Genomic DNA, 283,149 nt, shown 5'->3' on the forward strand with positions numbered 1-283,149 from the left:
AACAAGTTCAAGAATTTCATTTCCTGAATGATGGAAATAAAAGAAAATTCTCTGCACACCACTACAAGAAAAAACTCACCAATGGGGAAGAAATGCATCAACATTGGATTCAATATTCAGTGTCTAAAGACTCAGTGTTTTGTTTCTGTTGCAAGCTGTTTAGCAGTCATGCAATTGGTATTTCACTTAATGAAAACAGTTCAAATGATTGGAAAAACATGTCTTTAATTCTGTCCTCTCATGAAAAAAGTCCGGAATGACTGGAAAATTTACAAAATTGGAAAGCACTTGAACTAAGATTGAAAAAAACAAAAAGCTATTGATGAACTATTGATGACAAAAATTACATATATTTGCTAATAGTAGCAAGATGTTAAAAATATGGAAGATGGTGCTATTTGTTTTGGTACAAAGGAGATGTATGGCTGGTGATTGTCCTGAAAGTGGGTAGCACTTCCGCCTAAATGGGGTCACTGTCCTCCTAAGTGGTTTTGTGTGCATACCTTATCAGTCTCCCTCGTTGGATTTTCTATATTGAGGGAGAGTATTTAATTTTGTGTGGTTTTCATAGATGAGAAATCTAGAGATGGAGGCTCATTAATGTCTGTGTTAGGTTTGGGAAGAAGGTTCCGAGTAGTTCTGAGGTGTTTTTTAATATCTGCAGCCACTTGAAGAATATTTTCTGTTCAGTTCTAGCAGGGTGAGTATAGATGAACATCTGTTGATCATGGATACAAGAAAGCAACCAATGCAACAAGTGCTGTTTCTCAATCACTTCTTGGTGTTCTTTATTGTGCAATAGGATGCTAGAAGTGGCTATTGAAGTGTATAGGGTTTGTCCATATATACACTATTAAATTAATTTTTATGCATTGCAGTTGTAACCTGTGGAATATTTCTTCAAGTGTAGATGTTAGTTTTGTCAAAACCTCTGTATATGGGGAATTAGTAGCTATACCAACCCAGACCAAGTCTGAGAGTCATTCTTCCCTACCAGCTTTTAGGGTGGGGAACTAAGTAAGCATATTGATTTAATTAGATCAGCAACAATTACCACACTGAACAAACCAGCTCATTTGCACTTCCAATGCATTGTGGGTGCAAAGTCGCATTTCCTACTGCTTCTTTCATCCCCACTCATCTGCTCCAGTGTAGACCTATATTGCCCATACTGCAGTGGAAAGACAAATAATAAGTACTCAAATTAAGAAGAAAAGAGAACGAAAAGTTTGGTTTTGTTTGAGTACATTAGACCAAGAAATAAAGTGAGGCAATATATTTTAGGAGATCAAATGTTGTTAGAGACAAGCTTTCAGGTTTATCTTGAGTTGAAGAAAAGCTTTATATAGTCTTGAAGACTTGTCTCTCTCTAGCAGAATTTGTCCCAAAAGATATTACCTTGTGTACTTTGTTCCTTTATATCCTGGGACCAACAGGTACAACAAGTCTGCATATATTAGATCTCTCTGCCAAGAATTTTATCTCCTTCTGCTATCTTTATCTCAAAGCTAACAAAGTAAAACACATTCAAGGGCTACTTATTTATTTTTTCTGTTTGAATTATTTCCCCTGTGCATGTGTAAAGGAAAAATATATTTTGTCTACATCATAGCTATTGTAACTGGAGTGGCTTAATTGTGGTATATCAAACAAAGTAGCTCATTAAAAAGTTGCCAATACTTCTGACATGTTTAATTTTTTTCCCACTTGTTCTTGTGTTCACTGTAAATCCCTGAGTCCAAAAAGCACTTCTGCTATTTGGTAAAATACATAAACCCATACTTGTGTTCAGTCCATTCTTAGTTAATGAAAGAGAGGCTCAAAAGCTCTGCTGAATTGGGGAACTTATGGAAGATATTTACTTTGTTCCTTCTTTAGCTTAATTGTTTTCATTGGCCTTCAGTGCCAGTGTTATATCTGCTATTCTTCTGGCTGAAGAAGACAAGAAAGGATATCCTTTGGAGTCTGAATGGCTGCTTTTCAGTGACATGACACACCTTCCACACTCTCCCAGGGAATGATAGTATTGCTTCTGAAGTGGCCTATTTCCCTGAGGCCTGAGGAAGGAAAAGAGAAATTGAGACAGGCAATTGAACTTTGTTTTTGGACATGAGGCTGTGGAGCATTTCCATTAAGATGCTAGACTGGTACTGCATACATTCTCATCTGTACTTTAAGTCTTGGTGCAGTGTTGTCTCACAACCTCACCTGTTGTTGCTTATGATGTGAAATTTTCCACACTTCATCTGAAGGCTAAATTCTATACAAATTGTTAGCAAAAATAAGTTCAGCTATTTGCACAGAAGGGACATTATTATTAATATTCGAACTGTGTCCTAATGGCAAGGGTTGAGAATACTCCATGATTGGGTGCAGCAATTGACCAGAAAAATCTTTCCATTTTTTTAATTGGTTTTCTTCCTTTCACATTCATTGCTTTATTGTTTAAGGAACCTCAAAATCATTACCTGTGTCTTAGAGATAAATTTGTCAATATATATTTTTAAAATTACCAGTCAGCTAAATGAAAATTTCTTTCAAATAAATTGGTGTAAATCAGAAAAAAAAATTACACAAAGTTATATGTGTACTAGAGTTATAGAATTACAATTATTGTTTAAGGAATAGTTAATATATATGTAATTATGACTGGAAAACTGTTATATCAGTTGTGCACATATTTCTTTTATACGATTTTAAGTTGGATTACAAAGTAATAGAGAATTTTCAAAAGAAAGAAAGTAAACCATCTGCTCCATAGTATAATAATTTATACTAAGCAAAAATATATAATTACTAGCACATTTTCCTGGCATTTCTCAGGTCCTTCATTCAGTTATTTTTTTAAAATAAAATGAAAATATACAAGCTTTATTTAAATGATTGTATTTTTCAATACATTGTTATTTTGATTGAGTTAATTTTTATGATGGATTTCTTTAAAAAAGGATTGTTAAAATTTTTCAATTTAATTACTTTTTAGTAAATTTTTAAATGGGAAACCATCAAGTTAATTTTTTTTCTTCATCCCTGTAAACTCTTATCATTTGCTATGTTTTAACAAAAAGGGCCAATGGTTAATGTTGTTTGCCACAACAGTTTTTTCTAGTTTTCAAACTTTAAGCATTGATTTAGTTGTGCCAAAACAGAGCAGAACTCCAAATATCTCCATTGTATCTCTTTTCTGTAAGGTTCATTGAGTAGCAATCCTATGACAGGTTCAAACTCTTTTCTGACTCATCTTGGTTCACTCTGGGATGAAAGTAACTTACATTTCTTACAGGTCCTGTCATATCACAACCCTTTGGTGGAAGCCCCAGGAATGGAAGTTGGGGAGGATTGTGATAACAACAGTAACTCTATGGGATGGTGTGTGAGGGGGCTTAAGGCAGGGGATTAGGGATGTCGAGGTGTGGGATGCTCATTGCAGGACTGGGAATGTGGGAGGTGCAGGAGTTACAGGAGGGGCTTAGGGATGTGGGGGGCTCAGGGAAGGGGGCTGGAGGAGTGTGGGGTGCAAAAATCAGAGTTGGAGAATGAGAAAGAACTCAGGGCAGAAAGTGTGGGATGTGCAAGAGACAGGATTGAGGGATGAGGAGAGGCTCAGGGCAGGGTCCTGTGAATGTGGATGTGCAGAAGTCAGGTTTGGTGTGTGAGGAGGGGCTGGGGCCAAAGGTGTGTGTGTGTCTGTATAGGAAGGTATGTGTGTGCACAGGGGGGAGGAGGAGAGGAGGGAGCAAACCTCCCCTCCCCCAAATTCATACCAGGCTTGTTTGCTCTTCCTCTTCCTTTCTCTGCCTGGTAGAAAGAGAGTGTGTGACTCCCCAGCCCCATGCATTCCCTCAGCCAGAGTGAAGAATGCAGAAAACTGTGCACTCCCTGACAGTGACAATTGTTCCCATATGAATCTGGGGACGGGGATGAACTCCTCCTCATCCTTTCTAAAGGGGAGCTGAAGACTGAGAGACTCAGGGCTGAGGCAGTCCCTGATGGGAGGCAGGTCGGGAGGAGGGGGACATGGAGGGAGGGGGGGGAACATGTGCCCAGCCAGTCCCTTTCACTTGCCTGGTTATTCTCTTTTCTGCATGGTTTTATGAGAAGCAGTCCCATTCCAGGCACATCACATTTCTTGGTACAACCAAACACTTATGCTGCCTTAAGCTATGATAAGAGGAAGCTGTATTCTGAATTTGATGGTCCTGGTTCTTCCTGTTTAGGAGGAGTTCTTGAACAGACAGACAGACAAACTCTAAAATATAATCCATTAATCATATACTATAGTTTTGTAGTCCTGGATTAATGTTATTGCTAAAAGTACATATTTTCTCCCTGTACTATCTATAAGGAGGCGTTAAGGCTGATTGGATGCTCTACGTTTCCATTGTTTTATTATCTTTTGGATTTCTTTAAAATGTAACATTAATTATAATTTTTGGAGTTGTTAATATCTATGGACTTTTTGGAGGGCGCAAAGAAGGAGGGAATTACAACTTTTTTTTATTTTAAATGTTCTATTACTGATCTATTCTCTCACCTTAAATAGTGGTAGTATGTGGGAATTTCCTTTTTAACTATTTAAATCTCATACATAAGCATTAATTAAGAAACCCAGGATGAATGTTGACGTGTTATTTCTAATTAGTTACATAATTTTTAACATCCATCTTAAAAAATATGGACAAATTCACCAGCTGAAACAGGGCAAAGAAGGCAGTGCATATGGGCCAGTATCCAGGCTCCTGTTCATATTTTCATGAATACACATTCACCAGCGTCTCCCTCATTGCTGTTTCTCATTCCCCAACAACCATTGCCCACTGCAACGTTTAACCTGATAGATGATACCAGCATTCTCTTGCAAGACTCCCTGTGTTTTCCCTTTCTAGATTTCCCTCTCATTCCCTTGCAAGCACACACTGATCAATTCGTTCTTCACTCCTGAGCACAATCTCCCCTGCTTGACACCTCCAAATATCTCCCCCCCCTTTTTCCTCTTCACTGAGTAGACCCAGCACAATAGGTAGAATTGAGAAACCTCACCATGAATAGTAATTTGGGGTATTCCAAGAAGGATTGCCCCCTCTCAGAATGTCTTATACTTCCTGTTCTCAAGAAGAGTCAGGCTGTTAGCCACATGTCTTTCAAACTGTCCACTACCTTCCATTGTTTCCAATGGACATGAAATCAAACTGCTAAGACACCTGGTTCCGTTGAGAGGGTGGCAGAGTGGTCACTGAAAAAAGAGTAGCTTTAGCTACAATCCCAATAAGAACAATGGCAGATGGCAGGTATTTTGAAACACCTATATGGAGTTCTTCATAAACATTGTTTATCAGTCCCTTTATGTTATGAAGAATAATGGCAATTATTTGAAATGTTGCCTATGCACAAGATTTCAGTGAATTTTAACTATATGCAAAGGTTGAAGGGCTTGTCTTCCGTTAATATCATTTGGGATATAATAATATCTGACACGGATACTAACTTTATATAACCTGTTTTTAAATTAATTTAATATCAAAATACTTAGAGGAAGCATTATTTGTTCAGAGTAAATGACTTCATTTTGGGGAGGATACAGTGTGTGCTTCACATGTAACTATTTAAATTCCTGCTAAAAAAAATGCTCCAACCAAATTTACCTTAAGTATAAAATCACAAACGGGATTTCCATTAATATGAAAAGGAAATTGTCCAATATCTGTTGACAAAACAACAGTTCATATTCAAGGCCAAGTTATTATTAGCCTTGGCATGCCCGTTTAATTAAGAAGCTCCAGTGTAGTAGCACCCACAGATCCCTTACCTAAAGCTAATCGTGTCCACGGCTTTATTGAGAGCAGTAAAGTAGGCGAGTACTGTACTAATATAAAGTGTTTATATAAAAAGTAAAGAAAATAAAGGGCTATTATGATTTTTGGGTAGATTGTTTTCCTTGAGACAACTTCTGTTTATGAAATATTAATAATCCAAGAGCATAGCAGCTCAGCATGCTAGGAGCTAATTTAACTGATGACGGCAGCTCAATTCCTAACATGCTGGTTTGCAGAGTTGGAGAGCTCTGATTTTCTAGGTGATGATGTACATGGAATGAAGCAGGGGAGTTTTTTCCTACAGGATCTAGAAGAATGAATGACAACTATTCATTGATCATGTTACACAAAGCCCTTACACACCTTGGCATATCATCTCATGAGAATGTAATCATAAGGCATCACAGCATAACAGCAGCAGCAGCCATTAGGAATGCAGATAAAAAAATAGAAATACTATTAACAATATTATTGTGCTTGGGACTTTTGTTTCAGAACTGTAAATTGCACAAAGTGTGGAGAAAAAATATTTAACCTGAAATTGAGGACTTGCATGGATATAAAATCAACTGATAGTGCTGCCAGATAAACATGCAGAGTGCTGAGAGAGAGAGATGATAAACAGGTGAAGGACTAAAAGTTGTTACTGTGAGTTGTAAACACACTGTCAGTCCTCTATCCTGCATCATTGTACAGTAGTGTAAATCCATTGACTTCTGTGGGTCTGAAATAAGAAATTCTGACGCTTTCAAATATAGTTTTGTCCCAATTAGGAACAAAAACATATTTTTGAAATTTTATTTTGAAACAAACTCTGAAAAGAATTCATCTTGGAAATTTTTGAATTTATTTGGAATGTTTAAAAAACAGAGTTTTTTTAAAACTTTTACATTTATGACTTGTCTGGTAGAACATAATTGTATGCTGTTTCACAGATGGATAAGTTACAATATCAGAAAGGATCTTTGTAATAATCACAGGCCAGAAAAAAACCTCTGTATAAATTCCTGGTTGAACTAGTGCTTTTTTTTTTTCCAGAGGAGATGACACATTAGATTTTAATTTAAAAATGAGCAAGGGTGGAGAATCCAGCAAACCTTTGGTAAGTTGTCAAATGTACAATTACCTGCGCTGTTAAAATTTGCACCCTATTTTTAATCTGAATTTGCCATGCTTCAGCTTCCAATAATTGAAACTCTTTATACTTTTTGTCTGCTAGACTTAAGAGCCTGTTATCAAAGTTTTGCTTCCCGGGTAGACAGTTACATGCTATCATTGAGTCGCCCCTTCTTTTCTTTGTTAAAAGAAGCAGATTAAGCTCTTTCTATCATAATTGCAATGTGTTTTCCAAACCATTAATTATTTACATGACTTTTCTTTGAACCTTCTCCAATTTATGAACATCATTCTTTGTTTCAGGGGATAGCCAAGTTAGACTTTACAGGATAAACTTAAAAAACAACAAATAGTCTGGTAGCACTTTAAAGACTAACAAAACATGCAGATGGTATCATGAGCTTTTTACATTCAAGCTTGGCTTTCCCCTTGATATTTGTATACCCATTGCCTCTTCTTGTTTCCCCTCCTCCCATTTTTTTCCTTCCCTTCCTCTCCCTTCTCCCCTATTTATTTTAGTCCTGGACATCCAACACTCTGGTCATCTGAAGAAGTGGGCTGTGCCCACGAAAGCTCATGATACCATTTACATGTTTTGTTAGTCTTTAAAGTGCTACCAGACTATTTGTTGTTTTTTAAGTTTATCATTCTTTGTGAACACCAGAACGGGACACGGTATTCCAGTAGTGGTCACCTAAGTGCTAAATACAAATAACCTCTCTACTTCTATTCAATATTTCAGTTTACACATCCAAGGATCACATAAACCGTTCTGGCTGTGATGTGACACTGAGAGCTGGTGCTCAGTCCATGAAGACTCTCATCTTTTTCAAAGTAACTGCTTCACAGAAGATAATCACCTAACCTGTAAGTATGACGTATATTTACTTCCTAGATATTTCATTTTCTATTTGTCCATAATGAAATGTATATTATTAGCTTGCACCCCAATTACTAATAGACCTGGACAATGCTAGATCAGTGGTGTGTCCCTTTCATTATTTACCACTTCTCCAGTCTTTATATACATATTTTTTGTGATTTTGGTTTTTTCCAGGTCACCGATAAGTGCTAAATATCATAGGGCCAAAACCAAATCCTTGTGGGAGCCAACTAAAAGTACACTTGCTCTTTTTACCAATTTATAGTTTTGTACTAGTCAGTTTTAGACCAGTTAGCCCGTTTTTAAGCTACATAATGTATAACATATTACTTTTGAATTGTTCTAGGGTATTCATCAAAGTGCTGTATGGTATGGAATTAAATACCTTCTTGAAAACCATGTATAGTATATCAACAGTAGCTTTTGTCAAACAAAGTAGTGATTTCATTAAATTATTAGTTTTCAGGCATATTATAGCTTTTAAATTCTTTATTAATTGAATGCTTATTAGAAATTCAGTTATTTACCTTGGAATTGGCATCAGTCTGACAGGTCTAGAATTATTGAAGGCACTCTTTTTATTCTTTTTACATACTGATTCAATGCAAGTTTTCTTCCAGTCCTTTGGAACTCCCAATATTTCTAGACATTGAAAATAAACAATAACAGTCTAGTGAATTTATCAGTCAGCCACACGTTGAACCTTTCTAGTCCAGCACTCTCTGCTCTGGCAACAGTGGTCCTGAATTATTTTACATAGCCAGTCAACTTACCATGGGTGTAAGGACGTTTTCCATGTCCCCATTAAATTGGTTTACAGCCTCCAGTCCTGACTGTCATGTTCTTGCTGTTATTTAGATCTAATTTACCCCTATTTTTTTTCTAAGAGCACAGTAAACAGTGGAAATGTTAGTAATGCTGCTACACAATATTGACCTCTCATGGTCCAACAAATTCTCTGGAACTAGTGTTTCCCACAGGGGTCCTTATTGGGACTAATCCTATTCAATATATCCATAAATGATCTGGAGAAAGGGGTAAATAGTGGAGTAGAAAAATTTGAAAATGGTACAAAACTGTTCAAGATAGTTAAGTCCAAAACAGGCTATGAGAAGCTTCTAAAAGGATCTCATGAAACTTAGTGATTGGGCAGTACAATCACACATGAATTGTAAAGTTGATAATTGCAAAATACTGCATATTTGAAAATACAATTCCAACTTTTCACAGCCTGTTTTGGCCATATATACATAAAATGATGGGGACTAAATTAGCTGGAAGTAGTCAACAAAGAGATCTTGGAGTCACTGTGGATAATTCTCTGAAAACTTCCACTTAGTGTGCAGCAACAATCAAACAAGCGAACAGAATGTTAGGAATAGTTAAGAAAGGGATAGAAAATAAGACAGAGAATATCTTATTGCCTCAAATATAAATCCATGGTGTGCCAACACCTCGACTACTATATACAGATGTGGTCACCTCATCTAAAAAAAAAAAAGATTTTGGCATTGAAAAAAGTTCAAAAAAGAGCAACATAAATGACTCGGAGTATGAAATGGCTGCCATATGAGTATAGATTAATATTACGGACGTTTCAGCTTGGGAAAGAGAAGACTAAAGAGGAATATGATCTCTATATGGAACCATGAGTAGTGTGGAGAAAGTAAATAAGGAAAAGTTATTTACTTGTTCCCATAATACAAGAACTAGAGGTCACCAAATGAAATTAATATGTATCAGGTTTAAAAAAAACAAAAGGAAGTACTTATTCATGCAATCAGCCTGTGAAACTCCTTCTCAGAGTATGTGGTGAAGGCCAGGACTTTAAGCCCTGGTTTACACTAGGGAGTTTTTTTTTTAAATAACACCCCTTATTTTGAAATAACAAGTGGAGTGTCCACACTACCAAGCACATTATTTCTAAATAACAGGCTTGTTATTTCAAAATAATAAGGTCCTGCTTTCCACGAGGAATAACACTTATTTTGAAATAGTTATTTTGAAATAGTCATAAGGTAGATCCTCCACTGCTGCTATTTTGAAATAACTACTTCCCAGAGTCATTCAAATTAATCACTCTTCAGTGCTTCTTGGGGCTCTAAATCGAGGTTGCACAACCATATTAAGGGAGCCTGCTTGGACTAATTTTGAGTCTTCTCTGTAGCGTGGACACCCTATTTCAAAATAGATATTTTGGGATTTATTATTTCAAAATAAGTTATTTTAAAATAATTTCCTACTGTGGATGTGCCCTAACAGAGTTCTAAAAAGAGATAGATAAGTTAATGGAGGATAGGTCCTCCAATGGCTATCAACCAGGATAGGTTGGAATGGTGTCCTTGTCAGAAGCTGGAAATGCATGACAGGGCACAGATCACTTAACGATTACCTATTCTGTTCATTACTTCTGGAGCATCGGACATTGGAGACAAAATACTGGGCTGGATGGACCTTTGGTCTAACCCAATATGGCCATTCTTTTGTTCTTATATTTTATCTGATACTCTTGTGTGTTAGCTAAATGTTGGTGAGAGAGAACCACAAACAAAAGAGAATGTCATTTACCCTTTCTCCATGTGCTGTCTTCCCCAGGATCCATGCTATAGGGTTTGAGAAGTAGTAACTGTAGTATTCCTCCGGACAGCAGACAGAACTCCCTGATGGTTAGCGTCGTATGCAATTTGGATGGTATACATTTTTTTTAAAAGGCTCAATTTTAGCATATAACAGGTTCTCTCTTTTTTACAAAGTTAAAGTTGGAAAGAAATGAAAGTAACTGTACTTTACAACCTTTCCTCACTGTGTCCTATTTTTACTTACATATTATCTGCAGTGTTTAAACTTTCACACAAGTTTCTGCATTAAGCAATAATAAAATATAAATCACTTTTCTACTTTACTGATTTTTAAGATAGCAGTTCCTAAAGTGCACAGCTGTTAAGCTGTTCACTTTTTAATTACAATCCATGTTGTCATTCTTGATGGAAAAAATGGCCTTCCAAATGCAACTAAATACTATGTTTTCTTTGTGATTCTACAAAAACTGACAAGAAGTTCTGAGAGAAGCGCACTGATTTTCTATATTTTCATTATTTAATGAAACACTATGGAATAGCTATAGATTAAAGATATTTTTCATCAGTCTGAAAAGTACTCATTATAACTAAATCTATGAGAAAGAAGATGTTGTATTGTCCCTCTTGCTGAATATAAACTGCATCCTTTTACCCAGTTGTCAGACAATACTAATGGTTTCTTTCATGAGAGAAGTCCATACAATGGATTGTCAAAACTTAGGCTTTGTTTTAGGGCATTAATGTGCACTGGTATGGTATCTAGTGATTATCAGTTCCCCTGCATGCTCTCAGGTAAAGTTTTGAACGTCTTTATTTCTCCCTAATAAAGACTTCTACCAAATACAGAGTAGGTAGGATTGGTTGTTTCACGCACTTGAATATTCTGAAGAAATTTAGGTTGGTGGATATAGTTAAGTGTACATTAACAGATTTCAAATTGATTTGATGATTTCTTTCTTTTCTGTCCCTCCTCATAACAGCCTCTGACTAAAAACTGTCAGTTCCTTAATCATCTGCTTTATTTTGTGTTTGACCAAAATAGTGAAATCATTATCCCATGCAGTCAAAGGTTTTATGGATTGTTGACAGACACAAAGCAGCTATTGCCCTATGATATGAGATTGAATCCTTATTTATCGGTATTTGCGTTATAAAATTTAACTTAAAAAAACAATTTTAATCCCTTAGTTATTTTTATCAGCTGCTTCACTCAGTGGTCTATTTACCACCCACTGACAAAGGACATACTGTGTAGCAGCTGGAAATCTAATTACCCAAATTTTCTTTTCAGACATATACAGATTTAGTATGTCCCACTTTAACTTCAGAAGATGCAATCATCATGGTTCTATTCTCTGTCTTGCCTTCTTTTTACTGGGTAGCAAACTCTAAGTTGTCTTATATCTTTGGTGCAAACTAAAACAAATTCTCCAGACACCCTTTGTCTGTCCATGTGAATGCACATTAACATAAAACACTTTTTAAAAACTCAAAATGGCAGATAATTTTAATAAAATAACCACTTTAGTGCTATCAATATGCCTAAGACCTGGATTTCAATCTCCCTTTATATGAAGCAAAAATATTTTGTTGACTTTAACTTAACTTTAAATGCAAATTCCACCAGCATTATCTCTATTACATACAACATGCTAAGGATCTCAATGTGAAGGAGGCTTGGAATTAGTTCCTGTACCTTTGATTTAAAGTATCTGAAGCCTGCATCCCAAGCAAGGGAGAAAAATCATAGGGAAACATTGCAGACCAAGCTGGATGAGCAAGGATCTTAAATCAATTGGATCTGTAAGGAAAGCTACTTTTTGGCAGTCAGAGAGTGTAGGGATAAAGTGAGAACTGCCAAAATGCCAAGAGGAGGCAGATCTTGCAAAATAAATTGTCATATGACAATTGTCTATTGTCATATGAAGAAACAGAAAAGAAGTAGGAGTACTGAGAAATGAGCGTGGAGGGAGAATTAAAGCTATGGTAGGCATCAACACCTAAACAAATACTTAGCCTCAGTTTTTAATACGGCTAATGAAGAGCTAAGGGGTAGTGGCAGGATACTAATGAAAATAAGCAAATGGGAATAGAAATTACATTTTGTGAGGTGAGCTCAAACAAATTAATGGGACAAAATTGTGAGGCTCATGTAATTTCCATCAATGAATATTAAAGGAACAAGCAAATGAATTTCAAGTCCGATATCAAGGATTTTTTAAATGAATCTGTAAACTTGGGAGTTGTACCCTCTGACTGCAAAATTGCTAATATAGTATCTATTTTCAAGACAAGGGGAGGGGGAATGTGACCTGGGAAACTACCGACCTGTTAATTTGACCTCAATTGTACTATTGGAATAAATTTTAAAGGTGGAAATAGTTAAGGATGTAAAGATAAATGGTGATTGGGATAAAATACAATATGACTTATAAAAAGGTAGATTATACCAGAGCAACCTGATCTTTTTCTTTGAAAACATCACTGATTTTTTTAGACAAAGGAAATGCAGTAGAGCTAATCTACCTGGATTTCAGTAGGACATTAGATATAGTTCCACAAAGGAAATTTAGTAAAATTGGAAAAGATGGGTATTAATATGAGAAGTGAAAGGTGGAAAAGGAACTGGTTAAGGAGAGACTGAAAGGTGAACTGTCAGGCTGGAGGTAGGTTGGTGTGGAGTTCCTCAGGAATCATTGTTGGCATGAATGTTATTTAACATTTTTTTTAATGATCCTAACACAAAAAATCAGTGTGTGCTATAAAATTTGAGATTGGCACAAAGTTGGATTAGGTATTGCCAATATGGGAGAAGACCAGAATATCATACAGGAAGGTCTAGATAACCTTAAAAACAGAAATAATAGAAATGGGATGAAATTTAATAGTGCAAAGTGCAAGGTCATATATTTAGAGATTAACTAGTCTTTTTGCTATCTGCTGGAGTCTTATCAGTTGAAAGAGGCAGAAGGAGAAAGACCTGAGTTTATTGGCTGATCACAGGATGACTGAGACACGAATGTGATGCAGCCTTGAAAAGGGCTAAAACAGTCCTACTACACATCAGGTGATGTATTTCCAGCAGAGACAGGGAAATGTTATTGTTATTATATAATATACATTGGTGAGACCTCAAGTGGAATATTGTCTTCAGTTCTAGTCTCCCATGTTTAAGAAGGATGAATTCAAATTGGAACAGGTGCACAGAAGGGATAGTAGTTAATGAATTAGGAGTACCACAGTAAATTCTCTTATTAATTAACTCTTCTTTGTCACCGGCTTCCCCACTCCTGCAAATGAGTAATGCACTCATGGCTATTGCTAATGGGCCTACTTTATAAATACAACACCCACCTCCTTAATAGGTGACTCACCTCCCTGCTTCTGCTGCCCTTACTTAAGTAAAGCCATTGAAAACATTGCCAGGTATCCACAGGAGGGCAGAAACTACAACCTAATTGCAACTGTGAAAAATAAAAGGTGGTTGTTGATGGCCTTGGAATCTGAGATGTGACTTGAAGGAGCCTCTAATTCCAAGGTTAACAGAAGAGTAAACATGGGAATGATCACAGAATGAACTGCTATTAAGCATGAGGAAGCGCATTAGAATCTGACCCTACATGATTACTATTCGATAGCAGGCTGCAATGTGAACACTGTATTCTAATTCCAATGTCTGGCACTTAACACTCTTCTTTGATTTTCATCACCCGTAACAATTTAGAGTAGCACAGGGAGCCTGTTTCCTCACTTAAAAATGTTTTTTGTTTGTCTGCAGAAAATATTCACCAAATCTGTTCTCACACACATACTAAAATCGGGACAGCAGAAGGGGGAATCTGCAGTATCACTAATTACAATGCCACTACTCATTAGCATCTTGCCACTTTTGATTGCTGTGGTATGCTTTGCTGGTGTGCTGACTGGCTTGTGACTACACAGTACCTTCTCAAGTTTGCACATTAGTCTTACTGAGATTATATTTCTTGTTATCAATGGTTTTAAACAACAGTAGCACAATTTGGATAGAGTGGTACTGTATTAAATGTTCAGAGTCCGATTCTCTAGACCATTTATCAGCTTTCCTCCTTAGATTTTGACATGAAAATATTTTCCCCTTTTACTTTATATTATTTTGCTACAGTAGGGAAATCACAGGCACTGAACCTACCAAGCTGCAAGCTGTCACTGAGGAAGAGAAGCAGTGTCAAATGAGACATATTGGAAGAGCTCCCTGTGCCTGACTGCAACTTGCAAAGAACCCTTGTGACATGTTGGTGAACCCTGTATGTTATGCATGTGACTAATCTCTGCATTTCTTTATTTAATCAGGAGAGAGTTCCAGACAAAAGATACAAAATTTTGATTTTAAAAGTTGTGTGTGTGTGTAGGGGGGAGAATGACAGAGGAGAATGAAAATGTAAATTGACAAAGCCAGTAGGAATGGCAAATTATAGAATCTTCTGTCTGAGTGGTTTTGCAGTTCATTTGATTACTCCTACATACTACTTGATAGTGATATGTGACTTATGAAAACAGCTGTATGATTTCCTCAGTTCTCGACCCCTAGCACACTTACTCATACTACATTGATGACATCTTCATCATATGAACACAAGGGAAGGAGACGCTTGAAGAATTCCACAGGGATTTCAACAACTTACACCCCATCCTCAACCTTAGCCTGGACAATCCACATGAAATCCACTTCCTTGACACTACAGTACAATTAAACAAAGGCCACAATTACACCACTTTATTACCGGAAACCTACTGACCATTACACTTACCTACATGCCTCTAGCTTCTATTCAAGACACATTTCTCAGTCAAAATAATTCTGCTTTCATGATGGGATTGGTATTTGGGATGAAATTTAAATACTGGTTCAGAAGGAAGGTTGTGATTTATCAGACTTTATAGTTCCTTCACTCAATCAAATAAAGCAAGACTATATTTCAGCATGCAATCAATTAGAAATTTGCTTTCTCATTCTCTAGCAAAATGGAGAAAATGTGTCTGATAACATCTACTTTTCAGTATTAAGGATTATATTTGAATGAAATTCCTGTCTAAAAATGTAGCTTTAGTTTTGCTCGCTGTATATTAAACCACAAAAATCTACATTCAGATAATACCAAGGGGCTGATGAAAGCAAGGACATTCACAATAAAATGTGAATGAATGTGAAATGTGACACTTGGAATTAATTTATGACATCATAAAAGAAAAAACAAATAAACCATCCTCTCAAAATAAAAACCAAACCCAGGGACAATGACATCAGTTCCAGGATAACAGGTCAACCTGGATATTCTACTTTTAATCCGATTCTCTGACCATAGTTTTACCCTGACAGCTTTGTAAAAACTACTGTAGATATTCTTTCAACCAAGAAAGGCTCTTGAGACCTTACATCATGTCATTTTAACAAAAATTTGAACATTCTTAAAATATATTTCATAGATCCACTCCTCATCGACACTCTTCAATGTTATACCGTCCTTTATTAGAGGGTATAACAAATTACTTTTAAAGTGTCAATGACAGGGCAAGAATTTGCATTTTGTGCAATATTTTTAATACTTTGCAATGTACATTGCATAGGAACATCAGATACTTTGCTAATCAAAAGATAGTTATTGAGAAGGCCTCATGAAGCACTTAAAGAGAAAGGTGGTGCCCATAAAAATGATGGTGTACAGGGCAGTCAAAGAGCATCATGCATGAAAAACTCCAAAAGCATTTTTTGACTGGATCAAGCACTTTTAATTCATGCTGCTGAGTCTCTTATATTCTTTTTATAAAGCCATGTTCAGCATTGAATTTAAGAATGTCAGGAATAGGCTGACAAAATTCTGCTTGGGGAATGCAGTAAAATGTTTGACTACACAATTCTTTTTGAGGGACATGGTGTTCTCAAAATCTTCTCTAAATGCTCATTCGTGGGGAAAAGACTTTAAAATCATGCAGTAATGTTTAATTTGATAGACACTATGTTTTTACATTTTAAAGTGCATGAGTTATTTTTATAGATCTCTGTGATTTATTATCTTACTCCTCCATATCTCACTGTGACAATTTTGTAATTTTTATGGAGAAAACATAGTACTGATTATAGTGTTTTAGACTGTTGTCTATATAATAGAGGCACAGGCTCAATGTTCCCTCTAATCTTTATATCATCTACTGATTTTTTCATCTCTATGCAGAATAATTGTTGAATGTACGCTGAGGCACGTACAAATGTGCACCACCAGGAGAAACAAAAACACCTAGCTGCGGGTGCTTTGCTAATCTGTTGAACGGCATTTGAATCTCTTCTGAATGGCAGTGCGAATACATAGCTTACAGGAAACACTGAATAGGCTCTCTAGGACTTTAGGGAGGGAAGACAATTGTCATCACACGCATAGCTTCTGCTTTATTATTCCAGGACCAATCTCCCAAGCAGAGATGAGAACTGGGCAGAGCTATGCCTCTAATTGAATCAGAACATCTGTGGTATCCATTTCATTAGTTTAAAAGAGCTGTATTCCTCCAAGATAAAGGGTCCTATGACTGATACCTTTGAAGAGGAGCTGTCTCAGATAAGATCTGTGGATATAAATCAGACTTACTTTGTACCAGCACAACTGGGAGAATACAACTGTGATTGGAAACACTATGGAACCCCAAATGGAAAATGTATCTTTCTCTTACATATCAGAATGACCTGACTGTGTTTCACAGTGTCTCTGTTGGCCTTCAGCAGAAGTAAAGTGATCCAAAGCCCGGGAAAGTCAATGAGAGTCTTTCCACTGTGATGGTTTGGAATAGCCACTGCAGATTTAAACAATCCACTGGATTTGAGTAGCTAATTCTTCATAGACAAAGGAACATATAGTAAGGAATAGCTGCTTTAGGGGAGAAAAGTTTTCAGTTCATGTTCATTTTGACATTTTCTAAATACTTTTATTTCCCTAGATGCATCAATAAGATCTGTCAACTTCTGTACACTGAACAGGAGGATTCAGCTACAAACTCCTATTACACACTGAATTTGACTGAAATCAGTTGTCTTATTGTGGATGACTAGTGCAGCTATCTCCAACTGTGGGGTTGGGACCCCAAAAAGAGTCACTATGTCATTTTAATAAGGTTTCCAGGGCCAGCGTTAGACTTTTTGGGTCTCACCCAGGGCAGCAAGGTTCAGTCTCCAGTCCTCCTGGGATCATATAGTAACTTTGTGAGAATGGAATCATAGTGCAATGAAGTTAGGCTATCCCTGAGCTAGAGGATATTCATAGTGTCTGTAATGTTTCTCTTTATAAACTGCTGGATAGCTACTGAAAATAATTTGTTTTTACTTTTCTTTAGATGATTTTTCCTATAATCATGTATTTGATTTGGAAATGTAAAGACGGTTATTTAAAATAACAAACAGTAGTCCGTTTATAGACTAGAGGACGGAAATTTCTGAAAGTGAGAGAGGTAAGAACCATGGTACGCAGCTTATTAAAGTGTAAAGATTTTGGAGTCCTGAACAAAATACATTTAAAAGACGAGTGTTTCGAAATAAAGAAATGTAAATAGTAAGTATGCAGATAATTGTTATGGGGTGACTGCTCCACAGAGGTAGGAGAAAGGTAAGAGAAGCTGTGCAGAACTCTATCCAAATAGGAAAGGGCTTATTGGGGGAGCCAGTCAAGGGAAGGCTGCTCCAAGAAGCCCATATATAAAGGGCTGCTCAGCAAAGCAGCAGCCACTCTCTCTGAAGTACTGGCTTCCAAGGAGCGCTTCAGATACAGCAATGCTGGGCAGGTTAGGAGAGCAATAGGGGGGCCCTTGGCTGATTCTGGCCAGACTGAGGTCTTGAGGCAGGGGCAGTGGAAGAAATGACTCCGGAAAAATAAGCAGCAGGAATAGCAGGAGGAGCAGTAAGTGATTGTCAGCTACAGAGCTCCTAGACCCAGATCCAGAGTAGCAGGAGTGGGCTTGGGTCCCTCTCAACCCAACTTCCCAAGGAGGAAAACCAGACTCTATCTTGAGAGGCTGCCGGGCGCCAGGGTGCGTGGCCGTTCGCCTGCCGGGCGCCTGAGGGTGGGGACACATGCATGCCCGGGGGCGGGCGCCCCCCCATAGCCGCGTGCTCGGGGGCGGGGCCCCCCATAGCCGCGTGCTCGGGGCCAGGCCCACCCCTGCAAGCGCTGCGCGCCAGGGGCCGGTGCCCCCTCCAAATGCTGCGCGCCCGGGGCCAGCGCCCCCTCCTCCCCCAAAGCGCCATGCACCCGGGCCGGTGCTCCTCCTAAGCACCCGGGGCTGGCACCTCCCACCCTCCAAGTGCCGTGCGCCTGGGGCATGAGCGGCCAATTTGCGGCGCTCCCGGGGCCGGCGCTTACCATGCACCCGGGCAGACTCCAGCACGATGCATGCACCATGTGCCCGGGGCTAGGCCAGCACCGAGCACTTGGCGGGTGCACACAAATGTCCCTGCGGGTGCCATGGCGCCCACGGGGACCGTGTTGGGGACCACTGGACTAAGATTACAGTTGACTGTTCAGGCAAGTCATGGGACTAAGAACCACTTGTTTCTTGGAAGGGGGGAGACAGCCAGAGAGACATGCCTCAAAGAGAACATGGTGGGCCTGGAGTAATGCACCATCATTGGTTCCCAATCCCTTGGCACACATGTCTGTGCTCCCAAGCTACTATGTTGAGTCACCTTGAGGCAATTGAATCAAACAATTGTACTCCATTTTGTTGTACTATGAAAGTGTATGGAGTATGGTCTTTTATGAAAGACTGTTATACACTAGTGGATTTTGTCCTTATAAAATGCATGTAATAACATAGTATGAGGCATTATGGATAGTCACTGAGTTCATATTTTAAAATCAGTGACCAAATAAAAGGAATAAAAGAAACAAGAAAGAAGCTAGCTGTCTGTCGCCAATGTAAATTAAACATTATGGAATTTTTTTAAGAAAAGGAAGCCTCATCTACATATCAATCAGCAGTGGGGTGGGAAGTCAATAGGAAGGGAAGAACAGTAGTGGTCATTATGACTCAGGAAACTAATCAATGGGTTTGATTAGTGGTGAGCAGAAGCAAAAAGACATTTTGGCATCTAACACTTTGCAGACAGAGGGAATTGCACTCTGTAAGCTTGTGAAAGCAGCAGCTCCTAGTCTGACAGGCTAGAGATGCTTGTAGCTTAATGAAAATCAGAAATGTGCTTGGGCAAAGATTGTAGCTCACTATGAATAAGATGTGATCACAGAAAAGTTTGTTTTCATTTTGTTTAGAATGGAAATTTACCTGTCTCTCTCTTTCTCTCAGTTGGAATCACATCTCTGGTTTTTGAGGACTACAGGATCTGTCAAAAAGGGTTTATTTTTGACAGATCCACGTCTAGACTGCCACTTTTTGTCGACAAAGCTCCCTGTCAAAAAAAAGTGGTGGCCATGTTTATGCTAATGAAGTGCGGGATATTTAAATCCTTGCTTCATTAGCAATTTTGATGTGCTTGATTTGCATCCCTCTGTCAGCAGAGGGATGCAATCTAGATGTACCCTGGGTGATTTGAGTATCACCAAAACAGGCCAAAAGTCATTTTCTTGCAGTAAATACTACTCAGAAACAATCTAAATCAAAGTAGGCTTATTAAAAACATAATTCATCAAAGGCAGAGAGGGAATCATAGTGAAAGGTCTAAAATACATGCTTTGGTCTAAAATTCTTCAAGAGTTTTGAGTCAGTTTAATCTCTACTGAAGTTATAGAACTGATCTCAGAAATGGTAATGCTTGTATGACTAGAGAATGTGCTCCCTCTCCATATTTATTTCACTCATTAAATGACCTTTACCAGACAATTTCAGAGATCCTCCTGTCATGAATCTTGCTCTCCCTGAAGTCAAGTGCCTTTATAGTTTGTGACCGTTTGATGCTCAAGTTGTGCCATTATTAATGATCTTGCCCTCCCTGACATTTTGCATTAGCCACAATGATGCTTGCACGGGTGTCCTGACTGGACACATTTATTTTCTGCCCCATTCTAATACAATTTTCCGTTGCATATTTTCAATTATATTCACTATCTTGGTAGTCATGCCATTCCATCAGCTGCTGGGAATGAGCCACATCCACGCTGACTTGAGTGGCATCATTAACACTGGACCTACATTTGATCGGCAGCTTCCTTCTTTTCTTATACTCGTACTTATAACTATACCCCCTGCCTCTGTAACTTCCGCTCCAGTTCATCTGATGAAGTGGGTTTTACCCACTGAAGTTTGTGCCCTAATAAATCTGTTAAGGTGTGTCTAGACTACACATAGTTACCTTTTTTCGAAAAAACTTCACCTGCGTGTAGACTGCTGCTGTGTTCTTTCGAAATTAAGTGGAAAGAATTCAGCAGTTTTTTCGATCACGGAAAACCTCATTTTATGAGGAATAATGCCTTTTTTCAAAAGTGCTCTTTTGAAAAAAGGTGTTATTGAACTCAAACAGTGCTTTCTTGAAAGAGAGCATCCAGACTGGCCTGGATGCTTTCTGTCAAAAAACAAGCTCTCTTTTTTGAAAATACTGGTTGCTGTCTAGACGATCTCTGTTGAAAGAAGCTTTTTTGAAAGATTCTTTTGAAAAAGCCTCTTTCTAAAGAGGCTTGTTGTCTAGATGTAGCCTTAGTCTCTATGGTGCAACTGGACTCCTCATTAATTATTATGTTGAAACTGAATTACTTATATGTGATAAATCTCCTGTCTCATTTACAGTATTATTATTGGTGTCTAGGAAGCTTCATGATGTCTGCAGAAATTATGACTCTTTTCATCACTATGCCTTGTGAACTGATATTTTTAGGTATTTATTAAATTCCCAAGGTGTAAGCTACAGCAATTTTTCCTCTCAGTGTTTGTTCTAGATTTAAAGACATGTTGCCCATATTCCAATGTTTGCTCTATATTGAAGAGGTGTTACTTACAGATCAAGATTATGTTACATTCTCCCTGTCTGGTCCTCTTCACTTTTTGAATTATGGTGGGTAGTTTTGTTGTTGTAACAAATACCCTCTTAAGTCTATCTGGGAAGAATGTCTACCATGAAGGGCATGCAATCTGGAGAACTGCAGAATATCTTTTTTTTTTTTTTTTGCCTTTTTTTTGTTTATAAAGAATGAATATCCATGATTGAAAGGATATTTTTACTGTAAAAATAGGCAGAGGAGTATTTTTATAAAAATTTTACTGGAATAGGCTTTCAAGAAACAGAGGTTTGACCAACAATTAAATTTCAGGGAGGAGCAGCAATGGTGTTTGGAGAGTCAAACACAGTACATATACATCATCTGTGGTTGCCAAGGCAACACAGCCTTGCATCCTGTTGATAGAATACCCTCCCAATAACCATGGGAGACACCACAGGTGTCAGACAGTTAAACCACCTAGCATGTAGAGATCCGTTTTTTCCACTGCTGTTCTCAGAGGTAGTCAACATATTAGTTTTCAAAGAGAAACAGAGTACCATCAGAAAATCATCAGTTCTGCTTTATAGCTCAGATTCCATCTGTCCTGTGTGCAATTAACAACACCTAAATTCTCATCATCGCAGCAGCTGACAACCAGATAAATTATCCTGACTGCAAAGCATTCAGTTATGTGCATATGTAGGTTGTGCAGATTACCAAGTAAAATGTCACGGATATGGCCTCTAGCTGCACAGGTCACTGGCTGTCTTCCAGATTTGCATTTCCCAAATAACCCCTCTTAGGGCTATCTTAGAAGTTCTCATTATTTAATATTCATTACATTTAGTGTATAAAAGATTTTTTTTTTTGCTCTTGGCTACACTTGGATTGAGGTTAGCTATGTTTGTTTTGTCTTTGCCTATCCATCCACAACTATCCAGCAACCCAACAGTTCACTGATATCCATCGTTTGTTACCCACTATCTTGCTTTGCCTCTATCATGGATCCATTTCACTAACCTGCTCATCATCATGCATTGTTCTTGGCTATCCCAGCTTTCCTGGCCATTCTCTTTCCATTTTGTCCTCCCATAAACTCTTCTGCCTCAAAACCCCTTCACACTTTTCTTATCTTTTATTTTCTTTTTATACCCGCATTTAATGTAGAGGTGGGTAAAATGTTCTGGTGAATAGTAATTTTGTCAAAAATAGGATTTTTGGAACATCAAAAGTACAAGCAAATGTAGGTCTATTTATTATTTCATCCAAAAAAAAAGATTTTTTAGGAAATGCTGAAGTGTGGTTTACATGTTTCAAAATGAACACGACACAGTTTTGAAATGACATTTTAACTTACATATTTTTAAATTAACATTTCAGAATTTTTAAAACTTTCATCCATCCCAAGCAATTTTTTCCATTGTTGTAGGAAGATAAACTTTTGGAAATTCATTGTTATTTCAAACTTACCATATTTTGGTTTTAGATTTTTTTGGTGATGCCGCTGAAAAAAATCACTCAGCTGTAATCTGATTTGGACTGGGGGTAAAGTTGGAGAGGTAAAGATATGAAAAAGAAAAAAAAGGAAAACAGCCTATGACTTGCAAGAAGTATTACTGACTTAGCCAATATAATCCACAGGGCCTTTTGTCGCATCTGCCTATGTCCACCCACCTTTTTTTTTCTGTATAGTGATCATGGAGCTGAACTTCTGCTACATTGAACTGATACTTGACTCAGTTAAAGAGGTAGGAAATGAATGCTACAAGTTACCATTCTGCTTCTCCATTCTTGAATAGGCCTAGAGTCAAAACAGTCTAACTTGTGTCATCCGAAGCTTCTCTAAGTGACACAGGCTCAGTCTCAGTGCTTCATGCAAAATGTAATCCAACAAAGGTACCCTGCTTACAGGAGAAAACAGGAGTATAAAATACAATGCAAACTGGTCAGAAAGCTGCCCTAAGAAGAATCCAGCAATTCCTCTGGAATATGAGGATCCTCTACTCCTGCTTGCAGTGTCTGAGGGAGACTATATGCTGTAGAACTGGATATCTTGGCTTTACATTTCCTGTGGAATCCTCATGTTCCTGAGAAATTCCTGGATTCCTCTTAGGGCAGTTTTCTGACCAGTTTCCATTGTCTGTGAATATGGCTAATGCAGATATAAACTATCTGATGCAGAAGAAATCATATTTTACTGTTTACAGGGTAAGATATAATCTGATCCATGTACAATGGCAGAGTAAGCCCCATCACGAATTGAACCTGATACTTAAGCAGTGTGATTCCTCCCCCTTGCCTCAAACCATGAGTAGTACATCATACTTGGATGTGAAATGCAAGCTACAGTGTTAGATAGATCTTTTTATGCTTACTTGTGCTAAAACAATAAACCATGAAAGGTATGTTTATCTATTAAAATAACCTACACAACAGAAGCCTTCTATTTATACATACTGCTGGTCTACAGCTAGAAGCTTAAAGTACCTGCATATCTTCATAATTGCTAGAGCTGGTCAGGAATTTTTTGTTAATTTTTTGATGGCAAATGCAACTCCTCCAACCTGGGAAGGGATCATTCTACATCAGTTCAACATTTAACTGCAGTTTCTTATAGATCTATTTTGTCTCATGACAGTTACAGTTTTGTCCTGATTCTTCCATATGGACTCAGTCTCTGTCGCTAAGCTATATTGTCTAGGATACTTTTGAAAAAGCCTTTTTCGAAAAAGAGCATCTAGATTGCACTAAGCGGATTGAAAAAGTGACCTGCTTTTTTAAAAAGAGCATCCAGACTGCCTGGATGCTCTGTTGAAAAAAGGGCACCTGGAAGCACTTCTGCCAGGGTATGGGGGCAGCCTTTACTTCCAGGTCCTGCAGCATACTCTTTGCAGAGATGCGTGCTTAAAGGGACCCCCCTGAACAGCCATTCCTCTGCTTCTGCAGCTGGCTTTCCTATCTCCTAGAGGGATGGCAAAGCTTCTGCAGTGCTTGCTTTGAGTGCCCTGCTTTCTGCATTTTTTTTCCTGGTTGTTTTTTGTGCTTTGAATTGTTTTTTTGCCATGGAGCCGTAGCTGCCCCTGGGCAGGCAATGGCCCCACTCTGTAGTGCTTCAAGTTCTGCTGCAACTCCATGAGACCTTCATGATGTTTGTGGCAGATCTGGATTCAGACCCTAGCTTTGAGCCCCTCACTTGAGCTGCAGCCCCACTGCCCTTGCCACCTAACTTACTCCTGGAGAGGCAATTTTGTAGGCTGGACACCAGTTCAGACTGGTGGGACTATCTTGTTATAGAGCAGTGGGATGAAGAGGCTTGGCTCTGAAACTTCCATATGCGGAAGTCCACATTCCAGGAGCTGTGTGCCTGGCTTGACCCTGCCCTAGAATGCCAGGACACCCACTGGCAGCCCAGCACCCCCCTGGAGAAATGAGTTGCTATTGCCCTGTGGAAGCTGGCCACCCCTGACAGTTATTGCTCAGTGGGACACCAGTTTTGCATGGGGAGGTCTACTGTTGGGGCTGTCTTGATGAAGGTAAGTCATTCTCTGGGGACAATCCACTGGGGGGGTGGACAAGGGGGATAGTCAGGATCAGGCAGTGGGAATAGGGGATGGGGTGGGAGTGGTGTGGTGCGGGGGGGGGAGGAGATTCCTGAGAGCGGGCTCTTGGGGTCTGGGAGGGGCAGGGTGGGGGAGCACCTCTCATCAGCTCAGGCAACTCCTCTAATTTCCTGTTATGTGTGTTTCTATTTGTCCCTTTCTGCAGGTGAGAAAACAGGAGTATGGCCATGACTTCAGAGCTGCTTCACAGGACTGTCCGCCTCGGAGACCTGGATACCATCGTTGCCGGATTTGCGGGGCTAGAATTTCCAAACTGCTGTAGAGCACTTGATGGAACTCACATCCCGACGGTGCAACACCCCATCAAGCTGCCAAGTACATTAACAGAAAGGGCTACTTTTCTATTGTGCTGCAGGCCCTGGTCAACTACCGGTGACAATTCACAGACATTTGTGTCAGGTGGTCAGGCCGGGCACACATTGCCCGGATCTTCCGGATGTTACCCGGAGAGCTGAGGTAAACAATTGCTGTGCTGTGTGCTATGCAATTTAATTAAAGCCTAAGGTGCCCTCTCCCAGAAGCCAGATTCGGCCTGGTATCCTGTATCTAATCACCAGGGAAACAACTTAGAAATCACCAATCAATAAGAATTTAGGGCCAAACCATGTATTTTAAAAGGTAAAGATCAAACATCAGCAACCAACATACAACTTAGCAACAGTCCCACCCTAACCCTAGAAAAGAAGAAGATACAAGAGCCCCACACACATAAGGTTATACATTACATTCAAAGAGGCGATTGAGACTAGATGTCCGTGACCTACAACCTTGCGGCTAATGTGAAGCCTTAAGGGAGGACAAAGGGAGCAATCCCTCGATGGATTTTTCTCGCCTCCTACGAGCTGACGCTTGGTGGATCACCGGATCCTGTCCGAGTATCCCGTAAGCGAGACAGTGTTCTAAGTCCCAAAGTCTTAGTGGGAACGGAAAAGGCTTCCCTTATTCCCAATAGAATCACTAGCAATGGGGAGTCTTATCAGACTGCAGGCTGGAATCTTGGCCTCCTCGGGGTAGACAACAACGCAGGGGGATGATGATGAATCACAGACGCATGCACAGGACATGAAGGGAGCCAAAGAACACGAGTGCTCCTTGACAAGGGTTTATAACCTTTCAAGGCGGGAAAAACCCTGAAGGGAGAGGGGTGCAGAGAACTAGAGCCGGATGCATAAGAAATTGAGTGCCATGTGCAAAGGATGGATGCGCACACAGGCAAATGGGGCGCTGTGCACAGCTTTTGGTGCTGAGTGCACAGATTTGGTGCTGAGTGCACAATTTTCTTCCACCTGGTTTGGCGGGAAAGTTGCTCTGAGGGAAAGAGAACCCCTCAGACTCCATTTTGTATTATGCCCAGGCAACATTCCCCAGAGCGGGAGCTGAGCTCACAAGCCCTAACATACTCCTGCCGCAGCTCCTTGACCTTTGCTCTGACTTGGTCTAATGTATGGGAGTGGTAGCCTTTCTTTGAAAGGCCATCAGCCATTCAGGCATAAATATCTGCATTTCTCCTCCTGGACTGCAGGGCCTGCAGAGACTCCTCCTTGGACCAGAGCTCCCAGAGGGCTTTGATCTCAGGCCCAGACCATGAAGGTGCCCGGCGTTTGGTGCCCCAGGCTTGATCTGGGGATGAGTCCTTGGAAGGGGTAGAAAGGTCTTGGGGAGTCTTGTGCCTGGGACATAGCTCTGAGTGGCCTTCCAGCAAGAGCCAAGCAGTCAGGGTCCTGCTTGGAGCTGGTTTGCTGCCACAATGCCACTCCTGGATCCCTGTGTCTTTAAAAGATGGCTATAGGCAGGAACAATAGAGGTGAAAGGTCTGGCAAGGAGTGTCCACCAGGACATCTTTCTGAAGGCCTTTATTTAAAAAAAAAATCCTTTCCTGTGTCCACACATACCTTTTTTCAACAGATTTTTGTCGAAAATAGCATTATTCCTTGTAAAACTAGGTTTACCGCCATCATCAAAACCGCCGCGTTCTTTCGATTTACTATCAACAGAAAGTGGCAGCAGTCTAGACACAGATAAAGATTTTTTGAAAAAAGGCCACTTTTTTCGAAAAATCCCTGTAGTATAGACACACCCTGGCTATGACTATATTAGCAATAGTTTGCGCAAAATCTTGCTGCCTGTCTACACCGGCCACGAGTATTTGCTCAAGAACACTGACGTTCTACTGTATGAAATCAGTGCTTCTTGCGCAAATACTCTGACGCTCCCGCTCAGGGATAAATCCTCTTGTGCAAGTGTTCTTGCGCAAGAGGCCAGTGTAGACAGGTAACATCAATTTCTTGCACAAGAAAGCCCAATGGCTAAAATAGCCATCGGCGCTTTCTTGCACAAGAAAGTGTCTACACTGGCCTGGATGCTTTTGCGCAAAAGCAAATCTTTTGCTCAAAGGCACATGCCAGAATAGACGCTCTCTTGCGCAAATACTTTAACGCAAAAAGACGCTCTCTTGCATTAAAAGTATTTGCGCAAAATCATGCCTGATTTATTGATCTTCTCCCTTATCCACAAGACTCGTTATCCTATCAAAGAAAGCTAGCAGATTGGTTTGACATGATAGGCCCTGTCACCCTATTCTCATCCAAGTGTTTGCCAATGAATTCCTTAATTACTTCCTCTATTATCTTTCCTGGCACAGAAGTTAAACAGACTGGTCTGTAGTTTCCTGGGTTGTTCTTATTTCCCTTTTTATAGATGGGCACTATATTTATAGATGGGTACTTTTCCGGTCTTCCATCTTCTATGATTTTTCAATGTTGATAGCTAAAGGATCAGATACCTCCTCTATCAGCTCCTTGATCATTCTCGGATGTGTTTCATGAAGCCCCGGTGACTTGCAGACATCTAACTTTTCAAAGTGATTTTTAACTTATTTTTTTATTTTATCTTCTAAACCTACACATTTGCACTAGTATTCACTATGTTAGGCATTCTTTCATCATAAGACTTATTGGTGAAGACCAAAACAAAGGAGTCATTAAGCACCTCTGCCGTTTCCAAGTTTCCTGTTACTGTTTCTCCCTCCTCACTGACCAGTGGACCTACACTTTCTTTGGTCTTCCTCTTGCTTCTAATATATTTGTAGAAATTCTTCTTGTTACCCTTTTTATCTGTGGCTAGTTTGAGCTCACTTTGTTGCCTTTACCTTTCTCATCTGGCCCCTGCATATCAGTATTGTTTGCTTTTGTAATTTGTCCTAGTTTCCATTTTTTATAGGACTCCTTTTTGATTTTTAGATCATGCAAAATCTGGTTAAGCCAAGGAAGTCTTTTGCCATACTTTATGCAGTGGAATGATTTAGTTAAGGTTGGTCATGTTTTCTGCAGGGGGAGTTGAACTAAATGACCTCCTGAGGGCTCTTCCAATCCTAATTTTCTATGTTTCTATGAACAAACAAAACATGGCAATTGCTGGATAATTCATCCTTTGTCTTCCAATCTCTGTTTTGGCAAACGGAGGTTTAAGGTCACCCAGAGCTGGGTTTGCATCCTTGCCTATCTTGGCAATTACCTAGCCTCTGTGAAGGTATCTAATTCTTCTTTAAACCCAGTTATACTTTTGCTTTCACAACATATCCTGGCAATGAATTACACAATGATTGTTGTGGAATTAAAAAATGTATATTTCCATATTACTGTAATGAAAATGTGCTTGCACATAAGTTATTATTTTGATAATATAATCATATATAAATATTTCATCTCTCTTTCTGTCTGACACACACACACACCCCTTTCTTTTTATTTTGTATCAGATGTTGTAGACTGAATGAAGAGCTAAGAAAACTTCACATATTAATTACATTGCACATTTTTTATATTTCTACATGATTTTATCAGATAAAATAGTACAAAACAAAAACCCATGCATCAACTCCTTTGCTTTTGTTTCATCATAAGTGAAAGCAGATTTTTGTTTTGTGTTATAATAATTATAGGGAATGAATGCCAATTATTGATGAAAGGCTCATTGGCACTGTATGACTCAGAATTGTATAAGTGGCTTTAAGGCCCTTTTTATAACTGAGTCTGGGTGTGATCCCTTGGCATTGGTTAGAATAGTTGAACTGCCTACTACCTTTTTTGGCTATTTATTCTTGTACTTCAAAGTGCAGGGTGTTGCCACTATGACTTGATCTAAAGTATTTACTGAAGTCAATGTAAATCAGATCCCAAGTGTTTGACTTCAGATGTTTTCAGAAGTCCTTGTATCCTTATACTTCGTGTCACCTACGTTTCTGAGCATTTATTATTTTTAAAACAATTGTCTAAGCTGGAAGTGGAGGGGGAAGAGTGGTCAGGTATTACCAAAGGAGTTGTCTGTCTGTCTGTGGAGTAAACCCAAAGGAATTAGTCTGCTCCAATGGCACATTAGTCAGGCATCTCATCCCTGATCTACACTAGGGAATTATTTTGAAATACCCCCCCTTAGGTTGAATTTATAAGGGGATTGTCCACACTACCAAACCTGTTGTTTGAAAATAACGGGCTGGTTATTTCAAAATCTGTATTCCTTCTTTCCTTAGAAAGTAACACTAATTTGAAATAGTTATCTCAAAATAGCATTCGTGTGGACTCTCCACCACTGCTAATTCAAAATAATTGGCCCCTGAAGGCTTTTCACAGTTGCAGCTCTGACTTCTTTGGTCACACCTGGCATCTCCACTACTCCCCTTCTCCCTGCAGAACTTAAAACTGCAGGCAGCAGAAGAAGGGCTTCTTGCATGTGGCCAGCTTTGCAAGCCCCATGCGAGACTGTAACCAGAGAGAGAGCCATGAGCAACCCCAAAGTTCTCTCAGAGCCTCCCATGGCTGCCAGCACTCCTGTTGCTTGCTTGGGTGTCACTGGCCAGAGATGCAGGAGAGCTCCAGACTGTACTGGTGTGGAGATCCTGGACCTCATCGAGGTCTGGGCAGAGGAGACCAACCTCCAGGACCTCTGCACCAGAAAGAGGAATGTGGAAGTCTATGGCCAGATTACCACCAGCCTGGCCAAAAAAGGTCATACCTGGACACTGGACAAGTGCCAGATGAAAATCAAAGAGCTCCAGCAGACCTACCTCAAGGCCAGGGAGCAGAGAGGACTTTGACTTCTCCCCACCATGATCATGGAGTCTGTCCAAGACATGCCTGGCATCAGCTTCTAGGAGGGAGGGGTGATGTAGGAGAAGGAGGATAAGGAGGCCAGCCAGGTGACCACGCTCGCCAGCCAGACCCTGCTTTCCATCCTGGAGCCAGTCCCCCCTTCCCAGGATCTTTCCCGGATGTGGATGAACTCAGGGAGGACACATTAGGTGAGTTCTATAACTTTTCCTATCTACACGTGGGGGCAGGTGGCACGCTACGAGGGGACACACGTTCCTCTCTTGGCCTAATCGGCCTGGGAAGCTGCAAAACATCCTGTGCATTTGGGTGCACATGGAGTGCCAGTCCGGAGCACTCAGCTCCATGATGCACCCACACAGGAACCCCATCATCCTTCTCACAAGGTTCCTGAAGATTCCTGCCTTTCTCTGGCCTCCATGGTGGGACACTTTTCCATAACAAGCCACCACTAAAGAGAAGGGGATCAAGAAACCAGACAGCAGTGCCGCACACAGCGCAGGCTCAAGCGTGTTCTCAGGCAGCATCCACTCCCAGTCAAGCACAGCAATGCGGAGGAGACTGATCTCATGCTTGAGAACCTGCTGGGGGAGGAAGAAGAGGGGAATCAATTATCACTCTTTCTGAGAAGTGGTATCTTGCTGCTCACACACCTTCTCAAACCCTCTACCCCCATCCTCCAGCAGGCAGGGATAGAAGTTCTCTCTCTGTGGGATGCCACCATTGCCAGAGCAGGTGTGTGCAGGACACAGAAGGAAGCTGAACTGCCCTGTTCCCCCCCTCCCCTGCTTCTGCCCACAGGCTCCTGACCTGGCTGGTACCTTCCCAAACTCGCTTGGCCCCAGGCCATGCTTCCTGGAGTATCTGTGCCCTTTCTGGAAAGTGCCCAGCATCTAGGCAACATATGGCCTTGTTTGAAACACATTGCCATTGTCTGAACTGAGACCTTCAGTGTTGGCTCAGAAATTAGGGCTAGGCTGCATACACAGTGTCTCCTGAGATGACTGCTCTTGTAACTTTTCTTCACAGCAGGGCAAGCTGCAAGCTAGGTATGTTCCCACCTCCCACTCCATCTACTCAACTTATGCAGATCCTTAGGCAGAAAAGAACCCTCAATGACCTCATGCTGGAACAGATGTCCTGCCTGCAAGAGAGCCAGGAGTTGGCTGCCATTGGGAGGAGCATCAGGCAGACTGGGAGGAACACTGGGATGACCAGGAACAAAGGAAAGCCACCTGGGACCAGCTGGTGAGTAAGCATGATGCCCTGTGCTGCTCCCTCATCTAGCTGATGGAGTGCATAGCATTGTGTTAAATCGGGAGTTATATCAATTTTTGTTATTTCGAAATAATTTCCTAGTGTAGATTTGCCGACATTTAACACCAGCTCTTACTGGTTTGTTCAACTCTTAAATCTCACTCTCAATCCTCCTCACTTTTTCTCTTCCTTCTCTGATTTTCTTTTCTGCTCAGACTCTAAGTATTTCCACTTGCCCTCTTATTTCTTTAACTGTTCAAATCTTTTTCTTCCTTTCTGTTTCCGCAAAAACACCAAGATAAGACTGAAAGTGTGAGTGTGAGATAGAAGTAGAGATATCTATGATAGCTACTACAGAATACATCACCAACAACACAAATTGTTTCAGGCCACTGAAACAACGTTGACACTTAGCCTGCTATGTGTAATATCATCAGAGAAACTGTCTTGGCCATTTAAAAGTCTCAGAGGGATTCAGTCCATTTTGCTGCACTCATCTGAAGAAGTGGGTCGTGCCCACAAAAATGTATGAGAGAGTGAGAGAGAGTTAATATCTAAGGGTATGTTTACACTGCACAGCTATTTCAGGATACTGGAGGTATCTCAAAATAACTACCCTGCATTTACAATATTTTTCAAAATAACAGGCACACTATTTCACCATCCCGGAAAACCTCGTTGCACGAGGGTCGAGGGATGTCTTGAAATAGCGTGTTACTTTGAAATTTAGTGCTGAGTAGATGAGCCAAATTTCAATATAAGCTATTTCTAAATAGATTTGAAATAAGATACGCAATTTGCACAGTGCAAATTGTGTATCTTATTTCGATTTTAGGGTGCTGCTTAGGCGCACCCTAAAGTATTACACAACCACTCGTTTTGCCCATGTGCACTTAATCTCCAGCAAAACATGCAACATAAGACATGTAGTACATTTTGTGGTTACTGAAGAGGGGAAGAAGAGAAGGCAGGTAACTGAACTGTCATTCAAAAGGAGGTAGCCAAGATCTGTCTTTTATTCCTTTTGTTGCTCCAATTTTTGGTGCTCACTGAAGGATGAGGGAACTTAAAAGTACAATAGAAATCTGGACTTCAACTTAACAATAGCATATTTATGTAGCTGTTTGTGATTGTTATCTATTTCTTTCTGCTATTTTATTCCATGCAAACTTTTCCCCAACAAAAATCACAAGTTTTAGAGTAAGCACTGAGAGAGTTTATTATTTCTCTGCTTTTGAAAACAATGGTTGTAGCTTGGGGCTAAGTAATTTTATCATGTTCTGCAGAAAATGTTTAATTAACATGAATAAAAAATAAACAGGGAAGAAAGCATATGATGTTTTATCTCCTAAGATGTTGCATGTGCATGTGCTGTAATGTTTTCTACTCTGGAGCCAAGTTGGCAGAGAATCCTATTAAAATAAACAAGTAAAGGAAAAAAAAACCTTCAGATATAAAAAAAATTAAGAAACTGTGTGGTGTATAAATGTTTGGCAAAATGTGGGAATGATGACATATTTCTTCTATTTTACAATATGGGAATAATCCAACTGCCATTAAAGTCAAGAGATTTATGCCCATGGGATTAAGCCCTGTATTGTGTGGTTTTTGGATAGTCTTTTACACGAATGAGTTGAATTTTGCCATTTTTAGAAACTTATTTTTTTAAATATCCATTCTTGTATTACAGGCAGTCCCCAGGTTACGTACAAGATAGGGACTATAGGTTTGTTCTTAAGTTGAATTTGTATGTAAATTGGAACTGGCTCCAGATTCAGCCGCTGCTGAAACTGATCAGCGGCTGACTACAGGAAGCCCTAGGCAGAGTTGCTCTGCCCCTGGCTTCCTGGAATCAGCCGCTGATCAGTTTCAACAGCGGCTGAATCTGGACTCCTGGGACAGAACAGCTGGGGCACTGCCGGGTAGGTCCCCTCAGGACCAACCCGGCAGCACCCCAGCTGCTCTACCCCAGGCGTCCCGCAACAAAAGCCTGGTCTGCTGGGGAGGGGGCGCACTAGCTGCGCCCCCTTCCCCCCCAGCAGACCAGGGAGACCTGAGCAAAGCTGCGGAGGCGCAGAGGTCCCGCCGCCTGTGCGGCTTTGCTCGGGTCTCCCTGCTGTGCTGGGGAGTCCCCCCCAGCACACCAGGGAGACCCGGAGTAGCTTTTCTCGCCCCGGAGGACGTGGTGGCGGGACCGCTGCGCTCTGGGCGGTCCCACCGCCCGCGAGCTCCGGGGCGAGAAAAGCCCCGTTCTCAAATGCGGATCCAACGTAAGTCGGATCCTCGTAAGTCAGGGACTGCCTGTATAAAAAAATTGTCATCATAGTTTCTCTTTCTCACGTCCATCATAGAAATCTATTTGCTAAATTAACTGTTTAGATCGATGTGCATTCCTGCTGATAACTATCAGAGAGGTAGCCATGTTATTCTGTTTCCGCAAAAACACCAACGAGTTTTGTGGCACTTTAAAGATTACCAGATTCATTTGGGCATACGTTTTCATATGCAAAAATCCATGTCATCAGATGCTTTGAAAACATATGCTCAAATGAATCTGATAGTCTTTAAAATGCCACAGGACTCCTTGTTATTCCTGCTGATGTTTACTAATGCTGGTCTAGAAAGAAAAATAGGTAAGTAAAATTTATAATATCTGATGCCATATTCCAGGAAGTTCTAAACCTTAATCAGGACACCAGAGTCATGTCCTTACAGTATTTTCATTATAATTCCGTCAGTAATTGAATACATTCTTTGAGGCATTGTCTGTTTCCTATACTCTAAGGGTATGACTACACTCCTCCTGCAATGAGGAGTAACGGTAGTTTGAATTAGGAGCTTTAATTCGAACTACCTAGCCCATGCCGTGTGTAGCTGCAGGCAGGTAGTTCGAACTACCAGGCATTTAAAAATGGCGGCACCCGGGAACATGCAAATGAAGCCTGGGATATTTAAATCCCCGGCTTCATTTGCAAATTCGAATGACTACATTAGCCACCCTAGTTCGAACTACAGTGGCTAGTGTAGACATACCCTAAGGTAGTATCTATAATAGGACATTTTAGAATAGAAGTATCTCATGGAACACCTGTACTAATGGTGGTAGCACTGAAAGCACTAAGATAAACAAAGCTCAGATATTTTATTACTGTGACATCTGATCACTAATGTCACTATGGAGATGTATGATTGGATAAAAAATATATATGTCCAGGCATTGCTTGCATCAGACTTGTATATTTAGAACACTCTTCAGGCTGTTTTTGTTTACCTCAGGGCCTGGAGCAGCATATAGCTACATCCAGGAATGGAGTACTATGGGTGTACCTGATCTTTACACTGCTTTTCTTGTCCAGATGACTTTTCAAGATGCATTCAAAGATATAGCTTAGGCTATACATATTTTTCAGGTGTTTGTCTCAGAACAATGATATGAGGTTTTTGTAAAAATAGTGATACATTCTGGAAGAGTGCTCTTGAAGGCTCTCAGTAGTTCTCTCTCTTTCCTCCCCTTCCCTCCGGTAGATTTCTGCTTCCAAACTGACAGGAAGTGAGGATTATTTTCTTGTGTTTGATGGATCAGTCTCCAGATATTGCTCAACCATCCCTGGAAGACTTGACTCCCTGGGGTTCACAGAAGAACTTCTGTGGAGCATGTTATTTGTAGATGCTTCCTGCTTTAAACAAATTCTTTCATAATGTTTGTTTGAAAGTGCAAGACTATTAATTACAACAATATCACAGTGATGTTAATTGGTTAACATGAGACTTCATCCTAACCCGAGTTTTTATGTGACTACCTCACATACCTTTAAACTAAAATCTGGGAGCAAACAAGTTGATAGTAATGTGTTAATAAGTACACAACTTTTCTAGTATGAATATGAATTTATATTTTAGTTTGAGGAAAATTGTTAAGAGTTTTTCAGTATCAAAAAGTCCGATTTCAAGGTATTATGCGGCATCTAATTCTATAAGGAAATAAAAATATTATCCAAAACTGGTGCAATATTAGGGAGCAGAAAACTAGTGCAGATAAAATAAAAGCCTCACCAAATCATTAAACAAAAACCATTTTTCTGAGATTTAAACAAATGTAATGAATTATGGTTTGTAGTAATGTGAGTAAAAATTTAAAATTATGGTTTTGAGGAACACATGTGAAAATGCCATGATACTGTGTCTGGAGAGAAGCTGTTTTTGCAGTGTTTTTGGCCTTGTAGAATCTTATGCTGTACTTCAGGGGTTCCCAAACTTTTTGACACGGGGACCAGTAAATCCATTCACGAACTTTTGGAGAACCGGTAATGTTCATTTGCATATTTGCGTATTCATTAATCAAATGATAAATATTCAAATAAGTTGTTTTTGGTCCTCCCAAAACCCCCAGTGCCAGCTTTAGCAAAGCTTTTGATATGGTCACCCACAATATTCCTGCCAGCAAGTTAAGGAATATGGATTGGATAAATGGACTGTAAGTCAGACAGAAAGCTGGTTAGACCAGGGTTTCCCACACTTTTTACTTTAGTTGGAACCCTTTTTTTTCAATACTGCTTTTTGCAGCTCAAAAATATAAACACATAAAAAACAAACTGAGAAAATACCAGACATATAACATGTCTGGTATTTTCTCATTAGGGCTGTGTCTAGACTGCAAGGCTCCATCAATGGAGCCATGTAGATGAGGGTTGTAGGCAAAGGGAAATGAAGCTGCGATTAAAATAATCGCGGTTTCATTTAAATTTACATGGCTGCCGCGCTGAGCCGACAAACAGCTGATCAGCTGTTTGTCCGCTCAGCGCGCTAGTCTGGACACTCCCCTGCTGACATCAAAGCCCTTTGTCGGCAGCCCCGTTATTCCTCGTGGGATTAGGTTTACCGGGGCTGCTGACAAAGGGCTTTGATGTCGGCAGGGGAGCGTCCAGACTAGCGCGCTGAGCGGACAAACAGCTGATCAGCTGTTTGTCGGCTCAGCGCGGCAGCCATGTAAATTTAAATGAAGCCGTGATTATTTTAATCGCAGCTTCATTTCCCTTTTTCGAATACACAAATCTGCATGCCTCCGTCGACGGAGGCATGTAATTTAGACGTACCCTAGGTAAGTTGTTTTATTACTAGATGTATCAGTTTGTAGTTTCAAACTGCCTGGCTGGTAAATGTGCTCAGGCTGCATGAGTGTGTCTATCAGCCAGACAGTTTGCAACTACTTGAGGGTGTGTGTGTGGGGGGGGACAATAGAGTCCCCGGGCTGGACTAACTCATGCTTTATGCTTTGCGGGGTGGAGGTGGGAAAAGGGGCAGCGTCCCAAGATCTACATATGGCCGGGTCAGTCCCACTCCCCGCAGGCCGATTCATTCCTCCCCCCTGCTCCCCCCACTGCACCTCTGGCCAGCCCCACTTCCCCCAACCCCCTCTTGGGCAGTCAAGTCCCTCCTGCTTCTCCTCCCAATCTCCCTTGGCCAGCCCCGCTGCCTGCATCCAGCCCTCCTTCCGGCAGCCGCTTCTTCTCCCCCTGCCCGGCCAGCTCCCTGCCCCCAACCTCGCACCCCCTGGAAGCCCTGCTTCCACCGGGCCCTCCAATATCCCCAGACTGCCCCGATTCCCCCGTCCAGTGCTGCTTCCAGTGGCCAGCTCTCCCCTTCTCCTCACCCTAGAATCCCCTGGCACCTGCACCTTCCCTTAGCCCTGCACCCTCTTGGTGCCTCCCCCTTCCCTTACTGCCTCTGCCCCCTTTGCCCTCTCTTTCCCTGATACCCACCCCCTCAGCACTCTCTGCGCCATCCCCTCCTGCCCCTCTGTGCCCTCACACAAGACTTGCTCCATCCCCAACTCTTTCATGCCCACCTCTTCTTTCAAGCCTTCTCCCAGTACCTCCTCCTCCAGCCCCCAATGCCCTTCTCCTCTCTTCTCCTCTCCTCTCCCAGCATCACCCTGTCCCCGCTCCCACTGACACCTCCCCTCCTATCCTTTCCCTCATTGTCTGCACTTGGCCCCCTGGCATTTGTGTCTCTCTCCTATACCCTGTCCCTTGGTGCCCCTCCCAAGCCCCTTCTCCTTCCACTCCTCCCCCTCTGCGCAAGCCTACTGCCGCTGCCGCCTCCTCGCCTCCGCCCAAGCCTGTTCCCTACCTTCTGCCTTCCACATTGTGGGGCCGGAGGCCGCCAGAGCCAGCGTGGCCCTGCCACGTGCCTCTGAAGACTTTTAAGATCCCAGGCCGTGATCTTAAAACACCACACATGGGCGGCAGCAGGTGGTGAGGAGGAGCCGCACACGGCGGGGACGCTCTGGGGGTGGGGTGGGAGGACGTGTGGGGGCCGGCACGGGGGATCTGCTCCCGCACCAGGCAGAACTGGGGGAGAGACCCCACTCCACATATTGGTGGAGCAGGGCCCCCGGCTCTGTAACTCGCCGGCACTTCCGGGTTCAGGGGCGCGGGCCCAAATTGGCCGAAAGCCGGCCCTGCCAGCAGCCACCAGCCATGCTGAGGCCCGGTATTTTTTTCCCGCGGCCCGTAGTTTGGGAAACGCTGCTGTACTGGATATCTCATGAAAACTAAAGGCTGAGTTCCTAGTATTCCTGACACAAATAGAACTAGATAAACTTAATTAGTCATCTCATCATTTGCATTCAAATTAACCTTCCATCTACATAGAGATTCATTCATCAGTAGCACTACAGCTTGAACCTGTCTAGTCCAGCTCTCTCTAGTCTGACAACATCCATGGTTTGGCATGATTTTAGTTAGCTGGATGTCCACTTATTATGGCAGTGAACAAGTTTCTCACAATCCTATAAAGTTTGTTTACAACCACCAGTCCTGGCATTCATTATTGTGTGCTGTTATTTAGCTTTACTTTACCCCTACCTGTCTAAGAATCCAGTAAACAGTGGAAGTGTTGATAATGCTGCTAGACAATATTGACCTCCTGTGGTCTGACAAATTCTCTGGGATGGCATCGGTCAGGCCCCAAGGATGCCAAACTAGAGAGCAAAAGCAGTAAATAGGGGACTTAACTAGCACTAATACTGTAATATTAAAGGGCTCTTTTGGAGTATTGGAAAATTCAGTTTTATTCTCAAAATTAATCAGAGCAGTGATTTTTGGCCTCTTTAAAATCATTATCCAAACAAATTCAGCCATCTCTCTTAGCAAGAAGAATGTCCAATAGCAAAACTTTCTGCAATAAGTTTTTGTTAAAGATAGAAAGGATATATTTTCCTCTTGATGCTTGCATTTACATTTAATGCTATTACCCAAGCTTGCGGTGTTACTGTCATCACTGATTGCTGAAACTCAGTGTTGACCCAAATGCAGCACTGAAGTACACATTTTAACAGTGTGTCCAGAAGTGCATAGCTAAGGCAGTTTCCTACAGTTTGCAATACTTTTAATTTTACATTTACAGGTATAATAGTATATAGATGTGGACCCTTGGGGGGATATCCAGAGTTCTTTCCAGGGATACATCAACAGATCTTGATGTTTGCCCAATTTTCGAACTGGCTGTATAAAAATTAATAGCAAAATCAGTAAACACTAAGGCTGTGTCTAGACTGGCAAGATTTTGCGCAAAAGCAGTTGCTTTTGCGCAAAATGTTGCCGCCTGTCAACACTGGCCGTGAGTATTTGGGCAAGAACACTGACTTTGTACTGTACAAAATCAGTGGTTCTTGTGCAAATACTGTGATGCTCCCGCTCAGGGATAAGCCCTCTTGCACAACTATTTTTGTGCAAGAGGTCCAGTGTAGACAGCAACGTTAATTTCTTGCGCAAGAAAGCCCGATGGCTAAAATGGCCATCGGAGCTTTCTTGCTCAAGAGAGCGTCTACACTGGCACAGATGCTTATGCGCAAAAGCATCCGTGCCAGTGTAGATGCTCTCTTGTGCAAATACTTTTAATCGAAAAACTTTTCCTTTAAAAGTATTTGCGCAAAATCATGCCAGTCTAGACACAGCCTTTAATTTCATATGGACAATTACTTGTTTATATTATTATTATACAGTGTGTACCTCCCTGGTCCAGCACCCTTGAGACCTGGCTGGTCCCAAACCAGAGAATTTGTGGGATCAGAGAAGGTGAAAACAGCTTTCCTCTGGCTACCCAGGGCTCTGCTCTCCCTGCAATGGTGTGAGGTGGGGAGGAGGTGAGGGACTCCCCCCACAGCTTTCCCTGTAGCTTTGCTGCCATACGGAGCTCCACTTTCTCCCCAGTGCCACTTGGGGCTCTATATTTCCACTGGTGGCTGGGGACTCCACTTTTTTCCCAGTGGCCCTTTTGCCTGCTGCTGCCCAAGGCTCTGTGTCTCCCCCTCTCCCCCCCCCCCAGCAACCTCACTGCCACCCTGGGCTCTGTGGTACCCCAGCGCTCCTTCCAGCAGCTGCTGTCTGGAAGCTCTCTGATCTGCCAAGAAGCTTTTCTGCCACTTGGGGGGAATCCATGTTCCTCCCAGTGGCTCTTTGCTCCTCCCCCCCCCCCCCCAGGACTCTGCTTTGATCCAGGGGGTTCTGCACTTGCTCCCAGTGGTCCTGCTGTGGCCCTGCTCCAGAGGCAGCTCTGGACAGGGAGCTCTGCTCCAGAGGCATAGCAAGGGTGTTATGCACCGGGGGCAAAGGAAAAATTTGCACCCCCCTCCCCTGCCATGTGGCACACCCCGAACCTGGTACACAGCTGAGGGGAACTTGTACCGCACCTTCTCCCACCCCTTACAGTTTGGGGCAGGGCTCCCACATGCACTAACCTGCCGGTGGAGATGGAGGAGGGTTGGGCTTGGAGCAGAGAGGCAGGGAGGAGGCCCCAGCTGCCAGTGACAGGCAGGTTAGGAGCATGTGAGCTGACGGATGATGGGGGGAGCATAATGGGATTAAATTGGTGCCTCCCTAGCATTGTGCCTGGGGCAACTGACCCCTCCGTCCCCCTTGCTCTGCCACCGCCCCCCCTCCTGCAGATCTATCATCTTATGCATGTGCAAGATCTGTGAGAGCTGTTCCATGAATCTGCAGTTAGTGTCTGTGGCACCTGCTTCTGGGTGGTGTCTCAATGCTGCCACATTCACCTCCAAACAGGGGGCTTCCCAAAGCAGACCCTTGCTGCTGACCCCCAAGGCATCCACAGGTCCAGTCTCCTTTCAATGGGCCCACTTCCCAGGGCTCATTGATCTTGGATCTGGATTCCATCCCCTCTCCAACCTTTGCAACTGCCCAAAGGTGCTCACCTTCCACCTTGTATATTCCCACCTTATTCACCCCATAGGAACAGTCTCTGCCTCACTTGTCCTAGGGACTATTCTACTAAGACGTAAATCAAAGTTTCCATGTAAAAGGACTCAATACAAAGCAAAAAACTTCAATGAGAGAATGATTAATACAGAGACATGTCTACATCTGCTGCAGGGAGACACCTCTGCCTTCCTCCACTCCTCTCCCCCAGAGTCTACAGCCACATTGCAAAGCGAGGAAGGAAAGAGGCTGAGGCCCATCAACGGGACTGAAGCAGTCATGAGCAAACCATGCCCAGGAGCCATTCTCCTGTCCATTGCTGATGCAGTGTTGTTTCAAGCACACTGAAATGCAGTCACCTCTAGGGTGGGCTGGACAGCTGTTTAACGCCTGCACAAGGTTTCAGGCAGTGGGCAGTGCGGGCTGCCTTCCTGCAGAACCCCCATCAGAACCACTGTGCCCTCCTGGCTTAGGAAAAGAATAAACAGGAGGATTGGAAATTAACCCACCCAGTCTCACATCCCCTAGGCAGGGAATAAGCCATCTACATTAGGCCCCAGCTGGAGTATTGTGTCCAGTTCTGGGCGCCACATTTCAGGAAATGTGGAGAAACTGGAGAAAGTCCAGAGAAGATCAACAGAAATGATGAAAGGTCTCGAAAACATGAGCTATGAGGCAAGGCTGAAGGAATTGATCTTGTTTACCTTGGAAAAGAGAAGACTGAAAAGGGACATGAGAGCAGCTTTCAAGTATCTAAAAGAGTATCATAAGGAGGAGGAAGAAAAATTGTTCTCCTTGGCCTCTGAGATTAGAATGAGAAGCAATGGGTTTATATTGCAGCAAGGAAGGTTTAGGTTGGACATAAGGAAAAACTTCCTGCCTGTCAGGGTGGTTAAACACTGGAATAAATTGCCTATGGAGACTGCGAAATCTCCATCATTGGAGATATTTAAGACCAGGTTAGACAGACACCTGACAGGGATGAGCTAGGGCAATTTAACTGTGGAAGCCCCAGGGGCCACACTGATATTTATAGAACATGCTGAGGGCCTCAACTTAAGTGTGGTTGCTTATGCAAGCAAATATATACAAATAGCTTCTCCCACACTGACAGGCATGAATATAAAGATTAAGGCAAGACTACACAACACACAGGCCCCATTTAAGTCAGTTCTGCTGATATTAATAAAATGCAACATTTACCCGATTTCTACTCATGTGACAGCACTTTTCATGAGCAATGACAGTCCAAGACTTTAACTACTAAAACACATCAACAGAAGATCATTACACTGACTCCTTTTTTGTTTTGGCTCCCACTCGCTGGCCACATGCTGATCCCCACATAAACCCAAACTGCACCGCGGGGTGCAAACAAACTGGCCCTGGGTGCTTGGTCCAGCTGTGAGGACAGAGGACTGGACTTGATGACCTCTTGAGGTCCCTTCCAGCTCTAGTGTTCTGTGATTCTATACTGCCCGTATGGGGTTAGATGGGGGCTGCTGCCCCCTAGAAGGGAATGATCCCCAGAGCCCATCTATCCCTCCTGGGGGTGGGGCTGAGTGGATGGGAGAATCAGGGGCAGGAGGTGGCTTCCAGGTATCTGTCTGCCCTTTGCTGCCATTAGCTGGGCTGCACCGTGGGCTGGCAAGTAGCTCCCAGGATTGTCTCCTTTGAGCAGGGGTGGCTTGATCGCAGCATGAGCTAGACAGGGCATGATTGCTGAAGCCCACATTAATCAGATTGCAGCAAGCCGGGTTATGCTGGTCTGTGCTGCACTCACATCTTTGCTACCTGTGTAGACAGTCCCTGGACCACTGGAAACTGAGCTTTTAGTCTAGCCTGGTATGTGACCTCAGGCATGTCATAGTTCCCACTGTGCCTCAGTTTCCCCAGCTGTAAAATGGGAACAATGTTGGCCTCCTCGTGAAAGCCCTCTGAGTGTTACTAATGGGCAGAGCAAGGGCTGGCGAGGACAAGTCTTGCCTTGGTCACGCGGGCTTGGCACCATTCCAGTGGGCAGATGGCTTGATAGTGCTTTGTGTCTGGATGAAATCAAGTGAGGCAGTCCAGGGTGAGTGGCTGAAAGTCAGTGGGTAGGGAACCGGGTGCCAGGTGGCAGGTCACTGGCAAATTCAGCATATGGGGAAGGGGGCTCCCCACACCTCTACTCCCAGCACTTGTGGGCGGAATTCAAAAATGACAAAGCTCATCTCGCTTCCCCACCAGCCAAGCCATCACTTTACTCTGGGTCTTTAACATGTGCTGTCCCTGGCCTTGGCTGGGCACTGCTCCGGGACGGACCCAGCTTTCCTAGCCCAGAATCACAGAAGTGCCCAAAACATGTGGTTGGGGGGCACAAGCACCCAGACCCATGATCCCCCACTCTGCTGTTCTTGCCCCAAGGCACTCCCCCCCCACACTGTCCCACCCACCCAAAATGCTCCTGAGCTACCTCTTCCTCCCAAGATCCACCCCCCACTTGTACTCTCCTCCTGCCATTGCCTGCCCTTACACACTTCTGGCCCCCCACCCTCTGCTCTGTGCCCCTTGGCCCTGGCCTGTCTGACCAGGGGCTGCTGTTGGAGACTGGCAGGTTTTCTACCAGCTGATGTCAGAGCCAGGCACCCCCAGCACCTCCCACAACCAAAGCCCCCTCCTTCAGAGACAAGCAACACCAGAGCCCTCCACTAAATCTTTCTCCTTCAGTGCTAAGCAACCCAGCACCCCCCTTCCCCCCCCCCCCCCCCCAACCAAATATCCCTCCCACAGAGCCAGAGGAACCGGTCAGGCAAATTAATCTTACTTTCAAAAGATGCTGCTCCTGCACCTGCCTCTGCTTAGTGTGTTCTGGATGGCAGCACATGGCCCAGCTGCCGGCTCAGTGATCTAAGCATCAGGATCCAAGCCCAGTGAATTTTCTCCATGAGTACTCTCAAAAGGTCACCCTGACAATGCCGGATCAGGGGTGTTGCTGGACCAGGGAAGTCTGAATTACAGAATTTCAACTTGTGTGAGCTATATACTGAAATGTAATTTCTATATTCCAATTAATTTATTTTATAATTATATGGTAAAAACAAGAAAGCAAGCAATTTTTTAAGTAATAGTATGCTGTGATATTTTCACGTCTGGCTTTCTAAGCGAGACCTTTACATGACTCCTGAGAGGGTACTATAATTTGGAAATATGGAGAGCCACTGCTTCATAGAATCTACCAAGCTCCATCTCTCTCTATGAACATAAATTTAATCTACCATCAACAATAATTAGAGTATCTGTCATTTATGTAGTCTCAAATGTTATGTTTGCTTAATACAATTGTGGAAATGTGAAATGATACTCATTCTGACAAAGGTTTCCTATCCTGACTAGGGAATTTAATTGCATAACAATTAAATTTCCATTAAACACATGCATACTTACCCAATATCCATACCACTCCAAAACACTACCATACATTTGGTTTGGGGCAGTTGTGATTTTAAGACAACAAGGTCTCTCTGTCTACTCTAATAATAGTGCATATCATCTTGTTGTGGTATTTTGTTAAAAAATGCAATACGTTTCTCAGATGGAAAACATTGTAAATAATGCTTGTGATAAACTGAAATAAGACAATGCAATAATCAAAAGCACAGCATTGAAAGGTATAATAAGCAGATAAATACAAAGTCATTTTTAGTAACTTAATGTCAACAAAATGTTTTATGAGCTTCAGAGGGGTAGACGAGTTAGTCTGTACAGGATAAACTTAAAACAACAAATACTCTGGTAGCACTTTAAAGACTAACAAAACATGCAGATGGTATCATGAGCTTTCATGGGTACAGGCCACTTCTTCAGCCCATGAGAGCTCATGAGACCATCTATAGGTTTTGTTAGTCTTTAAAGTGCTACCAGATTATTTGTTGTTTCTTAAGTTTAAAATATTTTATGTTCCTCAAGAATTAGATGGTTCATTAGATGGGAAATAATATATTGCCAGCAAAATAAAAAATTAGGGGTGGAGAAAAAAAGTGAGCGAGCACATGAACATTCCCTATTAAGAAGCCAATCAGGTTGTTTAAAATGTTCTTTCACTTGTTCGTGCACATACAAGTCTACATAATGCTTGATATTATTCTATAGAACATAGGTCTGTAGTCATTGAAAAAGATGTATGGCTTTGCCGTAAGTGACTTCAATACAACCTATTAAATAGTGACTTCAATGCTACCTATTAAATAACAAACTCATGTGGGCACTGTCTAGGTTAGAAAAAATAGGTGATATTTGTAAGTGTGCTAGCAAGAAGTTGACCACAACCAACTAACTTATTGGCCTGGGAGTAGGATGAGTGTGTGAAGTCTCCTCGAGGGGTACATCTAGACAGAGGGGTAAATCTTTTGACAGAGGGATGTAAATTAGACTCTTCAAAATTGCAAATGAAACTGGGATTTGAATTTCCCATGCTTCATTTGCATAATCACATCATGGCGCTCTTTTGAAAAAGCTCTATTTTGAAAGTGAAACCACAGTCTAGACGCGGTTTACAGGATCAAAATGAGGTTTACAGGATCTTTCAAAAAAGGATTCTATTTTTGAAAGAACCGTGTCTAGACTGTGGTTTCACTTTTGAAATAGCACTTTTTCGAAAGAGCACCATGACGCAATTATGCAAATGAAGCATGGGAAATTCAAATCCCGGCTTCATTTACAATTTCAAAGTGTCTAATTTACATCCCTCTGTTGAAAGAGGGATGTAGTCCAGACAGACCCCTCCCATCCTGAAAGGGCTCGGAACTGGTGCTGCTGCTCAGCTGGTGGGTGACTCTCAGGTTGTGTCTAGATTAAAGGGTTTTGTTGACAAAAGTAGACTTTTGTCAACATAAAATATACCTGCGTCTACACTGCCGCTGAGTTCTGTCGACATAACGTTGACAGAACTCAGCTGTTTTGTCAATGGCTGTAAACCTCATTCTATGAGGAATAACGTCTTTTGTCGACAGAGTTCTGTCGACAGAAGGCGTTATTGTTTCTACACTGTCCTTTGGCTTGCTTTGTTGACAGAACTGGATGTAGTCTAGATGCTCTTTGTCGACAGATGCTTTGTTGACAGTATCTGTTGACAAAAACCTGTAGTCTAGACATACCCTGTGTGCCGTGCTTCCTTGCAGGGTGGGGGCAGACTTAACATGCTCCCCCTGCCTGCAGGCCGTGATTGACCTGGGGGTGGGGAAGGGAATGTTAAAAGTCTCCTTCCATTGCCAGAGGCACAGGCATGTAGAGGGAACTGCCAGCTGTTCAGAACAGCTGGCAGTTCTCTCTGTGCAGGGTCAGGGGCAAAGACTTCACCACTCCCCCACTAACACATCAATCAGGGTCTGTGGGCAGGGTCTGTGGGCAAGGAGAAAGTGTCCTGGCGATACCCTTTCTGCCTGAGGCCCTGCATCTTCTGAAGTCTTCTGAAAATTTCTGACATGGACCCTGGTCAAAAATTATTGCCCACCTCTGCAATACAGTCTTGTCAATGAGTGAAATGTGAGGGGGGAAAGGGATGCTTTCCTAATCCATGGGATATTCCTTGCATGCTCCAAAGGACAACCTCTTGCGGTCACAAAATTTAAATACAGTGACCCCAGGAATGTTTCCAAGGACTCGTTGTGCAGCAATTTCTCATTTAGGTCATGTTTGGTAACCAGTTTCTAGATTGCAGGAAAGCTCATGGATTGGGAATTAAAAGCCTATTAACTGGAATGTCAATTTATATAGCATTGTTTGTATGAGATAGTTTTACCTGGCTAGCGGTGGGAAGGTGGGGAGAGAGAAAGGGAAGTGCTTTTCCACTTTATTTGGGGGGTATAGTGGAAATTCAAATGTCATCTCTCCTCCACTGTGTCTGGAATTAATCTGTCTAGCGCACTGAATAGAATCACTGCAAGAAAGTATACTTGTTACAGTCATGTCTTTTCCTTGGAGCCAATGCCATTCCTTTCACAATCAATGCAGACGTTCATATGGACTTCAGAAGTCATGGGAGCAGGCACTAAGGGCATGAATAAACTCCTGCCAAGATCTGGATTAGAGCCATGCTAGCTATGGAACAGGTGTGGTTGATTGAGGCATTGTCAAAAAGAATATTCTCAAGCTTTCCCTGACAAGTGGGGCAGGGATTTTTCCCTGGACACTGCAACCAAAGCATAGCCAACCAAATCATACCCTGGTGTAAACTGATGTTGTGCTGGTGACACCAGCAGAACTAAGTTGATTTATACCAGCTTAGTATCTGGTCATCTCTATGCTATTTCCCCACCTCTCCAGGACTTCTGCCTCTGGCTAATTAAGGTAATTTTGAACCAAAATATTGGAAGGGACACAGTGGTCCATCCCCATCACTGAAGGTCCCAGCAGCACTGTAAACTTTTGCTGCCCCAGATGCAATCAGAATTCCTGTGTACATCATTCCATATCATCTGTACATGAACATCTTCACTGAAAAACCTGCCAGGCAGGTTTGGAATGTTTGTAAACAGCTGTATGGTTTCGGGGGGAGGACTGTGAAATTTTAATAGAATGAAAAGGGGTCTGTATGCTTGCAAAGATTGCAAACTACTGCCCTACCCCTTCTCTGAGGCCCTGCCTCTGCTTGCTCCACGTCCCCTCTCTCTGTTGCTCATTCTTCCCCTTTGTTGCTCACTTTCACTGTGCTGAGGCAGGTGGTTGGGGTGTTGCAGAGGGTATGGGGTCAAAGTGCGGATATAGGTTTTGGGGTGGAGCCAGGTATGACAAGTCTGGGGTATACCTGGGGCAGGGAAGTGGGATTGAGGTTCATGGAGAGTGGGAGATGGGTAAGGACTCTATCAAGGAGTGTGGGCTCAAGGGTGGGGCCAGGGATGACGGATGTGGGGTGTGGGAGGTAATGCTGGACTGCAGCAGGGGGTTGGGGTGCGGGTTCCAAGTGGCATTTACTAGGGCTCTGAGGAAGTGGCCACCAGTTCCCTGTGGTCTTTAGGCACACAGGTAGCCAAATGGCTCTTCACAGCATGTGCTACCTTTGTACTTGCAGTCACTATTCCCCAGTGGTGGTTTCTAGCCAATGGTGGCTGCAGAGTCAGAACTAAGGGAGAGGGCAGTATGCAGAGCTTTCTCGGCCACTGGTGTGCCTAGGGGCTGCAAGGACTGAGTGGATTCCTCTAGGATCAGTGCAGATCTAAGACAGGCAGGGAGCCGCCTTAGCTTTGTGCTTCTGCTGTGCTGCCAATCAGACTCTTAAAGGCCCAGTCAGTAGCATCTACTATGGCCACCAGAGTCCCTTTTTTTGACCAGGCATTCTTGCCAAAAAACTAGATGCATGGCAACCCTACTTACAACCTAAACAATTGCTATCTAGATAATTTACAGCAAGCCAGCCTGCAGTAAGGTGGAATGAATTGTGTACCTCTGTTTTAGGGAGCAGCTTGCTTTTTTCTGTTTTGGGGTTCTGGTGCATCTTGATAATTCTGAATTATAGGAAGAGTATTTTAAGTCATCTAAAGTCTTTGTTTAGTGGAAAATAAAATGGAAACCAGTAAAAAAATACTTTTTGTTTTACTATGTTGAAATACAGGCAACAAATTGAGAGTTATAAATCTTTCAGCAAAGTGGGGCCACGTTTTGAGAGACTCATAAAGTGTGCCACCAACCAAGACAAAACAGGATGGTATAGGCTTAGTTCAGTTGTACTTTGTTTTGATATCTTTTTTTAACCCAAACACAAGGAAGAAAACAAGTTGGGTTGAAACAGACATGTTTTCCGCTGCTGAAATTTCCAATGCCTGTTTTCCTACTAGATCAGTCAATAATACAGTTGCTACCTATTACACTGCTATTTCCTTTCTGTCAGTGTAGAGCCACACATTTAGAAAAAGCAATATCTTTGGGGCTAGGGGATGATCAGTAATATCATCTGTTTATTCAGTACATTATACACCTTTTCTCTCTCCTTTAGTGCCTGATAGGTCTTCAGCTGTCTCCATACAGGAAATTTTAAAATAGATAATTTGAATCATTTTAACATATTCCAAACTGCACATTCAATTAAAATTAAACTGAAGCAATAAAGTAGCAGCTGCTCAGCTTCCTGAAATAAAACTAGAAAATTACTGAGCTGGAGTTGTTCACATTTAGCACATGCATGTGTAAACAGTGGAAACATCTCTGCTCTTCCTGAATGTTCACGTGTCTTTAGTATTCCCTTTGGCCAGTGGATTGAACAAATCTCTTAACGAATAATAATAATTCACTCATATTGAAAATGTTCTTAATACTCCTGAAAAGTTAAGAATTAAAAAGTATATTTGCTACCATGTATGTCCAATTTCCTGACTTCTGCTAAATGAACACAAGATATATACATTAATCTATTTTTTACAAAAACAAAACTTCAAAAAAATAAAAAACCCCAAACCCTCTAGTGTTGAGATTGGCTTTGGTTTACAGTACTGCAAACAGATTTTTGTTACGGCACCATGACAAAGTTTCAGAAATGGCCAAGCCACCAACTCTTCCCCCCTATCCCCTCCAAAAAAATGACCAGCAGCACAACTATAGTCAACCTGGGCTTGGGCTTATGGGACTATAAACTGGCTGCATCTAGACTGGCATGATTTTGCGGAAATACTTTTAATGGAAAAGTTTTTCCGTTAAAAGTATTTCCGCAAAAAAGCATCTAGATTGGCACAGATGCTTTTGCGCAAAAGCATCTGTGCCCAGTATAAATGTGCTTTTGGGCAAGAAAGCTCCGATGGCCATTTTAGCCATCGGGCTTTCTTGCACAAAAAATTAAGGTGCTTGTCTACACTGGCCCTCTTGTGGAAGTATTCTTGCGCAAGAGGGCTTATACCTGAGTGGGAGCGTCAAAGTATTTGCACAAGAAGCACTGAATTCTTACATTAGAACGTCAGTGCTCTTGTTCTGATTCAAGCGGCCAGTATAGACAGCTGGCAAGTTTTTGCGCAAAAGCGGTGTATCCACTGTGTAGATAGTTGTGTGTGTGCTGGAGCTGGGGCTCTGAGACCTCTGCTGGGGAGGAAAGAGAGTTTCACAGTGCACACTACCTATGACTGGGTGAAGCCCCTTTCTAGCAATTCTGGGGTAGTGCAGTGCCCCCTTCCTTCTTTTCTAGCATTCAACTTCAATTGTGTAGCTGAAGTTGAAATAGCTTAATTCGGCTTTTGGCGCTTTCTATACAGCAGGAAGTCAAAGGAAGAACACTCTTCCTCTGACTTCCCTTACTCCTTGTGTAAAGAGGGTTACAGGAATCAGATTAGGAAATCCTACAGCTTGACATTATTTTGATATAATGGCTTACTGTGTAGATGCACACTATGGTATTTTGAAATAACATCAGTTATTCCGAAATAACGCTGCGCAAGAGGGCCTATGAAAACAGAGGCAATTTTATGGAAATCTTTCTCCTGTCTTTGTTTATCAAACAGATATATCTCGGTGACTTACAAATCCTGAAAAGTTTTTAAAACTGATAAAGTTCAATTGACATAACACTTTTGTAGAAGTTTGGCTTCTGACCTAATGGCTCTAGATATGTAAAAAGCCTGACAAGAAGGACCAGCATATTGCAAAACTTAAATTGGTTTGTAAGCTCGTAAATAGAATAAAACTTTTTATTGATGTTTTAAATACCTCCTTTACTTCTCACTTTTGATTAGCCTTGTTTTTACAGGTTTACAGTGTCACTGATATTATTCACTGGGAATTTTCAAAAATATTCTGTCAATTGTGTTTTTGGGAATCAGTCAGTTTTTCACTTCTAGTTAAATAGATTGAAACACATTAACACCTGCACCTGATGTTTTTAAACACTGCATGGATAAATAACTCAAAGTTAAGGCAGTTCACAGCAGCATTAAAAGATAGGCTTGCCAATTAATTCTGACATCCCTGGGGAATGTTCTAGTGTCTTTCAACATTAGTTATTGTAATAAGGCTTTGTGTCACAGGAATGTTGCAAAAGCCTTCATTCTTTTTTATCTGAGTTTCTGGAGATTAAAGTAATACAAAATAACAAGGTCAGCATCTACTGACTCCAGTTACCACAGGCGCTGGCTTCCTCTGAGTCCCAGGGGTGCTCAAATCCCTGCTTCACCCCACCCCAAACCTACCCATTCACTTCTCTCAAGCCCCCCACCCTGACCTGTCTCTTCCTATTCCTGCTTCACACTGTTCTGTCTTGCCCCTCCTGCCTAGTGGCTCCTCATGCTGTAGAATGGTTGATCCTAGTGGGTGGGCAGGCAGGACTGGGAGGGAGAGGGAGGAGTTGGGCAGCAGGGTCTCTGGTGGAAGGGAGACACTGAAGGGGAATGAGGAGCTGGCTGCCGAAGGATGCCCACTAAATCTTTTTCATGGGTGCACCAGCCCTGGAGCACCCACAGTCAGCACCTATGCCAGTAACTACTGTTATAGCTATGATATTACATTATATTACATTGCATATATTTATTAGTATTAGGTGCTATGGTGATAGTAATTACTTGGAACACCAGCTATAGAGCAGGGGTCCACTCAGGAACATTGTACAAATAGTACAGAAAAGATGGCTCTGGTGTAAAGAGCTGCCTATTCTATATTTTTATAGCATATTACACTGTGCGGTCCTGATCTGGAAGTAGAGATCCTAAGTGTTACAATAATACAAATTATATCCATGAAACACTTGGTTTGAGCATGCATTTATTCTGCATATAATATGTATACTGAAGCCAATAGTAGTTCTGAGTCTGCAAGAAGTGCAGGATCAGCCTTCATAGGTACTTGGGGTTTAGATTAAAGAAATAATGTATGAAGGAGATCTATGTCTAGGGTGTGTCTAGACTACAGGGTTTTGTCGACAAAAGTGGGCTTTTGTCCACAAAACTATACCTGCATCTCCAGAACTCAGCAGTTTTGTCGACGGCTGTAAACCTCATTCTACAAGGAATAATGCTTTTTGTCGACAGAGTTCTGTCGACAGAAGGCTTTATTGCAGCTACATTATCCTTTGCGTCTGCACTGTCATGTCGACAAAGCGGCTTGCTTTGTCGATGGAACTGGATGTAGTCTAGACGCTCTTTGTTGACAAAACTTCTGTTGACAAAAGCCTGTAGTCTAGACATACCCCTAGAGTGTAGTGAAAGGCATGATATAGGATCTTATTTCAAAAGCAAATTTTCTGACTTTCACAAGAAATGTTCTTCTAATTTGTGAGTAAAACTACCATGATTGTGTATGCAAAGAGTCCAATATGAGTGCCTCAATGTGCAAAAAAAGTGTGTACTTTTGAACGAATATGCATGTATAGCTGTCCATTCACAGTTGCAAAAATCTCACTCAATTATTAATTGTAATGTGTGTAATTCAAGAACATTTGTATTATAGTATTGCTTAAAGCCCCAATGATGACTGAGTTCCAATTGTTCTGGAGGATGTACAGAGGAAGAAGGTAATCCCTGCCCTAGAAATCTTACAGTCCAAGTGTTGTGTCTACACAGCAGCTGACGTTATTAACAGTGCGAGTGTCTACACAGCAATTCTGTTATTTCAAAATAAATTCAAAATAACAGACAGCTTATTCCAAGTTATGTAAACCTCATTCCATGAAGAATAACACCTATTCCAAAATAGCTGTTTCGGAATAGTAGTGGTTTGGACGCTCCACTGCTGCTATTTTGAAATAGCTTCTCTCCAGGGTCATTCAAAGTAATTACTCCCCAGTGCCTCCTGGGATTCTAAATTGAGGTAGCACATCTACATTAGGGAAGCCTGCCTCAGACTAATTTTGAGGCTTCCCTGTAGTGTAAATGTGCTATTTCAAAATAAGCTATTTCGGAGTGGGAGTATTTCTTCCTGAATAGCTTTTTTTGAAATAAGCATGCAGTGTAGACGTACCGTAATAGTTCATATTTCTCAATCTTCCTCTGGTTTGAACCATTATTTCCTTTGTATGCTACAGACAACGTTTTATTCTCAAGTACTTCAGAGTAAGCTTCAAAGATATGTGTATTGTATTTGAAAGGTTGCAGTTTTAATAAAATCTAGACACAGGTTTCTAACATGATCTTTGTATTGCTGTAGCATATAAAAGTCTACTGTACCAGTCACTACATAAACTGAGAAAAAAAAAGTTGGTTCCTGCCTCAAGAAGCTTAAAAATGTAGTATATGAAAAGTAACAACAGCGGATATAGAGAGATGGGAGAGTACAAGGAAACAAATGAGACAATACTGATGATAAGCAATGGTCTTGGCACAAGAGTAGCTTAACCATGTTCTTTCACCATCCCTGTAATCCTGATTGTATGAGGAAGAAGGGGTGTGTCGAAAGTGTGTCAAAAGTAGAGGTTTTTCTGAAAAACCTCGTGCAGATTAGTCAAATTTTGGAAAAGTTGCTTTCGAAAGAAAAGTGGAAAAAGATATGCAAATTGCAAACCGATGCAAGAGGAAAGAGGAAAGTAGGGATGAAGAACTCAGCAATCTTTTTTTCATTTTTTTTCCTCCATCTAAATACAAATGATTTTTTTCCCGTAGCTAGGAAAATCGGCATGATTTTTGTGCTTAACATCAGGTTTCACTGTGACATGAGGTATTAAACTCCTATTAAATAGGAAAACTTTCTCCCACCATTTGTGTGTCTTGCCCACTTTGACCATAAGCTCTTACAGGGTCAGGAATTTGCTCCTACAGATTATATGCAGTGTCTGACACTATGGAACATGATTTGGTTGAAGCCCCAAAGTGGTACTGTAAGGCAAATAAAATGATTGTAAGACAAGGTTAATCTTTACTTAGAACTGAAATTTCATTTGTTTTTCAGGAATTGAAACTACTCTAATGTCACACTTGCCATTTTTAAAACATAATCGCACAGGTATCTGTTGAAAAACTGATGTTTACTTTATGTCTGTAAAACTTTCCAATCGTTGTTGATGACTTTAAACTAGTGTTAATGAAGAGAAGTGATCAGTACAGGATCCCTGCTGTTATATTCATCTAATGTATTGCTCATGGCTTTCAGCAGGTGTTCCTGTATGTTAATTTGCTCCATATTTCCTGATTCAGAAACTATAAAGGTATTGGGTGCTTAAGTATTTTGCTTTGAACTATAGTTAAGTGATGAAAGGAGACAAGAGTCAGTACTCTTGTCTTAAATAAAAATATGATTTCAGAAATATCAGCATTCAGAAATAGACACCAAGCCCCCCTCCCCCCCCAAAAAAAATGTTTCTTGTATGCCATGACTGGACATAAACTTGGCCTAGATCCTGAGCTGGTATAAACTGATGTAACTATTGACTAGAGCTGGTTGGCCATTTTCAGATAAAACTAATTGGAAAGTTTTACAGACATTAAGTACATTTCATAAGTAAAACTTTTTGAAACCAGTACTGTTCACAGGGAAAGGGTCAGTTTTGGTAAATCTCTTGATTCAAAACAGTTTGAAAGGAAGTTTTGAAATAGCCAAAACACTCCATTTTGACATTTCAAATGTGAAATCAAAGCCATATTTTGGTTCAAAATAACCTTTTCTTTCAACATTAAAGTTATTTTATATTTTAAAAGGTTTTTTAAAATGTAGAAGTCTAAAATCTAAACAAACAGCATCTCTAAAATTTTGGTTTGTGGTATATGAAAATTTGGGAGGGTAAGCATTTTCAATAACTCAGTGTTGACTATGGAAAAGAAAAGCCATTTCCCACACCATTCCAATATTAAATAGAATGGAGCTCATTTGTACTAGGTGAGGCTCTGGCTCTGTGTCCTAAATTACCCATGACATAGTCTATTTGAAGCAATATGTTGGCAAAGTTTAGTATTTGCTTTAGAAAATACTTAGGAAGAAGCAATTCAGGGCATATAGTGATTATTTTATGGTACCTGCTGCACTGTCTTCAATGATAATGTGATTCAAATTGAAAGCATATTATACATGAGCTAGTGGTTGCAGAAAATGTAATTTCATTTTGATTAGTGAGCATAAAAACATACATCTCAGTTATTGCTTTTTGTAGGAAGCTTTTGTAGAAGTGGTAATTTTACTAAATTTTAGTTAACTGTGCTTGGTTATATATGGTCTTTCATTTTTTAAAACAGCTGGGAAACATGCATGGCTGTAGTCAGCACATGGTAAAGAATTGTTTAATCTGCAATCAGGAAACTGGGGTATTATGTCAACAAGGTACCTCAAGGGAAATATTACCCAGGCTATTACTACTACTTGATGTATATTAACAGAAGCCAATCTTGTCATACAATATTACCAATTTATATATACCTACTTACACTGAGAGGATCTCAGATGATAAAAATTGTGATGATTATATTATTTGTTAATGGCTGATATGTTTTTTAACTACTATAACGGAAGATATTGAAGGCGGCTGCTGATTTAAAGTTAGTATATGTATGTTAAATCCATTATTTTAGGCCTTGATGCTACAAGCTGCTCTTGGGGGCAGACCACTAAACAAAACACACACACACACACACACACATCCACTGAACCACATGAGCTCTGAATCAGAGCAAGGCCTTAGTGGTGAAGCTAACAAAAGGGAGTGATTTGCAAACAAATTTACTTCCCAGGATTTGTCTCCAAATACTCTCTTCTCAGTGATTCTTTGGAATGCTACTTGAAATACCAAAGGGAGTCAGAGAATGAAAGGGTTCTCCTTTGCAGTAAATATTTTTATTTGGAAATGTCTTTTTAAAAATATGATGGTCATAATTAAAAGATTGGTATTTGTCAATAGTTATATATCAATATTTTTATTAAGTGTTAAACATTACAAAATACAGTCTTTCTTCTACCTCTCACTATAAATAAATTTTGGAATAGGAAATCTATTTATTAAATATTTCTGGATAGTAAAGAATGACTTTTTAAAATGGTGATCTTATAAATATGCCTTCATAATTTCTTTTTCTGTGAATATTTTGGGAAATTGTGGTATTCTTCCACTTGATTTTTTCAAGTTCACAAATTTTATTTACAACTGGAAACATCTGAAACAATTTAGTCTACTGAGATACATTTTCATGTAGTTACTTTACATACCTTCTTTAAGATGGTATAAAATATACATGGGATTTAGTTAATGTACTGTCCTATTTAAAAGAGCAAGGAAACTCTTTAGTATAGCCATTTAAGGAGTAAGATCCATTTCCAAAGACAGATGTTTTGCAAATGCATCTAAATAAGTACAATAACCTTTGCGGACCATGGCTACACATTTATTTTGTGTAATAACTGAAAACAAAATAAATTGGTAGCTTGTAGATGAAAACTTCCTTTGTTGAAAAGCATTTATAGTACTGAAGGTAAGGAAAAACTACCTTCATTCATATCATTGTCATACCAGTCTCTTTCTTGTTTTACTATTAACATTCCCATGCTGAGCTGGTTTGGGCTGGTTTAATATGATAGTATTTGGCATCTGTGCAGTTCTTCTTCTTCTCATCTTTAAAGTAGCTTGCTGTGAACTAAGCAGTGTTAATAGTTGGAAGTAAGGTGGTTGAGGAACTACTATGGCCTGCGCTCCTGGAAATGGTTCTGGTGATTTGATGGTTAGCACTCTTTCAATGGAACCAACAATGGCCTTAAAGGGTACCAGGTTGTTGACAATGTTATTCTAATGGGGTGTGTCCTGAGGTCTCCACCTTTCATTCTTTCTAAGCATTGTCATTAAATTTGGCTGTGGGTGGAAGGATTGTGCTGATCTTAATTCCCACAGTATCAGCTGGCTGCTTTGGCAGTTTTAATTTCCTCTCACCCATTTGTATGTAGTTTCGCTACATACAATTAAACAGCTGCTGTCTCCCAAGCCATAGGTTGGTGTATGTCAACAAGGGGTATAAAGTTCACAGTTTCATTTTGTTACCATTTTGGGATCCTTCAGGGTGACAGGTGATTTGGTAGCACTCTGTGGCTGTGTCTACACTGCACCCCTTTTCCGGAAAAGGGATGCAGATTAGACACTTTGGAATAGGCAAATCCGCGGGGGATTTAAATATCCCCCGCGGTATTTGCATTAACATGGCTGCCGCTTTTTTCCGGCTTGGGGATAAGCCGGAGAAAAGCGCCAGTCTAGACGTGATTCTCCGGAAAATAAGCCCTTTTCCAGAGGATCTCTTATTCCTACTTTCAAGTGTGTATATCTACAATACAGTATAAACGGGCACATAAAAGGGTCTGTTCAAGTGAAGTCAATGGGAATCTTTCCATTGGCTACAATGGATGTTGAATCTGGTTTTAAATGAAGCTATAAAAAAGTATTGCTAGTATATTATTTGTATAAAATTAAGTCCTTTTACACCTAGAATGCAAAGGCTAAATAAGTGATTTCCAATAGTTAAGTGAAGGAGACCTGCTTGCTCCCTCAAATCCATATATTAATTCTAGACTCGTAAGAATGGCCATAATGGATCAGACCAAAGGTTCATCTAGCCCAGTATTCTCTCCTTCAACACTTGCCAAACCCTCTGGTTGACGTGTCTGTTTAAATAGTATTCTTGCTTTGTTTCCTTCTACTGCCCTTTTGTATGCATCTATGTGTGGTTTTTTTCCCTTAGAGTTAGATTGTTTTTCTTTTGTGTTTTGTATAGCAACAAATGCAATGGGGTCCTTGTCCTTCACTGGGGATCCTAAGTGCTATGACAATAAAAATAAATAATGATGATGATAAAACAGTGATTAAATGTGTCTGTTACAATCAACATTAACTAAAGCTCAAAATACAATTTAGAACACAGTTGGACAGTTGATTTGACACAGAAAACTGCATTTGTATGCATCAGTCAAACTTACTAGTTTTGTGCTACTAGATGACAGTCTTCAAAAGTTTGAGAGTTGGGGCTTGCCTGCCAGGGCTCATGGCTTCAGACTTGCAGGGGGTTGGGGTGGGGCTAGGAGCTTCTTCCGTGTGAGCCCAGAAGACTCTTGTAGCTTCATCCCCACAGGTGGTATCTGCCAGTGCTTGGAGCTGAAACTCCAAGATTTCCCCTTTCTTCTGGGCAGAAGCCACTAGCCCCACCACCTCTTGTCCCAACACCCCATTGGGGCAAACAGTCTGGAAAGTGGAGAATGGGAGGGGAGATGGTCTCTGTGAGCAGTATTTTAACTGCAAAAGAGCTACATGTGGCTCACAAGCTATGGTTTGGTCACTACTTGTAACACATCCTCGTGCATTGAGGTCCACTTTGGTAATCTTCAATTTACTCACTGTGGCAAATTTTAAACTTTTAATAATCAAAGTTCTGACACAACCAAATTATATCAAATTCCTAGTTAAAAAAAGAGAAGTATTTACAATTTCACATTGACATCATTATTTCAGGATGAAATTAATTCAGGTGCCAAAGTTCTGAGTAAGGCCCTATAAACCATGTAAATCTGATGGTGTGGAGATTGATGAAGAAGGTCTTTGCACTGGCATCAAATAGGTCTATGTGTTCTGAGAGTGATGGATGAATGGTTATGTGGATGTAAGGCCAGGAACATCTGTAAAGGAACTGAGTTTTACAGGTATTCCTGGCCACTAGATCCATATAACCATTCATCCGTCATTGTGAATCCTTATTCAATATCTAGTGTGGCTTCTTTCAACAATTTATTTTAGATATAGTCAAAACTACCATGGCTTAAAATGTGTCAGACATTTATATTTCCTATTTATTTATTAAAAGCAGCTGTTCCATTGGTACTGCTTACAGAGCTTTTTGAACCATTATTTTTGCTGACCGTGCTCAGACAGCTTGTTTAAACTGCATCTCAAAAATACCCATAAGGTCGCTTTACTTTCCAAATCCACAAATACTTATTTGTTTTGCTAAAATACTGTTATTGCTGGTTAGTTTTAAAACAATCCAAATGTATTCCCTCCCTCATAAAATCTCTTATTTCTTTTAGACAGAAAGAGTTGCACATCATACATTGATAGCAATTCCTGTCAACAAGCCAAATTAATGGAGTTGGAAAGGGATATTGTCCTGAAGATAGTGCTACCATGTGCACATGAAAAGTTAAAGATGTTGCTGCTATAGGGAAGGATATATACAGGACTGATCATTAATAGAAGGCCATTAAATGGGAATAAATAGTGTCCTCTAGGGAGAAATATACAGAAAACCCTTTATGATTCATCTGGGTATGGCTTGTCATAATACAAAGAGATAACTTTGACATAACTAGTTGAAAGTGACCTGTTACACTCATATAAAAACCCTTTATATTTTACTTTGTAGTATGGAATATAGATATTAAAAGATAGATTAGTGCATGTAGCAATTTACAAGCATTTTATAGAACCAAACATATCCTTAAAAATCTAACTCCTATCTTGTAAAATGTTAACAGATAGATGAGCAGGTCTGGTTTCCAACTATGAATTTGTCAATGCCCAACTGATTCCTTCAGATGTGGCAAGAGCTGGTACCTAGTTTACCAGAATCACAGGCATATTATTTAATAGTGAATGCTTTGGAATGTGAGAGAGATCATGTCTTCTAAGGTTTGATATTGCCACAAGACTTCTAGGGTGTGTCTAAACTACATGGCTCCATTGATGGAGCCATGTAGATTAAGCTGATTGCCAGAGGGAAATGAAGCCTTGATTTAAATAATTGTAGCTTCATTTAAATTTAAATGGCTGCCACGCTCTGCCGACCAGCTGATGATCAGCTGTTTGTCAGCAGATCGGGGCAGTCTGAATGCTCTCGTGCCGACCTGAAAGCCCTTTGTTGACCTCCCCCTTATGCCTCGTGGGATGAGGTTTACCTGGGAGGTCGACAAAGGTCTTTAAGGTCGACTGGGGAGTGTCCAGACTGCCCTGATCTGCTGACAAACAGCTGATCAGCAGAGCCCAGCAGCCATTTAAATTTAAATGAAGCCGCGATTATTAAAATCACGGCTTCATTTCCCTTTGCCAAATAAACAAATCTACATGGCTTCATCGACGGAGCCATGTAGTCTAGTCGTACTCCTATTGTCTCCAGCTCCCTTTCCATTAAATGTCTACAGGATCTACAGGAGCAGGTCTTCATTCCTACAAATGTTAGGAGGGCTGCAAGGAGAGGAAAATTGGGTACAAATAAAGTTTTGGGGGCATATACTCCCCTAGTTCTTCTATTTGCCTTTTGCTATGGATCACCTGAAGAGTGCAGAAATAGCAACCTCCAGCAAATGGAAAAAATCTCATTGATATCGCTTGCAACTCTTAGGAGTACTGTTTGGACAACAGTCCCATACTCTGAGCCTAAAGAGACCTGTCAGCTGCTCCCACCCACACCCCATGTCCTTTTGAGACTTCTGGTGGAAAATGGTCTGTTGTTCTATTGACCATTCTGTCTAATAACATATTGGAATACTTTAAGGGCCAACACTGCAAAGAAAGGAGCTCAAAAGTTGTTCCTCTGACTGACAGCTTAATTTTTCAGAAGTCCTTTGAGATACAACACTAAGTTCAATACAACTAATGTTCATTCTTGATGTTAAAGAAAATGTTAATAATTTTAGTTTTTTACTTTATTTAGTGCCTGGAGCTTAATTAAAAATTCTGTGATGTCAATAAGGATCTTTGGAATTATCTCATTAGGCTTGGAACAAGTCTTAGATCACTGCTTGGAAAGTTTTTTTTTTTCATGTTTATGCTTGCATATTGCAAAAGATGTAAAGAAGGTTTTTGCAGCTGTTTTTAACAGGTCTATTTTTAAGATAACATAATTAACAAAATATTGTCTGAATCACCTCAAAGTTTCTAGAAAATATTTGCTTTGGTCTCTGAACCAGGTTACAAATTTTTACACTGTGATAAACTTTGTAGAAGAGAGCTCAAAATTCAATTTAGAATAATGGAAACACTATGTTCTCTAAATTCTATGGAAGTTAACCAGCAGAGATTCTGGATTATGGCAACTTTTTGAGAGGGTAAAAAACTAATTCTTATAAGTTAGCAAAATTATGAGGCAGATATTCAGCTGATGTAAATTGTCATGCTCTGAAAGTGCTGTAAGAATTTATATCAGTTCGGGGGGGGGGGGGGCATGGTTGTGGTTTCCAGTGCTTTTCTACTGCTGGATACATACCCTTGATATGTATTTATTATTAAATCCCTCTCCGATAGTCTGATAAATAAAATATAGCTATGACTTTCAGCAAAACTGTGTATGTGTGTCCTCCCTTTATCGTTGTATCTCCAAATACCTGATAGGATAGACTTACATATTATTGCATTTATTTTAAAACAATAGAAGCTAGTGCATCTCAAGTTAAGTACTTTATTTTTATTGGGCAGATTCAAAGATGCCAGAATTCTTTTGCACAGATGGAATACTTAAAGCAATTGTTGCTAGTTGATAAGTCTTCAAAGATTTTTGCTTGAGGAAACAGAAAAGAAACTGTTAGTCACACTAACTCGGAAACCTTGCTCTAATCAATAATTGTGTTCTGCCTTGGGCCTTGGAAATAACACAAACACACACACAAACCAGCATTCAGGCTATCCCACCTAAACCTGAGCATAATTAAATTTTTTCAGTTCAGAAATGCAGTAATAGTAAGGTTTGCAATATATGTACAGTCTTTTTCACAGATACTCCAAATTTTTGTGACAGATAATAATTTCATAGGGCTTATACAATAGGCTGAGTAACTGGGACATTTATTCTATAAGGTTATTCTATAAGGGGAATACAGATTCACCACACCAAGTGGCAGTGGAGCTGTTGTGTTTGTAGCTGCTATCATAGACTCTTGGGGCCTCTGTAGCATCTTCAGCCCCTTGTGTACCCCATCCACAAGTCATCTATGGAGTCTCAGATCCACCTGCTCCCCCATCTCCATCAAAGCAAAGCTTAAGTAGGACTGAATAGTGTGTATGCCTTTTTCTGTAATTTGTTGTGGGATGAATTTCACCCTATGTACTTGGAAGCAATGATCCCTTATGATATATAATACCTATGGCCTACATGATATGACAACCACCTTCATAGGGTGCTTGCTTCCTATTGTCATCTGCAGTGGAACTGAATAACTTCTGTTGAAACATGGAATTCAGAGTCATGAGAGAAAGGGTTTTTTTTTTCCTCTATGATTGCTACATGATATAACAGAACAAAATTAATCTCACAATCTTGTTTGTTCAAAGAGACAATAATTTTCTTTTCTTGTGTTGTGATATGCCATATTGTTCCCATATGTAACTAAGATCCCAAGCTCTTAGGGAAGTGGCTTGTTAGTTGGCACAGTAACTACCCATTTTACAGTGCTGTGCAATAAATTCCTATCTAATATCGAGAGATCTCATAGCATATCTTGAAACATTTTACCCACAGTAACTGGGAAACTACAGCATGTCAACATTCTAATCATTTCACAGCAAACTGTTTCAGCTGAACACTTGACTGTAGACATCTTATAAAAATATAGCAATAAAGCACAGCAAACATAAAGCAAGAAAGTATATGTAAAAAATTTTCTGACGGTTAAGGCAAGAAAAAAAAGATTCAGTTCTAATGCAAGAATCTTTGCTGAAGTACATATTTTTGATGTTGCTGCTTATGAAGTCCAGATACCTCACTCTGAATTCATCTTATTAGTAAATTCACAATTTGTCAACGTTCTCCTGCTACCAGGTCTGGCAGGGAAGAGAGGGAAAAAATGGAAAAAAAAATAGCTTGTTTTTCAGTGAAATCTAAACACATCACTTTCATGCAAATGTACCTTCCCTGTGCGAATTTGGTGAGCTATTTCTCTCACAAAAGATTTTTCCTCTAATTGTTGTATCTGCCACTTACTAAATCTGTTTGCTAAATTACAAAGTCAGCCTTCGCTGCGGGTGTACTGCCAGCCACTTCTTTCACAAAAGATCTTTAGTCTAATTGTTTTATCTGCTGCTTGCTAAATCTGTTTGCTAAATTATACCTTTCATTGAACTTACACCAAAACCTTCCAGGAAGCAATTAGTAGATACTGACATATTATATAGCATAGCTTATGTGCTTTAGAGTGTGTGGGAAGGTCTGAAGGATGGATGTACAAATAATATGTCAGTCAAGAGACTACACCAGCACCCGACCCAGCGTTTTCATAAGACCATACTGTTCTTCAACAAATATGTCAAAGATGTGTCTTCCTGAGCGTTCCTTAAGAAAGTCACAGTTTAGTTCTTTACCTTACTTTCTATGGATGTAAAATTGCCTTTCAATGGCAGATTCTGTCACCTTTGGTCATGTCAAGTTGTACGTTGTTCAGAAAATAACCCCACTGAGCCATACTCTTTTTTTTTTGCTCATGTTAAACAGTACATTATTCTACAAATAGTTCCCATGAAATCAATGTGATTGCTCCTTGAACAAGTTGGGCAGAATCCACCCTATATAATTACGAGTGTTTTGTCCCTAGTTTTGGCTCTTTGATATTGAATCCAAAATGGAAAACAAAAATTAAACCTGTAAATCCAATGTGGGCTATGTTGATTGATATGTTTTTAAGGCAAGTAGTTGGCTGTTTCACGTCTCCCCTTCCTTCATTACTTCATGCCTCCTACAACAGGGCTTCAGGACAGAGGATCAAAGCAAATCCATTCCTAGTGTCCCATGACTACACCACAAAATTGAACCTTCCTTTTATTCCCTACACATGACTAAAGGTATCAGCATCTGGGCCTTTACTGTTGTCATCTTCCACTTTCTCACTTTAAAACAATCATAGTAAAAATCATCTACTGCATTTAAAACCAGGGAAGTCATATACAACTGTGGAGAGTGGGTGGGACGTGACTTGCAAGTCATTGCTCTGATCATATATTTGCAACTTCTCGGCGTTCTCATGGGGACTGGGCACAGTGCTCAATGGATACTATAATAAAACAAAGAGAAATTGAGATATTGGTACTCCACAGCTGTAGTTCTAACCCAAATGATAACATTCCATATTAGCCCTAAATCACTTCACTGCACATCTGTAAGTGTGCTCTTTACCCCTGAGTTCAGCCTTCAATTGGTAGGGGTAATGAGACAGATCTGGATCAATCTCTATGAAGAGGTACTGTGGGAAGGAAGGAACTTTGTCTAACTCATATGCCCATCAAAGTGCTAGTCAGAATTGCAACCCCTGCACTTCACAGTGAAGGGAACAGCAATGAATAAGTCCCTGAAGGTGTTTAGCAGTATATATAAGGCTGGTGAGAGAGGGTGGGCAAGGGGAGACAATGATATTGGAGCCCTGACCTCAGACACATTCCCTGACCCCCAAATATCTGTATCATCTGCATAAACAAAGAGAACTAGGATAAGGTGAGGCCCCAACAAACATTTTGTTCTCAGGCTCCAAGGAGGCATTCCATCTGAGGCAGGGTGCCTTCCTGTACTCTCAGAGGCAGTGTAACATAAGAACATAAGAACGGCCGTACTGGGTCAGACCAAAGGTCCATCTAGCCCAGTATCCTGTCTACTGACAGTGGCCAGCACCAGATGCCCCAGAGAGGGTGGACCGAAGACAACGATCAAGCGATTTGTCTCCTGCCATCCCTCTCCAGCCTCTGACAGACAGAAGCCAAGGACACCATTTTATCCCCTGGCTAATAGCCTTTTATGGACCTAACCTCCATGAAATTATCTAGCTTCTCTTTAAACTCTATTATAGTCCTAGCCTTCACAGCCTCCTCTGGCAAGGAGTTCCACAGGTTGACTACACGCTGTGTGAAGAAGAACTTTCTTTTATTAGTTTTAAACCTGCTCCCCATTAATTTCATTTGGTGTCCTCTAGTTCTTCTATTATGGGAACTAATAAATAACTTTTCTTTATCTGCCCTCTCCACACCACTCATGATTTTATAGACCTCTATCATATCCCCCCTCAGTCTCCTCTTTTCTAAACTGAAAAGTCCCAGTTGCTTTAACCTCTCCTCATATGGGACCCGTTCCAAACCCCTAATCATTTTAGTTGCCCTTTTCTGAACCCTTTCCAAGGCCAAAATATCTTTTTTGAGGTGAGGAGACCACATCTGTACACAGTATTCAAGACGTGGGCATGCCATAGTTTTATACTGGGGCAGTAAGATATTCTGGGTCTTATTTTCTATCCCTTTCCTAATGATTCCTAGCATCCTATTTGCCTTTTTGACTGCCGCTGCACACTGCGTGGAAGTTTTCAGAGAACTGACCACGATAACTCCAAGATCTCTTTCCTGATTTGTCGTAGCCAAATTAGCTCCCATCATACTGTACGTATAGTTGGGGTTATTTTTCCCAATGTGCATTACTTTACACTTATCCACATTAAATTTCATTTGCCATTTTGTTGCCCAATCACTCAGTTTGGTGAGATCTTTTTGGAGTCCCTCACAGTCTGCTTCTGTCTTGACTATCCTAAACAGTTTATCATCCACAAACTTTACTACCTCACTGCTTACCCCTTTCTCCAGTCTTACATTTAATGCAGAGCTGTGGCTAAATGATACTGTTGAGCCTGTAAGGCTTGCTCCTGTTCCCACTGAAACTACTGTGAAAACTCCCATTAACTTCAGCTGGAACAGGTTCATGTCCTTCAAGAGTGATATTATACCATCCACTTATAAAAGGCCCAGCAGTACAAAGAGTTGGGAAATGAAAGGACAAGCACCAGGAATGAGGGTACTGAATGCCATTTTATAGTAGCTATCTACCAGCTTTCATCTGATTATAATGCATAGGATTCATCCCTTAACTTCTCGCTCAAGTTATGTTTATTTTATTGTCTAAAATAGACTACATTTCAGTTCTTTAAACTTTTAGTGGAATTAGATGCTTAGGGGAATAATCCTGATTGACCCAAAGGATTTTTGGGTAGCACATAGGCATATAAATCAGGGACCCTTATTTTGGACACAATGGCTGTGGAAAAGTAGATAAATAGAACACTGAGATTTGATTTGTCTTCTTATAACTGTTTTATTATGATTGCTATCTAAACCATTTTGATTTCAGGCTAAGCCTACCATTGCACTTCAGTATAGACAAGCTAAACAAAAATGTTGGGAAGAAGCAAAGCTAATATGGCTGCAATATATCCTGAATCATGTGTGATAGAAGGATCAGCACAGGGCTGAACAGTATATTTAAACACCAAAAAGGATCTTAACAATGAATGCACCTTTTGTAATTTTACTTGCCTATCAGTCATTATTGTGTTAAGTTTGAGAAGATAAGGGGGTACATGTACAGGGCCAAAGAGATAGCTGGATTTTCCTTCAGCGTGGGAGGGGTAAGATCTGAGAGCCAATATAATCATCATTAATATGATAAATTTATTTACTTATTTTATGAACTGCAAGAGCACCTAGGACACTTAGCCATAGATCAGTTCCCCACTGTGACACACACTGTACAAACAAAGAATAATATCTGGCCGTAAATAATCACAGGGCTAAACTTTGTATGAGTGGATGAACTTTCCAATATGATAATATCCTTTAACCTCTGTAGAATTAAAATTAAAATACTGTACTTTTGAATACAAATGCATTAAACATACTTTTTTAATGTTTATTAAGTAATGCATGAAATTAAATTTCATGGTAAAAGGTTTTAATTTTTCAGTGTCAGTAAACCACAAGTATTAATATTTAAACACAAAACAAAGCTTGAAATGAAACCATGGGGTTGGGAGATGGGAATATAGTTTTTGGTTGTACCATAATAGAAACATGTCATAGATGGTAATATTTGCTTTTTAAAAAGAAAAAGACTAATAGCACTGGCCTGAGCCAGATTCTAAACATGCTTTCACACTCATGCAATTCAATTCTCACCCGCAGTGATCTCAGCCATAATCTTGAGCTGAGATTGCCAAGCCAGCAGAGGTTTTATGATAGGAATATATGTCCATGGGGACTAGAATGAGACAACCAATTTCAGGTTCATTTGTAACCAAGCCCAGGACTTACTTAGTGCTTCTGAAGTAAAAGCCTAGTTCACTAACCCATTATACAGTGTAGCTGCTTCCATCGTTATTTTTTTAAACCTTGCCATCACCTCGGTGCTTCTAAAATATTAATGTGAAAGAACATTTGGATGGATTCCATTTTATTTTTGCTTTTGTTTCCTTTGCTTCCAGAAAACCCATAAAACATTCAGTCACAGTAATAGCATATCAAATTAACACTTGGGCCTGACAGAGCTCCAAATCACCAAGCCTTCAATTTTTGGTAGAGGTACAGAATTGCCAGTGATTTTATTTTTTAGCCAATAAAACATTGCTGTTGCAACCTACAGTATGAACCAAAATGTTCTGGAAACACGCAAATGCTACTAATGTTGATTACCTTGGACTTACATAGAAATGGAGTAGGATATCCTCCTACAATGATGATCCACTGTAAAACCATCTGTGTTAACTTTACCAGACAGGAATCAGTTGAATAGTGAATTCACACAATGACCTCAGTTATATTTGTTTTACTTCACAGATATCAGTTCATAGTTTAGATATATTTTAGTTTGGTTTTAAATGTGGCAGGAAGAGCACCATCATTTTTATGCATGGTTTCTAGCAGTTTTCCTGCTTAGATAAATAATTCATATATTGGAAATGGATAAAGTTGAGTCCTCCTAATATTTAAATACTGTATAGGGATGATTTTTATCATGATTACCATTACAAAATATGCAACAGTTACTTCTGTTTATTAACTGTTGTTAAATGTTGACCCTAGAAAAGAAGGATGGCCCTGTGGTTACAGCACTAGCCTAGACTAGTGTTTCTCAAACTGTGCTCCGCGGAGCCCCAGGGCTCCACTAGACATCTCTAGGGGCTCCACGAGGTTGACAAACTCGAAACATCGATAGGTACAACACATACAATCAGTGAACCGCTGGGACTCCGCATAAATTTTTTACACATATAAAGGGCTCCAGAGCCCAAAAAGTTTGAGAACCGTTGGTCTACACAATGGGAGACCTTGGTTGAAATCCCTGCTCTACCCCAAAATTCCTGTGTGAGACTGGATAAGTGTCAGCTGATGGTCAGGGCAGTGCGTGGTATGTGTGTGTGCATGTGTGTTATATGCCCGAGTCTTCATCTGCTAGGACCGGGATCTCTACGCAGAGGACAGCCCAAAGAAGGCTGACAGATGCCCCAAAGTTTTATGTCCGTGTCTTTAGCTGCTAGGACCAGGTCCCTTCGCAGCGGGCAGCCAACAGGCTGACAGATGCCCCAAGTATGCAGGGAGAGCTTATTATACCCGTGTCTTTAGCTGCTAGGATGGGGGTCCCTTCCCAGAGGGCAGCCTAGGGAAGGCTGACAGATGCCCCAAAGGGTCTGTCCCGTGGAAGTGACAAGACCCAAACGCCCAGCTCTCCCTCACTGTGTTTGCCCTATGACCGGCTGGAGTTCTTTTAATTGTGACTGGTTCTGTTACAGCAACTGAAGGAGTCAGGTTAAAGCTTAAACAGTTACAGGTTTATTAAAGAAGCTTATAAATCATATGGTTACAATGGCTATTGCTCTATTTCTTAACTGCTAGCAAATATAGATCTTAAAAATGGTTACAAAGAAAATAAAGATAGAAAATAGAAATAATGGTAACAAGTGACAGCTTAATCTTTAAAAAGCTCTAAGTCTATGTGTACACTTAAGACAAAAGACACGTCCAGGTACAATTTTTACCCCCTTCTGTGCCTCTTGACTTCAGTGTACCAGTCCAGGGACAGTCCCTCAATTACTAGGAAAAGACGAATACGAGGTGGGCGTCCCCATGGAATCTCAGGAGGCCAATCACCTAACCCGACCAGCAGATAGATGGTAGATTGATGCTCAGAGTGAATGTGCTGCTGGACCCATCTTTATACCCATAGGGGCCCGTATCCTCTTTCTTATCTAAGATGCCAAATTCTGTTGGTCCGTCTTTGTGATGCCAGTTCTTACAAGGGAGTTTCAATTTAATTTACACTTGCAAGAGAGATAACTAAATTGTAAGTACTGGACATTCTTTACTGGGCAGGAGATTCCTCCCCCCGGACGAGTGTGTGTTCGTATCAATATAGGTGCCAGCCAAGGCAGTTTTCGCAGCCTCAAGGTCAACAATTGGCGTATCTCTGTTTACAGCTATCAAGGGTCACAGCAGCCAGCATACCCAGGCCTTCTGTCAAGGCATCAAAGATTATGCTGATTTTATTGCTTTCTATGCCCTGTATGCTCCAGGCACCTCAGAGGGGCAAGCAAGATGGATGTTGCAAGGGGGGGTTCCTGTCTGGCTACACTTAGATGTAGATTTCAAATGTGAGTTAGGTACCTAAATACTTCTTAGCATTTGTGACTAATACTTCCCATACCTCTGTTCCCCATGTGTAAAAATGGAGATAATAGTATTTCCCTACTTCACGCAGTTGGCAATAGGATAAATTCTTAAAAGATTGAGATATTCAATACTATTATAAGGGGGCCCAATAAGTAACCAAGGGCATGTCTACACTAGCCCCCTAGTTCGAACTAGGGTGGCTAATGTAGGCATTTGAACTTGCAAATGAAGCCTGGGATATTTAAATACTGGGCTTCATTTGCAAGTTCGAATGCCTACATTAGCCACCCTAGTTCGAACTAGGGGGCTAGTGTAGACATACCCCTAGGTAGATAGACTTCATGATGCTGACTTAACCACTGTTCGGTGTTCATACTGAGTCATAAAAATTAATAAAAAGAGAATACATGGAGGTATTGCCACAAAGTTTTTGTTTTTGTTTGTGATGGATGAAGGATAGAAATGAGTTACAGCTGCATTAAGAAGACTGATGCCAAACAGACCAGAAAAAATCCCTTACTATATATTTGTATGCAGACATTAAGTCTCTGGTCCAGCAAATTAGGCCTCTGGTCCTGCATGTGGGTTAATTTATACACACAAATAATTCCATTGAACATCCTGAATAAATTTTCCCATGTTTATAAGAGTTTGTGGAATTGGGGTCTTACTGGGTAGCACCAAAAATAGCAGGGGTGGGTATTGCTTAAAGTACATTGACAGGAAGATGGATTGAATGATATAATGGCTCTCTTCTAAATGCTGTCATTTTGTCACATTTTCCATGGTAAAGCAGTTCATTCCATCACATAAAATAAAATACAATGTATGTAATTATATTCATGGGGGGAAAGTAGAAGAGAAATTGCTCTGTAAAGACTAACATTTGCATCAGTGCCTTCAATTATGCTATCTTAGAATGTAGTGGTTGCATAGTAATTATCAGGGACAGACACTTGGGAAACATTCTTTAATCAAAGAATTTTGATTAGTCTAATCACTCCTCTACAATGACTATGTAAATGTTAAAGCTTGTGGTGTTTTAATTTGAAACCATAGGTTTTTTTATTAAGGAATACAAAAATGTTACTGGTGCTAATGACACTGTTGGGGCTACAGCATGAAATCTGCAAACAAAATATGAAGGGAATATAAAATAGCAAAATGTTTTTAACATAAAAAGCAATATTTCAGATATTTGGCCAAGGATAAAATATGTTTTCCATTGCTAACAGATGCTTGTGCAGAGCAAAGCTGTCTCCCATTTGATTTTCTATTTCTAGGCAAAGTGAGTCTTTTTATAGGCCAATTACTTTCAGTTGTGTTCCAGGGGGGAATTTTTGTATCTATTTGAATATGTGGTATTTGAGTGACACACTGGTGAGAGTGTCTGAATGTTTGCTTCTGAAAGATTTATTTCTAGGGATTTCTATTGGAGTATAGGTGATGTGGGTTTTGTGATTAAGGGATGAGACTGAAACTAGACCTGAGTCCTGTTCTTGGGTCTGCCACAGTATTTGTATGATATTGGGCAAGACACTTAGGCCCCTTTTCTCTAAGGAGAATTGTCTAGGTATATCCTTGCACCTTCACAGGACTCTGTATGAAAGAGGGGTCCACCCACAGAGTTCTCTTTGCAGGAGGAAAAATCAGGCCCTTAGTTTCTTTCCACTTCAGTGTCCCATCTATAAAACGGGGATCATAAAACAAACCTTATGCCAACTGGGAGAGGGCACAGGGGTTCACAAGCTTTTGTGAGGATTACTGGGGAGAATATTTGCATAATAGTTCACCAAAAGGTACATGCAATGTCTTTAGTGAAAGCCAGTAGCCTACTGGTAATCATAATAATTCTGAAACATATGAATGGATAATATCTAAAGACTATGCATCTATGGGAAATATAATATGTTCTTAAGGTCTCAGAAGAAGGGATGCCAGAAGGAGGTGATATACCCCAGAAATACAACTTTTAGGTAGGAGGTAACAGCCTCTTACTTCTCTGTCTTGCAGTTTGGTTATTCTGTGCCTTCCACTGTTCATCTATTTGCATACTGTGCCAGGCTTCACTGACAGGCTGCAAAATTTATGAGGAGGAAATCTCCAGAATAAAACAAGCAGCAGGATTGTCCTGCTTGGGTACGTCTAGACTGCGTTGTTTTTTGCGAATACCAGAAGTATCCCAAAATAGCAACACCGTGTCTTTAAAAGTGCCTGCCATTTCCCAAAATGGCATGTACACTATTCCAGCATCCCTCTAACCCTCATTTAACAAAGGATTTGTTGGAATGATGCTTTATTTTGAAATTTGGGGCTCTATAGACAGCACCAAATTTCAAAATAAGCTCTTTCGATTTAGACTCGGAATAAGCTATGCAATTTGCATAGTGCAAATTGTGTAGTTTATTCTGACAGAAGGGTGCTATCTAGATGCACCTTTTAGGTATAAAAAAAAGGATTATTCTGCTATATCTTGTCTTGCAAAGAGACACACTGATTTCTTCAAACTGATAGTAGAATGCATGTAAAGATTTTATACACAACCATTTGTTTCTAATACTTCTACTTGCTACTATTTGAAGTGCTATGATACTACACTGCTATATAAACACAGCTCATTGTTGTGCATTAAGTGGAGTGGTGATCTGAGGTCGAACTGGTAAGCTGGGATGTACTGTTTCTTTGGAATCAGTGAATCTGAATACTGTGGGTGTCCAGTGTGGCTGGACACTACAAGGAGACTCTCAGAGGGCTTGAGAATTGGAGTGTGCTACACTGTAACATGACAGTGGGACCTCTGAGGCTTAAAGAGGAGTGCTTTGTGGTGGCTGTGGCTGGTAGAGTTGAGGAGACAACCTATGGCAGGCACAGAGTGTTTCCCCATGCAATGGGCAGGTGGTAGTAAGGTGCCTCCCAAACCTGTGTAAACCGGGCAAGCACTACAACTAGTAAAGCTTTTTGATGTTTATAGCTGGAAAGCAGTTTGGCCCAAGCCTGCAAAAACTTACATGCCCAACTTTGTTCTTGTGAGTAAAATTATCCCCATTCCTACAAAGATGTAGGAACTGTGTTGATAAAGTGTTCCTTTATAATCACTGCTGTTTTTATTGTTAATATTTGTTTTTATTATCAACTGTCAAAAAAAGAAAGAATAAGACTATCTGGCTGTATAAATTTATGCTCCCAGATCCATTTTTAGTCAACCCCTTCAAAAATCAAAACATTTTCCCATGGAAAATTCATGTTTCAGCATTTGTTTTAATCTTGAATTGTAAGGACTGACAGTGGGAGGAGGGGGTAATTTAATTTACTTTTATTTTATTTTGGAGTGGAACAGAGAATTCTAAAAAAAGTTCAGAAATATTCCATATCGACTTAGTTTGACAATGAATTTCTTGTCCCAGAACTTCTGTGGTGACACATGGTATTTCAGATTCCACATATCTGTATTCTCTTTTACAGGTCAGTCTACCATGAAGCACCATTCATGTGAAAAATGATCCACTACAACAGTTCAATTAGAAGAGAGACCACAGTACACCATTGGAGATATAGTTCAGCCAGGGGGCCTGGACAAAATAAAAGAGAAGAGGACATAGGGAGTCCAAATTATAGCTCCCAGTGAGGATCTGCAGTATCTCAGGTGGGCATAAATAAATGTTGACCCGACTTAAAATGTTTGTTCCAGTTTTCCAAGTGGAAAATAAAAACAATCAGCAAAATCAACACTTTCCTAGGGAAATTATTGATTTGGTAAAAACTGCATTTTCCTTCTTGCTACTACTTGAAGCTTCATGATTTGTGAGACTATGTACACCTTTTCCCAGCACAGGTTTGAGGCTTCTTGCCCCCACTTGCCTCAGGGTATAATTTCACAATTTTTCTACTGTTAGGCATTGTTAACACTAGGCCTGCATTTTCCAGCTTAAGGAGACACTCTTGTGCTAGCTCTAATCAGTCATTCATGCTAAAAATAATATACCTCTGGATAGCACAGACTCTGGTGGCATGGGCTAGCTTTCAGAGTACATAGCCACAGGGTCTAGATGGGTTTCCATTCAGGGTGGCTACCCTTCATTGTTGTTCACTACTTCTTTTGATACCATGGCTACTCATTTTTAGTGTGCTAGCTTGATGAAAGCTAGTGGCAATTATTAATATGTGAGATGAACATTGCATCCCTAGCTCCAGATGTAGCTATAGACTGGGACCTGGATACACTACTCGACATTTACCAATAGCTTATCACCCTGAAGGTCTGACTAGCTTTTGGACACTTGCATTCCCTATGAGAACCTGTAACCTATGATTGCAAACAACAGCTTTTTTAAAATAGTAGGCTCCCGAATAAAAATGGCCTGATTTACAGATAAAATGAGCACCCAAAACTCCTTTTGATTCCATTGGGTCTCCAGAACTATCCAGAATCAGCTAACATTTATATGCTCAGGCTTGAACAATTTGTCACCATCGTTTTATTTTTTAACCAAATGCGGTTTTCTTTGTACGAGTAAAAAGGTCCATGTATTGTTGCTTTAAACTGATTCATTCCTGGATCTTATTGAACATATAGGTTATGCTTTCTAATCCAGAAAATTATTCTCCATTAGGGTAATAATATTTACCTTTTTCTGTTAAAATGTAAAATATAAACTGTTGAAGTCAGTGGAAAATTTGCTATTTTACTTCTATGGAGCCAAGATTTCACCTCTTGTTTGCAATAGATAATGGAGTATTTGGAAATAAATTCTTGTCCCAAGGAATATTTGACAATATTTTCCTCTCTTCATACTTACTGTTTTGAACATAAATATTTAAAGGTATATGTAAAATATGTAGGAGTTTGTTCAAACATATACACAGTGACTACAATTTTAGAAAACAACAATACTAATTTAAAAAAAAATAAAGCAAATCTATGGCCAAATTTGTAAGCAAGTATCTATTTGTGTGATTTTATTCACAAGAGTAATTCTATAGATAAGTAGTTACAGTTTCAGTGCCGAAGCTGATTGAAATGCAAAAATGGTAAAAACTCAATACATTTACTTTTTTATAAACTATTTTTACTTTTTAAAACAGTTTTGTTTATTAAGGATGTTCCATGTTTACTAAATATAGACCAAAATGCAAATATAAAAGAAAACTCTGATGACCATCCCATGTGATACCATCCCATGTAGAATTCTTCAATTAACCAGTGTATTAGTAACTAAGATCATCAACATTTTACCCTTTTTCATCAATGTGCTCATCAAAGACTTGACCAATGGTGTTGGTACTTGGGGCATTGAGGAATGTGATTCACATTGTAATCCTCTTCCTCAATGAGAAATAGTCAATCTACTAGCAGGGGGTGTCAGCTCTTTAACAACATCTGCCTGTCAGCCATTCAACAGTAGGTGCAACTTTGTAACAGTCCTTACATCCAGTTATTTGCACTGCATGATCAAGACACAGGTCTCACTTTCCTATTATTTGCAAGAGGAGTTCCAAACTCCATGGACCTTCTTTTGTTCCCCCACATAGAGATATTGAATGTGTATGTTCCCCACACAATGATACTCCTCCCTACAGCCTCAACAAAAATATGTGTCTGGCCAGTCTATAATGCTGCCAGTGATTCAGCCCCAACATAACAGGTTTGAGAGAAATCACAGTGGCTGAGTCCATAAGACCATGTTACTCTCTCCAAGGTCACGGAGAAAGTCTCCTGCCTAGATATTCCCTCCACATCTTTGAATCACTCCTGCAATCAAGTGCTTAGGACAATCCCTACAACTATTTGCCCCCACTGACAGCAGTTCCTTCCATTCTAGAGGCCTCCTCCCTATCATACAAGATGGACAAGGTCAATTGGGTGGCCCTTCCTCATCCACATGGGGACAATATACTCAGTCACAAACCCTAATCTCTGAGTCTCAGTTAAACATTCCCCTGTGTTATCCAGACGCTGACATTGTCTACTCACCAAATTCCAGGTCATCCAAGGTGCAGTTTTCTCTAGTTTACTAGTTTTACTTTAACCACCTCTCTTGTTAATCCACACAGCACTTGAGTGCTTAAGATAAAACAAAAATACTTTTTTTCCTAAGGAAAAATAAAGATTTAACTAGAAATATGGGTACATAATACAAAGAACCGTTTACAATAGAAAACAAAATAATAAAAATGAAAATCTGGATCTACACTTATCAGTAGTTTCCTTTCCTATCTAATAAAGTGAATTCCTCCACCCCACAATGTTCAGTCCTTTGCAGAGCTTGCTTGTTCCCAAGACAAGTGTTTATCAAAGGCCCCTGCTCTTCAGTGAATAGATCCAGGGTGCCTTTCCCTACACTTGATTATATTGAACAAATCTTTTATCTTTTATTTATAGCCTGGCAGATCTCCTTCCTGTTTCTCTTCAACTCCAGGTAGTTTTGATTGCTTGGAATTATCTTTAAGGTTTTTCAGTGACTGTTCTGGGATGTGAAAAGGGTAGGCAATAAAATCTTACAATACCAATATCTTACAGAACCATACTGGGGAGAGGTGACAACTCCTTGCAGGAATGGGTCATCACCAAGACATGTTACCATTTGATAACTAATTTCTACTTCATATCAATGGATCATACTTTCAATATAAATTCAAGATTCCTTAAATTTTAGCCATACATATATATCACAGTTATTGAGATTTAATAGCTTTCTATAGATACCTTACATGTTAATCAATATTGATAAATATCCTATAAGAAGTATGTGAGTTTGAAAGATCAGAGTTGCTTGGAAAGCACAGGAGATCCTTTTTGAAGATGTCTCTGTCACATGTACCCTATTGCTTGCAACACATTGCCAGATTATTTCCATATACAGTTGATAAGCAATATATTTCTTCACCTATTATATAGCTATGGACTATATATAGTTATTTTTCCTTATGCTGATATTTTAATTGAAATCTTGAAGTATGAGTTTACTGGGCATTAGGATGACATAACATGACCTTTTCTGAGTCTTAACTTCTTCTAGAATGAAGAAGCCAGATAACTCCATTTTATGCTCCCTCCCCTTTTTTTTTCTTGTTTTAACGTTAAAGGCTTCAGTAAGGGGAACTATACTATACTTAACACATCTGAGTTACTAATGTAATATAAAGAATAATTTTAATTTAAAGACCAAATGGCCTTTGTTATAATTTGTGACCAACTAATTTTTTGGGGTGGCATCTACAGATCATGAGATTCAACGAGCATTCAAAGATGGTAAAGAACTTAATATAAAATATAGAAATATTGTATTTATTTTTGCTCTAGTTGGGCTGATCTTTTAATAAGTTTTGTTATTTTTTCAAACATTGCTATCCAGCCTCAGGCTGTAATGGAATCAGGAAGCAATGTTTCCTGTGGGCAGATTTGGAGGGACTGTTTTTGCCTTTCTCAGAAGTATAGGGTGCAAATTCCTTGCTAGGATCACCTGATTATTCCCTTGCATTGTAGGGTCCTGAGACATTAGTGCACCTTAATCCCCTTTATTCTCTGCCTGTAGTACACAGAAGGCTGTAATATTTTAGTCTAATCCTTGTTAGTGGGTTCCATGTATGAGTAATTTGTTAGCATTTAGGGACCTGTCATATACTGGGGGTGAGACCACATGATTTGGTGGTCACTTCTTGCCTTAAAGTATGTGACCCTTTATCTTTCAATATACATTACAACTGATCCTTGCTGAACTTTAATTTATGTGACATCAGAACTAGACCAATGCATTTAGCAGCTGCTAGGAATTTGTTTACTTAGCTCAAATTAATTACACATATGAGGTAGAAAAATCATAAAGGGTACATATTAATTGTGGTTTGAGTGCAAAGATTTGGCTGAATAACTCATTAACCATGAGAATTGCACAGCTAGTTCCCTGGGTACTAAACTGAAAATTTACCTAAATATATTTAATGCAGTGCCTTAAGAGTCAGCATTCATTTTAAGGTCGCTTGCTTAAAATGATCACTGATCTTGTCTCAACTCACGATTTATTTAAAAATGAATACCAAACCTTAGTTACACTTGCAGGATTTGATTTAAAATTAAATTGTGTGCAGATTAAAAAAACAATTGCTTCTATTCAGCACAGTTTATGCAAATTGCTATCTGAGGTGGGTTATATAACAATAAAATGGCTCCAGTTACTGCAATAAAAATATGGTGCTCTAGGAGAAACCTAAATAAAAAACTAATCCAAGAGAAAGAGATTCAAAGATCAGGTCCTTGAACTGGGCTATGTTGGTTACTTAGTTACTGTGTCCCTAATGCTTTATCAATAATACTATCACACTACACACTCTCAGAAAGAATTGGCTTTCTGTGACACAAGATTTGACAGCAGTTATCAGCTGCCATCCATTTTAAGTTTTGACAATCTTGTTATACTCTGTCACACATATTTCTCAAAATATGAGCTGCTGTCTCCTTTTATTATAAATGGCATTTGACCCTTATGCATGAAGGGTCCTATGAATTTATCAGATTTGTACTATATAGCCCCGCAGTGTTGCTTTTTTCATACTCGTAAGGACTTCCAGCAAAGTCTACATCTAATATAGGATCTGCTGATTAAGATCTTTCACAGCAAGCAGCTCTCCAAATTTGACATTTTTCTCAATTTTGAAAACCTTCAAATCAGCATAAAATCACAATCACATTACATCAGTAGCAAAAGGCATATGTACAGGGAAAAATGTGATTGGAAGTCAGTGCTGAACTTAGCTGAAATAACCTGTAGCTCAGCATTCTCCAGTCTCATCTGAGCAGTTACTAGGGAATATTTTTGCTACTTGTAATTTTATTCTCCTGTCAGCTAAATCAGGGATCCAAATACAAAACCCTAATCCTCAGGGACATTGTGCGGATTATTCCCTGAAGGACTTCAGGGTCATAAACCTATGAAAGCACTACTCTGATACATAGAAAAGTTTCTTTATATAATTCTTTCTGAGACAGAAAACCACTTACTTCTTCATTATACGTGCAACATACAGGAACATTGTCCTTTTACTCCCACATAAAAACCAGAGTTCTGACCTTGCAAAAAAATGCAAACAATCTTTAAGTAGAAAAAAGTGACGAACCACGTATTGCATAATTATTGATGTTTTATTATCTGTCAAATTGTCATTCTTTTGGGATGAGTTAACAGTTTAGGTCTTCTAATAGCTTTACACCATACAGAAATTCTCTGGAACGTACACTGCTTGTCCAAAATGTGAGGTGTGATTGCTACAAAATATTGTAGCATATCCAAGATGAAATGAAATGAGAGACAGGTCACATGTCAATATGACTGGAGACCAAGCAAAAGTTAAAAGCATCTCTCACGCTTTCCCACAATGTGCACTCTGAAGTAGGTTATTTTGTATCCAGAATTACCCTGACAGAAAACACCCTCATTCACCATGAATGACTGGTGCTCACTCTCCTTCTTACTGTGTCCACATTCACTCCCATCGTTCTTCTGTTGGCTTCCATTTCCTCCTCTTATTACCATGTGGACTCACATTCTTCTTAATCACATTCTTCTTTAGGGTCTTTCAGGCCATTCCCTTACTTTCCATTGGGAAAGTAAACCATCTCATATGCTCCAGTGATAGAGACTTATGGCTGCTGACTCCCTCATGTGTGCTTGTTCCCACAATCAACTGGACTGGACTGTCATGGGGAATGAGGCAGAGAACACAGATTGGTTGCTATCGAGAATAGGGATGTGTTAAGCAAAAGCTTATCAGATAGTTGACACTCTGGTCGACTAGTCACTCCCCCCGACCTGCTGCCTCTATCAAAAAGAGGAAGCAAGGGGAGGGGAGAATGGGGTGATTCAAAGCAATAGCACAGTCTGGAGCCTAGGGTCAGTTAGGGACTCCCCCGCTGACCCCTGGCTCCCTGTGGCACTGCCGCTTTGAAACGCCACAGGGAACATGGGCCAGTGGGAGACCGCTTGAGTCCCTCAGGGTACGTCTACACTACAGCGCTAGTTCGAACTAACTTAGTTCGAATTAGTTAATTCGAACTAAGCTAGTTCGAACTAACGCATCTAGAACTAAAAACTAGTTCGAACTAGCGTTTTGCTAGTTCGAACTAGTAAGTCCACATTGAGTGGACTCTGAACAGGGCTTAAGGATGGCCGGAAGCAGTGCCGGCAGGGCATAAAAGGAGGACTTAGAGCATGGAGATGCTGTCTCAGGCTAGCCGAGGGCTGCGCTTAAAGGGTCCCAACCCCTACCCCGGACACACAGTTCGAAGGGGTGCCCCGCTTGCAAAGAAGTTCTGGCTTGGAGTGCCCTGAGTGCCCACACTGGGCACATCACACCACTCGGCCATCAGCCCGGCTGCACTTGCCGCAGGCTGCCATCTGGGGAGAGGGAGTAATTGGGGGGCTGCAGGAGAGCTTCCACCCCCAGAAGCCCGCAGAGCCAGCCCAGTTCTCCCCATCGGGGGCTTGTACCCCATTCCTCCCTCACCTCCTTCCACTTACCCTTCCCTAGCCCCCCTTCTTATTGATGTACAAAATAAAGATAACGTTTCTTCCAGCATTGACTCTGTCTTTATTGAACAAAACTGGGGGAGACTGGGAAAAGGAGGTGGGAGAGGGGAAGAGAAAGGCTGGGAGAAGGGAGGGCAACTAACATGATCAGGGGTTGGGAACAGGTCCCAGATGAAGAAAGGCTACAGAGACTGGGACTGTTCAGCTTAGAAAAGAGGAGACGGAGAGGGGACAGGATAGAGGTCTCTAAAAGCAGGGGTTGGGTGGAGAGGGTGCATTCAGAAAAGTTCTTCCTGAGTTCCCATAAAGAAGGACTAGAGGACACCAAAGGAAAGGAATGGGTAGCAGTCTTGAAACTAGTAAGAGAAAGTTGTTCTTCTTGACAAAGCAAATAGTTAACCTGTGGAACTCCTTGCTGCAGGAGGCTGTGAAGGCTACAACTAGAACAGAGTTTAAAGGGAAGTGAGATAAAGTCATGGAGGTTGGGTCCATGGAGTCCTATTAGCCAGAGGGTAGGAGTGGTGTCCCTGCCCAAAGTTTGTGGAAGGCTGGAGAGGGATGGCACGAGACAAATGGCTTGGTCACTGTCTTCGGTCCATCCCCTCCAGGGTCCCTAGGGTTGGCCGCTGTCGGCAGACAGGCTACTGGGCTAGATGGACCTTTGGTCTGACCCAGGACGGCCATTCTAAGCTCAGGGCTCAGTGTCGGGGGTCTCAGTGGACCCCCTTGAGTTTCATGCACACCTGGTCCTGGGTGGCCAGGCTGGCAGCTCTCCTGCCCTAGACGGCCACTTTCCTGTGCCTAGTGCAGAGATCGTGGACGAGGTCCACGATGTCCGCACTAGCCCAGGAAGGTGCCCGCCTCTTGCGGTCCAGGGCAAGCTCCCGGGAGCCGCCAGCCTGGTCCCGGCAAGAGGGGGTGGGCTGGGGGGCATCGGGTGTGTGGCTCTGTGCCGTGCCAGGTGCAGGGTCTGCTAGCTGGGTGCTTGCAGGCTTGCACCTGGCACAGGCACCGTAGCCAGCCCGTGCCCCTTTAAGGGGTCCGGGGCCGGGAGGGGGGCATAGAGTTTCCCTGGTGTTGGCCAGAGTGGCCACCAGGGAAACCTGGGGAGGGCTCGCCTCCCACTAGTTCGAACTAAAGGGCTACACAGCCCTTAGTTCGAACTAGCTAGTTCGAACTAGGCGTTAGTCCTCGTAAAATGAGGTTTTCCTAGTTCGAACTAAGCGCTCCGCTAGTTCGATTCAAATTCGAACTAGCGGAGCGCTAGTGTAGAACCTATTAAAGTTAGTTCGAACTAACGTCCGTTAGTTCGAACTAACTTTGTAGTGTAGACATACCCTCACTGGTCCCATGCTCCCTGCAGCGCTTTTGTCTTTAAAGTGTAGCAACATTCCTGAGATTGTTGCTACACTTCAAAGGCAGAGGCATCTTTATTGACTAATCAAATAGTTGATGCAAATTGCATTGACTATTTGATTAGCCAATTAATCAACATTTTACATCCCTAATCTAGAGGTTTCTGAATAATCTACAAGACATTCATTTCTCCAGTAGGCACATGGTCTAGTTCACAGATTTCCTTACCTTGTCAGAGGGAAGCACTTTGATCTCTACTCATGATGTGATCTGGCTGAACCAACCTGGCCATCACTCACTGATATTATCATAGCAAATAGTGACTTAGCCCTTAATACTAGTTTAGCAAGATTAAGGTTTTGGTTATAAGTTGTCTTTTGGAACTATATTAATTCTTCAGTCTGTATGATCATACAAGGCTGTACCAGACAAAAGCTCTGGCATGTGGAATAAAATTTAATTTATTTGTGATGTTTGTTCAGAACTCTTCCAAACAACAAGCAAATGTAATTATGGGGATGGCTATCACAATCTTTTCTGAGTCTAATTTTCTGTTTTCAGTATTGAAGTGCCCAGCTCTGTGTCCTTCCAGACTGAGTGCTTCCCTTCTGGTTTACAGATAAAATAATAAACTGTATAAGACAGTACTGGAAATGTATAAATTCTTAATAGACCTGCTGACTATAATTCAAAATTATTTTGAAATATATATATGAAATTTAAATATTGCAATGATAGTATTATTTGAGAATATATGTGACTACTTGTTAGTAAATTACTTTCTGTAATTTCTTTTGGACTTCTTGTACATGTACTTCACCACTCTTATTATAGAGTAAAGATGCATGTCCTGTAGGAAAAAGATCAGTATTGTTCCCCACTGTGGACAACATGGAGTTGATCTGTAATAATGTAATGAATGTGTTACACAGTTTATGAGATGCCATACTGGATTAGTTGAATGTATGAATGCATACACTTTAAGAGTGGGCTGTTGGGAAAATTGCAGAACAACAATTCAAAAGCCTGAGATAAATCACAGTCTAGTAAACACTTGAAAGACAATAATCAAGCTAGTAGTTCTGAAGAGGCACACACTTATGTTACACAGTGTGTGACAGCAGAGAGCCTAGAGATCGAAGGGGTAATTAATGGTTAAAAGGATTCCCTGGAGAAAGGGAAGGAAATGTGATATTAGGTGCTTAAGGGTAGACACTGGCAGAGGAAGGAATGGCAGTAGGGCAATATCTCCCTGGAGACAGAGTTAAGGGTTCCTAAATTAAGCACTACCTACCTAATCCAGCAAGGAAAGAATAAGGTTTAGGTAAAATCAAATGCATATAGACTTTTGTTGTTTTAATCCTTTTTTCTGATTGCTATGCAATCTTTGGATGAATAAACCAACATATTTCTTTTAAAGAAACTGCTTTGAGTAACTTCAAAAAACTGCTGGAAGCTAATCATAGAATCATAGTATGACTTCATGTTCATAGCAAGATGAACCCCAACAAAATCATTCCATCCAGGGCTTTGTCAATCCTAGCCTTTAAAGATCTCTAAGGATGGAGAATCCACAACCTCACTAAGCAACCCATTTCAGTGCTTCAGCAACCTCCTGGTGAAATAGTTTTTTCCTAATATCCAACATAGACCTCCCCACTGCAACTTGAGACTGTTGCTTCTTGCTCTGTGATGTGCCACCACTGAGAATAGCCTAGCTCCATCTTTGGAAACCCCCTTCAGTTATTTGAAGGCTGGTATTTCCTAGGCTCCTCATATTTGTCTGCTTTTCAAGAGTCTTGGGTCCATATTCTGCAGCTTCCCTTTTCTCCTTTTTTCAGGATCCCAAACTCAACCACCTTGTGTCACTGCTTCCCAGGTTGCCACTTACTTCTGCTTCTACTACCGATTTGTCCATGCTTGTGAGCAGCAGGTCAAGAGGAGCATAACACCTATTTGGTTCCTCCAGCACTTGAACCAAGAAGTTGCCTCCAGTACTCTCCAAAAATTTTCTGACTGGTTTATGCACTACTTTTTGGTTTTCCTGCAGATGTCAGGGTGATTGATGTCCAGCCTGGGTCTGTGTAAACTTGTGCTAGTTATCTGAGGAAAGTCTCACTTACCTAATGCTTCTGGTCTGGTGGTCTAATGCCCACCATGTTATCGTTCTTGTTGGTCTTGCCTCCAATCTTAACTCCTTTGCCTTTTCTCCCTTTGTTAGGTGGATCTCTTCTCTTCCTAGTAATATTTCTATGGTCAGAGAATCCAATTTCCAGTTTGGGGCCCTGCACTATAGAAAGGACAAGGACAAATTGGAGAGAGTGATTAGGGGCCTGGGAAATGTGATTTATGAGGGGAGGCTGAGAGAACTGGGCTTAATTTGTCTCCAGAATTGAAGAATGAAGGGGATTTAATAGCAGACTTCAACTACCTGAAGGGGGTTCCAAAGAGGATAGAGGCAGGCTATTTTCAGTGGTGGCAGATGTCATAACAAGGAGCAACAGTTTCAAGTTGCAGTGGGGTGCACTGTGTCAGACACCCTTCTAGTGGTCACTCAACATACAAAATCAAGATTATTACTGCTACCAATTTTAGGTTTGAAACCTGTTGATGACTTATGTAAAATGGCAATAATGTGATAGAAATTCTGTTTTTATTCTGTGAAGGGAAAATCCCAGAAGAAAGATGAAATGTATTACAACGAACAATTGTCAATAATATGATGCCACAATATTTACTCTACAAGATTCCTGACAGAGGGTGGCAAGAAAATGATGTTTTCAAAGCACAAGGATGGGTCCCTGATGAGGTAAATTCTATATTTGATTTTCCAAACATCCCCTCTGGGATCTTAGGTAACAGTCAAAGGGTATGTCTACACTGCCACCATAGTTCGAACCAGGGTGGCTAATGTAGGCATTCGAACTTGCAAATGAAGACCGGGATTTAAATATCCTGGGCTTTATTTGCATGTTCCCAGGCACCGCCATTTTTAAATGCCCCGTTGTTTGAACTCCCTGCCCGCGGCTACACACGGCACAGACTAGGTAGTTTGAATTAAAGTTCTTAATTCGAACTACCGTTACTCCTCCGGCAATGAGGAGAAGGGAATGCAGATAGAGACTTTGCAGATGCACTCTGAATTTCTTCTCCAGTTGCTCGTACCCTGCCTTGTTGTTCCTTTGTTTTGCTTACAGTAACCTACATACAAATCCAGTGTTTCTGCACTTAAACTTATTCCAATGCTCTTAATAGAAATATAAGCCGCATGGTGTTATAATTGTAAGCAACCATAAAAATCATTTCTAGTCTGGTGCATTTTCTCTTTGTACTCCTGAAGAAATGCTCAGAAAACAGCTAAATCAAAAAGACCATTTGTTTAAATATGACTGTGAGACTACACGAGGAAGGTAGAAAAAGGGAACTGTTTAAAGGATTAGAACCACTGTTAAAAGGAATATGCATTATTATGACAAAAAGAATAATGTAATGTCCTCTGTCATTTATGTTATTGGCCCAATATGTGTAAGAGAATTAGGGTGTTCAAAAAGACTTAGTTATTCTCATTGGTGTCTTAATAACAATATATGTCTATTGCTCTTATTCTACAAGTATTATGCAGCAGACTACCAGGTATATCCCTAAATAAGGATAGTAATGAATACATCTGTTGTTGACAAGTAAGAAAGTACATTTAAGATCTGCTCACCTGGCATATAAAATATCATTTGAGACTCATTTGAATCCTAAAGTATGAAGACCTTATTCGCCTAAGGAGATGTAAAGTCTAAGACATAGTTGACTGTACATGCAACTGAAATAGATAAACCCATTTTCTGAATCTTTCCTGAAGGGTAATTTCGACATTAGGCCCTTATTCCTTTCTTAAGCAGTAATTCCTTTATTCCATTTTGTAAATGGATCCTAGCTACAGTACAATCAAGCAAAACCTATTGTAGCTGACACTTGTACTAAGGCTGGGGAAGGGTGTTGTGTGATGCTGTCCAAATACATCAGAAAATAGCTTCTTACATTGGAATTATTATTTCTGGACTAACATTGAATGTATTTAATACATGTAAGGGAATAGATGATATCTCTATGCATGTTTATTAGAAGATTGAATTCTTTAAACATTTCAGCCCCCTCTCCCAGTCTGATGTATCACCATAAACCTGCAAGTTTGTAACTAATTTTACATTATTAACATCAATTGTCTGGTGGTCATTACCATTTCCTGCATCATGAATGAGACCGTTACTTAGCATTTTAGTATGGAAAAAAAATCCACAAAACCAATTCACTACAATCTTATCTGTATTCGCAGGGAACACTTGAAACTTTCATTTCAATTTTAGATGTGCCACAAAGTTTCAGAGAAATTTAATGCATCTCATCTGCTTCAATCTGCACCAGTTTATATATAGGCACAGTCTATATGCTAAGTAACAGTCTCATTCATGATGCAGGAAATGGTAATGACCACCAGACAATTGATGTTAATAATGTAAAATTAGTTTGAGATGGCCAAAAGTTTTGTGAGTGAATACACTTGCACACGCTTGCTCATGATAAGCCTGTCTCCCACACCATAATGTCAGGTATGTTTTCTGTACATGCCACATGTATTATGTTAAAGATAGCCAATTTTGAAAATATTTTAGATAATTAAGTGTTTTGGTACTACTCTACATACCTTTCCATTTGCCACACTGGATGCCTGTGTACCATAACTCCAACTATAGAAGCCCCTATGGGAATAAAAAATTATGGCTATTAAATGTTAAACTCTACTTAATTACTTTTGTAAATAGAATCATAGAATCATAGGACTGGAAGGGACCTCAAGAGGGCATCGAGTCCAGTTCCCCGCCCTCAAGGCAGGACCAAGCTCCGTCTACACCATCCCTGACAGATGTCTATCTAACCTGTTCTTAAATATCTCCAGAGAGGGAGATTCTACCACCTCCCTTGGCAATTTATTCCAATATTTGACCACCCTAACAGTTAGGAATTTTTTCCAAATGTCCAATCTAAACCTCCCTTGCTGCACTTTAAGCCCATTACTCCTTGTCCTGTCCTCAGAAACCAAGAGGAACAAATTTTCTTCTTCCTCCTTGTGACACCCTTTTAGATATTTGAAAACCGCTATCATGTCCCCCCTTAATCTTCTTTTTTCCAAACTAAACAAGCCCAGTTCATGAAGCCTGGCTTCATAGGTCATGTTCTCTAGACCTTTAATCATTCTTGTCACTCTTCTCTGTACCCTTTCCAATTTCTCCACATCTTTCTTGAAATGTGGAGCCCAGAATTGGACACAGTACTCCAGCTGAGGCCTAACTAGTGCAGAGTAGAGCGGCAGAATGACTTCACGAGTTTTGCTTACCACACACCTGTTGATAAAACAGCATCACACTGTTGACTCATATTCAACTTGTGGTCCACTATGACCCCTAGATCCCTTTCCGCCATGCTCCTTCCTAGACAGTCGCTTCCCATCTGGTATGTATGGAACTGATTGTTCCTTCCTAAGTGGAGCACTTTGCATTTCTCTTTATTAAACTTCATCCTGTTTACCTCTGACCATTTCTCTAACTTGCTAAGGTCATTTTGAATTATGTCCCTATCCTCCAAAGAAGTTGCAACCCCACCCAGTTTGGTATCATCTGCAAACTTAATAAGTGTACTCTCTATCCCAATATCTACATCATTGATGAAGATATTGAACAGTATGGGTCCCAAAACAGACCCTTGCGGAACTCCACTTGTTATCCCTTTTCAGCAGGATTTAGCACCGTTAACAACAATTCTCTGACTGCGGTTATCCAGCCAATTATGCACCCACCTTATCGTGGCCCTATCTAAGTTATATTTGCCTAGTTTATCAATAAGAATATCATGTGAGACCGTATCAAATGCCTTACTAAAGTCTAGGTATATGACATCCACCGCTTCTCCCTTATCCACAAGGCTCGTGGATCCTATCAAAGAAAGCTATCAGATTAATTTGGCATGACTTGTTCTTCACAAACCCATGCTGGCTATTCCCTATCACTTTATTACCTTCCAAGTGTTTGCATAGGATTTCCTTAATTACCTGCTCCATTATCTTCCCTGGGACAGACATTAAACTGACTGTCTGTAGTTTCCTTGGTTGTTCTTATTCCCCTTTTTATAGATGGGCACAATATTTGCCCTTTTCCAGTCTTCTGGAATCTCCCCTGTCTGCCATGATTTTTCAAAGATCATAGCTAAAGGCTCAGATACCTCCTCTATCAGCTCCTTGAGTATCCTGGGATGCATTTCATCAGGACCTGGTGACTTGCTGACATCTAACTTTCCTAAGTGATTTTTAACTTGTTCTTTGTGTATCCTATCTTCTAAACTTACCCTCTCTCTGCTTGTATTCACTACGTTAGGCACACCTCCAGACTTCTCGGTGAAGACCGAAACAAAGAAGTCATTGAGCATCTCTGCCATTTCCAAGTTTCCTGTTACTGCTTCTCCCTCCTCACTAAGCAGTGGGCCTACCCTGTCCTTGGTCTTCCTCTTGCTTCTAATGTATTTATAAAAGGTCTTCTTGTTTCCCTTTATGCCTGTAGCTAGTTTGATCTCATTTTGTGCCTTTGCCTTTCTAATCTTGCCCCTGCATTCCCGTGTTGCTTGCCTATATTCATCCTTTGTTAGTTGTCCTAGTTTCCATTTTTATATGACTCCTTTTTTATTTTGAGATCATTTTATTTTATATAAAACAATGTTTCCTTGTCCAGTATTCTGGAACCATTTTATAACTGGAATCAAATCAGAAACTAGGCACCTGTACATGCTTATGTCATAAAAATTCTGTCTCTAGTCCTCATGCAACTTCAATGATTGGATCTTAAGTCTTCTTACTAATGTAGGGCAGAATATTGCTAATCCCAAACCTCGAGCTGGTGTAATATTAGGAAGAAATCCCAAATTTGAGGTAAAGAAAACAAATATTATATGTTTGCTGAATTTAAAAAAAAGAGTATGGCAGCTTTTGAAGTTTCCCAAAGTTCTCAATTAGAAACATTTCTAGGCCATGATCCTGCAATAAGGAAAACCCCCTTCCCTAAGGTGTCCTTTGGAGCACAATGGGGCACTGAAAGGGTTCTGGGGTTTGAAGAGGTCGAACTCACTCTAGAATGGATCTCTATTATAGATGGTTAATAGGGCAGAATAGAAAGGGGATAACCAAGAGGTATTGCCACCATAGAGATAGGAAAAGGGTGGGGGGCTGAATTCTCTCTAGCTTTCTAACTATTACTGGAATAGCACATTTTATTCCTCATTTTGTGATTTTGTTGTTGTTGTTTTGTTTTGAGACAGAATTATCTCCATATATGAGGTGCCCTAGCCCAAATGTGATATTTCTTATCAGCATTCTACAACTGGAACCATAACTGATTTTTTCCTCACATTCAAATATCAGTAGTGTACCCTTTGATCCATCCCTCTCTAGGCTGTACCATAAGAAAATGTCAGGAGCAAAAGTGAATTATCTTTTGACTACCATTTTTGTTACATTTATAGAAACTTGTGCTGTCAAATGGAGAACATAGCAAGGCTATGACCAATGATTCAAGAGGATACTGCCTGAAAACGATTCTTTCAGATTTAAATTATTCCCCCGCATCTCTCTGCAGCATTCCACAAGGTAATGTTAAAATGTAGTTTGCATAGTTTTACATTGTGAGCTTTCAAGAATCATTAAATTGAAGTAATTTGTGGAAAAGAAAGTGGTATTAATACCTCAGGAATGCTACAGCAGGCATGCAAACCTACTATAAAAGCTTAGAAAGCCAGTTAAAATAGAGCTTTGAAACCTACATTTTATTTTGGATTATACAGAAAGAAAAGCTTACCTCTCTGACAGAAGACTTTAGAGAAAAATAGAATAAATGCTAATAAATAAAGTAACTAAATAATAATCATACTAAAACACCAGAGTTTGACAAATACATATACATAAGAAGGAATCGGAAGCTTTCCTCTCCATCCATAACTATTAATGTTAGGAGGGATAGGTATTACAGTATAATGAGGAGCTTGTGTCCAGATATTCTTTCTTTCTTTAATTTATTAATTTGTTTGCTTATGCAAAACATTTCAACTGGTATGTTTAGACCTCTGCATCTCTCTGATATTTATTAAAAATACAAATAAATGAAAAACAAAGTCTTCCTATAATCAGGAAATGAGGAACCCAATTTATCCACCACTCTCAGCCACCAGCGCAAGCCTCCATTTCTTAATGCTTGGGCGGAGAGATTGACTTTTCAGCGTGTCTTACATATCTATAATTTGAGGTTATTTGGTTTAGGATTTGGAGGTGAGGGGGAAGGGTCACGTGAATTTGAAAGAATTTCCTGTGGAGAATTTCCTATCAGATTTTTTTGTAATATGTTGTGAGAATCCTTGTTCATGGAGATGTTCAAGGGCTCAGAAAACATAAGTAATTCAAGTTTCTCTTGAAAGTGATCTTCACTGACAACCTTTTTCACTTGAGACAAATTATGTAAAGCCTGAGGGCATCTCACAGACAAGAGCTCCTCTCTTTCCACACCAACCTCAAACTTTCAGAAGAGATAACTGTGAGTTTTCCTTCTCCTAAATATAAGAAGCATAGAGCAAACTCTAAGAAGAATGCCTGGCGTAGGAGCTTTCTCCATGGCATGCATGCACTATTCACCAGCATTTCATAAGGGAGAACTTGAAAATCTCACTTTGAAACTTCTATCCATGGCTGTGTCTATACTACACCTCTCTGTTGATAGAGAGATGTAGATTAGGCATGTCGAAATTGCTAACGAGGCAGGGATTTAAATATCCCACCCTTCATTAGCATAAACATGGCCACTGCTTTTTTTCAAAATGGAGCTTTTTCAAAAAAAAACCTCAAAAAATGAGGTATACAGGATCTGTCGGAAAAGGGTTTATTTTCAAAAGATCCGCATCGAGACTGCATTTTTTTTCAGAAAAGCTCCATTTAAAAAAAAGCGGTGGCCACGTTTATGCTAATGAAGTACAGGATATTTAAATCCCTGCCTCATTAGCAATTTTGATGTGCTTAATCTACATCTCTCTGTTGAGAGAGAGGTGTTGTCTAGACATACTCCATATGTCTTACTCTGACAGCATGAAGAGAAGTTGAGAAGACCTGTAGGAGCATCTGCTTTGCACTCTTTTGAAGCTGCCATTTTGGAGGAGCTTTTGTCTTGCTCATAATAAATCATATTCCAACTTCAAGGAAAAACATATATTACTGAAGAAAATATTATTATGATACTGTGGGTGTTCTTGATATGAGTGCCACATGTTCTCCAGCTAGACTGACAATTGAGGCACACTGAAACCTTACTGAATATGAGTCTACTTTTTTTGTCTAAGTGTCTGTCCTGATGCCAGACTAGACTCACTGCATAATTGCCAATGGCAAGTTATTACATTACTGATGATACGGATAAACAAAGTTTTGCCTAAATTGTTTGAGTGCTTTAATATGAGCAATTCAGCCCTTCTAGGATAAAGTTATAATGTTGTTGTAAAAAAGATGGGGCATCTGTATGAACAGATCAGAGAGGGTGTGGAGCCCCCTACTGGATGAGGGCGGTAACCTAGTTACAGATGATGTGGGGAAAGCTGAAGTACTTAATGCTTTCCTTTCCTCTTTCTTCACGGACAAGATCAGCTCCCAGACTAATGTGCTAAGTGACGCAATGTGAGAGCAAGGTGGACAGCCCTTGTTGGGGAAAGAACAGGTTAGGAACTATTTAGAAAAGCTAAATGTACATAAATCCATGGGTCTGTACTTAATACATCCGAGGGTACTGAGGGAATTGGCAAATGTCATTGAGGAGCCTTTGGCTACTATCTTTGTAAAGTCATGGAGATCAGGAGAGATCCCGGATGATAGGGAAAAGGAAAATGTAGTGCCCATCTTTAAGAAAGGGAAGAAGGACCAACCAGGGAACTACAGTCTTACCTCAGTCCCTGGAAAAATCATGGAGGGGGTCCTCAAAGAATCCATTTTGAAGCACTTGGAAGAGGGGAAGGTGATCTGGAATAGTCAGCTTGGATTCATGAAGAGCAAGTTGTGCCTGACCATTCTGATTAGCTTCTATGATGAGGTAACTGGCTCTGTGGATATGGGGAAGTCAGTGGATGTGATATACCTTGACTTTAGCAAGGCTTTTGATACAGTCTCTCACAGTATTCTTGCCAGCAAGTTAAGGGAATGTGGATTGGATAAATGGAAGGTAAGATGGATAGAAAGCTGGCTGGAAGGTCGGGCCCAGCGGGTAGTGATCAATGGCTCGATGTCAGGATGGCAGTCAGTTTCTAGTGGAGTGCCCCAAGGTTTGGTTCTGGGACCGGTTTTGTTCAACGTCTTTATTAATTACCTGTATGAGGGGATGGATTGCACCCTCAGCAAGTTTGTGGATGACATTTAGCTAGGGGGAGAGGTAGACAAACTGGAGGGCAGGGATAGGTACAGAGTGTCTTAGAAAAATTGGAGCATTGGGCCACAAGAAATCTGATGAGGTTCAACAAGGACAAGTGTAGAGTCTTGCACTTCGGACGGAAGAATTTCAAACATTGTTACAGGCTGGGGACCAACTGGTGAAGTAGCAGTTCTGTAGAAAAGAACCTGGGGATCACAGTGGATGAGAAGCTGGACATGAGTCAACAGTATGCACTGTAGCCAAGAAGGCTAATGGCATATTAGGTTGCATTAAGAGGAGTATTGCCAGTCGATCCAGAGATGTCATTATTCCTCTTTACTCAGCTCTGGTGAGGCCACATCTGGAGTATTATGCAAAGTTCTGGGCCCCCAATTACAGGAAGGATGTGGATGTATTGGAGAAGGTCCAACGGAGGGCAACCAAAATGATTAGGAGGCTGGAGCATGTGATGTACGAAGGGGCTAAGGAAGTTGGATCTATTTAGTCTGCAGAAGAGAAGAGTCAGAGGGAATTTGATAGCAGCCTCCCTCCATTCCTGAAGGGAGGTTCCAAAGAGGATGGAGAAAGGCTATTCTCAGTAGTGATAGATGGCAGAACAAGGAACAATGGTCTCAAGTTGCAGTGGGAGAGATCCAGGTTGGATATTAGGAAAAACTATTTCATTAGGAGGGTGGTGAAGTACTGAAATGGGTTACTTAGGGAAGTAGTGGAGTCTCCATCCCTAGAGGGCTACGTCTAGACTGGCCCCTATTACGAAATAGCCATGCTAATTTCCAACTTTGGAATAGGGAAATCCGCGGGGGATTTAAATATCCCCCGCGGGATTCAAATAAACATGTCCGCCGCTTTTTTTCCGGCTTGGGGAAAAGCCGGAAAAAAGTGTCTAGACTGGCGCGATCCTCCAGAATAAAGCCCTTTTCCGGAGGATCTCTTATTCCTACTTTCTACTTATTCCTATTCCTGAAAGTAGGAATAAGAGATCCTCCGGAAAAGGGCTTTATTCCGGAGGATCGCGCCAGTCTAGACACTTTTTTCCAGCTTTTCCCCAAGCCGGAAAAAAAGTGGTGGACACGTTTATTTAAATCCCGCAGGGGATATTTAAATCCCCCGCGGATTTCCCTATTCCAAAGTTGGAAATTAGCATGGCTATTTCATAATAGGGGCCAGTCTAGACATAGCCATAGTATATAGTGGCTTATTTACTTGGCAAAATCTTTAGAATTGTATCCACTGGGGTGTTTGCTAAAATGCTATTTATAAAATTATCTAACCAGTAGATAATTAACCATTGAACAACTTCATTTAGTATTTCAGATAATTGACATAGTGACTATTTTGTTAGTCTTTAAATTTCTTGTTACAGTGACACGTTTTTTCAAAAGAAGAGTTTAACACCTTACATCCACACATTAATGTACTTTATGTCAGGAAATAAGATCATGCAATCTGGTGTTCAGTGCATTCCCAGTTGCTTACTTTTTCAATTAACTACATCACAGTAGGCATTAATATGAAGCTCCTTCAGTAATCTGTCTTTTGAGTATTTAAGGCAAGAAAATGTTTGTTACGTGTAATGCTCTTTAGATCAGGAGTGGAAAGTACTTTTTGGCGTGGGGGGCACTCCAATATTTTAGAAAGTGGTCAAGGGCGATACTTTTTCTGTGGAGAGGGCATGGGCCTAGGATAGAGGTTGGGTGCAGAAGGGAGCACAGGGTAAGGGACTGGGGTGCAGGAGATGGTGAGAGGTCCGAGAGGGAGTTTGGGTGAAAGAGGGGGTTGTAATCTGGGTCAGGGGATTGGGGTGTAGGGTCAGGGAGTGAGTATAGGTGCAGGAGATGATTTTGGCCTGGAAGAGAGAGGGATGTAAGAGGGGGTATAGGGTCTGTGAGGGAGTTGTGACCTTGGGCAGGGGGGGTACAGAGGGTTTGGATAGTAACCTGGGGGCTGTACTTGGGGTGCAAGAGGGGCAGGGGTGTCAGAGGCAGGCTTTGGCTGGGAGGCTCTTATTTAAGTGTTTCCCAGTCAACAGCCCTGCGTCACCCCGAAGACAGGCTGGTATCCCTCCTACTGCAATCCCAGACTCCTTAAAAATGCAGACTGCTCCCTCCATGTGGCTCTCAGGGAATGGGGAGTGACTTGCGCTGCCCCCATCCCCAAGGCCAATCTCTCAGCTCTTGTTGGCTGGTTGTTTCCAGCCAATAGGAGCTGAGGATCAGGCTGGAGCTGGGGAGATCATACAAAGCCTCACCCTACCTCCAGAACAGAGAGGTATTCAGAAGAGCCCTGTGCTTAAAACAGCGGCTGCTATGTCACTGATGGTCCTGGCAGAGAGTTGCAAAGGGGATCTGGTGACCTGGCTGGCTGAATCCAGCCCGCGAGAGGTATCTTGCGCATTCCTGCTTTACATAGACAAGTTTACAAGAAAATTATTGCATTCAGAGATTCTTTGAAACTACTCAGATTTTTTTTTATAAGTGCAAACATTTTCTCAAACATCAAGGCCCCGACTTGCGATGTGATCAGTTCCTTGGGAAGCGTCTCACATCAGGGGAGTTGTCATTTGAACCCTCATTGACGATAGGTGCCGTGCACTGTCATAAATGTGGGTTAAGGATGTAAGTCGGGGGTTTTCGGCCTCTTCCATACTTACAAGAATGGTCATAAGTGCGGCGGGGAGCGGGGGGGGGTGGAGGTGTCGGAAGTTGGGCCGTCATAACACGGGGGTTTCCTGTACACTGAAAATATATTTTATGTAAATAACTAAATCCATAATATTGGGCTTGGTTACATGGCTTCCATTTATAACTGTTGAAGATCTGATGTAATATTTCTGTCTTATTTTCTTACCTCATATTCCTATTGTGTGAATAGTGTTCAAAAATTCCCAGTGCATTTTTTTCATTCACAAAATATATCTTAATTCAGAACTGTTCACTCCCATTAAATACTCTCATTAGTGGGGAATGTTTATGGAAATAGCTTCCTTTAAGTGAACAAAAGAGCACATTTGCTGAAAAATAATTCTGAATGATTAAATCTGAATATTCATGCTGAAAACCTAACTAAGAATTACACTTATTTAGTCATGAAATTGAAACATAATACGTGATCAATATATCTAAATATCTCTGGTTAACATTCCTTGTAATTTGAATATCAAATACTTGCTATAACCTGCTTCCAATCAGTAAACTGAGCATTATTCAGAGAAACTGTTCCTTAAATATTTTCAATAAGAAACACATTCAAATATCTCAAATAATGTATGAAAGAAAAAGGGTACACTGCTTGAATTAATTACTCACTATTTTTATATTTGTACTACAGTAGCATTTAGAGGCATTTTAAATCTGCTATTTTTCTATAAGACTTACTGCATTACCCAAATAGTGTTTGGGGACCTCAGTTCTTTTGATTAAATATTCCCTGTTAAAATTCACCAGTCCGGAGATGGTGTAGAAAAGGAGTTCCCAGGGGCTTTTGATATTACTTTTTATTTCTTAACCCTCTTTGCTGGAAAAATTCTTAGCATGTCATGAGGTCATGACACCAGTTCTTCATATGAATTGCAAATTTGTAATTGTATATTCTCCATGCATGCCATTTGAGGTGTTTCCAAGTCTAACAAGCAGGGATTCTTGTTTACAGTCCCTTTGTTATTCCAGAAGAGCCAGCCTGTGGATATTTATGAGACTCACAACATGTTTGAATTACCAGCATAAAAATCTTGCTACATGTCTGAATTACCAACATATGATGATGTTTTATAATTCTACACACACAGTTGATATGTACATTATAACAAGATAATAATACTCAGCAGATTACTGCTTTTAAAATGATATCTCATGGGCACAGTTTGTACAAAGTTTATCACCATATCATAAAAAAGGATGACCATATTAATGTAAACACACCCCTCTTCCCCTTTAGATAGCATCACACATCTAAGAAATAGAAATACAACTATACATTTTATTCAGTTCAACAGAGGAAATATTGACTGTATGTGAGCACAGATGCTCTTCTAAATTTAACCTGCAGCTGGTGTCATTTATCCCTTAAATTCCAATTGGTTACAAAAAATCCAAGAATTTTAATTCAAAGTTTTTTAAAGTCAAACACTTACTTATTCAATGAGGCAGCGTTGACTTTCCACTAAAAAACTAAATGGAAACAATACCCTCATGAAATAGTGAGAATTGCAACAAATTGTTTTGGACGGTTACATCCCCTCCTGAAAGCCAACACTGTAGCCTGAAAATCAGTGATTTATATTCCTCCTGCTTTTCTTTCAGAAACAATAAAAATGTATTAAACTTAAATGCACTCTGAAGGCAGAATTTTCTCAAAGCACAATAGCCAAAGCACAATAGCCAAGTATTTATTTTACATTAAAACGTTCCTGCCAACCCAAAATACAGTGAACTAAATTTAATAGGCTCAAGCATACAAATGGCTAGGCTTTACAGTCTTAACTTAGGTTTCAGGAATAAGCTAAAAAGCATTTTATTTAAAGGAAAATCTTTTGTCTGACTTTGAGAAAAGAAAATTAGGGTTCTTAACTCTATAGCCAAAGTGTATTAGAGACAGGCAGAAAAACAACATACGGGCATGAAATGGAATGAAGATCACTGTTCAAGAGACTGTGAGAAAAAAAACACAGTAGGATGGAAATATAATTAAAGGACTGGGTGAACATTTTGGAAAAAGAATATTGGAAAGCATTTTAATCTTATTACAAAAGCAGGAGTGGATGTAGGCTCTTTGTTGTTGTCTGGTATCAAAGGTGAATTCCTGAAGATTTCCAATTGTTGTGGGTGTATAGAAATCAATTGACTATTACTGACTCAGTTATAGTCATTGTAATATTTAATTTACTACACTTAAAAAAAAGGGTCACGGGGAATGAAGGAGTAAGGAATAAGCAAAGGAGAACAGTATGCTAACATTCAAAAAACTTTAGGGAACCATAAATATTAAATCTTAGCAACTGAGTAGACTGGGGTTCTCCTCATATGCTATCATTAGCTGTAGGCCTGCAAATATATAACTAATTCCATCCTAAAAAATAGAACATAATTTTCATACTAACTGTACTTCTGTTCCCTTTCTTTTCTCTGAGTGCACTTAGCTCAGGTGTTTGTCATCTTGCCCTGATGTGACTCAGAATGGAATCTCAGCTCTTCAGTCTGGTCAGTAGTGTATTATCACATGGGTCCACAGGCTCAGCCCATTTCAGGGTCCTGTCAGCAACAACAGAACCTATGTAGAACTAACGGGCCCATTGGTGTTGTAAAACTATTGCCCTGCCCCCTGCTCCATCACTTCTCTCTGAGGCCACCCCTCCCTGGCCAGGACAGAAACTGGAGCTGGACCATAGTAAGAGCTGCCCAGAGATCCCAGACTGCTGTGGAGTCCTGAACCCTCATCTGCCCTGGGTAGTATGCCCTGCAGAGTGGAGACATGGGCTGGGTATTGCTTTTGGGCACAGGGCAGGTGGAGGAACAGGGATCCCCACAAAGACCCAAGCTTCCTTGGGCAGCTTTTATCATGGCCAGAATACAGGGACCATGTGGGGGTGAGAGGAATAGCAGGGAGTAGGGTCCCATGGCAAGATGGCACTAAGGCCCGCCTCAGCCTCCCACACTGTGCCCCATGTTCCCTCTAAATGGTGGGGCAGCCCTCAGCCTGGAAAGCTGTGCTGCCCCACAGCTTAGATGTGTTGCCGACAAGAGTAAGTATCATGTCCAACACTGGGTTCTCTAAGTACAAAAACACGCTGTACAAGTATCTGTCAAACACAAGCAGTTTATTCCCTGACAGTTTTCAGCTGTACCCCTTCACTAAAAGAACAACATGATAGGAAAAGCAGTATCTTACATCCCTTCTGCAAGCTGGGAACCCCATTTTAGCTGCGGATGAGCAGGAGGTCATATAGGCTTCTGAGGCACCAGTACCAGAGTCCATTGGTGAGGTTCAAATTGCTATACTGTGGTGCAGATTTAAATACAGTGTCTCTATCTTGTTTTGCAATTTGGAATTTCCAGAGGTTACATATTACTTGCAAATGTATGCCTCAGCTGTTAACTATTGATCTGGTACTACTTGTCCTTTGATCTTGTTTACATGTTCAGTATATCTGGGTAAACAAGATTGTTATATGTTCCTGCCATTATCTATAACTTGTTCTTGCTTCAATAGCACCACTGCTTATCTTAAATGGTGTGTGTTCCTAGAGGCTTGCTTCTGGTTCATCAGATATCGGGGAAGGGCGGGGGGAAGAATGCGTACCTCACCACCCCTATACTTCACACATATAGAGTTCTTCCGCAATTAACCCCAATTAACCTTGTTCTGTGCCTGCTGGAAGCTGCTATGCCCATGTTAAGAAATGGGAGAGTACAGCCTTCCCACTTGTAAAAAGGGTGGGTCCACAGTCAGCAAGGCCTACAGAGACATATCCAGATCAGTATTTTTCCAGACACATGAACTTACGGCATACAATTAGGGAACTGGGATTATGAGACCATGTCTATTTTCCCCAATCAATGTTAAAGGCAACAAGAACACTGGAAAAACTGGTAAAATAATCCCAGGGAGAGAAGCAAGTTCAGCCTGTGTTTAAAAATGGCACCATATATTCAACATCCAAAAGGGAGAGAAAGCTACTTGATTCAACTATTGCTTAGGCTAAAAGTATTTAGAATTTAGAATGCCTGTTTACTCTTTATTTTGGTAAGCATAACATTCAGAAATAGGTAATTTATCACTTGTAATAAAAAAAATCTATCCCTTTGAAGTTAATAAACTTATTTTAATATTTTATCATTACCAGTGAATGTCTAAAGTGCTTGAGAAATCTGCTCAATTTACGAAGACTGGCACCTGTCCCTTTTCTTTTGATGAAGTAATGAACTAATGAATAAGCTTGCACTGTTCAAAAGAAGGTTTTGAACAGTGTAAGATGGTGTATTTCTGGGATACAAAGCTAGGGGACTTGGGAAACTTGTTTCCCTGCATATAGTTCATGCATGACTTCAAGAGTATTCATAGAACATAGCTGAATGTGCTCCTGCCTGCTGGTAAGTGATAACAGCCCATGGAGGGTTATTTTAAGAGGAATAAGGGATCTTTCGGAAAAGGCTTTATTTTCCGAAAGATCCCCGTCTAGACTGGCGCTTTTTTCCAGCAAAGCCCCGAGCCGGAATAAAGCAGCAGCCATGTTTATGCAAATGAAGTGGTGGGGGGGATTTAAATCCCCGCTTCATTTGCAATTGTGATGTGTCTAATTTGCATCCCTTTTATGGAAAAGGGATTCAGTCTAGACACAGCCTGAGGATATATCTACACTATAAAGCTTTGTTGGGAAAAAGGCCATTTTTCCGACAAAACCTGAGTTACAACCACACTGCAATCGTGTTCTTGTGAAAGTAAATCAAAAGAACAGAAGTTTTTTCCATTGTGGGTAATCCTCTTTCTAAGAGGAAGAATCCTTTTTCTGAAAGAGCTCTTTTGGAAAAAAGTGTGTGTGGATGGGGAAGAGGGAGTTCTTTCAAAAGAAGACGAAAGAGGAAAAAGCACAGGTGCCCTGGTGGCCACTCCGTCCATAGTAATCAAAGCTTAAATGAGAGATAAAGTCCATTCAGTGTGGATGCTATCTTTCAAAAAAGCAGATCACTGTATGTCGATGCGCTTTTGTGTGTGGACGCTCTTTTTGGGAAGAAGTTTTTTCGGAAAATCTCTTCCAAAAAAAGGTCCCCCCTGAAAGAAGCCTGCAGTGTCGACATAGCCTGAGGGACAGAAGGAAGACTAGAAAAGGGGCCCAAGTTTTGTTATCTGTATAAAGACAAACTTAACACTCTCCTTCAGGCTTTTGTTATTTATTGTTTAAAAACATACATCTCAGCCTAAGTTCATTCTCTGAGCTTGGTTTTTCTCTCCATAGCCTTCTCTTTGTGCTCCATCCTAATAGTTTCCTCTGCACCTGAATGAGGCACCTGCCTTTTCACATCTTATTTGTATCCTAGTGAAACCACCAATTAATGGAGCTACTTTTACATTTTCACCATTGATAATTATTTTGAGATTTTTTTTCAGACAGCTCTGCAAGTCAGTATGATTCAGCAATTATGCCACTGAACCTTATGGCAATTTTCAATCACCTCCCACCTCCACAGAGTGGACCTGCTTCTCTATGTAGTATTCCAAAATTTGCCATCTACTTAAAACAACAAATATCTTGTGTCATGAAAAGGAGTGCTGACCAGCACCCAGTAACTAAGGGGTTAACTCAGGTGTCTATCAGAGGTGTTGGCCAGTGGGCTGGGAGAACCAATTAAGATAGAGGGTTGAAATTTGAATTGGATATAGGTTCCCTGCCTCCTTTCTTTTGTGTGGGAGAGATGAACCAGAAGTTGAGAGATACAGAATGATTTAAACCCAGGACTACCATGCCCCCACTGAATTCATGGAATGGGAGAGGACTAAACAAAGAGAAAAATAGAAGCAAGTAAAGGCACAAGTGAATCCAGTCACATTCAGGGTATTTTATCTTTATTTTGTGGTTTGGTTTGAAGAGCTCTGTTTGCTTCTATGCCTCCCCTCCCTCTTTACCATCTAAGCATTGTGCCAAAGTTTTTTTCTCTGTTTTAATTCCGTTTCCGCAGTGGCTCTGTGACATCTTGCAATCAAGTATGCTTTTTTAGGTTTATCTTTTGTTTTAATAAAAATAACTTCTTTTAAGGTGATGATTTGATTTGTGTCTCCTGGAGGGTCTATCTGTGTATCTGCATGCCTCTGACTGAGGAGTCAGCTATCAAAGACTGCAGCTTGTTTTTCTCTTTTCTTTTTTTGCAAGCTTTTTTGGGGAAAAAGAGCTTGGGTTACCCCCAAGGTTGGTTTCAAGTGTTCACCCTCCACCCCAGTTTTAAGGAAAAACATTTGTTGGTGGAAGCAATTCCCCAAAATCTGTGTATTATGATTCTGGTGGGAAGTTTTTGTAACCAGTGCCTGTAGAAACAAGGTTTTGAAGCTCTCTTGTGGGCCCCCACCTTCCGTACTGAGTGCCAGAGTGGGGAACAACCGTGATACCTGGCTCTTTCTCAGAACTGAAAGCAGAGTCTGGAGAAGTCATTCTTTATTTTACCCACTGAAGCATGATCATAACTGTACAACAAGTAGTGTCTTTACAACGAGGATGTATTTTCATTTCAATGTTGCTGTTTGCTACGAAAAAAAGATTAACAACCTTCTTATTGCAGTATCTTTTTCTTTATTCTCATCTTGCTTTATGTAATCATTTTTCCCTCATTGAATATATTCATGTCTTTTAAGTTTGCACTCATGCAGAAGTTTTAGACAGCAATCCTGCTTGGTTGGCTTTTTAAATAATTTACAGCAGACTCATGAAACAAGTTATATATATTTATTTATGCTTAAGGAACTGAACTCCGAGCACTTTTAGCATTCTGCACAAATATTTTTTTCTCCTATAGCTGAAGACTTTTTCAGCCCTTAGTTTAAACAGACTGCTGAACCCTAGCCCATTAGACTAATCCTGGGACATTCCTCTGCAGCTGCTCCCCCAAACAATGTCTCCTAACACCGCAGTACTGAAGAGCAGCGTTTTTATGATTGTTGGATAGAGCCAAAATTGGCAGAAGTATCTATTTCACACTGGATATGTAGCAACCACCTTTCCTTACCACCTTGGTAGAATTTGGTTCAACTGATCAAATGCTCTTTGAAGTAAAAAAGCAACCCTTCCATTGCCTTTACTAGGGTTTGTATCAGGCCTTTGCTGAATGATCATACTTTCCTGTTCCCTTTGCTCCCATAACTCAATGGATATTTCCAAAAGACGATAAAGGTAAATGAAATTGTCACATTACTGGAACTAGAAAAATGATTAACTTGATTCTAGAAATAATAGCACAGTTTGAACTTCTGTTAACCAGGCCTTCCTGGTCTGGCAACATTTGTGATCTGGCCAGATAATGGAAGTTCCAGGACCAGAGAGTCCTGGAGGAAGGCTGGCAGCTGGGCTCCCAGCAACTGGTCTGCCCAGCTCTCGCCAGGTGGACTCTAGGTATAATCCAGTAGGGCTGCCTGGTGGAACCAGGAGCCTGGCACACTGCAGTAGGGCTGCCAGGTATGGCCAGGAGCCCAGTGCACAGGGAACTGGGCTGACCAGCTTAGCAGGGAAGGTGGGGGGAGGGGTGGACTGACAAGTCAATGGAGCTGGCATCAATGAGAGGGTGGGAGAGGAGCCAGCCAGGACGTTGGCAGCTGATCCAAGGCCGGAGGGGAGGGGGGCAGCGGTAGCAGGTCAGGTGTCAAGGCGGCTGGACTAGGGAGGTCCAACCTGTACCTCTGTCTGTCTCGGCCCAAATGCTCTGATTCTCATTATGTACCTGGTACTGGGACTTTTAATGGGGTTCTGTAGAACAGAGAGGATTCTTCAGGAACAACAATATATTTGTTGGCCTTAAATTTCTTTTTATGTTTTGTCTAATTCCAGGCAGTGACTAGTGTTGGTCAACACCAGGGGAAAGCATTTTTGACTTTCAAACAAATATCCAGCCCCCATGACACACTCACAGAAGCACAGAAACATGACACTTTGCAAAATTTTGGCCAATTGTTTCAATAAATTTCATCTTTCCAGGCACTTGGTCAGATCATACCTCCCCTGACCCATCCTCCTCTGTTTGCAGGTCCACACTGCATTGAATGTGGCTGAAATATTCCCTCCCCTGCTTTTAGACCCTTTTTTCACATGAATTGCAAGTGTACTATCTGGGCTCACAAGAATAATGACCCCTAGCATTTGAAATAATAATGGTAAAATGGGAATCAAGGAATCATGTCAGGGTGTGTGTCATGAAAAAGTGATTGAATAGAAATAGCTTATGATGAGGGAAACATTTAACTTCAAAGGAATGAGTCCTATAACCCTAATTCAGAAGGGTATTTAAGCACATGTCTAACTATAAACACTTGTGTAGTCCCTTTATAGTCATAGGCACTATACTCACATGCTTATAAAGCGAGGTGCACTTTTATTGGATAGGGGACTAAATGGCCTTCCAGGTCTCCAATTTTTAGAAGATTTTATATGTTGAGTTGTGCATGGTACTTTGTAAAAGGGGGAAGCAAATGTGTCTTTAGAGATTTGTTTGCGTATTTCCATTCTACAGTTAAAAATATAAGATGCTAATGAATGTGCAATCAAGTATCAAGTACAATGTTGTTGGAAATGTCAACTGCTTATATTTCTCACTTAAAGTGTGGAATTTCTTGTGTTACTACTAATCACTATAATGATTCTGATGACAGTAAGGATGCTTTTTTGTATTACATGATGTGAGTTAGTTCTAATGGTATTATGCTTTCCTTTGTTGTGACAGTGATATAGAACAATTTCATTTTCTCATTAATTTAGAAATACTTTGCTCCCAAAGTCCCAATCGTCCACCTACTAAACCTGATAGAAGGGTAGCCATTGGCTTCAATGAGTTCCTTAACTTGCTATAAGTATTTTTATTAGTTTCCACTATTTCTTGTTTCTCCTCCCTGCTTCCCTCCTAATCATGTTAGCCATGTCATCTTTACATACAAATTTATACTAAGAATATATGTCCAAAGTTTACAGGGCACAAGGTAATTTTTCTCTTCAAGGAATAGAAATCATGTCCACTTGATAAAAAAACATGGATACATGTGGAGAGGTCTTATTGGGTTAACTACTTAATGCCCTTGAGCTAGTACAGGACTTTTTCTATATCGGTGTTATGAAGTCAGGGACCACATTCGAATATTTTCTATGTACTTGGTTGTCAAGATATAGAATTTTAGTTCAAAACTCTCTCTAAGGCAACTCATGGCCAACATACACAATGGCCAAAGCTGTCTTGTAACTTGAGCCTGGGAGGAGGGTGCAAAAAGATAACACCCTTTTCCTGGGGAAGATGGACAAAGGAGGAGGTGGGGCTGCCTGCAAGGCTGGTGTAGAAACAGTTTTTAACCCACTGTAGCCAGTAGCCCTTTGATATATAGGTAAAACCTTAAACTATGGTCTGTGGGTAAGCTGTCCCCACAGAAGCCTGCTATTCAGTTGGAGCAAAAAGAAAAGGCTTAGCAGGTCTAGCTGAAGCCAAAACAGTAACAGGAAGCTTGGAAAAAACAGGATGGACACAGAAAAACAGCCCTGTCTGTTTATAAGCTAGGCAGTACAATACCAAATGGAAAGCCATAACTGGATACCACTATCATGAATTTCACATATACACTCAAGGTTATGGCCCTGAGAGGTGCCCCACAGTCTTCATGGGAAAAAGAAGCCCAGCTGCCCTTTTAAGGCCCACCACAAATTCTTGCTAAGGAACTAGAAATAGTGCTCCCCTTTCAAGAGCCCAACTTGCTAATTTACCAAAGATATATTATAAACAATTGCTTTTGTGTACCTTACTTTGTTTTGTTTTTACTTTATACCTCTAGACAAGCACCTATGGACCACACCTATCACCTGTCAGGGAGATACTGTTACCACTCCTAAGCATCCCAATTGGAATATGGGGGGCTTGTCCGGGATCCAAGGCTGTGATCAGTGGGCTCAGAATGAATGTATGTGTCCCTTTAAACACCACATTCTGGATCCTTGTAGAATAGAAACTGATACAGTGGGGAAGTGTGTTATGGATTGTATATTCAATCAGACAACTCTGGTGCTCACTAATTATGTGGGGTGCTTGTGTGTAGTATCTACTACCCCTGTTACCTGGAGTGACTAGACACCCAGTTTACCCTCCATCCGTGAATGCAGGTGCAATGCCTCTGCCCTAGAAGCTGGCCACATTTATGCCGAGGCAGCGTATCAGCAATCTGAGGTTTTGGCTAAAATGTTTCTGCCAAATTAGACTCTTTCCCTCAGGCTAAAATGAAAAACAGTGTGGGATCAGTTCCACACCCTTAACAAAATGATACAGCATTATGAGGGAGTCCTTGCAGTCCTTTGTAATACAGCAGAAGGGGAAACTCCTTAAACTAACAGCAAAGCTAGAATCAGTGTCAGGGCATCAATGGTAAGATATTTTTCTGGGAGATAGCCCCTCCTGGACCAGCGTGTTTAACATGATCTTCCATCCCACTGTTATTCTATCACTAAGTTTTATAATAGTTTGTATTATAATTAGTATGCTAACATGTTATGTACATCGCAGTACTATGCCCACTGCACAGTACTACTGGCTCAATAAATAAAACACCAGGTTGTCTTCGAACAGCTGACACCCTAATTAAGGGGCATACCGGGTTAAGGTGCATGCAACACTACCCAGGAGTGGAATGTAGGGACTAATTGTGGAAGAGCTCTGTATGTTTGAAGTATAGGGCTGGCGAGGCCTGCATTCTCTCCCTCCCTTCCCCCCCCCCCCCCACTTCCCTGCTACCGATGAGCCAGAAGCAAGCCTTTAGGAATATACACCATTGTAGCAAGAACAAATTGTAGATAAGTGTGGGAACATAATTATCCTGTTTACCCAAATGTACTGATCATGTAAGCAAAGTCAAAAGACAAGCAATACAGCTGAGCTATTGTAACAAGTGATGAGTAACCCCCAGAAACTCCCAAACTGCAAAACTGGGTAAAAACCTGTATGTAAGCTGCACAAAAATATGGCAATTTGGACCTCACTGATGGGCTTTGGTACCGGCACCTCAGAAGCCTAGACAATGTCCTGTTTCATCCACAGCTGAAATGGGGTCCCCAGCTTGCAGAAGGGATGTAAGACACCGCTTTTCCTATTATGTTGTTCTTTCAGTTAAGGAGCACAACTGATAGCTGTCAGAAAATAAACTGCTTGTGTTTGACAGATACCTGTGCAGCGTGTTTTTGTACTTTGAGAACCCAGTGTTGGACCTGAGACTAACTCTTGCCAGCAATAGCTGGAATCAGTTGCTGAGTGGGTGAGTTAGTCTCAGTTGTCTTAGGTCCCTGGCTCTGGGCCCCCCTCCCCCATCTTCCCAAAATGGATTGTACTGACTGCTTCTGGTTCCTGTGCTAACAAGCCTGTTCTATGCTGTATCCCTGTGAACTAATAACCCTTCTGTTCTACCGGCTTAGAGTTATATCTGACAGCAGATGGGGGTGTAGGGCCAGGTGATTCTCCACACCATCAGTGACACCATTCTTTTACAGCATGTTACAAGAGATGTGTGAGGTGAAACCATGCCGTCACTATTTAATCAGAGCTGTGATCATGCAAACTATTCCATACAGATGGATCCTCAAGACTTCACTGAGCCCCACTGAAGTCAGTGATATTTCAGGAGAATGTGAGGATCTGCCTTGTACTACAGCTCATGAGATGATTTGTAACAGTTCTTAAATCAGTTAAAAATCCCTGTATTTGGACAAGTACTAAAAGACTCTTCTACAACCTTCTCTTAGCCACAGTCAATAGTTTATTGCAATATTTCATATGACCATACTTATATGTCATTATGTAAAACTTCATCTAAATCAAGTATTCACATTTCAGTGCATAAAGTAATTATTAATTATTTAAACCCTCCATAAAATATGCATCTTAAATGACAAATGAATAATGTATCCAGTATAAGAGAGAAAGGAAGAAAGATATTAAAAATATTACCCACAGATATGTTTTTACCTCTGACAAGTTTTTACTAAATCATTAGAATTTTGTACCACAGAACAAGTATTCAGGGCACAGGAGTCAAATAAGATGTGTTTTTTTCAGGTGTGTACTACTGACAGATAATAATAACTGAGCAAATATTCTACAAAAGACCTTTTGGAAATTTTATTTATATATACATTTCTGTTTTAAATTACCATTGAGTTTAAATAATTCATGTTAAGGAGTAATTTGTTGACATTAGCAAGTCTGTAAATCAAACACAGTCTATTTTTATGGAGAAATGTTAGTCAACGTACTTCTGCTTTTTTACTTACTTCACATTATGTCCTTGTAAAATTATCAATATTATTAGATATTAAAGTGTGTATGGTGCAATTTTTTGGATATGTTTTAATGAGATTAAAAATATAAAAATATTCATCCTGGAAGGTTTTAATTTTTAATAATACCAGCATTTGGCAATAATCCAGGTAAAACAGGAATCTAGGAACCATGTGAGAATATATGTTCACTAGGAATGAAATAGTACTTCCATTCTTGTAAACTCCAATCACACAAAAATAATAGTCAGACCACCCAAAATCATGAGATTGGATTAAAAAGCATGAGAATATATTTTAAATTAATCGTAGATTATTGGTAATTTACTTCTGGCTTTTGAGATTTTAGGGTTCATTTTTGAAAGCGTTCCTTTGAAACTATGCAGGTTAGAAATATCCAAAGAAAGCAAAAAAGAATAATCTGAAATTCTCACACAATCACATGCCCTAAGGAGCTGGGGATTTAGGAAAAACCCAAATAACATGAGACAATAAGATTTGACAACTCCTCAAAATATTGTACTATTGTATGCTTCTCATTTCTGAATCAAAAATAATATCCACGTTTCATGAACAAGGGGAGTGCTGATCAGCACCTGGTGACTAAGGGGTTAACTCAGTAACATAGCAAAGGTGTCAGCCAGGGGGCTGAGAGAACAAATAGAGATATAGGGTTAAAATTTGTACTGGATAAAGGTTTACTGCCTGCTTTCTTTGTGTGGGAGAGTTAAACAAGAAGCTGAGAAATGCAGAATGATTTAAACCCAGGCAGGACTGCCATGTCCTTTCCTCACCGCCCACCCAACCTCCCTCACCCCAGAATTCAGGTCATGGGAGTGTACTGAACCAAGAGAAAAATTGGAAGTAAGGAAAAGTGTATCCAGTCATTTTCTTTATTTTGTGGTTTGGTTTGAACTGGTCTGTGTGAATCTATGCCTCCCTTCTCCATTTACTACCTCGCAGTGTGCCCAGAGACTTTTCTCTGTTTTTAAATTTGTTTTCCTTAGTTGCTTGATAATATCTAGGAACCAAGTATGCTTTTTCAAGTTTATCTTTTGTTTTGTAATAAAAATCTCTTTTTTTGAGGTGAGGATTTCATTCTTTGATAGTTAGCATCATGCACTATTTCTTTAAAAATGCTATTTGGTAAGCCCTTGGCAGGGAGCACATTTGTAATGGTTATGAGTTCTATTAATAATAAAAAATGCCCTATGTTTATAGAACCTTGTATCTCTCTTGCTTAAGGCACATTAAACTTCATGGAACAGATTAATAGATTTTAAGGCCAGAAGGGACCATTAGATCCTCTGGTGTGACCTCCTCCATAAAACGGGCCATAGAGCCTTAACCAATAATTCCTGTGTGAAAATAACTGGGAACACTCACTTGGGCAATATCCATGTGTGCAGTTGAGAACATTTTTGCAGGATTGGACATGATATAAATGCATTGGTCTTTTGGAGCTCAAAAGGGAGTCTTCAAAAGCAAGAAACACCAGACCTTGTTTTAATGACCACAAACACAGAGGTAAAAGGGAAGAAAGAAGCCAGCAGCAGGGGTAACTGCGCTCAGATATGTTGGCCTGAGACACACATGAGGAGGGCAGATGGACCCTATTCTCAAGTTGAAGGAGCATTTGCTTCTTCCCTATTTGTAGGACAAATATATTCTATAAATTATTAAATAAAAAAAGATTGATCCTGGGAATGGAGATTTGGCGGTAGGGAGATTTTTAAAATTCAGGGCATCTGAATTTATACATCCCCTTAGTTGTACAGCCACATTCAGACTTCCAGCTGTCCATCTGTTTCCTTCCTTGGGTAAGAGACCTTTGTCTCTCTCCCATCTGACTGGGGTATGCCCAAGTTACACAATTCCCTGCCTTCGCTGGGTTATTCACAACATAAAAAGGCTGCTGGAGCATACTCTATTTCTTACTCTATTTTTAGAGGCAGCTACAATTATGTTACCCTTGTAGCAGTTCTTATGTAAGACAACCTTATTCTTAAGGTAAAAGCACTGTATAGAAAACATATTCAAGGTAGCGCTGTCAAGAGATTAAAAATAATCATAATTATTGTGTGATTAAACATTGTGCTTGAATGATTAATTGTGCTGTTAATAATAAAGAACCATTATTTTTTATTTGTGCTATTTAAAATATTCTTATTTAAATTACAACATAGAATACAAACTGTACAGTGCTAACTTTATATTTAATTTTATTACAACACATGTATAGTAAAAATTAAATAAAAGGTATTTTAAATTCATCTTATACACATTGTGTAGAGCAAACATTTTATAATTAAAATTGAACTTACAAATGTAGGACCATGTAGAAAAAATTACTGCATTTAAAAATAAAACATTATAAAACTGTAGAGCCTATAAAGTCCATTCAGTCCTATTTCCTGTATAGCCAATCAGACAAAAAATTGTTTACATTTGCAGGAGCTAATGTTGTCTGCTTTTTGTTTAAGATGTCATCTGAAGGTGAGAACAGGTGTTTGTATGTTGTAGTCGACATCAGAAACAATTTATGTGCCAAATATATTAAAATTCATGTTTCTTCAAATACCATTCTAGAAAACATGTGCACATGCTGATTGTGGGTTCTGATAGATAATGATTCAAAGCAGTACAGACTGACGGTTGTTCATATTCATCATCTGAGTCAGATGATACCAGAATAGGTTGATTTTCCTTTTTTTGCTGAATTTTTTGCACTTTTAAGACTTCTAAAAGTATGATCTAGACCTTGTTTCTTTCAGATTTTGGAAGGCATTTCAGTTTTTTAAACCTTGGGTTGAGTACTATAGCTATCTTTAGAAATTTCACATTGGTATCTTCTTTGCATTTTGTCAAATGTAGAGTGAAATGTTAAAATGAACAATATATGTGGGGTCATCACCCAAGATTTCTATAGCAAGTAATATATTTATATATACTGTATATATATGACAGAATGTGGATAAAACAGAGTCATACAATTCTCTCTCAAAGAGTTCAGTCATACATTTAATTGATGCATTATTTTAATAAGCATCATCATCATGGAAGCATGTCCTCTGCAAACATGGCTGGAGCGTGAAGGGGCATATGAATGTTTAACATATCTGCCATGTATATACATTACAATGCCAACTACAAAAGTGCCATGTGAATTCCAGGTCTCATTTTCAAGTGACATTGCAAATAAGATGCAGGCAGCATTATCTCCTGTAAATGTAAACAAACGTATTGTTCTTAGGCTATGTCTACGCTACAGGGGTTTTGCGCAAAAACAGTTGATTTTATGCAAAAACCCGCAGAGCATCCACATCTCAAATGCGTTTTTGCACAAGAAAATTTACAGTAAAATGGCAGAACAGAGAGCTTTTTGTGGTGTAGGTATAACTCTGTCTATGAGGAATAACTCCTTTTTGTGCAAGAGTTCTTGCGCAAAAAGGTGTGTGGGGACGCTCAACAGCGGTTTCTTGTGCAAAAAGAGCCTGTCAGAAAAGGCACAGGTGCTCTAATGGCCAATCTGTGAATGGCAATCACAACTTCCTTGCTCAAGCATCAGAGGGGTAGCGGTGTTAGTCTGAATCTGCAAAAGCGGTGAAGAGTCCTGTAGCACCTTATAGACTAACTGAAGTGTTGGAACATAAGCTTTCGTGGGCAAAGACCATGCATGCACCTGACGAAGTGGGTCTTTGCCCACAAAAGCTTATGCTCCAACACTTCAGTTAGTCTATAAGGGTATGTCTAAACTACATGCCTCCGTCGACGGAGGTATGTAGATTAGACAGATTGGCAGAGGGAAATGAAGCCGTGATTAAAATAATCGCGGCTTCATTTAAATTTAAATGGCTGCCCCGCTCTGCCGATCAGCTGTTTGTCGGCAGATCGGGGCAATCTGGATGCGCCTCGTCGACAAAGAAGCCTTTCTTGATCAGCACAAGTAAACCTGGTTTCACGAGGCATACCTGTGCCGATCAAGAAAGGCTTCTTTGTCGATGCGGCACGTCCAGACTGCCCCGATCTGCCGACAAACAGCTGATCGGCAGAGCGGGGCAGCCATTTAAATTTAAATGAAGCCGTGATTATTTTAATCGCGGCTTCATTTCCCTCTGCCGATCTGGCTAATCTACATGCCTCCGTCGACAGAGGCATGTAGTCTAGACACACCCTAAGGTGCCACAGGACTCTTCGCCATCCTTGCTCAAGAGTATCCATATGGTATGGATGCTCTCTTGTGTAAAAGCACATTGCTTTTGTGGTGCACTTTTGAGGTGTGGACGCACTTTTGCACAAGAAGTTTTTGAGGAAGATCTATGCCACAAAAACCCTGCAGTGTAGTCAAAGCCTTAGTGATTGGCTTAACAGGAAGTAAGACTGAGTGGATTTGTAGGCTCTCCACAGGTTTGTTTTGAATGCAGTTATGTAACCAAAAATCTACATTTCTAATTTGCATATTTATAATAAAGAGATTGTACTACAGTACTTGGATGAGCTGAACAGAAATATACTACAGCTTGGACCTCCTTAGTATGGCACCTTCAGGACCTGAGTGTTCCCAAATGAGGGATTTTGCAGGACCAGCAGAGGTCAATTCCAGCCCCCTGCTTTACCCCACTCCCAGCCCCAGCTGCTGACCAGAGAGTACCAGTTTGTAGAGGTTCTACATGTATTTCTTTGGTTTATCATTTTTACAGTCCAAGTATTTGTAACCAAAAGAAATATAAAACAAGCACTATCCAGTTTGTATTTCTGCATGTAGGAAGTTAAAACTATACACATTATGGCTCAATTTATGTATTTAAAACACCATTAAAACATTTACTGATGTGGCTTCTCTGTCATCTGTGTTTTTGATAAAGGATGTCTGATAAATTTAGCCTTTGAATTCTTTAGAGAAATAATTGTCTGCTGCTGTGTTTGTGTTTAGTGGCCGTCATACTGGTGCCTTGCTGTGACTAAGGCTTCTATCTGCAAGTGGAATTACACATAATTATAATGCTAAAGTATGACACAAAATAATGGGGCCATATAGCCATGTAGAAGTTGAGCTCTTCAATTAATAACCACTCACACGCTCACACCCAGGGAAATAAACTCTTGCAGATATTTGTTAATTATATTTATAGTTAGCAGTACTATAGTTCAGAGGTTAATTATTGTTAATTTTTCAATTTTATAAGATTGTCTCAAAGACAGAAACAAGCCAGATATTCAGACAATAACCAGAGATGAATTACCATGTAGCAGTTTGTAAATTAATGGGACTGGGGAACAGTGGAAAAGACTGCCAGAGTAGGAGATTAGAGGAAATAAAAACCCTAACAGGGGTTTAACTAGCTGAACACATTACAATTTATTCCTATAACTAACAAATTGCAGAAATGTCTTTTAATAATAAATTAAATTTGTTTCAATGAGAAACATGTTGATTTGGATATTTCTGAAAATAGATTAATTTGGAATTCCTTGAATTTTTTTTTGGCTTATCTTTTTGGAAGCACTGAAAAGGAGGAACATGTGAACTTCTTCCTACCATGAGTAGCTGAGCAAGATACTACCATGCAGTTCATTTAGGGTATGTCTAGGTTACATGTCTCCGTCAACGGAGCCATGTAGCTTAGTTTACTCAACAAAGGGAAATGAAGCAGTGATTTAAATAATTGCCTCTTCATGTAAATCAAAATGGCCGCCACACTGTGTGGATCAGCTGTTTGTCGGCACAGCGCGGCAGTCTAGACGGGGATCTGCTAGAACCTTTTGTCGGCAGATTCTGTAAGCCTCATTTCCTGTAAGACTCCACAGCCAGTCAGGACTGAGGGGTGAGCCACGCCATCAGAGCCAGCCTCCAGAGCCGGGGGGACCTGAAAGCATGCCAGGGCCCATGAAGATCTGATGCGCCAGCACATCAGCATCCTGCGCAACATGCAGCAGACCCTGGCACAGAAGATACATGAGGACTCTGAGTGGCGGAACTGCGCATTGGACTAGCTCATGCAGTGGTGCGCTAATATGTTTGCCGTCATGTTGCACATTATGTCACACCTCTCTGCTGCCACTGCTCCTGGCTTCCCTCCTCTTGTCCCCCCTACTATGCCCATTCACCCTCTGCCTGCCCCCCATGCGATGCCTCTGTTCCCTCCCCAGGTGATGCCCATGCCCTCTCCACTTCCGCCCTCCGCCATCCCTGACCCGACTCCAGCCCCCCTCTTGTCCATCCCCCTGTGTTCCCCAAGCCCACCCAACCTCAACTCCGATGAGGTCCCTGCTCCCGAAGTGGCACATCTAGCCACCCTCTCTCCCTCCAGGTTATGAGCCCGACTCCTCCTCCACGTTATCCGCCCCCTCTCCTCCTGCACACATTTTTGAATGTAATATAAATACAGACTTCATTTTGTTCTAAATCAAACAGGTGTTTTTTATTGAGAGGTCAGGGAAGCGGTGAAGGGAAGGGCTGTGGTGGGGAAGGGACAGGGCAGCAAGCCAGAGGCCCCTTTTGGGGAGTCCCTGGGGAGAGTTACTGCGGTGCTTGAGAGAACCTCTCCCTCAGGGCCTCCTGGATGCGCACCCTGGCCTTATGGGCCTGGTGGATTGTGGCTGTCTATAGCTACTGGAAGGCTTACTCCTCGCTGCCAGTGTCTGCCCCCCACCCCAGGAGGAAGTTCTCCCCCTTCCTCTCTATAATGTTGTGGAGGACAAAATATGCTGCGATCACCTTGGGGATGTTGTGCTCCCCCACATTCAGGTGGGTTAGCAGGCACCTGAACTGCACCTTCAGGTGCCCAAAGGCACACTCCACTTGGATCCCGGCCCGGCTGAAGTGCACATTAAATTGGTCTCTGCTGGGGTCAAGGTGGCCTTTCTACAGCTTCATAAGCCACAGCATCAGGGGGTAATCCATGTCCCCCACGATGTACAATGGCATCTGCACATCCTCAACTGCAAAGTCATGGGTAGGGGAAGAAAGTGCCCACCTCCAGCTTCCCGTACAGGCTCGAGTTTTTGAAAATGCGGGCATCATTTGCTCTGCCTGACCACCTGACCAAAATGTCCATGAACTGTCTATGGTGGTCGACCAGGGCCTACTGCACCATCGAGAAGTAGCTCTTGCAATTGATGTACGGGGTCGCTTGATGCTCCAGGGAGCAGATCGGTATGTGGGTCACATCAACCGCTCCACCACAGTTAATTAAAGCAAAGGAAACTTTTATTTGCTTTACATTCTTTCATCCTTTTCTTCTTTTTCCTCCCCCCACCTGGGAATTGAGGCTTCTGGATTCAAAGCAACAAGAACCAGGTAAGAATAAACATAGAAACCCAAACTTGAGCACACCCTCCCCCCTAGAACATATGTTGTAAAGCTTTAAACAGTCATTTCCAAATGATAACTTAAATCCAGTAATAAAGATTTCCAAACTTTTAGGCAGTCTCCTTTGTCTCACTCTTCTTCTACTACTGGAGAGGCAAAAAAAGACAAAGTAGTGAAACAATTCCTACTACTATAGTTTGCCCATCATCACTTTTGTTGTAATCTGTGCTTTCTGGTCCAAGGTGAAAATCAGCATATTTTTCTCCTGCTGGTTGATGAGTTGCAGAGAATCTTGAAATTTTCCATTTCTTTTCATCTATTAATACAACAGAATCTCCCTGGATTTCTGTTATGCACAGAGGAGATTAGATGCATTTTATCTTTATTTTTTTTTTGTAACTGTTTCTGACCTTTATGCCTCATTACTTGTATTCACTTAAAATCTTTCTTTGTAGTTAACAAGCTTGTTTTATTCTTTTATCTAATCCAATGTGTATAAATTGAAGAATTTGGGAAACTCCACTTGGGATAACCAAAAATTGTGCATATTATTTCCATTCATGAAATAAAGGGCCTATATAAATTTGTATTGTCCAGAAGAGAACTGGACAGTACAGGACATACATTTCTGGGGAAAAAATCTGGAACTGTGTATGTGTTGAGGTAAGCCTATGTGTGCTGGATGGCTGCAGAATATACATGTATATAGCAGGGCTTTACTTATATTCTGGAGGCTGCTTATGGCAATCTGAGCTGGAAACTACAGCAGCAAAGCAGTAAAGGGTACCCCAAGTTGGAGGTCAGAAGTGACAGAACTACTTATTAGTCGGAGTATGTCACGGGATGATACTTCTGTTGTTAAGTGTAGAATGTACCAGTATGCCAACAATATTTCAAGTAAAGATCCTTGATACCATTACTACTGAGATAGTGTTTCATTTCAACAGAGGTAAATTGTATTCCACTGTCAGTTACCAAGTAACTTGGAAATCCTTCTCGGGCAAAGACCGATGATGTTATCTTCATCATTGAATGTAATTTATTGCCATTTTGATAGACTACCATTGCTATTGCATAAAAGGCTAATCATCAAATGACCTAATTATTCCCATGGGCAGTTGGGCTAATCAACTGGTGTGAGAAGAATGTCAAAGGTTTTCTGTGCCTTATCACTAAAGACAGAAAGCTAAATAATTCTTAAATATTTTCTCAACATACATACCCATCCCTGGCAACCAGAAGTCTTGTCACAGTTGCCATTTCCGGATGTTCTTCATCTGGCAGGTGAATCAGCTATTTTTTCAGAAGTGAAGGCACAGTAAGATGATACATTCTCAAAATCCATTTACAAATCCATTTCATGTTTTATGTGTTTATATGACTGCAAGTGTCTTATAAAACCATCCATTGACTATATGTCTTTAAGTCCTAAAGTGTCTTGTTTTCTGTGTGATGTATCTTCTGTGATGACTCCATGAAGTGGAGCAGGGATTTGAGAAATGGCAATCTTTTAATATTTTTTCTATTGCACCTTCATTGTAGGTTTGGATAGGTGAGAAAAAAAATCTGTAATGGTCATGCCACCCAGAAGATTCACTGTCTAGAAATCATGTAAAGATTTGGCAATTCTTGGTATTGCTCATCTGAAACTCTTGTCATGAATAATGTGATCTCATCTAAAGATAAATATTCTACATCACAGGTAGGTTCTGAAGTGTATACAGACATGCTAGATCTTCCCAAACATCAAGATTTTTCAGGATTATTGAGGGATCTGGATATGACTGCTATAGTGACTTCTATTCTATTTTTAGCTGAACCAAGACAGCACAAGATCATATTCAGAAGCATCTATTGCAAAAATTGCTTGCTTCTCAGAATCAAAAGAGCTCAGAGACCCAGACTGTGGGAATTGCACAGTTTAGCCTATTAAAGTTGTTTTGCATGCTTAATCCTATCCAAATCTTAATAATTTTTTAGGCTATGATGCAAAGGAACTACTTCCACAGCAGATTTCTGTATACACTTTGAATAACAATTTGTAGAATTCCAAGAAATATCAAAATTTGTCCTTGTTGCCAAACTCTTGACATCATGAATGATTTTCACTAGATATGGATTTGGTCATATGCCAGTCCATGTGGTTGAATGTCCCAGATATGTCCCTGAATCAGAATAGAATTGACATATCCCCTTGCTGACAAGTTCATATCAAAGTCTTTCTAAAATCATTTTCTAGGATATCATGATCAGATTAATCTTTGCCATATACAAGAATGTCATCTCGAAAGAAATAATGTTCTCTTCTCTCCAGAGATCCCATGCATCATTCTATGGAGCATGGATGTTACAGAGGCTAACTCAAATGACATCCATTTGATTTGGAACATTCCGAGATGATGAAAAACTGTATACTTGTGGAAGTGTTCCATTATGGGAACTAGTGACAAGCTGAGGATAAATCAAAGATCGTAATAACTCTTGCTTACTTCAAGGTGATCAGCATTTCATTGAGGTTGGATAGAGGCTTACAATCTGCAACGAAGTTTAGATTTCTCAACCACACACACATCAGATTCCATTGTTAAAGCTTTGTGATGAAAATGATAGGAGAAACCTACTCTGATGAATCAATTGATACAGTGATATTTCCTTTGCTTAATTTCAGAATCTCATCCTTCATTGGTTGTGTCAGTGATAATGGTATACGTAACACTTCAGGTTCTACAAGCACCATTTGGTTTTTATTTCTATGTTGTGCTTGAACTTTTGCAACACCTGTGGGACTGATGAACATTTCTTGAAAGGCAGAGATGATTCCTGGTTGAATATGTAGCACAGGTTCTGTACTATTTCATTCTTATGTCATCTGAAGATCCCTTTAATGAGTCCATCCTAAATTTTAAAGTCCCCTTTTGGGCTCCATAGATTTTTCCCTTAGACATGACAGCCTTTGTACTTAAGAGGAGATGTATAATAGCTAGTGATCGAGATACCCTCTACAGAATATGTCTGGAGGATAAAAGTCAGATTATGAGCAAGCATATTGCACATTATTGAGTTGGTTGGGAATTACAAAGTAAGGCAAACCAGAATCTGCTAACATCCTCATTTCACGGCCATAGACTAGCACTTGGCAGTGTAAAGTGGTATGGTGATCCCCTGTCACATTCATAACATCATTTTGATTCAATTCACCATTGTTCTCATGCATGCAAACTCCAGATCAACCTTGAGGGCAGACTTAGAGACAAATGTCCTCTTTGCACTTTTAAAAACTGATTTGCTGGCAGGATTGAATGTCTGCCTTATAATCTGGGTCATCACATCTGTATCACTGATAGCACTATGGAGTATGGAAGGTAAAGTCACTATAGGTGTAGGAAATGTGTGGGTTACAGTTTTGTCTTGGCTTGCATTAATCTCTCCAGGCAGGAAGACATTTGGTCTGGAAAGTGACTTAGCGCAGTGGATGGTGCTTTCTACCCATACGGCAGTTTCTATGATTTCTCAAAGGTAATAGAGCCTTGTAGTGGTTGATGGGCTCTTAAGACATCTGTACATAGGAATAGATTCTCAAGTGTTCTGTATGAAAATTTAAAAGAGGACTGAAATGGTCATGAAGGGCTCAGGAAGCAGCAGCATATAGAATCATATCTTGATGTAAGTTGATAACAGGAAGGAGATGCTTGAAGATTTGTTACCCTTCAGAAATAAGGAAATGAAACAGTAAGGATTTCTGTTTTTCCAGAGAGTGTGTAGAATTTTCTAAATCAAGGATATAGCTGCTGAAGTGAGACTTTCATTGTTGCCATGGGAGCAAAGGCTCTACTGTGGTAAGCACAAAGAATAGTAGAGGAAGAATTTATCTCATAGTCATAAGTATAGTAGCAAGTTGGTACTCAGAACTGTAGATCAGTGTTTCCCAAATGGTGTTCCGCAGAACCCCGGGGTTCCACAAAGTAAAACTAAGAATTCTGTGAGAAAATTCCATTACAATAACATTTTATGATTTAAAAAAATAATAATTAATATTTAAGCATTTATGAATTTTATTGAAAACAATTTTCTTTTGTGTTTGCCATGATAAGTGTCCCTGTGTAATGCCAGCTTAGCCATAGAGTGGGGACGATGATGTCACTACTCAGCAATGCACTAGCATTCAGTCAGTGGTGTGATCGCCTGTCATATGCCACCCTAAATATCCGTACTCACTCTCAGGGAGTGTGGATCACGTGGGTGACTGAATACGAATATACTAGCGCTGCGTCAAAGCTTCAGCTGTCAAACAAGTTGCTTTATTTTTTGTACACATTAAATGTGAATTTTGTTTTAAAATATGTGCAATTAAACTAAATATTAGTCTCATGACCTTGTTTTGCATTTGTTTATTATTATCCTTACTTATTTGTGATCTCCTTTTTCAGCTCCATATATAAGAGTGTTATTAGGAGTTCTGCAAAATTCTTTTGAGTTTAAAAGGATTCCATGGACAAATAAAATTGGGAAACATTGCTGTGGAAAAATGTGTCAGTTGGGGAAAAAGAATCAGTATGAAAATAATAAACACTTGTCATTTTAAATGTTTCTTTTAGGTTTTGGTCTACCCTACCAGGGGAGATCAATCTAAGTTACATAATTCAGCTGCATGAATAATGTGGCTGAAGTCAACATACTTAGATATACTTACTGTAGTGTCTTCACTGGGGCGTATTGATGGGAGACACTCTTCTCTCGACTCCCTTCCACTTCACATTGAGGTGGAGTACAGGAGTTGACACTGAGAGTGATCAGCTTAGACATGATAAATTGGCTCCACTGGATCAATCAGTGTCCATCTATCTAGCCAATAATGTAGACATACTCTCAGCAAGATGCAGATAGAACCAGGCTATATGCTTGTCTGAAAGCAGCAACATCTGATCACAGCAGTAGAACATAAGGCACTTAGATAAATTAGATTTCTGTTTCTCTGTGGGGCATTTTATGCTCGTGGCCAATTTGTTTTGAACCTGAACACATTTGAGGAAGACTCAGGAAGCTTTATAAAATCAAGGATAAGGGTTATTCCTCTCACTCTTTCACAGAGCTGGCATTCTTCCTTTCCTTTTCTTCTTTCTCCTTTCTATTCTCCTCCTCCCCTGGTGCATCAAAGCTAAATGAACCACTTAGGAACAAAAACGAGTGGAGCTATCTGCATCTAGCCATATACAATGTTTCAAATAAAATTGAATTAATGACAACTTGTGAACCAGAAATGTGATGCATTATTGTTTGCTTCTGGCAGTAGGAAAAATTCAAACCAATAGTTCAACACTATGACAATAGCTTCTGGCTTCTATAGCGCTCATATATAATGGGGGAATTGCCTACAGGGAAGATGATTAGGGAATTTTGAAAAAAAATCATTTTGTTAGCTCAGCAGTGTTTGTAATTATCCACATGGCATATCATTTACTTATTGGTTAGTTGTGCATATGGGACCTTTATCCTGTACTCTAATTACAGTATGTAGAAAAAATGTAATTGTTAGGGGTGATTTCACATCAGTGGATAGTTAAGTGTCATTAAAATGATCCTGGAATGCATTTATTTACAAATAAATATTTCCAATCTTTCTTTTGAGGGAAACAGATGGCAAAGAGGAAGTTGCTATAGTAAAGTGATAATAATATTATTTATATAGAATTGTTTTGACAAGGCACCTTGGGAACAATACTGTTAAAATATTTTTAAATGACCACTATTGTGCCCTTTATTCATTATTTCCTTTCATTCTCTTTCACATTTTATTTTTTACAGTGGAGGACAATTTAATTTCCCCTCCCCTATTTTCTTTTGTTTACATTTTAAAGTGATTTTTAGTTGTATTTGCTTTACAATTGTTTAATTGTAGTTCTTTATTTTCAGGGAAGAGCAAAATGTTAAAATCTGTGCTCAGAACATGCCATTTAATTTCATTGAATCATCTACTGCTGGCATAGAAAAGTGGCTTTGATAGCCTCTTTAGGGACATGAGCTATACCATGTCTAAATCATACTTGCATGGTTTTCTAGTCAGAAGAAATAAAAAGTACTGTATTTTGATACAGAGGGCTGTAGGAGAATGATCCATGGGAGATACATAAGCCCCAGGATAATCAGAGTCTTTTCCCCTGTGGACTGAAGAGAGGTTACTACATGTTAATTAGAGCACGTGAAGCCAATTAAGGCCCTGCCAGAGACATATAAAAACCTGTGCTTCAGTCAGAGAGAGAGGACAGAAGGACAGATGACTGTAGTTTGGAGGAGTTCTGTTGTTAACCAAAGGATCAGAGTACCTTGGAAAGGCAAACCCTGCCTAAGCAAAACAGAGGGACTCTCCAGGCACAGAAGGAGTGAGAGAAACCCAGCCCAAGAGGGGACAGAGAACAAAACTCCATAAAGCTGAAGGGGCTGGGACCCAGAGTAGAGGGTAGGCCCAGTCCCTTCCTTCCCTCCTCTTCTCTCTCCCACTCTCCCACCAGGGCACTAGTGGAGCTCTTCTTTTAAAAAATAAGTCCTGGTTACATACCAGTAAAAGTTACCATGACTCTTAGGAGATGTTGCTTTAATTAGCATTTTGTATGTGTGTCTCAAACACACATTTTCATAACAGCTCACTATTACCCACTAAAACCAAACAAAACTGAAAAAAATCCAATAATATTAACTGATTGATTTCAAAATTAATTTAGCCATTGATTTCCTTTCTCCTTCAATGCACTATGCCCTTCCAATGGGCTCAGGGTTCCCCTTATACAGAATGCCATCTACTAGAAGACTTGATGACCTTCCTACATCTGCTCTTGATGCCTTCACACTTCAGCTGGAGTATGTCCTTCAGGCTTCTAGATCTTGAAGGGCAGAGCAATGACCCATTCATTACATTTAGGGATTTACAGATTAGGATGGCCAACCCATTTTTCTCATCTCCTCAATATATTCATGGTAGTGGGGACTTATCATCCCTTATTTTGAGGCCAAAACTTTCCTGGTTGCTATAATAGGGAATCACCGAAAGAAAGATGTTGAATATAGGAGTTTCCTACTGAAGTAAAGTATTTGTTGTTCTATTTGTCATTACAGCTCTTTAGTTTTATCAAGTACAATACATTTTATTCTTTCTTTGAGTTAAGGAAAATATTAGAACAAAACCCAGTCTATTGTTAAGCTTTGAGTGCCTGGCAGCTTGTATGTACTTTGCAGAGAATCATAGATACTTGAACATATTTTTAGTACATTCAATGCAATTTTACATTGGATCATGCATTTCTTTTTATGTTTCTTCAGCTGACTTTGTTGAAATTAGGTCACATAGACACCAGGCTTACTGTTTATCAATTATACATTTTGATGGATTCGTGATCCTATTCCACACATTTTGCTATAAGTACCCAGACATGTTTGGCTAGGAACCCCTATTTTCTGAAGACTGCCAGTACAATCATATATATAGTAGCCCAATTTCTGTGACTCTGTAATGCTGAAATGCTGGCTGTTCCCTCTGGGTGACGCTGTTGCCTCCCGCTGTGGCACTTGGCTGACTTTTGCACCGCTCAGCCAGGCTGCTGCGCAGAAGCAAGCAGCGCAAGTGACCTTTTGGGGTCTGCACTCCTCATGCAGCACGGGAATGAGAGAGATGCAGCAGGAGGAGGAGAAGAGAAACACAGAGGCTGTGTCTACATTGGCACCCTTTTCCAGAAAAGGGATGCTAATGAGACCAGTCGGAATTGCAAATGACGCGGGGGATTTAAATATCTCCCGCGGCATTTGCATGAACATGGCTGCCACTTTTTTCCGGCTCGGGGTTTTGCCGGAGAAAAGCGCCAGTCTAGACGGGATCTTGCGGAAAATAAAGCCTTTTCCGGAAGATCCCTTATTCCTACTTTCAAGTAGGAATAAGGGATCTTCCGGAAAAGTGCTTATTTTCCGCAAGATCCCATCTAGACTGGCGCTTTTCTCCGGCAAAACCCCGAGCCAGAAAAAAGTGGCAGCCATGTTCATGCAAATGCCACGGGGGCTATTTAAATCCCCCGCAGAATTTGCAATTCTGAAGTGTCTCATTAGCATCCCTTTTCTGGAAAAGGGTGCCAGTGTAGACACAGCCAGAGTGAGAGGTGGGAGGGGGAGAAGAGAAAGAGGGAGAGATGGCGAGAGAGGTAGGAGATGGACGAGAGCTGAGAGAGAGAGAGTGGGAGAGGCAGTAGGAGGAGAAGAAAGAAAGAGGCCATTTGCACCACTTGCTCCTGTGCGGTGGCCTGGCTGAGCGGCGCAGAAGTCAGCCGAGCGTCATGGCGGGAGGCAAAGGGGGGTGGGGCGATGACATACACGCCCAGGGGGTGGGGCCTGCATGAGCATGCATTCCCAATGGAGACAGAGGAGAGCAAAGAGAGAGTGAGAGGCAGGAGGAGGAGGAGGAGGAGTAAAGAAAGGCAGAGTGAGAGGCAGGAGGGGGAGAAGAGAAAGAGAAAGATGGAGGGGGAGGCAGAAGGTGGAGGAGAGCTGAGTGAGAGGGTGAGTCAGTAGGAGGAGGAGAGAGAGAGAGAGAGAGAGAGAGAGAGAGAGAGAGAGAGAGAGAGAGAGAGAGACGGAGTGAAAGACTGGAGACTCAGAAGAGAAGACCGACGTGGAGGAGAGACCTGAAAATCCTGTCTTATAGCGGGCTAATTGGCTAGTTTATTTATAAAGGAACAAATCTGAGATGTTTACTTGGTTTTTTTTCCACTCGTGTCTTATTCAGCCAAAACTCCTGTTGACTCCAAGCATAATTTTGTGTTGGTAAGAACATCAGGAGCCACTAGATTTAAAAAATATATATACAGGCAGTCCCCGGGTTATGTACAAGATAGGGACTGTAGGTTTGTTCTTAAGTTGAATTTGTATGTAAGTCGGAACTGGTACATATTGTAGGGGAAACTCTAGCCAAACATTTCTCCAGAGCTCAGTTTTATTCTCCCACACCTCACTTCCCTCAGTCCTTTATTCTCAAGCTGAGGTGTCTGCTGAGAAAAGCCGCTCCGCGTCTCCCTGGTCTGCTGGGGGGGGGGGGGAGGGGCGGCGCTAGCTTCGCGTCTCCCTGGTCTGCTGGAGGGAAGCAGCTAGTGCAGGGTTGCCTCACCCCATTTGTAAGTAGGGATCCGATGTAAGTCGGATCCATGTAACCCAGGGACTGCCTGTATGTAAAAGTTCAGAAGTATAATACCAGGCCTTGCTGTCTCAACACAGGACATCCTTTTAAGAGTTGAACTGGGCCAGTGAAGTCCACCTTCATGTTCTGACCCTTAAAAAATCAGTTCTTTGGGGAATTATGGTCCCTTCAGGGTCATGTGACTTCAGGATGGACATGAGGCTTGTTGTGAAAGTGGACCAGTCTATAAAGAGCCACCTGTGGTACAAAATAGTGAGAAGTCTAGGGAAAGGTATGAAAGCAGCAGTTGCAGCTTGTTGACAACCATTTCAAAATGATGTGTCATTTTTATTTAATAGGAGCTGAGAACAGAACTCATAAAAGATTATGATGGAAAATGCAGGAAAGAGACTAGAGAGAGGGTCCTAAGCAAGATAGACATAGAAAGAAGCAAAAAAGTAGGCAAGTTTGAAAATTGAGAGTCGACTTCTGTCTATAGCAGAGGGCCTTAAGCATGGACCTTGGTGTAGAGGGAATGTCCAGGATCCCCTGTGACACTACTTCCTGTTGCTATGTTTAACAACAAAAACAAAAACAAACAAAAAAAAAACCCTTACAATGAAAAGTAAGGATTTGAAAAAGAAGAAGTGGTCTTAAGAAATATTGTTAGACTTGTAAAGGGCAGAAGTCAGACAGACCCTTACGAAATGAAATGGTTGGAAATGGCATTTTTAGTATGTATAAATGTGTGATATTTATTTTGACTTTGGAATGTTGTTTACCCTGGATGGGAGCAATGTTGAGTTGTGTGTAAGACCAAATGACCTGCTTACTTTCACTGATTTGCTCACAACCCAGAAACAATGGGAAAACAAGGTGCTTAGAGAAGGAACACTGAGACATAGCTGTAACAGACTTTTGCACAGATAAGCAACACTGCATACATATAGTGTCAAAATTAGCTACAATATATCATAGCAGTCAATGCACTTCTACCACTTTTCTTGGGTTAATCTTACAAACAGCGAAACAAAAAAGAAAATGTTCTGTTACTTCAGTAAGTTAATATCGTCTGTGATGAGAACAAACAGGGAGCTGAAGTTTAATCTCCTACTATAATAATACATACTATAAGCTATAAAGAACTATACTGATATTTTCCATTCACTTCTTTTCATTATTTATTGAATAGTTTCATTACATCTATAGTCTTTAGGACTTTTCTTTTCTTTTCAAGCAATATTTCATAGTATGATATGACAGGACAGAATGTTTTGTTTCTTTGCCCTTAGCTGTGTACTTGACACAAAAACAGTCATTAAAGACTGAAACTCGGGACATGTTAATTACCTGCATATTTAAGTTTTTATTTTCTATACTGTGCTTTGGAAAGTGAACCTCAGATATGAAATATTCTGATTAACGTAGAACCTGAATTCAGAGTATTAAATGCAAGTGTATTAAATGCTTGGTCAATATTGAAAAAAATATTCATAAAAAATCTTGCTAAGAGACGTCTCAATATGTCACATCTATAAGACATTTTGTTCAAAAGTAAAACAATTTGCTCTAGTGACTAAAGTAGAGATGTGAAAAGTAATGTCTTAATTCTCTTCCCTGAGATATGTGAATCGGACCCCCCCCCCCAATGTAGTGCAATATATAAACTATAGGTCGAAGTGAGCTTTCCCTGCCATCTATTTATAAAATCGGGGGAAAGACCTTAGTAGTAGACCAAATTTACATTGTCATACCTATTTTGCAGCATTATTGGCAAAGCTAAACTAAATTCTTCATAAAAAGTATTTGAATGTTCCTGGATTCCAATGTTGTCTGGAAATAGAACAATTGTAGGGATGTGTTAGCATAACACTTATCATAGGCAATAACAATTGGAATTTTACCTATGTCTAAGGTCCCTAAATATAACAATTTAAGCAGCCAGATTTTCAGTTGTGTTTGAGCACTCCTTGATTTTGTTGCAAGTCCCAGCAATTCCCAGCCCCAGTATAATGTATAGATGTTATTGAGGAGGAGCTCAGACCTACACTGTTAGAATAGGGCCCCTCAGGCACCCCTCATGCCAGTAGAGAATTGGGAATAGAGGAGCTGTTCTCTGCAATGTTCCCTTTTCATTTCTCCCTGTCTCCAGAGTGGGGTCTCCTCCCACTGTCTGCACTGTTGGGCTATGTCTACACTCGCGGCTTCTTGCATGAAAAATATGCAAATGACGCTAAGCGTAGAATATCACCGAGCCTCATTTGAATGCCTAATGAGCCACTATTTTTGCAGAAAAAGCTCATGTACCAGAAGGAGTTGTCTACACTGCCCCTTCTTATGCAAGAAAAACCCTCTTGAGCAATGCTGTTACTCCTGAAAATAATCAGAGTAACAGCATTGCACAAGAGGGTTTTTCTTGTGCAAGAAGGGGCAGTGTAGACAGCGCCTTCTGGCGCAAGAGCCTTTTCTGCAAAAATGGTGGCTCATTAGGTATGCAAATGAGGCTCGGTGATGTTCCATGCTTAGCCTCATTTGCATATTTCTTGAGCAAGAAGCCACGAGTGTAGACATAGGCATGGAGGTCATGGTGGGGAAACTAACTTCCACCAGTTTTATATTAGTGTAAAGTTCATTCATACAAAAGACATTCATTGCTGGCCTGCCACAGTGAGAATACAGCCACTTCATGCTGTCTCAGCAGAGCAAAGGGCAATAGTAGACTGATGAATCCAAAGTAGTTAGGGGACTAAAGGGGGCTGTTACCCCCAGGCTGAGAGATTCAAAGGGGCCTGGGGCTCCCAGCTCCTGCCACTGCTATTGCAGTAGCAGCAGTCTCCCGAGCCCTGGACCCTTTAAATCATTGCTCATCCCAGGAGGAATACCTGGGAGGTCGACAAATGCCTTTGATGTCGACCCCCGCGCGTCCAGACTACCGTGCTGAGCCGACAAACAGCTGATCGGCACAGCATGGCAGCCATGTAAATTTAAATTAAGCAGCGATTATTTAAATCGACGCTTCATTTTCCTATGCCCGGTAGCCTAATCTACATGCCTCTGTTGCCAGAGGCATGTAGTCTAGACGTACCCTTAATGTGGTGCACTCCAGGTGGTGCAGAGTGTTGACTTTACAGGGCTTCACCCTTTCCACCTGAGGCCCCACCCTTTCTGGGAGGACAGAGTTGAAACACTGCAGGCTGTTGATGCTTGTATGCTTGCTAGGGTAGGCTATCACACTTGCATTCATAGTGACTAAGCTGGCAGCAGAAGATGTGTATGAGAATGTATTTCTTTTAAAGAAAAGACAGTTGAATCTGCAAAGCTGCAAAGAGAGTATTCACTTAATAGAGAGATGATAGATGCCTTAGACCTACTGTGGGAAAGTAAAAAAGTTGTGGAACAGATCATGAGAGAGGCATAAGGGAAATTCACAGCTAATAATTCAGTGATGGAAAATGACAAAATGTACCATGAATGTTTGCAGAGTAGTGTTTGAATATCTGTACAGATGACATTCATCCCTGTGCAGAGATACAGCACAGGGCCAGGTACCACTTCCGTCCCACTTGAGCTCTTAAATAGGACTTAAGTGGTGCTTAGGTTTAGTCAACAAGGAGTCTGGTGGCACCTTAAAGACCAACAGATTTATTTGGGCATAAGCTTTCAAAGGTAAAAATCACTTCTCCAGATGCATGGCTTAGTATTATGGTTTTTACAGAAACCTAATTAAGGAACATATTCATGAAATAAATGGACAGTAATCATTAGCAGATTTCAGGACAAATGTTATTTGTATTGAATTATTCAAGTGATCTGTTAGAAAGTATAGTAATGCTGCCATTGGATAGTACAAATAAGATGAATAGATATCTTGATTGCATAGGGACAGTCCAAATATTTTAGGCTACGTATGATATAGGCGCCTTTTTTACCCCACCTTCTGTCCCGATGTTTCACACTTGCTGTCAATTCATGATAGGTGCAAGCGACCTGTTAAGCATCACTTTGAAATACATTAATAATTTTAAGGTGAACTCTCAAGCTTCTATGGAGGAAACAAATGGGATTTTAGATTCTAAGTCATAGACACAAAATATGTGCAAATATAAAACATATAAGCACATTGGCAAAATATTTACAAAGAAACTTTCTTCTCTTACCTGATACATTCCATTTTCATAGCTGCAAACAACTGAAAACATCTCAATCAGCTAATAGTATAGGAGCCATTCATCTTCCATGCCCCAGAATATCAGAGCCTCATGTCTGACAAGTTTTTTTTCCACATGTATTCTTAAATATCAGTATATAGGAAGCAAAAATAATCCACCTTTTCCTTCAATTTCTACTCTTAATTAGGCATTGATACAAGTCATTTAAGTAAATGAAAAAGATCTCATTGATTCAAATGGGCTTTGTATCTGACAAATAATGTATCATGGCAATGTAGCAATATGAAATGAAACTTCATTATGATCTATGTCAGAGATATATGTGTGTCAAATGACCCTGCCATTGTTACATAAATAATAGGTCATTAAAAATGAAGGCCAGTTACCTCACTACTGTCAACTATGGTAGCTCCATAGAGCTGCAATAATATGAACCATCTGAGTACCATGCCCCAAAGCTCTACTGTAGCACTGAATTCATCATTATGGTGGTGTTTCCTACAGCTAACAGAAGGGCTTAAGGGTAGGGTTAAAAGAGAAGTAAATTGGAAGTGAAAATAAAAAAAGTATGGAAACAAGCAGTGAGAAAAGAACAGAAAATTGTTGATCAAGTAGAGATTGAGCTGTTAGAAAAATATTGAAAAATGCATTTTTGTCAAAATCAAAATATTTCATGGGACTATGTCAATCTCAATGAAAACTTTAATTGGAAAAAAGTCAAATGATTTTATTTCAACTTATCACTTTTGATTCATGTTATTTAATATTAAAATTAATAGAGAGCATGTATATGCCATTAGTATTTTAATGCAGGTGAAAATGAAATGTGTTGACACTATTGGAACAAAAGTATAGATTTTGGACTTTTGAAACAAAATGTTTCAATGGTCCAAAATTAATACTTTTGTAGACTTCATTTGTATGGGAAATATCAATATTTCAGCTTTTTGTTCTTATTAGAATAAGTTTGTTTTCAGTTAGGTCTGAGTGACATGATAAGGAAGTCAATGTTCCTGGATAAACATAGGCGAATAACCTGTTCCACTATATGTGCATTTTTACAATATTGATGCTGCATTTCAGAACAAATCCATGCATGTTTGTGTTAGCATGTGACAAACTTGTCAAGGAACAGCAAACCCCATGGCATTGTTGACATTGTCACACTGTCAGATTAATTTCAGAGAATGAGAAAGTTTGCACAAAACTTTGTGGGCCACTTTAGCCTTTCATTAAAAACTTGCACAACATATAGGACTTTGCATAAGCCACTACCTCACATTTAATTTCAACCATCTACAGTTCTAAAAAATGCTAAGTAGTTTTTTCTTTAGTGCATATTTTTTTCTTCTAAACTTCTTTAGTGCATATTTTTTTTCATAGATTCCAGAGCCAGGAGGTCTATTGTATAGACCATTGAATATTAATATAGACCATAGTCTATACAATATAGACCATAGATCTTTACACAATAATTCCTAAAGCATATCTGTTAGAAAAAAAATCCGATCTTGATTTAACAATTGTCAATTGTAGAAAATCCACCACAATCCTTGAGCTGCATCTAGACTGGCATGATTTTGCGCAAATACTTTTAACGGAAAAGTTTTTCCATTAAAAGTATTTGCACAAGAGAGCGTCTATACGGCATGTGCCTTTGCGCAAAATATTTGCTTTTGCGCAAAAGCATCTGTGCCAGTGTAGATGCTCTCTTGCGCAAGAAAGCTCCGATGGTCATTTTAGCCATAGGGCTTTCTTGCGCAAGAAATTAACCTGTCTGTCTACATTGGCCCTCTTGCGCAAGAATACTTGTGCAAGAGTGCTTATCCCTGAGCAGGAGCATCGGAGTATTCGCTCAAGAACCACTGATTTTGTTCAGTACAAAGTCAGTGTTCTTGCACAAATACTCGCGGCCAGTCTAGACAGGCGGCAAGATTTTGCTCAAAAGTGGCCACTTTTGAGCTAAATCTTGCCAATGTAGACACAGCCTTGGTGTGTTGTTCCAGTTAATTACAATCACAGTTAAAAATGTATTCTTTATTTCCAACTGGAAATTTCTGTAGCTTCATCTTCCAACCATTAGCTCATGTTACAACTTTCATTGATAGATTGAAAAGATCGTTATTGAATATTTGTTCCTCTTATAGCTTCAGATTAAACTCCTTTTTATCATGATAGGGCATATTTTCTAATCTCTTCATCATTTTCAGTATGTATCAGTGACCTTCTTTATTCACCACACTCCTCCTCCTCCTCCCCCATTTTTTTTCATCCTCCAACTTCATTGGTGATTGGGTTAAGTTTTCTTTCAGGTCATTGTAAAAAATGTGAATAAGGGGGTAGGGCAAGGATTGGTATCTGCAGGATCTCACTAAACAGTCTACTTCTATAATTTTATAATGGAGATTGCTTATCTCCTAGAACTGGAAGGGACCTTAAAAGGTCATTGAGTTCAGTCCCCTGCCTTCACAGCAGGACCAAGTACCACCCCTGACAAATTTTTGCCCCAAATGGCCTCTGCAAGGATTGAACTCACAGCCCTGGGTTTAGTAGGCCAATGCTCAAACCACTGAGCTATCCCTCCTCCCCAGTTTTGGGTATTGCTCCTGATATTCCAAAATATCAAGAGAACCCTGGGATTTTGCTTGCTGTTTTTTCTCCTGAATCCTTTCTGTAGCCTCCTTCCATTTGTTTGACTAATTCTGGATTAATTACTGAAGGAAAAAATGAGGCAACTTTTCATAGTGGTTGGAGTGGAAGGGAGATTCAGAAACCAAGAGATCTGTCGGTTGCTTCCCACTTTTTCGTGGGTTTCTCTGACATTGGATTAATCAATACCATCTGTCTTTGTTTCCCTCTCCCAGATCCTAAACTGGTTTAACTCAGTGTAGCAGCTTTGACTTTCATGGAGCAATGTAGATTTATTCCAACTGTGTAAGAAGTATTAGTCTACTTTTCCCTCAAGTCCTCTATTGACACCAATAGAACATTTATATATAAAGAGAGAACAGAACACTTGAATTCTTGAGGATAATTTATAATCTACAACGTTATGTTCAGCAGGTATGCATAGTGACAAAAAAGGTTATCAGAAAAGTTAATATCAAGCAAACATCCTCAGTTTAGTTCAGTAATTCAGCAGAGTGGAATTCTTACATGAAATGTTGTCCACAGACAGCAGATTCACTGAAGTCTGTGCTCTATGTTTGAGTTGCTTCTCATTCTTATAATAATATTTAGAAGACCATTAAATCATATTTAATCTTTTTTCCTGGCCTTGTTCCATTTCCCAAGAAAGGAATGAGCTCCAAGAATTATGTTAAATAAGAAAGTAGGCTTTGCCACTTTTAATTTTTTATCTTTGTTCATCATTGTTTTGTGCTGTTCACTGCACATTCTCTCCACAGATTAGTGAGCCTGTAAAGTGCATGTGGAATGGAGGGGTAGAGCAATTGTAATATGGACTATTGAAAAAGCTGAAGTAATAAAGCACCTTTCATAGATTGAGACATTTAAAATGTTGATATTTTATTTTAGTGATCAAAATTTCAAAGGGAAAGGAAAATGGCACTACACAGATTCATTCCTTTGAAGAAAAGATTACAATAAGCATGTAATGGGATGAAAACTTGACCTATTCTTACTGCAGTCTTCAATGTGTAATGTTATGGTTCTCAGAGTTTTCAGAGTGTGTAATATAAAATAGCCTCAGGCAGAAAGAACTCAAAATTGAGTTTACTACAATATGTTCATATATAATATTACCATTATAGCTTTCTCAACATTTAGGACCATATATTAAGCCTCCCCTTTTGTAGCACAAATGATACTGAAGAAAAAGAAAGGATAATGAGGAAGATTAAAGAAAAATGAGATGACACACTGAAAGCAGAGGGGGAATAATAGAGGAAACACAACAGAAACACAACAGAAGAAAAATGGAATGAGGAAATATCATGGCAAGAAGGAAGATAAAATAAATAAGAGGGCTCGGAAGATGTCTGCTATGTTGACATTTAAAAATAATTTATGTAAAATGTCTTGCATACAGTAAATTCTTGTGACCATGCTACTCTCTGAGCCTCTGGTGAATGTCATCCTTTTCTCTGGCTGCTGCACAGACTATTCCGATAAGAGTTAACTTTTATATCTGAATTTTAATATGATTATTTCCTCCTCCCCCATCATACATACAATTGCACTAAACAGTATCTCTTAGCAAATTTTTTTTTCCTCAAGGGAGGATGATCCTTGGACTTTTTTTCTTGGGGAAAATCCCAGACTGTGCTGAACTAAGTAGATTGACTCCAGCAGAAAGGAGGTGCGGGGCATTTTAATTAGAATTATTAAGTGAGTCATTGAAGAGAGAGGGAGATTTTGGAACCATACTTAGAAGAGTTCTTGAACTGGAAGTTTGAGGTCCTCTACTCTAGATTATCTCATTAGTTTCCTTAAGTGACTTTGAATTCCATGTTTCTGTGTGCATCTGCAGTTTGCATGAGCATTACATTCCTTTGCTTAACTTGTCTCACCCATTTTTGCAGATTTATTAGTTCCAAATTGTGCTGTCATACTTCATTTCACAGTAGGTTCTGAATTGTCACTTCCTTTCCCTTAGTCATTCTGGAATCTCACTGCTTCCTTTCTCCTCAGAAATTCCCATCAACTTAACTTTCTTAGAAAAAAAACCCCAACCTCTCATTTGTCATATGTGAGATTTCTAGCTTGAGCTACTATTTAGGGTGGGTTATTTGCTTTGCTTTCCTTGGTTTTAGTTAAGAACAAACAAACAAACAAAAAGAAGATTTCACTTGCATGCTGAAGCATTGTCCAAGGGAGAGACAGAGGAGAAAATGATTTCTGTGATTTATTTTTCTCCTTCTGCAGGAGCAATTGTCCAAAACTTGACCAGCATAACTGTTTTTATAAACTCCAGTCTTCTTGTTGCTCTCCTAAATATAATTTAGAATGTAAAATTTATAAGGCATTTTATTCAATATCAGGGATCTGCCACCTGTGGCTCTAGAGCCAAATATGGCTCACTATGGAACCAAATATGGTTCTTTTGTCAAAATACACACAGCCTTTTAAATTAAAATGAAAAATTAATTCAAAATGAACAAAAACCTCATAATTACTCACGTCAAGATGATTTTTTGTCCATTTCACCTTTAACTGTTGATTTTAACAACTGTCCATTCTTGCCACTCATTAGGGGTCATGGATATTCAATTTTTATTTGATTGGTCGAGAAATCTTTCCATAGTCATACATGATGGTGAACTCTATAACCCCATAACAGTAAAAATGGCACAGAGAAAGAAAGATGACGAGTATCAATATTTTCAAAAAGGAGTAGACATGCATTTGTGGATAGGTCTGGGTCGCCATATTATCTCATTTGTAGTGACTGTTAACAAACAAACAAACAAACAAAACAAATTACATGACAAAACATGCAGCAAATACCTTGAGAGTGACTCACAAAAAAAGGCCTGCAAGGAGCTGAAACAAAAAATGCAGATTAGACAAAATAGCCTGCTGCATGGTCAAAAAAAGGTGGGATTTTAACTCTGTGGCTACGTCTATACTGCCCAGTCTTGCACAAGAACATATGCAAATGAGGCATGGTGATGAATATCGCCGCACCTCATTTGCATACTTAATGAGCTGCTATTTTTATGTAAGGGGCTTTTGCAGAAGAAGAAGCAGTCTACATTGTTCCTTCTTGTTCAAAAACCTCCTCATTCACAAGAGCTGTTCTGCTGCTTATTTTCAGGTGGAACAACTCTTGCGCAAGAGGGGGGTTTTGTGCAAGAAGGAGTAGTGTAGTCTACACTTGCACAAAAATGGAGGCTCTTTAAGTATGCAAATGAGGTGTGGCGATATTTCATTGCCATGCCTCATTTGCATATGTTCTTGTACAAGACTGGGCTGTGTAGACCTAGTCTGCAAGTTTTGCAGGCTCATACAGCATTAATCAAGAAAGGAAGCATTTCACTGACAAAGATTACATGAAGAGATGCATGCTAAAAATTGGTCATGAAGTATTTGATAAGTTTCACAACAAGGACAAAAAGCTTATAGAAATTTCAAAACATGCCATTATTGGCCAAAAGAGTCCATGACAAAGCAGTGAAAATGGCCCATCAAATCTACATGGAACAAATGCAAAATGTGAGTACAGCTACTTATTTTTTGTTTGCTTTGGACAAGACACATGGCGTTAATCAGTTGTGTATTCTGAGACAATATATTTGTGGAAATGCTGTGCACAAAGACATGATTGAAATATTACCAATGAAAAATCAAACAAGGGGTAAACACATCCTTAAACTATGATAAACATGTAAACGAGAAAAAAATATAGTTAGATAATCTTGTCTCTGTATGTATGGACGATGCACCTCTCATGGTCAGCAAACACAGGGGATTTCTTACTCTTGTCAGAACACCTGAACCACCCACTTTTGACCTGTGATTGCATTGTTCATCAAGACATACTTTGTGTGCAATCTTGTGGAACTGAACTCAGGAATGTAATGGAACTTGTCGTTCACATTGTCAATTGGATTCTTGCCCAAGATCTTAATCACCATCAATTTCAGTCACTGATCAAGGAAGTATATTATGAATACCTCAATCTACAAATGCACAGTGTTCGCTGGTTATCTTGTTGGCAACGTTTTGTCTCATTTTGCTACCTGTATAAATGAGATTAAACCATTTTTGGTTATAAAGGGAATCAAACACACCAAGCTTTCAGACTGACTGGCTGCTCAAGTTTTACTATCTCATTGACATTACCGGTCATCTGAATGAATTGAACCTTAAGCTACAAGAGTAAAAAAACACAGTCCTGACTCTGCTGCAGGCAGTCAAAATAGGCTGTTTATATCAAAGATATTGAGATGGGCAAGACTGGCACATTTTGAAAGTTTTGTGATTTGGATCAAAAAGAGAATCCAAATAACAGTCTTGATTTGCAGCAGCTTGCTGTGTTTATTTCTGAACTCCTCATGGCATTGAAGTCTTGTTTTGTTGACTTTTGCAAATACAGTGCTTTGTTTAAGTTTATGGTTCATCCACATTAATCATCTGTTGAAGAACTGTATTTGACAGTCATTCCAGTCATCTCAGTCAGAGATTTGAAAATGGTAATAGCAGATTTCAAGGAGTCGGATATCTGGGTAGAAATATTTGTCAAGTTAAATTCTGATTTAGAACACCTTGCTCAACAATGTGCAGAACTGGCAAAACTGAACAAATGGGCTAACATGAAGAAATTGGAGCATGATGATAATCTGATTCTGCAAACTTGTAAAGAACTTCCTGTCACATACAACATCATGCAGAATGTCAGGTTGGCCTTATTTTCATTGTCTGGCTCCATCAATATGTGTGAGCAGGCTTTCTCTCATTTGAATTACATCAAAAGTAATTTGCACTCAAGATTGACAGAAGACAGCCTGAATGCATGCAGGAAGCAAAGGTGGATTTGACTAGTTATGATGTAAACTTCAAAGAAATGTGTGAAAAGATGCAGTAGCAGAAGTCTCATTAAATAAAGTCCTTGAGTACAATGTTTCCTTTATGCTATTATTAATCATTATGTCAATTATTAGTAATATTAAGGTGTATATTTTTAGTCGTGAAAGTGGGCATTCTTATACAGCTTTTGTTAACCACCTGTTCTAAATTTTGATGTAGTTTGGTGCTTTAGTTGCAGAGCCCCTGTCTTTTATTTTGCAGAATAGGAGTACCTGGAGACATTATTTCTTACACAACTGACAGGATCAGAGATAATTTTTGACCAATAGAGAAACTGAATCTTCTTTAATAAAAAGATCCCACTGTATGTTATCATTCAGTATACTTATTTCACCATTCTCTCTAAGATTTGTCTAAATCTGTTTTGGAGAGGGAGTGTGGTTTAATGATTATAGCAATTGAATGGAGCTTTTCTCAGCCTTACACTCAGTTGCTGTGAACTATGGTTAAGTTAGCTTTTTTTTTTTCCTATCTGTAATAGGAGGATGTTACACTGCTTTCTGAAGGCCTTTGAACTACACCAGAAATCGTCACAGTGAAATTCTACTTGTCCTCTTGATGTGAGACCCTTTATAGTCCATCTTTGGTACATCCCATGCAGTTCTGTGTATTGGTCAATCCTTTTAGAACAATTTGTATATAGTCTATATACATTGTAGAAGCACAATTATATTTATTACATATATTCTGCTCCACTTTTGTACTGCCATTTTTATTCTTGGCTCCTCACTTCTGTTTGTTCATTAGGATTTCTTCTCTATAATGTTTTTAGTCTTCCTAATCACAGGTAGCTGGGTCCTACCTTGAGTTCCCAAAATTTGTATGGTTGAATTTTGACTTCTGCTCATGTTCTTAAAGGTAATTTATTCTGTACTTTTCATACTGCAATCTCAAATGTGGAATAATAATAATAATGTAAATATTAATGTGGATAATCCTGTTACACAGTTCTAGATCTAATAATAACATGCTTCAAAGAGAATCATTATAGTTAAATGATAGAACATTTGGCTTGCATTGATTTCAGGAAGAGCATTGATTACCTTCACTTAACTGTCCCCTTACTATATGTAATGGCTATAATATGCTGTAATTTAATGACAAGGAATTATATAGTTACAGCAATTAAATATCGAACTAAAATTTGCATATTCTACTCCAGCAAAATTGCTGGTAAGCACAAATGCTTAGGTGCAAAGATTCCTAATGGCTAAATTCTATTCTTATATGGAATTTTGTTTTATAAAGTTAGGGAAACAAAAGAGCAACACACACACAGAATTGCTGCCTCAGTGTAATAGCGATTTTGAATTATACTGATCAAGAATGATCTTCCTGCAATGAAATTCTAGAGTTATAGAAAAAATATTAATATATAACGTGTCATTCTAATTCCCCTCTCCCCCCAATCAATATATAGTTGATTTGATTTAAGGTTTCAAAGTGAGTGTGTGAAATTCTGTTCCTATTGTAGTCAATGGCAAAGTTCCCATTAACTTTGGTAAGGCCAGGATTTCACCCTTGTTATGTTACTTGAAGCACATGCTATCCAAGCTGAAGGACTATGCAGAAGTGGGTTTAAGAAAATAATCAGTATTATTTACTATACATAACTCAACTAACTGAAGTTAGTTTACTCCTGGGGCGGAAGGGAGTGTCAACTGATTTGAATATTTTGAACTGTATCATCTAACATTTGCAAACTTCTTTGTGGTAAAATACTGTTAATTTTATGCAGTCTAGAACAGAACAGAACAGAATATGGTCCTGATTCTGAATATAGAAAACATGGCTGGACTCTTGCATCCTCCAGAGACCCATTGATTTCAGTTGAATTCTGCCTAAAGGTACAGATACATTGTTAATTATAGAATTGACTCCATGTACCTGAAAATACATGACACGTAAATATATAGAGAAATCCCATAAAACAAGATGATATTCTCTGAAGTACAGATTACATATTAATTTTTGAAATTTTAATATTCAGATCTCAATTTTTTATAGCATTCCAGCTCACAAAAGTTGACATCGGATTGAAAATTTTCCATTGAATGCTAGACACAAATGGTAATTTGCATTAAAGGTCCCTTACGTCTGTTCTGATTAGCAATAACACTTTTTCTCCAGTTAAAAATGTCAGTCGTATCTGATGAACAATATTTTTTCTAGGAAAGTCCCAGGATACATCAGACTACTCATGCATATTAAATATCGGTTAAGCTAGTGAATTTCTATCAGATATTCATGTATTTTTAAATGTATGTTTATTTGTTGGCCAAGTCTACTCTAATATCCTTTCAATGCACAGCAGGAAAGAGATTCCAAGCAATCAAATTGAACTGTGGCCAAAAATCACGTAAGAAAAATAAGCAGAGAGCAGAATTTAAAAACATGTTGCTATATCCCCTCACCATGAGCATCTTCTAGTGCTCACCTGTTCCATAGATCTTGTTTTTCTAGGGCCAGACATGATTTCAGGGAGTGTGAAATGCTTGAGAGGATGTTATTTCAGACAGAAGTGAGATTTGTAACAGATTTTCTCTTTGAAGCTAAAAGGGATACCCCCAATTTCATATAATTTGCCACTCTCCTTGCTTACTTGGTTTTATACTGGAGCAATTCCATTGAAATCAATGACCCAGAGTAAAGCTGAAGGAAAATAGTTGTGGATCAGGCTCAGTGTTGCTTTAGAATCTTGTTTTTCACTTAGCTATGTTTCTAATAACACCTTAATAACCTCAGCATGAAATCTGTTTTCATATCAGATTTGTCTGTGTTCGGTTTTACAGCTTGTTCTCATATATTAATTGCTATGCAAATTGAGAGAGTTTGACATGCTGTGCATTTGCACCGGCAGCAACATCATGTTCATGCAACCACTATATGCGTTTTCCTTTTTTTTCACTCTATATGTAATAGATGTGAGAAAAGCAACAGCTCCAGATTTGATTAAACATGGGAGTCTGAATAAACCTAGCTGTTATGTTTTTCATTGGGAAGTGCAGCAGTTTGGGTGGTTTTGCTGGAAACTTGAAAGTCTTTCTTTCTTTCTTTCTTTCTTTCTTTCTTTCTTTCTTTCTTTCTTTCTTTCTTTCTTTCTTTCTTTCTTTCTTTCTTTCTTTCTTTCTTTCTTTCTTTCTAGAGGAAGTTCCAGATAAGTCGGAGGCACTCCTGAAGGCAATACTTCACATGTATATGGATGTTCCTAGGCTGGTGTTCACAAGTTTTTACAAAACAGCAGTTTAAGGCTACAACTACACTGCAGGTTTCTTGTGTAAGAAGCTTTTTGCAGAAGATATCTTCCACAGAAAACTTCTTGCACAAGAGCATATCGACACTGCAAAAGGTCTTCGGAAAGTTATGCTCTTTTGTATAAGAGAGCATCCAGACTGCATGGATGCTCTCTCGCAAGAAAGCTCTGATTGCCATTAACCGAATGGCCACTAGGGTACCTGTGCTTCTTTTGATAGGCTGTTTTTGCACAAAAACCCCATTTCCCATCCTCACTTACCTTTTTGGTCTTGCGCAAAAAGGCAAAAGGTCTTGCGCAAAAAGGAGTTATTCCTCATAGAAGGAATAGAACCCCCTCTGTTCTATCAATTCACTGTAAATTTTCTTCCACAAAACCACACTTGAGGAGTGGATGCTCCACAAGTTTTTGCGCAAAACCAGCTGTTTATGTGCAAAAACTCTGCAGTGTAGTCGTAGCCTATGAGGTTTAGCTGCTCCAAGGACACCCTCCCCATCCCAATTTTTGGAGCAAAATTAAAACTCTAGACTGAAGAGTCAGAGATTTATGCTTCTTCACACAGCAATTTGGCTCCTGCCCCAAAATGGAAACAAATGTGGAGCACTGTGCTACACTATTTTGGCCTTGGGAGAGTGCTCTTTGCAGTCAAGTTAAGATACTGCGGTGTTGCATGTAGGCTCCGATTAAAACAAACAGATATCTAATCTGAATCAGGGTCAAAGCTTTTATTAAAATAATTCCATTAAAAAATCCGGATGTTTTATTAGATTAAACTACAGATTCAGAGCAGACTATCAGGGATAGCTCTCCGGATCAGCTAGCTTATATCTGTGCTCATCCGCTTAGGGATGGTATTTAAAGGGGCGGATGCCCCATACAGTATCTAATCACCTGTGTGTAATCTCTCAGGCTACGTCTACATTGGCCCCTTCTCCGGAAGAGGCATGTTAATTTCCAACTTCAGAATAGGGAAATCCGCGGGGGATTTAAATATCCCCCGCGGGATTTAAATAAACATGGCCACCGCTTTTTTTCCGGCTTGGGGAAAAGCTGGAAAAAAGCGTCTAGACTGGCGTCTAGACTGGCGCGATCCTCAAGAATAAAGCCCTTTTCCGGAGGATCTCTTATTCCTACTTTGAAGTATTTTGAAGTATTTGGCCGACCCTAGGAATCCTGGAGGGGATGGACCAAAGACAGTGACCAAGCCATTTGTCTCGTGCCATCCATCTCCAGCCTTCCACAAACTTTGGGTAGGGACACCAGTCCTACCCGCTGGCTAATAGCACTCCATGGACCCAACCTCCATCACTTTATCTCACTTCTCTTTAAACTCTGTTCTAGTTCTAGCCTTCACAGCCGCCTGAAGCAAGGAGTTCCACAGGTTGACTCTTTTCTTTGTGAGGAAGAACTTTCTGTTACTAGTTTGAAGCCTGCTACCCATTCCTTTCCTTTGGTGTCCTCTAGTCCTTCTATTATGGGAACTAATGAAGAACTTTTCTTTATGCACCCTCTCCACCCTACTCATGCTTTTATAGACCTCTATCCTATTCCCCCTCAGTCTCCTCTTTTCTAAACTGAAAAGTCCCAGTCTCTTTAGCCTCTCTTCATATTGGACCTCTTCCAAACCTCTGATCATTGTAGTTGCCCTCCCTTCTCTCACCCTCTCTCTTCCCCTCTCCCACCTCCCTTTCCCAGATTCCCCGAGTTTTGTTCAATAAAGAGAGATTCTATTTTTGACCACACGTTTTCTTTATTTTGTACATCAGGAAGGGGGGCTAGGGAAGGGTAAGTGGAAGGAGGTGAGGGAGGAATGGGGCACGAGCCCCCGATGGGGAGGACTGGGCTGTCTCTGCAGGCTTCTGGGTGTGGAAGCTCTCCTGCAGCCCCCCAATTGCCCCCTCTCCCCAGATGGCGGCCTGCAGCAAGTGCATCCGGTCTGATGGCTGAGTGCTGTGATGTGCCCAGTGTGGGCACTCAGGGCACTCCAAGCCAGGACTGCTTTGCAAGTGGGGCACCCCTGAGAACTGTCTGTCTGGGGTGGGGGTCGGGTCCCTTTAAGCACAGCCCTCGGCTAGCCTGAGACAGCATCTCCATGCTCTAAGTCCTACTCTGATGCCCTGCCGGCACTGCTTCCGGCCATCCTTAATTCCGGTTCAGGGTCCACTTAATGTGGACATGCTAGTTCGAATTAGCAAAACGCTAATTCGAACTAGTTTTTAGTTCTAGATGCGTTAGTTCAAATTATCTTATTTCGAATTAGCGCTGTAGTGTAGACATACCCTCAGAGATAAAGGTTGCGTAAATAAAGACTTAACAAATTAAATAAGGTTTAAAACCACAAGACTATATTATACTAACAACAAATTTAGCTAACAAAACACATATACATCAAATAAACATGGGAGGGCAGTCCCCCTAATGTTCCTTATACAAATACCAGAGTCTTCGATGCAGCGGCGATGGTGGGGTTGCTGGTGACCTACAAGTCGTCGCCTAATGTAAAGTCTTTGGTGAGGAACAACCAGGTGTCCCTTGATGGATGTCACGATGCTGGCAACTTGCAAGCCTTTGGCTAATGTAAAGCCTAGGGCGAGGAGCAGCCAGGCACCCTACGAAGGCAGGTTGAGTGCGAAGACGGCTGGTTCGCCTTCCGCGAAGTCGTCACATCTCCAGGTCCTCTTCCTGCACTTCGGCGCGGCTGGACGTCGATTGATGCTAACCCTCTGGACTAACCTAATCCTAATCCTAACTAAAATAAAATCCTACCTAATCTCCGATGTGCCCGCCGTACAGACACGAAGATGGCCAATAAGCGAACTGCGACGCAGCCTGACGGACACACATGACAACAATAACTAAACTATACTAAATACTAAACTACACTAACTGAACCTAATCTAACCTAAAAGAAGCAGGATAAAACTATAGGCTTTCCACCCAGTTTTGTACCTGGAATCTAAATTACTTCATTTACTCTTCAAATACCTATGACCAAGACTAGATCTCTTTCATACTCTAACCTAGAACCCAAGCCCAACGCTACAGCAGCCCGACGCAAGCGAAACTACTGCGAGGCACAAACTTATACACCTTAGGCTTATGAATATTCATAAGGTTTCAAGTTTAAAATGATTGGTCCACATACAATGCCATTCCGGCATAGTTTAAAATGATTGGCTAAGAGAGTCATAACAAATGCATCTTATTAAGTTTAAATCCCAACAGGAATGCATTTCGTTACCTTTGAATCTCAACAGGTTTACTTATGAGACGTGTGCTACGTGCCATTCTCACATACAGTAATGGAGTCTTTGATTGACATATGGAGCAGCCATTTTGGTTAACATATACGGCTGATATACATATTGATTAACACATTAGTCATATACAGATATATATATATAAGCAGTCACAGTTCTGTTACAAGCATTTACAACAGGCTCATTTTAACAAGATAGTTACATTCTCATTCAAGTATAATTACATTCTTAATTGATACATGCACTACAATTCTGGATACATTTCAATTCTGGTACTGTTTCAAGACAGTTATGGTTACATGGCTAAATACTCAGAACTAGACGTTTCTTGTCTCACAAAAATTGTCATGACTTCAAAGTTGTTCTCATTCTGTATTGGGACAAGACTGAACATTCTAAAAAATGTCTTGTGAAAAAAGAATATATAAGAAATAAACATCTCCTACCACACTTTAACCCATATCCCTGTAGTTTAGGTACTCACATAAATATTCAAGTCCCCACTTCAAATCAGGCACAACACCAGCTTGAACGTAGGTTTCCATATGCCCATTTGCTCTCCTGGTATAGAAAATCCCCTCTAATACCAGGAATTCCATCCTGTACATGAAAGGGGGTTGACCTCGATGACCTCATAAGGTCCAATACTGTACTATGATTCTGTGATTCTAAGGTTTATGCAGTAATGCTATTGTGATGCAGTCTCACAATCAGGAGAGTTAGGAGATACATAGGCTACGTTAACTTTAGCATTTGTAGGCTCTTTAGTGCTTTGTTTTGTAACCTTAACAGTTTTCTACATTCTTATACACTGTGTGTGTGTGTGTGTGTGTATGTGTGACAGAGAGAGAGAGAGAAAGAATATACAGCCAATGCTCAGCTAATAAAGTAATGGTTATCATTAATTTATAGGACAGGCCTACTCACCACTTCGCAGAGACATTGGTTATGTTTTGATCCTTCTGATTCAAAAGCATAAGCTCCGTACCCCATGAACAAAAGGGGTATCTTCTTTAACTATTAATGGCCTGTGATACACAAAACTGAGTTATAGAATATATTACTAACATGTTTTCTTTGTGCTCTCTGCTTAAACATAAGCTTTCTTTTTGCCAACTGTTGTTTTTAACATATTTAATGCAAATTCCAATTAGGAAAATAATGGCAAAAAGCTAATTAAAATAAATACATGTAAATTGCAGGCTTTGGAGATTGCTCTCCTTTAAAACACAAGGCAAAAACCACAGCACCACATACATGGAAAAGTGCGAGGAATACTAGAATAATAACAATAAAATCTACCATGGTTGATGATTCCTTAACCTTGAAAGATGTGAACAATTTTCCTAAAATCATTGTTTAATACAATTTTTCCCTCTCATTTGTTCTTCCTATGCCTTTTGATATCTTACATTGTAGCTGTTCAGGCTTCTAAGTTACTAAATTTAATAATATGTTTCTTAAAATGGTCACAAAGTGAAGTGAGCATTTACAGTCAAAATTATTCAGTACTTGATGTCATATTCACCGAATGGTTCAGTGCTAGTTGTGTAATTCTTTAATTTATTGTCTAATTCACATTTTAAACAGTCTTTCTAGAATATTTCTTTCTGCAAGCAACTTCTTCCTCATATTGTATATGTTGGAGCCAAGCATCCTACAGGGGCAACCATTATGTAATAAAACCTTTCTGTAAAAAAAAAAGCACTGGTTCTATGATGCCATTTTAATGTCTTTTCCAATATTTAGACCTTGATGTTCTTGTGTAGTGAATGGAGACATGCCAAAAGATTACAAAATGCTCCTTATACACCAAACTGAAATATTTCTATTCTCCTTGATGGTTTGTACTTCCATCAATTTCAGTATTGAATATTCAATATTGAACCATTTGTTGGATCTTTTTCAGATCATACATTGTGTTCCAGCATAGGGTGCAAACTTAATATATACTTTTCTTTAATAGATCATAGTCTATGTTGTATGCACTGACCAAATTTTTCAAAACTGTGTGCCTGAGCAGGACTTCAAAGTCCATAATTTAGGCATGTATTTAAGTGAACTGATTTTTTTTTCAAAATTGCTGGGCACCAACCAGTTCCTGTAATTGATGGCACCTGATGGATCCTTCTGTTACTTTGAAATGTCTGACTGGATTTTATGTCAAATTGTCTGAGGCACTTTCAGTCCATAGAATGAGTCAGTCCCCTAAGGAACCAATTTATGCCAAAAGTTGCTTTTATCAAATCCTTGTTAGAAATGTTAATAACATTATGATGTCACTTTGTAAATCTGGATGGTATAAGGCAAGTCTCTCTCACTTTCTCTCAACTTGTGTCTCCAATGTTAGATAAAATCTAGCAGTTGTAGTGACAAAAACTAGTTGAAAATGTTCCTTATGGCAAAGTTCTATTTAAGAAATAATAGGCTTGGGGGTTTTTCAGTCTTTTTCTGGCCATGTTACTGGGACCAACACCATAAATTGATTTTTGAGGAATGCAAAGCACTGAATAAAGAAAACAAAACCAATTTTTTCATTTTTTAAATTTTATAATTGAAAGAAATACTTTATATACTTGAAGGTAAAAAAAAAAGATGTTCAAGTGCTTGGAAATCTTACTTTATGTCAGAAATAATTCATTTTTTAAGAACCACAAGAAAGATGAAATGCAGCTAAATCCTTCACAACCAAAGCACACTGAAATAGAGTGTACCATTTTGGTGATGAAATATCCTTTATCAGGATAGATTCACGGGTTTGAGAATAGGATTTTATAGTTATAGATAAAGAAAGTACTTCCTCTTCAAACAGCCTATAGTGCCTCAAATAATAGATGTTTGACTGATATGCTAAAAGCTTATTGGCAGTTTTTTGTTCTCTAAGGAAAATCTCTCACCTAAAGAATACATTTGGAAAATAAATAGTTTAACAACAATCTCTGTTCTTTCATTCCACTATATGAATAGACCTTGATAAGCAATATGAATCACATTTGCAATCTCCTGTACAAAGATATCTGTACCCCTAAATACCACTCATTCTTATGCTCTTACAATGATCATTAACTTAAACCCATTGGCTGCGTCTAGACTGGCATGATTTTCCGCAAATGCTTTTAACAGAAAAGTTTTTCCATTAAAAGCATTTTCGGAAAAGAGTGTCTAGATTAGCACGGACGCTTTTGTGCAAATCCCCGATCGCCATTTTCACCATCGGGGCTTTTTTGCGCAAAACAGTTTTTACCTGTCTACACTGGCCCTCTTATGCAAAAGCATTTGTACAAGAGGGCTTATCCCTGAGTGGGAGCATCATAGTATTTGCGCAAGAACACTGACAATCTTATGTAAATTCAAGCGGCCAGTGTAGACAGTGTAGACAGCTGGCAAGATTTTCCACAAAAGCAGCCGCTTTTGCGGAAAAACTTGCCAGTCTAGATGCAGCCATTGATTTCAATGAAGTCTCATGAAGTAACTATTCAGTATAAACAAAAAATATTGGAACCTGTCCCTTTACCTCTTCCATTGCGGAGAGCTTCTTATGCAAATATCTAGTGTTGATAAAGATTCCTAAAATGTATTTATGCACTCTTCCTTTACGACTCTGAATTTTAACATTACCGTACACTTTTATGTTTGAACGATGTTTTTGTTCATGTTTATCCCCCTTTATTATCTTTTCTGTGAATCAATTTAGCTGATTTACAAAAGCAGACAGTCCAGAGCTTTTGAACACCTTCCCATAATGGAATAAATTGAAGTTAAGTCAATAGCAATCAAGATCACTGCAGTTAATTACAGAGATCATGCTATCTACCTTCATACATACAGTAATCACCCCAAAGACACCAACTAAACTTATCTACAGCCAGGCACTCAAATAATACAGAATATGTTCTGAGTAAATAAAATAAGTGGGGAAACACCTTAGAACACTCAAAACAACCTTTTGCTACATAAGGACACACCAACAGAGAAGTAGATAACATTGTGGAAAAGGGCCACTGAAATATCTTGAGAGCAATTGCTTCAGTACAAAAATGCAAATCTCTCTGAGTCCACATCCCTGATTGACACCTTCCACCCCACAATGGAACCTATATGGAGTAGCATCAAACTACCACCACTCATACTCATTGGGGACCCCATCCTTAAAGGAATCTTTCTTGAAACATGTTTCCACTTCTAGTCTTCAAACAAATGCCAAACCTCCCCAAACTCCTCATCAGAAGCAACCTCCTTGCTGACCAGGGCATACTAGCACCAAATGGCACCAGACCCCACCAGAACAAAAGATGCAAAACCTGAAGATCTATCTCCACTAATACAGTGATCAACTCCTCCCTCAATGCACCTTTAAAATGTCATGGTTCCTACACATGCCTATCAAAACATGTGGTTTATCTCCTACAGTGAACTCTGTATCCTAGTAGCAACCATTGTCTGGTGAACCCGGACAATCATTACACTCTCACATGAAGTCAGGAAAATGATAAACCCCCCATTCCATCTGTGGTGAACACCTTTTTACAATATACTTTCCTATATCTGACCTCTCAGTCTACATCCTCAAAGGAAATCTGTACTGCACTTTCAAAAGACAAGCCTGGAAGCTTAAATTCATAATTTTACAAGACACTAAAAATCATGGACTGAATACAAACATTGGATTTATGGCTTATTACAACAATTAATAGCTCACTAATGACTCCTGCCCCTATTTGCTTCCTCTCTGATCAGTTCCTTTCCTCCCTATGACTGAAGGGGTGTTAACGAACCACTTCACCTTGAATGTTCACTTGAAATATGCATTAACTACTTATGCTAAACAATCACTTTTATCTTGTATTTAGCTGTGACACTCAGTAGGTTTCCCTGATCAGAAGAAGCACTGTGTGCAAGGTTAAAAGCAATGTTCCTCTCACCAACCAAAGTTGGTCCACTAAAAATATATTACCTCATCATTCTTATTGCCAATAAAACTAACAGTTTCAAGGGAGCCATTTTGCATTCATCTTAGGATAAGAGATTTCGATGAACACTGAGTAAATCTGTGTGTCTATTAATTCAGCTCTTGTTCAGGAAGACACATTGGTGAGTTTCTAAATCAGTTAATTCTCAAGTTTCAGGGCCCTGCTCAATGTCGTCTGAGGGTGAAACATAATGTTAGAAACAATCCCAAAGAAGACTGCATAATGCCTTTCAATAACATAAGGTTATTTCAGTAAAAGTCCAGGTTCTGGTATTTTTACTTGTGAAGTACAGTAACTTAGGAATTGTTTACACAAACATTTAGTCTGTGGCAAACTGGGTGTAAATGTACCTCACTTTAGCATGCCAGGCACTATGGCTATGTCTACACTGGCAGCTTCTTGTGCAAAAACTCTTCCAGAAGAGAGTGTCTACACTGGCATGTGCATTTGTGCAAGAGATGTGCTTTTGCACAAGAGCATCCATGCCAGCGTATATGCTCTCTTGCGCAAGAAAGCTCTGATGGCCATTTTAACCATTGGGCTTTCTTGCTCAAGAAATTCATGTTGCCTGTCTACACTGGCCTCTTGCGCAAGAACAGTTGCACAAGAGGGCTTATTCCTGAGTGGGAGCATCAGAGTTCTTGTGCAAGAAGCACTGATTTCATACATTAGAACGTGTACTTACGCAAGAACTCGCGGCCAGTGTAGACAGGAAGCAAGTTTTTGTGCAAAAGCGGCTGCTTTTGCACAAGATCGCGCCAATGTAGACACAGCCTATATGTTAGGGTAGACATTACTGATGTACCTTAATGATTCCTGAAAGCACATTGATCTTTACCCATTTCAAAGCAGGCCAGTTGTTGCCTACGTCAGACAGGCCCCCATCCTCAAACAAATACTTACCAGCAGCCACACAGCATACCAGAGAAATACACAGTTAGGAACCTCTCCCTGCAACAAACAGCATTGCCAACTCTGTCCACATATATACCATAAAGAGCCCACAATGCCCCTCTGCTATGTATATTGGCCAAACTGAATAGTCTCTGTGACAAAGGATATATTGACACAAATCAGCTATCAGGAATAGCAACACACATAAACTTGTAGAGGAACATTTTAACTTCCTTGGACATTGAATAATGGATGTCAACATAGCCATCCTTCAGTAAAAGAATTTTATCACCTCATTACAGAGGGAGACAGATGAACCGCAGTTCATGTAGAGGTTTAACATTATCAACTTTGAATAAAGATCTTAACTAGTTAACACACTACAAAAGCAATTTCCCTCCTTTGATATTTGCATCTTCACACCAAATACTGTGAATGAGGCACAACCATCCTGATATAATTAGTTTCATTAACACAGGTTCTACAATTTACAGGTAACTTCTTTTGTTGTTATATAAACCCTCAAATTCTGTAATTTCCACTCCAATTTATCTGAGGAAGTGGGTTTTACACACAAAAGCTTATTAGCTAATATATGTGTTAGTCTCTAAGGTGCTACAAGACTGATTGTTGTTTCTATAGTTACAGACTAACACAGCTACCCCTCTGAGATGTTCTACTAAGGAACAGTTAGTGCACTTTCCGTTAACTTAGCCTTTACTCTATGAATTGTCCCACTGAAATTCTTGACACTACAACTAGTATATTGTGCTATTCAGTAGGAGCTAAAATATCAGAAATCAGCTTCCACTTAGGATACCTGTGCTCCAACTATTATGTCATAAACTGCATATGCAGGATACTATATTGAACCTTTCTGTAACTAATTCAGATTATATAAAGGAAAAATTCTGGTGTTAAGTGATAAAAAACCATCTGACTGGTATAGAAAGAAGAGTTGATCAAGGTGACCTACTGGAAAAAAGATTTCTAAAAGATGGGGAAAAATAAAAGTATTATGTATTCTCTAAAATTTCCTACATACTCTCAAAATGGGCAATTTAGGTAACTAAGTGCACAGCATTTAATAGAGCAGTTGGTTCATTTATAACTCCATAATAGAAAAAATTGTTCTTGCTGATGTCAAAGTTTAACAGTAGGTGGGCATAGCTATATCTTCATAATTTCATCTTAAACATCTATTTTTACAGACTTTGACATACAGAAGCATCAGCAAAAGCTTTACAATGAGTCAGTAATATTGTAGAAATGGGAAAAAAAAACCAAAGCCTCAAGTCTGAAAATTCCAAAAGTTAAAGTTTCTCTAACAACATTAACTTTTCCTTTTTTACACATCCTGCATGTTTCATTACATGCAGTAATAGCAAATATGGGGCATTCAGTAAGGAAATAGCATGAAATGGTATGTACATTTTATCATAAAATTCATGCTGAATAGCTCCTAACTTGTTGGGGTTTTCCCTACATTAATGGATTACTTAAAAGGGACACTGCCACTTTTAAAAATCATACCGTTGAACTCTTTATCTACCATTTGTTACAAGTGATGCTTATGGTCACTATAATTGGGAGAGACTAGAGAGAAGCTGACTTTCTCCATTTTTTAGTTTCTTTTTCTTGTGCATTTCACAGACCGTTTTGCATAGTTAGTTTCATTGTTTTCCTAAGGATACTTCATTTTCCCACTCTTTTGTGTCTGAGTATAGAGAAACATTTTTTTTAAATAGGAACTTGTGATTGTAAAATTATAAGCATGGAGACCTATGTAGGTATCTGAAAGTAAATCTAACCTTTAAAAAAAGATTAGATTTCAAGTAGATTTTTCATTTAGTTTTAAAGTTCCTTATGTGTACTTTATTTCAAAACAGATATTGCATTACTTCTAGGGGTTTTTTTGCTCTACAATTTTCCTATTTGTACCAGTGGAGGACAAAGCAACCACTTAAGGGGCTGGGGATCTGGTGACTAGATCCATTGAAGCCCATAGCTATGATTAAGATTACATACAAGATAAAGCTCTGTGCTATACTTTAGGACCACAGGCACCTATAAAAGCCTCAGGCAGTTGGATGCAGTGCCTGTTCCAGGGAAATCTTTCCCTATTGTGTGTTGGGCATCTTTGGTCACTTTATGCTGCCAGATTGGCTTGGATGGGTAAAGGGGAAAAGAATACCTGCCAGAGAGCTGATCTGTTGAGTAATAAATATTACATTGTTAGTTGCCTGACGCTATATTCACTAACAACAGAGTAAGCAGTAGAGTGCCAGGGAAGATAAAAAACATTACACCTATAGAAATTTTTTAAAAATAAATTCATATTGATTATTTATGGTAAAATTATAAGAATGGCAATAAAATTAAATACATCTTGCTGCAAAAATTGACAGTGTAAAATGACAGTAAGAGAAAGTGTAACATAATCAGCATAGATTAATGAGGCAATAACTGCATTTTCATTTTATGGCCAGTGATGGTCTTGGACAAATAACTTCCCACCAGATTGAATGTGAACTGTAAATTCTTGGCATCTTTGATTAAATCATATTGGGTTATGTCAAGTTGGGCACCAAAAAATTGTGTCACACGTCAGTGGCAACCCCTGAACATTTTGCTGTCAAACTCATCATTGCAGTAGATTGATGTCACTTTATTGATTGTAACAACACTGCAACCTGATTAGGGTGATAGTGAATTTGCCCTCCAGTGTTGGTTTTTCTGGTGTCATAAAGTGGTAGCAATTACCTAGTATTCAAGAGTGCTGGGAGGATTAATTCATTGATGTTTGTACATTGTTTTGTATTCTTAAAGCGCTAAGCAATGTTTGCCATGATTAAATTAATAAATATTGGCAATTATATAGCATTACCTTAAATTTGAGGAAAATAGGTCAATTTGTGTACTATGGAAGTACTGAGACCTGTTAATGTTTCTAACTCTAATCTAGTAATAGCAAAATACAGAATCTACTTGTTGCCCTCTATAGCACACATGTCCAGAAAATTTAAACCATATATCAAGAAGATTAGCATGGCTGTTGATGCTTGTTCTTCTCATGTCCCATGTGCAATGTAACATTAAAATGACAGTCAGGGGATTGCAGTTGAGTGCTATCTATCCATCTAACATTCCTTTTGCACCTCATCAACAATTTAAGGATATCACTAAAGGGTATATATTGCAGTTCAGAAATATATATTGGCTTTGCTTGGGGGATGGTGATGGTAGAAATTATCAGAGGAAAGCTGAAAAGTATATTCATGTAGAGCTCTTCCTTAACCATAAGGTCCTATTCTCCAAAGATGTGCTCAAACTTCTTTTCTATTTCTTTTCTGTAAAATTACTAGAATTCTTGAATGTAAGAATTTGAAGAAAAAGGCTTTTTAGATGAGTGAAATGCCACTTGAGTGCTTTTACTTAATATAATGATAGAGACACTGAGCTTTAGTGGCATGCAAATTTGCAGTGACTATTGGAGAAACATTAAAGCAGAATAATACAATGTCTTAAAAAGAAAATTTTAAAGTGAATCAAACAGTTAGCATTACTGATTGTGTAATACTGCAGAAAATTACAGTATAGCTCCCATTTCTCCAGCTACAGTAGAGAAAAAAAGATAACTCCATATTTTAGTATCTCATAAATATACACTTTCCCTTCAGTTCAATTAATGCAAATATTATAAACTTTCAAATTATATTCATAATATTTGTATTTGATTAACAGCAGGAAATCTGTAGATAGCACGTATTTTCAACAGGGGCTATATTCTTCCTCAAGCTGATAACATCCCTCTCCCTTTTCCCATACAAAGCCCAAGTAACTAATTGTTTTCAAAGGATCTCACCTGGATTGGTAGGGAATGAATGCTTGGTGCTCTTCACCCTCTACATGGGGTTTGGGAGCCACAGTATAAGTGTCCCCAATATCCTCATTCTTAAAAACCTATTCATGATCATCAAGAAGAGCCCTGTCTTATGTGGTGCACACATACCATTGCTTTAAATGTTCTGTGAAGTATTCCATAATGTGAATTTCAATATAACACTACTTTCTAATTTTGGGCTATCTGTTCTGTAGACCTAGTACATATATTAATATTTGATAAGTGTGACTCATTAAAGAAATCTCTTAAATGACAGTGTAAAACCCTGAAAGCAAAGGTACCATCAAAACTAAATTTGAGCAAATACATTTTCTCTTCCCAGCTAATGATAATGATGCCAGGTATTTGCATAATTTAAAAATGATGAATAGGAAAATGCCTTGTTTATAGAATGCTGAATGAATCAATCACATCTATCTATAAAAATGATTTTTTCCCCAAGGATATGGTACCAGTGTTGCTTTGACATCTCTCAAATGCTTTTGTTTGGACCCTTAACAATGTCAGTCCCTTGTGGGAATCTATGAATGTAACAGATGGGGCAAAAAAATTCCTTAAACTGTGGAAACGATATGGATCAGATTCTCAAGTAGAGTAAATGAGCATAGATGAGACCATGATTTGCACATGGAGTTGAGCTACTGAATTTTCATGTACAAGTGCCCTTTTTTCCTGCAAAGTTCATGCATGAATTTTTGTATGTGCACTTGTTATTCCCACAGTTGAACATTTAGAAAATGATATGCTGTGATTGTAAATGCGTATTTCTGTTGGGAAATCATTTATTATTTACTAGAATGTAATCAGGATTGAAACACATGTGTTTAATGTGGAAAAAAGATTTCTTCTCAGTTACCACTCACTCCTTCAAGTTTGGAAAGCAAACTTTTTTATCTTGTTTTTCATTTGTTTTGTACAATACATCTTTTTTTTATTCATTGCAATATATCACCAAATACTTTGCAGGCATAATAATTACAGAATTACATTTATTATTTGTATTATAGCTGTGTCTGGAAGCCCTGTTTGTAGAGTAGACCCCAGACTGTGCGATTCAAAGTAAAAAGGTGGTCTTTGCTCTAAAGATCTTTTTGTCTAAAATGAGAATGTAGCAATTCAATAAAAGTGAGAGAGAAAGTGCTACCCTCTTCTGAAGAGGTTCCAATTCAGATGGCGAATCTAGGAGGTGAAGGCTATATCACATAACAGAAGCTGTAAAGGAGAAAGCTTTCATATTAAACAAGAGAAAGCAGAACAGGTTAGATGGATCTGGGGATCAAAAGAAGATAGCCCGGGAGGTCTCCAGCAAAAACCACTGAGAAATTACTAAGATGAAATACTGAACTTCTCCTGAAATGAAAAAGGTGTAATGGGGTTGTATGAGGATTGGATGATGTAGTTGTGCTTCATCTCAGAGGCTGAATTTGGGAGATGATCAATTTCACTGGGTGTATACAACACAGACCTATTATTTATACCTAGCTTCTGTAATCGTACTTTCTTATCTATTCTGAACATTATGGCTACGTCTAGACTGCAGAGTTTTATCGGAAAAAGATACACAATTTGCGTATTTTTTTCTCTCTTTTTTTTTTGGAAATGGCTTTTCTGAAATTTGAGCCCTTTATACAGGGCTAAATTTTGGAAAAAAACTCCTTTATACGGGGCTAAATTTTGGAAAAAACTCCTTTTTCAGAACATCTCTTAATTCTCTTAGGGATGCTGAAAGAACGTGCCTGTGTTTTGGAAAGTGTTCTGAAAAAGTGGATGCATTTCCTAGATGTGTCTACTGTATAATCCAAAACTCTGCGGAACAGACATAGCTGGAGTTACTAAAATTCCTTTTTCATCCTTGTATCTGAAGACAATTCATACTTTTTTTGGGGGAATGGTGTTGTTTGTCATCCCTCTGAATCTGAAACTGGTAGGCAAAACTAAGTGTTGATTAGGAATTTAGGAGTCTACTTAATTTCCTTATATTTAAAGATGTGAGAAGATGGACAGCAGCATTCTGCATATTCTATTGGCTTGGCAACTGGGATTGGAGGAATTCGTAGAAAAGACATAGATGATTATTTAGACAAAAATGGCCACACAGAGACAGTGATAAGGAACTGGTGATGGATAGATACCAGGAATAAGTGATACTGAAGAAAGGGAGTTCAGGGCCAAAAAGCACAACAAAGCTTCAGGAAGCTGAAAGAAACAGGAAGTTTATATCCAGGAGGGAAACTGAGAAGCAGAATTTCTGAGCATATCTAACTTGAAGGAGGAAAAGACATCCCCTTCGCTTGGAAGTTTATGGGGTCCAACATTGTAGAAAAGAGGAAGACTAGAAAGAAAATGGAAAAGGAAGGTTAGCCATAGGATGAAGCTGCTCTCACACATTTCCTAACCAGCCTCTACAAAAGGGATTTCTTGAGTATACTTTAAAGCTGCTTCTACCCATTGGTGATCCATAATGAATGATGCATCAGCAGTACTATTTCCTTTCCCTGTCCCTGATACTTTCAATAGTTCATGTAGGCATAAAGAGTTTAGATGTACTTGAAAATTCTGTTGTGTGCTGGCCAAGGTGCTGAAATGTACTTCTTTTGCATCAGGCTTCACAATTTCAGGTATGTTTACATTTGGAGCTTGTTATTTGCAGTTCAGGTAGACATGCTCATGCAAGCTGCCACTCAGTTGGCAGACTAAATAGTGGCATAGCACTTGTAGAACAGTGATGATAACCCATCATGTGCATGCTACTAGGGGTAAACTACAATTTTTAGCACGCTAATTCAATGAGAACTAGCACAATTTTATGTCTGATCAAGCTGAGAATCTAGCTCCAAGTGTAAACATATCCTTTGTGTATTTTCCTAGGCTGTGTCTACAGTATATTCTAAATGTCCTGTGGGACATTCAAAAATTTTGAGTAACTAGGAGCAACTAGATAAATAGAAGTAGTGTCAAGAAACATAGAACTACACTAGGGACACACTGTACATTCAGATTTTCAGATAAAAGGAATCTGAGAAATTGGAAGTATAGATTATAAACAGGTAGTTCACTTTCAACAGTGGCAAACCTTAATTGAAATTGTATGATGTATGGAATATGCAATTGTTGTCTTGTAACACAATAATGTTTTCATTTCTCCTATTCCAGCATTCTGTGGTTAAAGGCTAACCACCCACTCTTGTATCCATTACATTAATGGTAAAATTACCCTTTAATTTTACTTGGATTAGGATTGTGTGAGGGAGATGGGTACAATTGAAGGACTTTGATCCTAATTCATGACTGAACAGAATGGCTCATGTTAGTAGTGCTGTAAAAATTGGGTCTATACTTTGAATTAAGCCCTGCCAACACTTAACATATATTAACTTATCTCATGTGAGTAGTCCAGTTGAATATAATGTTACTTTCTAGTTTTCAGTTACTCAATGTTCAATAGGTATGTTGCAGTTTTATTTTTTTTCTTTATGAACCTACACTTTATAAAAAAAAATGATGCCAGATTAAAATTTGTCAAAGTAACTGATGATTCACAAGCCTATCTTGGGTTTTCTTTCAAGCTTAGCTACTTTCAGAGATTTCAACTTATAACATTGCCATTCCTTTATCTGCAGCATCATAAGTGCATAGGCTATTGGCCAAGGTTAAGAAAAAATGGCCTCATAGTATTACATTCAAATTCATATATAATTTTAAGCAGTGAATTTTAAAATCATGGTTTTGGAAGAAAAATGCTGCAGACCTGAGTTACCATTACATTATTGCACATAGAGGGGACTGTCCTTGTATTATACTTGAAAGACTTTCACAGGATCTTTTTAGGGAGATAAGGCAAAATGCACATTTATTGATAATGTAACATTATTCTGTCATATGCACATTCACACATACCACCTCCCCCCTCCACACACACATAGACAAAAAAAAAATCTTGCTTTTGCTTAAAGTGACCAGACTGTTGCTCACATTAACTCACTGGCCAGGCAAGTTAAATACAAGGGGGGATCAGAGGCTTCTCTCAGTCTAAACTGATGCTCTGATCTTGACAAGATGAGACCCAGAGATTCATGCAAGATGCCCCATATTTATAGACTTTTCTCTCATTCAGGGCTATATATTTTGCTTTGTCATCTCTTAATTACCATCAGTTTTGTTTTAACATCTGTTTGTCTGGGAGTTATTCTTCTTTGTCATTTGACATCAATATGTTGGTGCCTACAATCATAGATTCTTGTAGCCAGAAGGAGCTCAGAAGAAAAAATTGTGCCAAAAGGAAGACGGGGCAAAAGAGACTATATTGTGGATTATTTTTGTTGATAAACCAGTCTCCAACAGGAAGTTTGTGATTGAACATAAGTCTCTGTATTATTTGTGGTACCCTGTGAAAAAAAATCAAGAAAGGGCACCGCAGTGCTATGTTAGACCCACAGAGGGAACAGCATGCTCTTTAATACATAGGTTTTACTTCAGTGTTAATACCTCTGCTCTCCATTGATATGCCTTTTAGATGCATAATATTTGTAAAATCACTAGACTATGCAAAAATAATCTAACCCACCATTGTTCCAACCCCAATATGTGCAATTTCTACACATTTTTGCCCATGCACTTACTTTTTACACATATATGGCCACAAAAAAATTATGCGTGAACCCAAACACACCCCTGGACTTTACAAAGTAGACTAGAAAACAGATTAGAAAATATGTTCATGTACTGTACCAGCACCTCTCTGAACCTCCTTAATGAAAATTGAAAGCCATTAGCTGTTCTAGTTGTAAAAAATAACTCGAATATTTGACACACTCGAACTGACATAGAGATGCCTGCGTAGGTCAGCAGAAAGCCTGGAATAATAGCTCTGAGAATTGTGAATTGCCCCCTCTATTTCAATGAGTGTTGACACCTAAATTATTATGGCTATCTGACCTATCAATTGAATTCCTTCTGTAAAAAAAGGTGAAGGAAGATCTCAGATACATACAAGTTAGTATTCCTGACTGTACATCTCATTTTGGTGCCAAAAGTGGATGGTATTTTGAATAAACCCCTTTTTTCCCCAGACAAGTTGCCAAAGCTAAGAAACCTATTATAATTAACCCCACAAAAAGGGAAGGAAGTTTAAGTAGTCCAGTAGAGCTCAGAGAACATACAATCATATTTTGCATAATTTACTGTGAGAAGTGTCATTTTTGTGATTCACATGGGATGGGTTTATAGTTGTAAGGTGGAAGAGTACATCACTTCTTTTTCCTTACTCACATATTGTGACAGGGCCAGGCTAGACGGGTACAGGAGTGCCCCAGATTAAATAGGTCCCTGTTCCCAGGGTAAACTAGGAACAGCTAACCCAGAACCAACAGGAACCTGTTAGAATCAATTAGAGCAATCAGACCAATTAAAACACCTGAAACCAATTAGGAGGCTTTCAGGCTCAAGGGAACTAAGTTAATCGGAACACTGGGATGGGGGGAGGAGCATTAAGAATTCGTGTAGTCTGGTTTAAAAAGGCTTCTCATCTGTTTGTTTGTTTGGTGTGTGAGGAAGGAGGTGGAGAGTCTGGGAAAAGAAAGTACAAGCAGATATCAGGACGAAGAACTTCTGGTAAGGAAGGTGCCAGGGATGGCTGTGGGGAAGTGGCCCAGGGATTTGTAGCTGTTCTTAGAGAAGAAACAGAGATTACAAAATAAATAAACCTGTGGGCAAAACCTGGAAATACCTGAGTGAAATGGCCACAAAACCCATCACCCCTACAGTGCTGCCGGCCAGTGTGTATACCCCAGTATTCCTGTGGTCACAGAAAGTTTGTTTATAGTGACCATTCCTTGTTCTCAGTGTTCTGTGCTGTTAATTTAGCTCTCATTTACCCCTGTGTCTAAGACCCCAGTAAGCAGTGAAAGTATTGATAATGCTTCTAGACAATTTTGACCGTCTGTGGTCCAGCAAATTCTCTGATTCAGCACCAGTCAGGTACCCGAGCATGTTGGACAAGAGAGGTTAAGCCTGTATTTCATTTTTGAACAACTATTGCTCTTGCTGGGTCCAGATTCTGCATTATCTCTTTCATGGACTTTAAATTTCCCCTCACAAACATAAAACTAGAAAGTTATTTTTTTTTTGTTTCAGAAATTGAAACTGGATTCTGCTAAAGTTCATGATGGTGTTATCATAATCACTGTTTGTCCCAGTTGAGTGTGCAACTGGGATTTTGTAGGTTATTCATAATGTAAGCCTGAGGGTATGATCCTATCATCCTTACTCATGAGAATATTGCCATTATATAATTGGGAGAAAATTTTCAGTAAAATACTTTATTTGCTGAAAAATGTGAGTTTAGGGAACTGAAATTATTCACCAAGCCAGGTTGAATAGTTTCAGATGCATAACAAATAAAGGTTTTCTTATGTTAAATTAACAAGTAATGGTGTTTAGAAACCTGTGCACATCTGTTTGTTTGCTTTCATTTTCACATACCCTAGCGGGAATAGATTGTAAACCAGCAGGTGCATGTGTTTTATGGGATTCTGGAAAATTTGAAAAAATGAGTTGGGGCCCTTGGAAGACAGTTTTAGGGCCTAGATGCTAGGGTCCAAGAGATCTGAACTGCTAAAAGTGCCCGCCAGGAAGCCCAAACCCAGGTAGACTGCCTAAACTGTGCCCAGTGCCAAGCTGAGGACATATAGAATTAAACATTGGATTCCCTCAAAGCAGTCTGGTAAGTGTTCCGCAGGAGACACATGGAATTTGTCAGAGGTTGTGTTGACTTTTCTCTTGTTATGAGTGCTGAGAGAGATTAAGGGGCTCTACATCTATCTCCTCATACACGTCACTCCTTCCAAGGCATAAATCCACAGAGAGCCTTATATGCAGTTTCAGATGAGCATGATTAGGCCCTCCCTCTTTTTCCTGGGAAGGAGGATTTCTGCATGAAAAGTATCCTCCCTGTGGGAGTTACAATGGCACTAGCTGGCCTTCAGTTTTGCAATGTAAGACTTTGCTAAATGCTGCAGCTAAAATGTTGGGAAAATGAGTGCAGCAAACATGGGAAACCTTCCCAACTGCACTTTTGTACTTGTGCTGTTTTTACTGCTGCCTCTAGATTTCCTAGTGTGCTTTATGTGAATTTGAAAAAGCTCTCGAGTATAGCTCTTATATAGCAAAATGATATGTTGCATCTAGTCACCCATTCATTAACATAATAGAAAGGGGGAACCAAAGTAGAACATAGATATTCAGTAAAAAAGAAATTGATAATTAAAGCCTCCAGGGGGTTAAACTATAATGTATCTGAATTACAATGTAGATTTTGACTTTCTGCTAAGAACTGGCTTGGAAATCTATCTATTAAGATATTATCAGGAGATTACTCTGCTGGAGCCAGAGAAGAATAAAAGATGTGAGCACACAAAATTACAGCCTTTTAATTTAAGGATAATTTAATTCTGTTATATTTCACTTTAAAAAGTTTTAATAATCTTTGATCATGCCAAAAATATTATAAATGATATAGTTTTCTTTAATGGAGACCTTGCGGCCTGGATATTATATCCTCAGTCAAACTAAGCTTTTATTTGAGAACATGAGGTCATTTATAAAATGACTACACCTGTTACTTCAAAAATATACAGGCCAAAAATCAGCACTACTCAATGTGTTGTGTCAGTCACACGTTGACATGGGTGCACTTAATCTAGGCAATCATTGCTTGTTGATGAAAATAAAACATGTGAGAAACATCGTTACAAGCACAGACTATTGCGTATACATATACATGCATTTTTAGATTGACTGCCTAATAGAGATGAGAAATGGAAAATATATTAAGCAGGCCAATTTCCTATCAAGTATGTGCTTAAAGTGTACTAAATATAGTGAGAACCTGGTTGATCTCACTAAAGTTAGCTACCAAATTGTTGAAATGGTCATCTGATCCTTCTCATTTCATCAGAGTTTTCTGAACATATAATTAAAAAACAATATTTTGCACGTTTGGAGTCTGTTTCAAAGTTATAATTGAGGATTGTTTTGAAACTGGAGTAAAATTTCCTAAGTTGGTTATGAAATGGTGCGAAATGAATTTTCCTTTGAGGAGAGAGGAGGAGTAACCTGGTACTAGATTAATAAAGGAATTTAAGCACATAAGCCCAACATTTGGGTGCTATTGACAACTTCAAACCATCACTCAACTCTCACCTAACTTTTTAAGCACGTAAATTCCCATAGGCAGCTAAATTTCCTCCAGTGAACATGCATAAGTCCCGACTCTGTCAGGCTGTTCAGTGCTTAACATGTGTCTAAGCCTTGGAGAGATACTCAAATCTCTCATTCCCTGTCAATCTAGTCTGCAGAGGCAGATCTGACACAAGTCAGCTACATAGACTTGTGAGCAGGTCAGGATTTTTTCAGCTTTGTATACACATCTCCCCAAATGTTGAATAACTCAATGGATCATGAACTCACTGGGGAGGTAGGACACTTGGGTTCAAATCTCTGCTTCAAATCAGACAGTGAAGGAATTTGAAAATAGGTCTCCCACAGCTCAGGCGAGTGTCTATCCATATGGGTGATGGTTATAATGTGTTTTTTCTGTCTGTGATTTTGCGGTAGAAATAATTGACCTGTCTTACCCATCTAAGTCTAGGAGAGAGTTCACATCTGAGAATCCAGAGCGGTGATTAGTGCCCTAATTAGCCCATGATGTCTTGGCTTAACAAAGTGTGTGCATGTAACAGGGACAGGAGCGGCTGCTTATAATTTGTCTGAAATGAGGGCAGGGAAAATCAAGTGATTCAGAGAGCACAAAAAAGCATATTTCAACTTAAAATAAATACATAACATCTATTTTAATATCAGGAAACTGTCAAACACATGAGAGAGAGAAAATCATGGATGCTATGATGTGGGGATTTCACTTATACCAGCAGTCCATTCTAGCACACCCAATATCTACCAACTTCCATTGAAAAGACATTACAGTTTAAACTAGTAGAAAGCGGTGCTCACGGAAACAAAGTAGAACTGGTGAAAACTATTTTTAAAGTTGTTTTTTCTGCTTTTTTGAAATTTCATTTAAAAGTTTCAGTCAGTCAAAAGCTAATTTTAAAAAAATGAAGTAAAGTCAACATGAACTTTGAGGGAATTTTAATGAAAAATATCAAACTTTTACCAACTTTCCATAACTGTAATCCGTCAGGGTAAGGTATAAGTGTCAAAACACAGCTGAAATCATTTAAACACTAACAGTTATCAAAGGCAGCTTCTTCACAAATTTTGAACCATGCACTCAACATATTCAGGAATCTGATGCCCAGAATGAAATGAAGCATCTAGTGAAATCACACCAGAATCCTTTAAATATGGACACTTGCCATTCTACTGCATGCCAATATCCCCCTTTTATGCAGCATAAAAGTGAAAGGGGCATTTTGCATTCATATCTTCTGGCAAAGTTGTTTAATTTGCTGTCTTTTTCTGTATTACCACTTCCTAGCATTCTAAATCCCATTGGATGTGGTATTTGATTAGAATTCATTTTTCCTAGTTTAATCTAAATGTGTCCTATTTGGCTTGCATTTCTAAACTTACATTCTCCTGTATTTCTAGATTCTAAGGTATTCACAACTTCACTTCATTTTGAACAGATATGGAATGAATACACGTTTTACTTTCTCTTCTACATTATTAATGATGGGAAAGGAAGTAGAATGATCTAATATATCATAGGTGGTCCTTACAGCTTTTTTCCTCTATCCCAAATTAAATTGAAAGCATCCCACAGACATGCCTATCTCAATTTGTGGGCTACTTGCAACACAACATATGACACTTTCTCAGCAATTACTTTTAACGTCAATTAGACAATAGATTAACACTAGTGAGTTTCTTTAGTAGAGGAAATATAGCAGAGTATAGAGATGCTACTGTTCGTTCTTAGAACTCACAATAATGCCCAGCCAGGCAACAAACTAATTATTTATATTCACTACTGTATCCTATATCCACACTACAGCTTATGTCAGTACAACTTATGTCTCTTGGTCTGAAAATAAACCATGCGTTTGAGTACACGAACCTAAGCAGTAGAGTGGACAGTGCCAGTGTGGCCAGCACTATGTCAACAAAAGAGGTTCTCTTGCCACTTGTGTTGGAGTAATTAAATTGATGGGAGAGCTACCCAGTGAGTTGGGAGTGGCTGCACTAACAACCCCACTAGCTCTGTAATGTAGCCAGACTATGGTTAACAAGAGCTTGAGAGATGAATTCATCCATCAGGACATGGAGAAATATTAAGTAGGACTGTTATAGTTTCTCCCCCCTCCCGGGAGAGGGGGGGAAGAAGAGGGTTCCTCTCCAGAAGCCCTTGCCCCTACTGTGCACCAACAACCTCACCTTGCTGGACAGTAACCTTTTCCAATGTCCTTCCACTAGTCCACATATACTTGTATGCTGAGAGAGAAGTGAGACCTGGGCCCTCCCTCACTCCAGGTCTCAGGCCCAGGACCATAAGAACAGGCACAACATCTACCTGTTCAGACAGTGGGACCATACCACAACTCATCAGCCTGCAGGCACTCCTCTGCCCTGTCCTGGGCTCCTTCCTTCCCTCTGGTACGCTTTCACCTCCTCACGTCCAGTCCTTCCCTGGGCTGGCATCATCGTCCCTAAAGTCTACCTCTCCTCCTCTTATTCCTGGCCAGCACTGCTCTCCGCCTCATCCAGTTCGCCTCTCTCCCCCAGCTGCTCCGTCCCCCTAAAAGCCGGTGCCCTCAGCTTGGAGCGCTGGTGCAGGCACAGCCCTGCCGCATGGCTCAGCGGCTTGGGGAATCCCTGTGCATGCGTGTGTGGTGGCCGCCAAGCACTCCCAGCACAGCCACTCACATCCTATGGCGCTGGGGCCAGCACCATTTGAGTGCGGTGTGCAGGGCTCTCTCCACCACCCTGTCACAAGGGCACTTAGCAGATTCACCTGGAAGGGGTCAGATTTCTTTAAAAGAACAAAGGTAAGCTAGAGAGAGAACCTAGGGGTAGTTGGCTGCAAGCTCTTTGAGAATGGCCTGACAGAACTCAGGAGAGAAAGTTCTTGGGCTACTCTCTAATTTGAGGCAAACTTCCAGGGAGATAGCACTGGGATGGTGATGCTCATTTGAGGAGCAGAGTATTGTGGTAGACTGGTGAAGGACTAATGTTCAAACCTGGGAAGGATGAAATTGGCTTAAATTTGTACTTTGTAGCTTGGGATTTCTTGGGGAACTTCAAAGGCAGCCTGCAAGCCATAGCCCTCCAGGATAGATGAGTGAGATGTTGTGGACCAGGAATAAGGCAGGTACAGAGCAAGCCTAGGAAGGAGCTATGAAAAAGTGCTGCAGATGGGTTGATACAAAAAAAACTCAGAGGAAGCAGGAAGCCTGAGAGCCTTTGTCTGCTTATTTTAGGGCCCCTGGAATGGAACTAGAACAGGGAAGGAGGATCTGGTGATGTGAATACTTCAGGGTAGGGATGCAAATGGAGATGACCAAAATAGTTAATGAAGCAGGGATTTAAATATCCCGTGCTTCATTAACATGATCTCGTCGGCACACTAGTTGAAATCACAGCTGATTCAAACTAGGAAGTGCACGCTGGGACACATTAGTTTAGTCTAAAGCCCTTAGTCCGAACTACCATTACTCATTTTTTGAGGCAAACATGTTAAACATGGCACAAACTTTATTTTCTATTTCACAAGCCATACCAATTGCTCAGGTGCCAGTTGAAGGCTGTTATATCCTTCCTCTCCCCTCCCTCCCCCCCCCCAGGAATATGTTACTTGGGAGGAGGAATAGGATGCAGCAGGGAAGCAACCCCAAAAGTTAGACACTTCAGCACCCCTATTTGTCAAAGTGGTTCCTCAATGTCTCCCTGATATTGATGGCAGTCCTATCACAGCCCTAGTGTCTGGCAGCTCAAACTATGCACCCAAGCACTTTGCCTTAGTGCTCTACTCATGAACAAACATTTCACCCTTATTTTCACACAGATTATGCAAATAACAGCATGCAGCTATAACCACAGGGATATGATCCTTCATAAGATCTATCTTACCATAGAGACATCTCCATCTTCCTTTCAATCTGCCAAAGGCTCATACCCCTACCAAGTGGTATCATCTGAGCCTATTGTTGAACCACTCATTTCTGCTGTCCAGGTGCCTTGTGTAAGGTTTCATGATCCAGGTCTGTAAGGGGTAAGATGATTACAGGATCACTGTAATCTTGTCATCTTTGAACAAGCCAGTGTTCCTGGAGATGGCTGCATTATGCACCTTTCCAGACCACACTGCTTTTATGTCTGTGAAACACCCACAGTGATCCACAAGCACTTGAAGCACCATGAAGAAGTATCCCTTCCTATTGTTGTGCTCCGTAGCAAGTTAGTCTGCTGCTACAATTGGACTATAGTTGCCATCAGTGGCCCCCACCACAGTTAGGGAAGCCAATCTCTGCAAAACCAGCCACTGTAATCCAGATTTTCCAGAGACACAGTTCTCCACAGCAGAATGTGATTTATTGCCCTTCATACTTGTAGACGTGCAGACGCAACAGTAGACTTCCCCAATCCAAACTGATTTGCAACAGGCAGAGAACAATTGGAAGTCACCAGTTTCACACAGCAATTTCCACACACTTCTCTTCTGAGAAATCAGTTCTCATTCCAGAGTTGTTGCACTGCAGTTTGGAGACAACTCCAGGAAAGTTGCTTTGCACCTCTTAAAGTTCTATAGCCACTGGTCTTCATCCCACACCTGCATGACAATATGATCACACCACTCAGTGCTGGCTTCTCTAGCCCAAAAGCAATGATCTACCCTGCACAGATGCTCTGTGACAGCCAAATGCAATGCCATGTTGCTGCTGTTCATGTCACTTGCAGTGTCTTCCACCTGAAACTCTTCTTCCTCAGTCTGTAACTTCAGCAGTGACTCTGCTGCAATGTATGATGTCCTCGTGACACTGAACAAATCATAGAAGATAAGCGTGAGATCTATGGTTTTGCACAGAAGGTGTTGTAGTGCACAGGCGAGACTAGCAGTTTTACAAATGGTTTGAAAGAGCTGGAAACCTCTGGAGAGCTGGGAAACAAAGCAGAGCCCAATGGGATGTTTTTCATATTCCCACAATGTTCTACACTCTATTATACATCCCCACCATGCCTAGCCAAAGAAAGTGTAGCCAGGCACTGTGGGATTCATACACACAATACATTGCTCAGTCTTTTGATGAGAGAGCTAAAAATGTGGCCATGATCTGTCAAATGAGGGAACCAGTATAAACACACTTTGGCAATTTTGATGACTTCTGTGTGTCGATATTCAATTCATCACCAAAACTCTTCAGTGCATACATGCACTTAAAAGAGCCTAAACAAGTTATTTAGGGTATGTCTACACTATCCCCCTAGTTCAAACTAGGGGGGGTAATGTAGTCATACGGAGTTGCAAATGAAGCCCGGGATTTGAATTTCCCAGGCTTCATTTGCATAAAGCCGGCCGGCGCCATTTTTAAATGCTGGCTAGTTCGGACCCCGTGCCGCGCGGCTACACACGGCACGGACTAGCTAGTTCAGATTAGACTTCCACGAGGTGTACAGCTAGTTCGGATTAGGAAGTTTAATCCGAACTAGCTAGTCCGTGCCACGTGTAGCTGCGCGGCACGGGGTCTGAACTAGCCGGCATTTAAAAATGGCGCTGGCCGGATTTATGCAAATGAAGCCCGGGAAATTCAAATCCCGGGTTTCATTTGCAACTCTGTATGACTACATTACTCCCCCCCCCAGTTCGAAGTAGGGGGGTAGTGTAGACATACCCTCAGATTTTAGTGCATTTAAATGGAAATTGAGTGCCTAACTCTCTCAATCTCTTTTGAAAACTTTGGTTTCATCATCAGACATAAAATAGTTAGTATTTTTATAGTATCAGTTTTCCTACCTGCCCTAAACCACCTTAATAGGTGATTCTAACCATTTGAATTATGTAGCATAGTTGTATATTCCTTAACATAATCACTAATTAGTCTCTTATTCAGCTTAGAAAGTTGAGAGAGAAATCGCTTGAATACATTACAAACTTTTCTGCTATTTCTGAAGCAAAAAAGTGACTTGTGCATTAAAAAAAATCCCATGAGCACATATGCCATGTCAGCAAATTTCAGTCGGTGCCCATAGAAGATTATAAAACCCAATATGAGAGTTCCTGATAAAGCTTATTTTGAGTTGAAAGAGACTACATGTTCTTTAATCACGTCTTCAAAATATTCTTATAAATGTTTTCACTACCTGTGTATATATCTATAGAGCCCTCAAACATCCTCTGAATGTTTTTTTTCCCTTCCTATCCTTATTCTTACACATTATTTCAAGTGCTGAAGGAAATTGCTTCTCAGACACTTCAATGGAAGTATGACAAAATTGGAAAAAATTCCAAATATTACTTCATTGCTGAGTTTTAGTCTTACCTTTGTCATTTTTAGAGTTTTTCCTTGCATGTTCATGTGTTGGAAAAATTAGAATTTTATATTTACCATGCTTGATGTAATTTTAAAAACTTTATTATTTGCATGAAAAATAGATTTTAAAATGGGGAGTAGGAAAATAATTTTGGGGGAATTTTAGGTTAGCTTTGTCTTTAGGAACAAAGGCACTGGATTGAAATTACCTCAATTGAAACAAATTTTTGAGGTAAGATACTATGGGAAGAGTAAACCATTGCTGAGAACAATGCCTTTTGAGTTCATAGGCCTTAACAACAAAAGTTGAAGGTTTGGGGTCAAATCCTGGCCTTTTTTTACATGACTGTTCTTCCTTTTATTTCAATGGAGCCAGGATTTCACCTTAGTTGCTTAAATTATTGATGCATCTCCTTAAGCACATGGATATTATCTTATGTCTCAATACATGACATTGAAGCATCCTCAACCCTTTGATTCTCAAGGCCAGGAGGTGTGCTTCTGATTGACATACGATTGACATCGGGATTTACTCAGGGACAGTCTCTTAATGCATTTAACTGGTGATATACTCAGCATACAAGAAGTCCATTGCAGCCAAAATTTGGCCCTTTTCCAGGATCCAACTTGTGTATAATTAAATAATGTAGTATTACCAGTTATAGCACAAGATGTGGCCTCCAATGTTAAAATTCAGATATGAAAAGAAACCCCACGGAAGTGGGAGCAAGGTCTGTGGAAGAAATAGCAAATGCAGAATTAAAGTGAAATCCTGGTTCTATTGAATTCAGTGAGGTTTTGCCATTGACCTCAAAGAGGACAGGAGTTCAACTTTCACTTTTTGCTGGAGCAAGGCCTAATGTTCAGCTTCCAATCTTCCTGATGGTTTGTCCAATTTCATTCCAAGTATTAATAGGGAGAAAATGCATAACCATCTCCCTGCTTAGCCATATAATTGATATGAATATATTGCTTAATGGATATAGTCATCTAATAGTGGGAGCAGAATTTTTTTTAATTGAGTTTACTCTGGGACAGTCCCATAAAACTCCAGGAATTTGACTTAGAAAGCAGGGTTCTTGCAAATTATCACTGTATGTGGTTTGGAAATATAATAGGGAAAAAAAACCCACCATGTAGGTATGAGAGGTGGTGCACTTGCCTCATACTGATACTGTGAGGATTAACTCTACTTTCTATGAAGAGGCCTTGCTAGGCATGCTCCTGAGAGAGAGCAGATAAGAAAAGGAGCAGCTTCGCTAATTCAGGGAGGACCACTGAAAAGCTCAAGCCTAGGAACCACAGAAGTCCCAGACAGAAGCCAGGAGAATCAAGGAGGGTATGTCTACAATCAGCGCTAATTCGAACTAACTAAACTAATTCGAACTAACGCATCTAGAACTAAAAACTAGTTCAAATTAGTGTTTTGCTAATTCGAACTAGCACGTCCACATTAAGTGGACCCTGAACCGGGCTTAAGGATGACCGGAAGCAGTGCCGGCAGGGCATCAGAGGAGGACTTAGAGCGTGGAGATGCTGTCTCAGGCTAGCCGAGGGTTGTGCTTACAGGGTCCTGACCCCCACCTCGGACAGACAGTTCTCAGGGGTGTCCCGCTTGCAAAGCAGTCCTGGCTTGGAGTGCCCGGAGTGCCCACACTGGGCACATCACAGCACTCGGCCATCAGCCCGGCTGCACTTGCTGCAGGCTGCCATCTGGGGAGAGGGGGCAATTGGAGGGCTGCAGGAGAGCTTCCACCCCCAGAAGCCCACAGAGCCAACCCAGTCCTCCCCATCGGGGGCTCGTGCCCCATTCCTCCCTCACCTCCTTCCACTTTCCCTTCCCTAGCCCCTCTTCTTGATGTACAAAATAAAGATAACGTGTCTTCCAAAATGGAATCTGTCTTTATTGAACAAAACTGGGGGAGACTGGGAAAAGGAGGTGGGAGAGGGGAAGAGAGAGGCTGGGAGAGGGGAGGGTGACTAAAATGATCAGGGGTTGGGAACAGGTCCCATATGAAGAGAGGCTAAAGAGACTGGGACTTTTCAGCTCAGAAAAGAGGAGACGGAGGGGGGACAGGATAGAGGTCTCTAAAAGCAGGAGTTGGGTGGAGACGGAACATACAGAAAAGTTTTTCATTCATTCCCATAAAGAAGGACTAGAGGACACCAAAGGAAAGGAATGGGTAGCAGGCTTCAAACTAGTAACAGAAAGTTGTTCTTCACAAAGCAAAGAGTCAACCTGTGGAACTCCTTGCTGCAGGAAGCTGTGAAGGCTAGAACTAGAACAGAGTTTAAAGGGAAGTGAGATCAAGTCATGGAGGTTGGGTCTATGGAGTGGTATTAGCCAGGGGGTAGGAGTGGTGTCCCTGGCCAAGGTTTGTGGAAGGCTGGAGAGGGATGGCACGAGACAAATGGCTTGGTCACTGTCTTCGGTCCATCCCCTCCAGGGTCCCTAGGGTTGGCCACTGTCGGCAGACAGGCTACTGGGCTACATGGACGTTTGGTCTGACCCAGGACGGCCTTTGTAAGCTCAGGGCTCAGGGTCAGGGGTCTCAGTGGACCCCCTTGATTCTCTTGCACACCTGCTCCTGGGTGGCCAGGCTGGCAGCTCTCCTACCCAAGCCGGCCACTTTCCTGTGCCTAGTGCGGAGATCGTGGACAAGGTCCACGATGTCCGCACTAGCCCAGGCGGGTGCCCGCCTCTTGCGGTCCCGGACAAGCTCCCGGGAGCCACCAGCCTGGTCCCAGGAAGAGGGGGAGGGCTGGGGGGGCATCGGGTGGGTGGCTCTATCCGTGCCAGGTGCAGGATCTGCTGGCTGGGTGCTGGCAGGCTTGCACCTGGCATGGGCACTGAAGCCAGCCCGTGCCCCTTTAAGGGGTCCGGGGCCGGGAGGGGGGCAGACGAGTTTCCCTGGTGTTGGCCAGAGTGGCCACCAGGGAAAGCTGGGGAGGGCTAGCCTCCCACTAGTTCGAATTAAGGGGCTACACACCCCTTAATTCGAACTAGCTAGTTCGAACTAGGCTTAATCCTTGTGGAATGAGGATTACCTAGTTCTAACTAAGCGCTTCGTTAGTTCGAATTAAATTCGAACTAACGGAGCGCTAGTGTAGCACCTATGAAAGTTAGTTCGAACTAACGTCCGTTAGTTCGAACTAACTTTGTAGTGTAGACATACCCGGAGTGACAGAGTTATGGGGAGCCACACTGACTGAGGGGCCTGGAGACATTGAGATCAGAAACAAGGTAGGAATTATGTCAGAGGGACTAATTATAGTGCCAAGTAGGGTCAGTATGTTATGTATGGACTGCTTCTGCTGCCACTGATGGTGTCCTGAGCTGGGACACAGTGGAGCAGTAAGGGCCCAGGTCCATCTACTCAGCCACCATAGCAGGCCATGCTACCCTATGGAGAAGGACAGTTATACTGACTGTGGCTGCTGGACTATGAAGCCCTGAGAGAGAAGGCAACCCTGTGGACACTTGCCAGTAAACCATATTGCCAAGTAGGCTATACGCCACTGCCAAATCAGGGAGCCATACTGATTCAGATGATTAGGTCCTACAGCTCTCTGGGAAGGGACCATCATTTAACTCTGACAATTGAGTCACACAACCTTGAGAGAAAAAGTAACCATATTGAGTTATACCAATAGGGCACACTACCTTCAAGATAAGGGGTAGTCATAAAGATGTGATCACAGAGAAGTAATTGCCTCCCGAAAGGGGACAAGGCACAGTGGCTCCACAACAGGGGTATGTGTGGACACACAGATGAGTGAATGGAGGAGTAGGCGGATGGAAGATATTCTGTTATAACCATAGGCTATACTCCTACCAAAATATTTCAATGACTAGGGAAAAGTCTGTACAGGCAGTCCCCGACTTACGTGGATCTGACTTACGTCGGATCCCTAGATACGAATGCGGTGAGGCAACTCCCGCACATGCGCAACAGCATCGCCGGGGCTCGCTCACCTGGATCCTGGGATCCACTTCCTCCTCGGGCCGGCTCCGACTGGCCTCCGCCTGCAGCAGCAGCTGGCTGCAGGGAAAGGGGTCCCGCAGAGCTGCCGGGCGGAGGAAAAGTGCCTCCCCACGTCCGCTGCCCGCCGCGGTCTCGCAGCCTGCCCGCCTTGGCCGCTGGCCAGCCTCAGCCCGTCTTCCCCCTCCTCCCCTCTATACATGCTAGGCAGCCTGTCTTCCCCCTCCTCCCCTCTATACATCCCCAGGGCTTGCTCACCTGGATCCTAGGATCCACCTCCTCCTCCTCCTCCTCCTCGGGCCGGCTCTGACTGGCCTCCGCCTGCAGCAGCAGCTGGCCGTAAGGAAAAGGGTTTCGCAGAGCTACCGGGCGGAGGAAAAGTGCCTCCCCATGCCCGCTGCCCGCCGCGGCCTCGCAGCCTGCACACCCCCCCGCCAGCAACAGGCTGCCCCCCTTCCCCCAGCGACAAGCTGGCCCCCTCCCCCCAGCAACAGGCTGCTGAATCAGCGGACAAAAGCAGCCTCATCAGCGGACAAAAGCAGCCTCTCCGCCCCCTATTCCCACCTTCCCCCTCCTCCCCTCTATACATGCCGGGCTCCCTGGGAATGTAGCAAAAACAAACAGACTCCACCAAAACAAACAAAGTGCGTGGCCTCATTGTGTTAGCAAAAAAAGGACCCTCCTCCTAGAACCCTGGGTGGTGCGTGGAAATAAAGCTATTAGCTCAAAGCATGGTGCAGAGCTGTTTGGTATTTGATGAGTTACTCCCTTAGTCCTGAGTTTGTTGCAGGATTAGCATCTCAACTGGAATGAGAAGACAGTAAAGTTTACCATTCTCATATAGCCCCCTAGGCTGGAAGGAGGACACAGAGGGTGAGTGGAGACAGCTGGGACGGAGAGGGTGGAGCCACGGGGGAATGCCTGCGCAGGTGTTCCGGAGGAGAGGACAAGGCCTCGCTGCTGCTCTGTGACCCAGGCAAAGGCCAGGGCCGGACTGAGGTGCCAGGACGCCCCGTAGCTCCTGGCTAGACCTCCTGCTGCTTCCCACCTTCAGCATCCTGTCCCCAGTGCCTGTATGTCTGCCCTGCTTTGCAGTGGTTGCACTGTAACAGTATTTGAAACATTTAAGCATTTATATGCACAGTTAAAAATAAAGAATATGTTAAGACAAACACCTGTCCAAGTTGCATTTAAAGTAGAACTCCATGCAAATTTTTTTTTTTTTTTTTTTTTTTTTTTTTAAGTTTTGGTTAGTTTGGTGTGGGGTTAGAGCCACTTGAGGTTTTACTGCTGGCTGTATCCTCATTAGAAAGATTTATTCTCATTTCCTGTCCTTGAGACAACAGGAAGTGAGGTGAAATCTACCCCTAGGAAGGGAAATTCACTCCTGTAAGAGTTATCATGGGAAAAAGGTGTCTCCACTGAAGCTTTATCGCCAATCCTTCTTTCCAAGACAACCCAAAATATTCAAAATCCAATTGTCACAGGGACAGAAAGAGATGTGAAATCTTCTGAACAGGGGAACAGACAGCAAAACAAACATTAGAGGGGAGTTAACTTTTCCCTATGTTATCCAAAACTAAAAAAAAAAATGTTTGGCTAGAGTTTCCCCTACAATATGTATCAGTTCCGACTTACATACAAATTCAACTTAAGAACAAACCTACAGTCCCTATCGTGTACATAACCCGGGGACTGCCTGTATTCATGTGGCTGGAACACAGCTCGGATGGTGTGGTATAAAGATTCGATCAGGCTGAGTCTGGGATGTCTCCATTACTCATAGATAGTTAAGGTATGTGTGTGTCAAACAGGTCATCCCTAGAAAGTTCCAATAAAATCACATAGTATGATTGTACCATGATATTATGCATATTTTATATTAACAAATCTTAGGAATAGTTGAGCTTTCTGTTTTTAAAGGGGTCTTTTTATGTCTCTTTTGTAAATACAGTACAAATAATGTTAGCTGAATTCCTTTAGTTCTTGTGGCTCTGCAAAACATTCCCAAACTAGTCATGTTTGTTAACACAGTCTGAATATATTTGAAGATATTCAGTGAATATCACAAGATAATACTGATTATTTGCAAAGTATGTCTTCTGGGTTTTGAAACTGACATTTGAGTCCTTAGTCTCAATCAAATATCTACTCAATGAAAGTATAGAGATTCATTTTGGAGTTAGTGAGTTTGCAGACACTGAAGTGTTTGAATAAGCTCAAATTGAAATTGTGGACTAAAATCATAAATTACTTTGTCAGTATTTTACTAGCTATAGTGATAACATTTAAACCTATGGTTGTTGCCAAATTAATAATGTCCTTTATGCTTCTCAGACCACTGTAAATTCCTATGTGGAAGGAAGGAAACTTTTTCCCCTGGAACTCATTCTTTTCCTTTTAAAATGGCAATTGTTTAGAGTAATTCTGATGTGTTTGGCATTCTAGAAATCAGTTTATCTGCATGGATTTGTAGGTGGAGTGTAGGGGAGGGAGTCAAAATGAATAAGTCATTTAGTTAATAGCTCTACAGTTTGTCACTATCCCGTATAAAAGCGGTACTTTTCAGTCTTTTTTTTTAAAGAAAAATAAAGCTACATTTTAAAGAATATTAAGGTTGCAAATGAAGTATTGAAATATTAAATAACAATGTTAGGATTCTATATGGGAACATAATTTTTGTTCCTTGTGCATAGATGTTACAGTTTATTGATAGAACTTCATCTTATATAAATTGGCATAGCTTCCCTAGCATTAATGAAACCAGGCAAATTTACTGTAGCTGATGATCTAGCCATCAGCTGTATGATCATTTACTATTATTTTGGCAGGACTCCTTTCTCTTTCACTTCACATGTTGGATGGTGCTCAATAAAAGAGCCTGGGGGTACACAGCAAATGAGTTAGAGGTATAATAATCTTACCTCATTTTAATCTGAGCTGTATTTTTGTGCAAAGCAGCTGAATATTGTTAATGATTATTCACCAACTTGTAGGCCATTATACATGATATATTGGCATAAATTAGAATGAAAGCACATGCTGGTGGAAAAGGCTATCCCAAAGCTATGAGCTCCAGCTGTAATTATATTGTGTCACTCTTTACATTTGCTAACAGGTTAAAATTCGATCAAGTTGATCTATTGACATTTCTATTGGCATAATACATTTTGGGAGTGAGGGAGGGTTGGCTGTTTTCCTAAACTGTAATATTTTATTTTAAATTTCTTTGAATAATGGACAAAGGATTGTCTTTTAGTTGAATGCGGGTCTCCTCTCACCTCAAGTGTTTATGCAAATTTGAGATTGTGTGAAGCAAAGATGTGTCCAGATGGTGTTCCACTTTACCACCCCCCAATTTGGACATTTTTTAAACAAAGATTAATCTGATTAAGATGGGGGGAAGTTATAGCTTTGAGGTAAGTAAAGGGAAACAATCTACCATTATATGAGAGATGAGTAGTTCCAGCCATATGCCCCATTTTAAACCAGTGACCAGAGTATTCCATCTGTGCAGTGAAACCACTCATTTTATTACACAGTTATGTATTTTATTTTAAATACATATTATGTATGTTATTTTAAAACCAGGGAAGGTATTTTTATTCTGTGTGTGATAATTTGATATTATCCTTCGAGAGACACGTATGAAAACATAACATTTGTGTCCCATTCCCTCTAAAAACTCATTATATATCTAAGGTGCCACAAGACTCATTGTTTTTAAACTTACGGTCTGGCACGGCTATCCTCTGTCACTGTTATATTGTATTGAAGACATACAACCATTCTGCTCTTAGAATAATGTTCTATGTACAGCATGTACTGCACACCTGCATGTATTGCATGTCTATATAAGAGAATTATTATTATTTATTATTAATATAGTTATATCATTTTAAAGGAGTAGAGTTCTATCTACAACTCTTCAAAACCAAAAGTTTTTAAACAAAAGATGTTACAAGCTTCCTTCTCCCAATAACAGATTTTTGGAGCTGTTTCTGAACAATGTTGCCAATTCTTTGCTTTGGATGTTTATATGCTTGCACTGTTAGAAACATTGATTCATGCCTCAGAACAAATAAACAATGTTTTATAGTGCCTACCATCTGGTGGGGCCCAACTTATTGTGCTGTGGGCTTGAAAATAAAGATGCCAAAATACTAAAGAGTCACATAATTACCTTAGCCAGAAAGTGTGTTTTGCACACTAAAGAGCTACAGGTGCAAGTCTGAAGTGTAATTCACCAATTCTTAAATAAAATTAAGGTGTTGGCAGAGGCTTCATATCAGAATGAGGAAGAGGGGGGAACAGAGATGTGTTGGGGAAGTAGAATTGTTTTGGCTTTCCCCTTTCTTCCGCTCTGTATTTTACTAAGAGAATGGGGATATCGTTTTTACGGGAGGTAAATGGCTACTTTAAACATGGGAGTGAAACAAGAATGCTTGTGTTTTTCTAAGAAACTTCATGGAAAGACAGTATAACTTGCAAAACCACTTCAAATTAGACTTTTTAACCCTTTTCTTTGTTAAAGGTGTGGGAGGAGTGCTTTCCTTTAAATGTAGTCAACTTGGGATTATGGGCCAAAATAATTGGTTTAGTTTGGAGGATTATTGAAGTTAATAGGAGTTGTAGGATCAAGCTTTGAAATTGCGTAGCTTATTTCAAAGTAAGGGTTTTGTGTAGACACACCCTTAGATTGAACCTCTTCTAGGTTCACTATGTATTCCACCTACACAGCACCCTTACCTCAAAATAAACTATACAATTTGCATAGCTTATTTCAAGGTTGTTTTGAAATAGTTTATTTCAAAATTTGGTGCTGTCTACATAGCACCAAAATTTTGAAATAAAGTGCTATTTTGACAAATCCCTTAACCCTCATGGAACAAAGGTTACAGGGATGCAGGAATAGCATGCCTGTTATTTCAAAATATATTTTGAAATAACAAATGTGATTAAAGATGCAGAATAGCTATTTCAGGATAAGCTCCTCAGTGTAGACGTAGCCTAAATCTCGTGACTAAACAGCAATTAAATCCACAGCATCTATGCTGGACTGAGAAATAAAATTGTTTCTGACGAATCTGCAGACATTTTTGTTTTAGGTGAAAGTATGAGATCTGTTGCTGAAATAGCAGCAGAAACATTTTGCTTTTCATTGTTTCCTACATTCTTAATCAGACAAAAAACTTATGTTTGGCATGGTTTTTATTCAGAAGCCAGATCCACATACTCTGTTTGAAGAGGCAAACTATACAGGGTAGTAAACAATATATTTTTGTTTTGTTTATCATGCTGTCATGGGACTCGCATGTTGTTTCTCCTCTCTTTCTTAACTACATTCCTTTGTAAAGGATTCATAACTTGTATTTTTTGCACAAGAGGCATAATAAATAACTTGTGCTATAGTTACTATAGTGACAGGATAGGTAACATAATTCCAGGTATTACTATAGTTTAACCAGCATTTAGTTGACATTTACACTGTACAATGTAAGATATTTTGGGGCATTTCTTACATAGAAATAAAGTGTAATTCAGTAATAAGGTCATAATAAATGCTATGTACCTCTTTCAGAAATAATAAAGAAGCAAAAAATCACGAGATGTTCACACTTAGCCTGAGTAAGAGTGTACAAAAGCTATGTCTAGACTGCAGGTGTCTTTCGGAAGAAGCTTTTCTGGAAGAGATCTTTAAAAAAAAAAACTTTTTCAGAGCATCTACACAGCAAAAGTGCATCAAAAAAGCGATCTATTTTTTCAAAAAATAGCGTCCACACTGGATGGATGCTATCTCGCATGTAAGCTGTGATTACTATGGACAAAGTGGCCACCAGGGCACCTGTGCTTTTTTCTCTTTCCTCTTCTTCTTTCGAAAGAACTCCCTCTTCTCTGTCCACACATGCCTTCTTCCAAAACATCTTTTAGAAAAAGGCTTCTTCCTCATAGAAAGACATTTACTAATGTCAGAAAAAAACCTCTTTTCTTTTGATTTTTTTTCGAAACAATGTGATTGCAATGTGGATGTAAGTGGGGTTTTTTTGTTTAATAAAGAAAGCGGCCTTTTTTTTCTGAAACTCTGCAGTGTAGACATCCTCAGCCTTGGTCTACTTAAGCAATTCATTGGCTATACTCAAGCTAAAGAAGGGAGATTTTTAAAAAAATCCATTAATGCCACTAGCTTTACTCTTAGAAGAATGGTCTTATGATTATGGGCACTTGCATAAGAATCAGTAGATCAGGATCAAATTCCTTCTTTCCCTATTTTCCTTTTCGTTTTGCCATTCAGAGGAGGAAACAGAGAATTGCAGAAAGCAAAGGGAAAACAGAAGCTGAAAAATCAAACACACAGATCTATTTTAAATGCTTTTTACACTGAGCAAACTATACAGAGTGGCCTTCAGTGCCCTTATCACTGATTTAAAGGAGAATACCCTTTTGGCTTTAATTTTGGAATGGACATTCCTTATGATATGCCAACACTTCTTTAGAAAAGACCATGCAGTAGATGGGTGCTGAGACAATAAACCCCAGTTTTGCTAGTTTAGAGTGGTAATACTTAAATTAAGTGAAAAGCACATGCTCAAAAAATCTCAGATACTGTGGTGGTGAATATGAGGGTTCAATAGCAATCAAAGTAAAATAAGTTTCAAGGTACTTGGTAAAACTGTGCATAGGAAATATATTTTACTTTTGGAGAAGTAGTGTCTTCAGCTTTCATTAGACTTATACCCTATAATATAGAAAGGAACTTGGGTGGGGATGGTATGATCTTTGAAATGTCAAAAGGGAATTAAAGATGACCGATGTGACTCAAATTTAGTTCAACAAGCATCAGATCAGGCTGTAGGTTGAATGTTGGTGGACAAATGAATCACTCTTATGACATGCAGGGGTTTCCAGTGTTTGTTGCCAGCAGCTACATTTAATACTAATATTGAACAACTATATAGCTTGTGAATATTGTTTATTTCCAATGAAGTGCTGCCTTAAGCACATCTCATTGTGCAAGTCACTATACAAACAGGCATTCCATGTCCTATAGGTGAACTTATAGATCATTGTTGTTGGGAACAAGTCATTGCTTGTGTTCTAGCCACAGATATATTCCCCTCTTTTGTTCTTTGCTCCATCTTGATCAGTGCTTTTGAAATAAGTATTGGATGTAGCTGTCAAAACACTTGGGCTTGTCTACATGTCCAACACTAGAGCAGTTCAGTTGCACTACGACAACAGCGTCTCTTGAATGCTTACTGAAGATGCTATCCAAGCCAATGGGCAAGCTTCTCCCACCAGTGTAAGTATTCAACCTTCTCAAGTTCTGTCAGTATAATTGTGTTGCTCACGGGTGTGGATTTTCCAAAATACATTTGTAGTCTAGACCTGGGCTTAGAAGAGGTAGTAACAAATATTCTAAAGATAAATTCAAACTTTCCTTAGGTTGTTGACTAGACTTTGGATAAATAGACTATCTTTGGAGCCAGTGCTTTTTTTTTGTTTTAAAAAAATAAAGGCACCGGTACTCTAGGCGAAAAGTTGTTGAGCTCTGACTGGAGGTGCTGGTTGTGCACCAGGCAGCAGCATCACAAAAAAAGCACTGTTTGGAGCAATGATAACTTACACCAATTCAGGAACTTTCCTTTGTGTTCACAGCAATTTCTCTTTTAATGAATTTTTCTTTCCTCAAAATATCTTTGTATTAAGTCCTCATCCTTAACCCTTTCATGTTAGTGGCTCAACTCTGTTGACAGAAGGTGTTATTGCATCTACACTATCCTTTGCGTCTACACTCTCATGTCGACGAAGCGGCTTGCTTTGTCGACAGAAGCTTTGTCGACAAAAGCCTGTAGTCTAGATGTACCCTATAGTATGTGCAGAAGTTTACTTGAGTGTATTTTAGCTTCTCTGTATACAGAAAGATGGTGCAAACTGCTAAAGAGCATCCCCACAAGACAGACACTCTTGGGAAACTAGAGAGACTCTTATTCAAATTAATGGGACAACTTGCAGTTTTTCTACACATGACCCAGTGAAGTATTTCATTTTTAATAAAGCCATGGCTCTTTTTTTAATTATTTTTGAATCCCAGAGATTGCTACAGTATTGAACCATTTTTATTTCACTTTGACTGAATAGGGAGGTACAAAATTGTCTTGTCAGCATTCAAATTATTGATGCCTCATGGCTACAGCAGCAATTTATGCATCCTTTTTTATCAACATTGTTCAAAGTTTACAATACTGTGATAATTGTCTTATAGATAAACAATGTTTCTGACTTATCTGTCTTTACAGGATCTGTACACATGCTTCCATATTGTAACTGATACCTTTGTCTCTCCAATGGGTCTATTGCACTGTGATTATTTATTGAGGCTGAGACATATCATAGCTGAGGAAAATGCCAAGTATTACATGAAGAGATCTGTTCAAGAGAGTATTTGCAAGAATGGGAAATATGGTAGTATGTTTTGTGTGAGTGTGTTAGTGGCAGATGTTGTTATTCTTCATCCAGCAAAAAAAATGACTAGCAATATGGGCTAAACTCCAATGCCTCTTTATTTTCTCTTATCAACACTAAGCAAATAAATATAGCCATAACTCAGTAGCACATCGTGTGGATCCTTCAGATTACAGTTCTTTCCTACACAGCATCCATAAGTAATGTGTATATAACAGTTTTATTCTTAATTATAAATCAGTCCTGATTGTGGAAACAAGCACTAATCTCCTCCTCTAATTTGTCACACAAACTGTATACCACAGCCAGCAAACTTCATTTGCCTAATTCATAAAGTAAACAAGTGCACAAAGACAGCAAAATGCAAATATTATGGCCCTAATCTTAAATTGCCTCAGCAAAATTGTGCAAACCTGTTTATAAACACATAGGCCAGATCCTCAAAAGTATGTAAGCAGTTTCCATCCACTGAAACCAATGGGAGTTAGGTGCCTCTCAGGATCTGGGCCATAATGTCTAATATATATAGATATGTCAGGAATTTGGGTGGATATATTTCAGTGGAACTCCCCAAATTGTGCAAAAGCATTACTATATTATCACAATTGTGTGTGTGCTTTTGAAAATGTAAGATTTCTTCTTAAATAACTAGTGACATGCATATTTCTACCCATGGATCTCTTGTGTACTCGAATTGCATACTGCTATCATGTCAGAACTAAAGGTGACCTTTAAATAAAGGGAAGGAGGTACAATACAAACCACACTAGGTGAGATACTGGAAGTTGTTTTTATAATGTCAGACAATCAAACTCATCCCTGAACTAGAAGATGCAAGGCTTCTTTAGCAACAATTTGTATTTCAACACTGATTTTATTGAGGGTTTTGTTTGTTTCAAGCAAATGCAATTCAGACCAGAGAAAGATTGCTTCTGCTGTTTGCCCTTGTGGTGAAGCATCTTCATTTTAGAACATATGTCACTTTTGAAATCAGCTCCCCAAAAGTACTTTGTGGCACCTTGTGAAGGATCCACATCTGATAAGGTTAAAATAAACAAACAAAAAGTGTGATGGGATGGGGAACATGGCGGGTTTTATGTATCATAATGCACACACTTTCCTCTCTGCCTAGTTCTCTTTAAATTGTAAAAGGCAACTGTCTAAGGGTATGTCTACACTACAGCGTTATTTTGAAATAGGTTATTTTGGAATAATAACTCCCGAAATAATTATTTCAAAATAATGTGCCCACGCTACAAATCCCCATTGAAATAGTGCAGAACTATATTGAAATAACTCATCCATACTCACAGGAGCCTGAATCGCATTTAAAGCCCCCTGGAAGTACACTGGGCAGGGCATTCAGACAGCAGTCACTTCTTGTAGCTGCTGCTTTATGCTAGCTAAGGCTCATGCTTAAAGAGGCTCCCCTCTACAGCCGTGTTTCAGGCTCCTCACCTTTGCCTATCTCCTTGAGGGACAGCAGACACTACACCGTGTGCTCTGGTTGCCCTTGTGGATGCCACAGTACTCTCAACATAGAGTTGGAGCTGCTGCAAAGCAGTCACCATCTCGGAGACCTCATGCTACACTTTTTGGCACAGGTCTTTGTGGCACTGCTTGAGGACAATGACCAGCCTGAAATGGGAGACCTCCTCACCCAGGCCCGGGTGCTCCTCATGCACCACAGTCCTCTTGCCCCTCTGCACACTGTGCACCACTACTTGTGATAATGGGAGACCATTACTGACTGCTGGGACAAGATCATCTTGGAGCAGTGGAATGACCAGCAGTGGCTCCAAAACCTCCACATGTGGAAGGACACCTTCCTGGAGCTCTGCAAGAGGCTCACTCCTGCCCTCTGGTAATGCAACACCTACATGTGACCTGACATGCCCTCCAGAAGTGTGCCACCATAACTATTTGGAAGCTCGCCACTCCAAATAGCTACTGCTCCAAGAACTAGTTTGGCGTGGGGAGATTGACCATCGTTGCTGTCCTCATGCAGGTTTGGCTCTCTTACTGTTGTCCCAGAAGGGTTCCATAGGGAATTGGAATGGTAGAATCTCTGTCCCTAGAGGTTTTCCAGTCCAGCCTTCTCAAAGCGCTGCTGGGGATGGGGTGCTTGGGATAGCTCCTGCTGTGGGAAGGGGCTTGGGACTGGGCTCGGGGAACTCCCGAGGGCTCTGGATACACTGTGATTCTATGTTCCCATGTTTTTACAGGTGGTGAGGGCCATCAATGCCATCTTTCTGTGCCAACTCACTCTGGGTGGTGTGGACCCCATTGTCTCTGGCTTTGCCGGAAGAGGCTTCCCCAACTGCTGGGGGCACTCACATCCCCATTCTGGGCCCCAACCCCTGGGCCTCAGGCTATATCAATAGGAAGTGGTACTTTTCCATGGTCCTTTAGGCCCTCATGGACTACCAGGACTGGTTCACCGACATTAATGTTGGGTAGTCGGGGAAGGCATATGATGCCCACATCTTTAGGCACTCCAGTCTGTTCCAGAAGGTGTATGCCGGCATTTTTTTCCTTGACCGAACCATCAGGGTCTGGGACATGGACATGACTAGCTGCATCATGGGTGACACAGCCTACTCCTTGCTCCCCTGGCTGATGAAGCCCTACACAGGAAACCTGAACCCTACCAAGGAACGTTCAATGCTAGATTCATAAAGTGACACATCATGGTGGAGGGCGCCTTCAACCACCTCAAAGGGAGGTTCCGGTGTCCCCTCACCTGCCTGGACCTCAGAAACAGGAACATTCCTCGGGTGATGGCAGCCTGCTGTGTTCTCCACAACCTGTATAAGAACAAGGGGAAGGAACTGGGAGAAACAAAGGAGAGTGGAGAGCAGAGGTTCAAAAATGGGACATATTACCTAGCCCTTATTGCAAGATATTGTGTATGTACTGGATAACTGTGTATGTAATCATGCCTACCCCATCACACCCTTCTTGTCCAAGGTGCTCTTGGAGAAATTCTCCCCTTACTTGAGTATTTGGGGTAGGCTTTTTAAAGAAGCTATACATCCAATTTCTCGTTGAAATTCAATGAAAACTAGGAACCCAGCTCCGCAAGACTGATTTAGAAATTTTGTCCTTGATGACAATGTTGGCACATGACAGGAGACCGAAGAATTCAATATTCTACTTTACCCTAAAAGTTTATCCATGATGCAAAGGGCCACATATTGTACAATCCAGTTCCCACAGAGCCCGATAGATGCCTCATCTCCATGATGAAGCACTCTTTTCTTTGCACTTCTTATGTATCATAAAGCGCAAATATTTAAATACTTTTTGGGTTGTACTCTATCTGGTTTTATTGGTACCCAAAAGTTGGTATCTATCTTCAGAGTGTGTTCATTTGTGCACATCCTATTTCAATGTATAGTCATCCATTTCTCAATGACTTTCACAATATTTCATGTTGTAGTGCATTACTTGATTTTTTTTTAAAAAATGGTTTTGTTAATTATATATGTAATTGTTTGGAGGGTAAGGAAGCTCACTGACGTAAACAGGTGAGGAAAATTTTCAATTTTGAAGATAGGATCTCATCTGAGCTGAGGGAGAATATGAATAAGAAATCATAAATGAACAAAATGTCAAGTACTCTATGAAGGTCAAGAAGTCTACTTATATGCATAGTGTTACTTTTTAAATCTAGGCTGATGTTCTTTATGTGATAGGTATCATTAAGCTGAACAGACAATGACTTAAAGTGATGGGAAGGTAGGGAAATGTAAATGAATCACAAATACAAGAACCAATTTTTGACCCACCTTTTTTACAGAACATGGTGGCAAAATGAAATAATTTGGAATCCTAGATCCTGAAATAAGCTATGCATGGCTAAACCCCACTGGAGCCCAATTGACTTCAATAACTCTATGTATTAAGAATATATAGACTGATACTTAAAATGAAGAAGAGGGAAAGAATTCCAGTGCCACCATTAACATTTCACACCAGGCTAGACCATGAGCTAAGTTGTTTGTGGCTTTTCAAGCTCTGGAAGAGAGGGGGAGGAGCAGTGTTGTAGTGCAAATCAAGAGATTCATGCTGAGAGGAATAGGAAATGTGGGGCTCTGATGCCCCTGTGCATGGGTATCTCTACACTACCACTTTAGTTCGAACTAGGGTGGTAGTGTAGACATACCCCATGAGAGGCATGTGGGAATGTGGGGCAGTAGGCAGAACCCCACTGGGCTGTGACTCCCCCCCACTAAGATGAAAGAGGGTTGCCTATCACTGTTATGCAGAGTAGATGGATTATTCTCGGATTCTGGTCCCTTTGGGGTTGTGCACCTGGGTGCTGTGTCAAGTTTGTGTGATTGAACCTTCCTAGAACTGATCAATCTCAGTGTTGTTGTGCTGTGGGCTGTGCCCCCAACTCTGTGCCATCACTCTAGAAGACTGGAGGGTCTGGCTCAGCAGGACAGAATTATTGGGCACCTCAGGAGGCACATATGTAGGCTCAGTGGTAACTGAGCATATCAAGTGACCGTCTCAAGGAGATCTCAATGACTGAACTTGATACTGATACAATCTCTCCTTGTTAGGGGATTTGTTTCCCTTCCCTCAGAGTTCAAGCTGATGCAATGAGTCCATATGCATGTCTTCTCTTCACAGGTGTATGTGGAAGCATGGAACTAAATCTTTTTGTATACCAGTGTTCCTTCATGGTTTACTGGCTGTCTTTGGACTAAATTTTGGTGGGCAGGAGATAGGACCTTCTGTGGAAAACCAATATTTAACACTCGTAATCCTTCCCTCCTGCCTAGTGCTTTACTATTTCAAAGCAAATATTACCTTGTAAAGTGTACAGACATTATAAGAGATTAATACCTGCTGCAATTTACAAACCTTTCATAAAGGGTAAACAGTAAACACACTTTTGTAAGACTATTGTTAAAATAGGTATTCGTAACACACATGAGCCAGATTGGTTTCTAGCTATGTAGTAGTAAATGTTCAGTTGAGGCTCAGGAATCTTGAGATTGTTTGTTTATTTTTGAGAGAAGATGAATAAGGGGAACCATAATAAATGTGATCACAATTTATGTAATAAAGTGTCCTTTTGCCATATGAAATTATTGCTTTATGGCTCCTACGCATACATGTATGCCAGACAGAGAATATATACTAGAGAGACAAGATGTAAGAACTTTAATGGGAGCAACTTCTATTGTTTCTAAAAGATATTATCTCACAGATATTTTCTTTCTAATATCCTGGGACTGACATAGCTACAACAATATACACACATAAATATGGCTCATGTGTGGTACGAATACCTATTTTCTTTTTCATAACACAAGAACAAAAAGACATTAATGGAAAATAAAGGTAGCAAATTCCAAATGGACTAATAGGCAATACTTCCCTCCCTCTCCCCTCCCCCGCCCACAGTTTGAATAATTAGAAGGAGGAAAGTATTGCCACAATGTATAGCTAAGACCCTAGCAAAATTCAAAGATATTAGACATCTATGTGGCTAACAAAAATAAACAGAATTATTATGATAAACAATAAAAAATCAGTAAGAAAGTTTAAAAAAATGCACACTGTAGGACTTGTGACAAATTCTATCTATAAATTGTTAGTAACCCCTAGAGGAAGCTTTTCCAACACCATCTGCTGTGTTGTTTGAGGTTTTTTTGTTTTGTTTTTGTATCCTTCTCTGAATCATCTGGTACTAACCACTGTTTTAGACAAGATACTGCAGTGGATAGACTACTGCTTGTATATACCATGGGAATTCCTACATTCCCTAACGCACATGTGTCATATGACCCATGCCTACCAAAAAAAGATAACTGGCACAACAAAGAAAAATATCTATCTATGGCTTTATGAAACTTACTTATGAAACTTACCCAAATGCATACATTAGAGTAGATGTGCATCATATCTACACAAATATCCTTTTCATGCAAGCTGAGGAAAGGAGGTCCCTTGTACCTTTCATAAGTAAGGTGAAACTAAGATGGGCTTTGTGATACCCATTGAGGGAGTATGTTATTTAATTGGAGTTGTATCGTGATATTTATGTGTGTATGTTGTTGTAGTTAAGTCAGTCCCAGGATATTAGAAAGAAAATATCTGTGAGATAATATCTTTTAGAAACAATAGAAGTTGCTCCCATTAAAGTTCTTACATCTTGTCTCTCTTACATATATTCTCTGTCTGGCATACATGTATGCGTAGGAGCCATAAAGCAATAATTTCATCCAAGTGCTCCTTCTGAGCCCCTCTCCACCCCCAGGGCTGCAAGCCTCTGACCAGGAGCAAAGATCCTGGATCTCAGAGAGGTCTGGGGCAAGCAGATAAACATCCAGGATTTCTGCACCAAACAATGAAATGCAGGTGTCTGTGCCTGGATGGTCACCAGCCTGGCCCAGAATGGGCACAGCAGAACCCTGGACCAGGTCAGAATGAAAATCAAAGAACTCTGACCGGACTACACCAGGGCCAGGGAACAAAGTTCTGCTCTGGGGTGGCACCACACACATGCCACTACTTTGATCAGCTGAATGCTGTCCTGGGTGTGGAGCATTGTTGACTCCAGCCTAGACATGCCTGTTGTCAGCCTCCATGAGGGTGGGGTTGTGGAGGAGGGTGACTGTGATGAAGAGAAGGAGGAGGAAGAGGATCAGGCCAGCTTGGACTCCATGCCTGCCAGCCAGGAGCTGCTCCTCTGCCTGGAGCTACTTCCTCCCAGGATGTCTTTCATGGCTCAGACTAACCTAAAGAAGGCATTTCAGGTGACTTCCATCACTGTCCCTATAGACATGTGGGGGCAGGCAGTGGGCAGCAAGGAGCTGCCGGCTTTCTTGGCCTGGGGATCATACAGCAGCCTGTGCACGTGGGCACCCTTGGAGCACTAGTCCGGACCAGTCTGAACTGCATGAAGCTGCCACACAGGAACATGTTGCTCCTTCTCACAAGGTTGTTGGACAGGCCTGCATTACTCCAGACTCAGTGATGGGACACCTTCCTACCACAAGCCGCCACTAAGGAGGCTGGGGTCATGGAAACACACAGCAGTGTCACATATGGCACAGACTCATGCCCACACTCTCAGGCAGCATCCACTCCCGAACAAGCATGGTGAGGCAGAGGACACTGATATCCTGCACAGGAACCTGCCAGTGGAAGGAAGAAGTGGGGACCCCAGTAGCAAGTGGCGTCTGGCATTCAGACATGCCTCTGCCAACACCTTCCCCTCCTCTTCTCCAGTGGGTAGGGATAGAAGTTCTTTCTTTGAAGAACACCACTAGTGCTGGATCCAGCATCTGCTGAGCTGCTCCATCCCTCCTTCCTGCCCGCTGGCTCCTGGACTGGCCATCACCCTCCCATGACTGCTTGCCCTCAGGATATGGGGGCAGCAACCGTACCCAGGGACATCCACAACCCTGCAGGAAAATACCTGTTGTCTATGCAACAGATGGCCTTGCTCAAAACACATTACCATTGTCTAAACAAAGACCTTTGGTGTTGGCTCATATCAGGGTTAGGCTTCATGCATAGCACTTCCTGGGATGACTGCCCTTGTGACTTTTCTTCATAGCTGTCTAAGCTGCACCTCTGGTGCATCCAACACTTCCCATGCCATCCTCCTGATTCCATGAGATACAGAGGCGCAGGAGACCCCATGATGACTCGGTGTGGGAACATCTTGAACAGGAACTTTGAGGAGGAGCACCAGCAGCACTGGGTTCACCGGGAGCTAAGGAGGATGATCTGGGAGCAGCTGTCCCACCAGCATGAGACCATGGTCCTCCATCACTGTGGAGAGCCTGCTCATGGATATAAAGCTGTCCAATAGCCATCCCTCGGAATCTACTCCCCCACAACTCTCAGCACCTGTTTGCCCCAACTTCCAGCATCTAACCCCACAATTCCCCCTATCCCCACCTCTCTGGTTTCTCTTCCTGGCCCCCAAGGGGCCTCTGAGGCCTGTGAACATGTGACAGTGGGACATCAGGCAGATGAGGCATTCCAAAGAACCCATGGCAGGTACTAGTCCCAGCCCCATCCCTGAGCCACCTCTCTTCCCTGCTTTCCCTTCCCCCTCCCAGGTTTTTTCTCCAGCCTTTCTCCAATCAAGAAGGGCCACTAGGATGATCCGAGGAATGGAAAACCTGTCTTATGAAAGGAGACTCAAGGAGCTTGGCTTGTTTACCTTAACCAAAAGAAGGCTGAGAAGACATGATTGCACTCTTTAAATATATTAGAGGAATTATTTAAACTTAATACCAATGAGGACACAAGAACAAATGGATATAAGATGGCTAGTAGGAAGTTTAGACTTGAGATTAGACGAAGGTTTCTAACCATTAGAGGAGTGAGGTTCTGGAACGGCCTTCCAAGGGAAGTAGTGGGGGCAAAAGTTCTATCTGGCTTCAAGATTAAACTAGATGGGTTCATGAAGGGGATGGTTTGATGAGATAACATGATCTTGGTAACTAATTGACCATTCATTATCAGTGGTAAATAGGTCAATGGAGGGATGATAGGAGTTACTATAGAGAACTTTCTGGGTGTCTGGCTGGTGAGTCTTGCCCACATGCTCAGGGTTTAGCTGATAACCATATTTGGGGTCGGGAAGGAATTTTTCTCCAGGGTAGATTGGCTGAGGCCCTGGAAGTTTTTCGCCTTCCTCTGTAGCATGGGGTACAGATCACAGCTGGAGGATTCTCTGCATCTTGGGGTCTTCAAATTATTTGAAGGCTTCAATATCTGAGATATAGGTGAGAGGATTATTCTAGGAGGGGGTGGGTGAGATTCTGTAGCCTGCATTGTTCAGGGGGTCAGACTAGATGATCATAATGGTCCCTTCTGACCTTAAAGTCTATGAGTCTATAATCCCTCCTCTATTATATATTCCCAAAATGAAATATCAGGGTTGTTTTTCTAAACAAAATATCTTTTATTTAGTCTGCAGGGGAGCTGGGAAGGCCTAGGGGAGAGTCTCACAGTTAGTTAGCAGTCTCACAGTCATCTAGACGTTCCAGATGAGCACAGGCCCCAATGTGCTTGCTGAATGGCAGTACTAACCAGCTGCTCAAAAGCCATGGCCAGCTGTTCAGCTTCTGCCACCAACACTGACAGAAAAGTCTTCCCCTTGTTCTCACATATATTGTGGAGTACACAGCAGGCCACCACCATCTGGGGAATGTTCCAGTCACCAAGGTCCAGGAAGGTAAAGATACTCCAGAACTTCCCCTTGAGGTGGCTGAAGGCCTCCACATCTATGCAACATCTGCTGAGGCTGTTGTTGAAGGCCTTTTTCATGGGGTCCAGATTTCCCGTGTAGAGCTTCATCAGCCAGGGAAGCAAGGGTTAGGCTCTGCCACCCATGATGAACATGAACATGTCCACTTCCCTAACCCTGATGGAGAAGAATCGTGTGAGCCATGGCTGTAGAGAGCAGCCCCCTTAAGCATGAGTCTCAGCTACCTCAGGAAGCATGTACAGGAAGTGATTGCTCTCCTGATGCCTTACCTAGAGTGCTTCTGGGAGGCTTTAAATGTAATTCAGTCTCCAATCAGTGTGGACACACTATTTTGATGTAAATCTTCTCTATTTCAATGGGGACTTGTAATGTAGATGTGCTATTTCAAAATAGTTATTTCAGTGGTTATTATTTTGAAATCTCTTATTTTGAAATAATTGTGTATTGTAGACATGGCCTAGGAGACTTCTTGTTCTGTGGGATAAATTTAATTAAATATCTGTACCTAGTATAAAAAAAACAAACAAACAAACAAGCAAACAATAAAACCAGACCCCTTGCAGAGTGGTGGGTGTTTTAATTAACTGTGAATGTAATTCCATATAGGCTACTATCAATTGTATATTTTTAATCGTCCAAAATATCTTGCAGTTGCCAACAAGTGTAATTCTAACCAGTTAGCTGAACTGAGCCTTAAAATGCAATATTTCAGTTCTGGCCCTGCCGTGACTTTTTTCTGAGGTGACAGATACGGGTGACAATACACCAAATAAACTGAAATATTTTTAAACTTGGAAAGAAAGAAATTTCAGAGTTGAACACCCTCTACCAAACCTCCATTTTCTAAGTATGGCATCCACTTAGCTAAGAAGCCCTGTGAATAGTTGATGTTCTTCTTTTTAAAATAAAGTCAATACACATAATAGGAAGTAAACTTCAACTTCACCTTGGCTTATTTTTTGTTGTTGTTACTTTTTTAATGTAAATCTCACTTTGCTGCTGATCTTAAATGTTCCCTCAAGACATATTTCTCTGCTTCTTGAGTTAATAAACTACACTTATCACAATGTATGAGCAGAATTTCCTTTGATCTAACTGCTAATTTGGAAGGTCAGCAAAAGAATGCTGCTTTTCTATGGTGGGTGGTCTTACATCCAGTCATACTTACTGAAAAATGAAGATAAGACTCAGGTTATGCCTGCACAACAGTGGGTTTTTGTTTTTGTTTTGTTTTGTTTTGTTTTGTGTTTTAATAACTTACAATATTCTGAAATAACATAGTCTGTATGTACACTATAAGGAGCTATTTTGACATAATGTCAAAATAATGACCAGCTGGAGGACTTGTTACTCCAACTCCTGTAACCCTCACTTTACAAGGAGTAAGGGAAGCCAGAGGAAGAGTCTAACTTGGACTTCCTGCTGTGTAGACAGTACCAAAAGCTAAAATAAGTTATTTTGGCTTAAGATGTGCAATTGACATAGCTGAAGTTACAAGGCTTATTTCGGCTTTAGTCCTGCTGTGTAGATGTGCCATTAGATAATAGAGTGTTTCTGGAAATTAGTACCAACCCTCTTCAGTTGAACTTTGGTGTAAATAGTTTGTGTGTGTGTGTGTGTGTGTGTGTGTGTGTGTGTGTGTGTGTGTGTGTGTGAAGAGAGAGAATTGTATATACGGAGTATAGCTAACATGACAAGTTAACCAAATACTATTTAAAATAATCATAGTTAGTAACTTTATTTGTGCCAGTGTGGCGTATTTATGCCAAAAGTAAATTTTCAGAGGTTAAGAAAAATGAAGTTATCAGAAGAAATAAATAGAATATTTTGCCACTGAGTTAATATTAAATTACTTGAGCTATAATAGATGTATCAGTTGTTATCCAACCCAATTCTTCCCTTGTCTTGTGTTCCAGACTTTAGTCCAATCCAAACATATTTTTATGCTCTATGTTTCTAATTTTGCAGCATTAATTCTGGACCACAAAGTGACCCCAAACAAAGCCCCAATCCAGAAATGGGATTTGTACGGGCCCATGGCAATTTGTATGGCACAAATTCTCTGATAGGATCAAAGCTAAAGCCTATGCATAGCATGCTAATTCTATAGATAGAATGATAGCATCTTTAAGGGTTAGAATACTTTTCTTCTGAGACCCACTCTCGAGCAATGTGAGCCCACTGTAATGTGCTGCATAGAATGGGGCTTATCGCAGCCATGAAGGAATTAAAAAAGTATGCTAGCTATTTTCTCATCTGCAGCTAACTGCTGGGCCAACAACATTGGGGTATAGGTAAGCTGCAGATCAGAGAGAGATGTGGATGCTACTGGAGAATCCTTCAGAAGCAGACTAGCATGAAACTATCCAGGAAGTTAGACTTCTAGAGAAGGAGAATCAGAAAACATGAGTCTGGAAAAAGACTATAAGAAAGATGTAGAAGAAAGCAGCCAGGGATTATAAGGCACCAGTCCTGCTTCTTAATAAAGAGACTGTGGGCTGGAACTCAGCGCAGTCATTGGTTCTCAATTCCTGTACCATTCTCAGATAAGGGCTAGTAAAACCCATTGGAGCAAAGGGACAACCCAGGATTATCACACAGAGATGACATGCTGGGGATGGAGGACATGTGGGCTGTGTCTAGACTGGCAAGTTTTTCTGCAAAAGCACTTGCTAGCTGTCTACACTGGCTGCTTGAATTTCCACAAGAACACTGATGATCTCATATAAGAAATTAGTGCTTCTTTCAGAAATACTATGCTGCTCCCGTTCGGGCAAAAGTCCTTTTGCACAAAAGCTTTTGCGCAAAAGGGCCAGTGTAGACAGCTCAGATTTGTTTTGCGCAAAAAAACCCCGATCGCAAAAATGGTGATCGGGACTTTTTTGCACAAAAGCACGTCTAGATTGGCACGGATACTTTTCCACAAAAAGTGCTTTTGCGGAAAAGCGTCCATGCCAATCTAGACGCTCTTTTCCGTAAATGCTTTTAACATCCTGATGTTAGTTCTGTTTCACGTTGTAGATTGTTTTATTTATATTTAAAAGATGTTAACTTATTCTTACATCAAATTGTTTATCCTTGGTAGGAGATTGCTAGATGTTTTACATGCAAATAATCCACAAAACACCTGATTTTGTTTTCCTTTTCTCTCTTTTCCAGACAGCTGTGTGTGTGTGTGTGTGTGTGTGTGTGTGTGTGTGTATTTAATTTGCAATGCCAAATTTCATTAAGATGAGTCACATCCAGCTGCTATTCTACATGTCATTCAGCTCCTAAAACTAATTGACTTCCCAGGGAATTCTGGCTTTAAATATTGGTAGTTATTTTAATCTTCCAAGGACTTTCTTTTCTAAAATATCTCCAAGTAGCAGAAAATTTAACATGGAACTACCTGAAATTAAATATTTGTTAAGTTTGTGACAAGCCTCTTAATGCTAAACAGATGACTTAAAATTTGTGGATCCTAAAAGATCTTATGATGATGAGGTTTTAATTTATATTTTTATCATCATTAATATGGTTGTTACAGATTGAAAATAACTTTGAAATGCTCTATGATAAAATGTGTTATGTTTATAGTTGCCATAAAAAAGTAAGTTTTGACTGTTATCCTATGGTGGTATCAAATATCCTCTCATATTTGTTATTTTATCTTAAAATTATATCTCAGGTACCACTGGTGGTAGCTATAGATACATATGTATTTTGTAATGATGACCTCTGTAAATTACTTTATTAACATGTATTATAATGCTACCTTTGGCGCTTTCTATCTCATAATACATAGTGTTTCCTTGAATATCTTTTTTATGCAGATAACAGAAGATGCTGGTGTTCCCTACTTCCCCTGCTTTTCCAAGTGAAATTGTTTCAACATCAAAACTAAGTGAAAAGTAAACTGTACGAGGAAAGATTTCACTTGCTCTGCTCTAAGGCTATGTCTACGCTGCAGGCTAAAGTCGAATTAAGATAACATAGCTGAAGCTGGCTAACTGCATAGTTGAAGCTGAAGTAACTTAACTCAGCATTAGGCGCTATCTATACTGAAGGAAGTCAAATAAGAACACTCTTCCTTAGACTTCGCTTGCTCCTTGTGAAATGAGAGTTACAGAAGTCGGAGTAAGAAGCCTGTTATTTTGAAATAATGTTAAAATAACAGGCTTGCTGTGTAGATGTGCACTCTGTTATTTCGAAGTAACATAAGTTAATTCTAAGTAACGCTGCAGTGTAGACATACCCTAACAGAGATATAGCCTTAATCTGAATCAATAAGAGAAAACTTAGCTGTGCTGCATAAAGTTGCAACAATATTTTTGGAGTCTCATGTCTTGTGGTGACATTTCCTGATCAGTTATCAACATATACCTTTAGTTGCCTGCACACTTATTTTTTAAATGGTGGAAATATTCTGTAGAAATTTATAGAATAAGTTACGTGGGAGTCTGCAGCACATTCAGCAGTGATCATAGACTAATATTATGGATTTTTTTTAACTATGGAAAAGAGAAATGGCATGCTGAAAAGGATTTTACAATAGAAACTATTAAATGTTGGTATCTATTGCCATAGAGTGCATACGTTATGGAGAATAAACTTTAGAGGCCATTTTTTCAAAGTCACCCAAGTTTAATTTGTATCTAACCTCTAAATATCTACATTTATACCAAGCAGTTTAGATTAAATATGACCAGATGCAGAAAGACTTACTCAAAATAAATTAGCATTTTTGCTTTTTTTGTTTGTTTGTTTCTGTTCATTTAGATTGGTGTGGAATATGGATCATTGATAAAGCACCAGTTTAAACATGTGAATTTTGGAGCAGTGATTTTAAGGAATATGGATCATATGGTGCACAAGATTTGGAAGGGCATTTCAGTGGTGGGGGGCAATAAAAGAAAAGTAAAAGAATGTTGAGAGAAGGCTACGAAATTGGCAGGCAGACCTTGAGAGGGAGACAAGTGGTGAAATATAAGCAGTGATAGAGTTGGCTGAAACTTTGCATTTGAATTTGGGGGACCAATGAAGGAGTCCTTAGAGAGTTTGATTAATTATTGAAGCACAAGAAGGAAAAATTTTTGGCAGCAGCATTTTGGATAGAATGGAGTGCACAAGTTAGGCGCACAGTTCTAGCGGGAAAGGTTACAGAATTATAGATGGAAGATAGTTTTAGCAGTAGCAATAAAAAAGGAAGAATTCTGGAAATGTTGCAAAGTAGAGTAAGACAAACAAAACGTTATTTTTTTTAAACAATATTCTGGAAGTGAGATTTGAAGAGGTGCATGGGTGGAGTGTAAGAAGGAGTTAAGTTACACATTTTCAGGGCAGAAATACTTTTTTTTTAATTTGTTCTGAAGCATGTAGTACATTTTCGGAAGCAAAAATAGCAAATAAACTGAGAGCCTGGGATATGGAATTATTTAACTTTATGGAGAAGGAGTGAACACACGGACACTGTAGAAGATGAATTCTCCAAGACTGTGGTTCTCAATTGGTGGTCCATGGTGACTTTTTCGGTGCTCCACAGGAACATTGTCCAAAGTCACACGGCGTGAGCAAGAGCCACCATTGGGCTGTTTTACGCTGTGTTCACAAACACGCGGTGCATCATCCATAGCATCATCTAGGACGCAACCGCGTTGTTGCCAGTAACTTCCTACTGAGGCTCTGAGTGTCAGTGTAGCTGCCACCATTGTGCTAAGCTTTTTTATCATGTCTCAAAAAGGAGGTGGTCCACGAACATTTTTTGATTGTCCTGGTGGTCTGTGGACTGAAATGAGTTTAGAACCACTGTTCTAAGGCAATAGAGGTTAAATATGAGTCTACTAAAAAAGTAAAATTATATGTGGATTTTTTCTTCCGTGGTTCTTTTGATTGTCCAACCATATTCTGTGATATTAAAACAGGAGTGGATGTTTTAATCCCTGCCTCCACCCAACCTATATATATATATAATATATCAGTGCCATAAGCCTTGCTAGGAACTGGCATTTCAAATGTTATCTGAACATTTTGCACTGTTATGTTTCCAGACATACTGCCTAGTTAACAGCATGATGTAGCATATTTTCTAAACGTTAAAGAACTGGGGGTAACTGAGCAGAATTTGTTTATACAAGGCAGATAATTCTTTTCCAGTGTTTCCTAGTGAATGTCCCAGTTGAAATTAATTAAGCCATGATGAGCAAAGTGAGAGAGTCTGAAAATCTGTCTGCCTGACACTAGTGTTAGATTCTAGCATAACAATCAGAGACTTTTGGGATATTCAAAGATCAATGCCAGAATTAACCCTTTCCTTTTTTCCCCCTGTTACTATCTTACCCCTCTATTGTACATTAAAATCGAGTGTTTCTTAATAGTACGAGGGAGCAGGTTATACTGCTGAATGCTTGACATTATAAAAAGACTTCAGCAAAGTGTCAGAATTAAGTTGCAGAAATAACAGTAAATCTGGCACTACCAAATATTCAAGTACCTGCTCGTTCTGTGGTCTAACCTAAATATGTATGTTAGAGTTTGTACCAGAAACTATAATATATTGGTGCTTGATTCCTCAGAATTTTGGGACAGATCCTTGGCCACTATTCTGCAGGGCAATCAGAACCTGACAGCTGGTGTACTAACTTGGCAGTCACCTCCAAGTCATTTATTTGCTTCTCCCCTCTGCTCTCCACACAGGGACTTATCATGGCCAGAGAAGAGAAAGGGTGTGGCCAAAGCATTCTGTGCTCTGTCAGATACAGAAAGTACCATGCAGGACCATTCCTGAATGTGAATGGTCTTAGCCTTAGGCTGTTGTTCTCTTAGGGTATGTCTACACTACAAAGTTAATTCAAACTAACAGACGTTAGTTCGAATTAACTTTGATAGGCGCTACACATGCAAACTGCTAGTTCGAACTTAATTCGAACTAGCGGTGCGCTTAATTCGAACTAGGTAAACCTCATTCCACGAGGACTAACGCCTAGTTCGAATTAAGTAGTTCGAATTAAGGGCTGTGTAGCCACTTAATTCGAACTAGTGGGAGGCTAGCCCTCCCCAGCTTTCCCTGGTAGCCACTCTGGGCACCACCAGGGAAACTCGTCTGCCCCCCTCCCGGCCCTGGAGCCCTTAAAGGGGCATGGGCTGGCTACAGTGTCCGTGCCAGGTACAAGCCTGCCAGCACCCAGCCAGCAGACCCTGCACCTGGCACGGCACAGAGCCACCCACCCGATGTCCCCCAGCCCTCTGTCTTTTCCCAGGACCAGGCTGGCGGCTCCTGGGAGCTTGCCCGGGGCCGCAAGAGGTGGGCGCCTCCCTGGTCTAGTGCGGACATTGTGGACCTCATCCACGACCTCCGCACTAGGCACAGGAAAGTGGCCATCTAGGGCAGGAGAGCTGCCAGCCTGGCCACCCAGGAGCAGGTTTGCATGAAAATCAGGGTGGTCCAGTGAGAGCCCCGACCCTGAGCCCTGAGCTTACAATGGCTGTACTGGGTCAGTCCAAAGGTCCATCTAGCCCAGTAGCCTGTCTGCCAACAGCGGCCAACAGTAGGGACCCTGGAGGGGATGGACCGAAGACAGTGACCAAGCCATTTGTCTCGTGCCATCCCTCTCCAGCCTTCCACAGACCTTGGGCAGGGACACCACTCCTACCCCCTGGCTAATACCACTCCATGGACCCAGCCTCCATGAATTTATCTAAATTCTCTTTAAACTCTGTTCTAGTTCTAGCCTTCACAGCCTCCTGCAGCAAGGAGTTCCACAGGTTGACTATTTGCTTTGTGAAGAAGAACTTTCTTTTATTAGTTGAAGCCTGCTACCCATTCATTTCATTTGGTGTCCTCTAGTCCTTCTATTATGGGAACTAATGAAGAACTTTTCTTTATGCACCCTCTCCACACCACTCATGCTTTTATAGATCTCTATCATATCCCCCCTCAGTCTCCTCTTTTCTAAGCTGAAAAGTCCCAGATTCTTTAGCCTCTCTTCATATGGGACCTGTTCCAAACCCCTGATCATTTTAGTTGCCCTCCCCTCTCCCACCCTCTCTCTTCCCCTCTCCCACCTCCTTTTCCCAGTCTCCCCAGAGGTTAAACCCCCTCCCCCATTTTGTTAAATAAAGAGAGTTTCTATATTTGAATACACGTGTCCTTTATTTTGTACATCAGGAAGGGGGGCAAGGGAGGGGTAAGTGGAAGGAGGTGAGGGAGGAATGGGGTACGAGCCCCCAATGGGGAGGACTAGGCTGGCTCTGTGGGCTCCTCGGGGTGGAAGCTCTCCTGCAGTCCCCCGATTGACCCCCTCCCCCCGGATGGCAGCCTGCGGCAAGTGCAGCCGGGCTGATGGCCGAGTGCTGTGATGTGCCAAGTGCGGGCACTCAGGGCACTCCAAGCCAGGATTGCTTTGCTGTCTTCCATCGAGTTAGACAACCGAGCGGGGAACCCCTGAGAACTGTCTGTCCGGGGTGAGGGTCGGGTCCCTTTAAGCACAGCCCTCGGCTAACCTGAGACAGCAGCTCCACGCTCTAAGTCCTAATCTGATGCGCTGCCGGCACTGCTTCCGGACATCCTTAACCTCGGTTCAGGGTCCACTCAATGTGGACATGCTAGTTCTAATTAGGAAAATGCTAATTCGAACTAGTTTTTAGGTCTAGATGCACTAGTTCGAATTAGCTTAGTTCAAATTAACTAATTTGAATTAAGTTAGTTCGAATTAGTGCTGTAGTATAGACATTCCCTTAATTACTTAAGGGACCAAACTGATGACTAAACACCACTGGACTCAAATAGTGTGTGTGTGTATGCGCGCATATGTCTTACAGCTATCTTTTCTCCCGCCTGCAGTTCATCATGTGGTCTACCCTATTTGGCTGGACTCATCAAATCTGGTCCTTAGTTTATTCTGTTTTAAAAAAATAAATTATCACTAGGATTGATCCCCAATATCGCTTGTCAATTCTGTATGCATTCATATGTTGACTACCTTTAATTGAAATCAATGCATAACATTTCCAATAACTCTTGAATACACTGAAACAAAGCATATGTAGCTACATAAACACTATTCCTACAGTAGACAGGTAACTGCTTTTGCTGTTATATATACTCTGGATTCTGTAATTTCTACTCCAACTCATCTGATGAAGAGGACTTTACCCATGAAAGCTCATGATATAATATATTTATTAGTCTCCAAGGTACCACGGGACTGCTCCTGTTTTTTTAAAAAGTTACAAACTAATACGGCTACCCCACTGAGACTTCATTACTAGGTTTAACATAGGCTGAGAGTTCTGTATGTTCATAGTCCACCTCCTCCCAGCTACCCTTTCTTCTTCCCTAAGCATCCACTAACTTATCCCACAGAGCCCAAACATCCCCTACTTACCTTCAAAGTCCTTTCAATATTCTGCCTCCTTTTTGTTCTATTTTTTTTTTATTCAGGAGATTTTGAATGTTCCCAACTGCACGGGAAGATCTCTCAAAAACAGTTTGTTGCTCCTAATTAATCAAATATCCTTTTCAGTTGGGCAGGGCGGGCGGGGGATGAGAGGGAATGGTGAGATGGACGCTATCCCAGTAAAAGCTAGTAAGAGCAGGCTAACACTTCAGCTCTTACTGTAGCTAGTTCATTGACAGAATTCCCACCAAGAGACCAAAATGCCCAGTGAGCTCACTAGGAAACTTCTAGATAAACTTAAATCTCCAAGGATACGTCTATAATACAGCGTTATTTTGAAATATCTAATTTCAAAATAGTTCATGTGAAATAAGATATTTTGAAATAATGAGTCTACACGCAAAATGCATTTCAAAATAGCATTTTTGCCCTTTTGAAATAGTGCATCCATACTGATTGGAGGCAGCTGAAACCACTTCTGGCAGGGCATCAGGTCAGGAGTTTCTATGTGTGGATGCTGCCTGAGGCTATCTGACGCTTGTGCTTAAAGGGACCCCCACTGGACAGCCACTTCTCAGGATTCCCTGCTTGCTTGCCTACCTCGCTGAGACAGCAAAGCATTTTTTTCTCTGTGTGCTCTGATTGCCCTCACTTGGGACACTACAGCACTCTGCGCCATGGAGCTAGAGCTGCTCCTGGGCACTCTCGTGCTTCTTTTGGATGTGTTGCTGCAAGCCTGGCAGCAGTTTCTGCAGACTGCCTCACAGCATCCGCTGCATCCCAACTTCCAGGCCGTCATCCGGACCCTCTTGGGGTACGTGGAGGAGCATCTGCAGCTCCTGGTTGCCAGCATGCCCCACCGCATCTGGAGTTTGGACACCAGCAGTGACTGGTGGGACCACTTTGTCCTGGAGTGCTGGGGAGACCAACAATGGACCCAGAACTTTAGGATGAAGAAGGACACTTTGATGGAGCTCTGTGAGTGACTTGCCCCTGCTCTGCAGTGATGGGACATGCACATGAGGCCCACCATTCCCCTCCAGAAGAGTGTGGCCATCATCCTCTGGAAGATGGATAGCTACTGCTGGATAGCTACTGATCCGTGGGGAACAAGTTTGGTGTGGGGAGATCCACCATCGGAGCAGTGCTCCTGCAGGTATGGCAGTCTCTGGCCACTGTGCCAGGAGAGGGGGTACAAGGAGGGGATGGGCTGCCTGTGGTGGCCAGGATTATAGAGGGGGTTGCTCCTGGAGAGTTGGGGAGGGGGCACTCTCAGCTACCCTGGCACCCCAGTGACTCTCAGTGTTGTGTGTCTCTCTGCAGATGCTCAAGGACATCAACAGAGTGCTGCTCTGCAGAGTCAACCGCCTCGCCGATGTGGATGCGGGCTTTGGGTGTGTCTAGACTACATGCCTCCTTCGACGGAGGCATGTAGATTAGCCAGATCGGAAGAGGGAAATGAAGCCGTGATTAAAATAATCGCGGCTTCATTTAAATTTAAATGGCTGCCCCGATCTGCCGATCAGCTGTTTGTCGGCAGATCGGGGGAGTCTGGACGCGATGCCCCGACAAAGAAGCCTTTCTTCATCGACACAGGTAAGCCTCGTGAAACCAGGTTTACCTGTGTCGATGAAGAAAGGCTTCTTTGTCGGGGCATCGCGTCCAGACTCCCCCTATCTGCCGACAAACAGCTGATCGGCAGATCGGGGCAGCCATTTAAATTTAAATGAAGCCGCGATTATTTTAATCGCGGCTTCATTTCCCTCTTCCGATCTGGCTAATCTACATGCCTCCGTCGAAGGAGGCATGTAGTCTAGACACACCCCTAGTCTGACCACAGGGGCCACTTTATGGACATTAACATGGGCTGGTCCAGCAAAGCACATGATGCATGGGTTTACCGCAACTCCTCCATGTGCCAGAGGCTGCATGCCAGGACTTTCTTTCCCAACTGCCATATCAGGGTCAGGGACGTGGATATGCCTGTGTGCCTGGTGGGGGATGCGGCCTATCCCCTACAATCCTGGCTCATGAAATCCTACACAGGGCACTTCAACCCTTCCTGACAGGCCTTTAATGCCAACCTCGTCAAGGCCCGCATTGTGGTGGAGGGTGCCTTCGGCCGGCTGAAGGCCTGTTTTAGATGCCTCCTCACCCACCTAGACCTCTCCGAGCGGAATATTCCGCACGTGGTGTGCTGCACAATTTGTGTGAGAGGAAGGGGGAGGCTTTCCTCTTGGCCAGCCTATACATGCAGCCCCACATGGTGGCCAGCCAGGAGGCCCATCAGGGGGCTGTTCGTATCTAGGAGGCCCTGCAGGAGAGCTTCCAGATGGAGGAGGACTAAAGTCTCCCTGATGTGCCCAACTGGGGGCTTGTGCCTCATTTCTCACTCACATCCTTCCACCTACCCCTCCCTAACCCCCCTTCCTGAAGTAAAATAAAGACACATTTGGTGAAGAAAACAAACTCTCTTTATTGAAGAAAATGGGCGGGGGAGAGGGGAAGAAAGGCATGAGAGGGGTAAACCTGGGAGGAGGGATCTGGAAGGGGGAGGAATGGGGGAAAGGTGGAGGAGAATCTCAGGGTTGGGGATCTTGCCGGCCCACCTGTTTCCCAGCACTGTGGGTGCAGGTGCAGGGGCCTTGGTGTCCCCAGGAGGGTGAAGGGGCGGGTGGCGAGGAAGATGCGGGAGAGGGAGCAGGAGTGGGTGGAGGAGCGGTAGCTATGGAGGCAGCAGGGGCTGGAGTGGCAGGAGGCAGCAATCTCTGCACCAGGGTCTGCAGGTGGTTGCAGATGGCATGGCCATAGGCAAGCAGATCCCTCCAGCTCTCCCTCCAGCAGGTCTCCATGCACCCAGTGTTCGATGCGGACCTGCCTTTGTGCTGCTGCTGGTACTCCTCCTGGTTACGGGTCAGCCTTCTGGCCCAGGTGTGGGAGACTGTCCTGGGCAGGGTGGTCCTCCCTGCACTCGCAGCTGGTGCAGATGTGGAGAAGCAAGAGAAGTGGTCAGTTATCCCTGGGGACACAGTGGGTGAAGCCCAGCCCCCCTCTGCAAGGCAAGGATGGAAGGTCTCCGCACCATCAGAGCCGATGTGCTTGCACACAGGCCATGTTTGGCATGTCCTACTATCCCTGGGAGTGTGAGGTGGCCCCTGTGCTGTATATAGTGTGGGTGTGGGGGAGAAAGGGGAGATGTGCCCTGCCTCTGTGTAAAGGGGGCTTGTGGAGGGAGGGCATCATTAGGTGTCCCTCCCCGGGGTCAGAAGCATGTCATATGCCTTCATACATACATGCATGTGGGTAACAGGTCAGGACCCGTGTGGCAGCCAGCTGAGGCCACATGCCCCAGCTGGCATGGCACAGGCACAGATTGCTGTGTGCTCCGTGGTCAGCAACGCCCACATGTGCCTTCCCTGGGTTCCCTCTCCCTCCACCCTCCCGCCCGCCCCGCATAAGGGGACGGTGATGGCACTCACATGTCGAGGCCTCCCCAGCCTCGGAAGACAGCAATGACATGGCTGCTGTGACGTCTCGGGGGTGCTGGGTGAGTGCCACACTCCCTCCAGGCTCCTGCGACTCCTGGCCACCATCTTCCTCCTCCTCCTCCTCCGTGCCCTGGTCAGGGCCCTTTGCCCCAGGGTTGATGACCACCTGGGGGGCACGGACCGTCCGGCCCCCCCCAAGATACGGTCCAGAACATCAAAATAGGGCAAGGGGTCTGGATCTGCCCCTGGTTGGGAGCTGCCCTCTATGGACCTGGCATACGCCTGCCAAAGCTCCTTTATTTTCATGTGAACCTATTCCTGGATTTGCATGTGGCCTTTGGTGGACAGGCTGGCAGCAAACCTGAATTAGCTCAGTGATCTCTGCACTGAACCAGGCAGGCGCCCGCCTTTTCCAGCCCCTCGCAGTCTCCTGGGAGCTGGCAAACTGCTCCTGGGGAGTGGTGGAGGGCTGGCTGGCACTGGCTGCCTGGCTCATGCTGGGTCCACTAGGTCAGGTGAAGTGACTGCTGGCTTTGGGTTGGCAGGCTTGGAGCTGGCACAGGCACTGTGGCCAGAGTCTGTCCCTTTAAGGGCTCGGGGAGGGGGGGAGAGGAGGAGTTTTCCTTGTTGGGGCCAGAGTGGCCAGCAGGGCATCCTGGGAAGGGCTGGAGGCCCCCTATTTTGAAATAAGCATCTACACAGCACTTATTTTGAAATAGCAATTTCAAATTGGGCATTATTCCTTGTGGAATGAGGTTTACCAATTTCAAATAAGCCCTCCACTATTTTGATTTAATTTCGAAATAGCGGTTTGGCTGTGTAGATGCTGGTAAAGTTATTTTGAAATTACAGCTGTTATTTTGAAATAACTTTGCTGTGTAGACATACCCCAAGTGAACAATTAGAGGTTGGATTGGCATTAGCCCCTTTGAAACAAGCCTGCAGGTTTCAGTGTGCAAGTCATTTGAGACAAATTGTCTAGTGTTCACTCAGCTTCATATAGAGTGGATTTTAAAAGAATGTGAACAGAGAGACTTGTTGGCAAACAGATGTTTTGGATGCTGATAAACCTTTCCTGCTTTCTTTCATATGTGAGTCTACTTGCAGCCAAGCTTCCATGATTCACCACTTCATTTCACCAAGGAAAATGACTGTATACTTTCATGTTTCTTAGCAAAAAGTACCGTAGGTCTGTATAAATTTCAGTTGGTTAGTATGAAGTGATTTGAGGCATTAAATGCATCCACACACTCATAATGGTAACATGCCAGCTCCCTGCAAGCAACTTCCCTCCTGTTGCACAGCAGCTTTCAGCAAGACCTGCCTCTCTCTATCTTCAGAAAGCAGGTCTGTCAAAACAGGTGGGGACTGACTACAGAAAAATGAATATTTTCAGCAGGGGGATTTATTTTCCTTCATGGTAAATGAGTTAGGTGTGTGTGTGCGGTCTGCTCTAGGTTTGCAGATATCAAATTTCACTAAAAATGGTCTAAATTGCTATCCTATGTCCCATGAGGATGATTAGGGATTTTTGCTTAGTTCAAGACTGTAAACAAATATCTTGCCCTGATATTTAAATGCAACACACAGAGAGGAGTGTAGAGATTACACAAAATTGGTTGTCAGAGTTCTATTTATGTAATGAAGTACTGACGAGGTGAGACACTGGTTAATGGGATTTTGTAAACACTATTTTAGATGCTTTACATTCTGTCTATATGACTTGATACCTTCTACTTTTGCAATATACAATTGAAAATACTTTTTAACCTACTCCAAGGGACCCACAGAGCTTCTGATATCTAATTATTCCTCTAAAAAGAATTTCAATAGAAAAAAAACCATAGAGCAGGACTAAATGATATTTGCCTTAAAGTTTCATGAATTGCATGCTGACTTTAAGAGGAATAATTTACATGAGGTTTATATTTCATCATCTCCTGTTTCCAACATGCAGCTGAGTAGCTCTGACTTGTATAAATGTTTGGCTTTGGTACCTAGACTGCCAGATTCATCGAGTCTAAGGACTTTTTACAGGTGAGGAATGAAAGCAAAGAAATGCTAAATAACTTATGCAAGGTCACATGGAAAGTCTGTGGTGAAACAGGGTCTGGAACCTTGATCTTCTCTGTCTCAGGTCTATACTCCAATCCTAAGGATAGCCTTTGTCTACTCTTGCAGAGTTGCTTGAAATCAATTATTTTTTGTAGTTTGGGCTCCAAGTTTTATGACTGCAATACAGGACTATTTTATTACCTGGTCTGATATGCTGATGTTTTTGTAAGTCTGTTGGCAAATGACAGGCCATGACCTGCAAGACTTACATTGGTCTGACCAAATATCCATTGAAGCCAGTGGAAGACTCACAATTCTATTGGATTGAGCCCCACAATCATGAAGGAGGCAGAAAACATTTACAGCACAACATAGACTAGGGGATAGCCCATCAGCTATTACAAATTGGCTGCATCGAGACTGGCATGATTTTGCAGAAATACTTTTAACGGAAAAGTTTTTCCATTAAAAGTATTTCCGCAAAAGAGCATCTATATTGGCAAGTGCCTTTGCGCAAAAGATTTGCTTTTGCACAAAAGCATCTGTGCCCAGTATAGACGCAGTTTTGCGCAAGAAAGCTCCTGCTGCCATTTTCGCCAGCGGGCTTTCTTACGAACAAATTCCTGTCCCTGTCTACACTGGCCCTCTTTCACAAGAACACTTGCGCAAGAGGGCTTTTTCCTGAGCAGGATTGTCAGAGTTCTCACGCAAGAACACTGACAATCTTATATTAGATTGCCAGTGTTCTTGCGTAAATTCTCGCTGCCAGCTTAGACAGCTGGCAAGATTTTGCGCAAAAGCAGCCGCTTTTGTGCAAAATCTTGCCAGTCTAGATGCACCCCTTGAGTTTTTCATGGGAGAGATGAGTTTTACTGGAGTTATCCAAACAATGTGAGCATAATTAACCAAATAACACATTTTGGCATTTTTGGTGAAAAATACTATTCAGTGTACATTATTCAATCAATAAACACTGTTCTGAAGTTTCTTAAAGGTGGAGATATGGTGGATAGTTAGTGTGAATGGGTCTATGTCTACGCTACAGTGATCTATCGTAAAAAGGTACACAAATTGTGGTTTTTGGAAGATGCTTTTCCAAAATTTAGCCCATCTACACTGGGCCAAATTTTGGAAAAGCCTCCTATTTTAGAAGAACCCTTCTTCCTCATGGGAGGAGGAAGACAGGGCTTCTGAAAGAGCGCGTCTACTCTACTGCAAAAAAAAAGGGGAAGAGCAGATGCATTCCTTGGATGCAGTGGAGTTTTTCAAGGATACCAAAGGGTATGTCTACACTACAACGTTAATTCGAACTAACTTAGTTCGAATTAGTTAATTCGAACTAAGCTAATTCGAACTAACGGATCCAGACTAAAACACTAGTTCGAATAAGCGTTTTGCTAATTCGAACTAGCGCGTCCACATTAAGTGGACCCTGAACCGGGCTTAAGGATGGCCGGAAGCAGTGCCGGCAGGGCATCAGAGGAGGACTTAGAGCGTGGAGATGCTTTCTCAGACTAGCCGAGGGCTGTGCTTAAAGGGTCCTGACCCGCACCCCAGACAGACAGTTCTCAGGGGTGACCCACTTGCAAAGCAGTCCTGGCTTGGATTGCCCAGACTACCCACACTGAGCACATCATACCACTCAGCCATCAGCCCGGCTGCATTTGCCGCAGGCTGCCATCTGGGGAGAGGAGGCAATCGGGGGGCTGCAGGAGAGCTTCCACCCCCAGAAGCCCGCATAGCCAGCCCAGTCCTCCCCATCGGGGTCTCGTGCCCCATTCCTCCCTCACCTCCTTCCACTTACCCTTCCCTAGCCCCTCTTCTTGATGTACAAAATAAAGATAACATGTCTTCCAAAATGGAATCTGTCTTTATTGAACAAAACGGGGGGAGAGTGGGAAAAGGAGGTGGGAGAGGGGAAAAGAGAGGCTGGGAGAAGGGAGGGCAACTAAAATGATCAGGGGTTGGGAACAGGTCCCATATGAAGAGAGGCTAAAGAGACTGGGACTTTTCAGTTTAGAAAAGAGGAGACGGAGGGGGGACAGGATAGAGGTCTCTAAAATCAGGAGTTGGGTGGAGAGGGTGCATACAGAAAAGTTCTTCATTAGTTCCCATAAAGAAGGACTAGAGGACACCAAAGGAAAAGTATGGGTAGCAGGCTTCAAAGTAGTAACAGAAAGTTGTTCTTCACAAAGCAAAGAGTTAACTTGTGGAACTCCTTGCTGCAGGAGGCTGTGAAGGCTACAACTAGAACAGAGTTTAAAGGGAAGTGAGATCAAGTCATGGAGGTTGGGTCCATGGAGTGGTATTAGCCAGGGGACAGGAGTGGTGTCCCTGCCCAAGGTCTGTGGAAGGCTGGAGAGGGATGGAAGGAGACAAATGGCTTGGTTACTGTCTTCGATCCATCCCCTCCAGTGTCCCTAGGGTTGGCTGCTGTTGGCAGACAGGCTACTGGGCTAGATGGACCTTTGGTCTGACCCAGGACGGCCATTGTAAGCTCAGGGCTCAGTGTCGGGGGTCTCAGTGGACTCCCTTGATTCTCTTGCACACCTGCTCCTGGGTGGCCAGGCTGGCAGCTCTCCTGCCCTAGATGGCCACTTTCCTGTGCCTAGTGCGGAGATCGTGGATGAGGTCCACGATGTCCGCACTAGCCCAGGCGGGTGCTGGCCTCTTGCAGTCCCGGGCAAGCTCCCGGGAGCTGCCAGCCTGGTCCCGGGAAGAGGGGGAGGGCTGGGGGGCATCGGGTGGGTGGCTCAATCCTTGCCAGGTGCAGGGTCTGCTGGCTGGGTGCTGGCAGGCTTGCACCTGGCACGGGCACCATAGCCAGCCTGTGGCCCTTTAAGGGGTCCGGGACCGGGAGGGGGGGCAATAGAGTTTCTCTGGTGTTCACCAGAGTGGACACCAGGGAAACCTGGGGAGGGCTAGCCTCCCATTAGTTCGAATTAAGGGGCTACATACCCCTTAATTCGAACTAGCTAGTTTGAACTAGGCTTAATCCTCATGGAATGAGGTTTTCCTAGTTCGAACTAAGCGCTCCGTTAGTTCGAATTAAATTCGAACTAACAGAGTGCTAGTGTAGCGCCTATGAAAGTTAGTTCGAACTAACTTTGTAGTGTAGACATACCCAAAGGTATTCCAGAAAAAACCCATAGTGTAGACATAGCCTTAGAAAGCATACTAAGACTATAAAGTGTCAAAGCAGTGTAAAAGGATAAATATGCAGAGATGTATTCAAGAGCAGTTATGGAAAGTTTTGAAGATCAGGAAAAATAACAGACATAAGACTTGCTGTTCTTGGACACAACTGGGTCTCTATAGTTCTGTTTCTGATTGCCAATATTGCCCAGAACCCTGTTTCTGATGAAAGTACAAGGAAACCCAAATGGAATAATATGCCTATAGGGAAAACATCTTTCAAATAACTATTCATGAGTGGTTAGCTTATGTCCTGAAAAATGGGCGCTTATGGTCTTTATGTGTGTTTATTTTTTCATCCTGGTTAATGTTAATGTGAATGTTCTCATTCTACACAAAATCATTCTTACGTGATTGTAGAGGGAAGAGTCCGTGTGCTGAAAAAATGCTTCCTTCCCTATATACGAGTTGACTACTAAAAACTCATGAGCATGTAGCAATGAAAGATGACGTAATTGTATTGTAATTATTTCTCTGCTAAGTAATAACTAAAATATAGAGTCTATAAGCAGGAAATATAGATGTATAGAATTACAGCATGTTGCTTTAACCAATGGGCATAGTAGCATTAAGATAGGTAGGGTGATATTTCCAAATGGACCTAAGAAATTTAAGAACATAGTGGCTATTGATTGATCTTAAATCAGAGACCATACATCGATGCTGCAAATTCATGTTTTGCTTGCAACTTGGACAGGCATGCTTGTTAGTTTTAATTTACATGGTGTGGCTAATAGTAGCAGTGAAAAAGTGGCAATTTGGTCTTTAGCATAGGCTAAATGCCCTAGAATAAGTCCATGAGGGACTCTGGGTACTTACTTGAATTGCTGCTCCACACTAGGATCCATATTGCTGAATTTTCCCTACTTTTGCTAACTACATTAATTAGACATACTAGTACTAATTTTAATCTCTCTGAGCCTCAATCACATCTTCATTTACAGTGTAGATGTAACCTATCACCCTTTTGAAAATCCCACCTTTAAGTTCTTCACATACACTCCATATATCAGGTTAAATTAAGCAATCCTGTAAACTTACTGAGCATCCAGTTACACTAATCACATTTAAACAGTGTCATGTTTTAATTCACAACATACCGATTTGCCTCCTGTATTGAAAACACACCTGACTGACAGGATTGATCTTGGACTGTCAGGTCTGACTCAAAGGAAACAACTGTACTTATGGCCACCAGCAAACTGCTAACTTAAAAGGGGGTTATACTGGGGGAAGTATCTCTATATTTTTCCTCTTTCACAGCCTAATTATGCCTATTTTTTTTCAAGGCTTCCTTAGGGATAAGGTTGCACTGGAGATTGAGAGCTAGCTCCTGATGTAAAGCAGCTGAAAACTTGAGTTTGAGCTTGGTTTGAAATTCAGTATCAAGTGGGAGGGATGGTGTCAGTGATGCTTTAGAATGTATAGAATGAGTACAAGAACCCTTGCGCAAAATGTTCTTGCGCAAGAAGCCACCAGTGTAGACATAGCCTTACGGTGTAGACATAACCTTATCATATTAGGCTGAATTCTAAATATGTTCATTAAACTGGACTTACCCCAGGTGTGAATTTACCTTACTGAGTACAAGATACTAGGGACATAATCCCAAGGGAAATATTGGACAAGCAAGCACGCGCTAGGGACTCATTGGATGGAAGTTTGGGACCAGGCATAGATTTACCATCAGCATAAGGATAGTAAGTAAACCTTTGGAAACAAATGCAATTACCCAGGAAGATAACATGAAAGCAGGGTGGGAACTATAGAGAGAAGGAAGCACAATCTCCATAATTAATGTTATAAAAGCTAGTAGTAAGAGAACTGTCATAGGATAGGACTACAATGAAATTATATACCCACAGCTGCCCTGTATCACTGAGTTGGGCTTGGTCTTTGGGGTGTTTACTTGTGATGCAGCTGTTCAGGAGGAGGCCTAGGCATCTAAACCCTCTCCACTCAGGGGGTCCCAAAGTCTGGGCTTCAGCCTCAGTGTTGACATCATATGACCCAAACATTACACAGTCCCACAGGCCTAGCCCCACACATCTGAATCAACTGATATAAGCCAGACAGAGATATCTAATCACTATGCAAACATACCCATAGATACACCAGAAGGGGTCATTGTGATAATTTAGTCTGATCTCCTGGATAACAGGCCATAACTCCCCCAAAATTCCTTCTGAAGTAGATCATGTTTTGACTTGACAATCTGCCAGATGATTAGAGTAAAAATCTCAGTGTAGAGTGAAAAATGTACTAAAGGTAGTATAGCAACAGGCCAACAGATATCAAAGTGGGAGAGGAGTTTCTGAAGGAAAAGAACATAACAGCAAAGTCAATTAGAGAGAGAAAGCCAGCCTAGAGGGACTCTGAAGAAGGGGAAGGAAGGAGACATGAAAAGGACTGCAAACAGCATTAATTTTGTTAATCAGAAAATGCAAATTTCAGAGAGAGTATGGGTAAAGGTGGCTGGGAATGAAGTGAACAGGATTGGAAAAGAGGGAATGGGAAGAGAATTGATCAAGAAGGGGTGATAGTATATTGAGTGATGTGAGCAAGAGCTAAGGAATGTCTCGCCAGAAATGAGGGAGAGAATAAAGTGGAAGTGAGGTAAAGATGTTAAAAGAGAATAAGTAGTGAGAAGGCTTTTGTGTTGAGTATGTAGCATCTCAGGACCAGCAAGGTACAGGATGATAATGAAACCCTCACTCACTGTTAAAACCTGAAACACTTAAGTGTGGTTTGAGGTTTGTCGAGATGTCTCTGGTGACTCTCATTATAAAAAACACCTTTAAAACTCTTTCAACTTCTTATGAAAGATACAGGAAAAGAAAAACAATTTCAGCATTTGAAATGTGAAATAATAAATATGGTTTGTGATCTAAAAATATCTCTATTGTTCTTCCTTTTAGCTATGTAGAGTTTTCTAAGGAGCAGTGCACTGCTTGAGAGTTTTTAGGATTGTCTAGACTATGCTAAAGTGTCGAAAGGGGATATGCAAATTCCTCAAAAAGAATTAGATTTACGCGGCTTTTCAAAAAAGGAGGGGGTGGTAGAAAAAAAAGTCTTGACTACTTTCACTTTCAAAAGCTCTGCTTTCAAAAGTGAGATCCAAAGAAGATATGCAAATTCCTGAGGAATTTGCAAATCCCCTTTCGACACTAGCATAGTCTAGATGAGCCCTTAGTTGGTACTAGCAGATTAACACAATTTTGCCCGGTAGTGCCAAAACAGACCACTCTTCCATATTTTTGCATTTTATCTCTTTCCTATAAGGTTTATTGAGAAGCAATCCTATTACAGATTGATCCTATTTTTCTGGCTCATCTTGTTTCAGTGTCTTACAACTGACATAGCTGAGTGAATGCTGAAAGGACTATATTTGCTTGGGTGATTTTGTCTCTTGTTTGGTTTTATGAGAAGTAGTCCCACTCCAGACACATCTCATTTTCCTGTCACAACCAAAACCTGACCTTGCTTTAAGATAAGAGTAAACTTTATACTGAATTTGGTCATCCTAGCTTATTTAGGAGGAGTTCTTGATGAAACAGAAAAACAGATAAACTCTGTGGCTGTGTCTACACTGCACCCCTTTTACGGAAAAGGGATGCAGATTAGACACATCGGAATAGCAAAATCCACGGGGGATTTAAATATCCCCCGCGGTATTTGCATTAACATGGCTGCCGCTTTTTTCCGGCTTGGGGATAAGCCGGAGAAAAGCACCAGTCTAGACGTGATTCTCCGGAAAATAAGGCCTTTTCCGGAGAATCACGTCTAGACTGGCGCTTTTCTCCGTCTTATCCCCAAGCCTGAAAAAAGCGGCAGCCATATAAATGCAAATGCTGCGGGGGATATTTAAATCCCCCGTGGATTTTGCTATTCCGAAGTCTACATTAGCATCCCTTTTCCGGAAAGGGGTGCCAATGTAGACACAGCCTGTAAAATAAATAGTAGATTACTATTCTTTTTGCTGGAAAAGAGAAAGTAATATAGTCTTGAGCTACTGTCGTGCTCACAAAAGGTGAAGTAAAAGAACAGTCAAGTAAGAAAATTTAATTTCCTTCTCTGGTCCTGACTTTCAATTGCATCTTCACTGTTAGAACACATGCCCAACATTTGGTCTTAACATCACTTAACATCATAGCAATGTTGCCACAGAAGGAAGTGTCTTGCTAACTAAGGATATGTCTAGACTACATGACTCTTTTGACAGAGCCATGTAGATTTGTTTACTGGGCATAGGGAAATGAAGCGGCAATTTAAATAATCACAGCTTCATTTAAATTTAAATGGCTGCCGTGCTGTGCCAATCAGCTGTTTGTCGGCTCAGTGCGCCAGTCTGGACGCTCCGCAATTGACATCAAAGGCATTTGTCGACCTCCCCGGTATGCCTCGTGGAATGAGGTTTACCAGGGAGGTCGACAAATGCCTTTGATGTTGACCACAGAGTGTCCAGACTAGTGTGCTCAGCTGACAATCAGCTGATCGGCACAGCGTGGCAGCCATTTAAATTTAAATTTAAATGAAACGGCGATTATTTAAATCGCCGCTTCATTTCCCTATGCCAGGTAGCCTAATCTACATGCCTTTGTTGCCAGTAGCATGTAGTCTAGACATACCCTAAAACTCTTATTGGACAGAAGGGAAAAGGAGGGACACAAAAATGGTACAAATAGGTTGCAGGAGAGGAAGAGCTGATAAGAGGAATGCAAGCCTCACACTCTAGATCAGTCATTTTCAGTCTTTTTAGTCTACATACCCCTTTCCAAATAATGTAGTCTACCCACAGTGGACTCCCATCTGAGTCTTAGTAAATAAAATATGTGGTCTGGAAATAAAGGATTTTTTTCTCTTGATGAGAGCTTTCATACCCCTAAGTCTACACATACTCTAATTTGAAAATCACTGTTCTAGACATTTTTCAGGATTTGGCCACAATCAGTGAAATGGGTTCTAGGATATGATGACAGCAGCAGTCATGGTAAAGATTGCTTCTTCAAGTCTGGCTGGCTTTCATTTAGTGACACACATAAGAAATACCCAAGCAGTTGTGGCAACTTTGGTCCAATAAAATGAACCAATTGTGAAACCTCATTTCCTCCCATTTCTTGACTCTTTTAGCTCATATTCATTTCAACCTATAATTTCACCTGAATCAGTGTTTCTTCTAAGATGCATGGCAGCACAGCTTCACAAGAGATTAATCCGTGCCACCCTCTGAATGGGCATGTCTGATTAATCACCTGTGAAGCTGTGCTGCTGCCCAGCTTAGAGGGAACCCTGACCCTCAAAGATCTCCTCCTTATCACTGTTCTTTTAATTTTAGCAAACCATGTTGTATCAATCTATTTGTCTCCAGATTCTGCTGACACTTGCAAACAATGTTATATAATAGTCTGAGGTCTGAGTTACATTGGATATTTTACAATACAGAGCTTTTCACCACAGACCACAATGCAGGAAAGTAAATAGGAAAAGAGAAAGGATCAAGAGAAGGTCAGAAAGTGCAAATAATACTGAACAGAAGTGGCAATATAGGAGCATGAAAGAAGAGAAGTGGAGATATAGTGGGGGAGGCAAAAAGAAGGATGACAAAAGATTAGGATTAGGGTGTAGTGGTGCCTACGTTATTGATAACAAGCAGAAAAGCAGTGAAGCAGAAAAAAGCAGCAGATAGGTCAAGAAAAGGGAAGAAAACATAGAAAAATGTTAAGACATTGACAAAAATGGCAATAAATGCTCAAATTATGAGCAATGTGGCAATTAAGCAATTGGACAATTAACTGCTCACTTTTCATATTGCTCATTAGGCAAATAATGAGCAATTAATCAGTCAGGCAATTAAGCAATAATGAGCAGCGTCTTATGGTTCTTAACTGTTTCTTCAAACTTAGATTTTAAGGGCATAAGTTTTTTCTGCTTTGTAAAGGGTTGAGTTGACAGCCAGTGCTCATTAAGTAATACATACATATGATGTGAATTCAACCAAAGATCACTTTAAAAATACTTGTTGAAAACTCTGCATGTTTCCAAAACTTCAGTTTAGATGGAGCCTCTTATTGGATAAATGGAATACTGCTGAGGTTAGCATGGTAAACGTCAATGAAAAAGATGAGAAATGCCACCAACAAAATAACTATAACCTATGAATGTTTGGAAAACTGTGGGAAAATATGATAGGAAAAAAAGTGCTGAGAGTTGTGCGGAGAAAAAAAGTCCAGCTTATCATTATGTAACATTGTTTATAAAAGTCAGCAAAAGTCAACCAGAAATAATATCTTAATCCCAACAAAAAGACCTAGTAATGCCATGTAAGCACCATGGATATGTCTACACTACAGCGTTATTTCAAAATATCTTATTTCGAAATAGTTAATTCTAAGTAAGTTATTTCAAAATAACACGTCTACACACAAAATGCATTTCGAAATACCATTTTGCTATTTTGAAATAGCTTGTCCACACTGATTGGATGCTCAATCGCATTTAAGGCCGGCTTTTAAGGCAGGGCATCAGGTCAGTAGTTGGTTTGTGTGGCTGCTGCCTGAAGCTATCTGAGGCTTGTGCTTAAAGGGACACCCTCTTCCCCCCCGCCCCCCCCCGGACAGCCGGTTCTCAGCTTTCCCTGCTTGATTGCCTACCTTGCTGAGGGACAGCAAAGCATTTTTTTTCTCTGCTTGCTTTGGTTGCCCTCACTCAGGACATCACAGCACTCAGTGCCATGGAGCCAGAGCCTCCCCTGGGCAATCTGGTGCTCATTTTGGATGTCTTGCTGCAAGCCTGACTGCAATTGCTGGAGACTGACTGGCAGCATCTGCTTCCGCCCAGCCTCCAGGCCATCATCCGGATCCTCTTGGGATTCGTGAAGGAGAAGCTGCAGCTCCTGGATGCCAGCATGCCCTGCCGCATCTGGCATGTGAACACCAGCAGCGACTGGTGGGACCACATCGTCCTGGAGCATTGGGGAGACCAACAATGGACCCAGAACTTCAGGATGAAGAAGGACACCTTCCTCGAGCTCTGTGAGTAGCTTGCCCCTGCTCTTCAGTAACAGGACACACATATGAGGCCCGCCATTCCCCTCCACAATCATGTGGCCATCACCCTCTGGAAGCTCTCCACTCCAGATAGCTACCGATCAATGGAGAACCAGTTTGGCTTTGGGAGCTGCACCATCAGAGCAGTGATCATACAGGTATAGCAGTCTCCAGCCACTGTGCCGGGGTCGGGGAAGTGCAAGGAGGGGATGGGATGCCCTCAGGAAAAGGTGCAAGTCCTCTCCCCAGGAGGGTTTGTTCTGTCCTAGCTGCACTATGGACTGCCCGTGGTGGCCAGGATTGTAGGGGAGGGGGTTCTCCTGGGGAGTGGGGGCATGGGGCAGTACCGGGGGAGAAGCACTCCCATCCACCCTGGCACCCCAGTGATTCTCGGTTTTGTGTATCCCTATGCAGGTGGGGGAGGGCAATCGACGGGACGCACATCCCCATCTGTGCCCTGGAACACCATGATTCCCTGTACATCAACCGGAGGGATACTTCTTCATCATTCTCCAGGTTGTGTTCGACCACCGGGGCCAGTTCATGGACATAAATGTGGGCTGGTCGAGCAAAGCACATGACACGCCAGTTTACCGCAACTCCTCCATGTGCCAAAGGCTGCACACCAGGATTTTCTTCCCCAACTGCCACATCAGGGTCCGGAACATGGACATGCCTGTGTGCCTGGTGGGGGATGAGGCCTATCCCCTACATCACTGGTTCATGAAACCCTACACGGGACACCTCAACTCCTCCCAACAGGCCTTTAATGCTGAGCTCAGCAGGGCCTGCATCATCGTGGAAGGGAAGTTCGGCCAGTTGAAGGCCCGTTTTAGATGCCTCCTCACCCATCTGGACCCATCCAAGCAGAATATTCCTCAGCGTGTTGTGTGCTGCATAATTTGTGTGAGAGGAAGGGGGATGCTTTCCTGCCAGCCTGGATGGCAGAGGCTGACCACTTGGCTGGCCTGTATGCACAGCCCTGCATGGCTGCCAGCAGAGAGGCCCATTGGGGGGCTATCCTTATCCGGGAGGTCCTGCGGGAGAGCTTCCATCCGAAGGAGGAGTGTGCCTTGCGCCTTATTCCACCCTCACGTCCTTCCACTTTCCCCTCCGTAACCCCCCTTTCTGATGAAAAACAAAAACACATATGTTGCCAAAACAAAACTCTCTTTATTGACCATAACTGGAATGAGGGGAGAATGAGCGTGGGAAAGGGGAGGGGGAAACCTGGGAGGAAGGAGCTGGAAGGGGGAGGCAAGGAGAGGAAGGGGGAGGTGAAGCTCATGGTTGGGGGTCTTGCCTATCTCCCAGCACTGTGGGTGCGGGGGCCTCGGTGTCCCTGGTGGGGAGCGGGTATGGAAGGTGGGAAGGAGGGGAGGAAGAAGCAGGAGGGGGAGCAGGACTGGGAGGAGGAGCGATAGCTGGGGTGGCAGCAGGGGCTGGAGTGGAAGCAGGCAGCAATCTCTGCACCAGGGTCTACAGGTGGTTGCGGATGGCACAGCCCTGGTAAAGCAGCTCCCCAGGAGCGGGTATGGAGGATGGAGCAGGTGGGGGGTGAGGAAGAGGGGGAGGGGGAGCAGGAGTGGAAGGAGGATCGATAGCTGGGGTGGCAGCAGGGGCTGGAGTGGCAGGAGGCACCAATCTCTGCACCAGGGTCTGCAGGTGGTCGCAGATGGCATGGCCCTGGGCAAGAAGCTCCCGCCAGCTCTCCTGCTGCAGCTGCAGGTCTTCATGAACCAAGTGCTCCACAATGCGGACCTGCCTTTGCAAGATCCCCAGGTGCTTCTGCTGGTACTCCTCCTGGTTCCGGGTGAGCCTGCTGAGTGCCCGGATGTGGGAGGATGTCCTGGGTGGAGTGGTGTGCCCTGCACTCACAGCTCCTGCAGCTGTGGAGAAACAAGAGAAGTGGTCGGTTATCCCTGGGGACACAGTGGGTGAAGCCCAGTCCCCCTCTGCAAGGCAAGGACGGCAGATCTCCGCACCATTTGAGCCGATGTGCTTTCATATAGGCCATGTTTGGCATGTCCTACTATCCCCAGGAGTGTGAGGTGGCCCCTGTGCTGTGTATAGTGTGGGTGTGCAGAGGGGAGGGGGCTTAACAGGTCAGGGCCCCTGTGTAGCAGCCAGCTGGAACCATCTGTGCCGGCTGGCATGGCATATGCACAGGTTGCTGCGTGCTCCGTGGTCAGCAAGGTCCATGTGTGCGGTCCCTGGGTTCCCTCTCACTCCACCCTTCCCCCCACCCTGCAAAAGGGGAAGGTGATGGCACTCACATGTTGAGGCCTCCCCAGCCTCAGAAGACAGTGGTGACATGGCTGCTGTGAGGCCTTGGAGGTCCTGAGTGAGTGTCACGCTCCCTCCAGGCTCCTGCGACTCCTGGCCATCATCCTCCTCCTCCTCTTCCTCCGTGCCCTGGTCAGGGCCCTCTGCGCCAGGATCGATGACCACCTGGCGGGCACGCACCATCCGGTCCCCCAGGATACGATCCAGAGCATCGAAATAGGGCAAGGGGTCTGGGTTAGCCCCTGGTTGAGAGCTGCCCCTGTGGCTCTGGCATAGGCCTGCCTCAGCTCCTTTATTTTCATGCGCACCTGCTCCTGGGTGCGCATGTGGCCTTTGGTGGCCAGGCTGTCAGCCATCCGTCTGTAGACAGCTGCGTTCCTGCATCTGCTGCTGTTCGTCCATCAAGGTCGATGAGGACCACCCAGTGTCATCAGTTTAGTTGGGGGTGGGTTCGGAGATGGCTGATTAGTCCAATCCGAACCCGAAATTGACGGTTACTGTGGGGACATGAAAGATTGGACTGCCGACCGGAGGAAGAGAAGATACCATCCCTAGACTTACGAAGAAGACGTTTCTCTGCAGCATAACGCAGTCTCTTTTGTTCGTGGGCTATTGCATGTATTCGTCTGCGCCAGGCAGAACGATCAACAGCAATACTCTCCCAATTTCCAGGATCTATGTTACAGTTCTTAAGGGAGGCCTTAAGGGTGTCTTTGAATCTCTTCTTTTGACCTCCAAGAGATCGCTTGCCGTGTTGTAATTCACCATAGAGCATCTTCTTGGGCAATCGATCATCGGACATGCGCACAACATGGCCAGCCCATCTGAGTTGTGCCTTGCAAAGCATGGTGTGAATGCTTGTCATATTAGCCTGTAGAAGGACATCAGTATCTGGAACTTTATACTGCCATCTTATCTTCAGCAGTTTCCGTAGACAGTTCAGGTGGAAGTGATTCAGCTTTTTCGCATGACGACTATATACAGTCCAGGTCTCACAAGCATAGAGGAGGGTGGGCAAGATGACCGCCGAGTAGACTTTTAGCTTCGTCTCAGTCTTAATGCCTCTTCGATTCCAAACATTAAGTTAAAGCCTTCCAAAAGCTGCACTGGCTCTGGCGATTCTAGTATTCACCTCCTCGTCAATGTTGGCTGCCTTCAATAGAGTGCTGCCAAGATATGTAAATCTGTCCACATTATCGAGCTTCTGGCCATTGACAGTGATGGATGGCTCAGTGTAGTCATAGCCAGGAGTGGGCTGATGCAGAACCTTGGTTTTTTTGGTGGAGATCGTGAGGCCGAAGCTCATGCACACTGCGGAGAATAGATTCATGCAGTGTTGCATGCCTGCTTGCGTACCTGAGTTGAGGGCGCCGTAATCCGCAAATAGAAAGTCACGAATGGTCTCGACCTGAACCTTGGTTTTGGTCTGAAGCCTCCTCAAGTTAAATAGCCTCCATCAAAATGGTAGCGCAAGTCAATCCCGATATTATTTTCTCTAAAGGCATCAATCAGCACAGCAGAGAACATAAGGCTGAAGAGACTGGGGGCCAGGACACATCCCTGTTTCACACCGTTTGTGACTGTGAATGGCTCTGAATAATTGCCACGATCTTGGACTATGGCAAACATGCTGTCATGGAACTGCTTCACCATTTCAATGAAGGTGTCTAGGCATCCAAATTTGGCCATAATCTTCCAGAGGCCCTCACGACTGACAGAGTCAAATGCTTTAGTTAGATCCACAAAGACAGTGTAGAGCTGGACATTCTGTTCTTGACACTTTTCTTGTAGTTGTCTGGCGGCAAATATCATGTCAGTAGTACCTCGTCCCCTCCTGAAGCCACACTGACTTTCCGGCAAGAGACCTTGGTCAAGGTGCTGTGTGAGTCTGCTTAAAAATATTCTGGCGAGGACCTTTCCTGCAACACAGAGCAGAGTGATTCCTCTGTAGTTGTCACAAGAGTGGTGATTTCCCTTGCACTTGTATAGATGAACAATAGACGCATCTTTGAAGTCTTGAGGAACACGTTTCTGTTTCCACATCTCACAGAACATTTCAGTAAGCCTCTTAATTAACTTGGGTCCACCAGATTTATAAATTTTAGCTGGAATAGAATCAGCTCCAGGAACTTTACTGTTGGAGAGCAATTCAGTGGCCTTTTGAGTTTCCAGTACTGTTGGAGGATCAGCCAGGCTTTCGTTGATCTCCACCTGAGGTAGGCGGTTTATTGCCTCCTTGTTGATAGAAGAGGGCCTGTTAAGGACATCAGCAAAGTGCTCTGCCCAGCAATTAAGGATCTTCTCCTTATCAGTGAGCAAAGTACTACCATCTGCGCTCAAGAGAGGGGCTGAACCAGATGTGACTGGGCCATACACAGCCTGAAGAGCATTGTAGAAGTTCCTCATGTCGTGTTTGTTAGCAAAGGCCTGGATCTTATCGGCTTTCTGGCTCAGCCATGTGTCCTGTATCTCACGTAGCTTCATCTGTACAGTCTGACGTATCTTGGTGAAGGCAACTTTTTTTGCTACAGACTTAGGGTCACTGCTGTAGGCACGATGGAGATGATGTTTTTCATCCAGCAATGCCTTGATTTCTTCACAGTTTTGGTCGAACCAGTCCTGGTGCTTTCTTGAGGTGATGCCAATTAACTCGGAGGCAGTGGAGTACACCAGCTGTTTGAAAGCTGCCCAGCTGGTCTCTATATCAGCGCCAGTTCCAGTGGCTTCCAGCTTAAATGCCAGGGCGTCAGCAAGTGATTGTTGGACACCGCTGGCTTTCAGTCTAGAGATGTTTAGGCGCTTTGGGACCATGATGCCTTGTGGACATCTGGGGGGCCGAATCCTAAGGTTCATCTTTGAGATGAGCAGTCTGTGGTCCGTCCAGCAGTCGGCGCCACACATAGCCTTGGTCACACGGACATCCTGTCGGTCTTTCCTATGGACTATTATATAGTCGATTAGATGCCAGTGCTTTGAGCGAGGGTGCATCCAAGTTGTTCTGTTACATTTGGACAGGCGGAACACGGTATTAGTTATCAGGAGATCATTTGTTGCACATGTCCTCAAGAGCAAATGTCCATTGCTATTACAGCTACCAATGCCATATCTACCAATGACTCCCTTCCAGGAATCATGATCAGTACCAACTCTGGCGTTGAAGTTGCCTAAGACAATCAGCTTGTCTGACTTTGGTATTGTAGCAATCAGCTCTTCCAGATCTTGGTAGAATTTGTCCTTGATGTCTTCTGGGTTAGTCATCGTTGGTGCGTAAGCACTAATAAATGTGACTTGTTTTTTCCCAGACAGAGGTAACTTCAGCACCATCAGCCAGTCATTGATTCCTCTTGGTAGGTTGGATAGCTTATTCACTAGATATGTCTGCACAACAAATCCAACTCCTGACTCGCGGCGTTCGTCTATCCTTCACCCACTCCAGAAGAAGGTGTAACCTGCTCCAATTTCAGTCAGCTGTCCTTCCTTTGCCAGCCGGGTCTCACTCGGAGCTGCTATATCGATCTTGTAGTGAGCAAGCTCCTTGGCAATCAGGGCAGTTCTCCTTTTGGGTCTGTCAGCATCCGTATGATCCATGAGGGTATGTATGTTCCATGCTCCAAGAATGAGTGGAGTGTTACTGCTTTTCTTTGTATTTTGACCACAAAAGCGGGATTCCCACCAGCCGCGGTAAGCTGGTCAGGATTGGTGAAGCAGGCATTTTTTAGGGCACCTTTTCTAGCCCCTTCCTCAGACTACGGAGGTAAGCAGCGCTATCCTAAAAAGGACTGCTCAGTCGCCCAGGTGGCTGCCGAAAACCACTGCTGCTTCAGATCAGTGGAAGACGACCCTATAGCCTGAGCCGCCTGCATACAGGTTCACCACTGTGGCCGCCAGTGTATCCACACCTGCCATTTCACAGCTAGCCCATTGCCGCAGGCCTTAGGGTGAAGGAATGGATGATAACATGGGTGACATGCGAGTAATTTGATTAAAGTGAGGGAGAGTTGCGCATCGTCAACCTCACTCTCTCGTCCAAGCTCCATTGCTCCAGTGGCAAGACATAGTCAAGACGGCTGGAATAGAAGCTGGATGCAGTGGATGACCAGGGCGTTCTACGTGTCTTGCTGTGCTCCACAAAGCACTGCTGGAAATTGCCTTTCTGCCCGTTGACCACATGGTGATTCCTCTGCACAGTCGACCGAATCCAGTCTTCACGTGCATTGGGTGACAAGCTCAAAACTCACCGATGGTTCAGAGCCCAATCGGCTACCCTCACCTGGTTCAGCCGACCAGTCGAAGCCGTTGCCCATGGTGTGGCCGCTGTGTACGCTACAGCTACTTGGAGCCACAGTTGAGAGCTGAGTGTCAAGTGGGGACCAAAGGTGGACAAACTACTCCCGAGGGAGTACGGCGTGTCCTCTGACCAGAGGTGCTACCCCTCCATGAACACCCCATACACCACTAGTTCCTGCATCTAGTGTGGAGATCATGGACGTTGGAGGATTCCTCTGAAACCTCAATCAGGTCCATGATCTCCGCACTGAACCAGGAAGGCACCTGCCTTTTCCGGCCTCTGTCAGGTTCCTGGGAGCTGCCAGACTGCTCCTGGGTTGTGGCAGAGGGTTGGCTGGCACTTCCTGGCTGGCTCATGCTGGCAACTCGGTCAGGGGCAGTGCCTGCAGGCTCTGGGCTGGCAAACCTGGAGCTGGCACAGGCCCTGTGGCCAAACTGACTCTACCCCTTTAAGGGCTCCGGGGGAGCAGAAGAGTTTTCCTGCTTTGGCCCAGATTGGCCAGCAGGGCACCCTGGGAAGGGCTGAAGGCCCCCTATTTTGAAATAAGCAACTACACAGTGCTTATTTCAATTTGGCTATTTCGAATTTGGTGTTATTCCTCGTAGAATGAGGTTTACCAAATTTGAAATAAGTGCTCCGCTATTTCGAATTATTTTCGAAATAGCTGTTTGGCTGTATAGACACTAGGAAAGTTATTTCAAAATAACAGCTGTTATTTTGAAATAACTTTGCTGTATAGACATACCCTATGAAATTACAACTTGTAAACAAGGGAAGAAAGAAACGGGAAATGAATGGAGCGTTGGAAATTGGTTAATAAAATAATACAAGATGGGCTATTGCACCAGTTATTCCCATTTTTATACTTAAAAAAAGACTTGAGGCTATAATCAATTAAGGTTAGAAAGACGGAGTGTACAGAAACAAATGAGATTTATTATCCCAAATGCCATTCCCATTGTCTTTTAATACCACTGGGCATTTGTCTCTCTGATTTTGAAAGACACTGTGACTAGACCAAGCCCATCATAGTATTGCCATCTCTTAAAGTCCCGAGAAGCACCTGGAATGACAGACTTTGGGTCTTGCTGTAATCCCTTCCCTGTTACGTCCTACACCTTAGTACTCTTTTTGCCTTCTGCTTAACAAGAGTCTTGGTTAGTTGGCCAATATATCTCCAGCCTTAATGCAACAGTGATGTAAGCCCATGACTGGTGAGGCAGATAACAGGATCACATTAAACAGACATATTGGTCCATGTTTGCCAGATCTTGGATGACCGATAAGCATCTGTGGTTTTCTAGCAATGAGGCTAGTGAGCACTAAAGACAGAAACTGTATTTTCTGTCTGTACTGTTATTTCTTTTCCCTTTTTGTGTGTTGTTCTCTGTTTTCATTTCAAAAGGAGCATGATCATATTTTATCAGAAGCTCCAACCCATCTCACCTGTTTCATTTTCCCCCTAAATGAATAACAATTACCATCTTTAATAACATCTAAAATATTGTCAGAGAGTAGGTTTCCCCCATTTAAAACCTTCTCTATTGTTAAAGGTTTAAGGAAGATAATTAAAAGTTAATTAACTTTTTTTTTCAAAAATTCTTGGAGCAATGGGGAAGTTCCAGAAGACTGGAAGAAAGCTAATGTTGTGCTGATTTTTTTTATTTAAAAAACCCGGTAATTAGGATGACTTAGATAATTATAGGCCTGTCAGCCTGACACTAATGCTGGGCAAGATAATGGAACGGCTGACATAGGACTCATTTAATAAAGAACTAAAGGAGAGCAATATAATTAATGCAAGTCAACATATGTTTATGTTAAATAGATCCTGACAAAGTAACTTTATATGATTTTAAATTGCATGTTTGGTTGATAAAATTATCAGTATTGACATAATATATCGAGACTTTTGCAAGGCACTGTGCAACATTTTGATTAAACAACTAGATTGATATACAATCAACCTGGCCCACATTAAATAGGTTAAAAACTTGTTAACTGAGAGGTCTCAAAACATAATTGTAAACTGGACATAGTCAATGGCTGGATCTTATGTTCCTGCAGGACATGGCTCTATACTATTTAACACTTAATAACCTGAAAGAAAACATAAAATCATCATTGCTAAAGTTTGCAGATGACCCTCAAATTGGAGAATGATAAATAATTAAGAGGAATGGTCACAAACTCAGAGTGATCTGGATTACAGGCAAACACAATTAGCTTTAATATGGCTAAATATAAATTGAAAGGAGCAAAGAATGTAGACTATATTTATAAGCTAGTGGACCCTTCCTGGGAAGCAGTGATGCTGAAAAGGTTTTGGAGTTAATTGTGGATAGTCAGCTGAACATGATATTCCAGTGTGATGATGTTATCAACAGAACTAATTGCAATCAAGGGATCCATCATCAGGGACTATTGAATAGGAGAAGAGAGATAGGTTCACCTCTTCATTTGGGACTGATGTGAGCACTGCTGGCATACTATATCCAGTACTGATGCCTACAATTCAAAGTGGACTCAGAAAATATATTTTCTTTAATAGAGTGGGGCAATAAAGTTAATTCCAAGTTTAAAAAAGTAAACATGTGCCGAGTGACTGGTGACTTGGTTATTCACTGACATTTACAGCTTAAATAGAGGCAGAGAAGGTGTATATGTGTGTAAATGAGCTGCAGGGATTCAAAGAAGTGTCATAGGATTGAGTAAAGGATTAGAAAATATTCCTTATAATGATAGACTCAAGAAGCTCAATCTATTTAATTTAACAAAGGAAAGGTTAAGGAATACATGATTAATCTATAAGTACCTACACGGGGAACAAATATTTTAAAAGAGGCTCTTCAATCTGGAAGGGAAAGGTATAATATGATCCAATGCTGGAAACTGCAGCTAGATAAATTCAGAATAGAAATAAGGCAGACATTTTCAATAGTGAGAGTCTTTAATAATTGGAACAGCTTACCAGGGTCACGGCGGATTTTCAATCACTAACAATTTTTAAATTAATCTGGGATATTTTTTCTAAAAGACATATTTTAAGAAGACATTTTATTTTGATAAGTTCTAGGGCCTATGTTACTCAAGAAGTCAGACTAAATAATTATAATGGTGCCACTTCTGGCCCTGGACTTTATGAATTTTAGGTAAGCCTTTCATTTTCAAGTGTTTTAGCTTTAATCCTTTTTCCTATGCTTTTGCTTTAAGATATTGCCTCCCTTTCTGAAGGAAATTTCATGATTTTTGTACACTGGCTGTTTAATCCTGTTTCAAAAGTGTCTTCCTTCACTGAACTGTAGTGTCAGAGTCATCCATATTCATTCAAAATAGCATCTAGATAAAAAAGGGCAAAAAATATGCTTTATGTAAAAAGAAATAGTTTTTATTTTTTCTTGATATTTTGGTAAATGGCAAGCATTACAGTGTGTGTGTGGGGGGGGGGAGGTGTCTCACACTTCCTGTTGGTGAGGTGGGTCAGGGTGCCACCTCCTGCCCTTATTTTTGGGCATTGCACATTCTTCTCATTCCCTAGTGGGAGAGAGTCATCCAATGAATTCTGAGGTCTACTTTCTTCTTCTCTCACTGAGATATTGGCTATTTTCTTTTCGTGACAATAAAGGTAGGTTTATATATATTGTTTTATTATAAAATTTTAAAATGGTGGTCAGAGATACCAGTAGTTAATGAGATATATGAGGAGAAAAGAATGGGATTGTATGTACTGTTAAAATTTCAAACAAAAAACTTCATGATTCCTTTAATGCTGTCCTCTTACTTAGGAGCAGCTTGTAAGCATCTGCAATTTACTGTTACTATGCCTCATTGTATAAGTCCATGGTCCAGGTATCAGAGCTGGAAAGTGACAAAATGGAGACACTTACAGGGTTTTTATACCTTTACCTTTGTGCAGGAGGCTCTCAGTCTTAGTTTGTGGAAAATTACAGGCACAAGATGGAGTCCATGATTATTTGAGATAACCACATGGCTTTGACTGTTTTGATGACTCATAGTAGTAGCCAATACCTATATCCTGGCTAAAGTGTCCTCAGGAAACCTCACCACATAGGGCCAAGCTTCTATATCCATTGTGAGAACTAAGTGATCTTTAATGTGCCAACAGCCTTAATGGTTCATTCACCAAGTCCTGACTAGACTGGATATAAACCATCTATTGGATATTACCTCAGGAACAAAAACACTTGAAATGTAGGTATATCGTCAATATTCATAACTTAGGATGTGAAAATGACACATGCATATAAATAGGATAATCATACTCAGCAAATCATATTTTTCCATTGACATTATATATATATATATATATATATATATATATATATAGTTTATCTTGTAAACTATTCGTTACAATTTTCTAACTGTGGTAATAATAATATAAATAATCAGACATTAATCCTACAGCATCACAGCTCTCTCCTTTTAAGTTCTTCTTAAATCATTCATTTGCCATGATGACAAAATTTTGACAATTAGGCAACTGCTGTTTTATGATTGCTATCTATCTTGTTTACCAGTAGCGTCTAATGTTTCTTTCTGATCTCCAGTTGGTCTGCCGATGTCTATCTTTCTCTCTCTTCCTCTGGATTCACATTTAGGTACGTCTACATGGCAAGTTTCTTTCGTAATAAGCTTTTCCTGAAGATATCTTCCAGAAAAGCTTATTTCAAAATAGAGTGTCCACACTACAGGGAAGCCTCAAAATTAGTCCAAGGCAGATTCCCCTAATGTGGATGCACTATCTTGACTTAAAGCCCCAGGAAGCACTGGGGAGGAATAGCTTTAGAATGGCCAGTGAGGAGCTATTTCAAGATAGCAGCAGTGGTGTGTCTACTCACATCCTCTTCTGAAAAAGTTTTTTTTGGAAAAGGGTTTATTCCTCATGGAATGAGGTTTACTGCCATCAGAAAAAGCGATCCATTATATAGACTTTCTGTGGAAATAACACAATTGCAGTGTGGTCACTAGTATATTTTTTCCAGAATAATGGCCATTATTCCAGAAAAACAGTGCAGTGTAGATGCACCCTTAGATCACAAATTCCTTGGTGCAGAAAGTCAAAAAAGAGGTATCTTGTGCCAAAGGGGGTTTTGCACAAAATGGATCCATCTACACTGCAGCTACGTCTACACTGGCCCCTTTTCCGAAAGGGGCATGCTAATTTTACAGGTCGTAATAGGGAAATCCGCGGGGGATTTAAATATCCCCCGCGGCATTTAAATAAAAATGTCCGCCGCTTTTTTCCGGCTTTTAGAAAAGCCGGAAAAGAGCGTCTACACTGGCCCCGATCCTCCGGAAAAAAGCCCTTTTCCGGAGGATCTCTTATTCCTTCGAAGTAGGAATAAGAGATCCTCCGGAAAAGGGCTTTTTTCCGGAGGATCGGGGCCAGTGTAGACGCTCTTTTCCGGCTTTTCTAAAAGCCGGAAAAAAGCGGCGGACATTTTTATTTAAATGCCGCGGGGATATTTAAATCCCCCGCGGATTTCCCTATTACGACCTGTAAAATTAGCATGCCCCTTTCGGAAAAGGGGCCAGTGTAGATGTAGCCTGCTTGTTTTTGCGCAAAAACCTCTTGCGCAAAAAGCATCAGCAGAGAATATGCAAATGACTGTGAGTTTGCCCCTCACCCACCTGGATCACTGCAAACCTTTCCGTGGACCACTAGTTGCTAATGGAAACTTACCGTTAATTACATAATGACTCCTGAGTTGTTTTGCTACTGCTGCAACTAGGGAGACTGGTCTAATTTAACCAGTATGAAAGTAAATATGAACTTAGTAAACAAATTAAGTGTTTCAACTTCTTCATGTTAGTTTAGCAAACTTCATTTTAAATAAAGTAAAATATTAATTTATGTCCAACACAAAAGGTTTCAATGTTTTCTTTATTTATGGTAGGGGTGGAGAACCTTTTTTGGATCGGGAGCCACTGACCCACAAAAATTCAGTTGGGGACCACACAAGTGAGAGAAAAACAAAAACAAAAAACCCCAACCCTCACTGATGTGGCCCCCAGCTGAGATACCTTACTCCTCTGGTGCTCCAGCTCAATTGGGCAAGGGGGAGGGGGAGGAAGGACTGAGGTTCAGGGCTTCCCATGGGCCAGATTTACTCCTCTGGGGTTTCAGGATTAGTGGATTTTGTGGATCCATCTAGGCTCTGAGGTGGGAACAAAAATGAGGGGTTCAGTGTGCAGGACAGGGCTGCCAGTAAGTAGGACAGGGGTGAGAGTGTATGATCTGAGCTGGAGGTGGGCCAGTGTATGATCTGAGCTGGCCAGGGGGAGGAATCAGGTGCAAGGGAGGGTGCAGTATGTGACCAGGAGGAAGGATGCAATGAGCAATGGTGGATGCAGGAGCAGGCTGGTGTCAGTGTCTGGCCAGAGGGGAGGGTGCAGAAGCAAGCTGGTGTGCGGGGTCTCAGCAGCAGGCAGTGCAGGAGCATGGTAGGAATGCTAGCTGGCATATCAGAGAATGTTTTTCTAACTTTTACAAGTGCATGTTTTACTTGTATCCACAGAGTAATACTAAATTTGTTTGTAAAGACGTATTGAAACAATAGAATATGTAGAAATGTGACAGTAGTTCAATGAAGTTCAGACATAAACTTGCATCGTTTTCATTAAAATACTTGCTCATTTATTTTTAACCAATTGGCATCTCTTTTCTTCTGGAACACAATAACCTTGTTTTGCCATTTTAATAATAATGCCTTGAGTGATGTGGATTAAAAATGCTGTAAAACTAAAGTGTTTCACTACTATTCACTCATTATGCCTAACTGTACCTCATCAAGGTGAGTAAATATAGTCACATCATTGTTCTACTTAAATGAGACCATATGTTTCTGATGTGAAATTTTGATTTTGTTAACATCTTTGAGAATCCTTTAAACAATTTGAAGATTTATAAATGCTTGCATGGCATTGATATAATTGTGTATGTAAACTAATATTATCAGGAGGATGTTTTAAAAATTACTTTCTTGCAACTAAATAAACAAAATATTATTTCCAGTTACTGGAGGATAGCACATTATTAAACATATCCCCTAGATACTGGAGCTTGTTGAATGTCACAAATGTGTCTGTCATTTAAGTGAAAAGAACATGTTTTCACCCTTTGATTTATAAATTAATTGCTCCCCCCCAATCTCAAATATCAGTACCGTTCAATATTAAAATGACTGAAATGTACATATGAGAAAACCAAAGCTGGGGCAGTCAAAACAAATATGTTGAATCTTTAATGGATTTGAAGTGTATGTTTCACTTCTTTTCTCATGTCTTTCTCTCGCAGAAAGTATTGATAGTGTTTTATAATCCTCGATCTTTAGTTTTTATTAATGAATTTAGTAAGGGCTACGTTCTGTCACCCTTTACGCACATCAGAATGTTTCTTGCTCCTCAAATAATCTTCATTGTTACTACTTGTGTATTGTTACTACTTGAGTATTATTCATTTGGGGTATATATACAAAGCAGTATTATTTCAGAGTAACTGATTTTATTCCAAAATAACATAGTCCGCATCTACACTACAAACAGTTATTTCGACGTAATGTTGAAATAATGTCGAGCTGGAGGACTTCTTACTCTGACTCCTGTAACTCTCATTTTATAAGTAGCAAGGGCAGACAGAGGAAGAGTGCTTTTCCTCGGACTTCCTGCTGTGTAGACAGTGACAAAAGCCAAAATAAGCTATTTCAATGTATCTTATTTCAGCTTTAATCCTGCTGTGTATACATGATCTTGGAGTAAAGGTGGCATAATATGACGCTAAACATTCACATAGTATTATAAATGAACATGGCAGTTCACATGAAATATATAATAATGCATGCAAGATGGATTACAAATTCATATGAAGGAGGTGGTAAGAACTCATTGGTAAGACCAGCACAGGAAGAACTGATGCAGGATGAGGGTTTAAAATAGGATCTGAAAGTTCAAAAGTGGGAGACAGCCAAGCATAAGGGATACATGGAAGAATGAATAAAACTAAGAGTGTGAAGATAAAAATGTGTCAGAAAGTCGCAGGAGCGATGTAGAGTACTAAAATGTAAGGAACCACCAGATCATCTAATCTGACCTTCTGCAAATCTCAAACCACTAACCACGCCCACAGTGTTTCCTTTCGACTGAACCCAATAACCTGGATTAGACTAAAATGTTGCAGACTAAACTGTTGTGTGACACAATCAGAAAAGAGGTATCAAGATGCATTAATACCCCAGGTCTCTGCAACAGCTGGGAAGTGGTTTGGTGAGATATATTCCCAAATTGAATATAGCGAGCAGTCTGTGTTTGATGAAAAGAGAAAGCTAAAAGTCCTACAAGGTCTTTGCTAATCTGACTCAGGGGAGAATTCCTTCCTGATACCAAAGGTATTCCAGAGCCTCAATCCTCTAATTTCCCAGCCTAAATGTATTCAGGGGAAGTTTATAACAATTTATTCTTGTGCCAACATTAAACTTCAATAAAGCTTTAACTTAAATAGCACTTCCCCCTCTCTGGTGTTTTCCCCAATACATGTTGGCTGCCACCTGGGTACCCTCAGGGTCAATAATGCCTCTGCCTCACCCCATCTCCTTTTGCCCCTTCTTTTGGACACTTTAAACAAATCTTTACACACAGTCTCTCTCATGCAATCAAGGCCCTCCTGTGAGGTCTAGTTTCTCTAATTATGAAGAGGTGTCTACACAAGGAAATTATTTTGAAATAACTCAATTTGAAATAACTCCTGAAATAACTATTTCAAAATAAATTTATTCCTTGAGGAAAGCAGAAGTACAGATTTCAAAATAAGCAGCCTGTTATTTCAAAATAACTTCCTAGTGTAGACCAGGGCAAAGTCACAAACAAGCAAATGTAAAACAAATTGTCCTCTCAGCCCCTGAAGGAGACCATCTCTCCCTGCAGCCTCACTCTTCAATTCCTCTTCTGGCTCTGCCCTCACACAACTCCTTTTGACCAGCCCCTGTTGCCTTAATTAGCTTGCTGGGGAGCACTGGCTTGGCACGGGGAAGCTAAATCTATTTTTCATTGCAGGAGCCAACCACAATGTGCACAATGATATAGAAATCAATCATATCCCCTCTCGGCCTTCTTTTTGCTAGACAAAACAAGCCAAGTTCTGCTAGTCTCTTAAGTAAGATAGGCCTCCAGTCCTATTTTCATCCTAGTTGTCCTTCACTATATCTGCACATGGCAGGGTAGGCAGGCTGGTTTGGCTGCTGGCTGGTAAGTCTCCTGGCTAGAGACTGCCTCTGGCACCCCAGCCATTCTCTTACCCAACCCTCTGCTCCCCCACTCAACATACCCAAACTCTCTGCCCCCTTCCTGCGCCATACCCTTTCCCAGATTTGGCACTCCAATCTTCTGCCCCAGATCACAATCCCCTCCTACCTTAGGTCACATCCCAAACCCCTGCACTCCAGTCCCCTGTCCTAATTCACAACTGCCTCCTTCACTCAAACTCCCTCCCAAACTCCATTCTCCCTCCTGCACTCCAAGCTCTCTTCTGCACCCAACCTACACCCCAGATTCCACATCTCCTCCATTAATATCATAGACGAGTATAGCCTCAACCACTTTTCAAAATCTTGGATTCGCCCTGCTGTCAAAAATTATTGCCCACTTCCGTATAACTCCTCCTCCCCCCCGAAGCATGCCATATTACCCCTTGAGGCAAATTACCTCTTGAAGGGTAATTACCCTCAGGTTAAGAACCACTGCTTTATACAGTAGTATTAACCCTCCTATCTCCACCGGAACTCACCTGATTGCATTTGTACAACTCACGGCCACATTATATTGATGGCTCAGTTATCCTCTGATTAATATAGGTAGTTCTCTCTCTTCTCTGTTTTCACCTGACAACTTCCATCCTATAAGACAAATTCATAGCATTAGTCAAAGAATATGACCTTGCATTTGCACTATTGTTCCATCCTATTTCCATTACTTGACTTCTCTGGGTAATCCAATTCTTCCTTTATTATAATGTACTCCTCCTGTTTTGACAATGACTTCCCAGCTTTGTCATCAGCAAATTAAATTAGCCCACTCCTATTTTTGTTATGCCAAGGTCATTGTAGGCAGGGGAATTTTGAAAGTGAGAATAGATTTTAATTTTATGTGGTACAAATCAATAAATGTTATTCAAAAAAACAGATTACTTTAATAATTGTGTTTGACTTGACTGGAAAAGGGGAAAGGGTGAGAAGGAGGGTGAACAGATGTCCTGTGCCTGGACAAGGAAGAGGAGATGATGAGATTTTATGTTTGCCTTAGAAAGGAAGATACAAAGGTTTAGTAAGAGACTGAGTGAGAAAGAATTGTTTGAGAGCCAAGGCAATATCATATGGCTCCCTAAAGTGGTGGATTCTTCTCATACTCTTTCAATATTTTCTCAAAATAAGATCTGCTATCATCCCCACTTAGTCATTCCATGGGTGCCTGACATTAACACTTCAACTAAAAGGATTCTAGAGGATTCCTGCTCAGGAAGGATTCCTCACACATAGGTATATTTTCCTGTGAAGATCACTCCTTGAACTCCTCCCCTACTGCCCTCCAAAACCAAAACAAAACACCAGCAGCTTCTGATTTAGTGGAACCATCACTGGAGCTCCTTAGGCCTTGATTTATCAAAGTACTTATGCTTGTGCTTACAATCCATCAAAGGAATTGCACACAAGCATGTGCTTCATGTTAAGAAAGAGACAATGTGGGTGACATAATATGTATTATTGAACTTGGTGAAAGACAACCTTCCAAGCCACACTGAGCTTGTCTTCAGTCTGGGAAAGGTAATCAGTATCACAGATAGATGGAATAGATTGTTCAGAATAAGAAGTTAACATGTAACATGTACAGAAGCATATATGTTAGTGTTTTGTGGAACTGGAGTCTTAAACAAGCATTATTTAAAAAGATTAACACTGAGTCCAAATGCCTGTTTATTTAATGGAGAAAAATCAAGGCCTATATTGGCTATACATATTTATACTTTTTTCCCCTATAATCAGCCCTACGGTGTCTCATATGTAGATTTTGATCAAGTAATTAATTTGCCTTTTCCACAAATAAATATTTTACTTCACTATCAATATTTTACTCACATATTCTCAAGCATTCAAAACAAATTTAACCAAGTCTCTATTGGCTTTCATGTAAGTACAATTTAATTTTGCAACAAAAATCACAGAATTCAAACTGAAAGCATTCAAAATTGTTCCCTTTTCTCTGGATTTTGGTTACTAGCCCATAAAAGAAAAAGACAACTCTCCCTGTAAAATAATCTATAAACCCTGGGTTTGTATTTATTTTATTTTTAGGTTAAAATAGTTTCCAGGACACTATTGCATCTGCAAAGGCAATATTAGGTGTTGGTAGTTGTTTGAAGCAATCAGTAAAAACATATTCTTCATAATCTCTTTATAAAAAAGGCATGCAATGAGCACAGAGCAATGAAATAAAAATGAAATCACATGAAACTTGCTTAGTTGGGTATAAAATCAAAACAGTCACAAGGAACCTTCATCTTCAAGGATATGTGACCCACTTTATGGTTTTAAAATTAAGTTTTTTACACTCAGCATGTTTGGCTGCATTTCACTTCAAAGTTAAGGGTTAATTCATTTTTGACTTCCAAAGGAATATTTAGGGAGGAGTGAGGGAAGATGAGTACAAAGAAATGTAGCTTGAAAATGAAGAAAATATTCATACTACACCTGTGAAATGAAACTGCTGGATTTTGCATGGTTTATAACTAATAATTACTCATTAATTTTATTGTAATTTAAATTTTATTATTTTAAAGGATGCAAATTCCTATTTTCTACACCAGAGTTTTAAAGGAGAAATAAACTTTTTATAGTTTTTCAAAACAATCTTTTAGAATTCTACAGCAGAAACAATAATTGCCAATCACATTCTATAAGACCCAAAGATACAACATCTGAAGTTGTCAATTAACCTTATAAGTCAGATCTATGGTACATTCATTATTTTATTTGTGGTAGTGAATGAAATAAAAATGAGTAAAATGTAGGTGAAATATGTATGGATTGAAGTGGGCAATTCAAGGTAGGCAGTGTGATGTGCTACAGATCATTACGACCCATAAGGCAAATGGCCCTGCCTTAGCAGACTTACAGAATTAAGTTCTCAGTCTCACCTATTGAAAGTGATGGTGTATAGGCTTCCTTTGAGGATAAGTATTCAAAGATGAGTTATGGAGTAATTGCTTTCTGAAATGTGTTTGCCCACAGGTGATATGAGTTTATTTTATTTTATTTTTGTGTGTGACTTAATCTGAGAGTAGAGTGGTTGTTTAGCTCACCCATCCAGTTTTTCTGGTGGCATTTGATGCATTGGATGAGTTACCTCAGATGTTATGATAATCATGTGACCTGTGAATCTTCAGAGGTCTGTTGTGAGAGGGTTTTGATCATGGTAGCCATGGACAGAGATCCGTAGGCTTTGCATTTATCTTTCTGGGAGGAGATAGTGGGTTGGTGTGTCTTGTTCTGTGTGGAGCTTGCTGCTGCTGCTGAGGCAAGAATTGTTCAAAGGCCAGAATAAGGTGTTTGGGAGAGATTTATTTTGGGATATGGACACCTGCAAATAAAGTTTGAAATTGTTTGATACCTTGGCTCTAGGGTGGTATAATAGGTGACAGTTAGGGGTGTGCAGTCAGTTGGTTGTCCGTGCAATCGTATTTTGTCTCTCTTATGTATATGGATTATGGACTCTTAATTTAATACTAAAATATAGTGCTATAACCTCTGTAGCATGAGGTACTGGCCAATTGTAGGTTTAAACAACTGTAAAACTGTAGGTTCTCTTTCCCTGAAATCTTTAACCATGGTTTTATGACTTCAGTAACTCAGCTACAGGTTAGGGATCTATTACAGAAATGAGTGGGTGAGTGTCTGTTGCATGCGATATGGCGGAGTCACACTAGATGATCATGATGGTCCCTTTTGACCTTCAAATGTATGAGATACCTATAAAAATCACCTACCAGAGCTGCTGATGTCTGGCCAGAAGAAATCTTATAGCAGAGCTGGAGTTAATAAAGGATCATTGGTTGAACCATTGTGAGAGATTGTAGAATGGTTAGGGGTAGAGATAGTGAAGGACCCCCTTCTTTACCCTCGGATCTCTTGGTGAAGGAATAGCCAGGAATTGATTACTTAATTGGGAAAGGCATGGAGGGAGGCCGGTCAACACAACCTCCAGTATTTATTTGTGGAAGTGGGTTTAACCATAGGGAAGTGGTTAGAATGTATCCTTTGTCTATCTGCTTTGCACAATGGTAGAGCTATAGTGGAATAAGGGCACTGACTACAACTTCATAAAGTCTGATATGTGCTCTTGATTAACACATTTGTCAAAAGCACAATGGAGACATGAATTTTATTGGATTCATACAATTCACTTAATCAGTTTTCCAATATCTAACCAAGGGTATGTCTACACTACCACCCTAGTTTGAACTAGGGTGGTAATGTAGGCATACCGCACTTGCAAATGAAGCCCTGGATTTGAATTTCCCAGGCTTCATTTGCATAAGCCGGCCGGCGCTATTTTTAAATGCCGGCTCGTTCGAACCCCGTGCCGCGCAGCTAGACGCGGCACGGGCTAGATAGTGCGGACTAGCTAGCTATTCCGTACTATCTGTACGCCTCGTGGAACGAGGTGTAGAGATAGTGCGGACTAGCTAGCTAGTCCGCACTATCTAGCCCGTGCCGCGTCTAGCCGCGCGGCACGGGGTTCGAACGAGCCGGCATTTAAAAATGGCGCCGGCCGGCTTATGCAAATGAAGCCCGGGAAATTCAAATCCCGGGCTTCATTTGCAAGTGCAGTATGCCTACATTACCACCCTAGTTCGAACTAGGGTGGTAGTGTAGACATACCCCAAGAGTGAGGTTTGAATGAGAGGTAATTGTGATGTTCGGCCTGGATAAGACTGAGGTAACTCTGATAGGGTATGTCTACACTACCACGCTAGTTCGAACTAGGGTGGTTAATGTAGGCAACCGAAGTTGCAAATGAAGCCCGGGATTTGAATTTCCTGGGCTTCATTTGCATCTTGCCGGGTGCCGCCATTTTTAAAGCCCTGCTAGTTCGGACTCCGTGCCCGCGGCTACACGCGGCACGGAGTAGGCAGTTCGGATTAGGCTTCCTATTCTGAACTACCGGTACACCTCGTTCCACGAGGAGTAACGGTAGTTCGGAATAGGAAGCGTAATCCGAACTACCTACTCCGTGCCGCATGTAGCCGCGGGCACGGAGTCCAAACTAACGGGGCTTTAAAAATGGCGGCGCCCGGCAAGATGCAAATGAAGCCCGGGAAATTCAAATCCCGGGCTTCATTTGTAACTTCAGTTGCCTACATTAACCACCCTAGTTCGAACTAGGGTGGTAGTGTAGACATACCCCTAGGGGTTTTTATTTTTAAATTGCAGCCATTTTACCAAAATACGCAAAAGAAGGAAGTTCAAAGAGAGCATAAGTGAAGTCTGAAATTATTTTGTTGCTCTTCTCTGGACTTTCCAATTAGTCAACATCTTTCTTAAAGCTCAGTGCCCGAAACTGGACACAGCTGATTACTAATGAGCGTAAAGTAGAGTGAAACAAATACTTTCCATGGATTACATCTGATATGTCTGTGATTACACCTCATAGTACTATTTGTTCATATTCTAGATTTATATATAATATACTAGCTAGAGTTACCTGGTGTTGCTTGGTCCTGCTCCCCACCGGCCGATTCGGTTTGGTTGCGGTAGCTCTTATAGTGTCCAAGTTATTAGCGCACAAACCTACAAACATTCTCCTTTATATATTAGATGATTCTCTATAATCCTCCCCATATCATTTTTAGCATTATTACTACCTAACCAGTTAACTTGAAATATATGCTTAAGTATTTTAAATGTAGCTATTTGTAAGTGGGACATTAGAGGAAGAAGACCATGCAAAGAGCATATTTCCTGTTTCCCAGACAGCACATCTATGGAGACAAATGTCAATCTCTGTGGGTACGTGGGTGAGAACTTCCTACAGCAATACGGGTCCTAGAGGGGAAATGACAGGGGGTACTGGAAGCCACTGCATTCTTCCTGTGTATCAGCTGAGGTAAGCACCTCGGTACTGATCTGCTTCTACTCTATATTTACATAGTAGATAAGAGCTTTTCCTATTAAGTTCCCCAGAATACTGCAACTATTTCAGGTAAGATCCTCCCATTGTTTTGGTGAATCACTGAAACACTGTCTTTGAAGGAACTTCTAGTTGATTAAATGTAGCATGAGAGTTTGCTAAGTACTTAGTCTATCTACTCTTGAATTATGCATTCAGAGTCTTGGAGGACTCATGAGTTTTCTACTCAATTACAAAGTTTCTGTCTCTTATGTAAAATGTATTATTTCAGTAATTTTACTCATATCAGGTCTATAAATTGTAATGCCCCATTGGTATTCTTTGTGTGAGAAAGAACTTGTACTGCTCATCAAGGTTAGCACTATATCTGGAGAGATTTGTTGGTTCATTTATTTTTTCCCAAACACATCTCATATTGCCAGTACTTCCAGGTATCTCTGCAGAACAATTTGTAATTAAGATAGTTATTTTCTTAACCAGCGAGATGATCATGTTTATGGCTACATGGAATACCCAGATTAGTGTATCAAATTTATTAAACTTATATATATCTTTAAGGGCTAGAGAATGCATTATTGACTTTTGGGGGAGTTTCAGGGCTTCCTGCAGGAACTGAAATCAGTGGGATACTTAATGCAAATCCCTAGGTAGGTAACAATTACTGTATATAAATGTAAAAATCCAGAGAAGAACATATATTACTTTGACCTGGAGAGAAAGGGTGTGACTAGACTACAGGGTTTTGTCGACAAAAGTCCACTTTTGTTGACAAAACTATACCTGCATCTACACTACCACCGAGTTTTGGTCACATAACATTGACAGAACTTAGCAGTTTTGTCAATGGCGGTAAACCTCATTCTACAAGGAATAATGCCTTTTGTCAACAGAGTTCTGTCAACAGAAGGTGTTATTGCATCTACACTGTCCTTTGCGTCTACACTCTCATGTCGACAAAGCAGCTTGCTTTGGCAACTGAACTGAATGTAGTCTAGGCACTCTTTGTTGACAGAAGCTTTCTTGACAGTATCTGTAGACAAATCCTATAGTCTAGACATACCCCTAGTAAACAAAGAACTGAAATCTATAAAATGTTCACTCTGATGTACCTTGAAAGGCCACTCACTAGCACTCTAACCAAGAATTAATATGAAGCAGGCCCTTCAGTAGAGGCAGAATTTCTTGGAAATCTGTCAGGGTCTCCATAGGACAGATGGGTGACAGTTGGTAAGCCGGTTGTGCATACGAACTGTTTAATTTATATGAAATGCTTTTATTTTGAATAAACAGTACTTGGGGTTTATGAAGACTAACTGGACACTCCATAATGCTGCCATTACCCCTGAAAGAACAGGACTGCAGGTAAGAACAAGAACCAGACCTACTGAGGGGATGAATTAATTGAAGGAATTAGAAGTCTAAATTCCCAAAATGGAGGGAGGAATCATACAATCCTACGAGAAGAAAGATCTCAAACCTCCATCTGTCATTAAATAGGCTATCCTCAAGAAGACCATGGAAGGATTCAAGTCGTCTTAAGATCTGTGACAGGAATAATGATAGGTTCTTTAGTTTTATTTAATCATTGTGACACCTGATGGAATTGAATTCATTTTGGAGATCTCTGAACCTCTGTAATGTCCCATGGACTTGTGGCTTTGTACAGCCATTAGAAGATCCATTTGCTGAATTGCAGCTTATGACTGCAAAAGCACATACCAGAACTGAAATGAGTTTAAAAGGAATAGAGTTGAGAAAAAAATGACAAAATATATAGTCTCTGAAGTTATCTGGGTTTCTTTTGAAAGAGGATTTAGGAGAGGGAGAAATATAAGATAAAACTACTCTTGCAGGACCTTTATAACATAGCTGCCTATGTACTATATTGGACTGAGACTCTGCTAGGTAACTGCTTTAACAAATTTGCTCTTGATATTTGTTTTAGTAGTTAGCATTATGGTCAATACCTAAACAGTACTAAATGTCACATCAGCTATGCCCATATCATTGAGACACACACGTGCGCATGCGTAAGTGCACGTACACACTGTTGCAGGTGTATATCAGATATTTTTCAAAAATAGGATAAATACATATAGTGCCCCTTACTATCAGCTCTGTTTGCTATCATCAAGACAGCAACAATTTATCTCACAGCTGCACACTAGTTCAGTCGATCACGTCAGACAGTCTCAAGGCTCCCACTAGGCCATCATGCAAGATCATTTTGACAGATGAGGAATATTTCATAAGAGCCAACATGCTAACAAAGAAATTGCTTGCTTAACATACATTGTTAATGGAACTACAGTGCAGGCACATTGCGCAAAGATAGGAAACGCTTCAGTAGAAAAAATACATGTGTGACCAATTTTATATAGTAAAATTGACAAGGGATAAGTGGATAACAATCAATGTGTGTTGCAAATAACAGAAGCAATGGACTGCATGTGTTAAACTATGATGAATACTGAACATAAATTGTTAATATTAAACCAGATCAGATTAAAAAATATTTAAGCTGTTGAACTATCGGCCCCAGTTTTGCCCTCTAATAATGATCTACTGTGTTGAGAAACTTAAAATTCAGTTCCTTAATGACATAAAATAGTAGTAGAGGCAGTCTATAAGCGAGCAGGTTTAAGTAGTATCATATTTTATGAATGAACAAAACAAGCCTGAGGATAGCTGGATGGGAGGAGCTCTTTTTTTCAACCCCATACCATAACTTCGGTGGAGTTGTGAACGATGAATATGACATCATCCTCTTACAGTTCTTTTTCTTTTAATCTTAGGCCTTATTTTGTCAACTGGGTGTCAGCACCAGTGTGGTGGTAAATCATTGCCACTCCCTGATGACTTTGGTCAAATAATACTTCTGAATTATAGCTACGTTTAACTTAATTGTGAACAGAAGTGATTTTCAATGTTTTCATGTTACGTTATCTGTTTGATATTTTATTGATGATTATAATACAAGATGCAACTCCATCAGAATATATAAACTGAAGATTATTAGCCAAAGATTAAGCAGCACAATACAAATTAGAGAGTGCTATACATTACGCAACAAATCTGAAGACTGGAAAGTGACTGCAGCTCAGTTCACTTCTTTTTACCCAAAAAGTCTCTCATTATTTGCTGATGTGGTACAACAGAATTCCTTTCCCATGACTGATCCCAGTATGAATTCTGTCCCAGCAATCTTGGCTTACCTAACCAATAAAACAAAGACATCTACAATTGGATCACTATTACAGAAATCATCTGTGGTAATAACTAATTCTTATTGACCTAATATAATGGCTGAGACTGGCTAGGGGGCAGTCCAGAGCAGTAGTCAAGATTGCGTGGGAGGTCAAGTAGCCAGCAGGTCAGTCTGTGTCAGAGGCAGTCACTGGCAAGACTGGTCAGAATTCTCACAGAGTTCAGTAAATGGAACATCCAATCCAAGTTGGGTGGGGAGACAAGATTGGGTGGGGTGGCAGAATGACATGATAGGGTCAGGAGAGGAAACGAGGCAAGGCAGTCAAGGCAGCAACAAGCAGGCAATGGTTGGTTGCTCAGAAAACTTCTTCTGCCTATGTGGGCCATTATGTGATCAAGGTACCCAATTAGAGTGCTCCCTATCCATTCAATTAGGTGCCTGAGGTGTTCTGTTAGTGGGATTGTAGGCCTTTAGCACTAGTGCTGTCAGTGAGGGTAAGCAGTTCATCACACCACTGCAATGCAGTGGCTATGTATGCCACCTAAGGATGTGCCAAGCATAGGTTCAATACAGGCAGTCCCCGGGTTACATGGATCCGACTTACATCGGATCCCTACTTACAAACGGGGTGAGGCAACCCCGCACTAGCTGCTTTCCCCCAGCAGACCAGGGAGATGCGAAGCTAGCGTCCCCCCAGCAGACCAGGGAGACGCGGAGCGGCTTTTCTCAGCAGACACCTCAGCTTGAGAATAAAGGACTGTGAGGTGTGGGAGAATAAAACTGAGCTCTGGAGAAATGTTTGGCTAGAGTTTCCCCTACGATATGTACCAGTTCCGACTTACATACGAATTCAACTTAAGAACAAACCTACAGTCCCTATCTTGTACGTAACCCGGGGACTGACTGTACTGCAATCCTGACATCTGATCATGAATCAATAGTTCATTATTTCTTCAGTCACAGAGCATATACAGTTACAAACATTCATTGTCAGTCACCCAGAATTGTATTGATCATAGAATACGTGTGGTAACAAATATTCCCTGTCAGTTATCATAAGTCCTTCTCTGGATGGATCAGGCAGTAATGGTCAGAAGAGGTTAATTCTGAAATATGCTCCTCCCCAAATAATATACAATATTTTCGCTATATATTTGGGTTGGTCTCAAATGCAAATAGCTATTTCAGTATGTAAGACTAACAAAACTAGCTACCAAAGGCATAGGATAAACAAAACTTTTTATTGTGTATGCAATTAAGATGACTTTATTTTGGTTTTACATGAAAACTAATTTTCTTGACTATGTTAAATGTTAGTTTTAAGGTTCCCAATTGAAAGATAATATGAAAAAATGAAAAACAAACTCATAAAACATTTTGAAACTATGAATTTTCCAACTTCCCACTCCAGATGTTGTCATATGCAGCTTATGTGTGTAGATAATATAAGCTGAATATCAAACTTCAGACTGATGCAGTTTGAAATGAGTAAAATATTATACTTCCTAAAATCTGGGTTTACTATAAAAATGCTGACAGACACTTAATTACACCAAGCATTAAGTCTATGTACTTCAGCTTTCAGGATGGAAACCTTGGGGCTCTTGCTTAACAGTATTATGAGTTAGTCACATTAATACCCTGTATACTAATGTTAAAAAAAGACCTTAAAGTACAGATTGTGCTACTTTTGCACTAAAAGAGTTCACGAAAGATTTGGCACTTTGGTGCTTACTTGATTAACTCACACAATGAGCTACGTTCTTCAGTATTCTGTCAAGTATTCAGGTGTTGTATATCCACTAACTGACTGTGAGTAAACAAGGTCTAAGGACCAAAAAAAGTAAAAACAAATTGCAAAAAATTGTAATTTTTATAATGTTTACAGTTGTGGGAAATCATGGGGTATCAGACAATTAGGGGGTCAGCTAATATTTATTTAATGTTAATAGATGTTGAGAAACTTTATAACTGTAAAACACAAATTGCCAATTGCATGTGTCAAAATATACAAAGTAAATAGCCTAAAATCAAGCTCTAATTTCTCAAGTAGCGTTTTTTTCTTCTTTGTGTGTGTCTGTAAATTATGGTTGTCATTGGGGGAAATATTTTTAATCAGCTTGTGTGTACGTACAATGAAATTTATATTAATAAGCATTTACTGATAAACCTAATTCTTCTAAGCCTATATAAGAAAGGCAACTAGGGCTATGTCTAGACTGCATTCCTCTCTCGAAAGAGGAATGAAAATGAATCAGACCAAAAATATAAATGAAGTGCGGATTTACAAATCTCATGCTTCATTTTAATAATCGCGTCCAAACGCTTTTTCGAAAAAGGGTTTTTCGAAACCCTCCCCCCACAGTCTACAAGAGATTCTTTCAAAAAAAAACCCAACCCTTTTTCGAAAGAACCCGTACACCTCATTTTTTCAGGCGTTTGGGGGGGGGGGGTTTAAAGGGAATGGCAGAGTTGAAAGAACACTGTCTAGACTGAAGGGTTTTTTTTTTTTTTTGAAAAACTCTTTTTTGAAAAAGTGTTCAGAAATGATTATGCAAATGAAGTGCGAGATTTGCAAATCCGTGCTTCATTTGAATTTTCAATCTGCTTCATTTGCATTCCTCTTTCGAGAAAGGAATGCAGTCTAGATGAGCCCTAAGAGAGTGACATAAGAATGTAGGATAGCAAACACAATGAATTGACAGATGAAAACAGGAAATTAACTAGAAGATGAAAAAAATAAATAATATATTTAAATAATACATAACTGTGGGTAAAGAAGAGTGAGGAGGAAACAAAGAAATAACACTTCCTCTGAAGTGAAATAGATATATGCTACAGAATATGCTACAAACTAAAACAGCAAAGGATAAAAATCATAAAGAGCTGTATAAACTGTTTGTGAGTTTCTCAAAGGGAAAGAGAGAAAAATAAAACAAACATTGTAATATTTCTTTGACTCAAAGTGGAATGACTGTGAACATGACAATTATTGACATATAAACAAAGCTACAGCTAAAGCCTGATCTGTGCTTAATTTAGGTTGATGTACCTATGTGATTCTGGGGTGTAAAAAATGCACTTCCCTACATGACATACCTATGCCAAACTAATTTTGCTAAGCTTTGCTTTTCTTTTGCAAGAGACAAGCCTTTTTCAAAGCTTCCTCTTTATTTTTTTCTGACCAGCTGGATGTCTTGCTTTGATTTATTAGCCATTCTAAAATGCCTCATAATGCACTGAAGAAGGCAACTACCCAACACCAGAGGTGACCAGCACTTGAAGGCAGGCATTATGTCTACTTCAGTTCTGGTCCAACATATTAAGAACATATCTCCTGCTATATAATTGTCCATTCCCATCAGTCCCAAGCCCTGAGACAACGTGAAGAATCATTCAGCGTTCATATCTCACAGATATCAGCAGGTAATTCTTCCCCCATCAACTACTGAATAAAAGAACTGCTTCTTTACATGTGAGAGCAAGGAGTTACCTCCATGCCCAGGCACAAAACAAGCAGATGGGAAATGCATTGCAGTTCAGCATTGTGGCATTAGGTCACCATCAGTAGTGGAACATTTGGAAAAAGGCTTTAAAACACAGCCAGCATCTGTCAGCACACAAGAGCTCCAGAGTCAGCTGAGTATCTCTTCAGTTCCCCACAATACTCAAAGGGCAAAAATATCCTCCACAAATTATGACTCTCTGATCTTCCTTTTAAATTCTGGATTAGCAGGAAGTTCCCATGGAAGTAGTTTCCTCGCCAGTATCTTGAAATGGCTGAGAGCACAAGGTGCTGGTTTTCTTTCAGTGGCTCTGTGCAAGCTGTTTCCCCTTCTCAGAAGCAGTAGCCAACTCCAGCTTTTCTCCTTTCTGAGATGAGAACTCAAGTGAAGCAGTCTTAAGATGTAGCACCAGAAAATGGTTGCCAAAGGTGAGGAGGGAGGCAGATTTCTAGGAGGTGAGAAGGTGACTACTCCACTGTGCTTGGGAACCACAACAGGGTGGGAGAGAGGAAAGGACAGCCAGGAGGGAAAATAAAGGGGAAAATGAGGCTTAGCTCACTCCATCCCAAGACTTCCAAGGCAAAAAAGATGGGAACTTCCTCCACCTCCACCCCCCAGATTTCAGTAGTAGTATGCAGTGGAGGTCCTTGTCTGTCAAACATATTACATTGTGCCCTGTTACCAATATGGGTATTTCTTAAAGAGAGGTAGCATTGTAAAGCTTTCTCCCGCTCTCTCACTAGCAAAGAAAAGTGTAATACTCAATTTCTTATAATAGTGTCAAACTTTGATGCCAGCAAACCCCATATAACACAGCTCATATTGTAGATCAGGCAATAATTTTTGTATGGGGTCACTTCAGGAATATGGTAAGTGGTCAGGGGCCACACAGTTCCATGATATTCATGAAGGAGGTGCAGGTCTGCAATGGAGGTTGGGTGCAGAAGGGAGCTCAGGGCCAGGGTTTGGTATGCAGGAGAGGGAAGAGGAGGTGTATGGGTGAAGGAGATAATTCAGACCTGGAAGAGGGGTGCTGGATGGGGTAAAGAGGTTTGTGTTTTGACCTAGTGCAGGAGGGGGTTTTGACTTGGGGCAGAAGATTGGGGTGTAGGCTCTGGGAGGGGGTATGGGTGTGGGTGCAGGAGAGAATTTTGACCCGGGATAAGGGTGCAGGAGGGGGTGCATGTGTTTTGGTAGTATGTAGGGCAGAGGATTGGGGTGCTGGGAGGTGGCATGGGTGCAGGAGTGGGGATGCATAGGGTTAAGATTTTGACCTGGGCAGGAGCACAGGGGTAGGAGGATGGGATGACAGAGGGCTGGGAGAAAGCAGGTGGGGTCCCAGTTGCAGGCTTTGGTCAGGAGGTGCTTACCTATATGGCTCCCAGCCAGCAGCCTAGTAGGTCCCTCAGGCAGGTTTCCCTGCCTTCCATACCCCCACATGCTTCTCAGAGTGGCTAGTTGTGGGGCCGATTTGCTTTTGTAAGAGCCACAAGGCCCCAGGTGGGGGGATACTGCACTGCCTGCATCATAAACACAGCCCTGGCTCACAACACTCAGAGAAGTACATCATCACCAGAGCTGGCTGCTTTGAGTGGTATTTGGGTAGGGGGGAGGTGACAGGGCAGGTAGGGAGCCTACCTGAGGCTCCCACTGGCCCATGGGCCTGATATCGTGGCTTGGAAGCCTGGATCTGGCCTTCAGACTGTATTTTCCCCACTTTTCATACTTTAATACTTTAGTAAAATTCAACAAACCATCTACAAGGATCATTTCATCCCCCTTCAGAAGAAAAAGGACAATAAACTCTCCCAACTCCTACATGCCTTAGGAGCTCTCATTGCTGGTACTTTTAACTCACCCAGCAACATTGTCAGCCTATCCAACCACAATCTTAGTCTAGCAGAGGAATCTGTCCTATCTCAGGGTATGTCTACACTACCCTCCTAGTTCGAACTAGGAGGGTAATGTATGCATACCGCACTTGCTAATGAAGCCCGGGATTTGAATTTCCCGGGCTTCATTAGCATAAGCGGGGAGCCGCCATTTTTAAATCCCCGCTGCTTCGAACCCCGTGTAGCGCGGCTACACGGGGCTCGAACTAGGTAGTTCGGACTAGGGTGCCTATTCCGAACTACCGGTACACCTCGTTTCACGAGGAGTACCGGTAGTTCGGAATAGGCACCCTAGTCCGAACTACCTAGTTCGAGCCCCGTGTAGCCGCGCTACACGGGGTTCGAAGCAGCGGGGATTTAAAAATGGCGGCTCCCCGCTTATGCTAATGAAGCCCGGGAAATTCAAATCCCGGGCTTCATTAGCAAGTGCGGTATGCATACATTACCCCGCTAGTTCGAACTAGCGGGGTAGTGTAGACATACCCTCAGGGACTCTCCTGCCCCACCACCTCCATAAAAATGATTCAGTTCTGTGGAGATCTAAGAGCCTATTTTTGCTGCCTCCACCGAAAGGAATACACACTGATGTACAACACGCTGACCTTTCTGCTCCACCCCCCCCACCAATCCTACAAGAGGAAGGCTTCTGTGTGGACCCCTACGAATGGTATAATGAGAATCTTGATTTCTACATCGACTGCTTCTGCAAACGTGTTCGAGCTGACATTGTCAGCAAACAACCACATATAATATATAACCTCAGTCATAAAGAACACAATGCTATACACAGCCTCAAAAACAATTCTAACATCATAATCAAAGAGGATGACAAAGGAGGCATTGTAGTCATCATGAGCAGAACAGATTGTGAACAGGAGGCGACCAGACAATTAATCAAAACCAAATTCTACAAGTCTCTCTCCTGTGATCCCACTAAAGAAGACCCAAAAATCCCTGAAACAGCTGTTCATGAGGCACCCTGATGATACTCAGGACCAAATTTACACTAACACTCCTCCCCGAATCCCCAACCAAGAGTCTTCTTTCTGCTATCCAAGACATACACCTGGAAATCCCGGACAACCCATCATCTCAAGCATTGGCACACTTACAACAGGACTATATTAACTCTCTCCTCAGACCCAGCTATCTTCAAGACACCACCAACTTCCTGAGGAAATTACAAAACATCAGTAATCTACCTGAAACTACCATCCTGGCTAACATGGATGTAGAAACTCTTTACACCAACATTCTACATGAAGACGGATTACAGGCTTTCAGGAACACCATCCCCAATGACAGCACTGCACAACTGATTACAGAGCTCTGTGACTTTGTTCTCACTCACAACTACTTCCAATTTGGAGACAATTTGTATCTTCAAGTCAGCGGCATAGCCATGGGCACTGGCATGGCACCACAATATGCCAAAGTCTTTATGGGTGACTGTCACGGGCCCAGGTTGCCCTTCAGGCTTACAGCCCTGTCATCATTGGGGCTACCTGCCGGTGTTGCCCTATTTTCGGTCCCCCCAACGTTCTCCCCCTTTCCCGCCTAGCCACGCTCGCGGTGCACGGAAGGTTCGAGGCCAGATCCGGTGCCTCCTAAGTCCTGGCAGTCTTAAGTGCTCGATGGTGCCCCCGAGGGAGGAGGGGGACTTGGGCCCACTCTCGCTCCAAGTCCGGATCCAGGACCCTAAAGGGCAGCAGCGCAGGCTCGTTGCCTGGTTGGTGGAGGCTCCTCCCCATAACTCACCAACCCTCCGGGTGTCATTCAAGGCGCTGCTGTGGCCCATTGCCCCCGTCCTGGGTCACTTCCTCCTCCTCTCCGAGCTCGTTGTCGCCGAGCTCCACTGCTTGCCTCTGCTGGCCGTTGACCACGGCTCCCTCCGCGTCGGGCTCCTCTGCCCCGGCCTGAGCCCCCCTTACTTGCTGCCCCCGGTACCCTTTTGAGGGCTGGCCTCCCGCGGCCCCACCCCCTCTGCCCGGGCGCTGCCTGATGACGTCACCCATGGAGGGGAACCCCCGCCGGGGAACGTCCACTCCCCTGGCTAGCCCCATGCACGCGGGGCACGCGACCCGGGATGCCGATCGGGAGCGGCTGCCTCTCCCACTCCTGGGGTCGGCGAACGCTGAGTCCCACGCTGCGGCAACCCTGCCAGTGTCCCTTTCGCCCTTCGCGGGCTCCAAAGTGCGGGGCGCTATTGGTTCCGTGGCGGTCGGAACTGGCGCCCCGTCACAGTGACCTTAAACAATGTTTCCTCAGCTCTTGCCCCCTAAGACTCCACTCTACTTACGCTACATTGATGACATCTTCATCATATGGACCCACGGGAAAGAAACCCTTGAAAAATTTCACAGAGATTTCAACAACTTCCACCCCACCATCAACCTCAACCTAGATCAGTCCACACGAGAAATCCACTTCCTTAACACTACAGTACTATTAAATGATGATGAATTCCCACCACCATATACTGGAAACCTAACAACTGCTACACTTACCTTCATGCCTCTAGCTTCCATCCCAGACACATTTCCCAATCTATTGTATACAGCCAAGCCCTAAGATACAACTGTATTTGCTCTACTGCCACAGACAGAGACAAACACCTAGAGGATCTATATAGAGCAGTCTTAAAACTGAAATACCCACCCAGAAAAGTGAAAAAATAGATCAACAGAGCCAAAAAAGTATCCAGACATGAACTACTTTAAGACAGGGCCAGAAGAGAAAACAACAAAATTCAACTTATCACCTACAGTCCTCAACTTAAACCCCTCCAATGCATTATCAACAATCTACAACCTATCCTGGAAAATGACCCCTCACTCTCAGAGGCCTTGGAGGAAAGGCCAGTTCTGGCTCACAGACAACTCCCTAGCCTTAAACAAATTCTATACAGTAACCATGCAACACTCCTCTATCATAATCATCCTATCAATCAGTCCCGATGCTACCTCTGCTCACACATCTAAACAAGCAATTTCATCACTGGACCCAACCACATCAGTCACCAAATCAGAGGCTCATTTTACTGCACATCCACTAATGTGATCTATGCCATCAAATGTCAGCAATGCCCCACTGCAATATATATTGGCCAAATTGGACAATCTCTATGGAAAAAAAATTAATGGACACAAATCAGATATCTGGAAAGGCAATACACAAAAACCTGTTGGAGAATACTTTAATCTTCCTGGACATTCATTAATGGATCTCCAAGTTGCCGTTTTGTTTCAGACTAATTCCACAAGCCAAATACACAGAGAAGTATTGAAACTTAACTTCATTGACAAGTTTAATTCTTATGCTAATGATCTGAATGGGGATAGAGAATAGCTCACACACTGGCTTCCACCTTTTAATGACAAACAAACAACCAAACAATGAAGGTGCTAATGGTTCTTAACAGCTTCTTGTAACTATTTGAACTATCTACTCACTGTCTCTCTTTTTCTTCCTCTCCTGCCCTTTTTCCTTCTCCAATCCCCCTTCCCCCTTCCCTTATTTATTTGGATCTGGATTTTTATACTCCTGTCATCTGAAGAAGTGGGTTTTGCCCATGAAAGCCTATGATACCATCTACATGTTTTGTTAATCTTTAAGGTGGCATTAGACTATTTGTTGTTTTTTAAGTTTTTCCTGTTACAGACTAACTCGTCTATCCCTCTGAAGCTTTCATCTATAGCAATCTTATTACAGGTTGGACCTTTCTGGCCCATACCCTCAGGACATGGCCAGCCCCAAAAGAGGGCATTTGCTGGACTAGGGGACATCCCCTGCTACCAGCCTCCCAGCTCACCACCCTTCCCTGCTGCCGGCTCCAGCTGCCTCCTTGCTGAGCTGCCATGCTGCTGTGTACCTGACAACCTGGGTTGCTATGTCCCAAGCCCTGGCCCTCCTACCAGGGCTGCCACAGTCCCAGCTGTGGTACTGGGGCTCTGGCCCCTGCCCAGCTCCAGCCCCAGCCCCAGCCCCAGCCCCAGCCCCAGCCCCAGCCCCAGCCCCAGCCCTTCTGGGCTCCCAGCTGCCAGCCCTCTTGCCACTGGGATTCCCAGCCAGCAGTCCTTTGTCCAGGAACTTCTGTGGCCCTCTTTTGTCAATCCCTGACATAAGTGCTTGTCTACACTACAGAGAAGATCAAAGTTGCTGTTATCGATTTTCTGGGTTTTGAATTAGCGGGTCTAGTGAAGAAACACTAATTTGAACTGACAAGGTGCTCCCACTGGTGCCAGTAGTACTTCTCCTCATGGGTACTCTCGTTGACCTCCTGCTGTGTGGTTGGTGCCAAAACATATTAGGATATCTTTACTCCAGCTATGTAATTAACATAACTGGAATTGCGATGAGGAGTCCTGTGGCACCTTATAGACTAACTGAAGTGTAGGAGCATAAGCTTTCATGGGCAAAGACCCACTTCGTCAGATGCATGTAGTGGAAATTTCCAGAGGCAGGAATAAATATGCAGGCCAGGATCAGGCTGGAGATGACGAGGTGGATCCAATCAAGGAGGATAAGGCCCACTTCTAGCAGCTGATCTGGAGGTGTGAATTCCAAGAGAGCAGAAGCTGCTTTTGTAGTTAGCGAGCCATTCACAGTCTTTGTTTAATCCAGAGTTGATTGTGTCCAACTTAAAGATGAACTGTAGCTCAGCAGTTTCTCTTTGAAGTCTGGTCCTGAAGTTTTTTGCTGCAGGATGGCTACTTTTAGATCTGCAATTGTGTGTCCAGGAAGATTGAAGTGTTCCCCTACAGGTTTTTGTATGTTGCCATTCCTAATATCAGATTTGTGTCCATTGATACTTTTACGTAGGGACTGTCCAGTTTGGCCGATGTATATAGTAGTGGGGCATTGTTGGCACATGATGGCATATATTACGTTGGTAGATGTGCAGGAGAACGTACCAGTGTCAGTATGGCTGATCTGGTTAGGTCCTGTGATGGTGTTGCTGGTGTATATATGTGGGCAGAGTTGGCACCGAGGTTTGTTGCAAGGATTGGTTCCTGAGTTCAAGTTATTATGGTGCGTTGTGTAGTTGCTGGTGAGAATATGCTTCAGATTGGCGAGTTGTCTGTGGGCAAGGTCCGGCCTACCTCCCAAGGCCTGTGAAAGCGAGGGATCATTGTCCAGGATGGGTTGTAGATCACTAATGATGTGTTGGAGAGGTTTTAGCTGGGGACTGTAGGTGATGGCCAGTTGTGTTCTATTGGTTTCTTTCTTGGGCTTGTCCCGTAGCAGGAGGCTTCTGGGTACACGTCTGCTCTGTCGATCTGTCTCCTCACTTCCTCGTTTGGGTATCGCAGTTTACAGAATGCTTGTTGAAGATCTTGTAGGTGTAGGTCTCTGTCTGAGGGGTTAGTGTAGAGCAGGCCAGCTGTTGATGGCCATGCCTGCAATCTCTTGTTCAGAAGTTTTGATTTCAGAGAAAAACATGTTGAACAGCACTGGGCACTTAACACATTTTCTGCAGGATGGCGTGACCTTCTCCTCCTCCCCCTTCTTCTTCTTCTTCTCCTTCTTCAAGTTGATGTGAGCCAGTGAGAAATTATCCATGCCTCCGATGAAGTTTTGATATGTTCAGCTAGAATAAAAGTTGTATGCTTTCTCATAAACTAATAAGAAAATACAGCATTTCCTCTACCGAGTTTTTGCAACTATGTCTGCAAAATTGCAGTATCTCCATGTAAACCATCTTGCACTGTTTCAGTTTGTGTAAAAAGTACTTTAAATGGTGCTGTAGTTCTTTGGCCAACATGGATCATCTCCAAGATCTTTCCATCAGCCCTTATAATTAACTGCAGAAACTTAGAACAGAATCTTTAATGTAAACTTTCTTCATATTCCTGGATGAATCTGTCCTACTTATTACTTCATCATCCGGAACATAAAATAATTCAAAACATTTGTTTGGTCAGTCAGTCACCAGTAGAAAATTATAGTTAATGAGAAATGCAGTACTTAATTATTCTCTTCTACACTTTCATGATAAGGATAGTATGATGCTTTCATATATGAAAATGTCTGTCCAGTTTCCAGTCATATGAATAATTGGGTGTTACAAACTTTTAACACTTTGATTGGTTCATCTTAATTATGTACACTTCTTGCTGGCTTCTCAAAATATCACTTTCATGTATCACCTTCTTTAATAAACAGTAAATATTAGATTTACCTTTTAAAACATTATGAATGATCATTTGTATCTCTATAACTTATTGATCACATTTATAATTGATCACATTTATATTTAAAATGAACAGGATGGTCTGAAATCTCTGCAGTATTTTTTTAGTCAAGTTGTGTTGGCAATAAAACTTTCTGAAACTGAAGGAGTTTGTTTCAGAATACTATTATTATATAGCTTTAACTTTTTCATATAGTATCTTAGATCTTAATTGACACTTTTTAATATCTATTTTATCTAATAATAATAACAACCTATTTTAGGGTTCTAGGTAAAGTACTACACTTAGTGTATTGTATCTGTTGTAATTGTATAGATGTAATGCATGGAAATTTAAAAAAAATAAAAGAAGAAGTTATTTCAAAATATAGCAAGAATTTGTAAGTCTAATTAGTTATGCTGCATTTATTAAACTTAGATGTCCTTTGTGTGAAACAAAAAAGCACCTGCCCTTTGACATGTTTCAAGGCTTAGGCCAAAGAATGCCAATGACTCTTAGTTGTTAATAATCACCATATTTTCTTAATTGTCCCTACAATGGTATTTAAGACAAATATTGTATGCGATTCGTAGCCTGCAGAATGAACACGGGGAAAGGAGTAATTGTTTGAATTAGTCCTCTGCTATTACTTACGTTACAGATGCAGTAAAGCTTTGAATCATGTAGAATTGAATATATGACGCAAAAGTAAATAGGAGGTAAATATTATGGGCTAGATCAGTGGTGGTCAACTTGCATCCCGAGGGCCTCATAAAGCCTATCATGTCCTGTATGTGGCCCATGAGACATTTTGTTTATAGTTGGGCACAGTTCTAATGGTTTCCATTCTCCTATGTTTTTTTCCCCCTATTAGTATTACTAAAGTGATATTGACTTAAAACAAGGGTGCATGCAGTGAGGTGGGTGCTGATTGCACTCAATATTGACTATAAGAGCCAAGTGCTTCCTCTGCATTCAAAGTGCTATAATGTTTCAGTCTGTAATCCGCATATCCTGCAAATTCTAGCTATGCAAGTGCAGTTAGCAAAACTCACCTATCCTGGGAGACTGTCTTAGTTACAACAATCATGTGACCCAGTGAGATGAAGTATGACCACTCATGCGGCCCACTCACTAGTTTTGGTTGCCCATCATTGGTGACCTAGATTCTCATTAAGACTTCAGTTAAGAAAAGTACTTAAGTGCATGAATAAATATAAGCATGTAATTAATCCTAATTATTTTAATGAAACTACTCAGATACTTAAAGATAAACATTTATGGTCTGATTGAAAGTCAGTTGTAATCAGTAGAAACTCTCCTACTTATATTAAAAGGCTCTGAATCCAGTTCATAGGCTCCAGCTCAGAGAATTTCTTTCTTATATGGAATCAGAACTGCAATGGACCTTGACAGGTCATCAAGTCCAGCCTCTGCACTTACGGCAGGACCTAGCACTATCAAAACCACCTCAACAGGTGTTTGTCTAACTTGTTCTTAAAAGTTGCCAATTATGATGATTCTACAACTTCCCTGGACATTTTATTTCAGTGCTTAACTGCCCTCACAGAAAGTTTTCTTAATTTCCAACATAAGCTTCCCTTGCTGCAATTTAAACCACTGCTTCCTGTTCTAGATCCTTTTCTGCAGTACTCCTTCCTAGACAGTCGTTTCCCATTGTATTTGTCTGTAATGGATTGTTTCCTCCTAAGCGGTATACTTTGCATTTGTCCTTATTAAATTTCATCCAATCTATCTGCGACCATTTTTCCAGTTTGTTCAGATAATTTTAAATTTTCATCCTATTTTCCAAAGAACTTGTAATCCCTCCCACCCACAAATTTTACAAGTATATTCTCTATGCTATTATCTAAATCAGTGATGAAGCTATTGAACAGAATTGGTCCCAAAATTGATCCATGCATAACCCCACTTGTTAGGCCCTGCCAGCATGACTGTGAACCAATGAGAACTACTCTCTGTGAATGGTTATCCCATCAGTCATCTTGCCACCTTATAGTAACTGCATCTAGGTTGTATTTCCTTATTTTATAATTGAGAAGTAAATAAAATGGTTTACTAAAGTCTAGATTTACCTTTTACTGCTTACTGCTATCCACAAGACTTGTTAACCTGTCAAAAAAGCTATAAGATTAGTTTGACATGAATTGTTCTTGACAAATCAGTGCTGACTGTCACTTATCACCTTATTATCTTCCAGATGTTTGCAATGGAGTCCTTAATTATTTGTTCCATTGTCATTCCTGGCACAGAAGTTAAGCTGACTTGTCTGTAATTCCATGGGTTGTTCTTATTTCCCTTTGTATAGATGGGCACTATATTTGCCCTTTTCCACTCTTTTGGAATCTCTCCAATCTTCCATGATAATAGCTAATGGCTCAGATAGCTCCTCAGTCAGTTCCTTGAGTATTCTAGGATGAGTTTCATCAGGCTTAGATGACATGAAGACATCTAACTTGTCCAAGTAATTTTAATAAGATGTCCTTTCCCAGTTTTAACTTCTGAACATATCACATTTGCAGGCATTCACATTGTTAGGAGTCCAATCACCACAAACCTTGTTGAAAACTGAAACAAATAAGGCCTTAAGTACTTCTGCCATTTTCACATTATCTGGTATTGTTTCTCCCTATTTTTTGAGTAATGGTCCTACCATGTTTATGTGTTTTGTTGAACTGAGGCCATACTCACAATACTTTGCTGAACAGGGGCCTAGACATAGCACTGAATAAAGGACTGCATGGTGCTGTGCTACCTAAGGGCAAGTATGGTTAAGAATTATGCAGAACCCCTACTTGGTGTGCTGGGGGAAATGTTCAGGTGTACTAATTCCAAAGTGGTATATCTGGCTCCCTCCAAAAAACCTGCTAGTGGAAGTGGGTAAGCCAAATCCTGAAATCCTTCCTTCCTGCTTCCTACTTATCTCCTTTGATACCAGTGGTTGATGACAGAATCACTCCCTGTTATCCCCTGAGTCCAAGGATTGTTTGGCTCTGGCATGAGACATGCAGTATGAGAAAAAGCTAAAAAAAAATAAAAAAATAAAAAGGACAATCTGGTCTTATTTGGACAATGGGCTAGTTAAATACTTTTACAAGAGTAGTAAAAAACTAAAAAGGGCAATAATCAGGACACAGAAATGCACAGAGTTTCTTTAGCTACTTTATTTTTATTTTCAGTTTCAAATGGGAGAAAACAAAACATAATTGCAATGCAGCAAATGTCCTGCTAGCTTATATACCAATATAGAATCACATATCATATAATACGTTCCTAACCACAAGAGAAATTTAAAAAAAATATTATAAAGGTTTTAGTATTGTGTTAAACAATTAAGGATAATGATCATAGAGAAATACTCTTTGGGCTTATCTATACAATAGTTTCAGCCAATTTGACTGACACTGAAGTTAGGTTTATTAGCCTCTAATTGCCAGGATCCTTTCTGGAGCCTTTTTAAAATATCTCTGTTAAATTAGCTATCCACCAATCATCTGGTACAGAGACTGATTAAAGTAAATAGATTAAGTTGTAAAACTACTAATGCTATGTCCAACCTACATCTTATGTCAGCAAAACTTATGTCACGTAGGGATGTGAATAAATTCTACCCGGAGGGACATAAATTACACTTACAGAAGTGTCAGTGAAGACAGTACTATGTCAATGGGAGAGCTTCTCCCTCTGTCATAGCTTCTGCCATTTGTAGAGGTGGTTTTATTATGCAGATGAGACAGATCTCTCTCTTTGACAGAGCATCTTTCGTTAGCCTCTAGAAGGTGCTGCAAGACTATTAGTTGTTTTCTTAAGTGTTTCCAGTTACAGACTAACATGGCTACCCCTCTGAAACTGTACCAGCATATGATAGTCTGGTATGTTGCCTGTGTTCCTTCGGAACTCTTGGATTAATGCTATCTTGTCCTGTGACTTACTGCTGTTTATCAATTTCTTACAACCCCCCCTCTATTGACACATCGATTTGTGACAGTTCTTGAGCCTGGTAACCTTAAAAGAATGTCTCAGATGTATGGAGTCTCACTCACATTGTCCACTGTGAAAACCACAGAGAAAGCAAATAATTCATGTGGCTTTTTCCCCAACACCCTGGTTTTCCTTACATGGTCCTTTAGTACTTAGTCACCCAGTGGCCCCACTGATTGTTTGGCAGACCTTCAACTTGTGACATATATATATATATACTCTTAGCTTGTGTGTCTTTTGCTAGTTGTTCCTTCAAATTCTGTTTTGCCTGACTAATTGTACTTTTACTCTTGACTACCATATTTTATATTCCAAGGATTTTATTTTCAATTTATCAAGGATGTCTTTTTTGTCTCTAACCTCCTTTATCACTCTAGGTAGCCATGATGATTACACCAGCTATGGGGATGACCAAAGTTATCAAGTAAGTTAGAATATTGAAACTTTTGAATGTTTAAAGTTAACTATTGTTCATACAAAATGTACAAACAGTTTAACCACATGTTGTAGGTGCAGATTTTATTTTTATTAATATTATATTTTAGGAATACATGTCAGGAATATATAAGCTTTCTTCTTGTTCCACCATTTAATCATTAATGCAACATACACTTGGTGTTTGAAGATATTGTACTAACACTTCAAGTAGATAGATGATTTTGCTTAATCAACATGCTATTCATTTGTATGGCTCCAAGCAATCACTTGAATAGAATTCTTCTGACCTGAGGTACAGAGAAAAATTTTTTAAATATGTTTGCTATTACTTATATCATCTCAAGATAATAAAAAATACTTCTGAGTGAAGTTTTATTATCTGTATGGTAGCTCCAAAAATCTTGTTTGCTAGTATAATGTACTAGAAACCCTTGGTTCTTTGATTTTACAGCAGGTACTCATATTTGACATGATTTCTTTAAGCAGAGAGGGAGTGAGGATGTTGACATAAAAGTTTAAATATAATCTATCTATGGAGCCTTATCAGCTTTTTAGTGTCTATTACTATAGAATTCAAGTGTCTGATTCAGTACTAAGACTCACATTCTATGGCCATTTGGATCATGACCTACATTTTGAACATATAAATTAGTTCTGTAATGGCAATGGCCAAAATTGTGCTCATAGAAGATTTAACTCTTCACTTTTCCTAGTTTCTACCAAACTCTGCTTAATATATTTTGTTGCAGTTGTTTTCTAAGTCTAGGTGGTTATGGTTGGAAAGATCTAGCAAATAGGTGAGGCTGCAAAGCTTATTTGTCCTCATCTAGTTTAATCTCCCACCACAAATGAGCCCTCTTGAATAAGAACACTTTATCATAGAATCATAGGACTGGAAGGGACCTCGAGAGGTCATCAAGTCCAGCCCCCCGCCCTCAAGGCAGGACCAAGCTCCGTCTACACCATCCCTGACAGATGTCTATCTAACCTGTTCTTAAATATCTCCAGAGAGGGAGATTCCACCACCTCCCTTGGCAATTTATTCCAATATTTGACCACCCTGACAGTTAGGGTGGTCTAAACCTCCCTTGCTGCACTTTAAGCCCATTACTCCTTGTCCTGTCCTCAGAAACCAAGAGGAACAAATGTTCTCCTTCCTCCTTGTGACACCCTTTTAGATATTTGAAAACCGCTATCATGTCCCCCCTTAATCTTCTTTTTTCCAAACTAAACAAGCCCAGTTCATGAAGCCTGGCTTTATAGGTCATGTTCTCTAGACCTTTAATCATTCTTGTCACTCTTCTCTGTACTCTTTCCAATTTCTCCACATCTTTCTTGAGATGTGGTGCCCAGAACTGGACACAGTACTCCAGCTGAGGCCTAACTAGTGCAGAGTAGAGCGGCAGAATGACTTCACGAGTTTTGCTTACAACACACCTATTTATATCCCCCTTCATTTGATAACATGTGGAATTTATGCATAATACCGGAGGATTGTAACTCTCAGAATATAGAAAAAGTTGTTTCATTAGTTGTTGCTAAGTGCTGATTGATTGGCTTTGAAGATGGGACTCATCCTGGAAAAGGCATCAACAGTGAACTGGGAATGAACTGCATCAGTGAAGGGCGCAGAATATGAGAGAGGAGATGCCACTGATGGTTCAGCCTACTGAAGATGCTGGTGCCATATTCATCTCAAGATGTATCTTTTGTGTTACTTCTATTTTTGGGAGGTTTACTTCTCTAAAGTTTTCCCATTAGCAGTGGGACCAGTTAATCATAGAATCATAGAATACTAGAACTGGAAGGGACCTTGCGAGGTTATCGAGTCCTGTCCCCTGCCCTCATGGCAGGACCCAGTACCATCTAGACCATCCCTAATAGATGTCTAACCAACCTGCTCTGAAATATCTCCAGAGATGGAGATTCCACAACCTCCTTACACAATTTATTCCAGTGTTTAACCACCCTGATAGTTAGGAAGTTTTTCCTAATGTCCAACCTAAACCTCCCTTGCTGCAATTTAAGCCCATTGCTTCTTGTTCTATCTTCAGAGGCCAAGGAGAACAATTTTTCTCCCTCCTCCTTGTGACTGTTGTTTATAACTATCTTTCACTAATCAGAAAATGTGTGTATCTGTATTGCTAGTGTAAGCTCTAAAATCCTTGTATGTTGCATGCAGTAGGACCAAATTCAGTCAGATGGGTAGTTAATACCACCTAATCCAATATAGAGTTTTATTCCTGAACAAGTTCATTCCATATTTCATCTACCTTTTTTGTGCATTAGAATGATGCAAAAGTGGCCACTTTTGCAGAAAAACTTGCCAGCTGTCTACACTGGCTGCTTGAATTTGCACAAGAACACTGACGATCTAATGTAAGATTCTCAGTGTTCTTCCGCAAATACAATGACTCTCCTGTTTGGGGAAAAAGCCCTTTTGTGCAAATGCTTTTGCGTAAGAGGGCCCGTATAAACAGCTGAGAAGCGTTTTGCGCAAAAAAAGCTCCGATGGCGAAAATGGTGATCAGGACTTTCTTGCGCAAAACCGCGTCTAGATTGGTGCGGACGCTTTTCCGCAAAAAGTGCTTTTGCGCAAAAGCATCCATGCCAATCTAGACACTCTTTTCCACAAATGCTTTTAAAGGAAAAACTTTTCCGTTAAAAGCATTTGCGGAAAATCATGCCAGTCAAGACATAGCCAAGCAGTATAAAGGGCCATTCCATGTTTCCTAATTCTGAAGTACTGCCTGAGTATAATCTCTCATTTGCAGGACCAGTGATGCATCCAGCTCTGGTGCCCAGCTGTATGAGGCTCCAGGGGAGTGGCTTCTGAACCTCCTAAACAGAACTTTACAACTGCCATCTTTTAGATCCTTCACACAGGCTACATGTCATCTGCCACTGTTAAACATTGCCAGTTTTTAATCCATTTCTGCCATTTGATTATCTGTGTTTTGCTGCCATTAATTAACTCTGCCACTTTTCACCTCATTGTTGCCATTTGATTAACTTTTCCATCCCTGCCTTTTGGGTTTTGGCCTGATTTTACTTCATTGCTGCCATTTCATTAAGTCAGCTCTGCCATTTAATTGAACTTTTGTCTTTTGATTCACTCACTGATGACAGTTGATTTAACCTTGTCTCTCCAAGCTGCCTGTTTTGTCTTACAGTTCTTCTCCTCTCTCTTACATATTCCTTCATCTGTACCATCCACTAATTCTCTATTGCACTTTCTCTAGAACATCACGAGTTTTATTGTCCTTTCTCTTCAAGAGCTATAAAGGGACATTCCATGTAGCATCTCTCTGAAATACGTTCTGGGTATTCTATAAAATCTCTCATTTTCAGGAACAGCACTGTGCCATCTCTGATTCCCAGTTGTAGTGGGCTCCAGTGGAGTGGCTTCCTAGCCTTCTACATAAAATCATACAACCGCTCTTCCTACACCTCCCCCTTCATCTTTTAGCTTCTTCACACAGCCTAATCACTAATTCTCTAGTACGCTTTCTCCTGAACTCTACTGCATCCTTTATGTCATTTAACTTCTGTGCTTTCTTCTCCTAATCCTCTTTTCTAGATACAGTAAGGGCCCAAAAATCATTCTATATTTTTTTAGAAAGACTACATTTATCTTTCATTTTGGGAATCTTGTAAGTGAAATCAATGCAATCCACATGTAGCAAATCAAGTAATCATTTGTTGTTATATTCCCAATGGCTTCACCCTTCCTTTCCTCTAACACTATCCTTGTATTTTATTATTATTTATGGTCTTATGTCAGTGCATAGACCTTATTCTGCATTTGCTCCGTGTAGTAATATTCCCATTGATTCTATGGGAGTTCTCTACAGAATGAAATCAAAAGCCTATATATCCTTCAGGGCAGGCAGGGATTGGCTTTTCATACACCGATAAGGTACCATATATTTGTTCCATGAATAAATTAAAAGATAAATAATTTACTCATGCACTGTATATAACTGAAGGCTTTAATACAGTGGTGGGCAATCTGCAGCCTGCATGCGGTCCACTGGGGCTCCACCTGTAGCTCATAGGTCCCTTCTCTGTGTCCCTCCCTCGTGCATCTTGCACACGGGGGTACTGGAGCACTGCTCTTCCTACACCTCCCCCTTCCTCCCAGCACTTTTGGAGGAGCCACAAATCACCTGATTCAGGCTCCATCTCCATTCCTTCCCTGCCCTCCCAGAGCTGTAATGCCATAAATCAGCTGTCCGCAGCATTCCAACTCTGGGAGGAATAGTGAGGAGTGGGGACTGAGTATGCTTTGAAAGTGCTGGGAGAGAAGGGAAGGATCATGTAAATGCAGAGTTCTGGTGCCCCAGTTTGTGAGAAGTGTGTAGAAGAGGGGAGCAGATGGTGGGGAGGTAGCCGTGGGGCCATAGATGGAATCCCAGTGAGCAGGGGCAGATGACTGTTTTGCGGGGCCCCGGGCAGCATAACTCCGCAGGGGCCCCCCCCTTTGCCATGGCACATGTGCGGTGACACCATGCGCATGTGCAGCGGCGCCATGGCGCATGAGCGGGGCTTTCTGAAGCGCGGGGCCCGGGGCGGCCGCCCTGTTCACCCTGCCCTATATCCACCCCTGCCAGTGAGCCACGAGCTACTGCATCCCACTGAGGTGAAGGAGGATCAGACCAGTGGCCTATTCACTATATCTGTTTGCCCTCATTTTAAAGATGTTAAGGTGTGTCCTAAATATCCAAGTTTTAATTTAACATATTAGTATTTTAATAGATGCATTAAAATATATTCCTTTAAGTTGTCAGCTAGTTCAATAAAGTTCATTTTTTCTTAGCTCAAGTCTGCAGGCAATACTTGCATATTTTATGTACCAGTTCAGACTATTATTATTTCTAGTCCTTCACTCTATTTCTTTTCTGTAGTTTCATGTACCAAGTTTAGACAGTGAATAATATATTTCAAAACTTTCTTCCTTTTTTTAACCAGTGAGTACTTTGCTCTCCATTCAGATAAAAATGGGTTTTTTACAAAAAAAGATAAACAATTACTTTACACCTCAAAGGGGTGCTGTAATCTTCAAGAAAGACAGCCATTCAAGGCAGTCAGTGCTACTTAATGAATGTTGATAGGAGTTTTGTGACAATAATGTCAGAGTATGACAGACTATGTTCTTCCATAACAACTTTTCATAGTGATGTTTAGGTTTACTAGGGAAGTTTTTTTCAGAGAGAGCTGTAAAAAGTGGGGAATATTTTGGCTACTGTCCAGAATCAATCTGTATTACATATTTTTTAACTTAAACCCATTTAGCTTTCCTCTCTTACATTTATATGGTTTTTACTAGGGATTATGATTAAATGATACTCTTGGGAAGATGTGTGTATGTATACACACCCACTTTCCTGCTTACCTCCCTCTTCCCATCTGTGTTTTATTCCCATATCTCATCAAACTGAAATTTAGACAATGTGAAAAATAATTGTCCTGCTCTGGCAGCTGCTATTATCTTCAAAGAAGAACTACTCTACATTTGAAAAGAAGTATCTTTGCATTAAAGCAAGTCAGAATATGCTGAGTTCTAACCATCAGCAATAGAATCAGTACAACTTTCTCCTCCCCACTCCACGGGAGTGTTTTTCCAGAAAAACTATACTTGCATCCATACTGCTAGGCTACGTCTAGACTACATCCCTTTTTCGTAAAAGGGATGTAAATTAGATGTATCGCAATTGCTAGTGAAGCGGGGATTTAAATCTCCCCTGCTTCATTAGCATAAAAATGGCTGCTGCTTTTTTACCGCACGGAGCTTTTCCGGAAAGAAGCGCCAGTCTAGACGCTGATCTTTTGGAAAAGAAAGCCTTTTCCGAAAGATCCCTTATCCCCCTATGAATCCTCCGGAATTCCTTGCAAGTAGGACTAAGAGATCCTCCGGAATAGGGCTTTATTCCGGAGGATCGCGCCAGTCTGGATGCTTTTCTCCGGCTTATCTCCAAGCTCTAAGATTACACATGACTCAACTTAAGACTCAGAGGAGTAAGAAAGGAGGAGGTGTTTCTACACTCTGATTCTGGATCCAAAATGACCACCAGAGTAGCTTATACCAAGCCTAATGACTGATTTAGGATACCCCAGCTACAATAGTCACACAGATACTACTGTGCTGGCTAAGGTTCAGGCATTCTTTCTTACTCCCAACCTTTGCACTGAGGTGAGTACAGCTGGATAGAACTTTATTACAAAGCCATGGCAAAAGGTCAAGCCCATTACAAGGTTACAGTCTTTTATCTTTTGGCACTAAATCCTGCTTCACTTATTGACCCAAGTAGAACCATGTAGCCTTAAGAAAATAACCAGTCTCACTGAAGTATCCAAACCTTAGGAGCTTAATTCACTACTGCAATACCTTCATTTTGGGCCAGTTTGACTCTTTTCATTCCCATGAGCTCTTCATTTATAAGCATTACAATCAAACACCATTCTAAAAATGGGATATATTAAATACAATATGTAACTAACTTAGATTTGAGAACAATAGAGATATGCTGTACTGGATATGGGGTATCTCTCTTGTACTGTTGCTGGTAAAAATCTATCCTACTTAAGTAGTAATCTAAACTTGAGTAATAACTTAAGAAGTAAGTAACCTAAGTAGTAACCTAGACCCTGATAGGTCAGCAAACATCTGTGTAGCTCCTATACTACTTAGGAAAGAGAAAAATGAAGGTCTGCAGTAGAGTGTAGTAAAAATAGAAGTTTCTCTTCCTATAAGGGACAAAAAAGGTCACTCCTCTTAGAGTCCTAATCAGACTCTGAAATTATCACATCATCACAACTGTTCTCATTCAGACCAAGAGGCACAGGATTCCAAAATGTTTTAAACTTGGGCAAACAAATCAAAGGATCGAATATGTTGAGCACTCATAATTCTCACTGAAATACTTTGGATTTATGTGTGTTCAGGATTTTTCATTATCAAGTCCTACAGCATCAAATAGCAAACATATTTCTGAACATAATGTTTAACACTGGCCTAATCAATGCAGTATTTTTGTTTGGTATGTTCATGAACTTTATATATTTTAAACACTTTTAAGTTAAACCAGTTTAAAATTGCTGTTGATTTAGCTATTCTTTAAGTTGATACAACTGGAAACAATCCAGTCACATTATGATTGTTTTGCAAATTATGTTTAGATCCTGTTTTGTATGTTGGTTTCTTTGTAATTAGATCACAATCAAATAATTGGATTTGAACATATTTCTTATCTCTGTTCCCAGTGAGCAGTACCACCCAGACACAAAATGAACTATGAAATCTATCATGCCAGTGAGAAAAGGTTCACAACTGAGATAACAGAAATGCTATATGACCACTCATTTCTTGATAGCATGAGGTCAAAGCTGGGGATTATAACAAAGCACAGCAATACATAGTGTGAGTCAGGGTGTCATTGCATATTCTGTTGCGGGTACTCTGCCTGTCTTTTTAAATGAGACATGCAATTTTTCAAAACACTTCAGTGACTTAGGAACCTAAGTTCCAATATTTTTTTAATGAGACTGCAGTTCCAAAGTCCCAACATTACACAAATGAGATTTAGGCCTTATCTTCACATAAAAGTGGTATTACCTCTGAGTTTGAAATGGTACAATAATGCTAGTGTAGAGAAAGTTATACCAGTATAAAGGTTCTTTTGAAAATGTAGTTTACATTCTGTACAAGAAGGCCATGTCTACACTAGGAGATTATTTTAAATTTACTAAATTCAACTGGTGGACAACTGATTGAAAAGCAGGAGTACAGAGTTCAAATTATGTGGCCCTTTATTCCAGAATAACAGGCTTGGTAATGAGGATGCACCACTTACAAATTCCAGTTTAAGCTTGGGGGAGTTAATTTCAAAGGCCTTATTGTAGACGAGGCTGAAGAGAAAAGAAGAGAAGTAAAATAAGCCTTTCTGCTATTAGGCACATTTTATTCAAGTATAACTTTGTCAGCACTAAGTTGTACTAATTGTTTTAACACTAGTTGGGGGGAAAAAATCACCCTTCCAGTCAATATGGTCAGTCTGATCCAAACTGTATATTAACCAGGCTTTAGTCTCTTAAGTTATATAGAGACCATTTAAAATTTTAGTCAAGATTAAAATTTTTCACCCTAGCCTCTATTTACACAGTTTACCCAGCACTGACATTAATAAGCAAAGCAAATGTGCATTATTTCAAAATTTTCCAGATTTGTAACTTGCAAGTAGGCAATTCTAGGTTTCTATCTCAGTTTCCATTACTTACCAAGTAATTATTGTGGTTAGCTACACAACTTAAATATAAAGTAAATTAAGATCTTAAACTGTTTAGATACTTTGTTAATACTTGATAATTGATACAGACACCTTATATGGTTATATAGAGTAGTTTCCTGATATTTGTGCTCTATGGGAGTATCTAGACTACGCTAGATTTTCAAAAGAGGATAAGCAGCACTTTTGAAAGTGAAAGTAATTAAGACGCGGTTTTGTCGGCGAACCCTCCCATTTGTCAACAAGCTGCTTTTCCTTAAAAAATGAGGTTTATGCAGCTTGTCTACAAATGGGAGGGTTTGCCGACAAAACTTCATCTTAATTACTTTCACTTTCAAAAGTGCTGATTTTGAAAGTGAGCTCGAAAGAAGATATGCAAATTCAAATTTGCACATCCTCTTTCGAAAGTCTAGCCTAGTCTAGATACGCCCTATGTGTTTTATTTGTGAAGAATTTTTTTTCATATTTTTTATTGTAAATTGAAATTTCTTGGGCCACAACATTCTCTGAAGCCATACCCTGTAAAAATGACATTGTAGTTAACAATGTATTTACATAAATCATAGAAATGTAACACTGAGATCACAACAGATCACCTAGTTCAGTCCCGTTACATAGACCACCTGATAAGTGTTTATTTAACTTACTCTTAAAAACCTCCAAAAAGACAATTCCACAACCTCCTTAGCAATTTGTTCCTGTGCTTAACTAGCTTGACACACAGGAAATTTTGCCAAATGTCTAACTTAAATGTCTCTTGCTGCAATTTAAGTCCATTACTTCTTGACCTATTCTCAGTGGCTAAGGAGAACTATTTATCACACTCCTTTTATAACAACCTTTTATATATGTGAAGATTGTTATCATGTCCCCTCTCAGTCTTCTCTTCTCCATACTAAACAGACCCCCTTTTTTCAATCTTTCCCCAAAGGACATCTTTTCTAGACATTTAATCATTTTTGTGGCTCTCCTCTGAATGTTCTCCAATTTGTCTGCATCTTTCCTAGAGAGTTGTGCCCACAACTAAACTAAGTACTCCGTGTGAGACTTTATCGGTGCTGACTGAAAGAATTACTGTGTGTCTTGCTTACAACACTCCTGCCAACACATCCATGTATGATGTTAGAGATTGTTTTACAACAGTATTACTTTGTTAATTCATATTTAATTTGTGATCCACTGATAAACCTTAGATCCTGTTCTGTATACTGCTTCCTAGTCTCATTTTGTGTTTATGTAATTGATATTTCTTCCTAAATGCAGCACTTTTGTCCTTACTGAATTTCATCTTATTTCATACTATTTGTCCAGTTTTTGAAGTTTCTGAATTTGCTTATCATAAGCCTTACTAAAATTGAGAAATAACTACTTCTTGTTATGTACATTTTTCCAAACAAAAATTGAAGAAAGATCTTTTGGGTGATTATTATCATTATGTATGTTCTATTTGAATACCGTTGGAATACTGCTCAGCCTTCAGAAAGCTGTGTGGTTTTGTGCCCTCCTCTTTCAGCAGACACAGTAGGTGTAATTGTTTGACATTGCCTAGATGTGCTAGATAGTCCCAAGTAGATTATTTCTGTTGCCCTGTGTGACGGAGGTGCAAATGCCCCACCACTGGACAGATGCGGCAGCCAAGATTCCCGGCTGCCAGACCCCTTTCCTGCACCTGTGCGGCGCGTGCTCGTGCCAAACGCTGGGTGCTTTAAACGCCAGCAGCGCGGCTGGGAGGGGGGAAGAGAGGACGGCCCTCCAGAATATGGGAGGAGAGCCGGAGGCGTTGGGGGATGTACCCGACCAGCAGGACGAAGAGCCGGCGGGTCCATCTGTGGGGGGGAGTGGTTCGACACCCTGGCCGGGAGAGGAGAGCAGCCTGCAGCTGGGCGACGGGCTGAGGCGGCGCCCTCCGGGGAAGCAGACGGTGTCCCAGCTGGAAACGGCGGAGAACCAGGTACCACAGTCAGGGAGGGGTAGGAAGGAACCAAGGGCAGTCTCGTCCTGTGGGGTTGGAGTCTTGCGGAGTGGAATCCCGCTCCAGCCTTAACGGGGCAGTGTTCACTGACCTCCTAAGGCCCTGGGTTGGGGCCCGGAGGTGAGGGCAGGTCCAGGTCCCCCTAGCCTCTCCCCCTTCCCCCGCCTGCACACAAAGGAACAACAGAAAGGGGCAAAGTGACATTGCAGGGCCGCGGCGAGGGTGGCGGCCCATCTGGGACACTGGGAGGGACCCTTGAACCAGAGGGGTGTGCCCCCTAGAGAGCCCCGTGGATAGAGTCCTGCTAGGCAGGGGCAGCACATCGAGGGGTTGATGAAAATACCAGCACGCCCCAGGGACTGGGTGGCATTGGGAGGGGGGGCTGGGCCCCCCCTGTGTCCCTTCCACCTAGCTGCCCAGGGGGCAAGAAGAAAAGGGAGGCGGGACCAGGGGGGTAAATAGACCCCCGTGGGGTGCCGCCCGACACCCTGTTAGAATCAATTGTTACATCTTAACCGTTCTTCAGTTTCAATGGATGACCATAGCATAGCTGGCAGAATGATTAGACAAAGATTACTGGTATAACGTTCTGCCTCCCATCTCTTCCCCAGCAGGATCCCACAGACTGAGCTGAGAGCACACAGCCAGCAAGCAGAGAGGAAGATGCTGAACTGTATTCCTATTCTATGTTCTTTACAGGCAGGACAAAAATGGCTTGATGAGCACCCACAGAAGAGTTTAAATCACACAAAAGGAGAACATGAATTTGTTGTTGTGAGAGTTACAACATGTTTATAAGAGGGGTTGTGCTGTACAATGTACCCTGTTTTCTCCCAGCAGGGTCTCAGCACTGACTAAGCTGAGAGTATGTCAGAGGCAAGCAGAGAAGGGGCTGCTGAACTGTAATCCTGTTCTATGTTCTTTACCAAATGAGGGATGTTCCTTTGGTTTGTTTGAAGGGGTCTAGTCTCATGAACACACACACACACACAAACACAGAATGCACAAAAGAGACTCAGGCCCTGTCTCCAGAAGTTATCTAGGAAGTCATGAGGAAGGTTTCTCCTATCTTGAACAACCTCCTATTGGGCCAGAGAACATGAAGTGTTAGACATGATTCAACAAATTTTCCTGGAAAGAATAGTTGTATGCTGCCAGGACAATTTCACAATAATGACAACCGTTCTGAAACGAGAAAGACAGAATACAGACAGCTCTGTGCCTTTGTCTTTTCTTGAGGTCTCATCTATCTTAAGAATATTCCCGAAAAAGAAGGCTTTGGAAGGAGAGAAACCACTGAGGATGTATAGTTGTATTGAAATCTCCATACTGTATGAAGCACTTAACTGTTAATGAAATGTCTCTCTCAGGGTATGTCTAAACTACATGGCTCCGTCGATGGAGCCATGTGGATTTGTTGTTTTGGCAAAGGCAAATGAAGCCGCAATTTAAATTTAAATTTACATGGCTGCCACGCTGAGCCGACAAACAGCTGATCAGCTGTTTGTCGGCTCAGCGTGCTAGTTTGGACGCTCCCCTGCCGACATCAAAGCCCTTTGTCGGCAGCCCCGGTAAACCTCCTCCCACGAGGAATAATGGGGCTGCTGACAAAGGGCTTTGATGTCGGCAGGGGAACGTCCAGACTAGCGCGCTGAGCGGACAAACAGCTGATCAGCTGTTTGTCGGCTCAGCGCAGCAGCCATGTAAATGAAGCCGCGATCATTTAAATCGCGGCTACATTTGCCTTTGCCTATGTGTCTAATCTACATGCCTCTGACGACAGAGGCATGTAGTCTAGACACAGCCTCACATATATACCTAAAACCTGTTAACTTCATGATCTGCTCAGTATCCAAGGTAAACATTTGTCCAATTATCTGGATTGATGACATCCTTATATATTTTTTATGTCTGCATCCAGCTGTTTTTACTCAGGTAAAATTATTGCTCATGAGAATTATGGGGAAAACATAACACTAAGAGAAAACAGAATTTATTTGGGGGGAGGGTGTATTGATTTGTGTTGTTATTGTGGCAGGTGGAGATAAAAAAAAATCCTGTCTGTGTTCTCAGGAAAGAAATATTAGAATAAAGGTATTTTGTTCCTCTCTTGATTGACTTTTAGCCCTTTCTCCATGGAGAAAAATGAATCCCGTGAATAAAAATGAAGATGCACCTTTAAAACGTATGTATAGTGACTAATTCATTTGTTCACTATCTAAGCAATGCCCAGGAGACAGTCAAAAAAGAGGTTGTAATATTTCTTACAACTTTTAAAAAAAAGTCAATCTCAACACCATGGTTGCATGTATAAATAAGCAGAAGATTTATCTGGTGCTGCTTAGATCCTTAACTCATTTAATTCTGGATTTGGGTGAATTTTTCTAATAAAATGAAAATGTATGGGCTTCATTTAAATCATTGCTCTGGTGTGAGGCTGGGAATGAGGGGTTCCATATGCAGGTTGTTTCAAGGAGAGAGGACAACCCCAGCCCTCTCTCATCCCAGCAATTTGAGGCCAAGTGAGAACTGTCTCTCCATGACAACTTCATGGGAGAGGTGCATGTCTCCTGCCTGTGGCAGGTTCAGGTTCATCAGCCCCCTGGGCTCTCCAGCTAGTGTGTGGGATGGGACAGAGCAGTGTTCTCATATGAATTGGGGGCAAGAAACTTCAGCCCCTTGAGGGGTAGGAGGCTAGGGACTGGGACAGTCCCAGATGGGGGAGACATACTCCCAACCAGCCCCTTTCACCTGCCTTTTTTGGATTGTTTTAAGAGAAGCAATCCCATTCCAAGCACACCCCATTTTCCTGGCACAACCAAGCACTTACTTTGCTTTAAGTGATGACAAGAGGAAGCTGTATACTGAAATTGGTGGTTGTAGCCTTGCTGCTTAGGAGTTCTTGAACAAACAGATGGACAGACAGACAAACTTTTTCAAATATATAGTAGATAACATGCATGAATGGGCATATATAATGATTAGTTATAGTTAGTACATGGATCCACACAAGCAGGGAAGGAGACTGACACCAGGCTCCAGGAAGGGCAGGGCCTCATCCAAAAAGTTAAGAAAGGACGGGCGGAGCCAGGCAGCTGGCCGTCAGTACTTCCCGGACTGCTCCCCACCCAGTGCCATCTTGCAGCACACCTCATGGGGCTCCAGTGGTGATTTAAAGGGCCCAGGCCACTGCCACAGTACCAGCAGCAGCATCAAAGAGCCTCAGGCACCTTTGAATTGCCAAGACCTCGGAAGTTGCCCCCTTTGTCCTCTTCACACCCCATCAGCAGGGCTGCATACAAGCAAAAAGGGGGAAAGTATTTCTTCTCATTGCTTCATTTTCCTGTATTTCCCTGATCCTCAAAAACATTTAGGTGCCTAACTCCTATTGAAACATGTGAATTAGCTGCTAAAATACAGTTGACAATCTGGGTCTGAGTTTGTGTTCTGTGTATTTAACTTTCCTAAGTGTTACTGAATACAGATGTTGCCTAGAGTGGGAATTTTTTCTCTAACTAATCACAGCACCTTGAATAAAAACAACCTCTCAGACAAGACAAGGAGCTCAAACGCTTCTGATGCCATCTGGCTGAGTTTTGGCACCCAAGCAGGGGGTATGCTCAAGCATGAGCTCTTCCTTCAGAGATGCTTTTTCAAATTATTTCTAGATAGACTCTCCAGACATCGAAATTTCAGATTGCCTATGTTTGCATGTATAATTCATGTCATATGCTGGTAAACACGGTTCATTTTACACTAGAAAAGTTAACTACAGGCAGTCCCCGGGTTACGTACAAGATAGGGACTGTAGGTTTGTTCTTAAGTTGAATTTGTATGTAAGTCGGAACTGGTACATATTGTAGGGGAAACTCTAGCCAAACATTTCTCCAGAGCTCAGTTTTATTCTCCCACACCTTACTTCCCTCAGTCCTTTATTCTCAAGCTGAGGTGTCTGCTGAGAAAAGCCGCTCCGCGTCTCCCTGGTCTGCTTGGGGGGAAGCAGCTAGTGCGGGGTTGCCTCACCCCGTTTGTAAGTAGGGATCCGATGTAAGTCGGATCCGTGTAACCTGGGGACTGCCTGTATTGATTTTAAATATTTTAATACATTTCCTTTACTTTAGATCTTTCTTACTCTCATCATCCTTTTCCCCCTTTCTCTCTCAATATGACAGTGAGTACTTTTGATCCGATAGTTACAATGTGATTCATGCTACCACCAGAAGAAACAGCAAGCTCATTTAAAGCTCTATCTTTTGGCTTTTTCCAGTCTGATGGTCAAAATACAGTTTGCCTTAGTGTGTAGCTTGGTCTGTGTCTAGACTACAAAATTCTACTGGAAAAAAAAGACACAAATTGCAATCTGCAATTTGCATATATTTTCCCACTTTTCTTCCAAAAGAGGCTTTTCCGGCAATTGGCCCATCTACACTGGGCCAAATGTCAGAACAAAAGCCTCTTTTAGAACATTCCTTCTTTCTCATAGAACAAGGTTTATAAGGATGCAGAAAAAACAAGTCTGCTTTTCCAATTTTTTTTTTTCGGAAAAGCAGACTCATTTCTTGGATGCATCAGACTCTGCAGTCTAGACGTACCCTTAGAAAGTTTCTTCTGTGTGAAAGTTAGATTTTAATTGATTATGTTTACATTTTGCTATGTAATGGAAAGTAGTTCCTGGTTTCCTTTACCTATAAAATAGGTCTCAGTTCTCATTTGAAGTGATTTGAAAACATATGTTACTACACAATTCACACGCACAAACCTTTGGAAAGGATTAAAACTGATTTTTCTTTACTGCATCACACATTGGTTTCCAGCTATTGATTTCTACCTTTAGTGGTGCTTTTTCTTCAATTTTCATTTTATTCATTTGTATGAAAATAGTGCCCGAGGGATCTAAGCAAAATTCCATATAATCCAGGGGACCATGTACAAATAAGTAATTAAAAGATAACCCCTGCCACCAACAGCTCAAAGTCTACATGCAATACAAAAGTTAAACAAACATGGGTGTTTTGAGTGGATGGTGTAACTGTAAAGCAACATGTTTGTGTGCTAATCTGTAGTCTGCTTTCCCTCTGTCAACTGCTGTATTAGAAATCTGCACACTTAGCACCCGACTGATATGACTAGAATGTAATCTTCATAGCTTAACAGGGATCAAACAATTTACAGAAGGAAAATGCACCTGTGTTAACTGCTATGCTGCCTAACTTGTAACATGTGACCATTAAAGAATAATATAAAATAAATGAAAAGTCTAATAATTTTACATTTTTGAGAGATCTCAGGGGTGTTATGTTCAAAACAGGATGTCTCATGTTGTTATAAATGACATAAAATAAAGAATCTCAGATGCTTTCCATAAAACTCATTTTGATACATAGTAGCTGCATCTAGACTGGCATGATTTTGCGGAAATTCTTTTAACGGAAAGGTTTTTCGGTTAAAAGTATTTTCACACAAGCGCATCTAGATTGGCACGGATGCTTTTGCGCTAAAAGTGCTTTTGCGCAAAAGCATCTGTGGCCAATGTAGACGCGATTTTGCGCAAGAAAGCCCCGATCGCCATTTTAGCCATCGGGGCTTTTTTGCGCAAAACAGTTCTTCCCTGTCAACACTGGCCCTCTTGCGCAAGTATTCTTGCGCAAGAGGGCTTTTTCCTGAGCGGGATTGTGAAAGTATTTGCGCAAGAAGCACTGATTTTGTACATTACAAAGTCAGTGCTCTTGCGCAAATTCAAATGGCCAGTGTAGACAGCTGGTAAGTTTTTGCGCAACAAAACTTATCTTATTCACAGATCTGTGTGCCTGGTGGGGAGGAGTGACTAGGGAAGGCAAAGGCAGGCTGGGTATGGATATTTTCTGTACCAGTTGCAGCTAGGGAGAATGGTTTAATTTAAATTATGAAACAGTTTAAGTATTTTAATTTTCTCATGTTAATTTATCAAACTTCATTTTAAATAAACTAAAATATTATGTCCAACACAAAAGGAGGGAGGGTGCAGGAACAAGGGAGGGTGTTGAAGCAAGCTGGAGTTGTGGGGTCTTTAGGGGAGTGAGGGATTTGGGGAGTATGAGCATGAGGGGGGACCTTATCTGTCTTTGCACACCCTTCAGCAATGGCCACAGCCATGCTGTCCCAGGACAGCCCACTGCCAGGGCCTATGTGGGCCAGGGCCAGCCCTGGAGGCCCTGCTGTCACTGCCACAGGAGCCTGGGCCAGCCCCAGACGCCAGAGGCACCGCTGTCACTGCCATGTAATTCTGGGCCATCCCTGGACTGAGTGGCCATGGCAGAAACACCTCCAGTCCCGGTCCAGGTGCCTCTGAGGATCCACAGTCTCCTCTCACTGCAGCCTAGCCTGCTGCAGGGAGGAGGGAGAGTTCTCCAGTGGCTGCATGGAGAAAGAGGGGTGGGGCTGAGCTCCCCACTCAGCCACTGAAAATTGGCTCACGTGCCATAAGTGACACTCATGCCATAGGTTGCTGACCCCTAGTATAAAGAAAGCATTGTGTAATAACATTAATGTTGGAAGTAAAACTGGGGCAGATCCTCAGCTGGGCTATGTCTAGACTGCATTCCTCTGTTGACAGAGGGATGCAAATCAAGCATGCCAAAATTGCTAATGAAGTATGGATTTAAAGATCCCATGCTTCATTAGCATAAACATGGCCGCCGCTTTTTTTTCTACACGGAGCTTTTTCGAAAAAAATGGCAGTCTAGCTGAAGAGCTGTCGAAAATAAAGCTTTTTTTGAAAGATCCTGTATTCCTCAAAAAATGAGGTTTACAGGATCTGTCAAAATTCTTTATTCTTGGCATCTGGATTGCCAGTTTTTTTTAAAAAAAACTACATTTCGAAAAAAACGGTGGACATGTTTATGCTAATGAGGTGCAGGATATTTAAAACCCTGCTTCATTAGTGTAGGGATAAACTGAGGTAGTCCATGGTATCTTGCTGAGAACTCAAATCCTAAATTATTAAGTTCAGGCCTGAGAAGCACGCAGACAGTAGCTACCATGACCCTGGTTTCCCTGGCAAACACATTCCAAAAGGGCCTCACTCTGAAAAGGCCTGGCTGGTACCAGCCAAGCTGTGCGGTTTCTCTATCTGTCTCCTGTAATTTCAGATTAATGAGCTGTGCCAACTCAAGGAAGTAGTCATTTTGTAGTAGACATAGCACAATTGCAGCAAAACAAGTTCCCATCAACATGCCTTTGTTTATGTTGGCTTATTTAGCTTGTTAGGAATAATTATTTGTATTAGTGATAACATGTTTTAATTGGCGATGGGCAGGGGTCCTATGTAACCTTTATATTTCATTGGCTTATGTTCATCTCTCATTTCCACCGCTAGACCTATCAAATCACTTCCCCTCCCCCCATCTGCTGCCTACATAATATAATGTATGTTTTGATTTAGCTAGTGCTCACCAGGTTAACCCATGTTGGTACTCCATCAGCTGTGTGAACCAATAAGTCCTCTGCTTGTTTTTCACCTGCACCCAGTGTGTCTGGAATTATTCCCTACAATTAGCAATTTCAACATGCCTAATCTACATCTCTCTGTCGACAAAGAGGTGTAGTCTAGACACAGCCCTGGTGTAAATAGCCATAATCCTACTGATATCAGTGGGGCTCTGACAATTTATACTAGGTGAAGGTCTGCCTCTCTATATTTTTCCCATGTTCCTGGTGGCTTATTGATGGCATTGAGTACCTAAAAGTTTGTGACAAGGAGGATGGAGAAAAATTATTCTCCTTAGTCTCTGATGATAGGACAAGAAGCAATGGGCTTACATTGCAGCAAGAAAAATTTAGGTTGGACATTAGGAAAAACTTACTGTCAGGGTGGATAAGCATTGGAATAAATTGCCTAGGGAGGCTATAGCAACTCCATCATTGGAGATTTTTAAGAGCAGGTTAGACAAATACCTATCAGGGATGCTCTAGATAGTGCTTGGTCCTGCCATGAGTTGCAGGGGATGGACTTGATGACTACTTGAGGTTCCTTCCAGTTCTATGATTCTAATTGCTTGAGGCAGTTTAAGATGTGTATCCTTGATGGGTCCTCTCACTAGACAGTACCCAAGGAATCCCATAATTTGAATATGATCAAATATGAAAGGCAATCATTTTCACTGTTGTTACTAGTATTATGTGAAAGGCACTGAAATGTTACAATGATAAGCAGCTGTGGAAATCCACAGATTACATTAAATTGAAGCAGTTTAACACAGAGTTAATTAATAGTGTATTAAGTATGCACACATTATTCCTTGTATCTACTATCTAAAAAATCCTTACACAGATTCAAAGTAGGGAAAAGCTGCTATCACATACGTAGAAGGGACCCAGCTGAATTTACCATTCACAGAAAATGGTCAATAGCTGTACATTTATTGAACACAATTAAATATGTACTAAAAGGATTTGAGGAATAATAGTGAAAGATACGCTTGTCTGACAATAAAATAAGCTTTCTGGGAGTGTGCATATTTATTTATATTGGCCTTTTTTTCAGTAAAACAAATGAACTAAAGACTTACTTAAAAATTATTTTGCATCTGAAATAGTTGAATATAGCCTGAAGTTTATAGCAGCCTTATCTGATCTGAAATAGCAGAGTGCATGTTCTAGTGCAATAATACTACAAATATACATCCAAGAAATTTCTTTATAAAAATGATAAATAATATATGACATCTATATATACATAAAACCTATGAGTACCAAATATGTACTGTTGCTGGAAGTGCGTGTGTTACTTTGGTTCAATTACTAAAATAGACACTTAATGAAATTAGATTATTTCACTTGATACATCATGAAGCATTATTAGAATTGAAGCATTTGCCATCTAAATTTTCCACCAGAGACAGATCTTTTTAATGGGAAAAGTATTGACAGAAAATGAAAAGAGAAACACTATGCCATAAAACTTGAAAGCAGTTTGTGTAGCACAGTGGTTCTGAAACATATTTGATACTGCCCCCTTCTTTGCATTTATAGTAGTTTACATCCCCCTGTAATGCTTATAAGAAGCAAATGGGATCCGTTTAGGCAAAAAAAGCAATATGCTGTGTTTATTGAACATACAGACACACACACACGTTCTGCTGACATGGTTATGTAGTTCTGAGTCCTGCTGAGACATCAGTCCTGCTGAATTTGTGGCTGTGACCAATATAATGGTCCCTTAGATTGAGCCTGAGTGGGGGAGACAGATTCTGTCAGCCACAACTCTAAAGCTGTTGCCAATATGAACGCAAAGCTTCCTGGTAAAACACCCTATCTTTTATAAGAACCCCTTCTTATGCAAGTCTATGGATTTTTTTGTATCATGTTGTAATCCATTACTTTGCTACATATGTTTATGTGGAGATAATTTTCATTGTTGTTTAACATCAGTCTCCTGTTGACTTTTCTAGGTGTTGCCCCACTCTGGTTTTGAGGGAATTTGTTATCTTCACACATTGGGTGTGCTTTCTTTTAACTGCAGAAGGTCATCAATCTGCCACTCCTCAATCATCAAATACAATGTACACATTTGATGGTTTCTTTGTACTCCTGACTCTAGACCTTTTTCTGGCCATCTGGATGCTAAGGTGGCCTTCAGGCTTCTCTCTCTTTACTCAATACCTATCTATCTCGTAGAACTGGAAGGGACCTTGAGAGGTCATGGATTCTAGTCCCTTGCCCTCATGGCAGGACCAAGTACCATTCCAATCACACACACTAGTACCATTCTAATCTCACACACAAAATGCATAGTTTCCTTGTAAAGATAGGCTTGTACAAAGCATTCTAAGATTAAAGTAACGATTATAATCACAAATTCGTACATAATACAAAAGACATTCTTACACTCTTAAATTAAAAGAAAAGGGCAGTCCTACAGGTGACCATAGTGAGCCACAAAGGCCCTTCTGATTTATTCCTGCTTTAACATTAATAACAAACATAGACAGCCTGCTTAATGCATCTTTATCAACAACATTAGGTTATTACTTCATGCTAGTCAGAGTGGCTGTCAGGGCATGCTGAGACACATCAATTTGCATTTTAGCTACATGGCCACACCTCCCCCACATTATACAAATACGTTTGCATATAAAAATCAACTCTGACCAAATAGGAAAAATATTATGGCATTGATTCAGAGAGCCATTTAAATATTCAGTAATGTAAATTTTAAGAGAGGTACTTCATACTAATGTGATGAGCGCACCTGTTTCTTGGAGCAAAGCAAATTCCACCATAGGCTGAATGTTTAAGACAGATATATGATGATCTCCTTTTCCCTTCAATTAAATGTGCATCCTGCATTGAAATAAGTGGATTAACCTACAGATGGCAACAACTTTATATAATGCTATGCCAGAATAACAGAAATCCATCAAATGCACAGCACCATCTGCAGACCTCATATGTCTGAGGGAATCAGATTTGCTAGCTATTCATTGTTATGGGAGAAATGTACACAGTTAAGTTTTTAAAAATTTTTCCTGCCCTCTCCCGGGCTGGGAAAGGGGCTGCTCCCCAGTTGAGAACCTCTGGTCTAGCACATTTTGCAATACATTTGCAATATTTGTATTGCAAAATGTGCAGAGAGAAAAAGGGGGAAAAACAGAAGCCTGATGAAACAATGGGAAAAAGTGTATATTTTAGGAAATGATGCAGTAAAGGCTGCTTGTAATCAACATCTACTGATGTCAGTAGGTGTTGATCTAATGCAGTGGCTTGGAAACTGAACGCTTATGCATATGTTTCAGCATCTCAGTTTTCATTGACATCAGGGAAAATGCTCATTTCCTCTTGTTGTCATGTTTTCTCAGAAAGCAGTCTGAAATTCAGGCAGTATAAAACCTTAAGATAGAAAGTATCGCATTTTTCAGAATAATCATAATGAACATTGCCTGCAGTCACCCCTTCCTGTTTGAACGTACTGTAGCCCATTTGATTTGTGGAAGGGGCAAATATTTGCTATGGAGATTTTCAAATAATGTTTCCCCACAGAAGGAAATTATTATTTTTTAAAATTCTTGTATCTTGTATTGTATTCTCAAGACACAGTAGTGTGATCTGTTGCTATTAATAGTTTAATAAAACTATTAATGTTATAAAATAAATATCATTTTGGTTAAAATAATGAGGATTGTAATTTTTGCTATGGATGATGTTGGTTCTATATTTCTGTGACTTCTGCCATTTTTGTCATGAAAAACCATGGCTGTTCTTCTAGTCTGCCACGTCAGATCAGTTTTTAATGATCTTCAGATGTATGTGGCATTATATATAATCAGTGTTGGTCTAACATTCATTACAATACCAAATTGTTATTAGTCAGATGGAAAACAATTTTGTTTTAAGCCCATTTTAACCTTTATCAAGTGACACACCTGCTTTCACTTAGATAAGTAGCACAGGCGGAAACCAGTACAAATTGTTCCTATGCATACAGTTATATTTTGCTGTGGTCTCTGATTATGAAAGGAACCATTCCCTATATTTCTAAGTCAGGAGGTTTCCTTTGTCACTAGCAATGGTACTTTTAAAGATGCTAAGGAAAATCTGGTGATGATTCCTGGATTATAAAGCATAGTGAATGTGCCCATCTTTAGCCATCTTGATTATGCTGATTGCTTAAAGTAGAGTAAAAGTTTTAGACAAAGCGAGCACAAAAGGCTTTCAAATGTGTGGGAAAGTAGCATTTTTGGCTTTGTAGACACACACTCACCTATTAGCTCATTGACAGAGATAATTACATCACTCTTTATTCATCCTCCTTTTTGTTCCAATGTAAGTTTCCTTCCCTCTGCAGCATGCAGAGGCACTTGTTTACAGACATTGGAATTAACATCATCAATTTTTTTATGTCTTATGACATGCAAAGTTTATTTGGAAAATCAAAGAGAAAATTTCTCCATAAATATTAAGCAGAATAAACTAGCTAGATTAACACTCTCAGAATCAGAGAGTACCTTGATTTTGTCTATAAAATATGTTTGATAACCAAGGTGAAACCTTATGTTTTACGAAGTTCAATGTCTCACTTAAGGGAAACAAGTTGTTTGTGTCTTTGTCCTTTTCTGATTTCCAGCAAATCCTCCTCCCACTGTTTGCAACGCCATTTGTAACTGCAGAACACATGCAGCTCTAGTGTCTATGTGTGGTTATTCCGATCCTCATCTATTGCCTCAGAGCTCAGTGCACAACAAAATTCTACAGTCCACTTTATTTTGGTTTTGATCTTTGATTGCTTACTTTTAAATGGTGTTTACAAAGAGTTTTCAAAACCTAATTGTACTCAGCTCTTAATGCAACTCATTAACCCTGTGTATACAATTTCATTTAATGTTCTCCTAATCTGCATGGGTGCATATGGAGCATTTCAAAGGCATTCAAAGAGTTTGTTTGAACCTGCAGAACACCTCTTACATAAAAGCTAATTAAGAATTTCATACTGCTTACAATCAGTTCCTGGCACCTTTAAAAACAGATCCACCATTCGAGAGACAGCCTGAACACATATCCACTGCAAAGAGCAATCTTTTCACAGAGTAATGAATTTTTTAGTAGAATGAAGGCCTCCATGTATCCTTGATGACAATAGCATCCTATTATCTCTTTAGAGATCTGTTATTATACTCACCACTTTTTAAATATAATAAACTTGCACTTAATAACCCTGTAGGCTAAAAACAATGGTGAAGTCACAATTCTGAAGTCACTAGAGATTCACATGTTCTATCTTGGTTTTAGGTCAGATTCCATTGTCTCATTAATAGAGTATTTCCTTCTAGTGATAGTTAAAGATCCAAGATGCTCATCCTGATTATCCTTTTTTGTTGTTTTTGTTGGTGACAAAACAATGTTTTGTTTATGTGACTTCGGATGCTGCCAGAAATGACAATGATCTTATATTCTATTCAATTCTTTTTATGAAGATCCCAGAATGTTGTATTGGGTAATTTTCTCTATCAATCAGTCAGTCAGTGAGCTTGTCATCCTTCCTATTCAATATGGGTATGTCTACACTACAAAGCTTTGTCGGCAAAATGGCCAAAAGAAGCCTGTAGTCTAGATATAGCCTATGTATATGAAGAGACTGAGGAAGACATTAACGTTTTTTGGATAGAGTTTCATTGGTTGGCACCTGACATGCACTTTTATGTGTTCCTTCATCAGATCTGAGATGCAGCGTATTCTGCTTGAAGTTTGTTTTGGACTGAAATGAGCTGCCTCAGGCTTAGTCAGGACAAGATGGAGGTCAGAGTGTACTGAAGGGTAACCGTTTTAGAGATGTTGCTGTATAAAGTGTATTGAGCTGAGATAAAAATGTTTATTTGCAAAATATAGGGACATGATACCCAATGAGATCAGAATTAACACTTTGGTCATAGTGCATTCCCCATCATCTGAAAAAAAAGACACAATAATCTGAAAAAAAAAAGAACTTGTAATAAATTAGTAATTATAAGCACTGGAAAATGTTCTATGTTATTTATAGGTTGGAGATTACCTCATAGTCAAATGGCAGTCCCCATCCTTATTTTAAGTTTTATAAGTAACACTTAGTTTGTATGTTTGGGTTAATTTTCCATCTGTTGTCTCATTCCATTTCCATGATACGTTATTTGGAACTAACAAGTGATTGCTTAAAAGAGGATAAAAATTTAATTCATTGCATTGTAAAAATCTGCATCCCCAAGGACCAACAAAAATTCTTACGAAAATTAGGTTGGTAATGGGGATGATTGTTGGCTAAAAGCCACTTGTTTTGGGAAGAAAATGCCCTGCTTGCAGGACAATCCCTCTGAAATAAGCACTTCTTAACTCTGAGGATCTCAACGTGGTTTTTAAATGCTAATGAAAATGTAGGGTTTTCCAGGTGTGATGCTGAGGCATGGAGGACTTAAATAACCACAAATAGTAATATATCTATAAACTTTAAGCCAATTTTCTGCCACTGGGACAAATCTTACACAATTTGAACCGCATCCAAAACCCACTAAGGACTCTCATTGACTTCTCTAGGATTTGGATCAGGTCTCTTATGCATATGAATATTCCCCTTTGTTTGAAAGACTGTTTTTGTTTGTAAGGTAAGTAAATCCTATCTTTTCTACTTTTAATAAACCCAGAGTAAATAATTGTCTCCCGCAGGAGGAAGGTCAGCCAGCTGTGCATATCTCTTGTTATGTAAGAAAAAGGGTGGTCAATATGAGTTAGTTCTGTTTAAAACTTTATATGGAGAAAGATGGATTTATAAGGGGAGCAGAATCCTCTGGAGCTGTGCGCTTGGAAAATCCCTTCAACTGTGCCTTCTCAGAGTTGATCTCATCTCAGGATCTTTGTTACTCTGCTAGGGCAATGAATGATCCCATCTCTGTGCCAGTACTGAAGGAGGCTGGAGGGTGGGTGCCACAGATGAGAGGCAGGCATGTGCAAAGGTATTGTCAGCACATCAAGTGACAGTCATAAGGGGGGGTCTCTCTGACCAAACCTGAATTTTAGTCTGAAGTCCCTATATTCCTGGGTTTTTTTCCTCAGTAACTTTTCTCATTCTTATACAATTGCTAAGATGCCTATCATTGAACAACAATTTTCTCCCACGCATACTACTAGTTTTTGAATTTATGCATAAGAATTTAAAAAGGAAAGACATTTACTTGCTATAGACATGTTTAATTTGGGCTGGGTTCTTGATCTCCTCACCCCCAGATATCCTTATTCCTTTCTCTTCCAGACACATACTAAAGATAGTGAAGTTTGGAATGGCAAGGAGAATGCTGAAATGGGAACATATTGACACAGCAAGCTCTGTTTCAAAGTTGACCTTCAGTATGATGGCTTCAAAAAGCAGTTTTTCATGAAGAAAAATGTTTTCTGTTTCATGGCAGTTTTTGCAAAATTCTCCAAAGGTAACTAAAAAGAAAATGTAATTCTATTTTTTTTCTGCCATAACTTTGAGGATATTTCAGATGAATTGAACTGAAGCATGGCCATATTTTAGTTATATTTATTTTGTTTTTATTTAAAAAGCATAGTATCAAGGAAACATAACATTTTTTGGTCCAGAACATAAACTGATGTAAATCAGAGTATCTCTATTGATTACAAGAAAATACTAATTTATACAATGTGGCTCAATTTGCTTCAATTTGCATAATGTGTAACATATATAGATATTTTGTAGCATCCCAATTTCTTTTAATAGAATTTACCGTCGTGAGGACTTACTATCACTAGACTATATAATCCAGATGGCATTTTACTAACAAATAGTTTAATGCTTTTTTTCTCATTTAATGTGTACGCTTTTATGTGGAGTGCATTAATAAATAACTGCCTAGCAAATATGGTTCCTTTTCAATAAACAGTGCTCCTCTCCAAAAAAGTCTGTATGACTCCAATTAAAACAGCAAAATCAATTAATGTGAACGGTCAGAGCATAAATAACAAAATTATAAATTGCTTATTCCATTATCAAATTGTTCATTTATGCTAAAGTCTTAATTTTCACTTTTCCAGATGCAATGAATAGCATAGCAATTTAAAATTTTGTTTGTCATTTCAGCTCATTAAACCTAGAAAAAATAATATCTTCAAATAGCTAATAAATAGATAACAAAATTTAATCAGGCAGATAAAAAAGATAAGTCTTTAAAAAGAAAGATATCAGAAAAATGATGCCATTCAATGAAAGGAATTAGGGAGACACAATATTAAGTTTGGAATATGAAATGTTCTGTTTTATAGTATGAAAAATGGGCAGATGATAAAGGGATGCAACATAAAGTATCTGTATTTTATTATATAAATAATAATAATCAAATTTGTAGGGTTTTTTCAGCTAAGTGTAAAATAAAGAAAAAATATTGCATTAAAGAAAGCATGTTAACATACACACATCTTGGAGAAGGATGGAGGCTTTCTGTTTTTATTTTTAAACTATACCGTCCCCACCCAGTCCCCCTGTAGTGGTACTGAATTACTGTGTATTGTAAATCATTCTTTCTGTTACAAGTCTGGTTCAAATTGTTAAGATAGTGATGAAGATGTCTAAAACAACTAGGAGCAATTGGTGGTCCTGACTCAGTGGAGTAACCAACAATTGGAGTTCACAGAAAGTGAGGAAATAGGGATGGAAAAGGATGTAAAGTTCTGAGATACTTGAATATTTCAAAGAAAATTTTCTGATCATTTGCAGGTGAGCTGTGTACTGCAACTGTTCACTGGAAAGCTCAACTTTTGCTGTTTGACGGGTATGATTGGTTTATGACCAGTCACTTTGTTGTCAGCTCACACTACATGCTCTCCACCTATTTGCTCCTTGGAGCAGGGAGCATAGCCCTGTGCCTGACTGAATACTACTGATATCAATCCATGAGACCATAAGACAGGATGGAGGAGTCCTTGCTTCTTTCTAATCCCCTGTATTACACAACCTATCTCTGGGAGAATACCTCTGGGTATGTCTACACTAACACCCTAGTTTGAACTAAGGTGGTTAATGTAGTCAATCGAAGTTGCAAATGAAGCCCGGGATTTAAATATCCCGGGCTTCATTTGCATCTTGCCGGACGCCGCCATTTTTAAATCCCCGGTAGTTCGGACTCCGTGCCCACGGCTACATGCGGCACGGAGTAGGTAGTTCAAATTAGGCTTTCTAATTCGAACTACCATTACACCTCGTTCCACGTGTAGCTGCGGGCATGGAGTCCGAATTACCGGGGATTTAAAAATGGCGGCGCCCGGCAAGATGCAAATGAAGCCCGGGATATTTAAATCCCGGGCTTCATTTGCAACTTCAATTGACTACATTAATCACCCTAGTTCAAATTAGGGTGGTAGTGTAGACATACCCTCACAGATCATGTAATGGAGCACTTGGATGGACATTCCATTGAGCTCTCAGAAGTGGGAGAATATAAAGTATCCTTTGATAACTCCTTCAAGCCCATTTCAGAGAATATGGCATTCACTGATCTGTTCCTCAACAGCTGTACAGAGGACAAAGACACTGATAACCGGGAAAAGAAGTGGAGCCTTAGAAGATTATTGTTATTAAGATAGAAGATGAGGTAGGCATATGGAAATAGTTGCAGTAGGTGGGGGACAAAGAGAGCATGAAATGAAATACAGACTTGGACATGATACAGAAATCAGTCGGTGAAATTCCCTAGTGTGAACTATGCAGGAAAGTCAGACTAGATCATTGTAATGGTTGGTCCTTTCTGGCCTTATAACCTTCAAATGTGTGAACAGCTACCTTCACACTGATAATCATATATTACCTGTGTGGTCACTATGTCAGGGGAAGATTTGTACTAGGAAATTATTGAGAGCACCTTTGGTAATATGTAATGTGATTTAGCACATAGAAACAAGAAAAGCCAGTACCATGTAACTAGACAATTGTAGAATACTCCAGCCTAGAGACAAAACAAATAAACAAACAAAAACTAAGTATTCTGCTATCCTCTGGGCTACTAGGCTTATAGTAGATATACTGGGGAAAGTGGGGAAGGGGGGATTCCTGGATCTATTTATGTCACTGGGAGTTTAGTCATTGACTTCAATTGATCAGGATTTCATATTTTGTTTTTTATGTTGTGTGAATCAAAGTTTCTTTTCTAGTTACTTTGTAATATATATATATATGGATCACAATTTATTTCCTGTGTAGAGCTGTTCTTTTTGCCTTGAAGAGATCTGTATTTCAGGGAGAGATTTTGTGCTTCTCCTCCTGAAGACACATCTAAAAACAACCAGACCAGAGTCAAGGGGGACCTGTCAGATTTTAATGCATCCTTTTGCCCTGCTGTATCTGTGATGTCATGGGGACATAGATGGCTTCTATGTACATTAGAACACACACATATGTAATTGTGCGCACCCTCCCAAGAAACTAACCGCAAGGGATGCCAGTGTAGACACAGCCCAATAGTTAAAGAAAGGAGGGCAAATTATTGGAAATTATATAAGTAAATTGTCAGCTTCCAGCTGAAGTAGGAGAGGTGACAAGTAAAACTAATCTATTTTTCCTGAGCTCTGTACTTACAAACCCTAGTATAAGAAACAACATGCAAGTTATGGAAAGTCCTAACTTACATGGAGATGATATGTGTGTCAGGATGTAAAAAGGGGAGAGGAACCTGTGGACCAAAAGAAAAAGGTGAAATTTCCTGTAACAGTATGCAAGGAAACCCCACGTAAACTGCTGAAAAGATCCTGAAAAATTAAAGAATTTTGGTATTAGGTAACTACACCTGTGACACCACTGTGGATATTATTTAAATAGAAACCACCATAATGGCAACATTAACAGAACCCTTGAACCATTTTAGTAAGAAAATTGTATCCTCCAATTGTTTTGAAAGGGCTTTAGCTGCAAATTCCTGACTGAAACATTTATTTCCATCCACTCTTCTGAAGATGATGGGAGATAAAAATTTCATCTTATTAACAGTCGATTGTAACCAGATAGGTCCTATGAAGGAGATGGGCACCACCTGAATAAACCCCACTCAACAAAATGTCATGAAATGACATCTCTATGATAGAGTGGGTCACAGAATATATAGATGTAAACATAATCAGCCACAGCACTGTGCTAATGTTTTGGCCACTGAGTATCATTCTTCCATGAAACCACTGAGCACTGGATGGTCATATCTGAAACATTTACAGTACTTGCCTTCAGCATTTATGGCACTCTTTCTTTCATGTCTTATGTTTCCATTCACAGAATGGATCTGACCTGTATAATAAAGATAGATTCAGTTATGTAGTATGAAGATGCACATGTTGGCTGTGTCTACACTGGCCACTTATTTTAACTAAAATGTGAATATATTTCATGGTTTCTTAATTTACTCAATTTTAAGAAAGTATATTGTAGTGTACTGAAACTTTTAAAATTACAGGCTGTCACTTTAAATTATAAGGGGTTTCCTTGCTCCCCCTGAGGGAAGCATGCAATATGGGCTCTCACCAGTCAGTCTGAAAAAGAACTAGTCTCAAACAGAGTGGGTTGCATTGTGCCTCGCTGCCTTAGCAGCCTGCTAAGTCTCTCTACATTTGGTTGATGCATGTTAGATTTCTGTATTTTGACAAGAAGAGTGGTGTTATGTTAAAAGTTTGAAGAAGAATATTTATGTTTTGTTTCTAACTCTCAGTGTGTATGCCATGACTACAGACAAGTGCTTAAGCTCATGCTTAACTTTAAGACAAACTAAGTTCTATTGAAGTCAATGTGACTCCATCATATTCTTAATGGCTAAACACATTAATATGTTTTCCTTAATTTCCTGAGGGCCAAATTCTGGGGAGAAAAGATAAAAGTAAAAGGATACTGTATCTCACACAAGGGTAAAAAAAAAAAAAAGCCTATTTGCTTTCTTTTATGGGTAAGTAACTGTTATTACGGATAAGTTAATCTTTGCAGATTTGTCATGCCATCCTTATTGGAAATTCAGGTAGACATAAAATATGATGTACCTGTTAGTGAAAACGTGGATCATGTACAACTTATTAAATTGTTTGTTTCACATGGCAAGTGAAAGTAAAACCATAAACACCTGAAGTTCTGATTACCAGTCAGGAGCACTGTACATTCTATTTAAAGTCTTTAGGACATAAGAACAGCCATACAGGTCAGACCAACAGTCCATCCAGCTCAGTATACTGTCTGCTGATAGGGGCCAATACCAGATGTCCCAGAGGGAGGGAACACAACAGGTAATCCTCATGTAATCCCTCCCCGTCAGCCACCTCCAGAGAAACAGAACTTAGGGACACCATTCTTGGCTAATAGCCTTTGATGGATCTAACCTCCATGAATCTATCTAGCTATTTTTCAAACTCTGTTAAAGTCCTAGCCTTCACCACATCCTCTGGAAAGGAGTTCCAGAAGCTGAC

General features: G+C 40.9%; 1 long non-coding RNA gene across 1 annotated transcript; it reads right to left on the reverse strand.

Annotated features, from left to right (window-relative positions):
• Positions 1 to 1,654: 1,654 nt before the first annotated feature.
• On the reverse strand, positions 1,655 to 127,051 carry LOC112546769 (uncharacterized). Its single transcript, XR_012901217.1, has 5 exons — positions 126,792 to 127,051; positions 85,395 to 85,449; positions 43,344 to 43,526; positions 8,340 to 8,454; positions 1,655 to 2,057 (listed from the first exon to the last, which is right to left on the reverse strand). It is a non-coding gene; the product is annotated as an uncharacterized LOC112546769 (long non-coding RNA).
• Between the last annotated feature and the right edge of the window lie 156,098 nt (positions 127,052 to 283,149).

Source organism: Pelodiscus sinensis, chromosome 1, assembly GCF_049634645.1.
Source record: "Pelodiscus sinensis isolate JC-2024 chromosome 1, ASM4963464v1, whole genome shotgun sequence".
In the NCBI taxonomy this organism is placed as follows: domain Eukaryota; kingdom Metazoa; phylum Chordata; order Testudines; family Trionychidae; genus Pelodiscus; species Pelodiscus sinensis.